The sequence below is a fragment of the Peromyscus leucopus genome, chromosome 6, assembly GCF_004664715.2.
Source record: "Peromyscus leucopus breed LL Stock chromosome 6, UCI_PerLeu_2.1, whole genome shotgun sequence".
Taxonomy (NCBI): Eukaryota; Metazoa; Chordata; class Mammalia; order Rodentia; family Cricetidae; genus Peromyscus; species Peromyscus leucopus.
In genome coordinates this window covers 113,002,720-113,291,077 of record NC_051068.1, presented here as the reverse complement: position 1 = coordinate 113,291,077, position 288,358 = coordinate 113,002,720, and the positions used below count along the sequence as shown (strand labels likewise).

Sequence of the window (288,358 nt, the reverse complement as noted above, 5' to 3'; positions counted from 1 at the left end):
ACTACAGAAGACAAACATTACTAAACATTTCAGAAATCCAGGAGAAAGGGTTGTGGAAGTTTCAACTATAAAGATGTGGTGAAGCTTTGAGAAGACGGCTATTTTTAAACTGATTAAACATTATACAACGTATACACATATTGAAACATTTTATGATATCATTTGTGCATAATTTTCTGGTTCTTATGAACAAGTTTGAAGTAAATTAAATAATAAATCAGATAAAATAAAAGGGAGTTTCTGGAGAGGAAGATGAAATAAGGGTTGGGAGCCAAAAATAGTCTTTTGAAATTTTTGTTTTCATTTCCAAATGTACCTAAAATCTGATTGGGATTTGTCAAGTAGCTTGCATTCTTGATTCCTACTTGTGGTTTTTATATGCGTTCCCCCCATTTTGTGTATTTTTTTCCTTTTGAGGCATGTCAAATTTAGAGTTCCCTTAAGATTTAAATAAACCTAGTAAAAAGTTCCTGGAAAAAGAAAAAAACAACTAAGGTATAATAGTGAACTAAAAACAAATTTTTTAACCTTTTATTGATTCTTTATGGATTTTACATCATGCATCCTGACCCCACTCACCTCCCTGACCCCTCGAAAAACTTTTGATGACTTATCTTTCGACACTTCCTTAAATGATGCAGAAATTCCATCCTTCCTTCTGTATTGAGTCAAGAGGGTGGGAACCACAGCATCAGAAGTGTACAGAAGCAGCCCAGGGAAAAGACACCAAACAGCTCTAATGTGTACAAATAAGTTAGTGGCGTGTGGTTAGCTGGTTAAGGGAATTGCTACAGCGAAGCTCAGGGAATTACTTTATTCTTCACTACATGATAGAATCTTCTTTATAAAATAATGAGAAAACTTACTTCTTTGGGTGTATGGTTTATGGTCTCATCCATAATAAACTTATCTCTTTTACCCTAGAAGCCTGACAGGATTTTATTACACCAAAAATTTTTCTCTATTCCAAGTTCACTTAGTCTGATGTTATTTTCTTTATCTATTGTGATGCAATAATCTGTGGAAACGACCACTTTATATATTCCAGAATATTAATCTTAACTTGTGTTTTGAACACATTTTTGATCTCTGCTTTTCAAATTCATCAAGCTTATTCTTTGTCTAACAAGCATCTATAGCCACAGAACATATATTTTGAGGCTCAGTCCATCAGGCCTCTGTTACAGCCCTCACCATATCCTTTACCTTTTGCTTAAGACTTTTTCATCATATATGTGTGTTTGAGTGTGTGTGAGAGAGTATATGTGAGTGTATGAGCATGTGTGTGAATGTGAGTGTGTAAAAGTGTGTGAGTTTATGTGTGTGAGTATGTGAGAGTGTATGACTATGTACATGTGTATGAGCAAGTATGAGTTGTAGAAGTGTGAATGTGTGTGAGTGTGTATATAAGTGTGTGTGTAGTAGTAGTAGTCATCATCGTCCTCGTCGTCGTCGTCGTCATCATCATCATCATCATCATCATCATAGTAGTAGTGAAGTGCTCAGAAGAAGGTGTCAGATCCCTGAAAGCTGGAGTTACTGGCAGTGGTGAGTCACCTGGATAGATGCTGGGAAGCAACTCAGGTCCTCAGTGAGAGCAGCAAGTACTTTAACTACTGGGCCATCTCTCCAAGCACCCTTCCCTTATCTTTTAGCATTCATACAAATCAATCCTATACTCATTTCCTTGACTATCTTTATTTTCTTTTTAAAAACCTAGTCTTATGTATTATTGTCGTGTGCATGTGTGATGTATGTGTGGGAGAGAACAGGCATTCAAATACGTGTGAAGAGGTCAGAGGACAAGTTTTGGGAGTCAGTTACCACCTTAGATGGTGGAAGGCGGGACCCAGGATAAGGTCAGGTGGTCAGGCTTGGACAGTAATGCTTTCACCAGCTGAGCAGCCTCCTGGCCTGCACACCTTTGCTCTCCATTATCTCTCAAACCCTGAGTCTTCTGTCAACTGTGGTGATGAAAGTCACACAAGCTTATGCTTCCTGGAAGCATCTCTGAGAAAAACAATGTGTTGATGATACCATGAAAGAAGGCCTAGGAATGAGAGATTGAACATGCATTTATTTACTTACCTATAATGCCAGGAGGGCAAGTGTAAATTTTTCCCTATCTCATGACTTTACTCTCCTTAAAATAAATGGATAAAAATACTAATTTTGTGGAAAACATAACATACAAACAAACTAAAATCAGTCTAAAACTTCCTATAGAAGCTTTATTCTCTTATTCTAGACCACAGTACTCAAAATGTAGCAATTATAATCTTAAAGGAAAATTAATTCCAGTTTGTTAGAACGTACTGTTTGTGGAGCCTACTGGGTACACAGTGTTTTAGAGTTGTGCTTACTGAATTGATTGTTTGGGGTAATGATTATGGAATCTAGTTTGTTTGTTTGTTTTTTAAGTTGGTAAGGAAATCAACCTATTGGCATGCAATTACTGACAATTCCAATTAAATTGCCAATTAGACTTCTAGGGAATTGATAAAAATTGCCACAAGGCTACATTTGTGGACATAGGAAGAAGACCCTGTCCTGAACATGAAGTTACATGACTAGAAACTGGTCTTTCTGCACACAGTCTTACTCCTTCAGATTCACAATTAAATGAATCTTTCTAAATAGCAATATAATTTTACTTTATCACTTTTATTATTTTACAATATCACTTTACTCCTCATTTTCTACAAATAGCTAATCCAGTTGATTATAGTAATGTTGCCCAAAAGGTTTCAAAAGTCAGTTACACTGAAACAATAAAAATATAAGCATGAAAATATATATTTCTCACTATAAAGTAGATGTTTCATAACTATCTAATACCTTAAATATAAATATTTTATATTTATATAAAGTGTGCCTGTGGAAGCCAGAGGACAACTTATGAGAGTTGGCTCTTTCCTTTTACCATGCGGGTCTGAGGATTGAACTCTGGTCAAATCTGGTCTCAAGCACCTTTATCTACTAAGCCATCGGGTCAACCTTCTGCTTCACTTTTATAAATAAATTGTTATTATTATTTTAAGTAAAGGGAAATAAGCCAAACATTTGATTCTATGAATTCACTGTATGTTTGGAGAGCACACTTGAATTGTTTCATTATTGCTATTTTTCTTGTATTTCTTCAGGATTCATTTGGACATAAGCGCTGTTGTAAGCTTACTTATGTACCCAGGGAGGTTGTTTGAAGCACAGTTTCAAACATATGGCAAAGCAAATACTTAAAAGCATTTGGAAATGAATTTTTCCAGTCGTAAACATTCTGAGTCACACTCAGAAAAGTACAGAAGAAACATTTACAGCTCTCTAGTGATGATTTTATTTAAGATGGGAAAACGTTAGTAGTCATTTTCCTTGTGCTTTATTTATGATCTTTCCTCCTTCCTATAAAAGAACATTTTAATGAAAGCATAGCTGAAACTGAAGGAAGGTATTTGTAGGTATGATACTGTTCCAACCTGCTTGGACTATTGACTGTCCAAGAACTCAGTGTCAGGGTAATCTGTAAAATTTTCTTCAGAACTCTTGACAAATTGCATCTGATACACAAAACCTTAAACATTTTAAATTGTTCATGTTTTCATAAATTTCATACTGCCTCTTTCTGAAATGAATTGAAGAAAACATTTCCCATGTAATCCTGTGTCTTAGTGTTTCTATTGCTGTGAAAAGACACCATGACCACAGCAACTCTTATAAAGGAAAGTATTTAATTGGGGCTGGCTTACAGTTTCAGAGGTTCAGTCCCTTATCATCATGGTGAGAAATAGCAGTGTGCAGGCAGACACGGTGCTGGAGAGGTATCTGAGAGTTCTACATCTTGCAGGCAACAGGAAGTGAACTGAGACACTGGACGTGGCTTGAGCATATATGAGACCTCAAAGCCCACCTCCACAGTGATATATTTCCTCCAACAAGGCCATACCCACTCCAACAAAGCCACACCTCCTAATAGTGCCACTCCCTTTTGAGGCCATTTTCTTTCAAACCACCACCCCCTGGGAATGAATATGTGTAAGGACCCTGAGTGTGTTACTGCATTTCAAACTATGTAGTGATGGCTTCCTTCAAATACTACCAGGAGTCACAGTTTTAGCACCATGAAGATAGATGACATGCTCTGAGAGTGATCAGCGGGCACTGAGTATTTCTTTATTCAATATAACACAGAAAAGAAAGGATTGAGTGTGAATAGTCATTTTTAATCTCTAGCATGGACTATTAAATTATTTGAAGTGAAGAATCTTTATATACATCATTAAAAATGAGTTTCTGTATTCATTTATAAATAATTCTCAGATGCCTATAGATACTTTTTTAACCTAATTGATACAATGCAACTCTTTCACCTAAGGCTCAAGAAAAATTGTAGAAGAGCAGACCAGAAAATTTGTGAGAGTCAGAGGACTAGGACTCATACTGCAAGATGTTACCTTCTAGTCATGGGATGCTGCACCCATGACATCTTAACAAGGTGTTTGCCTAACTGCTTCTTAAAAATAACAAAATGAGGACTGAAGAGATGACTCTGTTGGTAAAGAGCTTGCCTTGCAAGCATGAAGATTTAAGTTCAAATCCCCAGCATCCATGTAAAAGCTGGGCATGGTGGCTCACCTATCTATAATCCCAACACTGAAGAGGTGGGGACAAGAAGATGCCAGCCTTGCTGAGTGCATGCAATAAAGGTTCAGTGAGAGATCCTGCCTCAATAAAGGAAGATACCCAGAGTTGACCTCTGGTCTACATACACACACTCACACACAGCAGTAAAATGTCAGTGCCGGCTAATCTTCTGATAGCTCTTGCCACTACCTGGACTCCATCAGTTACTCTGAAGTGGGAATGTTGCTCTAGTTTAAATGTGTCTCTCAGAGTTCATGTTGAAATAGAATCCTATTTGTGGTAGGATGAAGTAGCAAGTCCTTTCTGGAAGCTCTTAAGTCATCGGGCTTCACCTTGTGAATGAAATTGATGTCTTATTAGAGAGTCTCCAGCGCACTGTCTGGCCTTCTGTTTCTTCTGCCATGTGAGAATGCAGCAGGAGGGAGCCAGCTTGGAGTTAGCGAGTGATCCCTCATTGCACAGAAAACCTGCTGGATCCTTGATTTTGAGATTTCTAACTTCTAAAAGTATGAAAAATAAATTATTTGTAAATTACCCAGTAGAGTTTTTTTTTTTTTCTTTTTGGTTTTTTTGAGACAGGGTTTCTCTGTGTAGCTTTGCACCTTTCCTGGAACTCACTTGGTAGCCCAGGCTGGCCTTGAACTCACAGAGATCTGCCTGGCTCTGCCTCACAAGTGCTGGGATTAAAGGCATGTGCTACCACCGCCTGGCTTTTTTTTTTTAAAAAAAAACAGCATCAGGAAAAATGCACGTTATTCCTGTTGTCAGAGACAAAGGAAGAGATAGTGTGACTAAGAACAACTATTTTGAACAAAGGCAATTGTTTCCCTGTTTTTCGTGACAGTTATCTTGCACCTCTGTGGTCAATGTGTGTTGTTGCTAGCAGCAAGCGTAAGTTCTTAATTTAATTATAGACTATCTCTGCTATCTATAGACTTCTCTGTTGACAATTATCTGCATGACTCAAATTTTTTCCTTTGTTAACATTACTTTTAATTTTATTTTAGGACAAAAAAATGTTTCACTATGGCATTTCCTTATAGTGTGTGTGTGTGTGTGCGTGTGTGTGCGTGTGTGTGTGTGTGTGTGTGTGTGTGTGTGTGTGTGTGTGTAATTAAATCTTGCACATGACTCAAATTATAAATAGCCTCATTGCAGCCACAGCCTCCACTAGCTTGCTGGAACATCCATTTGCTGTGGTTTGCGCTAGTACATTTGATGGTGTTGCCTGAACTGTGTTTGAAGACAGTGGAAACCCTTTCCTGCCGAGCTCCCCTGCCTCACTAAGTCTGTGTCTTCAGCTGCTCTGGATAGAGCAGGTTTCCTTGTGTCTCTCCTGCACTGGTGGATGGATTTTTGACCACCCTAGAATCACCATTTCAGCAGTTAAGTGCTATACAATGTCACAAAAACACAGAAATTGGTGTTAAATGGAAATGTTTTCTAGAACAGTTTATTTAGAAAAGACATCCCTTTATTTTTGGAGAGTTATGACACACTTTGAGTTTCATTTGCCTTTCATATTAATTGAAGTAAACATTCATCTTGACTACATAAGACAGTGTTTTTAAATTATATTTTTCAGACAGTGTTTTAGTTAAAAGGTTGGTTTAAATTTGCAGTTATTTGTCTCAGTAATCTACAAACTGGGCATCTAAAGACTTCTCCATGTGAATATGGAAAGTTTTAGCAGAATCAATTTCCTTACTCATAACTTTTATGCATAGCCTACTTTGAAGCAGCTCTTCCTGAGAATTTTACCGTGTCCAAAGAGGTGTGCCAATTTTCCTCTCCCGCTTTTCCTTCCACTGCACAAATGTGTGGTAAGTGGCTCAACCATTCTGTTTTTAATATGTACATTGTGCCAGGGTGTGAAAATGTCGGTGAGTGCCAAGCACAGTCCAAGCTCAAAGCTATTGCTGTCAGCGAAGCCTCATTAAGTGAAGCTGTAAATCCACTGTAGTTCTATCTAGTTCTCTTTCCTATGCTTGTTTCTGTGCCTGGAGTTAGAGTATTTTGACTCCTGTTGTAATTCCCGAATTTACGCCCGTCGCAGAGTAGAAGCAGCAGTAGTGGTGACTATTTTAATGATCATATATTTTCATCTTCCCTGTAGTTATGGAATTCTGAGAGAGGGTGCAATGGCATGTACCCACGGTGATGTTTCCTCATTTTATCCAGTCAACTGTCTAGTCTTTTAATTTCAGCCTCCACTGATCAATCCTATATTAACTTCATCCTGTCTCAGACATTAGCATCCAGAATCTCACACTAGACTTTGCCATTTGCCATTACTATGATACCTCCAGTCTCCCACCACTATAGGCACACCCCCAAATAATAGAACCATATACTCCCTTGGTAAAGGTTATTATTATGCCACAAATGAAAGCCAGCTACTGTACTTGGCCACACACCATATTCCTTCCCTCACCAACTGGGGACAGCCAATCCACTGTCCCTTCCAGATGGGCAGATTTTCATCTCCTGCCATCTACTTTCTATTAGTATTTAAGCTAGTCAGCTTCAGGATGATTAAATACTTCAGGTACGTATCATACACAGAGGGAAAGCTCATCTCCACATCGTTTTGGAGGTTCTGGTCAGTGATACTTTGGCCTCACAGCCTTGGGCCTTCACTAACAAAGCACATCATGGCAGAGGCATGTGGTAGAGCAGAAATGTCCGCTTTACCAACCCAAAAGCAACAGGAAAGGAAAAGGGGCCAGAGTTGCACAATCCCCTTTGAGGTCAAGCCCCAGTGGCCTAACATTTCACACCAGGCCTCTCTCCTGATTGTCCCACCACCTCCCAGTAGCACCACCCTTGGGACACAGTCTTTGATGCATGGACCTTTAAGAGATGCAAACATTTGCTCTCTTGATATCTTTACCCTCAATTCCTCTGAAAACTACTACCCCTATTTTGCCCTCATTTTAGACAACAGTCCTCAAAAGAATTTGCATGAAGATGAGGGGGACTATTCTCCAGAGCCAATTCTCTCCTTCCACCTTTACGTAGGTCCCAAGTGTCAAACAAGTCACCAGGCTTGTGCAGCAATCACCTTTACCTGCTAAGCCATCTCGCTGGCCCATGTCAATTTTAGAATCAGTTTGGAAACTAGTTGAAGATGTTTCCTGAAATAAAACTAAGTTAAAGTTATGCGGGTCATTTTGGTTTAATTCAGATTAGCGAAGAACAAGTATCTGACTTATGACCAGTTTTAAAATAGGACATTCTCTGTATTTTGTGTTTTTGAAACAATGGCGAAATACACTGAGAAGTTACATGGTACATGCTTATGTGTTTGTTTTTAAAGACCGATTCAAGAATTTGCATGCTTTTTAAATGCCAAACCATATTAGCTAACTATTAACCTTGGCAGTTAGAAGTAAGCCTAAAACCTGACTTTTAAAAAAGTTTCCTTTAGAAACTGAAGTTATAGGTTTGACACCTGCTCCTCCTGACAGCTCCTTAAATGTCAGAGACTTAAAGGTCCATTTTTTCTCTTTCAAGTTCACTCTCCTTTCACTGGGAAGTATTGTTAGAGAGGAACAGATGGTTGGTGGAGGTGGAGGATTTCTTTCATGCAGGAGAGTCCTTCTCAGAGCAAACCATCTCAATGCCATTTCCCCATTGTTTCAAGATTTTTGTTTTTCTTTTGAGATGGGGTTTCACTAGGTAGCCCTGACTAGCCTAGAATTTGATGCATAGACCAGGTTGGCCTTGGACTCATAGAGGCCCACCTGCCCCTGCCTCCTGAGTGATAGAATTACAAGCATGTGCCAACATGCCAGCCTTCAATTTGCCCATTAAAAAAAGATATTAAATTTAGACAAATGTGAATATAAACTTCTTTCTATTTATACAGAACTGCATCCTAAAACATTCATTATCTTCTCTGGTGTTCTTTTCCCCCAATGAATATGTAGTTATAAAAAAAAAGTTGAGTTTTCTTACAACTGCTTGGTTATAACCCACTATAAAAATAATAGCACTGCTATCAGAGTTCTTTATTACTTAAAAAAAAACCTAAAAATTTTCCAATAAATGTGTAAGATTTGAATAGAGTATAAAATATAAAATCACTTACTTGTAAAATGAAAACAGAAACTTAATAAGCCTTGTCTTGAGAAATGTAGTTTGATGGAGATTAATCTTGAATTAAAGATTCAACCCTTTAATTTAAAAGAAAGAAAAGTTCTACTTCTCTTTCCTCCAAAGAGCTAAATTAGAAAACCAACTGGCAAACACTTCAGGCACTAGAATAATGGGCGTCATGACTGTGGAGAACTGTGAGGCCAGTCCAGCATTTGTGCAGAGTGGAATGACAGACTGCTGAGAATAGGTATAATTTATCCTGACTTGAGCAGAATCATGGTAGGAATTGAAACCATGACCCCAGAAAAATATAATATGTCAGCCCCTTCTTCAGCCAGCTGCTGCTCAGACTGCACTCAGGCTTTCTAAACATACCAGTTCTTGTCACTGTGGGAAGAATGTTGGAGACAGCTCACAGCCACAATTTGGTGACCTACCAAAGAAGGAGGGTGACACTCCTTCATGACCATGCTGCAGACTGAGCTACTGTCTACTAAGCCAAATGGTGCAGCTCACGGGGAGTCATTTGTGATCTGTCTACATAGACAAAGAAATGTCGTTGTAAGAACAAACCCACTGCAGAAGCATTATGCAGCAGCACCTGAACATACCCAGCAAATGCATGTGCCATCCTCAGGGGCTGCTTAGTGAACACTAGTGAACAGTGAGGTGTTCTCCTAGGAAAAAAGTCATGAAAAGCAATATGGACCTGGAAGCCAAATATTACATAGGAGTTGTGTTGAATATAGGTGATTTCCCTCATATTTGATGATAATGTTGATGGATATCTGATATTCCCATTGGGGAGGAAATGGGTTTTGGACTAGTTAAAAAGAAAATAGAATCCATTTTAATTCAATTTAGCAATAAGTTTCACGTTTATAAAGTGACCCAAGTACAAATGAAGAAAAATTCACATTATTAAATTAAAGAATGTGTAGCCTGGCTAAGAAGATGGTAATCAGAGAGAATGCAGATGGTGATTTATTAGAAATGCCTAATGTTTAAAGGTAGAAATGAGCCTCATTTAAATGAGAAATGAGTTATGGGCAGAGCTACAGCAGAGAAACTACTGTCAAGTGTGCTATGAATATTAGGGTCTTATATATAATTTATGAGAAACATGAAACATTTAGAATTCATAAGCCTGAATAAAAATGATTAAGAGTTTGAAAATAGGTAACACAAAGACAGGCTAAGCAAATGTGATCATTATCCAGTAGGAGAGAAAAGAGTGGGACAACCATAGCCTGCTAACTTTCAAAGGGAGGGTGTGCAGATGGGGACCAGCTGTTCGTTCTCTGTCCCGACTGAGCTGAACCAAAGCAAATGGCTCCAACCTTCCGCTTGGGAGATTTAGGTTTAGATATGAAGAATAGCTTCCTCACAGCAAGCTGTAAAATACTGAGCAAATTCCTGAGAGACACTGTAGAATGTCCTTCCATGGCTATCCTTTAAGAACATAATGTGCTTTCCATCTCTGGGAGCATCAGTGCACTGTGGAGTTGCAGAGAAGTGAAAAGAGAGAACAGATTATAAGTCAATATGTAATATAACCCCTGTCTTCATGAGTCAATACAATTAAATCTGGCTTTTTTACCCACATAGATTTGCATAGTTGGGTTTTTCACTGTTGTTGTTTTTATTGAGGGAAAAGTCATGATTCAGTGGTTGGGAATTTTACTTATATCAATACTTTTTTTTTTATGGAATGTTAAAACACTATCCTCAACCTCATTTTAAATATTTGCAGCTCATTTTTACTGGTCTTTAAAAGTGGGTCAACTCTGTAAAAACTTCATAGCAAATTAAATATTGACTTATTCACTGTTCAAGAAGACATGATGCTATATTACCATCCTATATCACAATTTCTAGGAAACCAGATTAACATTTTTAATTAGATGCTTATGGGGGGGTTGTGCATGGCATAACACATGTATGAAGGTCAAAAAAGAATTGTGGGATCTAGTTCTCTCCTTTCACAATATGGGCTCTAGGGATTGAACTCAAGGCAAGTACTTTTCTTTCCTGAGTCATCTGGCCACCTCCCTACATCAGTATATTTTTATGTGACAAAATATTCCAACTTCCAGTGGAACAAAGGCTTGAATTTGAGTCCTAGCAATAAGAACCATGGTGTTTCATATTTATCTTCCATGTATTTAAGCATTTATATTCTTTTTAAAAAATATTTTATTTTATAATTAATTTAATTTTACATATCAGCCACGGATTCCCCTGTCCTCCTTCCTCCCACCCTCCAGCCTTCCCCCTCTATGTACCCCCCTATTCCCACCTCCTCCAAGGCAAGGTCTCCCTTGGGGAGTCAGGCCAGCCTGGTAGATTCAGTTAAGGCAGGTCCAGTCCCCTCCTCCCTTCACCCAGGCTGAGCAAAGTGTCCCAGCATAGGCCCTAGGTTCCAAAGAGCCAGCTCATGTACTAAGGACAGGTCCCTGTTCTACTGCCTGGGGGCCTCCTAAACAGTTCAAGTTAATCAACTGTCTCACTTATCCAGAGGGCTTGATCCAGTTGGGGGCTCCTCAGCTATTGGTTCACAGTTCATGTGTTTCCACTAGTTTGGATACTTGTCCCTGTGCTTTTTCCAATCATGGTCTCAATATCTCTTGCTCATATACTCTTATAGCTGTCTTGAAAGAAGAGATAATACCTAACTGTGTTTCTGAGCACAAAAATCTAGCTCGGTGCCTCTGCTCTGATGATTGGAGTAAATCAGGGAAGATGGGTAAGTATGAGGCTTAGTGTCTATTCATATGTGTGCAGTGAAAATTAACATTCAAAGTCTGTATTTGTTACTTTTTATTGGGATAAAATGCCATGACCAAGGCAACTTACACTAGGGAGAGCTTATTTTGGCTTACAGTTCCAGAGGGCTAAGAGTCCATCATGGTGATAAACTGCAGGCATGGTGAGAGGAGCAGGAAGCCAAAGGATCATACCTCAATAGCAAACAAAAAGCATCAAGAGCAAAGTGGACAAGACTATAAACTCTCAAGTCTGCCCCAGTGATGCACTTCCCACCCCAAGGTTCTGCCTCCCAAAGGTTCTATAACCTCCCAAAACAAGGCCACCAACTGCGGACCAAGTGTTCATATACCACAGTGTGCTTCTCAATTTTCTAAGGAGACAATTAATTATATCGGGTATAGTTTTTCTATTTTTATTGAGTGGATTATTATATAATGTATGGCATAATGGGTGGCCTGCTCATTTAATATAACAACAACATATTTGATTTTGAGTATAAGGACTTTCCATACCTGTTACCTTACAAATGATGTTTAGAACTTACTAAGCTGCAGTTTGATGATATATACATACATACACGTGTGTGTGTGTTTGTGTGTGTGTATGCCAAATAAATAAAGTATGTTGCCCCAAATAGTTAGCAATTAAAGTTAGAACTGGATTTTAGAGACTTTATAGACAGAAGCTTTCCCAAAACCCCTTATCTCTGGAATATTTCTCTATCTTGAAATATATTAGTATACTTTTATGAGGTACCTAATGACACCTGCGTCTTATGTCAATTCTAGGGGCCAGAATTTATCCATGACTAATCTCTGATGTCTGTTGTTTTGTAGACCATTTATATAGTGAGTGTCCATAGAATATACAACGTTCCTTTCTGGAGTGAAGAACAGGTGTGCTTTCGGCTCACCGTTCTGTGTTAAGGCACACAAAGCTCACAATGTCATTGTGTGGCATAAGCTTTGCAAGCACAGTTCCCACTGATCCACTTTGTGTGGCCCTGTGAGAAACAAGTCTCAGGGAACTGACACCCAAAGTGCCATTCTCAGTCATTCCTGTGGCTTGAGTGACAGACTGCCTTTCCTCTGTGACCATCAGTCTGTACCTCCTGCCATCAGCCTGGAAATATGGCTGCCTTACTTGTTTACTAGCAGGTAGCTAAGTCTTGTACCCTTTGCAGTTTCTGACAGCTAATCCCTCATCTGGTTTCATTCATAATCTCATACCTATACCCTGTGCCACACAGTCTCATTGAGAGTTAAGAACTACCAACCAAAACAAAAGAGGAAAGGAAGAAACTCTATTGGAGTACATATATATAATACATTGGCAAGATGAGGTTAAATGTGGCTTGATTTGTTTCTATGATCTTTCAGCATTCACCCCAATACCTGGCTCCGGGTTTGTTTTTATTAATATGATCTTCTCATAATTCGTGCTACAATAACTAATGATGGGTTGGTCCACATTTTAGATTGTACTTCTTTTCCTTTCTAACACAGAGCCATCTGCTGGCAGAGGGTGTTAACCTCAAAGGCATTTCAGAATGCAATCACATTCAAGTGTATACAGAAGTCGTGTTAACGAGGTTGTACCTACATGGCTTATATAGTCTACCCTTGGTGACATTTAATGGTACTGAAAATGCTGATGTTGAAATGTACCATGAAGTTGAGTGAAGGATTTTTGTTGCTGTTGTCTTAGGTGAGCTTTCTCTAATTGAAATGTCGATAAAATACCTTATGAAGCCAGAGGGACAGGGGATGTAGGTTAGTGTACAGCACCTGCCTAGCATGCACAAAACACTTCTTTTTTTTTTTTTTAAGGGTGTAAAAACAATGAAGACATAGTAACCTATTCTATACGATTCTATTCTTTTTCTTTCCCTGACAGGGTCTTAGCATCAGCCTATACTGACTCTCCCTCTCCCAGAAGCTATCAACTACCTATAACTCCTTAGATAAAAGGTAGAACTTCATGTCTACCCCCCCTCCCCATGCTGGAAGTTTGTCTTGTTTGAGCTGTAATACATCTCTGTATATTGTCTCAACTGCTTTGAATTCTTATTTTCAACAGCTCTGTTGTATCCAGAAAACACTGTTTCCTGTGGTCAGTTCTTACTATCTTTCTACCTCCTCTTCTACCATGATCTCTGAGCCTTGGGTGGAAGGGTGTGATATAGGTGTCCTGTTTAGCATGAGCATTCTGAAGTCTCTCATCCTTTGCACTTTGGTCTGTTGTGGATCTCTGTGTTAACCACTATCTACTGAAAAAAAAAAAAAGAGAGAAGCTTCTCTGTTGAGGGTTGACTAATACACCAATCTATGGGTATAACAATAAGACATTAGGAGGCAGATTAATACTATGTCCATCTAGCAGAATAATAGTAGTAGGTTCTTCTCTAGGGCCTATAGCCTATTTTAGCCACAGGTTTTGGGCCACAGTAATGGTGCCAGTTATGGGTTTCAACTTGAGTAGCGGGACTTAAATCCAATGAGAAAGTTACTTCTATAACATTTGTGCTACTATTACACCGGTAGGCATGCCTTGCCAGGCCAGTCATTGTTAAATGTCTAAAAGACTTAATTATTTTTATTTATATGTCTGTGTATGTACTCTGTGTGTATGTGCACCTGTGTGCATGTACTAGAAGTGGTTGTCAGATCCTTGGAGCTGGCGCTAAAAGTGGTTTAACCTTCCCAAGGTGAATGATGTGGATCAAATTTTGCTTCTCTGGAAAAGCAGTATACACTCTTAACCCCGTACCTTCTCTTCTTCAGTCCTCTTGTCTATATTCTACATAAGCTATAACTTGCACAGGAGTAATAATTGTGTCTTCATTATTACTTCTCTTGAATGTTCTTTTGTACATAATAAATATTTTTTTCTGTGAATGAATGAATGGCACAACTTAGAGGTCTGCATGATCTTTTAAAAATTTATAATCAATTGAGATAAATAGAACCAATATTCATTCATATAAAGGATGGCACTCTCAGCCTGAAAGAAAATGAATGCATTTAGATGCAGTGATAGATGCTTTTTTCTTCTTACATAATTATAAAACATTAAAATTCAACCACTGATTGAGGATGTGTGAGCAGAGGCATCCTTGAATAAATACAAAGGGGTAGTGAACTTCATTTATTTAGAGGTTTGCAATTATTTACATGTTCTTATTTACTAACAGATAAGTTGCTGTTTTCAGTTCTAAATAGATATATGGTTAATTGACAGAAATTGATTAACGAAGGAGAAGGATTTTTTTTAAGTTCTCACAAACCCAATGCTTGAGACACTGACTTCAACCTAAGTAATGTAAGTCCACTTGTGTCTGATTATTACTTCTGTTCTATAAATAGGAGGAAACCAGAACATACCTCCTCACTTCCAACCAGTAAAAGGGTAGAGTGCAAATAAATAAAGCTGAGCCAGGCAGAGCCATACGTGTGGAGCCTGACCTCAAACAACAAGCATTGCAATCCAATTCTCTCAAAAATACAAAGCAGGAAAACTGCACAAACACCAGGAAATTAGGGTGTTGTTTCTAGTGGTTCAAAGAAAACATTTTGCCACCTCTGTCCCAGTTCAAATTACAGAGTATTTGTTGAAATTGACACAGGAAGTTTTGCTTTTTACTTTCAGAGCTTTAACCTTTTTCTATCTAATCTTACATTCTTTTTTTCTTGCTAGAGAACACACTTGGGACTTGTCTATGCTAAGAGTGTGTGATCTGATTATGATTTTGTTAACTGATGCTGAGTACCATTCTGACCCTTTAAAGCTATTTGTCTTTGTGCTAAGCACACTGCACAAGTAGATAAGGAGAAAAAAGGTTTATTCTTGTCTGAGACCATGCTTTCCACCAGCAATTGAAAACACACCACAGTTAATGACAGCTCTATTTACCCAGAACACTTTCTGTAAACTTTAACGGATAGTTTTATTTTTAGGCTGTACATGAATCTGTCTCCCTATCTCCCACTGCAAACTGTGTCAATTGCAGCGAATTCCTACATTTGAATTCAAGGCTTTTATTTAACACTATCTGGGGGGAACCCTCCATTTTTAACTAAGACCAGTTTCTATCACAAATACAAAACCAGTTTACATTTTAAAATATGCAAGCAGAGAAGAGGGGGGAATACTGGGTGTTAAAAGTTTTAATCAGGGATAGGGTCAGAGGGATAAGAAGGGGTGGGTGTGGGTTAACCAAAACTAAAAATATATGAAAAAGACCTATGGAAACCACCACTCTGCAAACTAATTAAAAAACTTATAACTAGGGCTGGCAAGAAGGTCTGTGTGTAAAGTGCCTGCTGCCAAGCCTGAAGATCTGAGTTTGATCCTAGAGGCCCATACAGAAAGAGAGGCCCAACTCCCATATGTTGTTCCTCGACTTCCACACATGTGCATAGGTTAATAAACAAAAATGTCAGTGTTAGGCATGAGATCCCTATGGGTTACTGTCAGGGAGGCCCCCAAACTTAGTTGATCTCCATGGTAGACTATTGCTGAACACACAGCACACTTTGGTTACAGCAGATGGAGAAACCAGTCTCAAACTGGACCTGGACATATCCTCACTGCTGGCTAGCTTACACCATGTCAGAAGGTGCTTTGGAGACCACTGGGGAGAAAAGTCATCAAAGGTCTTACCCAGTGGTGACTCCACATGCCAGGTAAGATGTGCCACTGATGCAATAATGGCATGACCTATATAGGGGTAATCAACCACTTTCTGATTAGAGTCCTGCTCCTCAGGAAGAATCTAGTCAAGATCCCACTGGGGAGGTCATACGTCTTAGGGGATAATCTATTGTTTTGATAAATAGACACGTTGTCAAACTACATTCTAAACATTTTTGTTTATACCTATACATTGCTGTTTTCAACCTTTGTCAGAAAAGCCTCTTCTGCAGTGGGAGCAGTAAAGGCAGAGACTAATAAACTGTCAAAGTGATGAGAATAAGTTACTGTTGAGAGCTCACCTGTAACTGGGACATCTATAATAATCCCCAACAGAGCTCAGGAACATTGCAGGCGGCGAGGGGCGGGGGGAATGCAAAGATTGTAAGAGCTAGAAATGTTGTTTTCTGGGCATTGTGACCATGAACTCGGAGCTGCTGTGGTTACCTATGCAAGATCAAAGTGGTCAGCATGTGATCATGAAGGAGAGGGAGAATATGAGACCTCACCACAACACACCAGTGAGGAGTAACACTCAGCTGGTAGCTGCTGGAGGAGTAATTTTTCTTTGTAGGTGTGGTTGCTGGGAGGTGGCCGATGCTCTGTGGATTGTGGCACACCTACACACATTCAAACAGCACAAGTTGGACTCAGTGAGTCGCAGAAAAATAAAGACAAGAACATGAAAGAAGGAGGAAGATGTGTCAGGGCATGGGGAGGTGAGTGGGAGCTTGGTGGTAGAAATCAAGATATGTTGTATATGTGCATGTAATTGTAAAATAGGTTAAAAAACGTATTCTTTTAAAATTTTTATTACTTTGTGTATGATTATGTGTTTATGTAAATATATACAACATGTGTGGGGGTGCCTATGGAGGCAGAAGAGGGCATCGGACCCCCTGGGACTGGAGTTATAGCCAGTTGTAGCTACCTGACTGATGTGGGTGCTGGAAACTGGATTCAGGTCCTCTGCAAGAACAGCAAGCAATCTTAACTGCTGAGCCATCTCTCCAGCCCCTAAAAATATTCTAATATCTTATAGTATATCATTTTTAAAGTATTTTAAAAGCATCTATTGCAATAAAAAATAATGCTAATTAGGAACCCTCCCTCATAAAACCCTCAAAATAGTTTACTTTTTAAACACTTGTACTCCTCACCAAAATCAATGATTTGGAAATGATGTCTGAATCAATACTTATTACTATTCTTTTTACAGAATTTGTAACTAAACAGTTGGAATTTAATTTGGGGCTATTTTGCTTGTTTCACTGGCTGTGTATTTTAATAAAATAGTGTCTTTAACAGTTTTTAATTAAAGAAGCTCCTATAAAAATGTTTGTCTGAAATAGTACGTATCTTTAGTTAGTTAGTAACAGCCCAAGGGGTTTCCAGGAAATGGTGGTTTTCCTTATTTGTGCACAAATATAATAGTTACAAAGTCAGAAAACTTCAGAAAAATTTTAACTGGGGTCATTGTGCCAAATTCCTGAGGATCCCAGAGCTCTGTCTGCAGAGATAAGCTTGCTGAACTGAACATTTATGGGGTCATTCAGTGGTTTGGGTTTAAATTCTGGGCCTCCTACCCAAATAACAAAATTGCAGAACAACATCTCTCATCTATCACTAGTTAACTGCAAAGTAAACATCTCTCACCACAAAGTGAGCTATCCTACTAGAGTAGGATAGAGGTAAGTGCTGCCCTGTTTTTAAGACTGATGCGGGAATCATGTGTCTTTAGAATCTACTTGCAGACTGAGCTTATAGTAGAAGATATTCACTCTAGCACATCCTCCAGTGCTTGCTTCAGACACTCCCTGGGAGGATTCCTCCCTTGGCCTACCACTCTTTTAGAAGTCCCGTCTTTATAACATTTTTATCCCCTTTACTTAAAGGATTGGGCTTTATTTTAAAGATTTTATGTCTGTAGGTGTTTTGCTTGTGTGTATGTAAGTGCACCACACATATGTGGTCACACAACAGGCAGAAAAGGACATAAGAAACTGGAGCTCTAGATAGTGGTAAGCCCCGTGTGGACACTGGAGATCAAACCAGGTTCTCTGGAAGAGCAGCCAGTGCTCTTCACCACTGAACCACCACTCTAGGACCATCTGACTATGCTTTTATTTATATTATATGACCTATAATGAGGTTACACTAGTCCTTATAAACTCATTGTTAAGCTAAAAATGTAAGAAGTCCAAAATGCATTTAACACACCTAACTAATGGACATCCTACTAAAAGATTTTAATATAGGTGATGTTGTGCACAAAAATGATTAACCTCACAGGAAAAAAAAAAAAAACTGGGCATGGTTACTCATGCCTTTAATACCAATACTTGGGAGGCAGAGGCAGATCTCATAAGTTTGAGATTAGAATAGCCTATACAGACAGATCCAGGCCAGCCAGGGCTATATTGCAAGATCTCGTCTCAAACAAAATAAAATTGTTTAAATTGTTAGAGGGAATTTTTTTTAATCAAATTGTGTATTCCCTGTGGTGATATTTTATTTGTGTTCTAGCAATTAAAGCTTGCCTGAAGATCAAAGGTGAAAGACAGCCACTATATTAAACATAGAAGTCAGGCAATGGTAGCACATGCCTTTAATCCTAGCATTTGGGAGGCAGAGATTCATCCGGATTTCTGAGAGTTCAAGGCCACACTGGGAACAGAGCCAGGTATGATGGCACATGCCTTTAATACCAGCACTAATACCATAGAGGTCTGGAGGTCTGTACAGACAGACAGGAAGTGATAGAGCTGGGTAGAAAGAGGAAGTGATGTAGGTGGGCAGAGAGAAGAAGTAAGATAGCAGGGCACAGAAAGGTTTATAGGCGTGAGTATACAGGAAGTAGCTCTCTCTTGGGCTGAGGATTAGTGGTAAGAACGTGGCTGGCTTCTTCCTGCTTCTCTGATCTTTCAGCTTTTACCCCAATATCTGGCTCTGGTTTTTTTTGTTTTTTTTAATTAATAAGAACATTTAGCAATTTATCTTACAATTCCCTGTCACCTAAGTACCTGATACTATCTAAACTCTCCCAGAGTTTAGAAAAGATGTTATAGCTTTTGGTCTGGAGCATCTTACAATACAGATGCTCAAGATGTACTGAGACCCAAGTGACAACTGGCTAATGGATAACTATTCTATCAGTTAGTTTTTGCTGCAAAATGTGTTCTTTAAACTTAGTGACTTAAGATAACAGCCATGTTCTTACCCAGCAACTCTGCAAGGTGACAAGGCCAGCTAAGTGACTTTTCTTTTGGTCTGGCTCAGATATGTAACTGCAATTTGATGGCTGGGCTGTGGGGAGCTGAGTTCTAAGAGAGCCACATTTATCTGTCTGGTGTTTGGGGCTTGCTGGATGTTAGTGCCAGCCCTAAACAGAGGAACAGTTGTTAGTGGTCAGCTTGTCTCCATCAGGATATGCCACACTTTCCTACATGGTGCCTCAAGCTTCCAGCAAGAGAAAGTGAGCCCCAGTGACTTTATAAATTTTGTGACAACATTCTCTAAGTCTCATTTTTTTTTATTTATTTGCCTTTCAACTCTTTGACCAAATCCCGTCACTGTGGAAGGGCTTGTTGCAAAGGCATAAACAATGATACAAGAAAGCACAACACATGGGGCCACTGTAGTGACATTCCACCTCTATCATTTATCCCTATTAAAATTTAAAACCCTCACTCTATACTCAAGTAATTTTAAATATCTTCAATAGTAGCTTGCTTTAGTATTGTAAGCTGCTGGTGTGTGGTCCTGTGATGTGCTGATGCACAAGTGCCACATTCAGCCCTTTTCTCTTTCACTTGTGTGACAAGATGTCACCTAATGTGGCCACAGAATTCTACAACCCTTCTTTCTGCTTTTTACATACACTTTATCTGTAGAGAATAAGGAATCTGGAGTCTTAAGATATAAATTCACCCAGAAATTAAGACATTTTGTGGATATTCCTGTATATGACAAGATATTTATAATCAATATGGCGGTACAATACAGCTATTCCTGTCATGGTCCCTTAAATGAATGAAAACTGTCAGTGATGGCTTGGCATCCTACAAACAAGGAAAGGCACACATAAAGCAAGTGTCATTGTGGGGTCATGGCTCAGACAAGAAGTTCTCCTCCTTCATTTCCATCCTCCTTGTCATGATTTATGTAAGTTTTATTTGATATCATAAGTCATTTAGCACTATAATTTTCTTTCAAACAATCTTCTAAATACTGAAAATCATTTCATCTTTATGATCATTGTCCTAGTTAGGGGTTACCATTGCCGTGATGAAATATCATGATGAAAAACAAGTTGGGGAGGAAAAGGTTTACTTGGCTTTTACTTCCATACTGTAGTTCATCATTGAAGGAGGTCAGGGCAGGAACGAACTTGGAGCACTATCTCATTCCAAGATTCCAAGCTTGGTCACATCTTCAAAGGCTGTGGTCCAACTAATCCAACAATGGCTGGCTATGAACAGAAAGTTCAAGAATCCAGCAGTTGCAATCAACAAGGCTAGCTGTGTTAGCTGGTCTTCTGCATATGCTGGAATCCCGAAAAACTAGGCTCTAATGCCAATGAAGGAATGGACTTACTAGCAAGGAAGAGCAAGCAGGTAAAGAGAGAAAGCTTCCTTTTTCTGTATCCTATATACCAGCAGAAGGTGTGTCCAAGGTGTGGATTAAAGATCTGGCTTAAAGGTCTGTCTCCCTACCTCAAAGATCCAGATTAGAAGTAGATCTTCCTACTTCAAATTAAGCAGAAGTCCCTCACAGATATGTCCTCAATTTGGGGGCTTTAGTTCATTTCAGATGTAGTCAAGATGACATCCAAGAATATCCATGACAATCATGGAAGGCCAAAGAGCTTTTGTTTTAGGAGATAACATATACCTGCCCTATGGCCTTAATGGTAAAAGATTTTCCACAAATTTCATGATCATGCATTACCATAGCCTATGTTAATAGTTTTTCAAGAGTAAGAATTATCTTACTATTTTTCACATTTTGTTAAACTTAAGTTTTTATGACACAAGCATACAAACCCATAATACGCAGTTCCTGGCTTGTGATGGTCAACTTAGTCACTTTTTCAAATTTGTAATGATGATGTCATATCTGTGTATATTTTTAAGAAACGGTACTCCCACTTTGTAAATGTTTTCTGTTGTCTATTAGTAGTTGGAGGTGAGAGCTTGTTAGATAGCACAAACCATCCCAGATCTTGCTCTATAGTCTAGGTTGCCCTCAGACTCATGATCCTTCTATCTTATGTCCCCCAGTGCCAAGAATCCAGGCCTGTACCACCATGCTGGGCTGCACTTTGAATTGTGAATTGTGATACTTTGAATGCTGAGCAGATGCAATAAGCTATAGACCCAGTCAACCATATGAGCACAGAGACAATCCAGTGACACTCTTCAGAACCGCATCAAACTATTGCCTTCAGATGGCCAGTGGTCAGGTATGTTAAATGTCTTTTTAGTTTTCCAATGTCTTCAGCTTACATACAGTGAGTGTATACAAATGAATGTAATCCCATTCTAGGTAGGTGACCATCTGTATACAAAAACAGTTAGAATATGTGCCTTTAAACAAAGGGGATGGAAACATGTAAAGACAGGACTAACAACATTCATCCAAGGGGGCAGCATACAACATTAACAGGCAGGAAGCAGTAGCCTTCCTACATACAAATGACAAACAGAGTGAGAAGGAAATCAGGGGAACAATACCTTTCCCAACAGTCTCAAACAGATGGCAAACCTGTTGAAGAGCAGTACTGTAAAGTAAGGATACTGTCTGAAGCCAAAGCTGGAGAAGGCACCACTAGGGGGAGGTATGCCTCTCGCTTGCAGTAACTAGTTTCACTTCTGCAATATTTCTGGGACCTTTAGCTGTTTTTAAATGTTTCTTCCCACTAAACATTTGATTATCTTTTTCTCCAACAGAAAGTGTCTGTTGTGTAGTTTGGAAACCCAGTGATTTAGAGATGTAATTCCTGAGCAAGCTCGGTTGAACATTTAGAATTAATTACATTTTTATTAGTTGTCAAATAGCTGAGAAAGGTGACACCTAAGATTTGCAAAAGAAATCATCTCTTGCACAAAGAACTGTTTCACAAGTAAAATTAAACATGAGAGCTGGCAAAGTTAGACTTCTGCAGGTGAACTTTGCCCTTCATCTTAAACAGGCAGCTGCAATGAGAGCCCTTTGCCCAAAATAGCTCTCACCAGCCTGTCACTCTATCTGAAATCCACCGGGGCAGGGGTTCCTAGCCTTTTCAGAGTGAGGGCTCCAACAAGCCAAGTCTCACCGAGACTATCAGATAATTTTCAAATGTAAGGATAGGTATATAATATAAATATATGTAACATCAAAAATATACTGTTTAAAATACTATCATTCCAGGAACTAAACACAACCAAGTGTATTTAAAAGGTGGCAGAACAGACAGACAAATTCCTTAGTGAACAGCAAGGGTGTTTTCTTAAACAGGACCATAAACCACAGATGTAGATACATAATTTGTACTGACAGTGCAAGTTCTGGGGTCTCATTCGCCTTATGGATTACATCACAAATTTCACTCTTGGCATGAAAACAGCTTGCTTTTTAGAAAAATCTTTTTTGAAAATTTACCAACTCTCAGAAATGGGAACCTGTGTATCCATCTGCCTACAACTAAGAAAGCCCACAGTTCCTGCCACTTTTTTATCAGCATACTTGATAGAATTTGCTCCTATCTGCCTACACATGGTTTTCCCCTGAAGGTATACCAAGCTTAAGGATCTTTTAAATATCAGTGGAAATTTGATCTCTCAAAGACGTCACCCCCAAACAGTGTGTCTGTTTGACCTGAACATCTTTCTCTAGTATCATGCATTCTTAGCTCAAGTTTCCTGCAAGTTTTGACATCATAGATGAACTATCTCCTGCTCTATTAAAAGGATATCTGGCATCGTGGAGCAATGAAGAAGGCCAAGATTCCAAAGCTTGTGTTAGTGAAGTTAGTTAGTTGTTAGTTAGACGGTGAAGCTTTGCCACTCGATTTTGGGAAAAGTTGATTGTATCTTTGACAAAGGTAACTTCCTGTACACTCTGCTCCTGATTCCCACAGACATTTATCAAGCAGATGACAAAAAAAAAGTTTAATTAAGTAAAATAATCACTCAGCTATGCAACTTTTAAGATAAGGTTCAAAATATAAGAAAAACAACATCTGGTAAAACCCTAAGAAAACAAACCTCAAAAGGTAGCGTTCAATTCCAATTAAAATGCTGTCATACAATATGGGAAAAAAAAATCAATTATGTTTTCCTACTGTCCAAGGTTATTTTACTGTAAAGAGGAAGAAGTGATCGTTTAAATATAGAAGGAAGTTTCCATGTAGGGTGGGGGACAGGGGAGGAGCTTATCTGTGAATTATCACCTACCCTAATAGTACAGGGTCTTTGTGAACATTGTAGCTCCATATTATTCAAGTAGACAGACAGTCTGGGTCACATTTGCATGTGTGACCCTTTGATAGCTGTAGACACAATTCTCCTGGGCTAAGAAATTCTAATTTGACTAACTCTCTTTCTGAGGTCTTAGAATACATGAGTGATTTGTGCATCATTACACCATTATCTCGGGTCACCCGAAAGACTACAAGCTTCTTAAGGTTTGTCCCATATAACGTCGTCCACTGTCACAAAATTATAGATGCCAGTACACTGAGATGAAACCATTGATAGAAAATTCCTTTAGTCATCCAGGGAACTCTGTGTTCAGGCAAAATTACCAGCTAAATGTGATGTTGTTCCTGACTCCATCTGGAAACTCAGGACAGTTATTAGGAAAGTTATAAATAGAATGGCTGCAAATGCTTTGGTGTCAGTCTTCAGACTTAAATAATGTTTAGCAGGTGTCACACCAAGGCCCGCTTCTATCCGATGTCTTCCTCAGTGACCTAGATAAGACCCTGGCAATCTAGAGCAAACTCTCATGAGAATATCACAGTGTTAGAGCCTTGCAGTGTCTGCAGCCCACAACTTCCGCTCTCGTTTCTCTTCTCCAACGGCCAAGCTCCAGCTCATTCCTATAGCTCAACCGATTTCATTTCCGAGCTGGTAATTCTGTTAATTACCATTATGCTGAGTACCTAATGGAACTGCTCTTTCAAATGCCCTAGAGACTCTCATCTTTTTAAAATAAGTTTATTGAAAATAGTCCACTTAATGGGTACAAATAGGCACCTCGAATTTTATCACCTAGGTTGGTGCCTTCTGCCAAGCATAGCTAAAACTCTTCTAAATTCATAAACAATTTTATATGTAGCATATTTAAAACAATAGCATGCTTTCTGAACTAAATGCCTGAACCCTTCTCAATATTATTTAAGCAGCCATTAGCAATTAATTAGCACCTGCCAGTACATGCAAAGAAACAGTGTCTTCTCTGATTTATAATATGTGAATATGGTCTTGTTTGGAGATAGAGACTCATAATTTATTACCTCTGAAAACACCTCAGAGGCTCATTATAAATATATCTTTACATCCATATGATATATGTCTCTTATTCTCTGTGGTGAGGTGTGAAGGAGAACATTTGACTAGCTTTGGTTCTATGGAAGAGACAGAGCAGGACTTTCTATTAGGGTCACTCAGATCTAACAATGATTTCTGAAAGTAACAAAAATATCGGCAGTAATTTGGAAACTTTCAAAGAGACATTTTAACCATATATAGTATATTCTTAATGAATATAAAACCATTTTCTAAATAAAAAGTAATGCCAATCAGAGAAAAACAAATGACGCTCGTTAGGCGTGACCACAAATATCTGAGAGGTCGAGAGAGTAGACAGCCTCCTGCAGACTTTGGTGTTAAAAATATTCCAGTGATGTATTTTCGTAGCAAGCCAAGGGAAAATGTCCATAAATAGCCCTAGGAAGACTGGCCAGGAACTCAAGTTGCCAGTGAAAATATTAAATTAACCATCATTAGAAATATTTCAAACTCAGTTAGTATTTTAAAGGGGAAAATATGGAGAAACTGAAGCATGGTGATTGTGAAGTGTGGAGGGCAATTTCTATTTGCTAGTTTCTCGTTCTTTCTTTCCCTACTTTCATATCCTATGTACCTTCACCCAGATTTTAATTTTTATTCATCATATTGTTTTATTGTTATTGTTCCTGAGGGTGTGTGTGTGTGTGTGTGTGTGTGTGTGTGTGTGATGTGTGTATGTGTGTGTGTATGTGTGTGTGTGTATGTGAGTGTGTGTATATCCTGTCCTGACAACTTTCCCTTCTGAATTTCAAGTCATCTCTAATAGTCAACTTCTTTATTCCTTTTATGGAAAAACAGTCTCTATGGGTGAGGTGGGTGTGAGGTCACAAGAGGAAATGTCCACTTTCTGGCTGACATGGGATCTGTATCAATGAGGAGTCGTTCATCTGATACACATTTCTTTGGGTGTGAACCGCCAGCACTCAACCATAAACTATCATTTGGCAGCCTTAGACGGATCCAAATTCAGGTTTGTGAAGTTTCACAATTTTTCCCTTGAGAACAGCCAATGCTGAGTTAGTGCAATCCCACAGAGCCCAGATCTGCGAATAGCACACTGCTACAGTCCATATAAGGAATAGGATACTTGGCCCCTGGCAGCTGAGGAATGCTCAGCTCTTCTGAACACACAGCAGCCATGATGGTGAGGTAGAGACTTCACAGCCAATCTGACAGCCTTCTCCCACATTAGCTTGAGAAAGAGGGCTTAACAGAAACTGAGGTGCTAGCCAGCAACCCTTTAGAAAGATGCTCTGTGCATGATGCTTTCTAATTTCTTCAGAACAGTAAATATCTATTTGTTTATAAACCCAATTAATTGGACACAATTTAACTGGTATATTTACTCTGAAAAGCTTCCTACATCAAAGGCTTGCATGTTTTAACTTCTTCCTCTGATGACTTTATGAGTCATTTTAGATCTCCATTTACGCCAGCATTAGGGAAGGAAGGAGGAAAGGGTGAAAGGGCCAGGGTCCAGAAGCAGGAACCCATTCAGAGGCCTGAATCATCTTTCCAGCCTTTCCCACTGGGGAGGGAATCCCTTCTGTGCTATCTTCAGACAGAGACAGTGTTCTCTCTTGTCTGATCCTTTGTGTTTATCGTAAAAAAAATACGTTTAATACATTAAACATAAAAGTTCTCCCATATTCCAATTTCTCTTTGTGTCTACTCTCACAGATCTTTACTAGTTAATACTGTAGAAGTAATCTCAGATGACAACTTTAAACATACAAAAAACCAAAACAAAACCAAACAAAAGAAACCACCCTGACTTCCTTTCTTATCATATTCTGCCACTGAAAGCAACAAAAGAAGCTAAGTCAGCCCAAGGCTTGTTTTCCTGTTTTCTTCTCACTGGGGCTCCAAATTCTACAGAGAATGTCAACAAAAGCAGGAATTCAAAGTAAGCAAGAAAAGGGGGAGACTGCCATGATTTTCATACCGGGATTCCCCCAAACCTCTGAGCTTCATAAACATCTCTAGGGTTATGCAGAGGTAGGCAGAATGGCCAGAGATGGACTTAATTTGTTTTCCTCATTTCTTCTCTAGTTTAATCTAATGAGATTGTGGTTCAGGACTTGGAAAATTATCTGTTTCAGAAAGTTGGTTCATGACTCTCTGACAGTTACTGTGTGATAGATACATTTGGTGACTGGGAGTGAAAGACAGAGTGACTGCCCTGACTTCAGCCGAGTCTTGATCCGATGACACGTGCAACACACCGACTCTTTGGTGTAACCCACTAGCTTTGTCTGCCTTCACCAAGAGTACTTAAGGCTAATAAAGCCCTTTGGAACTTTAATTTCCAAAACATTCTTGTGCATAAACTTAAGTGAGCTACCAGATGATTAGAAAACAGCACTATCAGGTGTGAACAATGACACTTGTTTCCCACACAAAATGCCCAGCAAACAATCCTGGGAACAGAGCCAAGAAATGTCATTTCACTCACTTAGGACTTCCATAATAGTCTCCATCCCCAAATGCTTTCCCTTGCTCTGCCCTCTGACTAATCCATCCACTCAAAATCTTTCCTGTTTACTCTGCAAAAGAATGGTATTTATAGGCCTGTACTCCTTAGCAAATGAGCCCAACATAAAGCCTTCACCGTGGCATACACAATAAATGTCATTTGAAAACCTTTGAAAGCAGTTATCCCTTTACAACCTCACACATAGTGCAAAGAAAAAAAAAAGCTAAACCCAGATAGTTGACATATTCGCGTAGAGTGTGCTGGAACCTGAGTGAAGATCCAAATGCTTAGGGATATTACAGTAACTCCCAGGGTTCCAGCCCGCAGAATGGATGCTAATGCTTCAGGAGTCCAAACCCTGTTTTCTTTTGTTACACCTTGCAAAGCTGATCCTCCCCAAGACCTAGATTTCAGAACTCCATTGAAGAAGTCATTAAACATGAGCAAAGGTTTGTTTCTGAAATCGTAACAGAAAAACAAACATCCCCTGACACAGTAGGTGAAGATCCACGGCTGTTTCCCTTATATAAACAAACTGCCTTCAGCTGAGACCTCCAGAAACATCTTTAATGACTCCTAAACTACCAAAGGTCAACTGGCTTGAGTTCATTTTACTTTCTTCCCTCTGTGGGAAATTTCGAAGCCACTGTATCTTTTTTTTTGGTTTTTTGAGACAGGGTTTCTCTGTGTAGCTTTGCGCCTTTCCTGGAACTCACTTGGTAGCCCAGGCTGGCCTCGAACTCACAGAGATCCGCCTGGCTCTGCCTCCCGACTGCTGGGATTAAAGGCGTGCGCCACCAACGCCCGGCATGTATCTTTTAAAAGAAGATTTTGTGTAGTTCCATATATCATGAACTGTTGGGACTTCTGTTCTGGTGCATGACATGGAAGCAATCATACTCTTTTCAACTCTGTTCTTCTAAGGGATGGATTCTCACCCCCATGTTTTCAGTGAACCCACAGAAGGATATTTGAATGGATCTTGTAGTCTTGTTTTTCTATCTCCAGCACTCCCCCAATTCTGTGAGACATGAGGAAAATTGAGTCCAACTCATGGTAGCAAGCATGAATGTCGTAATTCCAGGGCTGATGCCTGCCAGATCTTCACTCTCCGACATCACACTTGGCGGCCATGCCACTGCCTTGCTATTATCCATTATAAATTTCAAAGCCACTGCCAACTGCTCAAAGCTATGTTTTGCCTCCGTTGCTTTTGTGGTTTCCAGAGCTGGAGTTTGAAGCTCTGCTGACTTATAGGCACCTCTGTGGTCACACCAGCTTCCATGTGGAGGCTTTTACAAGTCCTTGTAATTCACCCCTTCACATAATCCTTTGCCCTTAAGCTTCTCTCTCCTTTAATCATCCTATAAGAAAGCAATCATAACTGTAAGCCGCAGTTAACAATAAACGCAAGGTATCATTACTACACAATTTGACTAAGTAATTAACACCAACTAAGCTTTGTTCTCATTCCCTGACACCCAATAATCCAGGACAGAGATTCGAGGTCAGGTCTGGGTCCTCAGCTTTCAGCTCTCTGCTGCTCTCTAAGAGGAATCACATGAGGAAATTACCTCTGTGGTCATACCAGCAAGGCTAACTCAATGACACAGATCGGTGACTGCACTGGTCAGAAGGGAGTTGGCTCTTGAAATCTGCTCTAAGAAATGTCAAAACAAGTAGGTCAAGGCAGAAACTTTGAACTCTCAAGTTTCAGCAAAATAAGATTGAATGAAGCAGGAAGTGAGAGCCTCAAAGATGGGACAAAGTATAAAGGAACAGGTCTGCCCATTGACTACTCATATCCCGATTCTACCCCCCTGTTGGTAGATAGCTCCTCCAAATCTAAGCTCAAAACAGCCCTCACCTGAGACAGAGATCCTGAAAGCATTTGCGTGCACACACACACACACACACACACACACACACACACACACACACACGCACGCGCGCACGCGCGCACGCGCTTACAGCCACTTCCTCTCTCCTTCCTCCCTGTAGCTGCTTCTCTCTCTCTCTCTCTCTCTCTCTCTCTCTCTCTCTCTCTCTCTCTCTCTCTCCTCCCTCCCTCCCTCTCCCTCCCTCCTCTCTCCTCCCTCCCTCTCTCTCTCTCTCTCTCTCTCTCTCTCTCTCTCCTCTCTCTCCCTCTCTCCTCCTCTCTCTCTCTCCCTCCCTCCTCTCTCCCTCTCCTCCTCTCCCTCTCTCCTCTCTCCTCTCTCTCTCTCTCTCTCTCTCTCTCTCTCTCTCTCTCTGTGTGTGTGTGTGTGTGTGAGCGCTCGCGCACACGCACACTTGTTTATTTGGTTTTTGCCTTCTGTTTGCTTTACTATTCTCCTTACCCTGAATAACCAAGACCTCAAGCCCAGTTTTACAGACAGAAATAAAAGCCTGGACCCACTTCCAATATAACACAGGAGTCCTTTTCTTAGGTTCTGTATGTTAATTTATTGCCAGTTTGGCTGAAAGTTCTTTGGGAGAGGAACAGGAATGTCTTCACTTCATTTTTTTTTCTAGTCGCATGTGTGATGGAGATAGACCCTTCACAAGTGCTGTCTACTGCTGAGTTATGTCCTTATCCTAGGATTCTCTTATTTTTCTTGTTTTGTTTTTTTCCTTGATGGCAGATGAAGGGTTCACAACACGCCCCCCCACGGTCGCATTTACCAGGCAGACACTTCCGCCTAGCCAATTCCAGTCAGGATAGCCATTTCCGGGTCAAAGCGTCTCTCGTAACCAGGATACCCGGACACCTCCACCTAGCAAGTTCCGGCCAAGGCATCTCGCGTGACCAGAATCCGTGATGTTACATGGCTACGTAAGCGCGCAACGTGTGACTATGTGATCTACGCACATGCGTGGAGTAGTGACGTGACCTGGCCACGCCCCCAGCTGGTTTTAAAGTGGAGCGCCATGCTTCCCAGCTTCTCTTCTTCTCCACGCACGTGTCTCTCCCACAGGCCTGCGCACACTCTGTCCCTTTATCTCTAATAAACTCTTATAAGCGGATTCTGTCGTGTTTCGTGACACTTCCTTGCAGGGTAAGAACACAACGCAGCTAAATAACTAACAGCAGACACATTCCAGCCATATTAAAATGTAGATCAATGGTCACATAAGATATTTTTTTTTTTGCCGGGTGGTGGTGGCACACACCTTTAATCCTAGCACACTCCCTTTAGCTGCTTTGCATGTAATAGCTCATTTATTCTTTAAAATGTTAAACTATGAGATGAGCACTACTATTATCTATTTATTCATAATTTACTAATCAAGAATTAAATGAGAGTAAGGCTCTGGGTTCAATCCCTAGCACCTCCTGGGCCCTGCCCCACTCTAGCCCAATTCAAAGAATCTTGTCTACATGGTGAATCTGCCACAGCCAGCCACATTTCTTCAGTTTCCATCTGGCTAGTCCCATTGTCCCCAATGACTGTTAGTGTTCTGACCTGCCCTTTGGGGACACGCCCCTTGGGGACCCCCCATGCCCTCCTGACACCATTCTACCTTCCTTTTAAGAAGAAAACTCCTCCCCTTTTTGTCTTCTCTTCTGCCCTTCCTCTCTTTCCCTCCATGAGGTATGCAACCTCCTTTTCCCTCCCTTCTCCTTCTTTCTGCCTCCCTCTTTCCATATCTTTCTATATTTCTAATAAACCCTCTTTCCACGTGGATGCAGTGCCTGGGTGTGAGTGACTTTTCATGCTGCCCGCAGCCTACTGCCTCATCTACCTGGGATATTTCCCTCGCCAAGGGGCAAGGTGCTCTCCAAATTGGCCAGCCCCTGCACCAGCTGGCACCAGCTCCGAGGAATCCAAGTGGGTTAGATGCACCCCACTCCAGAGACATGGCAGAAGTGATGGCTCCTGAACTCCTAAAGAACACATCATCTCTCAGTTCACTGCTGGTACCACCTCTCCAGGCTTAGGCGGGCACCTGCCCAGCAACTGGAACCTGGTTTAGATTCCCCATGAAGCTCAGGATCATCACACTGAGGACTGAAAGTCAGGGGTGGGACCCCATACTTACATTCCCAGCAGTTGGGAATTAGAGACAAGAGGATCAACAATGCAAGGCCAGCCCAAGCTACATAGTGAGACCCTGTCTCACAAACACAAACAAAAACCAAACAAACCCAAAAGAAAGGACTGAGAAGTTCATCTGGCATCATTCGGACCCACGTATTAAAATGGAGTGTGAATGCTGGAAACAGAGACACTGACAAGAGGGGGAAGGAAATTCAAGGGCCAGACCTTGATCCCAGGATTGGTTGCTAGAGCAACAGAAAGCAAACATACACCTCTCAGTGGCCTTCAGAAGTCCCTATCCCACAGAGTCAAGGGGTCCAAGGTTATTGATATGCACAATACCTTGCTGGTCAAAGATTACTCACAATGATTTTTCCAAGAAAAATAAAGCCCTCAGGGAAAAAACCACCCTGACCCCACCCCCCAGCTGACTGTCAATCACAGTCCTGCCTCAGGTTGTCAGTAAAGAAAGGGAGGACACAGGTCACAGAATGGGGGTGTATATGAAGGAGGGTCATCAGAAACATACAATACCCTACCCAAGGTCACCTTGGAAGTAAGTTGGGGAGACAGGCTTCAAAGGTAGGCAGCTTGACCCCAGCCTGTGCTGGAACTTCCTCCCTGCTACAGTTTTAATACAGACACCAACAGGGAGGAGAAGGGAACCAACAGTTCCAGTCACTGTGCTTGTGAAAGTTCATTTTATGCGTCAGCTTGACTGGGTGGGTGCCCACTCATTCAGTCTAACATTATTCTGGGTATTTCATCAGGGTGTCTACGTGAAAGTGACGTTTAAATTGGTAGATTAAGTAAAGCAGACTCCCTCCTTAGTGTGAGCGGGCCTAATCCAGTCTGTGAAAGGCCTGATGAGAACAAAAGGGCTGATCCTTCACCTAGCAACAGAATTCCTTTGGCCTGACTGTCTCCAGACTGAGTTATCAGCTCTGCTTGGCACTCCAGGCTGCCAGTCTCTGGACCAGAATTGCACACCAGCTTCCTGGAAATCAAGGCTTCTGACTAAACTTGAGGCACACTGTCAACTCTGCTGGGTTCAAACTTGCCATGTCCCCCTGTACCTTTGGGATTCGTCAGCCTCCATAAATTTCTGAGCCTACCCCTTATAATATTTCTCCCTCTCTCCCTCCCCTCTCCCCCCTCTCTCCCTCTCCTCTCTCTTTCTCTCTTGTCACGGAAGTTTGAGAGAGCTGGTCACATTATAGCCACAGAAAACAAAGATGTGTGCATTCCAGTGCTCAGTTTGCTCTGTCCTTTTTATTCACTGTAGATCCTAGTCCATGAAATGGCACTCACATTCAGGTTGGGGCTTCCCACCCCAATTGGCCCAGTTAAAAATTTTTTCTCACAAGTATAGCCACCAGCCAAACTAATCTAGACCTCACTGAGATTCTTCCCGGGTGTGATGGTCTGAATGAAAATGGCCCCCATCGGCCTATAGGGAGTGGCACTATTAGGAAGCATGGCCTTGTTGGAGTAGGTGTGGCCTTGTTGGAAGACACACGTCACTGGGGTTAGACTTTGAGGTTTCAGAAGCTCAAGCCATGCCCCATGGCTCATGATCTCCATAAGCCCACAAACAGTCCGGCCACGTGTAGCTCCAGCTGTTTGTAGCTCTGGCCACGGCAGAGCTGGGGCCCACAAGGCCACATGCAAGTGGCTGTTTTGTTAATTTGTTAAACGTCCCACAGTTGGACGTTTTAGGCTTTTAGCAGCAGTTCAGCTGAGATCCATTCGGATGAGGACTCAGAGGCTTCCAGTTTGAGGAAACAAGATCAGCTGAGAAGTTGGCAAGGTGAGGTTGGATGTGGCTTGTTCTGTTTCTCTGATCTTTCAGCATTCACCCCAATACCTGGCTCCGGCTTTGTTTTTATTAAAGACCTTTCAAGATTCATGTTACAGAAAACAGTTTGCAGGAATCAGTTCTCTCCTTCTACCACGTGCATCTGTGGTGGTTTGAAAGAAAATGGACCCCAAAGGGAGTGGCACTATTAGGACGGGTAGCTTTGTTGTGGTGGGTGTGACCTTGTTGGAGGAAGTGTGTCACGGTGGAGGTGGGCTTTGAGGTCTCATATATGCTCAAGCCACACCTAGGGTCACAGACCACTTCCTGTTGCCTGTACAAGATGTAGAGCTCTTTTTTGTTTGTTTTGTTTTGTTTTTCGAGACAGGGCATCTCTGTGTAGCTTTGGAGCCTGTCCTGGAACTTGTTGTGTAGACCAGGCTGGCCTTGAACTCACAGAGATCTGCCTGCTCTTGTACAAGATGTAGAACTCTAAGTTACTTTACCTCTCCAGCACCACAACTGCCTATGCACTACTATGTTCCAACATGATATTAATGGACTGAACCTCTGAACTGTAAGCCATCCAATTAAATGTTTTCCTGTAGTGGGTAGCCATTCCAGCAAGGACTAGACAGTTGTAATTTCCTCAGTTATGATAAAAGATAAGTTAGATATAAAACCTTAAACTCACAAATATAAGATAGATAGGACATCTTCTTTAATATTGTAACTGTAATTCTTGCTTGATAATTGTTTTGTTATATGTAATTTTACTATGTTAAAATTAAAACCTTCCTTTTTAAAAAAAGAAGAAAAGGGAAAGTGCTGTGGATATCACTCTATATAAATAAAACACAGATGGCCAGTGACCAGGCAGGAAGTATAGGCGGGACAAAGAGAGAGGAGAATTGGGGAAACAGGAAGAAGGAGGAGAGACACTGCAGCCACCACCAGGACAAGCAGCATGTAAAGACGCTGGTAAGCCACCAGCCATGTGGCAAGGTATAGATTTATAGAAATGGGTTAATTTAAGATAAAAGAACAGTTAGCAAGAAGCCTGCCATGGCCATACAGTTTATAAGTAATATAAGTGTCTGAGTGATTATTTTATACGTGGATTGTGGGACTGTGGGGCTTGATGGAACCTGGAGAGAAGCCCTCCAGCAACATTTTCCTTCATAAAAGTTGCTGTGGTCATGGTGTCTCTTCACAGCAATAGAAACTCTAATTAACACAGGTTTTCTGGGATCAAATTCAGGTCATCAGCCTTGGTAGCAAACACCTTTACCTGTTGAGCATTCTTGCTGTAGTAGCCCATTTTAAGTGATAAAGTGTTGTTTTCCACTTTTGACTGTGTTCTTCCTCCGAAACACTATCTACTAGTCTGTAACTTGATTTTACTTTTAGGCTCAAGAAGAAAGGCTGTACCCTGTTGCTTCCTTCTTAAGCAAGTCTCAACTATCTCCACATATTTTGCAGTTTTTATTTGCAGGCCTGATTACCACATGAGCATTTGGGCTTGATTTCAACCAAGAAATCTTACTCTTGGGAGCTGTTCACTCATGTAGTTAATTGATCAAATACATAATCTCATGCTGAAATAGCATCTGAAATGTCAACAGCCTGTGGTTAGTTCCTTATATGGTTATTTCAGGATAATTTATTCCTCTTGTTGATAAACAAGTTTTGACAAGGAACATGTCCTCTCATAGTTAGTGTTCTGAGGTCTAAATTAGATAAATGTCTAACTATTTCCTTTACTTTACAGCCTCTTAAAAATTGTTATTTGGAACATGAAGATTAGATGAATCTTAAAACATTAAAAATAGAACTCCCCAGAATATAAACTAATATGTCTATGGTTTCCTAATGTTGTTATTGCTCTAATATAATATTTACAAACTGGAGCCTCATTAGATATAATTATGTTCAGCTTTGTTTTTTAAATTGGATCAAGGGAGCTGGGGAGATGGTACAGTGGGTAAGGCGCTTGCTCTGCAAGCATAAGAACCTGAGTTCCAACCCCCAGCTCTAATGCCAGCACTGCATTCCCTTTAATGAGAGACCAGCAGATCTTGAAAGCCCACTCTCCAGCCAGCCTGGAAAAAAACTGTGAGCTTTTGTTTCTTTGAGAGATTCCTTCACCATCTGAAGGCAACCAGGTGGGGAACCATGGAGAAAGATACCTCATGTCCTGCTCTTAACTCCACACATGCACACAAAGGTACATGCCTCCTTACACACATGTGAAAACATCACTTCACACTACCCCCACATTGAAAATGTTAAATCAAATTGAAGTCTTGTATGTGAAATCCACGAGAGTCATTTAAGGGGTGTCAGGGATTTATTAAAATATGAAATGGGGAAATACACTCACGAATACAGGATATGATTAATCCAATTGCAGAGTCCTTGGAAAGCTAGGGACCAATTACATGAATCTTTACCATCTGAGAGAGTGCATCATTCGACTCCCTCTGCTCTTAAGGGGTCACATATGCAGACAGAAAGCCATGACCTAGGGTTTGTACCCCCAAAACCATTGGTGGAACAAATTCCCACAACAAAGTCTATTTTTAGATTTTAAAACATTATGTCCCTTTCTCACAATAGCTGACAGTACAAAGGAATTGCTTGACATTATAAAGACTAATAATTGGAGTCAGTTAATAGAACAGTTTTAATAATTGTAATCTCTTAAAAGATAAAGGTGGTGGAAAATGTGCTTCTGTACCAGTAATAAGACACCTTCTATCCAGTTGGTGGGACCCACGATCGATTTGTAAAAAATTATTGATATTGTAATCATCTTCTTGAAATTATAAACACATATAAATGCTTAACTGAAAATTGAGTAGTCTTTAAAACAAGTACCAATTACTATTAAAATCTTCCTATTTAGTTGCTGATTCACTTGAATTCTTCCAACCCGTTATTTGGAGAAGAGAGTATCTGAATGAAATAGAATGATTCTTATGAAGCTATGCTGATTATTGTGTCCCATGTGTGAATATAAATTATAAAAACAATAAAAATGGAAGCCTTGATTTTGAAAGTTACAGGTGATTTTGTGTTCAAAATCAAGGCTTCCATTTTTATTGTTTCTTATTTCCCATGTCACAAGTTTCCAGGATGTGATCTTTGTTTATGACCTTTTAATTCTTTCCACTTTCTTCCCTTGGGGAAAAAAATGAAGACACCATGGAGTATATTATTTTCAAGCCAGCATGTTATTTCTGTTCAGTGTGTTTGATTTCATTTGTGTGACAAGAATTTTTGTTTCTTGTTGTTGTTGTTGTTGGTGGTGGTGGTGGTGGTAGTTTTTTTTTTCCTTACAGAATCATTTAAAAACATGTGTATGTACCTGTGTGCCTGTGTGTGTGTGTGTGTGCACACACACACGCGCGAGCGCGAGTGTGTGCAGCTCTAAGGTTTCTAAGGTTTTGCTGAGTTGTTTGGTATGGAGTTCTATCAAAACAGGGAAGTAGATGTAGTAGTTACACCACTTCATTAGCCTAGAGATACAATGTTCCTAAAGTCACAGTAGACTAGTAAAATCAGGATTTTACTTTCTGTTTAACAGGACAATGACATGCTTGATTGTTGAGAGCATCTTAAAATGTAGAAATGGAGGATGTGATTTGGCCATGTTTAGAGTCCAGGGGGAGAAGCAGTTTGCAGAAAGTATTAGCTTAGTTTGAGTATAACTGAGGTCTTCACACGTTTCACATAAGGTTAATGTTACAGGCTGTGGGTGATAGACTGTTTACAAGATAAGATCCACTAGGAACACTAGGGGGGAATGCTCAGAACACATTGCTTCCCTCCAGTTATCTACTCTGACAAGATTAGGGGGCCTCTGAGGCCTTGGTATTCCTCTGCATTGAGCCACAAGTCAGACCAAAAGCCACAGGACTGAGAGAATACAGAACTCTCTTTAAAAAAAAAAAAAAGTTGATGGTATATACAGATTTGTATAGGAACGAGGGTTTTATTTCTATACTGTTAGTGATTCAACTAAAATAAACCATTGTTGTCTGTCAGATATTCAAAAAGGAAGGGTTAGTTCAAGTATTTGCAACTGACATTGTACATTAGTGGCAGGACGTCTGAGATATAACAGAACACTTTTAAAACTGTCAAATAGATTCCAGGGACAATACATACAGAAGATGAGGTAGTATTGCTAGGATTCACTCTCAGTGTGTCATGCACAGAGCAGAACACTCTATATGGTACCATGAATAAGCCTTACAACAATCTCTAAGAATCAGCACTTTGACTATACAGGTGAAAAAATGGCTGTTGCTTACATAGCACACCATCAGGTGACAAGCCACAGTCTCACTGCCTCCTTACTCTCTACCTACAACTTTGCCTGCTCCTGGCTAATCAAAGATGGATGTGTGAATACAAGCCTGTTTGACTTAGGAAGGTGTCTTAGTTGTGTGAGTGGTTGGGGGAATACCAGGTACCACAGGCAGAGGAACTGTGCTGGGAGGCAGGATTAGCCAAAGCACCAGGCAATTCTCAGACCAGTTATTTTAACGTGGGCTGTGTTTTGTTTTCTTGATCACATTCAACATAGGGATTTCTGAGAAGTGGGTAGCTTTAGCACAAGCAGGACTTGAGCTCCCTCCTGCCCAGGGTGAAATGGGACATGCCAGAAGATGCAAGCCTCACTGAGTGTGAGTCTGCTGGTGCTTTGATCTTGACTTTTCCAGCCTTCAGGATGTGAGAGATACATTTCTGTAATTTGAAAATTGCAAAGCTCATACCTATAGATCAACCATCATCAGAGACACTTCTTCTTGCACTAGGTGGGAATTAACACATAGACCCACAACTGGACAATATGCAGAAAGAGAGACTTGGGGGCCCTCAGTCCTAAATGGGATGTCTTCATTAAATCCCTCCCATCAAAGCTCAGGGTTCTCTGTGGAAGAAGAGGCAGAAAGATTCTAAGAACCAGAGGTGGTTAGGACTCTAAGGAAACAGTGTCTTCCAGACACAACAGGACCTATGAACTCACAGAGACTGTGGCATCATGCACAAGCCTCTACAGGTTCAAGACTGACAGAATCCCAACACTGAAAAGGAAAAGCAGACACAAAGTTCCACCCCTAACCAAGCAGCTATTTTCAACTAATACCTGGTAGGAAATAAAAAGTGGATTTCTTCCATGGAGCATCACGGGGAATATTAACCACACTACAGGGCAGGCCCTGAGCCCAAGAGTAGTTGGCTAACACAAAATGAACTCCATGTTTGTTTGTTGGTTTTTGTGGACTTTTTGTTTTGTTTGTGCAGTTTTAGTTTTATTGTTTTTATTTGATGTTAGTGTTTTTGTTTGTTTTTGAGAAAGAGAAAGATCATTAATTACTTGGTTACTTGGGTAGGTAGAGAGGTTTTTGGGGAGGGGAAAACATGATAAAATATATTGTTTGAAAAAAATTTAATAAAAAAAGAAAAGAAATATATGTATATTTCATTAAAGAAGTAAGAGTATTGGTGAAATTATTATGGCCACTCCACGTAGTTAAAAGGAAGATTTATTTAGTGGGTAACTTACAAAAAATGGAAAGGTAGGTTGTGGGGTCTGGGGAAGGTGTATCGAAGTCCAGCAGTGTTCTCTGGAGCTCTGCTCAGTCAACCTCCACCGTCTAAAGTCCCGCAACAGAGAGCGTGCTGACCCATTCAGATCTCGGGTCTCCTGGTGCCTTCCTTGGCCCCACCTTGTAGGCGTGACAGTTGCCAAAGCCTCAATGGGGGTTGGAATTTCCAGATCAAAGCTGGAATGGCTACCCACTACATAAGAGTGCACTCAAATACTGAACTATCTGTAACAGGGATTGAGTTTGAGACTCTGGCTTGATGTCTGGAAGAATAGAACTACTGTCTTAGAATTTCTATTGCTGTGAAGATATGCCATGACCATGGCAACTCTTATAAAGGAAAACATTTAACTGGGGTGGCACCTTACAGTTTCAGAGGTTTAGTTCATTGTCATCATGGTGAGACATGGAAGCATTCAGGCAGACATGGTGCTGGAGAAGGAGCTGAGAGTTCTACATCTTGATCTGCAGGCAACAGGAAGTGAACTGTGTCTATACTGAGCATAGATTGAGCATAGCCCACCCTCACAGTGACACACTTCCTCCAGCAAGGCCACACCTACTCCAACAAAGCCGCACCTCCTAATAGTGCCACTCCCTGTGTGCTTATGGGGGCTAATTACATTCAAACCACCACGGCTACAGAGACACAAAACTGATTTAGCACTGATAGGGAAAAAATGCTCTTTTGCATAGTTAAGAACCACTGTCTTCAAGTCTCATTTCTTTAGGTATTTTTGCTGGTGTTTCCCTTCCCAGTCCACATTCTTTATATACTGTCTACTGAGAGATTTTTCTCTAATAGCTATTTCAAAACAATATACACAAGGGCTGTTCATATGTGTGCATGTTTGTGAACTTGAACTTTTTAGAGTTGTACGAGTATAATACAGACTTATTCTGTTTGTGTGTGTGTGTGTGTATGTGTATGTGTTCATGTGTGTGTGTGTTCATGTGTGTGTGTGAAAGCATGTGCAGGCCACGGCAAACCTGTGGAGGTCAGAAGACAACCTTGGGTGTCAAGTCTTCACATTCCACCTCAGCAGGGTTTCTTGTAGCAGCCCCACAAGCGTCCTGGAATTCTGTTTCTATTTTGAAAATGCTCAGATTTTAGATGGACACTTTTGAATCTGATCTTACATGCACTGTGGGAGCTGAACTTGGTTCTCATGCTTTCCTAGTAAATAACCACCTCTGGTTCTCCTCCCAGTTCTCCACTCTGCCTCCCTAAGTACCCAGCACCAAGTCATCTTCCTAGCCCATGTTTTGTATTTTTATTATTATAGTTATTTTTCTTGTTCACATGACAAATATATCAACTACAAATATACCAAAATATTATTTTATAGAAATGAAAGAATTAATAAAATGTATGCTTCTGCTGGAGTAGAAAAACAGAAAGAAAATTGCCTTCCATATTAAACAACTAAGCATTGAGCAATAAATTTAAACTGATACATTTCAGATACTGAACATCTGTCCCTTAGCACCATTGTCCCATCCTATGGTTTGGATCTGGAGAATTCTCCAGAAGCCATGTCTTAAGTGCTTATTTCTCAACATGGTGCTATTGGGAGGTGGTGGGACCTTATACATGGTGGGGTTTAGTGGGAAATATTAGATCCCTGGGGTATGTGTAGACTTTAAACAAGATTATAGCACACCAGATGCCCTGTCCTGTACCCATTTGCTTCCAGGGTTGGAGTCGTAAAGCTAAGTGGACCTGTGTTTCTAAATTGACAGTTTCAGGTATTTTGTTTCGCACTGGGAAGCTAACTAGCAGGATCCTCACAGACAAACTCATCACAATGAGAAGACAGAACTCAAAGTCCTAGGAGGATAATGCATTTACTCTTACAAGATAGGAGTCAGCTGAAGAGAGAAGAACATGCCAAAGTCTTCAGGAGTCTCCTGAAGGATTCAGCTGAGTTCTGATGTGTTTAAATATGAGGTGAGACTACCATTCACAGCTTAGGAAGGAAAGGCCTCTAGCAAACAGTAAGCTAAGAATTCACACTGAGCTGGTAAGCTGTGTTCCTACCAGCCAGAGTGGAAAAGCCTTTAAATACACAGGCACTGGGTACAATGCTCAGAAAGCGATCTCCTAATCAGTGAATAGATAACTTAAATTTAGTCTAAAAGCCTCTCTGGACACATCCTCCCAAAGTTAAAGCTAGCATGAAAGCTTTAAATTAATTGAGTAGTTCAACTTTTTCTTAAAAAGCCTGTACTGTTTAAAGGGATATAGGAAAATACAGCACAAGCTTTACAAGCAAAAAATCACTGTGGTATTCAAAGACAGAGGAACACATACACACACTCACACACATACTCACATGTGTTCCACCACACAAACAAAAATCAAGAACATATCCCATCCACAAACATGACAAGATGATGAAATGAGGAAGTTATACTGTGACTCAATGTAAATACAACTTTCATGCTCAAAATAGTATGGAAAAGATGAATGATACAGAAATGTAGAAGACATAAAAAGATTCGAAGTTTGTTTAGATTAATAGTACAGTTTATACAATGAAAATATACTGGATTAATTAGGTAATTAGTACTACAGTAAGATCAATAAGTTAACATAAATACATAGCTACAGAAATTATCCAAAATGAAAAAAAGCAATCAATTTTTTTTACAATGAACAGATTTCCTGACATGAAATATAGTATTAAGAGTTCTTTGTTTTGTTTTGTCTTGTTTTGTGTTAAAGAAAGAGTCTCATGTAACCCAGGTTAACTTCAAATTCACTATGTAGGCTGGGATGGCCATGAGCCTTTGACTTCCTGTCTTCACCTCTGAAGAGTGCTATTAATTAATTACAGGCATGCCAACATACCTAGTTCCTGATAGTAAGTGTTCTGGCATACATATAAATGGAACCTCAGAATGGGAAGAGGAATATGGTAAAATATTTGCAGCACTAATTCCAAATTTAACAAGAAACATAAACCCGTAGATCACAGAGCATCTTTAAACCCCAAGCAAAATAAATTCCAACAGGTCAACACCACAAATACATTGCTGTGACCAGCTGGTGCTGAGTGCTAGGATTACAGGCATGTGCACTCAAGAGGCTGAGGCAGAAGGATCATGGGTTGCAGGCCAGCCAGGGCTGCATAGTGCAAAGTACCCAGCTACCCAGCGTTTTGAGGGGGAGGGGGAAAGGTGTTGCATCAAGGGATAATATTTTTGTACACTGTGAAGATGTGTCTCTGCTAAGGCATTTTCTGACTGATTTAATAAAGAGTTGAATGGTCAGTAGCTAGGTAGAAGAAAGGTTGAACTTCCAAGATGAGGCACCCAGAATTCCCTGGTGACATGCAGAGCAAGTGGGATGCAAAGTACTGAGGAGAAGTAATGAGCCAAGTGACAGAACGTAGATTAATATTAATGGGTTAGTTTAAGTTTTAAGAGCTAGTTGGGAACAAGCCTAAGCTAAGGCCAAGCTTTCATAATTAATAATAAGTTTCCATGTCATTATTCAGAAGCTGGTGGTCAGAAGAAAGTTCGACTATAGCACTGCTGAAGAAAAAAATCTTAAAGGCAGCTTGAGAAGGAAGAAAAGGAAACACAAAAGTTAAAAATAACAAGACTTCTCATTTTCAAGGGAAATGACATGGACCAATATAATTTTAATTTTTTCTGTTTGTTTGTCTGAGACAGACTGGTACAGCCTAGGTGATCCTTCTGCCTCAGCCTCCTGAGTGCTGGGATCACAGAACAGTATCTTTTTTGTGTTTTTGTTTTTCAAGACAGGCTTTCTCTGTGTAGTTTTGGTGCCTGTCCTGGATCTTGCTCTGTAGACCAGGCTGGCCTCAAACTCACAGAGATCTGCCTGGCTCTACCTCCCCAGTGCTAGGATTAAAGGTGTGTGCTACCACCACCCAGCTAGAACAATATCTTTAAAGCACCAAAAAGGAAACAGCAAACCTTCTAATCTTGGACTGACACACAACAAAAATCTGTTAAATCTATTTGAAGAATGAAAGTAAATTAATGACATCTTCTTGGCAAATTCAAGCCAAATAAGTTCATCGTCAGCAGACCAACCTTATAAAAATAATTAGTTAATTAATTAAAAAGTAGAGGAAGTTCACCAAGCAAAAGTAAAATGATACCAGATAAAGACAACAAAGAAAAATCTCTGCCCCAGGAGATGGTCAAAAGTGGGTAAAAACACATAGTCTGCAAGTGTGAGGACCTAAGTTCATATCCAAGGCCACATATAAAAGCAGACCACACAGCAAAAGTATCTGTAATCCCAGCACCCCTACAGAGCATATATATGCCCCCACACATAGAGGAATATTACATATATATTGTATACACACACACATACCAAACACGAAAAGAAACAAATTAAAGATTTGAAAAATCACATCCTCACATATTTTGCATTGACATTGTGAGCTGGTGGCCACCCTTGAAATAAGATCCTTGTATGGGGACAGGGTAGCTCTCTGGGAAAACATGAAGGCAAGGGATCTGCTAGTAGAACACCGCCCTGCTGCAGGAATTCCAGGATTGTGAGTACCCATAGAAACCTAATCTATTCACTATAGGAGTTCGCTAAAATGTTCCCGACAGCTTGGGCTGCTCTCTTACCTAAACAGAAAGAGTGATTCATCGCAGCTTGTCCACTAACTGACTTCATGCTGAAGGCATCAGGTAATATGGCAAGCCGGAACACTTGTAATTGCTACCTAGCTCCGAAGAGCAAACAAACAGGCCTCGTCGATCTAATAAAGGCCAACTGGTTCTAGTCTTAGGCTTCCCTGGATAAAGGACAGATGACAAATACTTTCGAGATGGATGTGTGGGAACGATTTTAGAGTCTGAGGCAGAGCGTATCATACTACAAGTGCAGCTGAGGAAAGCACAGCTAGGAAAAGAATGAGGCTTTAAACTAGGGGACAGGTCGTAGTTCCTGTAGAAAGAAAAAAAAAAAAGAGCTGAGGGTGCACCTGTCTGCTTTAAGGCTCACAAAGGCTTGAATGGCTTTAGTACTCTGCTAAGCTTTTTATTCTGGCTGTTTATTTACCATGTGGTTATTTATTTGCCATTTAAAGACTTAATTCTTGTTACATTGTTACTAGTCTATTTAGAAGGTCTTCTGTACAAGGAAGTCATTAGCAAGATTCAAAACTTGAATGAACACAACAATGCATAAAGAAGAACGCTGAGACATCCCTCCAAATCTCATCCTTGTTCCTACCCTTGCTACCAACCCCTCAGTGATTGTCACAATGCAGGGATTCCCACCCCCTATCCCCCACCCCCACCCTCCATCCCCATCCCCACCCCCACCCTCCCTCCCCCATCCCCACCCCCTACCCCCGGGGCCTACAGTCCCAGCCTCAGCTGGTCTTTACACCTCTGACCGCACACTTAGTTTCTCCCACTGGCTTGCTGTGCTTTCGACCTCTGCACAACGCTGAAAACATTATGTGTACACAATGATAAATGTTTTTATTCTTTTCTGAGATGTTCGTCTTAGATGTTTGTATGCCTCATTCTACTTTATCACTCAGTAGTCTGCCTGTTTATATATCAGCTGTTAGAAAGCCCTTGCCCAAATATTACCCTTAAGGACCACACTATTATCTTGATCCCCTTACCCTTCTTTGGTAGTTTGTATAGCATTTATTGTCACTTGAATGGAGTCTGTTCATTTTTTATTGCCCATAAGACATATCAAAATGTTAGCTGCTTGAGATTATGGATTCTCTTTATCTCTTTAGTGACATCTGAGCAAGTACCCAATGAATGAATGAATGAATGAATGAATGAATGAATGAATGACTTTCAGCAATGGTAACTAGGTATTTTAGTGAAATTTCCTACCATTTATTTTTTATGTTCCTACTATTCTGTGTACTATGCACAAGCAAAATTGGGAATTTCTATTGTTTTTCTTTGGAAAGGGAGCAAAGAAAGCACTAATCAAAAATAACTGGATCAACTCCATCCTGGTTATTAAAGTACTGCCAACAATCCAGCATACTAGAACGAGTGATTAATTATGTGTTGAAAACTGAATCCCAAAGTAGGTAAAGGAAAAAAATCCCAATGAACATAACATCAATGTTTATTCTTGGAAGACAATTTATGCAATTTATTTCATCTATTCTGTTTAGATAGTTCTAAGTGTCTCCAAAAGAAAGAGGGGTTCATGTGTGCTGACCACACACATGTTAGCTATGAACAGTCTCCTGACTTTCCCCAGGCTTCAGCAATGCCATTCTATATTAAGCTGGACACTCCAGGCCAGCTGGTTCTGGAACACTGCCAAAGTCATGGGTGTCTTCAAAGGCCTTTTTCAAATTGCAGGGCAGAGCTGTGTTCTCTGGGAGCTTATTTGTGTTCTTCTAGATGTAGATGATGACCTTTTTCCAACTCCAGCCATTGCTCAAAGACGCCTCCAACTTATCACCACCACAAGAACTCACTACATAACCCAGGAAGGTGAAGTCTAACCACTTTTCCCATCATTCTGTTTTAGCAAATGAGATACTGGAATCAAAATTGTTCCTATTAACTTCTCTTTGAGCATCGGCAGACGTTCAATCCAGAACACTGCATCAACATTTATGCGGCAGACAATACCCAGTAAACAAGCATGACAGCTGGTTGAGGGAAGATGTTTTCTCCCTTATGGTTTCCAAAGAAATACATAGTTTTCAAGGAATTTGGTGTTTCAGTCTAAAACATCTATGAGAATGGAATAGTCAAAAACTCTACACTTTTGGATGTTCTTTCCAAGTATTCAAGTGGTTCTCTTTTTACCAGGAAAGCAATAGAACTTTCAAACATGCCAGTATTTTTAGGAATCACCTCTTGATTTGCAGTAATATAATCTTTAAACCTGCACACATGAAGGAGTTGGATAGCAAGAATGAACACAGTAAATCTGACTGGGAATGTTTTGCCTTAAGCCTAAGACATTGTAAACTCTGTCTAAATTGGTAATGGAAGGAAACCAAAGTAGCACTGCTGAGAATCCCTGGCAATTGCTCCCATCAGGCCCAAAAGCCAATAAAAAACAAAACAAAACAAAACACCAAGTGTTTCTGGATGTCACTGTTATATCTGGAGATGTGACAACTGATTCATGCCAAACTCAAGCAAGAATAGGATTTACCAAAGATTTTTTTTCTTGCCTCCCAAGTGCATGCACCACCTCCACCCAGCAGGATTTGATACTTAGTCCAACTTGTTTGGTCCTTTACTCTCCTGTTAGTGTCTATGCATACAGACCACACCTTTACTAGGAAAATGTTTGGAAGATCATGCTGAAACTATAAAACTAAGCTTTGCCTTCAGTTAGCACACAACCACCAGTCAATAAATCCTTTCCCCTCTACTTTGTATGTTATCTTATTTTAGAAATGATGCTTGCAGTTTTTGTTTAGATGTTATATCACATTTTTATCTTTATTATTTACTAGAAAGTACTATGAAATAAAATGGAAACAAGTTTTATTCCCAGACTTCTGTTACCACATACAGATAGCCTATGAGTGTTTAATTTGCAGTTTCCTAACTTAGTGATTGTATTAAAGTACTATGAATTCAGTAGAAACTTTAACCTTTTAAATGTTATCCTGGACTAGAAAAAGGTGGCATGACAGTCTCAGCAGCAATGAGCCACAGCTTTGTCAGAAACCTGCTCATGAGACTGGAACACTGCACCACTAAACTATAATGCCTAATACGTGACATGTATACTATTAAGTGCATTTCTAACTTAAAATGTTTTCTATTTCTAATGAGTATTTTGGGATATAGCCTGGTGTTAGTCAAAGAGCATGAGCTTATAACTTTCTTTGAAATTTCACTTATGATCAGACGTTGTGTGCATGTTAATCCCAGCACTTAAGACAGAGAGAGGCAAATGGATCTCCATGCATTTGAAGCTAACTGGGTCTACGTACTGGAGTTCCAGGCCAGACAGAGCTACATAGTGAAACTTTGTCTCAGACAAAAATTATTTATAACTTTAAAGGGAATAAAAAGGAAAAAAAAAATGACTCAGTCAGTGGTAGAGTGGTAGAACTGAGGTAAGGATCTTTGGCAATGTGTTTGCAAAGAGCAATAATAATTCTATATTAAAATATCCTTAAATTTGCACAAAGAGCTCCCCATTACTAGGTAGCACTTCCCTCAACTTGCAATGAGATTCTTTTTTTCTTTTTATCTCAAGGGCTCTCACAGTTTTTCAGGGTTTAAGTGTAGGTACCACTTGCTGTTTTTAGACAGGCAACAATAAGAACAGCAGCAAAGGAATCTCTCTGAAAGAAAAAGAAAATTCAGTTTAATATACCCATGGTTGTATTCCTTCCCATATTTTCAAGAAAATCACAATGGACTCTTTAGATGAGAGAACACAGTTGTATCTCATAGTAGTTTTATAAACCAATTATTACTGAGCTTTAAAAACAATCATTGAACTTTTAAAAACATCAAGGGAAGGAGAAATAGGGAGTTTTCTAATTGGTATAAAGTTTTAATTACTAAGGTAATAAGTTGTAAAGCTCTAGAATGGCTATAAACTGTACAGTGGAGTGCTGGTAGTTAATTATGCTTCTTGTATTATGCATTTAAATTCTTAAGAGGGTAAAGCTCACATTAATTTTATGTTTACCACTAGAAAATCCCAGATGGACTCTATGTTGGGACATGGTGACTATGTCTACGTCCTTGATTTTGATGATAGTCTTTTATAGGTGTCCAAAGTCATCAAATTATACACATGTAATATGTGCAATTAACTTCTAAATAAATTTTACTGAATAAGGCAAAATAAATCACCTTCAATAATGATTCAATATAGAAGTGTAAATTTTAGTCAATGCAATTTAGTCAATTGAATACCATTATGTGGCCAACACCCTTCTAAGACTTGGACACACAGAAAGCAAGAACCAAAGTCCTGGCCCCTGTGGAGCCCACATTCTTGTAAAGGAAAATTAATCTTGAGCCCCTCTCAGAAGACAACACCCTGGAGAATTTCAGTAAGGATCTTACCAGCTTTGCTTACTTTCTTCATGCCTGGAAGATAGCAGTGAGATTCCTATTAATGTTCAGGTGTGCTTAATATAAGAGATATGCTGACACTTAATTGCAATCATGTCCTCTTTATACAGAGTCTAGAAACAAAAGAAGCCTAGTGGTAAGAAACTTTGTCTCCAAAGAGAATAATAACTGAGGACCAAAAGTCTGAGATGGGGGCTGGAAAAGATGGCTTAGCATTTAAGAGCACTGGATGCTCTTTCAGAAGACCCAAGTTTGATTCCTAGCACTCACATATAACTTATAACTATACATAGCTTTAATTCCAGGGCACTCAACAGCCTCTTCTGACCTCCCTGGACACAAGGAATACAGAAGATTCACATGCATACATGCAAACAAACATATACATATAATATAAAATTACAACATTTTAAAAGAATTTAGGGTTGACTTCTCTGCAAAAACGGCATATTAGTAACTTCAGTTATAAACCATGGGCCTCTCCATAACATGTCCACAGAAGACCCCAGAGTATTAAATTAAATTGACTTCAAAATAAACAGAAGAAATATAAATTTTGACACACACACTGTTTTGCATTACAACATTTGGGGGCTGGGGATTTGGCTCAGTGGTAGAGCATATGCTTAGCATGTGTGAGGCTCTGTGTTTAATTTCCAGTACACACACACACACACACACACACACACACACACACACACACGCACTGGGGATCCTTTTTCCAAGAATGCAAAGTACAAGCTGACATGGTAGACAGAGGTGTTTTAGATATGTTACTATGGAAAATTACGTGATGCTTTCTAGGTTCCTCACCACTGTCCTTAAATACCACACTGCATTTTATTTCTTTACCCTCTTTGGTGCTGTAAGGAAAAACAAACAACAGAGACATCATTTATCTTTTTGAACCACAGAAATTAAGACATTGGTGGTATATATGTTCCTATAATCCCAGCATTGAGGGCAAAGGCAGGCAGATCTGGAGAGCTCACTGGCTAGCCAGTCAAGCTGATATGACGAACTTCTGGTTCAGTGCCAGAACTTGTCACAGGGCGGTAAGACAGAGAACAATAGAGAAAATGCATAATGTCTTCTTCTGTCCTCCACATGTACATACTTGGATGTGCGTGCCTGCACACTCGCATACATGCAACACACACACACACACACACACACCATATGAAAAAGAACAAAATCAAAGTAGTATTTTATTTCAGTTGATGGCCATTGGCATATGGAAATCAGAATGAGAATTTGAAAACATTGACTTTTATCAATAGGCATAAATGCAATGTGGTATGGATGAGATCTTATACACAGGGTCCAATGTAGAAGAATCTGATGCTGGCATTCATTAGGAAAAAGAGTGGTTCCTTCCCCCACCTCTTCCCTAATATGAAAGGCAAAAAAACTGCTCCTTGAAAAATAAACTTTGGTGTCCTCATCTGTAAATGTAAATAAAAACCATAGCCGCTTTACAGTTATTGTCAGAATACAAATGCATCCCAAAGGCCCCCAAACCATTGCCTTTGCTCTTGATCGCCCACCATAACTCGATAGTAAGACCCTCTTGCTGAAGACACAGAACTTGTCAACACAACTTTTGGTTGCAGGGCATGATCTGGAAACTTCTTCCCTGCTGGCTAGCTTTCAAAGTGCTCAGCAGGTCACTAGGGGAGAGCAGTCATCAATGGATTTACCCAGCAGCAGACACTGCATGCTGTACATGCAGACATACATTGTACACAATGAGGACAATAGAATTATGGGGATAATGAACTGCTTTCTGATTAGATTTGAGACCCCTCCACCAAAGGAAATTCATGTCTGGTTCTGTAACCCAAACTCAAGGCCAGAGAAGTCATAAGCTCTGTAGGGGAACCTACTACCGTTGTTTTGCTAAATGGACATGTAGTCAAACTGCCTTCTAAAAATTTGTTTATATCCATATATTAATACCACTCTCAACTTTGGTTAGAGTAGCTTCTTTTTGCAGTGGGCAGCAGTCGATGCAGAAACTCATAACTGGTCCAAACTCTGAGAATTAGTGACAGTTGAGTGCTTGGCCCTAAACGGGACATCTATATCAACTCCTGCAATGCTCAGGGACCATCACATAAGAGGGAACAGAAGAGTGCAAGAGCTAAAAGATGGGGAAGAGTGCTGAGAAATGCTGTCTTCCGGACATGACATGGCTCATGAGCTCATGCAGCTGTCATGTCTGGTACCATTACCTATACCAGACAGGCACAAGATCCAGCCTGTCAATAATTCCAAGTGGGAATAGGGAGGGACTCATGGTGCTCCATCCCAGATGAGGAGTCATTGGCAACTGATAGCTGCTGTTGGCGTGGGAGTCATTTTTCTCCAGGGGTGTGGCTCCTGGTCGGTTGTTGGTGTACTTGCAGACACGGTTAATTGGACTCGATGGGTTATTTTTCATAAAGGTGGGAGGGGAACATGTGTATGTAGGGGCTGTCAAAAGGAATGGGAAGAGAAGTTAGGGAGTTAGGGATAGATATGCTCAAGATACATTGTATATATTATGAAATGTTAAAGAATAAGTTAGAAACGATTTAGAAAAAGAACATATATGTGAAACACCCTGCCTCCTATCCTGAACATGGTCTGTTCACAGTAAAAACTGAAAAAAGGTCATTATTATTTGCTATTTTTCTTAAGCAAGTATGCAAAAACCTTAGCATGCAGCAACACTGAAACATTTGCTTGTTAAATAGGTAGTTAATGAATATATATGTATATATCATGCTGCTTAGCACTTGCTTACTGGTAGGGACATATTGGTGAACAAGAAAAGTTCTTACCTTATGGTGCTTAGGATCTCACAAACAAGAGTATTTTGGTAACAGTCACTCCAATTGCAGACTATGAGAGGAGAGGGCAGGTGCTACAAAACCTAAATACAAGGCTGGCAAGATGGCTTAGCCAATAAAGAAAGGCACTTGCTGCCAAGCCTGCCAACCTGACTGGGATCTGAAGGTCCCACATGGTGTAAGAAGAGAAGCAATGCCGGGCGTTGGTGGCGCACGCCTTTAATCCCAGCACTCGGAGCAGAGACAGGGATCTCTGTGAGTTCGAGGCCAGCCTGGCTACCAAGTGAGCTCCAGGAAAGGTGAAAGCTAACAGAGAAACCCTGTCTCAAAAAAAAAAAAAAAAAAAAAAAAAAAAGAAGAGAAGCAGTGATTTTAAGTTGTCCTTTGACTTCCAGAAGTATGCAGCACACACCACACACAAAAATAAAGAGATGTAATTTAAATTTTTCTGTAAAATATGAATCTAAATGTATTGTGTACAGATGTGCAATCTTCTCTGAGAAGGCTGATACCAAAAGTAGCATTTCAATCAAAATCTACAGTCAGGAAAATAGATTTATAGGGATGGTACTGATGAAATATAGTGAAGTAATGAAAGACCTCATTTCCACTGAAGATACTTTTATTTAAAAATGATAAAAGATTATTTTCCATTGTCTCTGCAATCTGAAACTATTACTGTAGATATCATTAAATTGTTATACACAAAATCAATGTAAGAAAATTTTATTTAGTGAAATACATTAAAGTGAATTAATTCACACAAACTCTAATATTGTAGGTTATTGATGTTAGAATTTTCAACACGAAGCCTATGAAATCAAGGTTCTATGGCATGTTTACATGAAGATGAATTCAGCTTTATTTTCTTTGGAGAGTTTCTTTACATGTTTGTATTTATAGGCATCACTGCAGAGTGGAAAGAACACTGGACCTGACGTCAGGAGGTCTGAGTTCTATTTCTGATTGTTGATCTTCCTCTGGGAAGCCATGAGGGAGGCATTTTATTAAAGTGGGTATTACTTACTTAGGTCACAGAAGCTTAACAGAGGGCTCCCAGCTCAGGCGAGGACAGTGTGTGTTATCGACAGAGGGTTCCTCAGATCTCTGTCTTCTTTCACTCAGTGTCACATAGCTCTTCCTTTTCAGCTTAAGGACCTTTTTGGGGTGACGGGGTTGTTACCTTAAGAGTGAAAGGGAAGAAAGAAAAGGCCCTAGCAGCTTGTGATAAGGAATAATTATATAGGAGCATAATTAACTTCAGACAACGAGGAGAAAATAAGAATTGGAGGCTTACTGCTACTTCAAGCCATGTGGGAATTTTCACCTCCTCAGCGATTCTGGAAGACCTCTCACCAACAATAATGGTACTGCTCTGAACCCCATCTTGTTTTCTCAGAGTGTCATTTTCTCCAGCTTGTTCTTCATCCAGAAGCTAGATGCCTTCCCTTACTCCATTCATGTCTCATGTCTTCTCCTTTTCTTCATCTACTGCTTTCTTTTCCTACTTCCCTCTTTACCTATTCTCCTTTCTACCTATTTTCCTTTTTGATTGATTACCCCATAAGAGTATGATCATTAATTAAAAGCCTTAATAAACAATAAAAACAAAAATGTGTCATAATAAAAGTCTCAAAATTTCTAGTCAGTGTTTTGACAACATACCATGGCAACGTAGCAAAGTTGCCAACAAATAACACCCAAAGGCCATTCACTGTTCATGTCCCCCAAGTACTGACAAGGCTCCTACTTGCAAGAAGCAATATCCTATCACATGTTGCTACTTAAAAAAATAAGGAAAAAAGTATGGAGATTAACAAGAATTATATTTATGTTCAATGTATAAGCCACTCTAAGCTAAACATAACATACTCTTGATACAGTAAGATATTTTTATGTCATTCTGTAATAGGCACTTCAAAGAGATTATCTACAATAGTTGTAATTGCATAGACAAGGAAACAAATATAGGTACATACATGTGAACAAAAAGTTCGCTTTATACTTCATAGAATTAACCATGGGATTTCTTTACATTAAAAAACTAAAAAAGGAATTACTTTTGGCCAGAATACTTACATCCAACATTTTATTTGTACATATCATAATAAGCTGTGATTCTTTCAGAGATATTACTAATGTAAATATGCTATAGCAAGAAAACTTCTTAGCATCCCCACTGCCTTGGTATTATATGGTTCTCCAGCCAACCATGTTGGTGGAGGAGGAAATCCCCTTTTGACAAGCATCACAACCAATGTCAGCAACCAACAGAGGGGAGGTGTGATGAACTTTTCCCAACATCCTTCTTTTGTTCAGACTTAACTTTTAAGAATTTGCATCAATAGACATTAATGGAATTTCAGGCCTTTTACCCTAAAATATGACACTGTGGCATTTTAGAAAGCACAAGAAATGGGAATTTCTTTCTCTATGCTCCACAGGAATAGGTCATAAAAGAATCCTCTTCCTTCCTGGGAAGCAGGAGCACCCTGATGAGAGGCACCATCTTTAAAATCTAGCATAGGTGTATGTCTGAAATGCAATTCTTGCTGATACAATTCAGCTCGTGTTGGTTCTGGTGATATATAGTCACGTGCTCTCACTTGTACAGCCTGTGCTTTACCCCTGAGCCATACCCCAGCTCTCTTTTCTTCAGCCATTTTAGGGGAAGAAGGAGAAAATAGGCTAGAGTTCTCTCTCAGACATCTGGTACATTTGGAAAATTCTGACTTTATGTTTTGCCAGCATTCAAGTCTAAATGGCATGAAGGTGATAGGTTGTATATTCAGGGGTCAATAGTAGTTGATCAGGTTTCTTCCTGCAGTTCAGCAATGTGCCTTGGAGTTTCACTCAAGATAGAGGACTTTACTATAAAATGGCATTCCCGTAGACAAGCTGCAGTCATAGCAGTGACATGCCTCTGTAAATGTTTCAGAATCAAAGAAACAGAAACCAGCAATGTTGAAAAGGAAAATTTGAAACTCAGCCCTTTGGTGCTGTCAATCACTGGGCTGAGGGGAGGTGCTATGACTATCCTACACTCCTTACAGAAGTGCTTACCCATGAGAAGACTCCATCCCATTTATCACCAATGGGAGGATCATCCTCAAACAGTAATCACAATGGAGGAGTCCATCCTCACAACAGTAACACCAATGGGAGGAGTCCATCCCTCACAACAGTAACCACCAATGGGAGGAGTCCATCCCTCACAACAGTAATCACCAATGGGAAGAGTCCATCCCTCACAACAGTAACCACCAATGGGAAGAGTCCATCTCTCACAACAGTAATCACCCATGGGAAGAGTCCATCCCTTACAACAGTAAATATCCATGGGAAGAGTCTATCTCTTGCCCTAACAACATGAGACTTCCTGAAATGCTCGATTCTCTCTTTACTTCAATCCACACATCAGCAATGTTCTGGTCTAAATTGTATTTTCCAGTTACACATTTCTTCATGTAAAATACCTGAAAGATTGAAGACTGTCTTATAAACACCTTCTTATTATGAAGTAACAAAAGATATGTCCTAGGTTTTCATCACCTTCTAGCAAACTTGTTTACTAGCATGAATGGATCTTGGCATAACTAGTTGAACTAAATAAAAATGAATTCCTGAACATACTTAGTTTCAACTGAAGGACATCTCCACCTCACATGTATTTGCCCTGAGAATTTCAATCTGAAAAGAACCTGTTAAGTACTTTCTTTACCAAATTTTAAACACAACACAAATAAACTAAAACCCTTCATGTTTTATGTAACGCAAGAAACAACCTGAGAGATCTTGTCAGGCATAATGTTTTATTTAACTAAAACTATGTATAAAATTTTCTCTTTTGTTATGTCAATGATAGTAATTAGTGAGTCTAGATAATGATTTGAAGTTCATTATAGCATTCTTTCTATTTTCTGTGTATTTGGCAAGTCCACAGCAAAAATTAAAAAAGAACAAAGAGCAAACAAAAAGACACACCAGGGCATTTAAAAGCCGTCTTCAAAGAAATTCCTACAATCAAGGCAATGTGGTTTGTTCTCTGCCTAGATTCCTCTTGTATTTGTCTCCACAACAAGGAAAACTGCAGCTCCAGTTACAGGGCAGTGGTGTCAGGTGTCTCCACTTTGCCTCCTGCTCTGTGCTGTTGTTCCTTTGCCAGAAGGCACTATATTTGGATCTATGTGTAACTGTCAACACTCTCGTTCAAGCTGTAAAGAATCAACTCATTTCTTTTCTAGATGGGATTGATTCTTGTCTGCCTTTGCCATTGATTTTGAAATATCTATGATAGAGGATTTAAAATTTTCTAGGAGATGTTTCTGCTCTCTTGATAAAATAACTAGAAATTATCTTAGAATGTCAATACCTTCCCCCTTAATATATTTGTGCATTTTATTTTGATCAAACCCATCACTTACTTCTTCCCCTCAACTTTACATGGGTTGCTCCTTTTATAGCCACCAGAAATTCTCAATCTCCCCTTCTCTCTCTCTCCATTTTTTCTCTCTCTCTCCAATTCTCTCTCTCCTCTCCTTCTCCTCTCCCTGTCTCTGTCTCTCCTCCCCCTCCCAAAAAAATAAAAACCTTATTGAGTCCAACCAGAGTTGACTGAATGCATGTGGGTGTATGCTGTCCACTGCATCCTGCACAACAAGGACTTACTCCTGAAAACCTACTTTTTCTCCTCCAGGAGCCATTGACTCTTTGTAGCTTCTCAACTAGGAGTAGGGCCTTGTGAGCCTACTCACTCATTCCATACTAGAATATTGACTAGGTAGACCTTGTGCAGATCTTTTATAGTCAACCAGAGCTATTGAAGGTTCATAAGTGCAACTGTCTGTTATGTCCAGAAGACACTGTTCTATGGCAGGCATACTTACTTCTGGCTTTTACAATCTATTGGAACATGGTGTTACAAAGTATTCCAAGGTGTTCCTTGAGCCTTGTGGGGAGGAAGTATATAAACATTCCCTTTGGGTATGTTCACTCCTCAGTCACTCATTTTCTGCACTTTGATTGTTTAAGGTTCTCTGTGTTAACCTCTGTTCACCATCAAAAGCAGCTTCTCAGCAGAGAAATGAGAGATGGACTTATCTATACATGTAAGGATAGTATTTAGAAAGCAGTTGGATAGCATATCAATTTATCAAAATTATAGTAGTAAGCCTTCCCCTAGTGTCTATGGCCTTTCTAGCCACAAGTTCTTGGCCAGACTTCTCAGTTCGTTTGTGCTTTGTATATAGGAAGGCTACTCATTTTTTGTGTGTTAATTTTATATATCCTATTTCCCTGAAAGAAGTTTCCTGGTGGAGTATTTAAGTTCTTTTATGTATAAAATTATATTATCACAAATATAAATACTTTGACTTCTTTATTTTCTATTTGTGTTCTCTTGATCTCCTTTATCTGTTTATTGCTCTAGCTGAGTATTTTACTCTTTTTTAAAGTGTATTTAAGTATTATACTGAGTAGGTATTGAGATTGGACATCCTTATCTTGTTCCTGATTTTAGTGGAAATGCTTTGGGGTTCTCTCTTTTTAGGTTGATGTTGGCCATGGACTTGCTGTAAACTGCCTTTATTATGCTGAAGTATGCCCTTTGTATCTTTAGCCTCCCCAGGACTTTTTATCATGAAGGGGTGTTGGTCTTTTCTGCATTCAATGAGGTCGTGATCATGTGGTTTTTGTCTTTCAGCCTGTTTTTACGTGGATTACATTTATCAATTTATGTATGTTTAACATCCCTATATCTCAGGGATGAAGTCATCTTGATCTTTTTTATGTATTCTTAGATTCAGTTTGCAATTTTTTGTATCTATTTTCATAAAGGATATTGGTTTGCAATTTTCTTTCTTTGTCAGGTATTTGTATGGTTTTAATATCATGATAATAGAGGCTTTGTGAAAAGTATTTGTTAATGTTCCTTCTGTTTCTATTTTGTGGAATAATTTGAGAAATATTGGAATTAATTCTTCTTTGAAGGTCTGGTAGAATTCTGTACTGAATCCATCTGGCCTTGGGATTTTTTTTGAGGGGTTGGAAAATTATTAATTAATGCTTTTATTCCACTAGACGTTATGGGTCTGTTCAAATTCTTTGTTTTGTCTTGATTTAATTTTGGCAGGTTGTATATACGAAGAAATTTATTCATTTCTTTTAGTTTTCCACTTTAGTAGGATACGGATTTTGAAAGTCTGTTCTTATTATTCTCTGAATTTTCTCAATTTTGATTTTTATTCAGTTCTAAAAATGTTCAAATTTAATTAATTAAAATGTTCAAATTTAGATAGAAATTGTTTGTTTTTATCCTTGGATATTTTTCTCTCTCTAGAAAGGTTCAAATTTAATTAATTAAATTAAACACTTAATTTCTGTCTTGTCCCAATTTAACCAATAGTGAGTTTTTCAAAGTTTTCATGCATTTGAATATTTCTGTTGTTTTTTGTAGCCAGATTTAATCCCCATTGGTCAGGTAGGATGCAGAGTTTTATGTCAATTTTCTTATATCTGATAAGATTTGCTTTGTGTCCTAATATGTGGCTAATTTTAGAAATTTCCATAATCTCCTGAGATGAAAGTATATTCTGTAATGTCTGAAGGAAATGTTCCATAGATTTCTGCTCAGTCCATTTGATTTAGGACATTATTTAGCTCTAGCATTTCCTTGCTTGGTTTTTGTCTAGATGGCCTGTTTATTGGCAGGAATGAGGTATTAAAGTCACCAAGTAGTACTGTGTGAGGGTCAACATGTGATTTAGCTGGAGCACTGTTTCTTTTATGAACTTGTGTATCTTTTTGTTGGTACACAATTTGAATTGTAATATCTTGGTGGATTTTTCTTTTAATAAGTATATAGTGTCCTTCCTTATTTCTACTGATTAGTTTTGGCTGGAAGTCTATTTCTTCAGATATTAAAATAATTATATCTGATTGGTTCTTGAGCCCATTGACTTGGAATACCTTCCTCTATCCTTTTACCCTAAGGCGATATCTAACCTTATTGATAAAGTATGTTTTTTGATGCAGCAAAGAGACAGATCTTGTTTTATTTCTTTTTGTTTATTTATTTATTTTTTTTCAAAACAGGTCTTACTATGTACCTCTGGTTATTCTGGAACTCAGTATGTAAGACCTGGCTCTCCTCAAACTCACAGAAATCTGCCTGCCTTGCCTCCCAAGTGCTAGAATTAAAGGTGTGTTCCACTGCACCTGGTAAGATCCTGTTTTCTAATTTAATCTGTTAGTCTGTGTCTTTTTATTGTGAGAATTGACACCATTAATGTTGAAAGTTGTTAATGAGCAGTGTTTAGTGACTCATCTTATTTTGATGTTGTGGTATGAGGTTTTCTCTCCACTTTATTTACTATTCTGAGATTATGTATCCTTGTGTCTTATGTATCCCTCCATAGACTGGACTTTTCCTGCTAGTCCCTTCTGTAGAGCTGGGCTGGTAGATAGGAATTGCTTGCCTTAGAGCTTGTAAAACAACTTCCCAGTCCCTTCTGGTTTTCAGAGTCTCTGTTCAAAGTCTGTTTGAGTTTGCCTTTATATGTGACTTGGTGTTTTTCTCTTACAGCTTTTAGTATCCTTTCTTTGTTCTGGACATGTTTTGTTTTGATTATAGTGTATCCTGGGGAATTTCTTTCCTTATCCTGTCAATTTGGGGTTCTGTATGTACTTTTTGTACTTTGATAGACATCTCTTTTTTAGATTGGGAATATTTTTCTTCAAATATTTAATTTAAAATATTTTCTGTATCTGTGACTTGGGTTTCTCCTTCCTCTATCTCTATTTTTCATAGATTTAATATTTTCGTAGTGTTCCAGATTTCTTGCTTGTTTTGTGCCTGGATTTTTCAGATTTAAAATTTTCTTTGACTGAGCCATCCATTTCTCCTACCTTGTTTTCAAGACCTGAAATTCCCTCTTCCAAGTTTTGTAATTTGTTGATGAAGCCTACTTTTCAGTTTTTTTTTTTTGACATCCTAAGTTTTCACTTTTAATTTGATTTTAGTTTGAGTTTTCTTAGTGATTCTGTTTCTTTGTTAAATTCTACCCTCAAGTCATACAATGTTTTCATGGTTTCATTCAGCTGTTTTTCTTTTCATGGTCTTCAGGAAGCATTTATTATATTCTTTTTAAAGGCCTTGAATAGATTTGTAATTGCTATTTTGAAATTCTTGTCTTATGCTTCAGCTAAATTATTTTTCTCAGGGCCTATTGTAGTAGAGTTGCTGGCTTCTGGATGAGGCATATTGTCTTGGCTGTTAATGTTTTTGTTTTTGCACTGAGACCCAGGTGTCTGGAGTTATGCTGTTTGAAGTGGTTTTTGGTGTAGCTAACTGGTCTCATCTTTGTTGGCTGGGTATTCTCTTCTTTGGTTTTTGTTGTCCATTTCTGAATCCTAACCAAGTATAGTGGCTATAGGGTCCCTTGTAGAAAATGCATCTGTTGGTTGGCAATTACACAAAGAATCAGATGGACTAGAAGGAAAGGCTGGGTGGGGCAGTGGAAAAGAACTAAGGGAATCTTGGTCCACACTAGGAGGGATAGCCCCCAGAGAATGGAGATGGGGCGGGATAAGAGGCTCCTGTAGGCAGGCTGCAGCAGGAGTTACTTACTAAGAGTAAGTCTGGAGAGACTGGAGCAGAGTACAGAAGGACAACAAAGGTCACCTACTGATTCCCAGACTATGAGGCTATTGAGGGTCCCCATTAGAGAGTGGTTCTGAGAGTCTGTGGGTGATACAAAGGGGTGGATATGGGCCAGAAGGAAAGGCTGAGATGGGTAGGCAAAAGAGATCTAGCAGGACCCTGGGTCTGCATCATTGGGTGTATTGTCTAGGGAATGGAGGTGAGGAGGGAGGAAAGACTTCTGCAGGCAGGCTGCAGCCGGACTCTAGAATCATGTTTTGATTAATTGTGAGATCACTTTCAGCACTCTATTCCTTAGATTTGGCAAAGAATGGCATGCCTTAATTCTTTCTACTGTGCCTACATGAATACCTTCCAATGAAAACAAGTTTCCCTTGCCTTTCCCGCATATATAAAGGGATTCTAAACACTCTTAGCAGAGGTACTATTTTTTTGGATGGAGAGGTTTTACTATAAATAAAGCATGGTAAGATTATGTTTCCCCAAGGATCTTTCTAATCCAAAATACTACTTAAGACCTCATTTGTCCATTAGCTTGTTAATTATGTCCTTATAACTCTCCCCTTGATGGAGAAATGTGTGGAAAGGTGTGACATTTTAAACCCACTGTACATAAATCTAAGAGAGACTGTTTAATGAGTCAGCAGATTAATTTCTTGCCACAACCAATTAGTAAGGTCTGCTCCAGGTCTATTTTTTCTTTCTTTCTTTACTTCCTCCCCAAACATCTTCTTCTGCCAAGCCTTTCCAATTACTACCCACACTTTACTTCCAAAATCCTTCATGGTTTTGAACCTCTCAACCACGCTGTGTGACAACCCAGTGAATTCACTGAGGAAGACAGTGGGCATATGAGGAACATTCCTCTCACACAACCTCAGACACAGGGCTCCTCAGCACTTTTTTCATTCCCAATTCTTAGTCATAACTTACCAATCCAGTCTTTTCGTTCACTAGAAACTGTCAGCCAGATGCATTGTCTCTTCAAGAGTATTCCTTCTCCTTTGGTAGTAATTATTAATGTCACTTTGTAAGGAGAGACTTGGATCACTGAAGCTAATCTAAACCACTCCTTCCTCCTCCGTTGTACATTTCCTCTGCTGCCTAGAAGGTCTATGGTGATATTTTATTTGTACTGAAATGTGATTTTATTTGTATGTTAATAAATAAAGTTGCCTGGGGGTCAGAGCTAATAGCAAGCCATAGTGGAGCTGGGTGTTTGTGGTGCATACCTTTAATTCCAGCACTTTGTAGGCAGAGCTAGGTAGATCTCTGTGTAGTCAAGGATACAGCCAGCATGGAGACATACACCTTTAATCTCAATACCAACTATAGAAGACCTGGAGGTCTGTACAGACAGGCAGTCATGTGGTTAGGTTTACAACCAATGAGAAGGCAGAACAAAAAGTCTTTATAAAGACAAACACACAGGAAGTAGCTCTCTTGGCTGAAGAGGATAGCTGCAGCAGTGAAGGATAAGGCTCTTAGCTCTGACTTCTTGGGCTTTCATCTTTGCATTGGTTCTGTGTTTCTTATTGAATAAGACGATTACTTCTACAAAGGTCTGGTTTTATATTCACTTTCATCCCTTTATTTCCTTATATTTTTTTCATACCTGCCCTAATTATGCCCTTCTCCCTAGATTCCTTGGGGTGCCTTTGCTTCCATTAGAATAACACAACGTTTTCAGTTTTTCAGTTTCTCCTCAATACGGAATATTAAAGTGTGAGACTAGATCACGCTGCTCTTCTGTTCTAGATTTTAACCATTAAACAGTCCTACCCTGCCAGTGCTTTGGAGACGTAGAAGACAAATTGACATAGAGTAATGTAGAAACTTTTAAGAGACTGATGGTTTATAAAACTCACCATGGCCATGTCATCTTGCAATTAAAAGTTTCTGTTATTTTTGAAGGACAGCAGGATGTTCTGAGTCATCTATTGGATAATAAAATGCTAAAGCAAACATTTGCACACTTAGGTAAATGCTGTATTTAGATAGAATAGTCTACAAACTCTTCAGCCAAGTTGGATAATCTTTTGATCCCCACTCCTTTCTTCTCTTCCAGCTGGTTTTGGTGGCGTTTTGAATATGGTTTCATCTTTGGCCAGTGCCTCATTGCTTTGCCTGTGAGAGTTAAGAAGTCCAGGGATGCTGGTTTGGCTTCCCAATGACTCAGTTCTCTTCCTGCTAGTGTTAAATCAAAGGCTGTCCTTCAAATTATGACCAACCATTTATAAATGAAGGGGATGAACAAGGGGAGTCAGGTGGGTCAGTGGCCACTCACAATAAGGCAAGTCAAGGCATCTATCCTCTGGGATGTGGTTTGGAAAAGTTCATTCTCCCTCATATGCAAATAACTGAACATTTATTTTCTTCTAGTTTGCTGCAGTCTGTACATGCATGACTTCAGATGTTAGTGTCTATGGATTTTCTTTTTTCTTTGGCTTTTAAGTTAGATAGTTTACTTGATTTAACAACAGCAGGTGTGTTCTGATGACAAGAATGTATTTTATGGTGTAAGACTCTTTGGCTTACTTATATGGCAGCTATTTGTCATTAAATTAAAAATATTTTATTACTTTATTTTTCACATGTAGGAGTATTTTTAAAATATATTTTTATTGATGTTTTGAGACTCTCAGACATGTATACAATGTCTATTGATCCTATTCACCCTCTATTCCTTCCCTCACTCCTTCTTTCCTTACCTCTTCAAACTTTGTATCCTTTAAAATTTTTTTTGAAATTATAATATTCTTATATCATTTCCCCCTTCTCTTTCCTGCCAAACCCTGGTCTCATTCAGATTCATGGTTTCTTTTACTTTAATTATTTGTGGTGGTTTGAAAGAAAATGGTCCCCATAGGGAGTGGAACAATAGAAGGTGTGGCCTTGTTGAAGGAAGTGTGTCACTTGGTGGGAGTGGGCTTTGGGATCTCAGATGCTCAAGCTATGACCAGTGACACAGTTGCTTCTGCTGCCTGTGGATCAAGATGTAGAACTCTCAGCTCCTTCCTTCCCAGCACTGTGTCTGCCTGTGTGCCACCATGAAAACAATGGACTAAACTGAAACTGTAAGCCAGCCAGAATTAAATGCTTGCCTTTATAAGAGTTGCTGTGTTTATCATGTCTTTTCACAACAATAGAAACCCAAACTAAGACATTACTGTTATGCATATACAAATATATATAGATATATATTTCTAAATGTATAAATATAACAAGCTCAGTCTGTATAATGTTACTTGTATGTATGTTTTCAGAGCTGACCATTTGGTATTGGATAACCAGTTGGGGTGCTCTTCCCTGTGGAAGGCTAGTTCTCCTGCTCTGAGCATTCCTTAGTTGCCCGTACTTCTTTGTCTAAGGTTGTGGGGCCTCAAATGCTTTCCTGCTTCCATACTAGCATGCTGCCATCTTTGTTCAGGTCATGTTCAGGCAGCCATGTTGGAAAGACTTCATGGGTGCGGCTTTTCTGACATTTCTAGGAGATACAATCTCACAGAAAACTTCCTGTTCTTCTGGCTCCTACAATCATTGTGCTCCCTCCTCCTTCTCCTCCTCCTCCTCCTTCCTCCTTCTGTTGCAAAGGGAATTTTCCTTGGCAGAGGTGAGAAATACTTATTTGTGGGTATGAGGATAAATAGAGTGTAGTTAGGGACTATGCTATTTTAGTAAAGTGGGGGTTGCAGGTTCTCCTCCGAGGTCCATAACTTCACTAGACTTGGGCAATTGGTGAGGTTTCCAGCACCAGTGGATCTCTGTCTTGTTGGATGAATCTTAAGCACAATTAGAGTTGGTGGTCCCCATCAAGGTATGTGTGTCACTGTTGTGACGGCGAGGGTATCATGACACACTGGTTGTTGTTGTAGTTCATTGGCATCAGAGCTGGGTAGGGCTGTTGGCTGTTTCCTTCAGAATTTCACATGTGGTGCTTTCTGGTAACATGAAAACTAGTCCTCAGGGAGGAGGCTTTAAGGTCAGATCTAGCTCAGGTCCTCTGGGTCCTGTGTCAGAAACGTATAGTGTTTTCAGCAGTAAGGACTAACCTTCCACTTCTGGGGGCAACCAAATGTAACAACAATAACCTAGAATGTTTTGGGAATCTCTTGGAAACCCTGACCCTCAAGAAAGGATTCTCATGCCTTGTGTTGGGGTTTTTGTTAGATTGTCTGTGGCTCTTGGGGAGAGCATTGTGTTTTGCCTACATATAAGTTTATATACCACATGAGTGTCTTGTGCCCTCATGGCCAGAAGAGGGCATTGGATCCCTTGTCACTGAAATTACAGTGATTGTGAGCCACCATGTGGGTTTGGGGGGATCAAACCCCAGTTTTATGGAAGAGCAATATGGAAGAGCAACCAATGCTCTTACCTGCTAAGCCATCTCTCCAGCCCCATAGCTACCATTAAATTTAATCATGCCCTTCAAGTGTCTGTTTCCTTTTCTGAAAAAATTACATGGTTGAAAAAAATTAAATAAGATTACCTGTACATAAAGTACCATAAACACAGTACATGTATAATGGGTGCTGAAGTTCTCTACTTGTCATTATGATACATCAATCTAATCACTTAATTAGGCAAGTTTTATATAGCTATCATTTAACACTTACTTGGTGCCAAGCCTGCTTTGTATGTATGGTCCACTCTCTGTAGCTGGAGTTTTGAATCAGAGGATTCAACTACACACAGATGTATACTATTAGAAAAATCTCATGTCTATACAGAATATGTACAGACTTTGTTTCTTGTCACTTTCTCTATAATGCAACATAATAACTATTTACTCTGTTAGGTAAATCATGTTAGACATGATTTACAAGTACCAGACTATGTATATATAGTCTATATGCAAACTCTTCATCATTTAACACGAGGAATGTGAGCATCTAAGGACTTTGGTATTGAAAGGAATCCTGGAACCAATAAAGTAATACAGTTAGTATCAAGCAATACTATGGAATTACTTGATAACTTCACAGTTGTTTATGGTTTCCTGTTTTAAATAAATAGATAATATAATTTCAGCATGTAGTCAACATAGATATTTTTAAATTTAAAAAGTTAAAAAAACCAGTACATATATGTCAATTTAGTAAATTGTAAACATTTTAATAGTAAAGCACTAAATGTTTAACAGTATAGTGAAATGTCATCCTACTGAAAGTTGTATTTAATGGAAATACTATCCTACTTGTTGCTAAATTTAGATTCATTAGAATGATATAAAACATTTTCAAGGAGAGTTAAACTGCAACTCTAAAATCCCAGTAGCCACATTTCAAATGAAAATGGCCGAATGTGGCAAGTGACTGCTATTTCATCAGCTTTGGTCCTATTTGAGAATTCTGCCTGTACCTCTAGATGGTCATGGACTTCTCTGAGGTTTATTTTTGTTTGATACACCACTCGCCTAACGCTTGTCTTTTTAGCATTTTAAAAGCTAATTCAAAGAGTAAGAGAAAAATGCAAGTTTCTTTTGGAGGGTTCAATGAACATTATTAATGTTTGCTTGTGAATAAATTCTCTGGGCAAAATCAAACAACTTTATAGAATTAGGTAAATGTGTTGTTGATTTGGACTTGGAAAAAATAAGCCGAGGATATAGTGGCTGAATCACTTTTGGCCTTTGCTTTCTATGGCTGTCTTCTAGCGTGACGACAGATTTAACTTCTGCCTATTAGGGTTAGCGATTTTCACCTTCCTCACAAGCACTTCTCAGAGTATACAGAAGTCCTTCACAAAACCAGGCGGTAGTCGCTGAACTTGCGTCGACAGGGATTCAGCCAAAGTCCCTTTCTATTTTTAGCCAGACCAACAACTGCGGGTTAATTCAAGTTGCTGCAGAGTGAAAAGCGCTCCAACACAAAACAGAAAAGCGGAAGGCTAGCTCTCTGCCAGGGACCATTCGAAATCCCCGGAGACTACACCCACCGAAACTCCACAGGGGAATTGTTTTTTGAGGCGTTTGCAGCCAGCCAGCCCCAGCAAGTCTCGGCGCCCAGCCTGGAGACTCCACTTGCCTTCTAAGCCTTGTTGGCGCGGCCCCGCCCAGCCCGGCTTTGGGGTGTGGCCAGGAGCGGAGGGGGCGTGGCCAGCCTCGGGGCGAGGCGGGGCGAGCGCGGAGGCGGAAGTTCCCCGCCGGGCTGAAGGGGACGGCGCAGGCATTGGGAGCCACTTGTCAGCGCTGCTCTGAGGCGGAGGCTGCGCCGCGCGGGTCCCGGGTGAGTGGCGGCGGGCGGCGGAGGAGCGCGTCCCGGTCCGATCGGGGAGAGGAGGAGAAGGAGGTGGCGCGGTGCTGCGCGCCGAGGGGCGCGGGGCGGGAGGAGGACGGGGCGCGCATCTCCCGGGTTCAGGTGCTCTGGGTGCGCACGGTGGCGGAGGTGGGAGAGGTCCCCCGGGCAGGCAGGGCGGCGCGGGACCCGGCACGCGGCGGGATGGAGCACCCGCAGCCGGGGCTGTCCGCGACTGGCGCTCGGGAGAGCCGGGCGCGCCAGGGGGCGCCCGCCGAGACCTAGGGCAGGCGGAGAGGGGCAGCACCTCGGCCTGCCGGTGCAACGGCCCCCCGGAGACTCGGGCGTGCGGAGAATGTGCGCTCACACGGGAAAGCGGCGCTATTTTGTTTGCTGGCTTCCAGGCTACGGAGAAGCGTTGATTTCCCCTCCCTTAAATATTTGCAATTGTGTAACCTGTTGGGGGAAGCGTCGGTGCGTGTCCAGAAATAAAGCCCACTTAACACATTTGTCGCGGTCGCCGGAGTTTTGAAACAGGTTTACTTGTTGAGCCTTTTGGCAGACCGTGCTTCAGTTGGGTTTGACAATGGGTGGAAAAAGGAAGGGCGTATGGACTGGGCAGAACTTGGAAAGAAAATTCGTGGCTGGGCTGGGCAGGTCTAGGGTGTGATCTCCGGATCCTATCCCAGGTCCTCCTTCTTGACCCGAGGACGTCTGAACCCGCCTGCCACGGAAACTGCTGGCTGGGGAAACCTTATTTGGCCAACAGGGCTAGGCGTGAACCTCAGCTGGGAAACGTCTCGTCCTGTGACTTAGTTCTTCAGCCCTCCCACCATTATATCTCAGTAGGAGAGAAAGAATCTCTAGATAGTCTTCTTTAATTGAAGGGCTTGTCACTCGGAGTAGGTCTTCCCCCCTTTTCACTCACTAAGGAAGCTAGCTGACTTAGAAGTGTGGGAAACCACCTCCAGCCTTCCTCACTAGCTAAAAGAAAATCCAGAACTCTGCAGAAATTCCAACATTTTTACTTGTTTGAAAGCAGAATAAGCTGTTATTTCCTGCCTGTTCTGTTGGTATTTCAGGATTTGGGCACTAATAACCACATGCGGGAGATTTGGAAAAGGCCAATAAAAATATTGCTATTGCCTAAGGATCAGAATAATTTAAGACAAATGAATTCCAACTGAAGCTAGCAGAAAGGGAATTTAGAGAAGAGACAACCAGTTTTATGGTCTGGCTGACCTGGCCAGTGCTAGAAATTTTAATAACGAATGGGAGAAATCAGGAAGGGAGTCCCTAAGAAAAGGGAAGTTACTTGGATGTGGGTTGATACACACATAAAATACATTCTCTCCTAGGGAAGAATGGAGCCGGAGGAATTTCACCATAACTTTCACATTCTTCCCTTGGCACAGTTAACGATTAAAAAAGGACAGTGGCCTGTGAAGTATCAGTTGGCTTACAGATTTATTTGTACTGTATGTCAATATCAAGACTGCCTCTACTGGTCTTGCGGAGATCTTTTTATAACGGGAAGGCGATTTTGTGTGGCATGTTATTAACTCCCTACCATTTTTTTTCTCCCACCTGCAGTTTAACAGTTTGACTTCTGGTGTCCTTTGAGTCTATTTGTATGGCCGTTGCTTACTGTTGCAGTACTAAAGTAACGTCACTGTGCAGTAGTCCAGCACTGCCCTTGCATCTGGAAAGCTTTGCAGTGCACATTATCCCTGAAGTCATTTTTTCTTCAGGAACTAGATTTCCTTTAAAGTGTTGTGCCGTTTTCCGTTTTTGAGAAGAAGGAATCTGCTTGCTTTCTCCTCAGTGGTACATGTGCCTGAACTTGATATGATGGCTAGACGTTTGAGTGGATTTAAGAAGGAGTATGTTAAGGTGGTTGATTTAACAGTTCAGATTTTCTAAAGGAAGTTTTTGTCTGTTTATTTTTGCATTGGGAATTGGACCTAAGGTCTCATAAATGCTAGGCAAACTCAACCATTGAGCTATAATTTCCATCTCAAAGCTTTGTTTTAACAAATGTCTTCAAAGTTATAAAATCATACACCTACCTGTTTTTAAGTGGAAGAACTGTATGTCCTTAATATTATTCTTTTTAAAGAAGGAACAACTTTCATTCTTCCCAATGCCTCCTAATTATCAATAGGACACTCTTAAGTAAACTTTAAAAGAGCTACCCTGGAGTCGTTATGAGCCTAAGTGCAGCAAGACGGGAGTGGGAGGGGGGCAGGACTGCATCATGGTAATTTTCTAAGGCTCCAATTTAGTTCCCTTAAGGTTAACCTTGTACTTCAGTTATGGTTAGTGTAGCCTCATTTACTGGCTTTGGAGGCTTACTCTCCGCTTTGCTGGATAATGTATGAGTAGAAAAGAAAACAAAGATTCAGACTAAAATACCACCTGTTCTACAGTATAGCCTAGCATTGCCTATATGAAAGAACCTAAGGCCTTAGGTTCAATTCCCAGACCCAGAAACAAATAACAACAAAACCCCCAATTTCAGACACACATCATACTTGCTTAGAAAAATCTTAACTGTTAAATCAACAACAAATCCTGCCGTAATATACTTTTTCACTTTTTAAAACGCACTGAAACTTCTATTCCACCACACCAAATTCAGAAGCACGTGTAGATACCTGAACCCACTGAGATTAAAGCAACATTTTACATTCTCTTAACTGTGGAAAATACCATATTCCTGTAGAAGAGGCTATGAGTTACAATTCTTAATTAGCATAGTTTGTGCTCATCTCAGTTTCAAAGAACTTATTATTTAGAAAACACAAACAGCCAACAGTTCTGCAGTCCCTTTAATATGTCACATAATTGAAGTAAGTGAGATTAAAGTGCCTTGTTGCCTACAGTAAAAAAAGGACGCACAAGTGCCAGGCGGTGGTGGCGCTCGCCTTTAATCTCAACACTGGGGGTCAGGTGGATCTCTGTGAGTTTGAGGCCAGCCTGGTCTACAGAGTGAGATCCAGGACAGACACCAAAACTTCACAGAGAAACCCTTGGGGGAAAAAAAAAGGATGCACAAGATGGAGGGAATGGGAAAATCACGTTGAATTAACAATTGAAATAAAATCTTGTTCTGGTCTGAGTATGTAATTCCTCCAATAAAGTATTAAAGTTTGTATGTGAGACTCCACAACATTTGGTTTAGCAATTTGGGAATGGGCATGAGTATAAAATTGAGTGTTAACTGGCTTATAGATTTCCTCTGCTGAAATTAATCAAGAATTTGCTAGCTATAGCCTGTATATCCTTTCATCCCACCCCAAAATAGTGAACAGTTTTGTGAACAGTGCATTGATATATGTAATTTGGTTTCTAATAAACATTTTTATTAACCATCTCATTTTCTTTTGTAGTTTCTTTCATTGATTTCGGAACTGCACATTGAACCCTTGGAACCATGAGCAACTACAGTGTGTCGTTGGTCGGCCCAGCTCCTTGGGGTTTCCGTCTCCAAGGTGGCAAGGATTTCAACATGCCCCTGACCATCTCTAGTGTAAGCCACCTTTATAGAAGTCACTGCAAACATTCATTCACTGTTTGGTCCTGGGGCCGGCCCTCAGGACTGTGCTGTTGAATTCTCTGTCGATCTGTACTACACTTACTACAGTTGGGAGCATTTTTTTTCCCTCTTACCAGCTTTGGCTATCTAATAAAGATGAAGAGGGAAGGAACTTAACAAGGATACTTTATTTCAGTTCAGCTTGTTTTCAGTTTCTCTAATATTAACAAACCTAAAATAGAAAACATCTAGCCAAGGAGCCAACTCTAAGGTTTTGAATTGCCCCTAGTTTTGGAAATTCTCTGGGCTTTAGTTTATTCAAAAGTACTTTTATGGCATTGTACTATTAAGTTTTAATGGCTCATTTCAGCTCCAAGAGCTGTCTGTTAACACTAGTGATCATGACTGGTTTTGGTATTATTTCTTCACCTCATATTCTGGTGGAGGTAACAGTCATGAGTAAGACGGAAAAAAGTTACTTAGATCTGATGAAAAGAATGAAGGGTGTGGATCTCCAGCTAGATTGCCTGTGAATAGTTGGGATTTGACATTTTACCTCCTTGAGATTAGTTGAATGCAGTGTGTGTGTGTGTGTGTGTGTGTGTGTGTGTGTGTGTATGAGTATGCTGGAGTGCACACTCATGTACAGGCCAGACAGGTTACTGGGTATCTGCCTCATCTCTGTCTGCTTTATTGCTTTGTGATGGGAACTCACTGAACCAGAAGTTCACCATTGACTAGTCTGGTTGGTCAGTGAGCTCTCTTGGGATCTGCCTCTCTCTGCCCACTGACACAGCCATGCCTGGCTTTTTAGATGGGTGCTGGGGATTCAAACTCAGGGCCTCAGGCTTGCAGAGTGAGCACATTTAGCCACTGAGTCATCTTCTCAGCCTTCTACTTGCATAACTTTCTAGAGATTTGTTGCATATTTTTATAAATATGAACTTTATTTGTTAAAATATCAGCATATGACACATCGTTCCATACCTTCCTTTTCTCTCCATGTGTTTCCTTGGAATCACCATTCTCCCCATCTCCTTTTCCCCTCCATCCCTCTTTCCTTCCCTCCCTCCCTCCCTCCCTCCTTCCCTCCCTCTCTCCCTCCTTCCCTCCTTTCCTCCCTCCCTCTCTCCCTCCCTTCCTTCCTCCCTCCCTTCCCTTCTTTTCTTCTTTTTTACTTTTTTGACTTTTGGGAGAGTGTCTTGCTGTATAGCAGACTTGAAATAGGTGGAGATTTCAAGCCTGTCTCAACTTCCTGAGTATTGGGATATAGTTATTTGCTACAATACTTGTCCCTGATATTTTTAGTTACATATGCTTATTTACATATTGTGTATGTAAATATTTTTGTATATATTTTGTCTTAGTACATATGTAAAATCCTACTTGATTTTGAATGTTTAAGAAAAGTTAGTGCCTCCTGCTTATTACAGGTATTACAAATCCCCTTTTAAGTAGTGGAGTTCCATTGTTTCTTGGCAGCGTATCTACAAATATCTTATTGCAGATATTTTTCTTGATTCCAGTTAATCATATTTCTTAGGAAGTATATTTAAATAATATAATATGTAAGTTCTACGACTTTGTGCTTAATTTTAAGTGTGAAGTATCCATGTGAAAGTGTTTGTTAGGATTTAATTTAGTCACATGAGGTTGTATTTCTGTACTGAAGATCTGTGATGAGGATGAAATCCTATAGATATATCTTTACATTATTTTATATTAACTTTTCACTTCCTATTTTAATTTACTAAAAATTGTTTAGTTTAAAAGCTTCTTACAGTATTTATTGTTAATGTGTGTGTGTACGTGTGTACGTATGTGCGTGTGAGTACTTGTGTTGGTTTGTGTGCACGAGCATGCCATGGTACAGGGTACAAGTCAGAGGGCAACTTGAAGGAGTCCCTTCTCTCCCTCCATGTGTGGTTTCCTGGAACTGAGCTCAGGTCCCTGTACCTGCTAAGCCATCTCACCAACCTTAGTTTAAAATATTTCAGGCTTTGCTGAGAAAAGGTCCAGAAGTGAACTGGTACCTAAGTGAAACAAACTCAGTCATTGCCTTCCTGGCTGGTTGGTAATAAAGATGTAAAGCATACATATCCTACGCATGGTGCCAGGACTTTGCAGTTTTGTGCTTCAGTCCGTGGCAGACAGTCTGCGGGCTAGCTCTGTTGTGACGCTGACCCGGGGAACACTGCATACATACATGCGTGCGTGCCCTCCCCTGACTCAGAAGTGCTTTCCCTGTGTAGACAGAGTGCTAATTAAAGGATTTTGAACCTACTGATTAAAAGCGACCACGATAACAAAGCTGCTGAGTTATTTCTGTTCTCTTACAAAAGTGTCTGCCATCTCCGGTGACCTTTTTGGGCCTGTGCAGTGGGGCATGCAATTCATTCTGGACGGGACAGGATTGGGAGGGGAGGGGAGGGGAGGAGAGGAGGGAATGTTGGCCCAACTGGGCGGCAAGGCTCTTGGCCTTTTGGAGTGGTTATTTTTAACCCCTTGTATGGTTTAGTTTCAACATGCCCAATAACAGTGCCTTATGAAAATTTGTGCCTAATAACATTTATAGTGTGTCTAGATTATTAATGTCATAAATGCCTTTCTTTCTTTAATTACCCCTCTGGTCACCCTTACTCTGCTTTTTTATGTACAATTGTGGGAATATTTTTCTGTGATCACCAGGATCTTTAATTAATAGAATTAAGAAGCAGTTAAAACCTGACAATGTGCCTTAAAATGTGTAATTTAATAATTCTCTTATGTAATGATGCATATGAAAATTTTAGCAAGGTTTTTGTACATTAAAATCTCTCAATTGTTGTCTTTCGTAATAATATGTAATGAAAATGAAAGTTATTTAGGGGCTTGAAACATTAAATCCCCCAATTTTAGAGAATATGGCAGTCATTATTATATTGTTTTACTTAGTGTGTATTAAAATTGAAAAAGGAAAAAAGAAAAGAAACCCAGAAGCTTGTACATCTTTATTTTTAGAATTCAGAAGCATACAGTTTTTCCTTTGATAAGATGTGTTGAACTCTAAAGGGCCATTTTCATTTCTTAGAACACTGGAACATTGGGGTAGTAACTTAATTGTGAGGTAAATAAGCCACTGGCAAGGACTTGGACATTCAATTTCCCTGAAATTTAGTTGTCCTAGTGTATAAATATGCTGACCTGGCCTGGTTCATAAAGAATGCAAACTAAAAACTTAACATTTCACCGAGCTGGGTTCATCATCTGTATGTGTGATATTTTGTGGGTGGGTTTCTAAGGTAGGCTTAGCAGCTCCTGCTAACTTTCCTAAACGATGCTCAGACTGTGACAACAGCACATTCATGCCATTGTCTTCAGTTTTCTCTTGAAAATGGAGTGTTGCTGCTGGAGTGTGCAGGCTACTTTTTATGACCCTGTGTTTATGGGAATAGCCCTGAAACCATGAAATGTGGGGATGGGTTTCTTTGTAGCAGTGTGGGTTTGTTGGTCTTTGCCAGTGTATTTTATAAGAAGAAATAGGAGATTAGTTGCACAATTCAAGGCTATATTTTGGCAAGCTGGTTTTTTCTTGGTGGAGTTACAGGGACTTTTTGTCTAGAAGCATCTTTCGGTTCAAGCTCTCAAAGTGGCGGTAGGTTGCTGTGTGTCATCATCCGATGTGTGACCCAGAGGATCTTTCTTCATTACTAGCATTTGGATTTCTCCAGTGAGCTCCCAGTTTTCCATTAAACATGCTTTAGAAATTGCTTGAGGAGATCAGAATGAGGTTAGATTTTTTTTTTTAAAAAAATACTCTATTGACTTTGATTCCCAAGGGTTAGAGGAGAATAAATTGTTATAAGCTCAGACACAATTTCATTTGGATTTTTAAAGTATAGAAAATAGACTATTTTTCTCAAGTATGGAACTCAGTGTGGGAATATATCACAGAATACAGAAAAACAGTTGTGAAACACTTGGCTGGGAGTTCATGTACTTGAAAGTTATAGACATTCCTCCTAGAAGCCACTAAGTTTTGGGAAATACAGATTTAATATGGTAAAGAAATAAGCACAGTCTGGCAGTACTGGGTAGTGTGTTACCCCTGTCACGTGACAGTATTTGATGAAATGACAAACAGGCTGGCCAGTGTTTTTCAGTTTTAGTGGGTGTAAATCTTTTGTATTTGGAGGGATTGGCTTCTTCAAAAGGCATTAATTTAAATGGTCCTCAAAGGATGGAATTTGAATACCTCCAGGTTTTCTGTCATTTTTCAGTGCACTGCCGTTGCTTGACTCCCAGTTAAGCTGTGGGTGCAGAGAATGCTTCTCCAGACATGCCAGCTGCAGTTGCTCTCCTGGATGACAGACTGAAACACCCTTCAGTCCCTGTAAGCTGAAACGGGAGAACTATCTTGCTTTGAATAAATGGGTCCATTGTTAGTTTAAAGCTGTTGAGTCACGGTGCCCAGTTAGAAAGGTAATTTAGTTTATGTAAGTACATAATGTGTATTTCACATGTATGTTCACTCTCTGCTTTTAAATATTAATTGCTTTTCTTGGTGGGGGTGGAGTGGGGGAAGCTCAGAATCCTGACTTGTCTGATGTGGTTTTCTTTTTTGTGGTCTCAAATATCAGCCACCCTAAGATAATTTTGAAGATAGTTTTCTATTGTAAAGAAATAAAAATCAATATATTTTGTTACAAATGAGTCGTTTTAAAGAATTTCAAACTTCTTTGCTTTTATCAAACACTGGTTTTGTAGGGAAGTTATTTTTAAGAAGAATTTTACGGGTAAGAAGGAGTTTTTTATCTCATGGAAGAAACAGTACTGTAGGGCTAGACCAAAGTAAGAAGAGCACTTTAGACTTCAGTAGCGAAGGGTTTTCATGACTTAGGGGTTAGTATTACTCATGTCAATGGAGAGGGCTGGTTGAAGCTTGTGGTTTATTTTGCTTAGTTCTGAGACCTTTTGGTGGTGGTGGTGGGTAGGATGCATGTGGATATGCAGTTGACCTGTTGTCTTTGTTTCTAATATCCTGTTTGCTGTTGTTCTTGCCCAAATTCCCTTTTCCTCAGGTTGAGTCATAGCCCTTTCTTCAATTATGAGTGAATGGAGGCGAGATCTTGATAGGATTTCATTAATCTAGATGCTAATATTGTTTTTGACAAAAAAAGAGCTTGTTCCTTTGGCGTCTTCAAGGGGATTATTGTGCTTCAGTTTTGGCAAGTGAGACTCCAGGCCCTTACTCCAGTTTCTGGGGTGAAAACAAAGACTGAGTATGTGACATAAAAACTTGACAAAGTGATACACTGTCAGGTGAAGTATCAGTATTTGTCTGTATGTGGAAGGGGATGGCATGGGGGAAATGCAAAGGGAAGACATTAATTTGAGTAACTAAGGGGCAGTTACTTCACTGGTCCTCAGCTTTGTCAGATGCAGAGCCACACTGAGGAGGCAGGCATGATTCACACTAACAAAGAGAGAAAATCAGTATATTTCTTTAGGTCATAAATCAGATGGACAAAGCAGTACATAAGGAAATACATGCTGTTTAAGTGGCCTTTCTCCCCCACCAAAGATGTATTTATTTTTACTTTATGTGTCTGAGTGTTTCGTGAACATGTATGTGAGTGTACTGCAGGAGTATCTGGAGCCCACAAAAGCCAGAAGAAAGCACTGGATTCCCCTGGACCTGGAGTTAGGGTTTGTTGTAAGCCAGCATGTGCGTTCGAGGAGTCAAACTTAGGTCCTCTTCAAGAGGAACAAGTGGTTTTTTTTTGTGTGTGTGTTTTTTTTTTTGTTTTTTTTTTCATTAAGAAATTTTTTATTAATTTTACATACCAACCACAGATCCCCCTCTCTTCTTTCCTCCTGCTTCCCCCCCCAACCCACACCCCATTCCCTCCCCCCAAAAGGTAAGGCTTCCCATGGGGAGTTAGCAAAGCCTGGTACATTCAGTAGAGGTAGGTCCCAGCTCCTCCCCCTGCATCAAGGCTGTGCAAGGTGTCCCATCATAGGTAGTGGGCTCTAAAAAGCTGGGTCATGCACCAGGAATGGATCCTGATCCTACTGCCAGGGGGCCTTTTAAGCAGATCAAGCTACACAAGTGTTTCACTAGTCCACTCTCATGGAGACTCCACAGTCGTTGGTCTAAAGTTCATGAGTTCCCACTAGCTTGGTTCAGTTGTCTCTGTAGGTTTCCCCATCATGATCTTGATGCCCCTTGATCATAGAATCTCTCTTCCCTCCCTTCGACTGGACTCCTGGAGCTTGGCCTGGTGCTTGGCTGTGGGTCTCTGCAGCAAGTGATCTTAACTGCCGAGCCATACTGTCCAGCCCCTAAGCTGAATTTCTTAAGTTTCATATTCACTTTGCCCACCCTTCTTCACCGTGTTTCGTGTTGAGTAAGTGGACTAATCCACACTTTCAGCAGATACTCTAGTTTCTTTTATAGCCCATAGATGTGCTCTCATCCCTCTATCTGTCAGTTACTGGGACAGAGTTCACTCTGCTGGCCTTTGGGCATTTAGTATTCTCACTGAGGGCTTAACAGTGGCAGCACGTGGCCCTGGGAGACCTACATGTAGGAGCATAAAATGAATGTTGAGCATAAACAGGAAAGAATGAAAAAAAATGAAAAGAGACGAAAAGTTGAAAGCCTACAGACTTAGTCAAATCTAGTATTTAAGAAATCTTGCTTAATCCTTTACCCCTTACTGCTAGGAAGGTTTTAGTAAAACATTCATATAGTGTAGAATTTAAAGATATGAATGCTTTTGTCCTGTTACTCATTTCTCTCTGCAACATTCAGTTCTAACAATTTCTTGCACATATTTTTGGAGATAATCTGTACATGCATGTAAATAAGCACATATCCTTTTCAACATAAGAACTAATATCTTTAAGAAAGAAAATCTTGGCAGGTTTTTTTTTCTTTTAAGATCAGTTAACATATCTTTCTTTTTAAAAAAAACCCTGCTACATTGTGTTTGCATATGTCATCATTTGAGTAAGCAGTTTATATAGTGGACGTTTAGGTTGGTCCTAAGTCTTTTTGTATTTACTGACACTCATATAATTTTTGCATGCAAGCATGTATACACACACACACTCACACACCCCAGTATATTTGTTAGAAGAGTTCCTAGAAATGGAACAGCAAGGTAAAGGCTTGTGTACGTTTGTAATTTTGGTCGGTATTGCAAAATCTCTCTGTAGAGACGCCTCCCTGTGATACTGCCTGTTTCCCCACACCTGTGCTAGCATGAGTCTCAACGGACTTTGATCTTTTCCAATCAGATGGGCCAAGGTCCAGCTGTTTCCCTTTTTCAGGGTTTAATTACAAGTGATATACTAAGATTTCTCCATCTTAGAGTGGTTCATTATTTTCTACTTGCAATCAAGCATAGGAAAGAAAACTGTTCTGTCTTTGGATAATGTTGATTTCTTAGTGATTTAAAAATTACTTCATCTAGAAATTTTATTAATAGTTATTTCTTTTATTTGTTTCTTTTTTCTAAGCAGGTTTCCTCTCTGTTACCACAACCCTCCTGATATATGACAAAAGATGATTTGTGTGTGTGTGTGTGTGTGTGTGTGTGTACACGTGTGTGTACGTGTGTGTACATGCGCACACATGCTTGTGGAGGCCAGAGGTCAACAACTGATGTCTTCTTCCTCAGCCATTTAACATCTTATTTTCTGTGACAAGGCCTTTCGCTAAATGTGGAGCACACTGATGGCTAGGCTGGTTGTCAGGGAGCTCCAGGATTACAGGCGCATGCTGTCATACCTGTTTTTATTTTTGTCTTTGTAAATGTGAGTGCTGACCTAGGTCCTCACGCTGGCTTGTCAGGCACTTTACTGACAGCTGTTTCTCCACTTTTCTGCCCCCACCTGTTTTATGGAATAATTTCTGACACAGCTCTATCACAGCTGTTTGAACACTTAAGCAAACCATATTTAAGAGTTTCGAAGTTGTGACCTTTGGAGTTTCTCTAGCTGCCTGGTGAACTGCATAGTTTTGAATCCCACTCTTCTGTAGCTTTCTTTGTATGATTTGTCAAGGTGCTGGACATTATAGGTGCTTGGTCAGGTTGTGGGACATAATAAATTCACCCTTCAATGTACTGCTATACATTCTTAAATGTGAAGAGTTTTGAATTGAAGAAGAACCCCTCATTTCTGTGAGTTATTGCATACACACATACACACACACACACACACACACACACACACACACGCCTCCCCCCCCCATGGTCTTAAAGTTGATTTCTCAGTAGCTATCACTGCCACAGATACATTTTAATTTACCAAAAGAGGAAGTATTTATTTTAATAGCATTAAAAATTGAATACTATTTACCATTAACTGCATACAAGGTCTAAGTGTTGTGATTGAGTTCTGTTGGGAATCTGTGTTGGTCACATTTCTGTTCTTGTAACAAATGACAGATTATCAACTTCTAGAGAAAAGGCTCATTTTGGCTCCTGCTTTCTAGACATTGCTTTTGATGACTGAGCATAGCTATTTGCTTTTAGGCCTGTGGTTGGGAGCCAACACATCATGGTAGGAGCACATATCGTAGCAAAAATGGTATACTTCATGGCTAGGATGAAAAAAATGAGGACCCAGGACAGACTGATATCTCAAAATCCCTTTCAGGAGTGTGTCCCCAGTGACCACGTGACCTCTTACAGCTTCTCCTGTATCCTACTCATTTTAAGCTGGATACTAGCTTTTTAAGATATGGGCCTTTGTGAGACAAATGATCCAAACTAAAGCAGATTCAGTTTATAATCCATTTTTTTTTTTTTTAAAAAAAACAACTTCTGAGACATTAACTTCTTTAGATGGTTAAATTAACTATTATACTCTGTTACCAGGGATATCTGAATATGAGCGTACATTACACAAAGAATAGATGCTGTAATGCTGGGTGTGGTGGTGCACACCTCTAATCCTGTCACTCTGGAGATAGAAGCAGGTGGATCTCTGTGAGTTTTAGACTATCCTGTTCTACATGGAAAGTTCCAGGCCAGCTAGCACTATACATAGTTAGACTCTTAAAAAAAGAGAGAAAAAGAAGATTCTATAGAATCAAAGACTTGTACTTATGGGAATAACTGAAATTAGTAATGAATATTTGAGACTAGTTTCCAGACTAATTGCTTCAAACTCTCCGTGAGAATTTAGAAGTGTTGATTGTGCGATTTGCCACAGACTGCATTAGAAGGCTTAGGTTCAGTTTTGCATGTTTTAATGAAGCATTTTGATTTTGTTTTTGATACTAATCAAGGTTGAAATTTCTAGAATATGCCCCAGAAATGATGGCAAAGGCCTTTATCCCCCAAAATATATCCTTCCTTTGTGTTCAGCCATAGTTGACTTTCTTTAAAAAAACCTTTTTTCCCCAGTGTTGAAGATAGATGGAGTTTATTACAGAGTAATTGGAGCACTCTCAACAGCTGTGAGCAAACACTGGCCAAAGAGATCATTGTGCCAATCTATATTCTAGGAAAGTTTTATATTGTATCTAAAATCTCTAAAACAGATAGCTTTTCACAAAGAGAATTTTCCCAATCTGCTGATTGACAGGTCCATTTTGATAGACTCTCAAGGGGAGAGACTGGTTCTTTACCAGATAGCTTCTGGGCAGTTCAGAATTATTTTGTATATATTTGACCCAGTAGTTCTAATTCTGCCCTTTAGTGCTATGCACAGAAGATGCTCATGCCTCCATATTTCATCATTTCACATAGTTCATTGAGTTATATTTCTTGAGAGGGCAAATAGCTTCGTATGCCCAAGTAATAGAAAGACCAATGTTGTGGGATTGAAGTAAGCAAGAGGAAAGCAGAGGGAATTGGACAGTGTGTGTAAAGCAGAGTGAGAGATAAAGAGGTTCATATAGTGATGTGGATGGTGTTAGGGGTGAAGATAGGAAGTCCACAGATTTGACATTGATTCTGATTCCTTTGAATTGGAGCTGAGCTGGAGAGAGTAAGTTACTAATTGTGATCTTGTGTACCTACAGGCTAGTGTGCTTTGTAAATTGCTTTTAATAGAAATTCCAGGGGAAGAATTCAGAAATTTTCTGAGCCATTAAGACTCTGTAATCTTTCAAGGTGACTATTTTGGAAGTAAAAATATATTTTAATATGTATTTGTTTTGAGAAGTTGTTTATAGTTGTAACATATTCATGATTTTTTTTAACTGTTACTTGCACACTAATTGGATGCTTTCTGTTTTCTGTTGCTGTAACTTTTTACTCTAAGAAGCAGCTAGTTCCCCCAGATGGCTTCTGTGTTCACTTCCTTGTGATGTTATGACCTTCTCTACTCTAATAAAGAAATGCTGCACACACATTCAGGAATTGTTTACAAGTGTTCCTGGTAGCACTGTTAAAGAGTGTGCCAGTGTCTCAAAAGCATAGTGGATGGTAATTTGTTTATCCTACATCATATCTGTTGAGTTGAAAAAGGTTTTAAATTATTATTATTATTTTTTCTTGAGACAGGATCCCATGTTGCCCAGGTTGGCCTTAAACTTGCTATGTAGAAGAGAGTGAGTTTGAATTTTCATGCTCATCATGCTTCCTCCTAAATGCTGGTTTGTAGCTAGAGTTTTCCTGCCTTGCCCACAGTCAGGACAAATCTCTGTCACCCACCAGCCACACAGCCGCTCAGACCCAACCAAGTAAACACAGAGACTTATATTGCTTACAAACTGTGTGGCCGTGTCAGGCTTCTTGCTAACTGTTCTTACAGCTTAAATTAATCCATTTCCATAAATCTATACCTTGCCATGTGGCTTGTGGCTTACCGGTGTCTTCACATGTCATGGTGGTGGCTGGCAATGACTCCTTCTGCCTTCCTGTTCTTTCTTTTCTCCTGTTAGTCCCACCTATACTTCCTGCCTGGCCACTGGCCAATCAGTGTTTTATTTATTGACCAATCAGAGCAACAGATTTGACATACAGACCATCCCACAGCACTGGTTATTAGAGTTGTATTCCAACACACTGGCTCCAAAACCTGTCTATTTTAAAGAATGTTTTTAGTCTGTTGATTGATCAGGATAACGTAGAGAGTTTTGATGGTCTTTTAATTTCTGATGAAGTTTTAAAAATTTTAGCAGTTCTTTTTATTTAGGAACTTTCAGGGTTCACATCTAGAAAAAGGCTGATTGACAGTTGACGCTTCCATAAAGTGCAGATTTTTATATGTTAGAAACATTATTATAAGTGGACAGAAGTCATTGGTGCTGTGTAGTGGCAGAACTAGTATACAAATCATAATGCCACCGGGCGGTGGTTGTGCACACCTTTAAGCCAGCACTCAGGAGACAGAGGCGGGCGGATCTCTGAGTTTTAGGTCTGCAGAGATAGTTCCAGGACAACCAGAGCTGTTACACAGAGAAACCCCATCAAAAAAACCCAAAACCCCAAAACTATAACGTCTATGTTATAGTAAATAGTATAACTTCTCACTTTATTTTTATTTTTTTGTTTTTTTTTTTTGTTTTTTGAGACAGGGTTTCTCTGCGTAACTTTGCGCCTTTCCTGGAGCTCACTTGGTAGCCCAGGCTGGCCTCGAACTCACAGAGATCCGCCTGGCTCTGCCTCCCGAGTGCTGGGATTAAAGGCGTGCGCCACCACTGCCCGGCTCAACTTCTCACTTTATATTTAAGTTAGCTTTTCATAAATCAAGAAAATATTAAATTTTTGACTTTTGAGATATATTTTCAAAATAATGCTTAGAAACCTCACCTAGTAATTATCTGTATTACATTAAATAGATAATCAATATACCATGTATAGAATACTTTTCTTAATCATTTTATTCTGTAATTTAAGTCAACTTAGTTGTAATCTCTATCCTCAACAAAAACTTAAGATAACAGATTATACAATTATGACTGGTCAAAAATTTGTGGTATTTGACTATCAGTTAATAATTGTATTAAAGTTCCCTGGAGGAAAGCAAACACACAATCTCCCTCCCTCCTTCCCTCCCTCCCTCCCTCTGTCTCTCTCTTTCTCTCTCCTTTCTCTGTCTCTCTCTGTCTCTTTCTCTCCCCATATGTGTGTGTGTGTGTGTATGTATGCATATATATATGCATATATATATATGCATATATATATATATATATATATAAAGTGGCTCATGAGATTGGTTTATGTGATTGAAGGCTGGGCAGTCCAATACTGGTTGCTTGCAGGCTGCAGAGCTAGAGTATACCGTAAACTCAGTTCTGGAGATGGGGAAGCGCTGTAGTCCCATTTGGAACCCAAAAGTCTGGAAGGGAAAACATTAATTTGAGTTACAAAACAGCACAGAAGACCTTGGTGGCAGAAGCTTGGTGGGGATTCTTTAGCTCATGGAAGATAGAAAGCACAGAGAAGAGACAGTAAGGGGAGAGACAAGGTTCCCAGAATGATCTGCCCCACGAACTGCTTCCTTCTGCTAGGCCCCAAAACTGTACCACCAGAAGGTGGCCCTGCATTCACCACCATGTCTTGTGGGGAACAATTAGAATTTAAGCCATACATCTATTGTATGATACACCTTCAGAGATACACTTAAAAACTGCATTTTAGTAATCTCAGTCAGTTGTTAGTCAAGATTAGTTATCTTATGAATATATTAGTATTATCTCTGCATTTATATTTTGTTCATGGGGCTCTTACAGAATTTATATTTTCTCCCCAAATTCCACTTATTAGAATCTTTTTTTTTTTTTTTTTTTTTTTCATTTTTTTTTTTCAAGACAGGGTTTCTCTGTGTAGCTTTGCGCCTTTCCTGGAGCTCACTTGGTAGCCCAGGCTGGCCTCGAACTCACAGAGATCCGCCTGGCTCTGCCTCCCGAGTGCTGGGATTAAAGGCGTGCGCCACCAACGCCCGGCAGAATCTTTTGGTTACGTTTATTTGTTTGCTTTCGTACTTGTTTTTTTTTTTCTTTGTGTGTGTGTGTGTGTGTGTGTGTGTGTGTGTGTGTGTGTGTGTGTAGATCAGAGGAAAACTTGGGGGAGTTTGTTCTCTTCTTCCACCTGTGGATTCCTGGGTTCGAGCTCAGTGTTGTCAGGCTTGGCTAGTGCCTTTAGTCGAGTCATCTTGCCAAGCTTGGAATCTTTTCTGCTGGACTGTATTCCATAGACTATACAAATAGTTACTCCAAGTGTCAACTCAGAACAGAAAGTGTATGTGTGAAACTTGACTATAATTTATTAGCTGCATATATTTGGACAGCTACAAATTACCGGGCTGTGTCCCAGGATCGTGATTTGCTAAATGAGGTTAAAAATGGTATTTACATCATTGGATTCTTTAGAGAACTGAATAAACCTATGTAAAGTTCTTAGAATAAGATAACATGTGGTATGAACACTGTTAGGGCTACCTAATAATAATATATCTTATATAGCAAATATTTATTAGTAATAACCTAGTAGAAGAAATTTTAAAACAATATTTCATAATTCTCAAGTAACATCTTTAAAATTCAATTCTAGTTTTCTTTTTGGAAGAGTAGGTATAGTAGAAGCACTCGTCCTAATCAAACTTTCAAATCTCTCTTTTTTTAAAAAAACATCTATTCCTTCAAATTCCTATACATGCATGCACATATATACACATATACCCTTGCAGCTTGAATTGAATTGCTTTATGAAGGCTTGTCTGTATAATATGTGCATAATATACATTTATTGAATAAATGGTTGTGTAGTCTAGTTTTTATGTCAACTTGATCCAAAGGTAGAGTCATCTGAGGGGAGTGAACCACAGTTGAGAAAAGGCTTCTATTTGATTGGGCTATACGCAGGCAAGTATACAGAGTATTTGCATAATTAGTGATTGATAGCAGAGGGTTCAGCCCATTGTGGATAGGGACACCCCTGGGCTGGTGGTCCTGGGTTCTATGAGCAAGTCATGGGAAGCAAGCCAGTAAGCAGCACCCCTCCGTGGCCTTACATTAGCTCCTGCCTTCAGGTTTCTGTCCTGTTTGAATTCCTGCTCAGATGTCCTTCAGTGATGAACAATAATGTAGAATCATAAGCAGAATAAACCCTTTCCTTTTCAAGTGTCTTTGATCATGGTGTTTCATCACAGCTAGCTAAGAGAGTGGTTCATTTTCTTATTGCATCTATCATGACATAAACTATCAAAGAGATTTGAAAGCAAGCTTGGTACCCTTGGTGCATCCAACTAGATAGACAACTATCCACAGTGATTGGCATTCACTGTAGTGGTTTTGTTGTTGTTGTTTTCCTTTTGAAGCCCTGGTAGACTATATTTCTAGTGAGAAGCAATTGGTTTAGGGAACAGTTTTCACTTGTGGTGAAGAATAAGTTATAAAAGAAAATGTATAGACCAGAAAAGATAAACAATGTCTGCCATTTGTTCTATTGCTTTCCAGGAGTGTTGGCAGTATTAACAGCCTTTGTGTGTAGGTTTCCGTGTCTCTTATCTCTTGTCCTAGCCACAGCCAGCTCTCTGGATATGAGATGAGTGCCTGACCAACATGCAGCCATTTATAGACAAAATTAGGAGACTGGTATTTGATCATGCTAGCTGCAGGCTCCAAGAAGTTTATGAAGTATAAAGTTCAGCCAGTCTGAGCTTCAGTCATGTTAATAAATGTAGATAATTGTTACTCATTCTTTAATTTATTTATTCATTCTACAAATATTTATTAAATTGATAATGTGCTAGATATTCTAGGAAACAACATAATAATACAAATTAAACAAAGATCTTAACGTCTCACATCTATATTTAGGGACACAAGGAAGAAACCATAAAGAGAGTTGATAATAAAAGTATAATATACAGTGCTTTAGACTGTTTAGGCATTTGTTAAGTACCATTTGAAATTGCTTTTATATATTTTACTTTAATAAATGCTTTGGTTTTAATCATTTACACTTGACCTTAATGACTTCTTGAAAACACTAATACAGTAAAGACACTGTACACACTAATAAACTTCTTTGGAGTGTATCCAATAGATACTAGAATTTCTCAACTTCCCCATTTAAGCTAAAATTAAGTCTAAAAGAAAAACTACCTTTTGTGAAGACAAACAAATTCACTTCATCTTAATATTCTAGGATGTTAGCAATGGGAATAAGCGTGTAGTCACCATCCCAAACGTTATCAATGAAATTTATTTACTCTAGGATGTTAGCAATGGGAATAAGTGTGCAGTCACCATCCCATAAGTTATCAGTGAAATTAATTTCTCTAGGATTTTAGCAGTGGAAATAAGCGTGCATTCACCATCCAGTCAGTTATCAGTGAAATACATTTACTCTAGGATGTTAGCAATGGAAATAAGTGTGCAGTCACCATCCGGTCAGTTATCAGTGAAATACATTTACTCTAGGATGTTAGCAATGGAAATGTGTGCAGTAACCATCCGATCAGTTATCAGTGAAATACATTTACTCTAATCTCCTATTCATGGTCACTCTTCCTACAACTGAACAATGTAAATGTGTAAATTCACCCCTTGGAGCTAATTTATCTGGTGAACTGGTAACCATAGGTCAGTTGTCTTGGCTTCTGTTACACTCATCAGAATTTTTTTTTTTTTTTCAATTTTAAATTAAAAAAAAAAGTGAAATATTTTCTTTGGGGGGCAGTTTTTTTAAAAGTATTTTTATTTTGTTATTTCAAACCTTTGTATCCTTTAAGATATAATTTTTTATTTCTAGGTAATTATCTAATATTCTAATTAAACATTTCATACTTCTGTTGTTCTTTTACTCTCTTAAATTCCCCCCCTCTTTTTGCCTGAAGGAGGTGTAGATGTGGGGATGATGGAGATAAAAGAATGCATTTGAAATGAAAGCCAAAAAGAGGTTACTGTGGTGGAAAAATACAGAGTGGAGGAGGAGGATAAACAAAACAAATTGTTTTTCAAAATGCTGGAATGAAACCTAATTCTTTGCCAATTAAAATGATTTAAAAAAAGGAAATGTCCTTATTAAAGGAGATTGCTCTAACAAGAAGGAAGGGGTCCATTCTAAGTTTAATTCTCTGGCAGTTCTCTAGATGCAAAGTGCATCCCCAGACCTGTAACAGTTTAGTGGGTATTACTTTTTAAAAATCTGGAAGCTGATTTAGCAAGTGGTTTAGTTTTGTGAGTTTCTTCTTGGTATTTCATAGATACAACATACACATGCTCAAATGTGTATGTATTAGGATTGTTACTATTATTACTGTTTTTACTTAAAGTTAGCACTTCCTTAAAAATAAGAAGAAAATAGAAAAAGAGTAGATTGATGGTTACCAGGAATAAAGAAAGTATCAGAGGAACTGTTCAATGCTTTGCAGGATAGAATATATTTGACACTAGTGTCTGGATGTTTACTGGTTAAGCTCATGAAGCAAATAGAAAAATAGCAGCCTTTTAACCTAGGCTGGACTTCAAAAACAATTGACAAATTGATGTGATTTTTTTTGTTAAGTAAATGATGAATACAAAGTGAATAACTTATGTCTTTGTTTCTTATTGGAGTATATATATATATATTTAAATTATATGTATGGGTGTTTTGCCTGCATGTATGTCTATGTACCATATGTGTGTAGTACTGGCAGGGCCAGATGAGGATATCAGATCCCCTGGGACAGCAGCTGCAGCTGGTACCAGAAACCTGGTCAGAAAGTCATGATAGAGAGATATTTATCCATAGCTGTCAACTGGATACTGTTATTTATTTAAATTGACATTGTGTTTTGTGATCCACCATGTGCATGCTTTGAAGGAAACTTAGGTCCTCTGGAGAGCAGCAAGTGTTCTTACCTGCTAAGCCAGCTCCCCAGCTCCCCTCATACTATTGTTTTATGCTTTTTATGATTTGTTTGTATCTTAGTCAATGTTCTGTTGTTGTGAAGAGTCACCGTGACCATGGCAACTCATGAAGGAAAGCATTTAGTTGGGGCTTTTAGTTCATTATCTTCATGGCAGGGAGCATGAAGGCATGCAGGCAGACATGGTATTGGAGAAGTAGCTGGGAATTCTACATCCAGATCCACAGGCAGCAGGAAGAGAGAGAAGGGCCTGGCTTGGGCTTTTGAAACCTCAAAGCCTACCCCTTCACCCCACCCCACCCCATGACACACTTCCTCCAACAAGGCCATACCTCCTATTCCTTCTCAAGTAGTGCCATTCCTGTGATGCCTAAGCATTGAAAAATAGGAGCCTGTGGTGGCCATTCTTAATCAAACACTCACAATTGCCTTTGCTTTAATTCTGCTTTGTAAATGTTGGTTGAGGTGTGAGTCTGATTTTCAAGCTTTTGTATTCCCTCCTCACCATTTCCTTTTATAGTGCGGGGAACAAAAGGGCCTAATGCATATTAAGCACATGCGCTACCACTAAGAGACGCCCATCTTTTCTCGCCATCCTGGCTTATTTTGTTTCTAGAGAAGAGGAAAAGGGGAGATGAGAAAGTTACAGAGTCAGTAGAGGTCAAGGCTAAGAAAGTGAAGTCCTGTGTTGCTCAGGACCTAACCTTTCACCAAACTTCTTAGAAGTTTTTTTAGTCCCTGCCTATATGTAAGCCCCTCAACAAAATGATTTAGCATTATGAAAAACTCTTCTCTTGTTTTTTACTGACATAATCACCTTTAAAATCAGTGTGGCCACAGAAGATATACATAAGGGTTGTTATATGCTTTTCTCCAGGTTGAGTAATAATTACATATCAGTTTTCTGAGTTTGAATGATGGTCTCTAACCTCCTTCCCCAGCAAACAGAGGCAAAGATGCAACAATCATGACTTTGTATTGTCTCTTCTCTTGAAAGAAAAGGCACAGGTCTTGCTTTAGGTACTAAGTAAGTCAGAGACTAGTTAGTAAAATGAAAACTCTAGATGCTTTAAGAAGTTTCCGCATGTATATAAAATACATTTTATTATACCGAGAAGGGCATATTGGTGAAGCAGCTAACAAGCAAGAGCTGGAAACCAGGGCCGTTCTCAGGGTTGTGGGATGATGAGATGTTATGTTACCAGAGCCTGGACGTGGACTCATCTAGAAGCTGAAGGGCTAGGAATCCTGGGGATGTAGTTCCTTGTTACACAAGGAAAGGCAGAGCCAGGAAGGGATAGGTCTGAAAGCAGAGGCCAGCGGGGTGGGTGGTGGGGTGGGGGTGGGGAGGAGTTAAGCAGACTAACTAACAAACACGTGAATTCTTCGATGAAGCTGGTGGTACTAGTGTTTTTGTATTGAGACACTTCTCTTTCCCCAAGGCTCGGGGTTCCTTATATAGGAAGGAATTTTATATATGGTACATTTTCACGAATGCTTTATATTTAATAGCAGTAAATTGTTTGCTGCATTATTTCTACCAGTCTCTGTATTTTTGTTTATACATACTCATGCAATGAAGATAAGATTTTATTTCATTTGTTGACATCTTTTTTTTTTTAAAAAAATACTTCTTCAAAGTCTGGAAGTCATCTACACTGTGATATGTTACTTCCTTTTTTTTTTTTTTTTTTTTTTAAAGTTTTAAAAGATTTGTTTGCTTTTTTTTTTTTTTGGAGATAGGGTTCTGCTCTGTAGCCCAGACTGGCCTTAAGCTGGGTTTGGCCTTGCTGTCTTCCCAGTGTTGGGATTCCTGGCATGTTCCACTACACCTGGCTGATTTCCAGTATTTTTACTGATAAACTTGAATTGTTTTGGAATTAGTTTTGGCATAGGGTTAATATATTATTTTCAATGTATTTCAGTGTGGCTTAAAACAGCTTATAACATTTTATTTTTAAGAAAAAAAATCTCCTTTTTCTCCCTTAAGTTTCCTTCTTACCTATGCTGAGCTTCTGTAAGTTTAATGACCTATGGTTTTAGTCCAAACCATAGCTGAAGTGTCATACTATCTAGTTCGTCAATATATTGGCTTAAAATTTCAATTTTGGTTTGTCTTGGGAGTAGCTATCAGCATTTTATCTCCATTATATAAAGTAAAATGTCTAGGATGTCAGGTGTTTGGGTTAACTTAAGACTTTAATATTAGCTAACAAATAGCTCCGAGTTCAGTATTGATACATGCGTAGTGCTTTTTACGTGAAGTTCTGTAAAGAACTGTCATTTTATCAGATTAGTCTTAGGGAAGGTAAGATTTTGAGCAATGGATGTCTAAGAGTAACGGGCTTTGGATTGACCTTTCTAAAATCAGTTACTGTAAGCATATTGTCTGGTAATTGCAGTATATTCAGCAGTATCTAAATGTGGTGAACAGAAAGTCAAAGCCCGAGCATCGAGAGAAGGGGATGGCGATCATTTAATGATTAACTACATTAGGGATTTACTGACTTGTTTTGACCGTGTTGGGACTCCATAGAGACAGCGTTACTGTTTATTTGATTTGCTTCTGACATATTACATGTCATAGAACAGAATACTGTATCAGTGTATTAACAGAATTATTAACTTATTGTTTTTATATAGCTGGCTTGTGAGTGAGAGAGGAAGTCTTAAAATTGTATTATTTATCAGGAAAACTATCCTCACTTTTAATTTCAGAATGAGAGATTTATTTAAAACCAATTACATTATGTTCATAATCAAATTTTGGCATAAATTGGTACTAATTAAAAGTGTATTAAAAAGCTAAAATCTTTAATGAACTTTTCAATATAGAAAGTAGAATGATATGATGAAACCTGTGTTCAATTCCTAATGTTCAACAGCACATAGTCATTTTATTTTTTCTCATTGATTCCTCTTTCATTTGAAGCAAATTTTAGTAACTAAATAATTTTAGCTATGTATTTGATGACATATCTCAAAAAGTAAGAATGTTTGTTTATAAATCTTAATCAGGGGCTCAATGGTTAGAGACACTGACTGCTCTTCCAGAGGCCATGGGTTCAATTCCCAGCACCAACATGGTGACTCACAACTATCTGTAACTCCAGCTTCAGTGGATCTAATGTCCTTTTCTGGCATCTGAGGGCACCAGGCATGCACAAGGTGCACAAATGTACATGCAGACAAAAGACCCATACACATAAAATAAACATAGTGAAAACTTAAAAAAACTTTTCAGGACCACAGTATTTTCATTTCTTTGATTGCCACTCCTAAGTACATATCTGTGTGTGTGTGTGTGTGTGTGTGTGTGTGTGTGTGTGTATAATTTAACATTTGAGTCAGGATTCAGATAAGGTTCATAGTTTGGTATTCTTTTGTTTCCCCTGTAAGTTTCTTTTTCATAGTTATTTCTTGGGATTTTATATTAAAGAAGGTAATATGTTGAATAGTTGAATAACACATTCTTTGATGGCTAACTTAATAGAAAAGCTGAGTGGCTTGATGTTAGTATTTAACAAATTGGTTGTTTGTTGCTATATTCATAATTACTGACATGTTCTAGATTTGTCATTTGTCTACTTTTATAATTATTGTCCTGTTTTAAAATAAAACTCCATGCTCTGAAAAGTCATTGTAATTCATATTTGTAGAATTATGAAGTTGATGTGTTCATCTGAAATATTTAACTATGAAGATAAACCTTTTATTCACTTACCACCTAAAGTCACCTTGAGTAGCACATATTGGGAACCACTGCTGTAATAGTAATACTTCTCCCATTCCTTCCACTCACCTCCTGTATTGAAATCTAATCAGGTACCCTAGGAGGGACCAATTTGAAACCTTAGAAACATTTCCTGTATGTGTCCAGAAACAAGGTACATTTTGTACAAGCATGGTTTTACTAGCACATTGCTAGTAGGATTTGTTACCAGTATGAGATCCTGGTTTAGCCAGCTCAGCATTTTTTATCTTTGAGGTTCAAATTCCATTACTGTGACATGTCAACTGCTTTACAGAGGGTGAAATAGAAGCAGGATCCTGCTATTGAAACCTTAGGTTTGTTATTGATAAATATAGTTACGCAATGACTGGAAACATTTTTCTGTTGAATAGGACTTAGTTTTTAGTGAAAGTTAAATTTGATGATTATAAAATTCAAAAGAAAATAGTGATTTAAGAGGAACCTGAAAATTGTGAGGAAGATAATTCTGTCAGTTCTAAATAATTGAGGATAATGAACTTTGTAGGGAAATAGAGTTTCTTGATATGCCTTATGTAGATTTTTGTGTGTAACGACACCATATACAAGTGGATTGCTGTTGGTTGCATTTAAAAGTAAGCATATTGTAAATATGTTGTCAAGTTCTCATGTTCATGGAATTATCCTTATTTTTAAACTATGTAGTTAAAGTTGTAGAGGACAGGAAGGGGAGGGTAAAGAGAAGCCAATGTTTAGAGAACTGACTCACAAGGCAAGTACATGCTTGGCTGCTTGTTACCTGATGATATTAGTAGCAGTAAGCGCTATAAAGATGAATGCAGTTACAGATTCCATTTGACTATAGCCACAGTCAATCTCTCTTACTTAGCCTGTTAGCCTTCAAGTGTCTTTCTCTTAGGCTTCACCATTTACTAATGTTAGCACTCTAGGATTTTTGAGTGCAATGTATTTTCCGTAGGTTACATGTTATTGTTGTGTTGGACCTATGCCACCCTCCATCTGATAAAATAGTCCCAAAAGATATTTATTTCACACACCATGTGGTCTGTATAACATGATTTTAGGATATTATGTGGTTGAAGTTAAGTGTACCACAAGTAGTTCTATGTACTTTATAAGCCTTGTCTTTAATTAAAAAGCTTGGCTTCCATTGGACGTTTTTAGCTCCTCAAACATTAAATCATATGACATTTGTGTGGGTGAAGGGCAGCTGATTCTGAGTCAAGATTAAGAATGGATAGGTGGCCCTCAAGCCCTCCTTGGGAACAGGGAAGCTCTGTGTTTCTTTGAGATCACTTAGTTTCAGCTCCTAGATAATCCTTTCCATCTGTGTTATTCTGTCGGGATGTTAGTTGATTTTCCCATACTCCTCCGAACTGCAGAGAACAGAGCTGCAGGCTGTTTGCTGTGACTAGTTTGGTACTAGCATTCTGTCTTTAAAACAGTCTTCACGTTTATTTTTGCACTTGAAAACACGACCAAGTAGTAAAATACTATTTGTCTTTTAGCTTGAGATGGGCTAGGCAAAGTTTTATAAGTAGTCTTGTCACTTATATCGTAATCTAGCCTAGGATGTAAAAGACCCTTGGTTAGCAGATATTGATGTATGAGACAGAGAAAGTCTGAAACCTGAAGCTTTGGTTTGGGGTTTGACAGACTGCATTTCCTTGTAAGTACGTTTCATCCCTTCTGTGAGTAGAAGTATTTCCTTCCTTTTGGCTGTCAGTGTGCTGGCTTAAGAGATTACCTTGAAGAGACTTTGCAGTGCATTCTAAGATGAGGTAGGGAGTCTTACTATTTTGCTGATTCAGGGGCCCTTTCTCCCCATTCCTTGTGGGATTTCCTCCTCTGTCTCGAGAAATGGACAGAGTGCTTGGAATTTCTTCTTGTTCTGTGTGATAGTTAACTACATGGAACCTGTGTAGCTCAAGAGAAAGAATGAAGGAGTTTAGACCAGTGACATCATTTTTGGTGTTTGGGACAGCCTCTTACTGTGTAGCCCTGGCTGGCTGGTACTCACTAGGTAGCCCAGACTGCCATTGAACTCAGAGATCTGCCTGACTGTCTCTTGAGTGCTGGGATTAAAGGTGAATACTACCACACCTGACCACAGTGATGTCATTTTGAAATGATCTTGGACTGCATGTCTTCACACTACTCTTTACAGAAAGAAAATACAGTTGTTTCTTTTTGAAACAACTGCCGAAGATTCTGTTACATGTAGCTGAATGTAATCCTGAATTTCCTAGCTTCATATATTATGGTAATGTATTTGTTATTAATCTCCCTAGACACTGCTGCCATGTAGATTTGTCAGTGTACTTGGAGCCATTGAAGAACTTACCTGCTAGGATAAAGACATTATGTTAAAAAACAGATTTTCAGTATAATTTCAATGTAATAGATGATTCATGACCCTGTCCAAAAGTTTGGATACCGTGTTCTTGATTTGATTTCTGTGTACTGTTTTCAGGTTTTCTGCATCTTGTAACATGACCTTTTCTTAAAAGATGAGTGGTAGGTACCAAGACGAGTGGCGTACCGCTTTTATTCATATTTGTTGTATTCATTCTGATGTTACGTTTCCTCTGTTCCCTTTGAAATATTCATTATTGGGAATAGAGACTTGGTTATGTTTTAGAGTCACAATATCCACAAATTGTTTTACCTATTTTGTATAACACAAATTATTTTATTTTGTGTGGGGATGGGAATATTTAAGTTTTTGTGGTTGGATTATCTGTGCTTCTTTTGAAATGTGAAAGGAGCGAGGCATGGTGGTGAGTGCTTAATCCATTATTTAGGAGATTAAGAATTGCAAGTTCAAGGCCAATAGTAAGACCATGTCAATGACTCCCACCTTCCTTGCACAGAAAAATGTATGAACAAAACTTGAGAAGAGTATCTGGAAATTGGCTCACCAGTATCGGAACTACTAGGAGCTCTTTATAAAAATGCCGATAATTGCAGCCCACTCAACACTTTGTAAACTTGCATATTTAGGACAGGAGGTGGGGAGGTCTTTTTTCTTTTTCTTATCTTTCTTATTCTTTGTGAGGTGTGTGTTTGTGCATGTGTGCTGACTGTGGGTATACATTTGGAAGACAGATGTTGATATCAGATGTTTCCTTCATTGCTTTCCACTGTGTTTTTTGAGACAGGTCTTTCACTGAACATAATGGTCACTGAATGGCTAGATTGGCTGGTTAGCAATCCTCTGCGACTCTCCTGTGTCTACCTTCCAGTGCTGAGATTACAGGCATGGCAGCCCATTCCTGGCTTCTTTTTATATGGATTTTAGGAATCTGAACTAAGCTATCTCCCTAGCCTCTGGGAGACTGTATTCTTAAGCAGTATAAATGATGTAAGGCAGAAATGTTCAAGAAATATCATTTTTGATTCTTATAGATTGTGCAGGTCCAACAGAGGCCCTTGAAGTTGTGCTTGTATAGTATAGTGTCAAATCAGCTTGTCCCTTTAGATGAATGCATCTTCCTGTTGTTACTGACAGTAATGTATCCTAACTTGCTGAATAGTGGCTCTGTAATGTGAAATCAACTTTTAGCTTGTTTTTATGTGACTCCTTAGTATTTGAGGAAATATTTTTCTTGGAGTAATTGAAAGTATTCTTGAATGGAAACAACCTGGTTTCCTATGGTTGGCGAAGGAATTGGTTTTCCATTAATGGCGCTTGCCCAGTTTGTAGGATTTACTTTCAGGCTTTCCAGAAACTCTTATTTCCTTCATTTAATTGGGGAAATCTCTCTCTCTTTTCCTATTTATAGGTGTTAACTTTTTAGTCACTCTTTCCCTAAAGCACTTGCAGATGGAAGTATATTTTTTAAGTTAAAAAAGTGTAGCTTATGTATACTTTGAATGGTTTTTAAAAATATAGTAATATTTATTTAAAGCCAAAAGCTTCAAATGCATATCACAGATAGCTGTGGAACAAACACTTTTTCTTTTCTTTTTTCCAGATATAAAATTTCACTTACAAATAAAACCCATAAGCAAGCACACCTTCATAGGCATGTGTGTCTGTCCACAGTGAAGTCAAACACTGTACATAATTTTGAAATGTAAGTTCTTCAATCTTGCCCAGAGATAACAGAGCTCTTGCTGTGAGCTGCTTCTTGTTGCATGTGGTTTGCATTCCTACCCCCCCACCCTCTTTGTTTATTAGGCTTTTATTCATCCTAAAATACTTGACTCTTTACTAAAGCACATGCTATAAAGGATCTGCCTTAAGGGCAATTACTTTTCTATGAGTAACATCCAGGAAGAGTGTTATGGAGGTAAAGTAAACAGTATACTTCATCTCCTTTTATGGGAAGTAATTTTGCAGGAAGAATCACTTTGTCATCCTTATTAAGAGTCAGGCATTTCAGAAAATGGCCTTTTGGAGTGGTGCTGAAGGTGTCTTTTCTCCTCTTGATGGAATATAAATAGACCTTGAAGACTTGGCAGCCCTTCACTCTTGGGCATGTGGGCTGTCTTTGGTCTTCAGGGAATAGATAGTCTAACAAGACAAACATCTATCCAAGCAACTATAAATCAGGCCTCTATCAGTCTGGGACATTCTGTTCCTGGTTGGGGAACTTTACAGGCCCTGGCAGTATCTGTCTATAGATTACACAATATGCAGTTCGTTGGAATGCGTGTGCATGTCTGTGAAACATACCTTGGACAGAATTACGTAGGAGTGTAAAGTAGGGTGTGCACCGAAATAATTCTAGAATTTGTTGTATTATGACTTTGCGTCACAGTAGAACCCTTCCTTATTAAGTGCAAAATGTCCAGAATACTTGGTGGTGTCTTGTAACATCTCCTTTAACAAACACATAGAAACATAATCTAAAAATTAGAGGTTAATAATTTGTAAAATAGGAACATCTAAAATAAAAATTTCTTAGCGTCTTTCACCTTTTCTCTTCCTTGATGAAATGTTATGTTTCACTTTTCGTTCTGTGCTGTAACTTGTGCCACTGTCCTCTATAAATGTATGGTCTGCAACTTTTCTTTATCATTTGATATTGAGCATGAGTTTATTTCCAGATTAATACATATAATATTAATATATATAATGCATATTAATACATATTCATCCATTTGTGCATCAACATTTTTGTTCATAATAGTTGTTTATATAGAGCTTTTAAAATGATTACTTATGTTTCCCTAATACACCACACACACACACACACACACACACACACACACACCCCATTATGTTTGTGTAAATAAGAAAAATCAAATGGAAAGTATCATTCTATTACTGGTGAGTATTATTTGCTATTTTAGTTAAAGTTAGTAAACATTTTGAAAATGGCCTGGACAGTTTTATCAACAGTAGCTAAAATTCTGTAAATTCTGTTTATGAACATCTTTTAAAATACTTTTTATATACTCCCATGTGAAACAGCATTCTAATGAATTTAGATTGCATTTGAAATACTTTAACCCATGATTTGTATTTATATAGTTTTTATTCAGTTTTTTAAAATTAAAATTAAAAATGTTTATTAAAATTTGTAAGTAAAAAACTAGAATTACATCCCATAATTATATATTATTTGTTTATACTAATGATAGTTTCTGACCATATTCATCCAGTTAACAGCTCTTAAGAATTAGTTGGGTAACCCAAAGCAATATATGGTTAAAGTTAATTTATTTTAGACATTGCATGAACTATTCTTTAAAAACTTATTTTTATTTTGTTTGATATAATCCTATTTTATTATGAAGATATTACATTAAAGTAGCTCAGAATTTTTTAAACCACAATAATATTTTAATAGAAGAATTTTGAGGAAGGGAGATGTCTTATTTTTTTGTTGCTGTGACAAAACGCCATGACCAAGGCAACTTTTAAAAGAAAGCATTTAATTGTCTTACAGTTTCAGAGGGTTAGAGTCCATGATAACAGAGCTCACATCTTAATCTACAAAAGGAGGCAAGGAGCAGTAGCTCAAAATGGCTTAAGTCTTTTGAAGTCTCAAAGCCTGCGTCCCCAATGACATACCTTCTCCTGCAAGGCCACACCCCCTAATCCTCCCCAAAGAGTGTCCAACTGGATCTATGTGTTCAGACATATGAGCCTATGAGGTCTTTTTTTATTCAAACCACCACAGTAAAGTATATGGGAACTATACTTTCTAGTTTACTGTTTGGAAGTGGTCAAAAAGAAAATCTGTGGAAAAAAATTGACAAAACACACCCATTAAAACAAAATATTTCGCCGGGCGGTGGTGGCGCACGCCTTTAATCCAGCACTCGGAAGGCAGAGGCAGGCGGATCTCTGTGAGTTCGAGCAGCCGGCTACAAGTGAGTTCAGAAAGCGCAAACTACACAGAGAAACCCTGTCTTGAAAAAACAAAAAAAAAAAACAAAAAAAAAACAAAAAAAAAACAAAAAAACAAAATATTTCTCTAGATAGCTAAGTATTTAACAAGTCCAACTCAAGGCATCAGGATACACTAAAGATGGTTAGGACTCCACATACTGTTGTCAGATTTATGCTGATTTGTCTGTGGGTACTCCAACATTGGTGCGGGTGGAGCTAGGAGGAGGGGCTTCTGAAGATTGATGGATATTTTAGTCATTATAGGGAATGCGAAAAGTTTCTCTTTGCTTCTTTTCAGTTGCCTTCAAATCAGAATAGTACCTTGACATCACCTCACATTTAACATAGCATATTATGGTCTGTTGCAATGTTTCTCTTTTGACAGTTACAGTTAATTCTTTCATGATCTTATTCCATTGAATACAATATGGACATAGCCTGCATTTCCCCATCCCAGTAGAAGATGCTGTTAACAGGAAGAGTGAACTCATCCTCTGGGAAGTGCGCCGGACTTATGTCTAACCTGTGTGAAACTAGGTAAAACCAAGCCTATCTATCATATCTGCAGAGAGTAGTCTGCCATGGACCACATATCAACCCACATCAGAGGCTAGCAGGAAAATGGCCACCTTGGAAATGGGAAGAGCATAGCACAGGACAGCTCTAAAAGCAGCTCTTCCTGAGCTGCAAACAAGGTCTCCTGAGCCGAAGTTACAGTATCAGTCTCTTCTCTCTCAAATCTTTTGCAGCTTTCTTGCAGCCTTTGTCCCTTGGTTATTCCCTTGTATTTTCTGGAACATGGCTTCAATTTGGCCTTATCTAGTGTGGAAGGAATAGCACATTTTTTTTTCAGGGTATACATGTCTCTTGAGTCTGAAAGAAACCTGTATTTTCTTGTCATCAATACTCAAATTTTTGACATCAGTCTAGAAGAGTGTTCTGGGACATGTTGTTAATAGGAGACAGGACAGCTATCAGCAGGGGAATGGTCTCTTCTGACTGAGCTTTTCAGAGATTTTTAATCTGATCACAATTTGGTGAAAGGTGGACTTTATTGCTTTCTCTAGGATTCTTAGCTTTGATGATACCTGGTTGTTTGATGTGTCCTGTTAAACTTTGAATTTCATTGGATGTCTTGGCTGACTCTTCTCTAACTGGGACCAGTGTTAATGATTCTATTTTCCTCACGAAATTCCTCCGTAAAACAGTTCTTCTCTGTGTAGTCACTTGAGTCCGACATTTCAGGACCTCTTGGGAGACCAAGGCAACAAAGGTATGGATATATACTGTGTTCACCTCACTGCTCAGAACTTCCAGTAATTGTACAGATGAGAAATAGTAGCATAAGTAAACAGTTATAGCTAGCTTGCTAATCATGTAGTTCAGATGTGGAAAGTTGAGAGACGATCCAAGAAATTATAGTTTATGATGTAAAATTATACTGATAAGCCGTTGCTTTTATTGATGCCAATGTTGCATTAACAAATAATTTGATAAATTAATTTGAATTTACTCAGAAAAAGGTAGGACTGGATTCCTGATAAGCCTCATGCCAGCCAGGTTCTTTTTGTGCTGCCATGTGAATGTGGATTTTATACCTAAGTGACTGTATGTCATTGAAAAATTAATCTTTATTGGCAGAAAACCAAAAGCAAACCTTCATTTCCCACCTTTGTCATAAAGCAGTGTATGTATACTGACTGGGGCATTTTATGTGTAGGTGTGTTCCTTCCCTGTATTCACTAACAGAGATTCCCAATATTTATTAGGGATGTGGTCACTTTTGCCTTTTGGAGGCATTGTAGTGATCTTCACTTTGTTTAGAAAACCCAAGGAATTGAGTGACAGCTTTGCTATCATTGTAGCTGGCAGTCTAGTATTTGTGTTGATATTAGTTATTATTTTTATTACTGTAACCAAACACCTGAGATAAACAATCTAAAGGTAGAAAATTTTGTTTTGGCTCCTGATTTTAAAGGGTTTGGTTAGTGATTCCTTGGCCCATGCACTTAGGGAGAACATTATGATGTTGGGAGAGTGGGGAAAGCTCTTTGTAGTAGTAGACAGCAAGTGGAAAGAGGAACTGGATGCAGAGGTCAGGTGTAACTCTCAGAGGTCCACCCCCTCCTTCAGCTAGGTCAACCTCCAACTGTTTTGACAACCTCCCAAAATAGTACCACCAGCTGAGAACCAAGTTTCAAACACATGAACATTTAAGGGTCATTTAATTTCCAAACCATGACAGTGCTTGAGACAAGAACATAAACTCTTCCAAGTTCTTGAGGTGTTCAGTCAGGTGTTTGATTAAATCACTTCCTGAGGGCACTTAACTGACATTGATTATCCTTAGCTGATAATTTAGCATTAACATAACATTACAGAACTGCTTCCTATTTCTTGTTCCTACTTAAATCTTGAAACAGTTTTCTTTTCTTCTGTTGGACCAAGAACAAATTGGATATTAAATAATCTCTTAGGAATGTATTCTCAGTGCCAGTTAACTTGTTGAATATACCACTGGCATGGTATGTTGCTGCTCCTTCATGGCTTGGAATATTTTTCAATAACAACCAAGGTTTATAACACTTCTGACTGGGAAGTATAGCTATTCTTCATCGAAAACATCAGTGAGATGAATTTCCATTTTATTATCTTCAATTATCAGAAAAAAAAGAATATCACTTTTATTATAAGAGAAATAGTTAATCTACCTTAAAATATTTTGTTTCAATTATCTTGATTGATAGATCATAATTGTATATACTTCTGGGACATAATGTGATGTTTTGATGTGTGTAAACAACATGGATTGGCAAATCTAACTTCAAATGTCCATCATCTTGTTTTAATGGGGGATGGCGCTTTTTTGAGACAGGGTATCATTATGTAGCCCTGGCTGTCCTTAGAACACACTATGTTCTAAGGACTCCAATTTGCAGCAATGCTCATTAAGGAAGGGAATGGCTCAGTTGCCTTTAGCCTACTGGCTATGGGTGGGTTAGGACTTCTGTTGGTCTTTTATGTGTCAAACAAACAGATTGCAAGCCTAGCACCATTTTGAGATCTTTGGCAGCAGTTAACTCTGCAGCTCACACATAATTGAGCCTGTATGATAATGAGTATTCAGAGATGGTAATGCCTGGGGGGCACTCACCAACCTAAGACAGAGCACCCGTGGTGTCTCCATGGTAAGGTGACCTGCTGACACCCCATGCAACCTAAGTCAAAAGCTCATTTTTTAGTAAAAGGGGGACCTGTAGGGCTCAGATCCCCGTTTTGGGTAACTGTTGCCTTGCTTGCTGACCTTGACCTTGATATCCTCCCTATGCTAATTCCCTGCTGGGTTCCACCCTCTGAATGCTTAAGGGAAGTTCCTTGTCTTTGTATCCTGCATAACAGGCATTAACAGCGTAGATGCAAGATTGTAAAACATCTGTAGCAAACTTCTGCCCTCCGGGTTTCTCCCATTGTGCTGTAAACCTGTATTTAAGACTCCTCCCTCCTTCAATAAATGGCATTTGGCATAAAAATATTTTAAATAAATAAATAAATAAATAAACAAAACAAAACAAAAAAACACTATGTAGACCAGGCTAGCATAGAACTTACAGAGATCTGCCTGTCTCTGCCTACAGAATGATGGGTTTAAAGGTGTGCATCACCACATCCAGCTTTTACTTTGTTTTTTTTTTTTTTTTGTTTTTTTTGTTTTTTTTTTTTTTTTTTAGTGAAACTCAAATTTACTCAGGCATTTTTGTAGATACATTATTAATTACATTTATATTGTTATTTAGTAGATCTCAAAACAAAAACCTTTTATTTGAAACTTTGTATACTTTGATTAGTAATTCTCCATATACTCATTTCTCTCAAACATCATTTAAAAGTAATGTACATAATTGCCAGTGACGTTTTGTTTTTGGAGGAATTATTCAGTTTTTAAAATTTCTTATCCCTTGCCAGCCACTTGAAATTGTATAAGGAATAATAGATCAAATTAAATTTATGAATTAGTGTCTTTATATTCTTTTTTAAAACACATTTTCTGTGAGTGTTTGTCTGAATGTATATATGTATGCCTTTCACACACAAGGCCTGTCAAGAGGCCAGAGAGAGCAACAGATATCCTAGACCTATAGTTCCAGCTAGTTTCTGAACCACGCTATTCAGGTGCTGGAAACAGAACTTGGATCCTCTGAAAGAACAGCAAATGCTCTTGAGAGCTGAGCCATCTCTCGAGGCTACCAAGTGTGTGGACAGCCCTCATATCCTGCTGCTGGGAAGTAAAACAATGCTGCTGCCTGAGAAAACAGAATCATTGCTCCTTAGAAGGTTACATAGGATTACCATATGGCCCAATGATTCCTTTCCTAGATGTATACACAAGAGCAGTGAAAACATGACACACAAAAAACATGGCAGCATTCTCAACAGCTCAAAAGGGGAAACAATCTTAGTGACTACCAGTTTAAAAATAAACAATTACTTTATCCACATGATAAGGAATGAGGTACCAATACAGACTACTAAATAAACTTCACAAACATTATAAGAAAAGATAAACAGATCTGAACAGTGGCTGTGCTGGCTAATTTATGTCAACTTGACATAGACTAGAGTGATCTGAAAGGCAGGAACCTCAATTCAGAAAATGCCTTCATAACATCGGACTGCTGTGGGTGGTACCATCCCTGGGCTGGTGGTCCTGGGTTCTATAAGAAAGCAGGCTCAACAAGCATGAAGAGCAAGCCAGTAAGCAGCACCCCTCCATGACCTCTGCATCAGCTCCTGTATTCAGGTTCCTGTCCTGTTTGAGTTCCTGCCCTTACTTCCTTCATTGACTGTCTATGATGTAGAAGTATAAGCCAAATATATCCTTTCTTCTCCAGCCTTAGTGAGGGCTCTGTAATGTGCTACCCCTAGTGAGTGGGTGGGGGACTACTATACTCCCCTAGCCACCAACATTCTGTTTACTAATATTAGCTAATGCCTAAGATGATTGAACATTGCTGTATAGTAGTGCTCATTTGAACCCTTACCAGAGTCACCCTTGGCGCTTTTTTTCCAATATTGTCTGCATTTTCTAGCCTGTGCCTCCAAACAGTTCTCATCATTATCTGACTCCAAAGCTGCTTCCTTGATTTTAGGTATATGTTATAGCATCGTCCCATTGCTCAACAGCAGTCTTCATCTTAGTGCATTTTACTGTTACAGCTTTAGCTGTAGAAATTGATAACCTGTACATATTGATAGCTCAGAGTTCTGAAGGTCAAGCCACCAACAGATTCAGAGTCTAATGAAAACTCACTGGTGCTTGTCATAGTGTCTCACAAAGCAGACCAAATGACCCTCTAGAGGCTCTTTTGTGAGAACACTAATAATCTTTTTCACAGGATGTGGCCCTTTTAACCTAATCTTACTTGGTAAAGCTCTCATCCCTAAACATCACATGGCAGGGTTAGAATTCAACACAGGAATTTTGGGGGCATGTAAACATTCAAAGCATAGCATTTGCATGATGTAAACATATACCGTTTACATCATATACATAAACATAGACAGTGAAAGTAGTATTTTCCCTACTAGCAATAGAACTTAAATACTGCATCTAAAGATGATAGTACTACAAAGAAAAGAAAAGGGAAAAAAAAAAAAAAGCTACGTATATCATTAACTTGAAGGACTAGCATGGCACTCTAAAACTTCCTGGATTTTTTATCTTTGTGAATTCTTTGTCAAATGTTTGCACTTTATTGAATTTTCATTTCATTTGTATTTTGTTTTGTTTCCAAATACTGTGTTTTACATTTACCATCATATTTTGTTTTATCTTGAAGATGTGAAGAGTTTGGGTCTTTGTTCCAGAGTACAGCACATTCTTTTCTACACCATTTTTTTTTTCCTGTTTTCAAGTTAGTATGCATTCCTTTTAAATTTAACAAGTTGATTTGGAACAAAGTTGTTAGAAATCAATCTTGAATCAACTCTGAGAATTGGAGTTTGTGTTAGTGACTTCTCTGATTGTGGGCTTTTCAAGGTGGGGATTTAGAAAAGAAAAGGTACCATTGGCTAGATACCTAGATATGTGTGTTAGTCAGCTTTTTTCGTCGTTATGACCGAGTACATGATATTCAAAAATGGGATTTATTTTGGCCTCCTGCTTCAGAGGTTTCAATACATGGTCCTTTGCTTTGTTGCTTCGGGGCCTGTGGTGAGGCAGAACATTTTGGGGGCACAAGCGGTGGGGGCAGAGGAATGACTGTGCCTGTGCTAGGTGGTTTCTTCCCCCTTTTCAGTCCAGATATCCCTCTTCCCTGTCTTGTCTGGAGGAGCTCTCACAGACACATCTAGACACGCTAGTAACATCTCAGTTTAGTCAAATTGTCAATAACAATAAACCATCATGTATATTTTCACACTTTTAAGTAGAAAAGATAAATATATCAAAAATTGATTTGTTAGGCTTGGGCCATAGTACAAACTCTTTTATTTCTACATCCATTCAAAGAGATGATTTTGGTTTGCAGATGGTTTCGATGGAAGATAACATGCCCAGTACTTTACTCTTTTGATTCTTCCAATGAAAACAAAACACAAGAAACATAATGCTGTTGATGTAACAGTCTTATTAAATAAGAAACACAGAGCCAAATGCAGAGTTAAAAGCCCAAGAGGTCAGAGCAGTAGCTGAGAGCTGAGACTAAAATTTGCTTCCAGCATTCACCCCAATACCTGGCTCCAGGTTTGTTTTTATTAATAAGACCTTCTAACAATTTGTGCTATATACTGCTTATTTGAAAACAAAACAAAACGAAAACGAAAACGTATCATTCCCTACCTCTGAAATATGAGAGTGGAGCATGCCTCAGGGCAGCACCCTTCCCCCAATCTGAAACTTGCCCTAACTCTCGAGAGAACAGTTAGTGAAAATTTGTTATTATTCTAGTGGTTTTGGACTAGAGCCATTTTTATTCCATAAAATTTTGGGTTTCTGATGTTGCTGTAAGTTCAGGTTTAGAAAAGTATCTGCGTTTGCCTGAAGAGACAAGAGAATGTTTTGTACAATCCACCTAAGCTCATGTGCACTATTTAAAAAAAAATCTTAGTTTAGTAGCATCATAGATTTTTATCCTGCCCTCTCCCCCTGTTAGAAATGTTTTCCCTAGTCACCCATTTTATTTATCTTCTGCTTTAACTAATATAAGCAGTCCAGATCTTCTAGTAACTTCCTTTGATTTCTGGACATTGAAATTTATCTTGATTCTTTGTTTTGAGACAGGGTCTCTCTTACATTGCCCTACCTCTCCTGGAACTCATCATGTAGATCATGCTGGCTTCGAACTCACTTACGCCTGCCTCCCTAGTGCTGGGATTAAAGGCATGCACCAGCACACTCGGTTTATCTTGATTCTTACTCACTTATAATATTAATTTTGTTGCTATTTTGAGTAGTTTCATAAAATCTTTATTTTTGGTTGCATGGCTGGTTTTAACAATTTCATGCCAATCCCAAGAATTTTCCCAGTATAATGTTTTGCAATAGGAAAATATGAATAATATATATTAAGCATTTGGGCAATAATAAAAATTTATTACAGCGAAAATAGCTACTAATGGTATGGCAATTAGATAAATGAAAGATCAGTAACTGTGTAAAGTATTTATTATCTTCAAGTTGAAAGAGATTCTAGAGTCATTTTATCCTACAGTCCCATACAGCTCAGAGGAATGCAGACAGATCAGTGACTTGCTCAGAGGCACAGGTCTGCTAAAAGGCCTGAGCTAGAACAGCCTTCAGGTTTCCTTGTAATAAAATATTGGGCGGATGTTGGTTATCATACAAGTACATACAGCTTGTGCAATTATAATTGGCCACAAATAGTCTGGACTTCACGTTAGTGTGATCAAACAGAATATGAAATGTGCATTGACAAAGGTACAGTATTTTCCACTCTATATTAAATATGAGCAAAATGCCTTTGATTTATGCTGTAGTATTTTATCAGATGCTTATTCTGTTTAATCCATGTATGATAGACTAAAAAGGAAGATGTGATATGGTCATTTCTTAGAAGCAGCATGCTTACAGTGTGGTCTGCAGACCAGCAACAGTGTGGACAGACTTGAAATACAGAAATGGAAAGTAACTGTTTATAAAACTTATGCAGTAGTGTGTGTGTGTGTGTGTGTGTGTGTGTGTGTGTGTGTGTCATAGATACCTGGAGTGATTACTCCTATTTTTCCAGAAATGTATTCAGAATTATTGCCATGTGATAGACTAGGGAGAAGGAGGACTCTGGTCACAAGCAGTCTGAGAAGTTTTTTTTTGCTTTGTGGAGAGCCAATCCCTGTGAACAGTGAGAATGAATGAAACATCAGATGAGAGAGAGGGCCATGTCCTTTTGTATTTGTTCTTGAGATTGAAGGCATTGCTTTGTTGGAATAGTTATTAGATGTTGATTTATGCTATGAAGACTGGAGTTTTAAAAAAATTAAAAATTTTAAAGCTACACTTATCTCTTATTTGCTTGCAGAAATCTTTTTTTTTCACCATTAAAAATAAATTTTCCGTCTTCTTTGAGCATTCCTAAATTTTCCTGATGTTAATGGAGTTTTATCTTAAGACATCTGAAGATGGTTTGCTTGTGGACTATGGAGAATTCTCTTCTCGCTGTACTAGTACTCTGGTGCTGGTGGTTAGGAGCCGTGCTTTGAAAAGCTCTGTTCTAAGGTTTCATTAAATCATAAGTTCTTCAGTTTTGGGGTCATAGATGTTTTGAGAATTTGGGGAAAGTTCCACTAGATGGAAAAATGCATCCATGCTTGTGTGTGATTTCAGGTGACCTGTGAACAGAACCTGGCGGAGGAGGGAGGATGTTTGTAATATATGGTTATCCTTGTTCATCTGTTCCAGGGTAAACCAGAACTCACTAATTCTCTTTAATCTTTTTAGTTAATTGTGACTTTGTTTTTGATTTTTTTAAAAGCCATTTCTCTAAGTGTTCCAGATAGGATCACTGAATTTTCTATTTGTGACAAGTTTACTTGGTTTTGAGATGTTAGTGGATGTGTTCATTTTACAAACAACCAAACCTTTACATTTCTGGTAGACTAGTGTTTACCTTCTAACTGCAAAAAGCATGAAATCTTTGGGCATAGACACACAAATTGACTATAAAGTGCAAATGTTAATGCAGCATTTCAGTAGTAAAGCATAGCTTAAGAAGATGTTTGTGTCTTATTTGGACATGATGGGATGGAATAAGAAGTGGTGTCTAGTGAGCTGGTATTAGCACAGGTTCTGTGTTTGAACTAGGTGGTTCAGTAACTACATAAGGACAGACGTAAACACTGACTCACCTCTGTTTGGTTAGTAATTCATAATGACACATACTTTGAGGTATTCTCTTTACTGCTTCCTTATAAGGCATTTTCCACCCTCACTTTTGGGTAAAATTGCTTATAGTTTGAATCACAAACCCCAAAACAAACCCGCAGTTAAAGTGCTTGCATGAGTCAGAATCTCGTTCTTTTCTCCAGTGAGGTTGCTAGTAATTGCTTGCTGGTCTTGCCTTTCTACTGCTCCAACCTACAAAGAGCCAAATCATTTTATCTCAAAGAGAAAGGCATCAAACACAAAGCAAGCTCAACTTTTAAAGGGATCCCACCAGTTAGACATCTGGTAGTCTACTTTCTTTTACTGTAACAAGATTTTTGGTTTGGGGCATTTTATAAAGGTAAAAATTTTATTTAGCTCATAGTCTTGAAACAAATTGGGCCTCGATATATAGAGTAGCTGTAAAATGAAGTGAACCACTGCATGCTTATATTTCTTAGGGTTTGATAGGATAGAATAAGAAGCTATTTTAACAAATGAGGGGAGATATAGTCATTTTACTGAAACAGTATTAGCAGACATGGATTAGTTTTGGAGAGTGAAAATCCAGGATTAGGCTACACCTTGGTGAAGGCCTTCTTTTCTGGGTAGCCATGTGGTAAATGGCATCGTGTGGGGTGACTGTGGGTGTAGTGAGAAGTCATGTGGCAATATGGGAAGCCAGAGAGAAGGGTTGTACCTGTACCCAGCCTTGCTCTTTATGAACTGTTCTTGTGGAAACTGGGGGCTCACAGTAATTGGGGGCTCACAGTAATTCCTTCTGAGGACAGTGCATCAGCACCATTTCCAAGATGTAAAACACAGCCACCCATCACAGCTCCCAAACCAGTGACAGCCATTTTAAAATGTCCTTTAGCAGCAGTTGAAGACTGCTTCATGTACAGACATTGTACAGTAGCATAAGATGAACATGAAGTACTCTACTATAATGTTGTAAGATAGATTAATAAGGATTAGAGTGATGGTAAGCAAGTTGGGATTTGGGAATTCTTTTTAAAACCATACTTCATGACTTTTGTTTTTATTTATTTATATTTACTTTTGCTTCGTTTTGGTTTATTAGCCTCTATTTGCTAATAAAACACCCCTGGCATTTTATTTGTGATATTGATGCTGGGGTGGTGTTTGCTCATCAAAACAAGTTCTGTTGTAGATGTGGTTTTACATTCTTACATGTTTTTGAGAGTTGATCATAGAACAAGCTACATTATAGTGCCCTGGAAAATGCACTGGACACAGGTTCTTAGAAAATTTCCACCAGAGACTCATGTTTTTGGATTTAATTTTTAAATTCTATATGAGATATAGTAGTAGAAATATTGGAAAAGACATTTTAAAACAAAATTAAACATTGCTTATTAATTAGATTAAAAGCCCTACCCTTTCCAATTCTTTGCCTCAATAAAATCCTGTTCATCAGATAGACAAGGCCTTTTAGCACCCCCACCCCCACCCCCTTCCCCCCCACCCCCACACGTTTTGGTAATTGGCATTAGAAAAACAATAGCTTTTATAGCTTTTATTTTCCCATGGTTTGGTTCTCATGGTTTTTTGACATGGGAAACTAGCGTTCCTTCCTGGAACTATCATAGTTATTGTTCCTTTTTTACATTTGCTAAGTCGGTGGCATTCCTGCCATACTGGTGGTGCTAGGGTCATGTGTTTCCAAGCATTCCGAATTTGTTGAAAGTATGCAGAAGGCAGAAAGCTTGGACTTGCTAACATTTCATCATTGTAGGTATATGTCTCCCACTTGTTACCCTACATGCTGTCTTCATTACAGGACCCTTTCCAAAATCAGTTTCTTTTGAACTAACAATAACTGCTGTGTTAGTGAAATTCCAGAATCAAAGTATTGTTGTGTTTATTTTAAAGCTGATTTCTACAATGAACTTGGGCTTATATATTTTCAGTATGTCATTTCTGTGCTGGTATTTTCTGACTTTTTAAATTGCAACCCTATGTCCCATTAAAGGGAAAAAAAGGTTTTTACTTGTTTATTGAGCATTTTTTATAATTTGGAAAGGTAAATTTCATTAGAGAATCTAAAACAGGGTCACTACTGTAGCCAGGCTTTGCACAGTTTAGCAGCTGATTGGATGATCACTGTAAAGGAGGCTCTTAGGAGGTAGACTGCTTGGATGGTCTGCGCTCTGTTTCTGTGAGGAAGGTGTCTTCAAGTGGTTGTTAGTGGCTCTGGGTAGGTGGGAGTGACAGGACAGTGTCACCCTTCAGAAGTCACAAGGAACTTCCTAGGGAGTCAGATAGCCTTTTAACCAGCATGTGTTGGAGATCCCTGTCTTGGTAGTTGCCTGTCTCTGGTGTCTTCTTTTCCTCTTAGTTTTTAAAGGTGCAGCGCTGCCTTTTCTCTTTAGTTAAAAAGTTCTTGAAGAAACCCTACAGGAACCATGTATTTGTAAGGAAGATAAACAGTTTAGGGACTCGTAGTTACTAAGTTTACTTAAGTTCTTAAGTAAAATTTATTATTTGTTAAGTAAAATTCTTAAATAAATTAAAAAGTTACTCAGCCTTTAATGACATAAATATAGCTGTGGCAACATTGGTTCTAAATCATACTAATGATAGCCATGTGTATTATTTTAGCAGCTTGTATCACGATGGGAGGTATTTCTGTTTAGCTTACATAGCTTGTCTGTGTGGCTGTGGATGCACATTGAGAGACAAGGCTTGGGTATGTTTTTCCTGTCCCTGGGGTGCCTCTCTTCCCTTGTCCTCCTGGCTCCTGTTCCACCTTCTGCAATCAGTACCCTCTGGTTTTCTCCTGTGTGCTTCGTGACTTGCTTTACTGTTAGTCCATCTCTCACCGTGAACTCAAGGCTTCTTCACCAGCATCCACTTAGAATCCATTAGCCTCTTGGTACAATGATGGCACTTAATTCTTAGGTTAAGCCAGTGATAGGTTATCACCATACTGTGATAATGGAGTTTGGACAGCTCTGATTTGGATAGTAGAAAGCAGGTTAGGAAGATGCTCCAGAGCCCAGGAAAGACAATTATAGACAGATTTTTTTTTCATTGGGCCATGAGCTCACAAAAAAATGACACAGAGACTTATTAATTATGAAAGCTTGGCCTTAGCTTAGGCTTGTCCCATTAGTTCTTATAACTTAAATTAACTCATATTTTTAAATCTATGTTCTTTTGCATGGCTGGGTTACCTTTACTCTGTATTGCCCATCCTGTTTGCTGACATCTGGCTGAAGACTCTATCTTTCTTCTTTCCAGAGCTCTCTCTGTCTAGACGTCCTGCCTATAGCCCCTGCCTAGCTATTGGCCGTTTAGCTTTTTATTTAACCAAACACAGTGAGTGACACATCCTCACACAGTGTAAAGGAATACTGTAACACAACAGACAGTGAGTGAAGGAGGGGAGTGATTGGCCTTTCTTCTAGGACGGGAAGGGAAAGACAGAAGCAGATCTGACCAATATGAATAATAATAAGATTTAGGCAATATGAACTTATGAGAAAAATAGAGAAAATTTATTGTGTGTTTTGACATGTACTAGCATTGTGATCATCAGTAAGTGGCTCCACGAGGCATACAGAACTTTACTCATCATTTTCAAAGAAAGCTGAGCTTAGAGAGGCCATGCCAGCAAACAGTGTGAATATGAACTCGTTACTGTCTATCTTCAAAGCCTGTGCTCAGTAATGCATTCTTACTCGCTGTATAAATGTACCAAGGCCTTCAACCATTTGGAATCTTTCTCAATTATAGAACAGACCAAGAATACCTGACTGTAATAAAGAATATTGAAGGATGTACTGAAGTTTCTGACTTACTGTTGATGTTCAGTAAATAGTACTCATTGCCTTGTGACTCCTGTTGCATGATATTTTGTTTGTGTTCTGACAAACAAAGCATGCTTGGAGATCAGAGGGCAGAGATAGCCACTAGTTAACCATAGAGGCCAGGCAGTGGTGGCACACACCTTTAATTTCAGCACTTGGGAGGAAGAAGCAGGAAGATCAGGAGTTCAAGGCCACCCTGGACTACAACAAGATTGAACCAGTCTAAAAGAGATACAGAGTCCAGTGGTGGTGGTGCACACATTTGATCCAAGCACATGGGAGGATCATGCCTTTGATCCCAGCACATGGGAGGTGGAGATAGGAATATAAGGTGGGTAGAGACAGAATCGGCCCCATTCAGTCTGAGGATTCAGAGACAGGATGTGCCCCCCCCCCATTCATTTTGAGAATTCCTAGAAACAGAATGTTATTCTGAGACTTTGTAGAGGTAAGAAGTCTCTGGTGGCTGGTTACTATGCATCTGTGATTTTTCAGCTTTCACCCCAATATGTGACTCCGGGTTTTTATTGATAAGACTAATTAGGGTCACGCTTCAGACTCCCTCCTTTCTTAGAACACTAAAAGACATGAGGCAGGATGAGCTACCTTCCTACAATGCTGGGAGAAGGTTTACCATTGGGTATTTCTAGTGAAATTAAGATGAGCTGAGGGAAGCCCAAGGCTCTAATTCTGGTTTCCACGTAGCATAGGCAGTCTCTGTTCTCTACTTAGTGAAGTCTGGATTTCTTTTTAAGAGGAAAATCTAATGTATAATTACAGATAATGGGTTAAAATGCATCTATTCCTATAGATGAGTGATGATAGATCCTTTCCCTCTAGGTAAAGATCCTGCTTTCTTAGCACCCAGAGCCCTGTATTGCTGCCTCTTCAGCACTGGCGAGAGGAATTGAATTCAGAGCTAGCTCCAGTGTGTGCAGCCACATTAGCTTGCAAGCTCAGTGAGACTAGATAGTTAAGAATTTTTAAAGAAACATGTAGCTACAATTAAGTATAGAAAATTGGTTAACAGTGCTGACAGATGGATAGACAGAATAAAGGGAAAAGCTTTTCCATGTCATTAGTTTGATTTTTACAGAGCTTGATTCAGGAACCTCTGATGGCTGTTTATTCCTACACATTGTGTATTCACAGAAGACGAGGGACTGCTTTGTAACATGTACAGGGTACACTGGTGACAGAAAATAATCACTGCTTGAAACAAATGTAGCTATTCAGATTTCTTTACAAGTTGTAGAAGATGAGCTATATAAATAATAAGTGACCCTTAGCTGTTCACCAACTGATGAATAGAAAATGAAGATATGGTATATTTACTGTTCAGCTATTAAAAAAATAAAATGAGTGGGTAAATAGGTGGAGCTGGAGAAAATCCTGATTGAGATAATCCTGGCCCGGAAAGACAAACATTGTATGTTTTCTTTAACTTATGGGTGTTAGCTGTGACTCTTTAGGTATGTGCTTTTCATTTGGAATACTCAGAGAGGTCAGGACATTACTAAGGGGTCATGGGGGGTTCTTTTAAGGGAAGGGGGAATAGAAGGCATGGGTATAAAGCCTTAAAAGGAAATTATGGCAGGAAGGAATAAATTGGGGTTGGGCAGGGGAGGATGGGTTGGAAGATGGCAGCTGGGAGGGATAAGTAACACTAAAGACTTTTCAGAGAAGCCACACGAAAACCTGCTATTGCAGAAGCTTCCTAAAATAATATCCACACATACCAAAAAATATTAAAATGGAATTATCCTATAATGGGACAACAGTGGCCTTACTAGACAACAGATGATAACAAATAAAGACCCAGTCCTAGAAATTGGTAGCTTTTGGAGTTGTTAACTATTGAGGTCCTCCAAACCCTCAAACATTTCAGGCTGTTGCCAGCACTCTTAGTTACCCTCCAGAACTTTCTATTTTTTTTTTTTTTGTTTGTTTGTTTGTTTGCCAATAGTGCAGTAAGAGTGTGTGAGCTATATAGATAGCAATTTTATTTAGGCTTAGCATTCTGGATGTCCAGAGTTAAAGGGCCATACCTGGTGATGGCATTCTTCCTGACAGACCTCCATAGTGTGCAAAGAGGGTGTGTCTTGGGAAGGCAGGAGTGGTAGGGCAGGCTCCATTTCTGTTCTTTTTATAGCCACCAGGATTTCATCATGGGAGCCCTATCCTAATGACCATATTGAATACTAATCACACAGGGCCCAACTCCAAACATCATAGTCAGATTAAGTTTCTTAAGTACTTCTCAAGATTAAATCTCAGCACGTAGATCCTTGGGGACGTACTCATATCACATTTAAACTTCAGCAACCACCATTTTGGAAATGTGCAAATAGATAATAGGTAAGATCGAGGTGAAAGATGATCAGGGTGTGGTCAGACAAGGAAAAGAGAGGACTGACAACATTTAGTTACTTTCCTATGTGTTTCTCAAGAAAGAGACAGGATTCATGAAGCTGTATGAGATCTCTATGTTCCCTGACCTGAAGGTAAGGGCAAGATAAAGAGTTCTGAGAGAGAATGGTGAGAAGTCAGTTGTGAACATTTTGAGACTACGCTAGGATCTTAACAAATAGTAGGCATATGGAGCCAGGGAGCACTACAGTTTCATTGATCCTGTCTTTGGCATGACATTCTTTCTGCATCATGTATTACCTTTATACAAATTCTGGAAAAGAAAGTATTTAAATTGCTCCTGTTTAGCATATTTAAAACAAATGCCACAGGCTTCCTTCCCTGTTTGTGTTTTAATGTGTCTGTGTGTGAGGATGATGCTGAGGTAATTGAGTTGAATTTTTGTTTCTGGTTCACTTTACTTATATGCTTGCTCCCCTTGACCAAAATAAAGTATAGGATGAGCTGTTTTGTTTATGGTTACCCTCATTATCTGGATTCTGAATTTTAGTGTATTTGCTTATTTTAATAGGGAATAGCCTTCCCTTTGTCTTCTGGGCTATATTTTCATTTTGTGAAGAGACCTGTAACTTTGTAATGGTAGTTTGCATATAGATGAACTTTAAAGACTGTGTTGGAGAAGACCCTAGGATCATCTGGGTAACTTCCACATTTCTCATGATAGCAATCTGAAGTCAAGGGAATAGCAGCAGCTAGCATTTATTGAGTTCTTATGTCATGTAATCATTGTAACAATCCTTTAAATGAGTGAATTGAGTTTCCCCAAATCACATACAAAGTAATGGCATGGTTGGCTTCAGCAACTGTTTCCCTTGGAAATGTGCATACAGTTTCTATAATGTAGTTTTGTGCAGTAGACATGAATAGTTAATATGTCTTCTACTATTAGAGTAAATGTTTTCTTTGATATTTAAATTAATAAAAAGAAATGCTATTCCATTAGCTTACATATTACTTAGTGCAGTGAAACTGTGTGAATTACTGAGTAGAATGCATGTTTAGTGAAAGTCTGTGATGGATGAAATACATGTACTGTTCATGTTTGTCATTTTATCGCTCAGCACTATTTTTTTAATTAGATCTAAATGATTATTTTTGTGTATTGGGATTTGTCTGCCTTAAGGAAAGAATTTGAGAACTGATAATATTGAAAAACTAAATGAACATAATGTATTGTATTTATTCCTTTGTCCCAAATTATATAGTGTAGCACCCAGTACACTAGTTTGGTAAACTAGGAGTTTGTTTTCTTTCTTCATTTTAATTAGTATTTTTTTTTACTAATATTTTCTTTTAAGCTTAAAAAAAATAATGTGATGGTGGGAAAATGTTTGTAACTTAAGAGTTAGCTACTTAAGTATTGTCAAGTGTACAATTAGGCTGTATTAGTGGGGTGTATTCACAGTGTTATTTATGTAGTTCCCATCACTGTTTATTGAAAACTTTCATTGTCCCAAGTAGGATCTCTATGACATCTTACTGGCTAATTTCTGGTTTGGGCCTGGTCTCATCTATTTACAGCCACCCAGTATAATGTAATAATCTGCTTAGACTAGTTGAATGCTAAGCTTGTCATTGAGTTAGAATGGTTCCTTTTGTCTGTATTTGTTTCGTATTTCTAGCTATTTATGAAAACTGCCTTTTTTTTTTTTTTTTTTTTTTACATATTGTAATTTTATATTTGCTTTCCGGAGGTGATGAAAAACATGTATTTGCAACTTGTAGGAGATCAAACTAAATGATGTAAACATCCAGGCATTTTTATTGAGTAACCAAAGAAACACTGGGGATTAAGGACTGTGATACACAAAAAAAGTCTGGCAGTCTCAAATCAATGCATTTCCTTCCCTTCCTGTTAGATGCCTAGAGCAGGAAGCACACCAGTATAAAAGATACTTGGGCCTGTGATCTAAAAGAAGTTAATCCCCAAATGCGGATGTGAGCTGGACTTAGGAGAAGGAGTGCGCCAAGATCCTTCTTTCATGTTTGTATGCAAACAGAAATACAGCAGTTTAAAAAAATTTATTTTAAAAATTAATGCTTTGTTTTAGGTTCTATTCCTTTTCTTTTGCTGATATGTGAAGTTTTCATGGATACTTCTTTTTCTGTTTCTCAACCATCATGCACTACTATTGCATAGTAAATAAATGGGGAAATTATCAGAGACTATTTTTCAGACTATTATTTGTTTTTGAATAAAGAATTTAAGAAAAAAGCATGAAAATAATTTCAATTTTAACTTCTTTTATCAAGCAAGATAATTTTATGTTGCCCAATAGCATATTAATGGAATTTTTTGTATGAACAACGTATAATTTTATGTGCATTAGTGTTCTTGTGTTTTAAACAGTGATGTTTCTAATGAGATTTGTTTATTGCAGCTGAAAGATGGTGGCAAGGCATCACAGGCACATGTGAGAATAGGCGATGTGGTCCTCAGCATTGATGGAATTAGTGCACATGGAATGACTCATCTTGAAGCCCAGAACAAGATTAAGGGTTGTACAGGCTCCTTGAATATGACTCTGCAAAGGTAGGTTGAATTTTGTCACTGAGAGAGAACTCAACATCGAGGAACTATTTCTGTGTGTTTGATTCATGCTATGTAAGAAGCAGTTTTTATATTGCTGTTTCAGGAAAATAAATAAAAGTATAGTAGCTCTTCAATTGGATATTCATGCGACATGTGAATTGATGAAAACAGTGGGCCATTTTTCTTGTTATCCATGTCTTCATGAACACTGGTTGTATGGTTTTTGCAAATTCAAGAATTCCTGAAAATTTTCAGTAGGGTTTAGGCTAAGAATTTTTATTGTAGGATAAATTGTTGCTTCATATTCTGAGCAGTATATTAGGGTATGGCCTTCTGTGATCTGGTTTGACTTCTCTAGTTTCTTTTTTACCTTTCTTGTTTTGAATAGATAAACATTTTCAATATATGTACTTGAAGACTGGAGTTATAAATTTCATGAGTTTTTTTTGTTAAGTTCTTCTGTCCTCACAATGAATTGTATTCTTACTGATGATAATAAGTCAGGTGTTTTGAGTATCCCAACACTGGACCTGCGTTGCAGTCATTATATCACAGTGCTTCTTAAAAGCAGTGTTGGCCATGCTGAATCAGACCTGGACATGAGGATCAGAGGTATATGCAGTTGAGATCCCTGTTGTTGTCATAGATTTAGCATAAGAGTCATTGTGGTATCTCTGACTCAGTATGAAGGAGAATCGGTTCTAAACCTTATGTAAAAGGAAGGAGCCTGATCATTACCAGGGGCATAAGTCCCAGTTTTAATGATTTCTATTTTTAAGAAATAATAGTATTTTTTTCCTTTGAGAATTCACACATGTACACAATGTATTTTTATTATTTACCCCCTACCCCTCTCTAAGTCTTCTCTAGTTTATCATATATGGATGATACCATACCTTACCCCTGAAACAACTCTTATTTTCCCATAAACTGTCATGCAAATTGTGACTCTTGAGTGAAGAAAATAAAATACAGAGTATCTTCCTAACATATTTGATAATAGAAACTTTCTTCTCAGATTCTTTCCTGAGACTAGTGTTCTATGGAGAGCACTTTGGATGCCTCTCTCCTCTTTGCTGCTGATGTTCCAGGGGCTAATACTTAAAGGAGTCAGGCAGAGCAAAATATGCTTGATTGTTTATATGAGGATCGGTGTAAAATTGAGTAGGGAAAAGTTTTAATGCTTACAGTTACTTAGATTTATAGATCTAGTTTATTGTGTTATGATTGTCTGACCAGTTGAATCTTTGCATTTTTGTATGTTGAAGAAATTTCTTTAATTGGGATCACTGAATCACTAGTTACACATATATAAATTTTTGATAGCTATACATTTTAATGCATGGAAAGATAATCAGTGAAAAATAAAACCAGTCTGTTGCTAATGTTTTCATACTGCCTGTCTATAGAGGCATGCAAGATAAACATTGTTACTGATTAAATGAAGATGCTCATTTTTCTTTATAGATAGTTTTGCCATGTTTGAATTTGAAGGAGAACAAATAGTTAAGCTTGTCTGGGATATCAAGAATATAAAACACATACATATGATGATGGCTGTTTCTCAGACCCTAAAACTGAGTCCATATAGCCGTGTAAGCTCCTTTGTGGGCTGCCATCATTTCTTTATTAGCAGCCTTCTTGTTTTCACATTGTCCTCTTTATTTTATAATCCAGACACTATATTCCTTATTTTTATAAACTGGGACTCAGTATTTTATTTTCTTTTGAAAACACTGAGTCTCATAAGACTAGATGAAAACCAGATGTCACCCTGTTTGGATGCATTTCCAACTCCAGCAGTCTGCTACTGACTCTAATAAAGCTACTGAAGTACAAAATCTGACTAACTTACAAAACCAACTCAGTATTATAAACATTTGGGGCTTCTGCTCTGTTGAATCTTATCTTTCTTTTTCCACATTGAGATTCAGAGACCCGGAATATAAGAAAGAGTTTTAGAGTTCTGTTGTAATTAATTATAATTCTCTTTACGTTTCTGAACATATCTTATATTGCATAATATGAACCCTTTATGATACTGTGTATAAATTTGTGCCTGTGTGTGTGTGCATATGCATCTATGTCTCTGTCTGTCTCTCAGTCTCTCTCTCTCTCTCTCTCTCTCTCTCTCTCTCTCTCTCTCTCTCTCTCTCTCTCGTTGTGTGTGTGTGTGTGTGTGTGTGTGTGTGTGTGTGTGTGTGTAAATAAGTAAGTAAGTAAGTCAGAGGTCCACCTCAGGTACCACCTACCTTGCTTTTTTTTTTTTTCTTCATTGTTCATTGGTATGATATTCACCTGTTAGACTAAGCTGGCCTGTTAGCGAGTTTTAGGGACTAACCTGCCTGATTCCACCTCCCCAGTGCTGGGATTAGAAGTATGGGCCACCACTCCTGGCTTTCTTCATGGGTTCTGAGGGTCAACTAGGTCCTTTGACTTTTGTGTCAATCACTTTCTTGACCGAACTGTCTCTCCAGCCCTATTATGGATATTTTTTAAAGCTTATGGCACAACAGTCAACAACTCTACTGAAAAAGTACTTTTGCTTTTTAAAGAGAAAATATGACACTGAAGAATTATCATCAAGTCTTTTCGACTAAGACCTATCTCTTTTTCAGTTCTTTTTCTTGCATCACAGCAAATATTCTAAACTTGAATACTGTCTTAATTGTTTTTTCTTGCCTCTTACCAGACTGTTCTGTGAATTAACCCTTCCATACTGAATCACCTGTAATAGTACTTTTGCTATAGAACTCTTTTTTTAATAAACAGTTTTCATTGCGAATATGGAATATTCTGTGCAGATTTGCCTTAGTCCTATTTTCCTAGAATCAGAATGTGAGAATAAGACTTCTTCTGCAAGTACTAATAAGGATCTTCTTTTAAATGCTGCGTACAAGACAATGGGTGAAGCAGGATTAGGAAGCAGGGAGAATGCACTTGGACAAAGGTGTGATTTCAGGGGGATACCTACCTTCTTGGATCTAGCAGGAAACTTGGGAACAAAATGGCAGCTCCATTTGTTCTGCCTTGAGTTGGGGAACTGGACTTTACTTGCCTGTTTTGCTTGTGTTAGTTTTTGGTGACTAGCTATCTTGGAGGGGCTAGGAGAGGAAGGGAGGGAGCAGGGCGGGGCTAGGAGGTAGTTTCTTTTGGTTCCACCAAAAGTTGCTGGTCTGAGCTTTTAGGAGTAGTGCAGGGAACCCCAGGGGTTTGGCGTGCTGGGATACAAGCCTGGCAGCTTCTTATTGTGAGGTTTTTGCCCATACCTGAGGCCTCTGCTTAGGTTATGCTCTAGTTGTATTAGGGCTGCCTGTCCTCTCTGGTCTCCATTACTCATCACTGAGTGCCCTCCATCCTGTTTGACAGAGCCTTCTCACATGTCTCTTTGCTGCCTCGTCAAATTCTTTTTGTCTGTTTGCTGCCAGTGCATGCTATTATGTCTACAAAACCCGCTGGGACCTCATCTCCTGCTGTGCTAGTTTGCTTTTCTGTTGCTCTGACAAAGCATTGACCAAAAACAACTTGGGAGATTTGGGGGATGGAAGGGTTTATTTGGCTCACAGGTTACAGTCCCTCACTGAGGGCAGTGAGGACCAAGACTCAAGGCCAGAACCTGGACGCAGGAACTGAAGCAGAGACCATGGAGGAATGCTGCTTGCTGGCTTTCTCCCCGGGGCTCACTCAGTTTGCTTTCTTATACAGACAGGACCACCTGCCAGAGTGGCACTGCCCACAATAGTTGCATCATTCATCAGGTCAGTCTGATGGAGGCCTACTTGGATTTTTATTGCTGGGAAGAGACACCATGACCATGACAACTCTTATAAAGGAAAGCATTTAATTGGGGCTGGCTTACGGTTCAGAGATGTAGTCCATTATCATCATGGTGGGAACACACACGGCACTGGAGGGGAAGCTGAGAATTCTGCATCTAAATTGGCAGGTAGCAGGAAGAGAGAGTGACACATGGCCTGGCTTGAGCATCTGAAACCTCAAAGCCCACCCCCTGACACACTTCCTCCAACAAAGCCATACCTCCAATAACGCCATTCCCTAGGAGCCTATGAGAACCATTTTCTTTCGGACCAACCACCACAGAGGCATTTTCCTTACTTGAGGATTCCTCTTCCCAGTTTGTGTGTCAAGGTGACTAAAACTAGCACGTTTGTCTGTGGTCTCTTTCTGCCGCTGCGACCTATTCATTTCCCCCTCTGAACTTAAAGGAAACAGTTTATGTGACCAATTTCTGCTTTTAATTACATGTTAGGCACAATCTGAAATATCCAGGCTAATTTCATGAGTCATTTACAAATAAACCTAATTAGTTAATAGTCATACCTAGTGCTCTGTTCTTAAGCTAATTATCCCATGCACTTTAATTCTCTGTTTAAGGCTTTGTGAAAGCAAGACCCCACTTTCTGCACTGTTTGTATTTGATGATAATAGATTGTGTAGTTTTGTGCTTTTAATACACAATGAATAATTATTTGGCATGTCAGCATTACTTATCAAACTTAGGATTATTTGTTTATTCCCCAAATATTTATTGAACTTTACTATAATAATCCAGGCATTGTTGTAGATGCTGAGAACAAAACAGACCCCTAAAATCTCTTCCCTCATAGTGCTGTCAGCGGGCTAACAGACAGATGCCAAGAAAATTTAGTGTATAACACACATTGGTTGCAATAAGTATCATCAAGGGGAAAAAAGCATTTAGGGAGGTAGAAAATGCAGACGTGGAGATTGTTATTGAAAATGGTGGTAAGGAAAGCATTACTAGCTCATTGGGCCTCTGGGGCTCCTGTAACCGAGGCAGAGGGACAAGATAGCACATTAGCTCTTCAGAGCACTGTAAGTAAAGGCGGTGTGGTGGAAAGTGAAGTCAGAGTGTAAAAAGGGGGCATAGAACTTGGAGGCTTTGGGGGGAGTCATTATGATTTTACTAATATAATTTAAGTTTGTTTATCCTGTGGGAGGAAAAGACATGAGATACTTCTGGAAAGTTGTATTTGCCAGAGCAGAGTTTGGGAGATAAGTGACTTTGTTAATGGAACGAGAGGGTACTGAAGGGAAGGACAGATCAAGCTTCTTTTGTTGCTGGAGGGCTTCTCTCCAGGTTCCATCAAGCCCTGCAGTCCCACAATTCATGTATAAAATAATCACTCAGATGCTTATATTACTTATAAACTGTATGGCCTTGGCAGGCTTCTTGCTAACTGTTCTTATATCTTAGATTAACCCATTTCTATAAATCTATACCTTGCCATGTGACTGGTGGCTTACCGGCGTCTTTACATGTTGCTTGTCCTGGCAGTGGCTGCAGTGTCTCTCCCCCTTCCTGTTTCCCCAATTCTCCTCTCTCTTTGTCCCGCCTATACTTCCTGCCTGGTCACTGGCCATCAGTGTTTTATTTATATAGAGTGATATCCACAGCATTCTTTCATGTCTTAATAGTGGCCTCGTGCCTTTTCTGCGGAGCAGTGTACAAACACCAGATGAAGACCCTTGATGCTAGATTCCTGCTTCTATCCAGGAGCCTGCAGAGTGTGTATGTGTGTGTGTGTGTGTGTGTGTGTGTGTGTGTGTGTGTGTGTGTGTGTATAAGGTCACAATTAAAAGAAAATTATACGAAATTTTGTCATTTTTAAAAAATTTTTGGACATAAATATTATATATCCACTATTTTTGAAGTGTATTTTTAAAAAGTAATTTCATCATAAAGTTAAAACTCAATTATCATACAGTAAAACAGAATTTAAATAAAGTTTAAAATTTAGAATAAGAAAAGAATTCTTGTTTGATAAGATTGTTCTGTAGTTGTTAGTCCATATCTTGTCCAGTTTTTGGAGCACATAATAAGGCAAACATTGTGCTTCTGTAATAACTTCAAACAGTCATACTTGACTCTCGTTCTGCTATAGGTAGGTATAAACTTGTGAGAGATTTAATTCCTATCACATCCTTTTCCAGAGTTGGGTTATTTATTTATTTTGTGTGTGACTTAAACCAAGAATAGTACACTGGACTATGAGGAATTCTACTTAAGATTACTTCTCCAATTAGGATAAATCAGGCAAATAGAAGTGAATATTTTAAAATGCCAAATCCATTTTGTTTTTGATTTTTATCTAAGTCAAAGTGGTTCATTTCAAAAATGGCATTATTTCAGTTAATAAATGAAGAAAATTACACTCTAGTGCTCTTAAGTAACTATTGACTAAATTGTTAGATTTTATGAATAATACTTAAAACTGCTTCACATTTCAGTAATTCTCCACATGAGGCATTAATAATAAACTTGCTTCTAACTTACTGTCTAGTTTGGGGAAGGTCACTAAACTCTGGGCCTTCATTTTCTTGACTATAAAATGAGATCATACATGATTTCAAAATCCCATTTTTGCAGTCAAACGTCTGGTTCTTGTTCTGGTTTTTCAACTATAAGTTCCTTAGAGCTTGTCACTAGATCAAACCAACTTTGCTTGCATATCTTGGCTGAGAGAATCAGGAAATTGGACGTTCTTCGTTGGAGCCATCTGCCCTGTGCCAGGCTAGCAAAGTGCCTTGGAGGTGAAAGGCATGTCAGATAGATATGCAGATAGCACTTCATCTCAGGCTAGCATACGCTTTTATCCTTGTTGGCTGTTTTTTAATTAGGCCTGTTGGAATCATGGAAAGTTTATGTATGGCTTTTTTGTTCTTCCTTGGTTTTCATTAGTGGTGGCATGTCTGGGGATTCTTTTTTTTTCGTTTTGTTTTTCTTCTTCAAATTTCACTTAGTGTATAACTTGATATGACTGGAAATGAAAGGTCTAGAAGGGTTGCGTTTTGAAAAATATTGATGTACTCTTTTTCTGCTTCCTCTGTCTATATCCTTCAAAAAACAACAACAAAAAAATTGTCAGAGGTCCAGTAACTCCTATTAATGAATGACAGATTGGAATAATTTAACAGGCACATTGAGTTACAAGAAAAAAGAGAAAGTAGCCTTGAACCAGACTGAAGCTATTAGTCATCTTCTGTTTTGTTTTACCGGATTGCTTAATACCCTATTACTGTAAGCTGTAGGGGTTCAGCTCTCCATTTATTTCACTAAGAGGATGGAGGCAGGATTTTAGAAAGTTACGAAGCTGGTTTGCTTTTAAAAGCAGAAGTTTTCAGTTCTGTATCTGCAGTATTGCAGTATTTGAATTAAAACTGTTAAGTGAGGCTCTTTTTTTTTTTTTTTCAGTAACTGGAGCTACATATGGTATTGAGCGTCCTGTTTTCTTTTTGTCATCTCCTATGTCTTTCTAATACCTGTTCTGCAACTTGACATTTACTTGTTGGCTGTGTTTCAGAGGGTTTCTGTGATTATATCCCCGCTTACTGCCATCCCTGTTTGGAAGTGCTGTGCAAGCGCGTGTGGCCGTTTGTTTTGTGAATGACTTTTCATACACATCACTTAATGCTTAAGTCAGTCCAGTGGAGGTTGGTGTTAGCATGCCCACTTTTCATCGTTTAGAAAGTTTATATCATTTGCCTAACAGAGCCCGTTTCAAAGGCTGTGCCTCAGCCCTCCCTGCCTTTTTTCTAAGAGACAGGGTCTTCCTGTGGAGTCTAGCCGGGCTTCAACTCCTGATCCTCCTTCCTTAGCCTGCTGGGTTTGCAGGCATGTAATACCATGCCTGGCTGTCAGGCTTTTCTTTTCCTGTTGTAGCAGAGAGCTTGGTGACTAGATGAGTTCCTCGTGTATACTTTAAAAGATGGTGTAGAAGCACAATAGGAATAGCCGAGTCCTTCACTTGAAAACACTTGTATCTCTCTGAAAAGAGTACTTTTCATTTCTCTCACTTTTCAGTATTCTGTTGTAGAGATTAGAACCCAGTTGTTTTCTTTGGGCTTAAAGCCCCCTCCAGCCAGGCAGTGGTGGTGCACGCCTTTAATCCCAGCACTCGGGAGGCAGAGGCAGGCAGATCTCTGTGAGTTCGAGGCTAGCCTGGTCTACAAAGTGAGTTCCAGGAAAGGAGCAAAGCTATACATAGAAACCCTGTCTCAAAAAACCAACCAACCAAACAAACAAACAAAGAAAAAAACCCACCCTACAAACAGATAGACACTAGTGAGCCATTAGGAGCCATTAGATGGAGTACTCGGTGGCGGCTGTGTATTTGGTTGCCCATTCTAAATTTGAATACTACTTATTTTTTTGGTTGGCTGTTCTGCTAAATTATTATTTCTGTATTAAAGTTTGAACATGTTTTGTTTTTTAAGTAGGCTTCTTATATGTTACTATGAGTAGTTACTGTGTTCAAGAATTAAAACTTATCTTTTAAAGGACTATTTGCTTAATGTGACCAGAAAAGCGATTATTAGTCAGGCATAGACAGAAAAGTGTCTTATCTTACATATCTGTTTTCTTTCTATAATTCAGTAGTGGTAAAGATTGTTGGAAATAAACATGAAAGTTCAATGGAGTTCAATTTTTGAATTACCAATAGTCCTTTGACCACAATCAAACCTGGTAAACATGGACTTCACATCTTGAAAGTGTGCAATTGTTTTAAACATGTAGTCATTTATTGTTCAGAAGAAAAAATAAAAAATAATTTCAATGTTATTATAAACCTCTGGGGGAAAACCTCTAGTAAATAATTACACTTAAGGACTTGTTCTTCACTTGTAAATGGGGCACCACAGTGCCTGCTTTACAGTTATTATAATGAGATATTGTATAGAAAGAGCCTATGAAAAAATTCAGGTATTTCTCTTTCCTTTTCTCTGTCTTCAGTTGAGGAGTGTTAATGTGATATTCATTGTAAAATTACATGGAAGTCATGTTTGTTTTGTCTCTTGGAGACAGTGGGTGTGACCGGAGGAGAACAGAAAATGAGAACACTTAGCTGGTAGGCTCTTCTGAGAAAGAAAGATGCAAATCTTAGAAGATAGGATTCTTTAATTTTCACACAAACGACTGCTTTAATGAAAACTTTTCCAAAGAGTGTATAGTTCCAAGCATGTTGTTTACTACACATTCACCACTGCTTTGGTTCATAGTTGTCTTCACCAGTGATTTATGTCCCATCTGGTAGGAAAAATAGTGATGCAAAGAGTGAGCAGTCCACACCTACTTGTTTACTCTGAAGTCCTCTTGTTCTCATTAGAGGAACAGTAGAGCTACCTTTCTCCTCCCCTGCGGTGAAGGCGGAAAGATGAGCAAATACTGACGCTTGTTCTTTCACCTGCCCATCTTTTGCATTTTTCCAGGAAATATAAAATTAATTTGTACTTCTTTAATTTCCTAGGTAACATTGAAATCAAGTAACTTTCTAAATTCTGGACTGTGCTTTTATGAAATGTTTAGAAATAATTTTATTTCAAAATATAGTGTTTATCAACACTACCATTAATACTAGGAATTATTTGGAAAATGTCCGTGTTCACTAAAAAAATGTACTTTTTCATCAGTTTTACCTTATGATTAGCAGCTTAAAGGATAGATAGTAATTTGTAATTTTTTCCTTTAAGAAACTTAAGACTTGCCGGGCGGTGGTGGCGCACGCCTTTAATCCCAGCACTCGGGAGGCAGAGGCAGGCGGATCTCTGTGAGTTCGAGGCCAGCCTGGTCTCCAAAGCGAGTTCCAGGAAAGGCGCAAAGCTACACAGAGAAACCCTGTCTCAAAAAACCAAAAAAAAAAAAAATAAAAGAAACTTAAGACTTATGCCAGGCAGTGGTGGCGCACGCCTTTAATCCCAGCACTTGGGAGGCAGAGACAGGTGGATCTCTGGGTGTTCAAGGCCAGCCTGGGCTACAGAGTGAGTTCTAAGAAAGGCATAAAGCTACACAGAGAAACCCTGTCTTGAAAAACAAAAAACAAAAACAAAAAAAGAAAAAGAAAAAAGAAACTTAGCCTATTTTCTTTGGGGTAAGTCATAGACTGTGCTATATGCTCAAAGAAATAAATTATCCCATTGAAATGAAAGGCCTCCTGGAGGTGCTCAAACCTGGGTCAGATTCTGAGGGATAAAGAAGGTACCTCAGAGCAGTGTGTACTTAAGCAGTATGGCGATGACAAATGTCCACCAGGACTGGTGCTGGATGGATATGTTAACCAACGAGACACATAGATAAAAACAAAGGCAATGCTTTGTAGCGTCTTTGAACTAGTAACTGTTTGGTATAGACATAGCCATGGAACCTGGAGGAAGGTGAAGAGAAACCAGGGGTAGAGACAGGTCAGGCAGGATGGCAGTGATTGAGGGCTTGTGAATGCTAATTCCATAAGCCATAGCATAGTCTGAGTAGGAGGGCTGAAAAGAGAGTGTCTCTCAGGTGTGTAGCCCGACTGAGCCGAGGCTGTGAGTTCTGACCCTTTCTCCTTTCCTTGCTCCTCTGTTCATTTTAGTATGGTCTCTGCTCCCTTGTTTACTAAAACTGCCCCTCACTTGTATGCCTCATAGATTCCTCTAGGGTAGTGTGGTCTGATTGCATTCTACACCTTGACTCACAAATTTGTATCACTTACTCCTGTATGCTTTGATGAAGCACCCAACAGCCATCCTATTACCCAGCTTAAAAAAACAAAACAAACAAAAAACAACTCTTTCTTTGCCAACCTGTCACTCATTCATCTGTAAGCATCTGATTGTTAGCCTTTCTGTATGTCCCCAAACAAACTGTTTGAGACTGGAGTAAAATGAGAGGGCCAAGGTGGGCAGTGGTGGTGCACACCTTTAATCCCAGTACTTGGGAGGCAGAGCCAGGTGGATCTCTGTGAGTTCGAGGCCAGCCTGGTCTACAGAGTGAGATCCAGGACAAAAATCCTGTCTCAAAAAACAAACAAACAAACAAACCAAAAAGTGAGAGGGCAGCCCCTAGCATGCTGGTCCTGGGGCATAGAAAAGCAGTCAGGACTCATTTTTGCTCTCAGGAGACTCCAACTTTACCTAAGAACTTTCCTTTTTTTTTTTTTTTTTTTTTTTTGTATGAAACATTTCTTATACAACTCCTTCCACTACATTAAGATAGTTCTAGTTTTAATTAACAGTATACTTTATAAATACTGTAGTACAGTTTTAAATGAAGATGGAAGGTTTCTACATTTACTTGAAGTATCTATTTAAAAAATCCAAATCCAATATGTGTGTGTGTGTGTGTGTGTGTGTGTGTGTGTGTGTGTGTGTGTTAAGTAGACTTAAGTCCTGGATCACTTGTGAAAACAAAACAATGCAATTGTGATTCAGGTTGGGATGACTGGCCAAAACTATTTCAGGCCATCAGAATGTCAGGGGAGGAGAGGAAGTTCATGCAGCATGGGGTTGGGGAAGAGTGTTCCCTTAGAAAGACATAGTTCACAGGGCAGTTGGAGGAGAGTAACTTGGGAATATTCTCCTGGCTGGATCTACTTACCAGCAGAGTAACTGGTACTGGATTATACCAAATTAACCTAGTCTTTATTATCATTGAAAGTTGAAAAAGCTCAGTGGAATTTTCAGGTGAAAAGAGCAGTTCCCATCCTTACTGTATGGAAAGAAATGTTCCCTGCCTGGAACAGAAGACACTGCATAGTGACTGCCTTGAGTTGTAGAGAATGCCACTCTTTAAAATACAGTAAGTTTTGCTGCTATTGCCTGATAAATTTAGAAATGGTTCATAGGAAGTCGGTAGTAAGACAGACTGGCCATTCTTCTATGTTTAATGGCAGCAGTCTCCTTTGAGTTCCAAATAAACAGCTTTGCCCATAGCTTAAGGAACCTTTGAAAGGGTTGAAATTCAAGCCATTCCCAACTGTTTTCCAGTGGCTGCTATTGCTGTTATAGTCTCAAAGACCGAAATAGTTCAGGCTTATAGGAGTTGAAAAGTAAAAAGGACAGATTGGCTGTGTTTACCACACATGGGGCACAGTATTTATACTGTCAATCTTGTCTAAAATTGCCTCCATTTAAAAAAAAAAAAAAAAAAGACAGCTTTATAACTACATTGCCTAATGACTCCGTTTTTTTTTTTTTTTTTTTTTTTTTTTTTTTTTTTTTTTTTCATAATTACTTTTTCCTTCCATGACTACTATTAATAGTCTTTCTCTGAAGTTAATATGAACTTTTATTTTTTGGGCAGTTTGGTAAGTGTCTGTTTTCATGTTACTTTAAGCATTCAGTTGATAATTCTGAGTTAAAAAATCCCCCTCTTACAGTTGAGTTCCCTGTATCTTGGCTCTGTCCACTGACAGTGTTTTCCTGGGAAACACATCCTGTTACAATGAATGCAAGGGACTTTCCAGGTCCTTTTTGTTTCACTGGAATTATGCTGTATACACCAGGCTTTGAAATCATAAATTACTTATTAGTCTCGTGTGTTTTTGTTATCTGAAAATATTTTTGGTTATCAAATTTATTCTAAACCTAAGAATTTTTCTATTTGAATGATAAAGCTAGTTTACTGCCTCGCTTAAGAATTTAAATCTCTTTGGCATACTAAAATAAAGAATAATATGTCTTTTTCAGATTTCAACTACTCTATAATGTTGGTATAGATTTCATTTTCTAATGTGAATTCTGGTTCAAGATAGTGTGTTAAAGAATTGCTCTAAGCCATCAAAATTGAATGGTGGAATTTTGCTCTGATGTTTCTTATTTTTGCATGTAAATTTAAATTCCCTTGCTGTGTGATGTTTACAGTTGAAGTTATTTTAATAGTATGCAGAAACCCTTTCCTTTTTTGTTTATTCATTTGAGGATGCTTATATTAATGGTAACAATATTTGTGTTTCTAAGAACCTTTGATGATGGTTTTTCTTCTGAACTGTGAGGAGGAACATGTCAGAGTTGTTGGGAAGCCACCTCTGTTGCTTTTAGTGTAGCATAAGAATTCACTGAAGACTATTAAAGAAGTAAGCTGTCTTTCCAAGATACTGAGCTAAAAATATTATGTGCATTAGCCATTTAATCTTAGTATTAACACTTATGACAGATGCCACCTTATAAAAGTTTTCTAGAGTCATACAATTCATATGCATACAAACCAGAGTTCAACCAGTCTCTTTCCTTAATGTAAATTCTTTTTCTTTTTCTTTTCTTTTCTCTCTTTCTTTCTTTCTTTTTTTTTGGTTTTTTTGAGACAGGGTTTCTGTGTGTAGCCCTGGCTGTCCTGGAGCTCACTCTGTAGACCAGGCTGGGCTTGAACTCACAGAGATCTGCTTGTCTCTGCCTCCTAAGTGCTGGGATTACTGCACTCCACCACTACCCAGCACTACACTGTCTTTTTAAATATAGAAATGGAAAAGTACAGTTGTTTTAATGATGCTTGTTCTTCAGAATATACAATAAATAGTTTTGATATTAAATATATTTTCATAGAAAACAAAGTTTTACAGTAATTTGACCTTCTAAATTTAGTTACATGGGTTATACTAGCAAGGAGTTAATGCTGTTTGAAAATGTTTAATTAGAAGCTCACAAAATATTCTAGCAGCACCATTACCTCTTTCATTCACTCAACAGCCCCAATGAATAGACTGTTGAGCGAGTTAAAGCAGCTTTAATATCTCTTCTATGAAGTAGTTTTTCAGTTGAATGAAAAGGCATGGCCACTTTCATGTATAAAGTCTTCATAGATTTAGAGCATTTAGAGTTGGAAGAAACAGCACTAGCCAACTTCATTGGTTTCTGTTTATACTTTGAGGAACAGTTTTGAACTCTGTCTTAGTTCTGTGACAACTCAGTCATAATACAAGCAAGCCCTGGAACTGGAGTTAGGCAGCGGAGTAGCAAGGAACAGCAGACAGGCGTTAGCCTTATAACCCTGACCTTGGTGCCCTGCCTGCTAGTTGACCTTCATCGGCTGCTTTTTCCATGTGTTTTTTGGTTCACTTACAGGGATTTTAAAACCATCTCCTTAGTATCATGAAACAACATGACTACTACTCGCACCGGTGTTTCCTCAGATTGCTCATTTTTCTGAATTTCCTTTTGTGGAATGTCTGCATTCCTCCACTGGCCTCTAAGGTGCCAAAGTGTACTCTCAGTACTATATGTGTCTGAAATTTGAATAAACCATATGTAATTGAGTTGCAGGTAGGCCCTGGGTTCAATTCCTAGCAGACAAATAAGTAAACCAAAAATTTAGTAATGGTAATTAGTATTCATTACTGGTAGCTCTGAGCAAGTCAGAAGTCCTTCTCCATGCCTCACACACATTTCTCATTTAATTTTTTCAAGAACTACTTGAGATACAATTGCTATTGCTGTCATTATTGTTGTTGTTCATTTATTGATATGATGAAATAGAAGAGGATGGTGCTTAAGTAATCTGCATATGATCACAGCTAGGATTTAAAGCCCAGGTAGTCTGCGTGGTGCAGTGAGCAGGGTGGAGAAAGAGAAGACCGAGGAGCCAGTTTCACAAGAGTAGGTAGGAAGTGCCGAAGGATCAGGGTGGAGTGAGTGAGAGTTGTGCCTGTGGCAGGCTCCTGGGCCCAGAACAGGTTGAGTGACTTTCTGTTGCAGTGCTGCTGATCTTTGTCTTGTGCTTCTGTTGCTTATCTTCCATTTTAAACTCTTCCCTGCTCTTTTGTTTGGTTTTTCTCCCTTTTCACCTCCTGGTAGTAACACTCATTTAACAGATACTTGCCAGGTTGTCCTTGGTGTGGCCCTCTTTAGTTGCTGTCCAGATACAGAGGAAGGAAAGAGCTCTTGTTTTACAGGAAATGCAGAAGGGCAAGTGTGATTGCAAGCCTTGTCCCCAAGTCAGTGTGAGAAGAGCTATCTGAATGATGGACGCTTCTGGGGGAGCCATTCATCCTTTGTTATGCTGTCTTCCCATTGTATTCTTAGAAAGTACTGAGACAAGGTCCATATGAGATAGTGAGTGCTCTAGCTGCCTGGTTTCCCTAGGGATGGAACATGGCCCTTTAATTAATAATTAATTAATTTTGTACCCCAAGTGCAGTTTCCCCTGCTCAGCCTCTCTCTCCTCCTCTTAGTCCTCCTCCCCCCCTTCTCTCTGCCTCCCCTCCACTCCTCCTCCATTTCTATTCAGAAAAGGGCAGGCCTTCCGTGGATATCAACAAAACATCCTAAGAAAACCCTCAGAATCAACTAACCTAGGCTCATAGGGACTCACAGAGACTGAACTGATAACCAGGGAGACAGCACGGGACTGACCTAGGACCTCTGCATACATGTGTCAGTTGTGTAGCTTGGCTCTCTTGATGGACTCCTAACAGTGGGAGCAGGGCTGTCTCACTCAGACTTCTTTGCTGGCTTTTGGGACCCTATGCCTCATGCTGGGTCACCTTGCCCAGCCTTAATACAAATCAAGGTGCTTGGTCTTATAACTTGGCCTTCTTTAGTGCCACTAATCTCTCTTTACAGGTGCAGTGTAGTTGTGGTTTTCTCCAGTCCCGTTTGGGCCCACAGCCGCTCAGACCCAAGTAAACACACAGAGAAAAGCAGCCTGTAGCCCAGAAACATCTTTTTTTTTTTTTTTTTTTTTTTTTAAAGTAGCAAAAGCTATATCCACCACGCACCATGTTGCACAGCTTGTAGAAACCTCTGTGTAACTTGGCAGGAATGTGCCATGGTGTAGCTTCAGTCCACATGTCGCAAACCCTCCATAGAGTAGCTCAAGTCCGCATGTTGTAGCATCTCGCTGCTCGCATGAGACATGAAGCAGGAACTTAGGTGGAAACTCGAGCCTTTGGGTGCTATTTGTAGTTGTAGTTTTCTCCAGTCCCACTTGGGCCCACAGCTGCTGAGACCCAAGTAAACATACAGAGACTTATATTACTTATAAACTGTATGGTTGTGGCAGGCTTCTTGCTATCTATTCTTATATCTTAAATTAACCCATTTCTGTTAATCCATAAGTTGCCACGTGGATTGTGGCTTACTGGTACTTCACATCTTGCTTCTCATGGTGGCAGTGGCTGGCAGCATCTCCTGACTCAGCCTTCCTCCTCCCAGAATTCTCCTCTCTGCTTATCCCACCTATACTATACTTCCTGCCTGGTTACTGGACAATCAGCATTTTCTTTATCAATCAATCAGAGCAATACACTCACAGCATACAGAAAGACATCTCCAGCAGTGCAGGATGCTTCATAGCACCTAAGACCCCTTCTCAATTTTCCAGAATCCTATCCTTAGGAGAAAAGAAAGGATCTCATCATGTAAAACCTCCTTGGCATCTGCCTTGTAACTTAGTTCCTATGGAGGCGAAGTTCAAACCTATCGTTTCAGTGTCTGTTCGACATTCCTTACAAACTTACTGTATGCTACAATAGCTGTTTAGCTGAGTACAGATCTCATTGTACAAATCAAAAAGCACTTTTTTCAAGAGCTAGGAAATCAAAGTACAGAAGTGAATAAGGTTAATGAGCATGTTTCATACTAAATCAGACACTAAATTGTGGTGAACAGTGAAAAACAACAGTTTACTTGGACAGCCTCACATACCTTACTTGCCGGGAGAACAGTAACTTAAATTCCCCATTTTTATACCTGGATTGTGTCCTTAGTCCCTTGTGTTCATTACCCACTGAGGAGTGAGATGATTTTCCTTTCTACTCCTACCCATCGTGAGACCAGAACTTCTGATCCATTTCTGCCCACCTGTTGGCTGATGGAGAATGCAGTTCTGTCATGCAGATCAGCTCTTCTCCTGGAAGTATGTAGTTCACAGGTCCTTACTTCATCCTCATAGATAGGGTCACATTTAGCAGTGATTGGAAAAAACTGTGCCACAATAGGGATGGTCTCCAAGTTCTACTTTTTTACCATGTTCTGCCTTCCACCTTCTATTCTCATGTGGCAGGTGCCTTGGACAGAAGATGAAGGTGGGTTATTTTCTTTCTCCTGTTCCATTTTTGTTTGTTGTTTTCACAAATGACTACTTGTGAAATTCATACAAAGAAAGGAATGGGAATTTAAGCAAGAGATTCCTCTCTTTGCTACAATATGAATCAGAAACTTTGAAGTTAGGATTAAAGAGGCTTGAATGGGGTTATGTTTATTTTTCATTTGCTACCAGTTTCTTTTTAGTGCATAGCCCCACAGAGTCACTTGTTACCTTTTCTGTGAGAAGGGATTTGAGGTCATGACTAGTCTGTGTACTTCACATGTTGCTCGAGCAGCTCATGGTTGTGGTTAGAAGTCATTGTGCTTCAACGTGTGTCCATTCTTTTGGGAAATAGGGAGTTTTCTCTATTAAACTATTCATTGTATTTTTACTAGTTTCCATTATTTCTCCTGATCTCTTAAATACTTATTTTATCCACTTACTAGGTTAGAAAAGAATCTTTGTAAGTTAACTTTTAGTTTAAGTGACTAAAATAAATAAAATCATAGAAAGGGGAATTGTTTATCATTCCTAAAAATATAACATAACCACTACCATTTGTTAATTTAAAATGTATTTATTGAGATATGAAGTATATTTTTTTAATTTATTTCATAGAGAAGAAAGAGACATATTTTCCACCTCTGAGAAATATAAGAGACTATATTTTTATATAGACTGGCTGGCCTCTTACAGAGGTTCATTTATTTTTTTATTTATTTTTTTTTTTTTTTTTTTTTTTTCTTTATTTTGTATTGTAAGTTATATGCTGCTTGTATTATCTACATACATTTATTATTAGGGCGACTTTTGACCATGCTATTTCATCAAATCCTTTCAGCAGTCTGGGGTTAATAGAGTAGTTTTCTTGTGGCCACTGGATAAATGACCATAAGCTGAGGGGTGGGAAACAGCAAAAGTTTATCATGTCTCATGTGGGGAGTCCAGAAATTTGAAATCAGAGCACCCGTGGGGCTACATTTCCTATGGAAGGAGACTTCTTCCTTAACCCTTCATCTTCAGGTAAATGTGGGCACCGCTCCTTCCACTAAAGGAACTTTTAATATTTGTAGATTGTATAATTTGTACAACATGGCATTTTGAGGTACAGTGAAATGATTAGATCAAGCTAATTAGCATATGTATGACCTCATAATAATTTTTTGTGGGAAACATTTAAAATCAGCTTTTTGGTTGGGGAGATGTCTCAGTGGGTACAATGCCTGTTGTGCAAGTCTGAGGACCAGTTTGGATACCAAGCACCTGTATAAAAAGCCAGGCATGGCAATGCGCTTCTATGACCTCAGCACCAGTAGGGTGGAGGGTCTTGGGGCTCACTGTCCAGCAAGTCTGTCTTTAGCTGCATGCTCTACGTATATTGAGAGACCATATCAGAGAAAGTAAGGTGGAAAGCAATAGAGGAAAATACCTGCCATTGACTTCCGTTCTCCATAGGCATATGCAGCCGCACACACACACACTCACATTTAAAAAAGCAATGAATAATAAGGTCTGTTTTTTAAAAGCAGTTTTCAATAATATAGTACATTGTTCTTAACTGTAATCACCATGTTATAAAGTGTTTGTACTCTTAGTGGTTTTTAAGAACATGATACACTGTCATTAGCCATAATTACTATCTTACACAACAGACCTCTTGAACGTATTCCACTGAAATGGTGTGTACTTTGTGCAGGGCCTCTCGAAAGACTCCCCATCATCCCTTCCCCTAATAACCACCATTGTACTTTCTACTTCTGTGAGATCAGCTCTTTTAGATTGTGCCTATATGTGAGAATTAGTGATACTTGGTTGTTTTTTTTTTTAAGTGTGTCTAAAACAATTTGCTTATATCTGTTAGCACAGATTATATTTTCTCTCTCTTTTTTTAAAAGCTAACTTAGTGGTGGAGTATGTGCTTACCATACTTGAATTCCTGGGCTCAATTTCTAGCACCAAAATGATGACAACTAAAGGGATGATGAAGATGTCCTTGATGTTTTTTTAACTACTTTTCTTGATGCTTTCATTCATTGATTAACAGTTAGGTTAATAATTTCCTATCTTGACTATTGTAAATAATGGTATAATGAACATGGGGATTTAGATATTGTGTCAACATATTTAGATCATTACCTTTGGGAATATGTACATATACATGCACGCACACACACACACACACACACACACACACACACACACATATTCATTCACTAGTAAGAGTGTTAGATCAACTAATAGTTTTATTTTAAAATTGTTGAGAAACTTCCCTTCAGTATTTAGCTAATTTACATTACCTTTCACAGTGTATATCACATCCCTTTTCTCTGTATCCTTGCCAATACTTTAATGCTGGCATTCCTTGTGGTTGCCTCAATCCAATTTCTGCCTCTGAGGTCACTTCACCTCTTCCTCTGCAACGTCTGTGTCTTTTCTCTCTTATAAAGATAGTTGTTCTTGAATTTAGTTAGGGCCTGCATGTATAGTTCAGGGTGATCGTATTCAGAAGTTTTAATTTAATTAGTCTGTAAAGATGGCTTTCCAGAAAGTAATACTTGGATCTGGAGTAGGCCGATATTCAGTGTGTGTAGTTAGATAGCCATGTCCTCATTTTACAGGGAGACATTGAGTGAGAAAGTCCTGGCACTGGCCAGACATGAGTAGGAGCTGTCCCTCTTCATCCCCGCAATGTGAGGCCATGCTTTCTTGTTCTACTCTGATTTGTAGATGGCCTGTTTTGAAGTCTTACCAGTGTGAGCTTGAGCTCTTTATGCATAGCTGGTCAGTTTTTGTTACTGACGATGTGTTTTCTGTTTTGGAAGGTACCTGCATAAGATTTATTGGTGAATATTTTATTGTAAAGACATGTGTTATTATCTTTCTCCTAGTTTTCATCTCTGTTCCTCTTATGCTTATGAAAACTAACTTCAGCTTACAGTTTACAGTTCATCATCAAGAGAAGTCAAGGCAGCATCTTCAGGGAGGACCTTTGGGGGAGGAATTAAAGCATGAGGAAACATTGCTTCCTCAGCTACCTTTCTTAGACAGTTCATGTTCACCTGCCTGGGCATGATACCACCCACAGTGGCCTGGGCCTCTTGTGTTATTTATAAATTAAGAAAATACTTCACAGATATGCCCATGGGTCAGCCTGATGGAGGCAGTTTTTCTGTTGGGGTTCCTTCTTTCCAGACGACTATGTTTGTGTCCCACTGACAACTGAAGCGAACTATGATTTATGCCATGGTTAACTCTCACAGGAGAAAAGGCCCTGCTTTGACAACAGCAGACTTGTTTTTCTTGTTCAGTGAAACTAATCAGGAACATCAGACTTTTCATCTTGACTTCATCATTTTCTGGCCTTGATGAACAGATTTCTCTAGCTTTTAGAGTTTGTTGACTCTTAAGTTGGGAAACTCTGGCTTGTAGTTATTACTTTTAGGGGGTGGGGGCTTGTTTGTATACTGGCAGTTGAACTCAAAGCCTCACACATTCTAGGCAAGCCCTCTATCACAAAGTGTTTTCCCATGCCTTTAGCCTAGCTTTAAACTTGATGTTAAGACTCTATTGCTGAAGATACCTGTATTACTTAGGTTTCTCTAAAGGAACAGAACTGATATAGTGAAATATATACATATATGAATGGTTTATTATAGTGACTTATAAGCTGTGGTCTTAGTCTAGCTGTGGCTGTCTCCTGATAGAAAGGCCAAGAATATGGTAGTTGTTCAGTCCTTTAGACTGGATATCTTGGCAGTCGCAGTCTGGTGCTGGATTTCAGTCGCCATTAGAACCCTGAAGAAGTAGATTCTAATATCAGTGAAAGAATACGTCAACAACAGGGTAGATGAACTTGCCAGTGAGAGTGAGGTCAAGTAGGCAAAAAAGCAAAAGCTTCCTTTTATATCCTTTTATTTAGGCTGCCACCAGAAGGTGTGGCCCAGACTTAGGATAGGTCTTCTGATCTCATGAGCCAATCAAGAAAACCTCTCATAGGCATGCCCAGCTTCCTAGGTTGATTCCAGATATAGTTCAGTTTATAGCAAAGATTATCCATCATACAATACACTCAATAGGACATGGAGGAATCATGCTAGTATTGACAAATTTCTGATTTTACTTAAAGCTCGCTCCACAAGTTAAACCCATAACTGGTACCATTATTGAAGTCAAGGACCTATGGCCACAGGCCGTAGGAGTGAACCTGCTATGATTCTACCAAATGGGTATAGTATTAAACCAGCTCTTAATGATTTATCTCTGTACCCATAGATTAGTGTAAATAGGACATCTATATTATACCCCTTCCTTTCAAGGCTCAGGAATTAATACAAAGGGAGTGTGTGTGTGTGTGTGTGTGTGTGTGTGTGTGTGTGTGTGTGTAGAAAGACTGTGAGAGCCAGAGGCAATGGATAAGTATAAGGAAATGGTGTTTTCTAGAGAAAACAGTAGCTAAACCTATGAATTCACAATAATTGTGACAGCATGCTTAAGACCTGTGCAGGCTCAAGCCAGACAAATCCCGTATGAAGCAGGGAAATGGGCATTGCAGTCCTACCCCTAGCTGAAGAGACTATAGCTTCTGGGAGAAGGAGGGTCAGCTTTTGTTAAGGGTTGGCTCCAATAGATGGCCTCACATCCGAGGGTTTTATGGGCAGCATAAATTGGACAGGATGGATTTTGAACAATAACAACAACAGACAAAGGTAGGTAGGGAATGGGGGAGTGGATGTGGGAGGAGTTGGAGAGAGGATGAATATGATGAAAATACATTGCATGAAATTTGGAAGGAATTATTATAAAATTCAAAAAGGACAAAATCAGAGTGAATCTAGTTGTACAGGAAAAAAGTAAAGGCTGAGAATTTGGTGAGTACTTTGCTTGAATATTTGAAAATTAAAGCATATAATTAAAATTTTTTAAGCTTTATTTTATGTTTATGGTGTGTGTGCTTGTCTGTTTGCCATGTGTGTGTAGTGCCTGTGGAGGCCAGAATTGGGCATCAGATCTTCTGAACTGCCTCATGGGTGATAGGACTTGAACCCAGGTCTACTGGAAGAGCAGCTGGTCTTCTTTTTAATTTAATATGTGAAGTTGAGCTTATATTTGAGATCATTCAATGACATAAATAAAAAATTTGCTGATAGATAGTGTATGGATGAGTCCAAATATGCTTTGTATCTGAATGACAAGCATTTATTGCTTGTTAACAATGCTTAATGACTCTATGTAAGGATGCCTTTTTCATCCTGAGTATCCCTGTGGGGTAAACTTCTAGAAACAAAACTAGTAGATAAGGTATGTCCATAAAAAAGGAAGATACTATTTTTTTTAAAGTAAAGTGATTTTTTTTTCAGCAAATAGCCAAATATTCTCATATAAAAGTTCTTCACTGCTTGTGAGTATGAAGCTTGGAAGCATTATGTTGCCCCAGAATGCAAATGAAGATCAGTTAAATTCACATAGTTTCATAAACTTAACCAAGGGCAAATATTAACATGACTGATAGTTTGTACAAATATTAACTTATAGCAATCAAAAATGTAGGAAACTAAGGTGGGTAACCAATAGGAATAAGGACAGTAAGACTGATATTATGCAGGTACTTAGTTCAGATGGGCTTTTTCGACTCATAGAGATACTTCTAAGACAGTGGAGAGTTCAGAAAGAGGAGATTGAAACAAAATAGAGAGCATGAGTGGATGAAGGGCATCAAATCACCTTCCCAAGGAAACTGCATAGGAAAGTGGTGAGTTGAGAAATGCCTGTTTATCTGTAAACTGTGCAAGGTTACAGGGAAGTGGGTGTGCCCTGAAGAAGATTAGATGAATTCCTGACATGTTTTTAAGCAGAGGCCTATGAGTCACTGGTAGAGAATAAACAGGCACTTTATATTTGATGTCTCTTAGTTCACCTTGTTATCATTTCTTTTACCTTCGACTTAGGAAAATGTTATGAAAGCAGTCCCATTTTTTGTCTCATATTGAAAATCAGAATGTATATGAACCATTTCTACTGAAACTACTAAAATGAAGCTAATATCTCCTCTGTTTTCTATAGTAGCTCTCCAAATGAGTGAGGTAGAGTGAGAGTATTGATCCATTGCATTTATGTCTTACTGCTTAATGTTAGGATCATGCTTCTACATTCAGAATCCTCTTTATAAAAATGTCATGGCACATAGACCTAAGAAGCAAAAGATTTTCTATATGTGCAAAGATTAAGTGAATCAGAAGCATAGTGAGTGCTGACCACATGCTTGTATGCTCAGTTGCCACACCATGCACACCTATGTAAGGGAACATTGTGGCTGTCCGTAGACCTTATCATTACTTCTCAGAATAACTTTGGTGTGTTATCTATCTCCACTGCTGTGATAGCTTAGTTGATGTAATTCAGAGTGTCCCTCAAAGACACCATGGACTGATAAAGCTTTGATGACATGTAGGCCATAATCATTTTGGAACTCTAAAAACATTTTGAATTCTAAAAACTGTAATTGTGAAATGCAATTGTGTCCAACAGAATTTCTCTGTGCCCATGGTACAAAAGTGGTGTTTAATTATTTCTCACTAAAATTATCCATCATATCTTGGTATATTCTCTGTATAAGCTAGAAAGAAATTCATGAAATTGATGAAACTTTTTTTGGAAAGCCACCACCCAGTCTGAGACTAAGGTATTTGTTACAATAAAATTAAATATGCGTAGAAAGAACTTTTAAAAGAACAGGAAGTCATTAAGAGAAGAGAAAGCTTGAATTTTTGGTTCTGATTTAAGACTTTGGATGAACACACACAGCCCCAAGAGCAGTTTAGAAATGTTAAAGAACAGGAGAAAGGACTGCTGTCCTAGATCAGAGTGTAAGCTAAGGGCAGCAGGAAATGTGTTACCAGCAGCTACTATCATCTTATGCTAAACTAGAAAAGATCATTCCTACATCAGAGTTTTCTCTAGGTTAGGGAAATGTAAAGGGTTTTGTTGTTCTCCCATGAAGCTATTTAAGTTTCGACATTCTTTCAATATGTTTACTGTATGCCTGTTTTCTGCCAATGATGTTAGCAAGTGCTGCAGACAGAAAAGTGAGTCTCCTGAAGATTGCTAGATGTATTCTTTGTGAAGTCTCAACCATAACATTCCCATCTAGATTAATATGCCAAAGCTGAACTGTAAGAATTTATAAATAATCAGTAAATCAGTAGACTTTTAGCTTTTCCCAAAACACGACCCAAAAACTTGACTGAGTTTGACAAGTTTGAAATTGATGACGAGGATCAAGCCCAAAGATAATGAGTCTGTCTTCTAACTCTGTAGCTGATGTGTTCTGAAATGTTCAGGTCTTTGAGAAGACTCACTTCTTACTCAGCTGTATGATACCTTCCTAGTGTTTATAACATTTGACAAACAGGTATATTAAAATCTGCATGAATATAAGAATCTCAATCAGTGCAATGGTTATGTAATTAGTCACCTGTCCATCTATGAACTGTGATGAAAGACACAGTAAGAATTGAAGCCAGCTGTCACAGAGAAGTCTTCCTGTACCCAGAGCCAGAGTTATTCTCTAGAAAGAAATGCAGGGCTGGAAGAAGCTTCCTTTTTCTGCAGCCTTCAGAGAAGCTGATGGGTGTTTTTTTTTCCTATTTATGTATTCATAATTATTTAGATGTTAAGTATGCAAAGAGATTGCACTGTCAAGTTTTAGATAAAAAGAGCTTTTATTCTGCCTAAAGATTTTGAACTACCTAATTCCTGACAAGAGTTTTTACAGCTGAGATGACCTGTGAACACACATACATACGTTTTTACTATTTTAGTTGTAAAGCAGACATTTTGATGACTGTTTTTTATGTGTTACTGCAGTTAGCTCTTTTCAGAGTTTGGAGAACTTCACTCTAGCATAAGCCAGATATTATATTTGGTGATACTGTTTCTTGACAGTATAACATAATTCTACAAGTCTCACCATTGAATGACAGAGATTTGTTCAAAGAAATGCGGTCAACATTCTTGTGGTTGGAAAAAAGATGGGGGGGGCAGTGAATGTATTGTTTTAAAGCCTGTATGATGAAATAGATTATATCTGAGAATTAGAGTCTTTAAAATAGAACTAAATTCCAGCTCTTTTCTTTGTTTTTGTGTTTGAGGCAGTGCCCTGCTCTGTAGCCAAGGGTGGTTTGAGCTTTTAATCTTTTTGTCTCAGTTACCCTCCCAAATTCCAGATTAAAGGCATTTGCCACCTCACCCAGCAAAAATATTCTACCTCACAAATATTATCTACTAACATTTAAACTCTTTGAAGAGATAGTATTGCTTTTGACTTCTGACTATGCATGATATGACTGCAGGAGAACATCTACTGATCCTCTGAATGAAAACACTTATAAGATATGTTAAATTAGCTGCCTGTTCAAGGTGAAAACATTTTAATATATAATTTTAATATAAATGTGGAGCAGTAATGTGAAATTTTCCTCAAGAAAAAAATGTATAAGAGAGTGAATGAAGGAAAGGACTTACTGTTTTAGATTTTGTTTATAAAATAGTGGTATTTGAAATTGGCTAAAACACAGAGATGTAGATATAGTAGCTGTACAGTGAAGGAACACAATAGGAGACCATTGGGCACATGGGTGACCTGGCCATAGAATTTGGGGAGGACAGGAAATAGTAGTTTTTTGAAGAAATTCTCATCTAAGCCAAAGGGACCAGTGATTTTTCTTGGCATTTATTTCTATATTTCTAAGTATAATACATTGTTACTAACCACTAGATGGTCATTTCCCCTGGTTTGGGGTCTAGCTGTACAGTAGAGTAGCTTTGTCAGCCTTGGTTTCAGTCCCCAGCACCTTATTTCAAAGCAAAACAAACTATGCTTGAGTTTTACTTCCTTTTCCATCTTCTGAGGCTGTCATTTGAGGATAGTTTTTAACAATAATTTCCAAAATATCTTTATTAATTCTCACGGCAAATCATGAGCAATTTCAGCATATCAGTGGAACCCCAGAACAGAGAGCACCAGCTTTTGTGGGCTGGTAGGAGGAGGTAAACATGTCCACACTCAGTTTTGTGGACTTCCTTACTATTCTGTGCTGTGTGTCCTGTCACAGAGCTTATCATAGACTGTACTATAATTGAATGGTTTTTCTCAAGTCCTACCTGGCCCCCACAGTACTGCAGCTGCTTATAAAACAATCATTCAGAGGCTTAATACTATTTCAAACTGTATGGTCTATGGCAGGCCTCTTGCTAGCTAGCTCTTATATCTTAAATTAACCCTTTTCCATTAATCTATGTTTTGCCACATTTTCCCTGGCTTTACTGGTCTAGTGGCATTTTACTTCTCCTTTGGTGGCACCTGGTGTCTCTCCCTCCTCTCCTTTTCTCTCCATACATCTGCTTGGATTTTTGCCTGCCTCTAAGCTGCCTTGCCATAGGCCAGTGCAGCTTTATTTATCAATCAATCAAATCAGCACACATCCACAGCATACAGAAAGACATCCCACAGCACTTCCCATTTCTGTCTAATCAAAAAGGAAAGTTTTAACTTTACCATGGTAAAATTACATATAACAAAACAGTTATCAAGCAAGAATTATAGTTACAATATCTAGTCTATTTGTATTTAGCACAATTAAAGAAAATACCTTATCATCTATTCTATATTTGTGAGTCTAAAGTTTCCTATCTAATTTATTTTTATTATAACCAAGAAAAATTATAACTATCTAGTCTTCAAGTACATCAAAGACCCCAGAAGGATATAATATTTCCTAAGTAAACAGGAACGTGTATTGTAAGCAACTTCCAAAGTTCTAGAAATAACAGAGACATCTAGCTTCCTAGACAGTCATCCAAAGTTCTTTTGTACCGTTGGTGCATCCATCTTCAGCCTATAGGTCTAGGTTTTTTTAGTAGCTTCTCCCTGTGTCCTGTAGAATATCTGGCAGTCTCCTCTGTGAAGCAGGAACCTAAAGGAACGTCTCACTTTGTTTTGGCAAAATTTAGTGGTCATTTTTCCATGGGTCCTGCATGTCCAGGCTATACAACATTTTTGTCAATCAGTCTAAGCAAGATCAGTTTCTTGCTCAAATGTCCAGTTCCCAAGAAGAAGATAAGCTCCATATGAATCCATCTTGGATGCCTATCTTCCTCTTTGAAGTAAATCAGTGCTGCCAGGAGCAAATGTGTCTTTTTGTCCAGAAAAGTCTAAGTTTTTAAAACATTTTAAATGCCATATTCTGTAGGTCTTTGAAGTGTTTGAAGATTACCTACCTAATTGGAATATATCTATGTATACCTAGAAAACTTAACTAACATGACTATAAGTTTGATTATCATGGATGGCTAATTATTAATCTGTATTTCTTAATTATACATTACAATTTCAAATGAGCTGCACAAACATAATGCCTTAAACAAGTAGAAATATACATACAGTATAACAAAATTAACTCTAAATTTTTATCAATAATCTGAAATCCATAGCAGTGTAAAACATTTTAAATAAGTTGTTGCTCTTTAAAAACAGATTCAATAATCTACCCTTTTATCCTATCATATCTATACTATCCTCTTTTCTTTTTTAGAAAGAGATTGCATTTACAATCAAGCCCCTTTAAATAAAAATAAACATTTATAAACAATATTTTGGGAATTTGGGCATAGCTGCTCATATACTACTTCCTGCTGGTTGTGGGCGCTGCAATCTTATGGGGATCCTGAGAAAATTAAGAGTTATGATCAAGTCCTGACTGAAGTAGTCTGTGACGCTATATTCTCTGATCCAGTTGCCTTGAAGCTATTCTGGGTGTTGGATCATCTGGAGACCTCTGAGGGAGTCTTGGCTGATCAAACCATGTAGCCTAGAAGCAATCCATAAGCTTTCTTCTGTGGAAGCAAAAGTGGAACCACTTTTCCAAAACAGCGTATCCTTAGACACAAAATTTGAAGTCAATACCTTTAAAGAGACAGGGTTTCTCAGTGTAACTTTGCGCCTTTCCTGGAACTCACTCTGTAGACCAGGCTGGCCTTGAACTCACAGAGATCCACCTCCCTCTGTCTCCTGAGTGCTGGGATTAAAGGCGTGCGCCACCACACCTGGCTGTAATTTCCTTTTTTATGTCACTCACTTTTATGTTATTCTTATTGTCTCTTTAAAGACTATTTTTTTAAAACCATCTATTTCTTTATGTAACTTTCTATCCTCCTTTTCCTCTCTCTTCATTACATTTTTATGCACACTGTGAACAGTTCAGAGTTTTATTCCATCTGAATATTGTTCTTTCAACGCATCTTCAGAAAGACAGGCTTCTATAGCTACTGCATGAACTCATGAAAGAGAAATTAGCCAAATAGTCATAATTTTATGAAAGAGCATATTATATAAGAGTGTAAAGAGTTTTAAGGAAGGAATAACATTATAAAACTTGCACATTTTGTCATGCCAAAAGCAGATCGAGGCACTATCATCTAAGCCATTTGGAATTCAAAATATTTGTATAGTTTCAGATTGTGGAGCATTTCTAGTTTCATATTTTGGGATCAGAATTGCTTAAATAGTAGAATGTTTGCAAATGTTCTATAAATCTGAACACCTTTGAAGTCTGAGACACTTCTACTTCCAAGCATTTTTGATAATTTTGGTCTAGTAGAAATGAACATTTGTGTGAAAAAAATCATTCTACTTTTCACCTTACCTTTAGCTATTCAATTTTGATTTGAATTTTTCATTTCAGTTAGTGTAGAACTGCCAGAGTAGTAAAATAGACCATTCATGATGAATTTGCTTATGAATGTTCCATGTGATGATTATAATGCTAAGTAGTTCCATTTCATAAATGCATGGGAATGACATACAAACTCTAGGCTATTTTGCTAATTGTATAAACTGTTTATTTATTATAAGATAAGTTATACTTGGTGCATAATTTATGTGGAGGTGGGAGTACGCATGTGTGGTTTATCTCTATAGGACGTGTATGTGAACATGTAGGATTGCACACCTGTGCTCACACATATGAAGCCCAGAATAGGACATTGGGGTTTTCCTCTGATGCTCGCCATGTTATTGTGTTGAAATAGGGTCCGTCATTGAACCAAGCTTATTGTTTTGGCTAGGCTTACTCGTCAGCGAACTCTCTGGATGTCCCTGTCATGGTTCCCCAACACCAGAAGTTCCAGGCTTTTATGGAAGTGCCCTGCTTTTATGTAGATGTTGGGTATTAGAGCTTAGGTTCTCATGGTTACGTAGCAGGTGCCCTCACAATCTGAGTCATATCTCCAGCCCTTAAAATTTTTTAATTTAATTTTTTTTGCAGTGCATAATTTAATTCTCTGATAGTAACATCTCTTATAGAGGAAACCTATAAATTAATTAGTGGAGACTGTTTTTTAATAATAGTATTGAGCTTAGCTCCCCTCCCCCAAAAAAAGATGTCATTGTAAATGGGTGTTTGAGACCAAAACTTAGCAATAGTTGTGATTGTGTTTTCTTTGTCTAGAGCAGTGGTTCTCAATCCTAATGGTATGGCCCTTTAATACAGTTCCTCATGTGTTTATCCCCAACCACAAATTTTTTTTGTTTCTATTTTGTAACTGTAATTTTGCTCTTGTTGTGAATTGTAATGTAAATGTCTGTTTTCTGGTGGTCTTAGACAACCCCCGTGAAAGTGTTGTTCAACCCCCAAAAGCAGTCACAGCTCACAGGTTGAGAACCTTTGGTCTAGAACATTTCAGTTGTAACAGTGATATTTTGAGTAAAGTTTCCTGCTGTCTTTATAGACTAAAGAAAATAATTCATTCTATAGAATTATTTTAAATTTATTAGGAAATTGTGATTGTTTGATATAGAATTTTCCTATTATGAAAAGTAAGTAAAAATGATTTATCATGACTTTGATGTTTATACTGTGTAAAGGAGGTCTGGATGGTCTGTTAGGGTCTTTACCTTTTTTTTTTTTTGCTTCTCTAACCATTGTTGAATAACTTTTTTAGGTTTTAGAACGTGTCATACTGTCATAGTTGTCTTAGTATCTAACTCAGTATCAGACAGAAACATCAAGGGTACAAACCTTTGGGTGCTACCAAAAATATAATGTGCTGAACCAGGTCTTCTGCTACTGTTGTTTGCCCATGATCTACTCTGTAAATGTTCCTTATAAGTACGTAGTTGCATTTAGCCATGTTCAAGAATATCCTAATACCGTTAACTACTGGTCTCCTTCAGAACTCACACAATTCACCAAGCATGGTGAGTCATTCTACATCTTGTTTTCATAGAGACACAGAAGTATAAGCATATGCCAGTGTTTGCTTTGGGATAGTTTTCCCTTGAAAAAGATCAGTGAAATGCTAAAGTGCATGCAATCTTATGTGACAGACAGCTGAAAACAAGGCCATGGGTGAAAGCAGCCAGACTCTTAGATGCTGTGCATGTCAAAACGGGAACAAAGATTACAATGCAAGTTCAGTTTTCTGTAAATATGGATCCCATCATTAATTGAGGTATGCAGCTCACCACAGCCTTGGGTGTGGTCCATGAACACAGCTGCTGCTTTGATCTGTAATTATTACATTTTATTGCCATGTATGACTGGGCCTTTGGGTTATAACTAGTGATGCAAATGAAAGAGAAGGACATGTTGGGTGTACAGAAACATAGATGTTTTGGCTTTTGTTGTTTGTACCATCATACCTTTTTTGTTCATAAAACTTACATAGTTGAAAGCTTTTGGAGAAAAGTTTAACATTGTGGATTTCTTTCATGGGGATCAGGAGTCGTGTGACATTTCTTATAAATCCTATGATAGCTTCTTTTTATGTTCTTTTACTTTTTGAGATAATAATATAATTGCATCATTTCCACTTCCCTTTCCTCCTCCAAACTCTCTCATGTACCATTTCTTGCTCTCTTACAAATTCATGGCCTCTTTTTTCATTGATTGTTGCCCCCATGACACACACACAGAGACTCATTCCTAAATACATGAATACAGCCCACCCAGTCTGTCTAAATGTTACTTGTATGTATGCTTTCAGGGCTGACCGTTTGGTGTTAAATAACCAATTGGTGTGCTCTTCCCTAGGGAATAGTTTCTTATCTATGTGGACTCCACTTCCAGTCACTGAACTGCCCACCTTGCACTGAAGCATTGTCTCTGATAGCAAGTGCATATCACTGCATGCCGTGGGGCTCATAGGTGATTGCCTTGTATCTAGAGTTCATGTAAAACTCAAGGGGAGTACAGAAGAGGTCATTGAATTCATGTTGTTCATTTAAAAAAAAAAAAAAAAAACAACAAAAACTGTTTTCTTATATAGCATTATAGAAACAGTGAACGCAGCCACTGTTTAGAAGACAGGACCCGAGTCTCATTCCAAGGACTTGGGGTGATTCTTCATGTATGGATGATTTTGAACTGGGTTAGCCCATCTTCTATCAACAGCATACCTCTTTCATTGTTATGGCAGCAATAACTGATATTTTCTAAAATAATACTGGTGAGGTGGCTTTTATAAGATTGTATTGTTTAGTTTCAAAGTCTTCTCTCATAAAAGACAAGATTCTAGAATAAAACTATAGCTGCTGTTTGTATTCAGTTTTTCAAATTATGGAGGTTGATAAATACAGCTGACAGAGCCTACTTAGGTAACAAACACTGCTTTAAGCCCATCACAGTCATTTTGCATTCAGTTTTCAAAATACCCCTGTAAAGTAGATAACCATTATCATCATCCCATTCTGATTGCACAGTCAGTAAGTGGAGGACATAGGGTTTTAATCGAGGCGATGATCTGCTTCTACACCAGCTGCTATCCTGGACAGTTTAGGGGCTATGATAATGGCTTATCAAACCAACCAGGTAAAGATGGGAAATGAAAAAAATATGTAGTTTGCTTATCCTTGAGGCCTGTGTAAGTGTTAGGTTTATTTGGTAGTTTGTCACAGTTCTTCTTGCTCTCTTGTCTGAGAAATACATAAATGTAAAAAATAAAACAATTAGTTAATATAAACAGATTGACAGGATGAAGAAAAAAAATAAGAAAAACAAATGTATGGCCCGGTCTATGTGATAGAAATACTTGTGCTCTCAAGAACCTGAAGAGACACTGGGGGCCATTTGATCTTCCCCACACAAGAATTTCTGAAGCAGTAGTACTGGTGCTGGCAGGGCATCACTACTTGATGGCCATTTCAGTCACACAGCTCCATTGTAGAGAGTGTACATTGAATTATAAACTCACTCCTAGTATTTGGCAAGAACGTTTTAAAATTTATCTATTTTATGTGCATGGGTGTTTTGCCTGCATGTATGTCTGTGTACCACATGCACGTCTGGTTCCCCAATGAGGCCAGAAGAGGGCTGCTGATCCCCTGGAGCTGGAGTTACAGTCCATTGTTAGTCACCATGTACGTGCTGGGGATAGAGCTTAGGTCCTCTGGAAGAACAGCCAGTCCTCTTAACTTATGAGCCATATGTCTTGCCCCAACACGAACATTTTTAAGTTAAAAAGTTAAAGAACAAAACCATTTTGAAAAAATAATTGTTATCTTGAGAGAAATAAGGGCCTTTGATACTGAAGTTAAATCAACATGTTGGTTTGTTGTAAATGGTTCTTTAGAGATTAGAGGAGAGAGTACATTGTGTTTGTCTTGTTCATTCTTTATCCTTTGAGAGCTCCTAGAGAGGAAATGAACATGATCGGGATTTCCTATTCTCATTCTTTTGCCAGTCTTTTCAGAGATTATTACTGACCATGTTAGGAAAGCAACAGGATAGAGAGAATGCTCTTCTTCCATGAAAGAATCTACTACATAAGTTCGCCATCTCAAAGGTTAGTTTGACTACATTTTCAAAGAGGAAAGCTCAGTTTGTTTAGTTAAGCATTATGTGTCCCTGCTAAAGGACATTATTGTGGGAATAACAGAGAATCTGTGGTCATCATTTGTATTCTCGGTAGTTATGGCAGAAGCAAATTTGGTAAAGATGAGCTTTAAAGGCACATCTTGTAGAGAATCTTTTGTTGCTAAGGTTGTTGTTACATCTATTTCTTTTGTGCATTTGAGAATATTACTGCATTCAGTATTCTTTAGAAGTTAAAACTAAGTTTGCTGTTGTTTTACAGGGATGCTATTTCAGGACAACTCGGTGAACATCAGTGTGTGACCTCTATCAGTCAGAGTTACAGTTTGTTAAAGGGCTATAAAGCTGTCTCAGTTCTCTGCCTTTTCTCAGCTCTCTGCCTTTGAATCTAGATTAGTGTTTATCATAGGCTCAAGACTAGTATTCCCACACCCGGCCTACTGCCCATTTTTATTTTGTAAATGTAACAGATTAGAACCGAATACATTTTAATGGGTCACACATGAAAATGTGTATTTTATTGATTCTTATTTTCGCTTAGCAGACCATGGCATTAAATATATTTCTGGCTATACATTGTGATGAAATGTTTGGAAATAGTTGTTTGTTTGGGCCAGAACCACTCAATTATTTGTGAGCCCTGAAGTAATAGCACTGTGACCTTTTTGTTGCTGGTCTCAATGAGGTAGATACAGAAGTTGGAATAGCATGCAGAATTGTTTATAGTGGTTGGACATTGGCAAGGCTTTCGGGTTTGATAAGAGGAATCGTTCGCTGAACAGGCATAGTCTAGTTTGGGTTTCGAGCTTCCCTGCTTATGTTGTGAACAGTGTCCTGTTGAGCACTGTTCTAGATTGCTTCCTAATAGTAGAGACTAAAGACAATGATGGAGACAGGTAGTTATTTTGGATGAAGACCTTCTCATTTATTGAATTAGGTGTCCTGTGTGGTTAACTACTGTTGTCAGATTTTTCTCTCTATAATGTGGAAAAGGGATTAGAGTTGAGAAAGTAATTTATGTTTTATATGGTTGCTCTATTAAAAAGAAAATGTAATATTTGGTTAATATTGAGAGGTTTTTGGAATTTTGATTTGTCCTAAATTTTACAACAAAATCTTTTAAATTATCAGTCAGAAATATAAGCAGTACTGTGTTCTTTTATAAACAGTCCAGTTTCTATAAACAGAAACTTTCCTAATAAGTAAAAAGAAAACAGAATGAGTTTATGTTCTTTTCTCTGTGATCATAGAAATATGAATAGATCATGAAGGACTTAGTAATATTCAAAGGTATTTATAAATTCAGCTGACTATACATTTTCTTTTATTAGGTGTAGATATTATTATCGCTTGAATTAATTTGAAATTCAGTAATGAGGAAGCTGGATAAGATTCTCTTTCTTAACTGATAAATGAGAATTAAGAACTGACCTTGAAACATAAGCAAGGATAGGCCTGGCCTATCTGGGTCTACAAACAATATATTCAGTCATTTTAAGTGCCCTGACTCTGAGTATCTAGATTAAAAGCAAGCACATGCTCAGCTATGTTCATATCAGCATTGTTTGTAATAGCCAAAACCTGGAAACAACCTAGATGCCCTTCAACTGAAGAATGGGTAAATAAATTGTGGCACATATACACAATGAAATACTACTCAGCAGGGAAAAACAATGACATCATGAGGTTTGTAGGCAAATGGATGGATCTAGAAAAAAAATCATCCTGAGTGAGGTAATCCAGACTCAGAAAGACAAATATAGTATGTACTCACTCATAGGAGAATACTAGATGTGGAACAAGGATGACTGGACTGCTACTCACATCACCAGGGAGGCTACCTGGAAAACAGGACCCCAAGAAAGACATGGGGATCCCCCAATGATGGAGAAATGGCTGAGATCTACATGAACAACCTGGACATGAGTGAGAGTAATGAAGGGCGAGGGTCGAGGGAAAGAGAGTGGGAGATCCCAGCTGGATCAAGAACAGAGAGGGAGAACAAGGAATAGGAGACCATGGTAAATGAAGACCACATGAGAAAAGGAAGAAACAAAGTGCTAGAGAGGCCCACAGAAATCCACAAAGATACCCCCACAATAGACTGCTGGCAATGGTCGAGAGACAGCCGGAACTGACCTACCCTGGTGATGGGATGGCCAAACACCCTAATAGTCGTGCCAGAAACCCCATCCAAGGACTGAGGAAACTGGATGCAGAGATTCATGGCTAGGCCCCGGGTGGAGCTCCGGGAGTCTAATGAGCGAGAAAGAGGAGGGTTTATATGAGCGAGAATTGTTGAAACCAAGGTTGGATAAAGCACAGGGACAAATAGCCAAACGAATGGAAACACATGAACTATGAACCAAAGGCTGAGGGGCTCCCAACTGGATCAGGCCCTCTGAATAGGTGAGGCAGTTGATTGGCTTGATCTGTTTGGGAGGCATCTAGGCAGTGATACCGGGTCCTGTGCTCATTGCATGAGCTGGCTGTTTGAAACCTGGGGCTTATGCAGGGACGCTTGGCTCAATCTGGGAGGACGGGACTGGACCTGCCTGGACTGAGTCTACCAGGTTGATTTCAGTCTGGGAAGGCTTTGCCTTGGAGGAGGTGGGAATGGGGGGTAGGCTGGAGGGGGAGGGGAGGGGGCAGGAGAGGGGAGAGCAAGGGAATCTGTGGCTGATATGTAGAACTGAATGGTATTGTAAAATAAAATAAAAGGAAAAAAAAGCAAAAATCTGAACCCACGCATTATTTTTTAAATATTAAGTCAATGGAAAAAAAATCTAAGCTATGAGATGCTAATAAATAAAGTTTTCCTTCTGTATGTTTGTGGAGAATGTATGCCTAATAAGGCCGTGTTGTGTACTGGAATGCTTATCCCTTTAAATTGTACTGAAATACCTAAAAATACCCTCTTTACAAAAATCTGTAATGAATGTCTTTTGCCTAGACAGGAATAGCAGAGAGGCTGTGTCTGGAGAAAGTGAACCACAGACAGTCCTGAGCTTAGTGCTGGGCAGGATGCACAGGCACCCCAGAGAGCTTGGCCCACTCCTAAATGATTGAGAGGCCAACAAAGCAACGTAGAAGATTGGGGCTTTGCTGCTAACCTAGACTTGCGTCTCTTGGTTAGTTCTTTGTCCTGCTTCTCAAAGAATTACCCTAACTGCTGCATAGTTTGGACAAAAAGCAATGTTAGTATCCCTACAGAGAAGAACAAGCTACTTACTCTTCAGTTTATGAATTGTGCTTGCCTGTGCCACCTAATAACTGATTTTTACCAACGTTTTCCTGAGCAGTTAGTTACCTTTGTCCCTCACTTGAAGTCTGTGAAAATAGTTATGACTATTTCTTACTCATGCTTTCTGTTATAATATGAACCATCTCCATCTTGTGAGCATCGTAGCACTGTGACAATAGAGAGGAAGATGGAGAGATATAAATAAACTCTTCCTTTGTTACAAGCAGATTATTAATGGGGTGGGGTGGCACACGCCTTTAATCCTAGCACTCAGGAGGTGGATGCAGGCAGATCTCTGTGAGGTTGAGGCCAGCATGGTCTATAAAGCAAGAAATCCTGTTTCAAAAAACCAAAACAAACAGCGGCAGCAATAACAAAACAAAAACGAAGCATGTTATTTTCATATAGGTCATAAGTACTGTGAAGATAAAAGTATTTTTTCTTTACCTAAAGACCAGAAGAGAAGATTTCTCTCTTTTGTGTTTTTAATAAACTCTAAAGGTATTAGCCTGTGGTTGATACAAAATACAGATTTGATTGTTAAGCTTGGGATTACATTGGTCAACAATTTTCATGAAAGGACACAGTGTATTCCTTCACTTGTTCTTCTAGAATATTTTAAAACCGTTTCTGGAAGTTACAGTGTGTGGGTGCAGAAGAGTTTTTAGTAGAGCATAAGAAATGAAGCAGGTGCAGAATAGCACTGTTGACAGGAGGCTTGAACCGACCTGTCCTTTCACCAGACTTCTGGAGTCAGTGTCTGGTCGGGGAATTGCATTTGCATGGTGGTTTGAAATTTTAGATTTATTTGCAAGCAATGTGAAAGTTTGAGTTAGAGGTGGTAAGAGGGTTGAAGTGACTGCACTGTCTACCTGCAGAATAATAATGGACATTTGTCATTTCTTTCACCTATCAGTTGATGGACCTACTGATATGATTTTAATCATTGCGCAGAATGATTTTGAGCTTAGAAACCCAAACAGTCATGGTTCTATAGGACTAGCTCTTAGCTGGTTTGTTGAAGCCAAAACTGAAGTAAGCCACCTGTGGTTACATATCTGTCATTCCAGAACTTGAGAGGATGAAACATGAGAATTGAGGGTTCAAAGCTAGCCCGTGGAACCATCTGCAAAGAACAAACAAATCAGTTCTAAACAAGCTGACAGACTGCCCTAAAATCTGAGTACAGTTACACACTGCTTGTGTGAACAAAGTTTCATTGAAACATAGCCATCCTTATTGGTGTAGGTTTGATTTGTATCTTTGTTTCTACAATGACAAAACTACAGTATTTGCTACCTTTTCCTTGTCAATAAATTTTACTATTTTGTAACAGTTCATTTGAACATATATTTTACTCTTTATATAAAACCATTTATTGAAATGATGCTTTTACTATGAAATTTCATGATAAGACTGGATTATTGTGAACTTTAAAATTTCTTTTATTTAATGTTTAGCAATCTATGAACTATCTATTATCTTATACTCCTTTAGACATAAAAAGTTTTGTAAATCACAGTTGGAAAAGTTCATTTTTCCCTTAAGTTTTCTTGAGATTGTTTTTAGTGTGGATAAAACACAGAATGGGTAGGTAGAGTTTTTCCTTCAGAAAAATATTATGTGGAACTAAATGTAAAGTATAATTGTCCATCTGAAATCGAGTAGAAGATTGTGAAAATTTGCACATAACTTAAAATAGTCTTAAGATGTACAGAAATAAGTTATAAAATATAAAAATATGTTTAAAACAAATATAAAGAATGGTAATAATTTTTACAAATATATATGACGATAACTAATTGTTGCATCTTTTTTTTTTTTTTTTTTTGGTTTTTCAAGACAGGTTTTCTCTGTGTAGCTTTGGAGCCTGTCCTGGATCTCGCTCTGTAGACCAGGCTGGCCTCGAACTCACAAAGATCCACCTGCCTCTGCCTCCCGAGTGCTGGGATTAAAGGCGTGCGCCACCACCGCCGGCTTGTTGCATCTTTTTATACAACGCTATAGAATATCTTGTCTTTAACCAAACCTATTTTTGTGAAATATCACCAGACCAATTTGTGGTGTGTCTTGATTAATTTGTTTAAACCTTTTTTCTTTCTTCATATTAAGTAGAATAACATTAGAATTGATTCTTCTTCCACAACACTATTCTCTATTATTTGGGATTCTGTTGTCCTTGACGACAGTTACTGAGATTAAAGGCATGTGCTGCTATGTTTAGCTGGCTTGTTACCCCTTATGTCAAAATCCTTAGTAGGAGACATCAAGTGACACATGCAAGTTACCAAAGGTAGTTAAATTGATCAGCAAATCGATTTGAATTTCCTGATAGAGACTGAACTGAGCTTCTCTTACAGAAAGGAAGAAAGGCTTAGGGGCCAGAGTTTGTTGTGAGATATCAGAGGGCAGGGAAGTGAGAGTATTGGTGACAAAACCATCACCAAATTATTTTGATTTATCTAGGCTCTCTTTCTGAAAATTTGAGTACTATAGTGCGTCAAAAGAACTGAATTCATTGTTGAGCTCAGAGTAGTACAGACCTCTGTTTTTGCCTTTAAGCCTTTTAAAATTTAGCCTGATACAACAGTAATCCTGCCCCACCCATTTTTCTTTGGGTGAAATGGCATAACAATTAGGTTGGAGAGCTTAGCTGAACTAGCTTCCTCCCTCCCTCATTTCTTCCTTTCCTCCCTCCTTCCCTCCCTTCCTCCCTCCCTCCTTTCCTCCCATCTGTCCTTCAGCTCTTTAGCTTGATTTATGGTTAGTTGGTCAAAATTTCTTTTCAAATCTTTATCAACTGCTAATGATCAACTCACAAGGAAAGTTGGAGGAAAATCAGTAGAAGCAGTTACCAGGAGATGTCTTCCTGTCCTTGATGTCTCAGAGCCACACTTGATTTACAGTCCTGTGCAAGCATAAGGTCAGGGGCCTAGATATATGGCCAGAGCATTTCCTGTGCACCTGTTCTCTTTTTCTTTATCTGTGCTCAGATAGTCCGTCCAGTTTTGTGTTACTTCTAGGGGCTAACACTGTTTTTGTTAGTTTCTGTAGTTAAGAGAAGATGTGAATGGCGAGAGAAAGCATTTATGTGGTCCATGTAAGGAAAGCTTTTGATGGAGTGAATGTTTTTATGTCTGATATATAACTATACTGTACTTTTATTTATAGGAGATATTCTCAAGTAGTTTAGAAGAGTCCAGGGAATCATTGGCACAAGTGTTCACAGCACTCAGGGTCTCAGCCCAGTGAAGTACAGAGGATCTGTCTGAGGCATCCCTCTGCACTCTTGAGTGTTGGCTTTCTTTCACGTTTGGGCTTGCTTTGTTATTATAAATTGACATCGTTGTAATTAAAGTGATTAATGACGTGCCCTAGTATTTATGGGTCCTAAGGTCAGGAGGTCCAACGATGGCCAGGCTGTGGGAAATTTAGAGTTCACTTTATAGAAGATGAACCAGACCTCCCATCCTTTCTGCATGGCTGTTTTTGATATGTTTTTAAATGTTAGATTGGATTGAAAAAGTCTCCTGGTTATCAAAAATAATGTAAATTAATCTTTATCCACATAGTTCTGTTGCCTAATTCCTTGTTCTTATACACTCTCATGAAAGTTTATCGGCTACTTTGTTAAATAAGAGATACATGCTTTTGTAACGCAGTGTTAGAAAATGTACTAGTTAAAAACATGGTTTCACTATAGCTTCAGCCATTGGGTGTACAGAGTTGCAGTTTTTCCTGGTTCTTTTGACGCTAATCCATGATAGAGCTATTGCTAACTTATAGTCACTCTTTTATATTCTTCATTCTAACTAGGACATCACAATTCGAGTTTTTATAGGTTTGTTAGAACTGCATGTCCTTTCAGCAGTTAAGCTGGAAGCTCTGAGACTGTTTATAACTATTCTTGGATATTTGTTTCAGACACTGCTTTAAAAACAAACAAACAAACAAACAAAAACCAAGAAAGCAAGCAACATTGAAAAGCTTTTTCTAGCCACAGGCACAGCTTTGTTCTTTGCATTCCATATTCTTGGGATAGTACTGAGCTAAGGCACTGGTATCTCACCCTGCAGACTTACTGTTGTCAGGGCTTCCCACTAAGGAGAGAGAACAATAAGCCAATTGTTGGGCCATGGCACTGTGCCATAGCCAGGACCTCAGCAGAAGAAACTCACCCTGCACAGGAGTGACTCAGGATCCCTGCTATCCGAGGGAGAGCCAGTATTTTGTGATATTTTTTAATCCTTATACTCTAGTTTTTAAATATTCATTTTAAAAAATGTATTAAATTTACTTTTTTTCAGGCAATCTAAGACATTGCTAAAAGAGAAATTGCTTACTGTTTGTCCAACTTAAAGATAATTATAACAGATTTTAATTTGGGCAAATGCTTTTCCATACTCATATGTTAAGGCTTTCTTCACAGAGAATACTGAATACATATATTCATTTATTTATATATATACATATATATATGTATATATATATGATAACGGAAATAGAATTTTTTTCTTTAAACATGGTCAAATTATTCTTTGACTGAGTATATACTGAGTATCTTATTAAACATAAAGTTCAAGAGCGTGCCAGTGAGACAAGAAAGATAATTCATATAAGCAAAAGTTTTAAGATTATGCGTTGTAAAGTTTTACGATTGTAAACTGTAATATTTCTTTCCCTTAATTTTATCTACTACTCGTGGGAGACTTAAGTAAACATTTCAGACATTGCAAAGATCTGTTCATTCTTTAAATATTTATTTTAAATGATGTTTCCCAAGCCCCACCCTCAACTCTACTCTTGAGAACTATTCCTAAATAACAAGCTGTCTTTCAAATATGTACAGATGACAATCCATATTATTTTCCTTAGTATTTAAAGGCTTATGATTGAGACAAGGTATAACTTGGACCTTCATGTTTTCCATATAGCTTTCATAGTAGAATGCTTTTTTAGATTTTTGCAAGGTAGAATCTATGAAATAAGCTTTGAGAAAGTTTTCCTTATTATAAAAAAAAAATACATATTCATTGTATAAATTAGGGAAGAAGCACACAAAAGAGAAGAAATAAGTATCATTTAAAGAGAACCTTTCCTAAAATGTTGGTAATAATGTTGGTGTTTTTTAGGTACATCCATAATATTTTAGGAAGCATTTTATCATATAGTGCCAAAATGAAAAATAGTTTTGAGAAGGATTTTAAAGGTTAAAAAGGAAACCTTATTGACCTAACTTACAAATTTACTTCAAAAAGCAAAGTAGAACATATTAGCATAACCATTTTAACAGAATATTTCAAACTTTTGCTGAAATTGTGAATTTCATAAATATTTAGAGATGTTGTATGATACTAATGGCATATAAGAAACCTTTTCTTTCACAATTTAATGATTCTATGGTCCATTTGGTGGTTAGTGTTTAAAACAAGGGAGCTGACTTTTATTGCATTTGTGGTATATCAGCTGTTCCATTTGACATTTAATTATAAGCCAATCTGTTTTTCTACTCGGAAGGATATTTGTATAATGACCCACCCTGGGATTTTGCAGGCATGTTGCCGTTCTTCCTGAAATGCTTATCTATTTCTTGTGAAACTGTATCAGAAGGCAAATGGGGTGTGGTTCAGATTTAATTTTTTTCTGTATGTTTTATTTTTTCAAATACTGTGTTTATAGAACTTTCAATTAATAATATTTGTCAACATTCATTCTGGACATCGTAAGTGGTGGAGACAACAAAATCAGAGAAAATGTAATTCTGGGCCTTTGTCATTGTTAACATTACTTAAATTAGAGGGAACACTAGAACAAATGAAGAGATCTGTTTTCATACATATAGGTTGTCTGTATTTATCTTGAGTGAAGCAAGATTTTTGCTTGCTTATTATGTTGCTGAGGATTGATCCAGGGCCTTGCTCATGGTCCGCAAGCTGAACTATGCGCCAGCCACATAGCATGACCTTTATTTACAAATTACATTGCTAGCCATGCTCCATGTATCTTAAGACATGCAGGTCAAGAAGGATATTGGCTTCTCAGTCTTGGCAACCTTTCAGTAATGTCTTGGGAGGTTTTAATGAGTAGATCCTTTGCGATTAAATTGGATTGTGAAATTCCAGGGAAAGGAAGATTCCACTGCTCTGCGCTTGAACTTGCCCTTTGTTGTAATAATCCTGCAAGCTAAAGAGAATTCGTTTGAGAGAACACATGGAAAGTTATGCAGCAGCACAGGGTACAACCTGTGCTATAGCAGCTGAGTGTTAGTACCCACTGTGGCCTTTCATTAGGCTAGCTGACTATTTTGTTGGTGCCTGTTGCAGCTAAATTAGTTGTTATTGGAAAATTCAGCTGCTGCTAAAATGTTGATCAAAGTTCATTACTAGAATATGTTTATTGAGAGGTCCACTTTTCTAGGTTATTTGTGATCTGTTTATTTAAATAAAGCAACCTCATGTTTTATATAATAAAATTATCAATTAATATTTACCTACTATTTTTACATTCTTGGAATTCTACCTTGATGTTTTATCCTGGCTGGTATAATATGAGAGGAATTAGATTGCTTCTGGTATATTAAAAAATAACATGCAGTAAGGAGATAGAGGAGGAGTTGGAGGGGAGAGAAGGGGGGTCACTTTGGTCAAAATACATTATATACATGTATAGAATTCTCAATTCTTTAAAAAATAAATACCCTATAAAGTATCAGTAGCTTTCTCAGTTGTTAACAAATATAGCTATCATAGTATAAAATATAACATGAGGCTCGGCTCTAATCCTAAGCAAATTACTTGAACTTTGAAGCTCCTGTTTTGAAAGGTGAAGGTAATGATAGTTTTATTTTATAAAAGATACTTGCTCAAACCAATTATTGTTATGGTTTAGTCCACCATACCAAAAGGCATATGGTGCAAAATAAGAACTGATCAAAAATAGCAATCCACTTGAACTATAAATAGCTGTCACATGCCTGGAATTTTGTCAGACTTTCTTTAATCTTTTACTTGCACATTCATTGCTGGTCACATATTACCTGCCAGATGCTGCAAAAACATATGGATTAAAAACAGGACATGGTCATTGCTTTCACTGAAAGGAACCTGGTGAATGAATTAAATTTGTTCTGTAATGTAATAGTTACTTTTCTCCTGTGGTACAACATCCTGGCAAAACCACATCGGGAAGGAAGGGTTTATTCTAGCTCACAGGTGGAGGGTATGGCCCGTCATAATGGGGAAGTATGGTGGCAGGGGCTTGAAACAGCTGGGCACATTGCATCTAACCAGGAGTAACAGGTGATGATTTCCCTGCACTTGGCTCACCTATTCAGTCTAGGACTTCTGCCCATGGGATGATGCTTCCCATAATTATGGTGTCTCTCCCTCCTCTCAATTATCCTAAGCTAAGATAATCTCTCACAGACATGCTCAGAGGCATGTCTCCTAGCGAATTCTAGATTCTGTCAAGTTGAAAGTTGAAAACATATAGCAAATGCATAACTTGTTTAAGTGTTTAAGAATATGAATATTAAGTAAATTACTTATAAGGGACTTAGTTCAACTTGAAAATAATTGTTAACCTTTAGAAAGAGACCTAGCACTGGTCGATATGCTCATGAATGTTAGAAAAGGCAGCTACTACTGGAATTCAAGATTCAGTCTGGGTTATTGAAGAACTGCCCAAGGATCAGGAAGTCATGCTACTTTCCCTTTTAATGTGGGGATTGCCTTAGCCTATGAATGAAGAGCATGGGTATATTAGCAAGCAGGATTGCTACTTTGTCTCCTCATTTGAACTTGTGGGATAGAAAGACTCAAGAAAGACAGTAGTACGCGAGATTATTGGGTCTGGTGGCATTTGACATCTAATTACATGAACTAATGAGAAAATTGTGAGTGATGAAAACTGTGAATTATAAAGGTATTAATTCTGATCATTTAATATCTTAAAGTGTATAAGTAGTAAAATTCTGTTGATGACATTTCTAAATTGCCAGAGGTTCATGGCTCATGTTTTTTTCTTCTTTCTCCCCCAGAGCATCTGCTGCAGCCAAGCCGGAGCCCGTTGCTGTCCAGAAGGTGTGTATATAGTTCACCATCACTAGGCTCAGTCTGACGTGAGCCACTGTTCTTGCTGTTTTTATCTTGGGTCATATCAGTGTTTGGTTTATAGTCTCAGCACAGTTTTACTCGTTTTTTTTTTTTTCCCTCTTAAAAGACAAAGAGGAAAGTAGACTCCAGAACTTAAGTTACTGTAACAGAGTTCCCTAGAGGAACAGAACTGATGGAACAGATCCGTATATACATGTTTAGAAAGTGGATTTATTAGAATGGTTTACAGAGTGTAGTCCTAGTCCAGCTTGTCCAGCAATGGCTGTCTACCGGCAGTACATCCAAGTATCCAGTAGTTGCTCGATTCATGAAGCTAGATATATCTCAGCTGGTCTTTAGTATGCGCTGGAATCTGGAAGAAATAGGTTGTAATGCCAGTGAAGGAATAATCTTTCTAGACAGGCAAGAGCAAGCAGGCAAAGAGAGAAAACTTTCTTCTTCAGTGTCCTTCATACCAGCAGAAGGCATGGCCCAGATTAAAGGTGGATCTTTCCACCTCAAAAAATCTGGATTAAAAATGGTTCTGTTTGGGTTTTAGCTAATCACAGATGTTGTGAAGTTGACAACCAAAAATATTTGTAATGATTTGTAATGATTACATTATCATTTGTAATGATACTATAAAACATTATTTCTAAGCCCTTACAGTGTCAATAATGCATGTCCAAATTCCTTTCATATTTATTTTTTCTATATTTACACATATAATTTCTAAAAAGCTAGGAAGTAGCTACCCAAAATGAAGATCATACCATTCTAGAATGTTCTTGAATTAGGTTATTGGCAAACGCCCTATTTTTCATTATATATCTCACATTACCACAAAGCAGTGTTTATAGTCATCTGATTTATTCTCATTGAAGTTTTTCTCCCTCATTTTTTGGGCAGTATATTCAGTTACTCATTCAATTGACTTGTTTCAGCCCTAGCTTACTTTTCTCAATTAATGAAAACTTATAAGGTTTATATTGCCTTTTTTTTTTCTCTTGCACTTGAGTTACCAGTATGTATTTCCTTAAAGATCTGATTTTCTTCTCAGATGGTAGAATAAAAGTTTTTTTTTTCAGTGTTGTAGAAATATATTTCATTTTAAAGGAGAAAGCTTTGAATATGTTTCCAAATAAAGGTTTACCAACACTGGTGATTTTTAGAAGGAATTTGTCTTTCTTACTAGTCTTTGGCTTCTGGCAATTATATAATGTCATATTTTTCCTCATGAGACTTAAATATTTTATTTTGGAAAGAGGGAAATAATTTTATTTTAGTTGTGAATAATATTTCAATGTACCCAGGAATGGAAACAAAAATGGATCATAGGAGAAATGCAGGATAATTATGTTTTGTTAATCTGTTTTACTTTTTCCCCCCAAATTCTTTAACCATCATAGTTGTATAACACATACTTTGAGTTTGGTGAATTACTCATCCTTTTTTTAGTTGAAGAATTTAAAACTTGGTGATTTTCATGACTTAAGTAATTATACAGTCGAGAGAAAGAAAATAATGTTAGAAATGTGGAATTATAATTGAGGCTTTAGGTATTTTAAAAATAAGATGTTTCAGTTAGTATTATGTTTATGTGTATTTAATTATTCCTTTAAAATTTATCTAAGCTGACATTTAATTATGGTCTTTAGAGTTTTTTTTTCCCTTTTCTGTTTCCTAAATATTTTGAAAGTTTCATAACTGAAAATGTGTTATGCATTAGTGTTATGCATGTTGAGATCAGTTAGCATGCATGCTATGCTGTATCAACTCATTGTTTTTCCTGAAAATGTATTTGGGCTGCTAACGTAATTGTGTTTGTCTTTTTAAAATCCACTGTGTGTTTGTTTGCACTCCATGTGTTTTGCATGTCTTTGCTGTGGTTTGTATGTGTTTATTTTTATTTTGCATAGGGTGAACCGAAAGAAGTAGTTAAACCTGTGCCCATTACATCTCCTGCTGTATCCAAAGTCACTGCCACAGCCAACATGGCCTACAATAAAGCACCACGGCCCTTTGGTTCTGTGTCTTCACCCAAAGTCACATCCATCCCATCACCATCGTCTGCCTTCACCCCAGCCCATGCTACCACCTCATCACATGCTCCCCCTCCACCCGGGGCCGCTGTCACTCCTCCCCCATTCTCTGCATCCGGACTGCATGTTAATGCCACTCTTAGTGCTGACCAGTGTTCATCTGCACCGAGCACTGGTAAATCTGCAGTTAATGTCCCACGGCAGCCCACAGTCACCAGCGTGTGTTCCGAGCCTGCTCAGGAGCTAGCAGAGGGACAGAGAAGAGGATCCCAGGGTGACATTAAACAGCAAAATGGGTAGGTGGCCAAGGGTGGTTTCTGCTCTTTCAGATAATTTCCAGGAAACAATCTACTTTTTCTTCAGCTGTTCTTTGAAGAAAGATGAAGTTATACTTGCTGCGCTAACAGTGACCTTTATTTATTTACAAAGTACTTGTACGAAGCAGTTAGACGTTAATCAGAACTTAATTATGCATTTTGATGTGTTCTGAGCCTGCAACATATTCTGAACGTTTCCCTCCAAGTTCCTGCACAGTGTTGAACAGCTGGCACTTATAATGCAAGGCAGATCTATCACCAAAATTTCCACCCTTTTCTTGGTCTCCAAAGGTTTAGGCAGTGATTGTAATTTTTCTCAGCATGTATATACCTTCTTGAAGAAAGAGGACATGAGTTTGTAACAATCTCTCTCGTCTGGAAAGTAGTCTAGAAAGCTGAAAACAAGTCCACTTCTGACTCACATCTCTGTATAAGTTATTTGCTCAAAGCAGATAGCTAACATTCTTTTTAGGTATATTTTTATCGGGGAATTTATTCTTCAAATGCAAATCGGTAATTTTAAAAAATGAACAATGTTCAGCACCAGAAGCAATATATAGATTTTTTTAAAAGATGAATGCACTTAAACAATAGAGGATGTTAAATAATAGTAACAATTTTTGGAAATTAAGTTGTAATATTTTGTTTGGGCATTGCATTTTTAAAAATGTGTTAAACATACTAAATTATTTGAAGCCCCAAGTTTTAAGGTTGCACGTATGTTTTTGAAGTCTTTATTTCTAGGTAGCTGGTTTGGGTCTTCTACAATTCAGTGAACTTGGAGGCAAAGTGATCTACATACAATTTTGGTTGGATTCGTTGTGATAAAAGTACTTTTTAAGGGAAATACTATGTACATGTGCCGGGCTTCGCGGATGCAAGTCTCCAGGAAATTTATAATTAAAATAATTGTGTAGATAGGCCCATTCTGAGAGATCTCACCCCTCTGGAATGTTAACTCACTTAATGAAGAGGATGTGCTTGCTGTAGAGTTGTTGCTATGGCAGCTCCTGGGCTCTGAAAGAGGAGGTGGCACAGCTCCAGGCTGCTGCGGAGGGAGCAAGGAAGGTTACTGGGCTGTGCATCTGTAGCTCTGTGCATCTGTGGCTCTGTGCTTGTGGGTAGCTTTTTAAAAGTATTGATGTAGACACCGAAGTCAGTTAGTGCCCTTCTCAGAATGTTATGTCTTCTCTGGTCAAAGGCAAAGAATATGTGTATGTTTGGTTATATTTATTCTTGTATGTCTGTTTTATGACAGTAGATGCTAGAGCCATCAAACTAGGTAACCAGAAGAAGGTGATGTTGCCTGTCAAATGCTGAAGCAGAAGTTTACTCTGTTTATTAAATTCTAGCTGGAGTAGATAGAAAGTCCACTGGAGGTAGTCATGTCTTAACTAAAACCTTTAAATGTTTCTGGAAATTTTATAATAAAGTCTTTTTGAGGTAAAAGCAAACTGAAGTTATGGAAAAGTCTTGAGTTTACAAAAAGTTTCAATTTGTGCGTGGTAAACATTCCTTTAGTAATTAGACTTGAAATGATGGCAAGCTTATTTCAGGCCAAAGTGACAGTGCTGTAGTTTCAAGGCCTTGGTGGCAGCTTCCTAATGAGTAGGCAAGTACTCACCAAGCACTGGTGTTCAGCACAGCGCAAAACTGAAGATAAAAGGGATTAATACATGTTTTGCATCATTAACAAGCAAGCTACTGCTTTGCATTTGCAAACTGAAAGTGTTTAAAAATAGCTTGATTTCAAATGCTGTCCAGATGTTAGGACAGTGAGAACACAGTTTGGTGCCTTTGACATTCTAAGGCGACTCTGTAGTGTTCTTTTTGTTACCGCATTTAGACTGGAGAAGTAAAAAGTCACAACTTGACTAGTCAGCAGTGTGTCTTCCTTAGTGTTTTGTGCCATTGATGTACACTTTCTCCACATTAGGTGTCAACCTGTTTCTGTTAGATGTGTGACTGGTTGGCTTCTCAGATTTTTATGATGTCAGTAAAACAAAACTCCCATAAAGTTGAGAGTGATTGCTCTGTATTAATTACTTTTAAAATAGCACCCACCAATGACCAAATGTTTAAAAGTTCAAAGGGATACAAAAGTAAAGGGCTAAGTTGTCTTTTCCTCAAAGCATCAGAACTATTAGTTTTTAAGTGATGAGAAGTGGTTGGCTAATTTGCCAGTTTTATAGGTATCCCACCCAAATTTGTGTTGAATCAATAAACAGGAGACACAAACAAATGCTTATTGGGTGAAAATAATAGGATATAAACTAGCTGTTTCCCCTGTAGTAAGAAGTCTGGCTAGGGTATTGGTAGTTTTGAGAGTAACTATTAGCACTATGTAAGCATCCTTTTCTTGTAACTAGTAATGATAAGGCACTTTTAAGAAATTTCAGTCTTCTACATATAAATTATTGTTCTTGGCATGCCGTTCTCTCTGCTACCCCCTTACTCCATGAAGAACAGAACAGGGTTTTATATTCCTGACTGGGAACAAGCTCTTTTACATGAACTAGATGGACTGGTTTGCATTTCACTGTCCACATGCCTTGCATTATAATGTGCCACTGTTCTCAGAAGGTAAGGCTTTTGTGTATCCTATATTTCAGTTTCTTTGGCTGCAGCTACTAACAGTTCGTATGTTGTGCTTCAGAGGATCTGGCCTTGAAAGATGCAAAAGTTAATGATATAATCAAATAATGGTTTAAAATGCTTTCTCTTTACAGAAAACACACGTGACAAAGTTAGTATCTGCATTACTGGAGAGGAGATATGGTGATTTATATATGAGTAAACAGCATGACTGCTCAGTTTTTGCAAAATTTAATTAAATTTTGCAAAAGAATTATAATTTAGAAAAAAAAGTGTTTCCAATAAGTTTGCTTTGCATTGGTATGTTATAGTGAATTGCTTTATAGTAATAAGTAGTATTGTTTAAGTTATATCATAAAAGATGTGTGGGTTTGCTGTGCAGTGGCTGAAAAAGAAAATGCTTGGGGGAAATCATTCTAATTAGTTAGAAGTGTTATAAGACAAAGATAAGAAACTATAAAAATTTGTACCAGTAGTAAATAATATATACAAAATTGAATTATTTCCAAATTGACGTCAAAAGTCAATAATTTCTTGATAAAATTCTCTAAGACCTTTATGATTTTCCTGGAGAATTAAATCACCCCTTCCCCATCCTATCCTTGTCCACACCTCAGAAGGAGTAAGGCCTCCCTTGGGTCGTCCACAAAGTCTGGCATACCAAGCTGAGGAAGGGCCTCGCCCCTCTCCCCTGCATCAAGGCTGAGCAAGGTGTCCCACCATAGGGAATAATGGGCTCCAGAAAACCAGTTCATGTATTCTGGATTAGTCCTGGTCCCACTGCCAGGGAACCCTCAAACAGATGAAGCCACATAACTGTCACCCACATTCAGAGGACCTAGTTTAGTCCCATGCAGGTTCCCCAGCTGTCAGTCCAGAGTCCTTGAGCTCCCACTAGCTCAGGTCAGCTGTCTCTGTGGTTCCCCATCATAATCTTGACCCCTCCCCTCATATAATCCTTCCTCCCTCTCTTCAACTGATCTCCCGGAGCTTAACCCAGTGCTTGGATGTGGATCACTCCATCTGCTTCCATCAGTTACTGGATGTTGGTTTCTTTCTAATTTACTGTAATCAGTTGATTGACGTGAGCACACTGATAAAATACTCAGACACTGTGAGTTACTGTCGATTTAAAATTAACTTATTATATATAAAAATTGTCCAGCTAGTAGGTTCTAGTCTAGAACATAATTTGTTTGTAAAAAGGAAAACAGGCCACTTGAAATTAAAAAAAAAAAAGACAATTGAAACATTTATATTAAATAGATAGCTTCAAAGTTTAAAATTCAGATCCATTAAGTTAGTGGGTATTATTACTCTGTATTTTACTGTGCTTCTACATATAGGACAACCACCTAATTCTCATTCAGCTGAGTGACCAGGAATATATTTTCTTGTCTGCTTCTTGTACGGGCCAAGATTTGATCCCGAGCCAAATATGGATGTATCTACCATATGTCACCTGTTGTCACTTGAATGTCTTTCTATCATTTTGATTCGTTATCTGTTTGTAGAGACTACAGACTCAAGTTGTGACTCTGCAACTGAATTAATATGCATAGGCTGCACTTTGAAAGCACTGTTCTTGAGTAGTCATGGAATGTTTCTCCCTGCCAACTAGTATTTGAATAGCTTTCAAATATTTTAATTATAAGCCCTAAAGGACAGAAATACACAACCCATTTTACCATTGAGGAAAAGTAACCTCTTGTACTTTGCCTATGACATGGGAAATGGGCATCTTAGCTAGCACAGGTTATCTGGCTATCACATTGACATTGCTACATATGAAGCTTATCTATTTGAGCATTATTTTCTAAAATACTTGAAAATATTTGTTGATTATATTCTACTTAATTTCTTTAGGTTGAAGCCAACTTTCTGCTTATGCCCTTCAACACAGAACCTTGTCTCCACAATTTCACGTTAACACAAAACTTTTCCTCTCAACTTTTAAACTGTTGGAGTGTACATCTACAATTGTATATAAGAGATTATGTTGCAAAGCAATATTGCTGCAAGGTAGGATAGGAAATGCTTTACACCAGTGTTTCTCAACCTGGCAATCAAGTGGCCCTTTCACAGGTCATAGGACCCTTTCTTAAGACCATCGGAAAATACAGATATTTACATTATGATTCATAACAGCAAAATTGCAGTTATAAAGTAGCAACAAAAATAATTTTATGGTTGGGGGTCACCACAACATGAAGAACAGTATTAAAGGGTCACAGCATTAGGAAGGGTGAGAACCACCGCTTCTAATGTGAGATAAGGGTGAATACTTCAGTGCTGTATCCAGCATCACTCAGTGCAGCTGAGCCCTCTGTTATGTTTGTGCTGATGTCAGCATGCAGAAGTTCCACAGCTCTAATTCAGTTTTCACATTAGAGCTGGTGGACAGTTTTCCTTAATTTGTTTATAATAAATTTCTACTCTAAGTTTAGTTGCAGAGTCGGAAAAATCAACATGTTCTTTGACAAAGCAATATAGAATTTATACTTGATTCTCTATCCATAATGGGACACAGATGTATTTGTTTTTAATAATTCTGCCCATGTTAGGCTATGTGAATGAATTGTGTCTTGAAGTTCCCTTTCTTCCATTGTGATTCACTGAGTTCCTTTACCATATCAGCTGAGACAGGCCTATTACAGGGCTCTGTAGTTCCCACACTCTACTTCTAAGCTTCCTGGGGCTTCTGCTTGAGGGTGGTGCTCGTGAGTGGAAGGGAGGAATGTGAACACTGATAGAGAGCCCGCTATTCCTAGTCTGCTGTGCCTTCTACACTTGCATCAGCCACTGCGTTTAAAAAAGAAAATTCAGTGTACCAGTCTCTTATGGGCAGAGATTATAGTTGCTATCAATTTATACTTGTATAATGTGAGACTGAACAGTTTCTTTTCTGATGTTAAAATGCATTCTAAATTGATTTCTAAGTGATATATCAGATTATACTTTATGTGCCTTTGTAGAAAAATAAGAGTTTGATTCATGCCAAAATAACTTTTCCAAAATCCTAGGCATTAAAAAAATACATAGTTCTTTCTTGGTATTCAGGAACTTAGGGCTTGAACTAAGGTTGATACATAAGGCTGTCAGTGTTCTGTGGGATAAACACAGCTGTCCAACTGTTGTCCTCATAGTAGCAATGAAGCAGAGTTTTGACTAACATTTCGCCTACTTGTCTGTGCCCCTGTGATTATTTTGAAGCATGGTGTTCGTGTGCCATCTCTTAAACTGTTTGGGGTCTGCTCTTTCTTTTCTTTTCTTTTTTTTTAATTCTTTTTCTCCCCCGTTTTGTTTCCCCTCTCCGCTGTCCCTGATTTCCGTCATCCTGGGAACCTCCATGTCTTCTGTATCACATCTTTCCTGTATGTATTATTCCTCCTCCAGTAACCCTGGCACTGTGTAAGTACTTAACTAATGCTTTGTCTTGTAATTTCCATCATTCTCTCTCTCACTTTTCATCTTACCACCCCAGCAAATCTTCTTAGTATCATCTCATTACAAGAATTCTCAAGTATATTAAGGAGTATTTTTAAAATGGGCTTTTCACATTAGAAGCTTTCATATGAATCAGTGGGTATGTTTGGAATGCTCACATCTCAACAGTAGAAAAATTGAGAAAAGCTCATGTAAGGGGAGTGGACAGCATTACAAGCAGCATGCACTAGAGTTAGAGATATAGTTTAGGCATCCCTTTTTTTGTATTGTTTGAAAAATTACGTGGGGACGAGCTTCCTAATTTTGAATGTCTATATTTTGAAATAAATTACTTGTTCTTCAGAGTTAAACTTATTCTATTTTCAAAGATTTTAAATATCATTAATACTCCTTTTTAACATAATCATATTCAAATTTTTTACAGTGAGGAAGCACTATATAAATGTTTAAAAAATTTCTGTTACTTAATCTGAAACTTTGAGGCTGTGATGATAAATGCCATAAGGTCTAAGATACACTATATTTTCTATACAACTGTCATGCTAACTACTCCATGGTATTATGTTATTATTCTTAGCTTGAAGCCATTGTTCCATGTTTTTATAGATGGAACTTGTACAGAGGCTAAAACAAATCCTATGTGTTCCATCACCATCACTGCATGAGCTGAGTGTGACTACACACCCCCCGTAATTCTAGTCCTGGGGCGATGGAACAGGAGGAGCAGAAGTTAAAGGCCAGTCTGAGCCACCTGCCGAGTTCTGAGATCAGCCTGGGCTGCATGAGAACTTAATAAAAGAACGTACCCTTGAAATTGGCAATAATTTAAGAATAAACAGTGCTTACTGACTAATTAAAGGGAAGTTTAAAACTTAATAGATTTGTTAGCTGCTACAAATTTTTTCAAGTACTTACATAAAATTAAGAGCTACTTTATATATACCAAAGGCTGTGTTTTTTAAATCACTTCTGTCTTTTTCTTAGTTACTCAAATTTTTGTCTGTCCTTAAAAGGATTAGGTGTTGCTCAGTATTCATAAATGTCTGTTCGGTAGTTCACTTCCATAATCCTGAAGTATCAATGTAAACTATGTGTCTTGCTATTTTTCTGCACACATACTGGTTCTTCCTTTATGTATGTCTGTGACTTATACTCACACTTCACAGGTAATTTTCAAGTCTCCCTGAAAGAGCAGTATGATGATTTCTATAGGTCTTGACCCGTGGAAAGCTGTTTTCGTATATCATCTCTCTTATTTATTCCTCAGAACCACCTTTAAGATACAATTCCCACTTTTCAAATGGGAAATCTGAGACTTAGAGCAGTTAAGTTACTTCTGTAAAACACATTGAGTGGGGGACAAAGTCCTTCCCTCCAAAGCCAGTGTTGTTAACTTGGAAAAGCTCAGTTGCTGAGGTAGGCTTTTGATGCTGTGACTGCTAGAATGCTGGCAGTCCTGTGGCACGGTGACTGTCTATGATGAGTTAACTTAGCAGATCTTACATCCACATCTGGCCACATTTAGAACATTTGTTCTACTCAGATCTTAGGATTGCATTCTGCCAGATAAGACTTGAGCTTATCTGTTTATTTTCTGAAATATTTGGCATTTGTCTTATTTCAGGAGAAGTAGAAAATATTTATTCAGTTGATCCTGAAATGATAAGTAATAAATATTGTGATTTCCTTAATATTTATGCTATATTAATATAAATGTGAATGTTCTTGGCAAACTCGGTGTTTGGATATCATACTATTCTTGTCTTTGGTATATATTATCAACCTTAATTCTCAGAAAACTACTTTATGTCTTCTTTGTTAATGAAAACACTGAGACTCAGTGAGATGGACTTGTCCAAAATCACACTTGTGAAGAGTGATGGAGGCAGGATCTCAACCTTGGTCTGTTAAAGAAACCACAGATCTTCATTGTGCTCACATGGAACACACTCTTTAGGATTAAAGATGCTGTAAACACAATTGGGAAAGCTATAGAACATAACACTTAGGGTCCTTTCCAAAATTTCCAAAATTTTTAGAATTGCTACTTTATCCATACAAAGAGATATGGTCATTTAAGTTGTGAAAATTAATCCACTGAAAGATTCTAGAATAAATATTCATATTTAAGTGGCTAAATCGTAGTTCATATTGTTTTATATAGCACAATGATTTCACATTGTTAGATTTTTACTGCTGTAGACTTTCCATTGTCTCTTTTCCTTATTCTTTTTCTCTCCTTTTCTTCATGTTGGGAATCTTTCTTCTGCTGCCTCCTTCTGTCACTTAAAAGGAAAATTCCACCTAAACGGTAATCTTGTTGTTCAGTACAACCTTTTAGCATTGTTTGCACTAACCTGTACATCTATTTTACTACTATGTCTATCTAGAAGGGGGTTTTAATTGAGTATTTTTATACAAACTGTGTATATAAAAGGAATATTGAGAAGTAACTGTATAAATTATAACTAGTTCACCAGAGACTATTTTTTTTTTTATCATCAATGCAATTAAAATTGTAATTAGTATTTTTTTGCTTTTTTTTCTAGCCCACCGAGAAAACACATTGTGGAGCGCAACACGGAGTTTTATCACATCCCCACTCACAGTGATGCCAGCAAGAAGAGGCTGATCGAGGACACTGAAGACTGGCGCCCACGGACTGGAACAACTCAGTCTCGTTCTTTCCGGATCCTTGCGCAGATCACCGGGACCGAACATCGTGAGTAAACTCTAGAAACCTTAGGAGACGGATGTTTTTGGCTCTGATAGCAGCATCTAGGCTTATCAGCAATTACGGAAAAACAGTCCTGGCAAAGATTGCATGTAAATTAATTTGTATATAGCAAGATTTCAGGTCAGGGAGTTGCATTGAGAAGAGGGGGTGTACTAGCCTTGGTTTATAGCCAGTGTAAACACAGTATGGATTTGTTTTAATTGTTCTATGTGGTTTCAGCATTTGACATTGATTCATAATTATGATAATTATGTAAGTGATTTTGAAGTTGAAGAACTGAAAAGTTAATTTTGGATCTTATTTACATTGCAGTGAAAGAATCTGAAAATGACAACACAAAGAAGGCAAAGTAAGTTCTCTTTTAATGAATGGAATGCTTTCTTTTCATGAATGGTCTCAATTTGTTGTTTTCAAACTTTCAAGTGTAATGTTACAGTTTTGTTGTTTTTGTAAATAGAAACTAAGCATTTAACCCATGGTGCCTTTAGTGTGACCTAAACATGCAACCTACAGATTTCCAAATTAGTTGATTCTGTCCAGATTTTATGTCTAAAGCATATTCGCTTTAATATTGACATAATGAATGGGTACAGGGCATTTGGATGATGTTTTACTAACAGTATAAATCTCATTGATCGAGTTCCTGTGTTGTCTTGAACTCTATTTATTTAGTACATAAAAGAATATTTTCAAGAGGACTCTGTAGACTAATTCCTGTATTTCCAAAAACTCTCTACTTTTAAACACTGCTATTTTTAACAAAACAGCTGTCTGAAATTAAGCTTTTACAAGGCATGTTTTCTGCATGGTTGGAATTAGTGTAGAATCTTTTTCTTCCACTTTCTTATGACTCTTCTATCACTCTTTTTTTATTTCCACAGGGAAAAGATACCCCTTCACGTCTTTAGTCCCAAATATACAAAATTACGTGACTGGCACCATGAAGTTTCAGCACGTGCTCTTAACGTACAGTGACTATGAGCCTTGCTTCCCCCACCCAAGCAGCCAGCACATACCTTTCATTCACCTTTTCTTTTTCCAGTTTCATAGCAGTATCTGTTTTACATTTATCTCATGAAAACTAGAACATTTCTATACTTGTCTAACAATTTCTAATTGGGAAAATAAGAAGAAAGGACAGGCTTTGTTCTAATTGGTAGCTCACAAATGCAAAACAAAGAAAGAAAAGGAAGTGACTAGGACCCCTTCAGTGTATTTACACCTATTGTCACCGTTTCGGTCATTATTGTGGAGCAGGAAGTCTTTTTGTAAGGTTTCTGGTTCGTCGGTTGAAGCAGAGGTAGATGAGCAAATAATGTCCTTGTCTAATAAGGAAAGTGATATCCTTATGTTATTACCTTTCCCAAGTTTACTTTTAAGTTCATCATTAAGGAATGTTTAAAGTTGATTATAAATTCTCCTAAGAGAGCAAATGTGAGGAGGCAGATTCATCACAGAAGACTATTGGAACTCATTGTGGACTTGGGTGTCTTTAAAAGCCTACTGCTAAGGTGGCTACAAAAAAGACACTTTGCCCTTGCTTGCAGTGCGGAACCACAGTATTCTTTTACTTTAGTTAAGTTTAAAGATCCTGTCATCTACTGAAGGAAATGTATGTAAGCTGGTGGGTGTTTTCATGGACTATCCAATTTCTAGGTGTAAGACATGTAGAAGATAGCTTTGCTTCATCTTTATGTTGGAGGAAAATAGCATCAAATAAGTTTCAATTTAAATGTTTCTGATATTGGAGGGATATTTTAGTGTTATAAACTACCGTGTGTTGCTGCTATTCTTACAAAGCTGTATTTTGAGCAGTACAGGGAAATGGAATATCTGATTATAACTGCTTCTGCCTTGTAATATAATACATTATATATTAGATCTAAACTCAGTGATAAATACATTTTGAAGTTTGAAAAGAACTGTAATAAAGTTGTCTGTACCTTACCTCTGTACTTGTTTCTTTGAGGCTAGTGACCTGCTGCCCAGGGCTTGTTAAAACATTGCTACAGGAAGATGAGTACTACTTTGTCTTTTCATTTGGAGAACATTTTCAATTCATGAAGTTACCGAAATGTAGAAGTAACACATGGCAAAAATCCAGCCTCCCCTTTTGTCCTCCCGAGTTGTTCCTTATTTAAGGCAGCATCTTATGTGAACAATATATAACCGGTCTTCCTGTGACACAGCCAAGAGTCCTTCCTTGTACACCAGTGATTACTGGGGATCTGGCCTACATTCAAAGATCACTTTTTACTTTTCCTAGTGTTCTTTCCTTCTGTGTCACCATAGACTAGAAAGAAGTATGTGGATAAGTTGAAGCAACTAACATTAATTTTCAGTTAGTGATTTCTTATTATGCAACAGTTGGCCTGTTAAATGCACTTGAAAATAGTTCTAGGATTTAGCTGCGCCCCCCAATGATAATAAGGGTATGAAGGATGCCCTCTTATTGCAGCATTTCCTCAGATATTCGAAGGCTTGCCTACTCGTGCTTTTATTATCCTGACTTTAGGCCCAGTTTTTACTGCATCTCTATCCTATGGAAGAAACTCTTTCTTTTCCCACTTTTCTGTGCCTAGTTATGCTTCATTATTTGAAACACAGTATCTGAAAGAAGATTGAGTTAGAGTCACTTAAAAATGATGTATCAGAGTAAAGATGGTATCTTCCCACTAAAATCCAATTTTCTTGAGTAACTATAGAATTTGATGAACCATTAGAAAGAATTTTACATAAGTAAAACATTTTTTCTAATATAGAGAAAGAATATGTATAGAACTTTTTTTTTTACTTGAAATAGACGGTGTTGAAAAAAGAGTTGAGTGCCTTGCCTAAATGTCCATAGTGTTTATTTAATATATTGTCGAAAGTGCAGATGACTGAAATGATCTGCATGGGAGTGGGAATCAGCGTCCAGCCAGCATCAAGAAGATGTTCCAGTTCGTCCTGCCAGAACTTGAATTCCTGAGCCCAGTGACTCTTCTGGGACAGTGTATATTCTTAGCTCAGAATCTAGCCAGATATTATAAAAGTTTACGAAAAGTATTTTGTAAGGATAGTTATCTGATTTATGACTTGTTTGTCCTTCTTATACAGACTTCATCACAAGCTTGTTTTTAATATGAAATTGGGAACTTACTCTAAAATGATTCTCAACATATTTTCCCACAGTTTTTACTACTCAGAATATGGGTGTGTCTTACACAGTCGTATACTTTTGTTACCTTCCACATATATTACTCTTGTGATCAGGTTCATACTCATTTCATTATCATTATGCCCTTTAAGAAAGCTCAAATATACATATATATATATACATATATATATATCTGGTATATATACATATGTGTATATCTGATATATATATCTTATATATACACATATGTGTGTATCTGAAATATATATCTTATATATACATATGTGTATATCTGATATATATACACACACATATATATCTGATATATATATATATACATATATGTGTGTATCTGAGCTTGTATAATAAAAGTCATTATATTAGAATACAGAATAGCTAGTCCATTTTTTTCATTCAAAAGTATAGAATTAGGTTTTTAAAAATCATTTGTTTATTTTTATTTTATGTGTATTAGTGTTTTGCCTGCATTTATTTCCGTGTGAAGGTGTCAGTTCCCTGGAACTGGAGTTAGAGACGGTTGTGAGCTGCCATGTGGGTGCTGGGAATTGCCAGGTCCTCTGGAAGAGCAGTCAGTGCTCTTAATCATTGAGCCATCTCTCCAGCCCTAGAATTGGTTTTTTATCCAGACAAGTAATTTTACACTTACTTTGTTTTTATATGATTCATGACCACTCACTCATTGATTCATTCATTCTGTGTTCATTCTTTCAAATGAGTAATTATTTGAATGTCAGGCACCAATCTGTATGCTGTGGATACCATAGTAAATAATGAATAAACATATAAACAGGATGATCCAAGGTAATTTTATTACCAGATAATAAAGTAGGCTAATATAAAACAGATTTGGTTTAGGCAGGGCAGAATTGCTGTAGATTATCTGGCAATCTGTGAACTCAGCCTTGATGCTGATTCTTTGTAGAGAGTAAGAACTAGGCTGTGTGATGATCTCAGGCAGAGCTCAATGCAAAGGAGACAGGTGGAGAAGAGTGTGGCAAGTCTGTACATCAGACAGCACAGTGCAGCTGGAACACATAGAAGAAACAGATCCATAATTCTTAAGCATGTAAGCAAACAGTTTTTATTCGGAATTTAACCACTTGAGTAAAATTCAAAATGAAGAATCAGTGCATTGGGGAGGGGGTTTGCCAGCTTATTAAATAAAGTGCATACCTAGTAGTCCAGTCCTGACTACTGTCAATTTATTATTTTTTTCTATTGAGATTCAATAAAGATTGAGAGGGGGAAAAAGGCTTACCTGTACTGTCTTTGTGGCATGTAGGGAATAGAATATGCTATAGAACATAGATCAAACAACAAAGTTTGAATGTCTAAAACTTGGCCTATGATACAGGATTCATAATTTTGTTGGTAGGTTTAATGATTCTGTTTCTCTGTGAAAAGCTGGCTTGATTTATCTCATCCATTAAAATTTCATGATGCAATTAACTATTTCCTTGGTGATTCCTTGCAAAATAGGCATCGTATCTTTTATTGTTATTAGAAATAGTGAGAAGCAGCTCAATAAAGCCTGGGTTTTATGCTCAGATTTGTAGCTGGCTGAGTTTCTACCTCTGTGGAGGACCTGATAGCTGCTTCTGAATATGTATGAGCCAGGCGGAATTACTCTGTGATTCATCAGCACCAACATTCAGTGAGCTGGTTCTGTTGATATGGGGAAGAGGAGATTGAAAAGCCTAATCATTTCAGCATACTTAGAGACAGCTCATAATAGCTGTTGTATCTCCAGGACTGCTGTGGCTGGTTACCTGAGGCTGCCTTCCTCCACAACAGCAGTTCACCTCTCTTGAGTCCCTGCTACCAGGCCCCTCCAGTTCTTGACTTAAGAGGCACTTCCTAGTAAGCACCTTCCATGATAAACTCTGAAAGCCGGTCACCAGACTTGGTTACACAGGTTCTACAGCATGGTCCTTTTACTAATCTTCCCATCATTTTTGTCTTCAATCTCTTTTCCTTTCTCCTTGATCTTCGACACAGCCACAAGATTAAAGGAAGTCTTTGAAGTAAAAGATTAGTTACTGTGCATGAAAGTTAAAAGAAAGATTCGTTTACTTTTTTTTTTTTTTGCCTTGAATAAAAGTGTTTCTTTGTTGATTACATTATAGGCCATCTAGACTTAATGAATGGGTATTATAGTTAGAGCTATGTCAGTGAAGCAATAAAGGAAGAACTCTTAAAAGGAAAATCATTGAGTATGTGTAAGGCATATCTAAAGTATTAGTTTGAATGTTGTAAATGTAAATGTGCAGCATTTTAGAATTCTATGTATTTGCCTTTTGATGAGCCATTTAATAAATTTTATCTGGGTGCGTCTGTTCTCTGTACATTGTTAACTTTACTTCTTGTTCTCTCCTAAGGGTGATGCTACTACTCTGTATCTATCGGTAATGAGCTGGGTAGTATTCGGGTACATAAGACTAGGTGGTGTCACCAGGGACATTACTGAATGCCTTTTCCCATCGATTGAAGACTTGTCCAGCCCTCAGTGCCAGTGGTGTGGTAATGGGAAGGACTGGGTTGAGTGCTGCTGTTCTCTACCAGAGCTTTCTTATTCCATCTCAGAGCTTCACTTACACATTCTCTACAATTCACCCTCTCCACAGCCACCCCACAGTGGAAGTAACTCACTTCTGACCTAGTTTACTATATAGATTTTAACTCTCTTGGTACCTCTTTTTGTGGTTTTACTGATGGGTATTTGTCTACATAATCTGACTTTCTACCTTGTTCCTGGAAGACAAGGGTCTTCATATAAAAATACAAATTGGAAGAAAGGCACTCTCATAGACATCTTCTGGATGCATGGAGTAGTGAGTATATAAGTAAAGGCCTGTATAAATCTATGGAATGATTAACCTTGAAGATGTGTTAGGATCTATGATTCTTCCCCATCTACCTCTTAATCAGAAATAGTCTGTATTAGGCGGCCCTGGCACAAGCTGCACATGTTAAGTGGCTTAGCAGATAGATTAATTATCCTCATTGTTCTGGAGCCTAGAATTCCTAGGTCACCATACCAGCAGGCTTGGTTTCCAGTGAAGCCTGTTTTCCTGGCATTTTAATTTTCCCTTCTTCCTCTTATAGGACACCAGTTATATTGAACTTGGACCCCATTTACCCTTAGTTACAAATTTAAAGAATCTGTGACCAAATTGAGTCACACTGAAGACTTCAATATATGAATCAGGGTAATAATACAGTCCAGTCCTTAACTATACCCATGGATTTTCCTCACACTCCTTTGACTCGCAAGATGTAAGTCTGGAATAGAGTTACATGCCTTGGACCCATTTGTAAGCACCGTCACAATCTCTGGTGCTTCTTTTCCTGTTTTGGACAACAAGTATTTGTCCCCATGTCCTATGTCTCCAACTAGAGAATAAGCTTTTAGAATGTAAGCATCTTAGCATACTCTGCCATACTTGATATTAACAATTCAGTTACTAATTGACTATGCTTGCCCATTGTTTTCTTCTCTGCTAAGTAGTTAGGAAAAATCGTTATACGATTTTTGTACACAAGTGCAATTGAATCAGTAGTAGGTCATTTTTTGTTATAATATCGACATGTTGCTTACATTAGAAGTAAAAAAATGGACCTACTAAGTGTCTTGAAAGGAAGAATATGGTACTCCCGGTCATGTAATCGCCTGTAGTTGACTCTTTTCTCCTGTTGTTATCTGTTCATGAAGCAGGCGTGGAAGAGTGTTTTGTCTGTCTGTTTCGTCAAAGCAGCCTTTGCTTCATAGTCCTTCCTTTGTGTTTATGGGATGCTTCCACAGGACTGCATGGAGTCTCTTCGGTGGAGAAAATAACTGATCTTTGAAACAGATAGATGCGACACTTAGTGCTCTGATTGGAAAAAGGAACAGAAATCATTTATCATTCACGTTTAAAGAATCTACTTTATGTTGTGAACTTGAGAAAGGCAAAAGCAGAGCCAGATGTCATTAGAGCCCTTGCTTCATGTATAGGAAGCCCTGGGTTTGGTCTCCAGAACTGCAAATATAAATAAACGAGCTAAGAACTATCATGTTAGTAACATAATAGAAATGATGATGATGATAATGACGATGATAGTGATAGTGATGATTATTATGATGATGATGAGTGGTATACTAGAATAGAAAATTATGGGAAACCATTGAAAATTTTATTTAAAAATGACTTCCTTAAAATATACTTATATGCAAAATATATAATTTTGTCAAATATGATACAACTTACTTAAAATTAAAAGATGTCCCTCTTGGTCTCATAATTTTGTCTTTCTACTGAATAGGAATATTACTATTTCAATGTGCAGTTTATATGTAAATAAATATAAACTAGCATTTTACTTGAGCAAGAGAAATTGCATCACTTTGTTACTTTCTCACTATGCATGGGTGCTCGGAGTTGAACCCAGGTCCTCTGGAAGAACAGCCTGTGCTCTCCACCTCTAAGCTATCTCTCCAGCACACATAACCTTGTTAGAGTCCAGCATAGTTCGTCAGGATTTTTATCTCCCTTTCATAATGAATGATGGATCTTGATTACTTTATGGTGAAGAATTGTAATGTGGTCCTGGGATGGTGGCTCAACAGGTATGAGCACTTCTGTGTAAGCATGAAGACCAGAGTCATGTAAAGAAGCCAGGCATGACTGTCCGTGCCTGTAACTCCAGCACTGGGGGACATCGACATGGGGGGCATCGAGATGGCCAGCCAGGTTAACACAATGATGAACTTCCAATTCAGTGAGAGATGCTTTCTCAAGGCAGTGAGGAAAGTGGTATGTGAAAGAAGATATCCAGCATCTGCCTCTGGCCTCCACATGAGTATGCATGGGCACACATACCCATACACTCACATGTTACAACACATATCACGTGTGCATATCACATACAACACACATATTACATACCACACACAAACACACAACCACGCAGGCATTATAACACAAGATGTGACTTCCCAGTTTTCAAAGAATTAAATGATTGGCAGGTGACGTACCTGCTTTTCCCTTTAGTGTAAAAGGCTTCAAACTGGGGTCTCCCATTATACTGCATCAAGCTGAAATAGTTATGGAGTAAAGAATGTCCTTCTCAGGCTGTCTGTAACACCAGTTAATATCCATATGATTCCTGACATATAACCATCAGAGTGGAATTTTCCAATGGAAGAATGGATCTAAGTTCCTTCTGAACAGAAACCGTTATATTTACATACTCAACAATTTAGAAACAAACTGCAGGAAATTTCCCTAATATGTTCTTTTGCAAGTTAATGTTTTTTTTATTTTGTTTTTGTTTTTGTTTTTTTGTTTTTTGTTTTTAATTTCTTCACAGGTGAAGAAATACAAACCTGTAAAAGGCAGAAAAAAACTTTCTGGCCAATTTCCTGTCTTCATTATTGTTCTATTTCAGAAACATTGGTCCCTTGTTAAATATTAAGATATTTAAGACACATGCAGGGGCTGAGGAGATGGTTCCACCAGTTAAGTGCTCACCCTGCAAGCGTGGGGACCTGAGTTTAGCCCCCAGACACATGTAAAAAGCCTGTTGTGGTATGTGCTGGTGAGGAGAACACAAAGGCCTGGGGCTTGTTGCATGGCTAGTCTTGCTCAGTTGGTGAGCGCCAGGTTCACGGAGAGGCCGTGTTAAGGTGGAAAGTGATAGAGCAAGACACCACATGTTGACTTCTGGCTTCCATATGCACATGTGTACAAGTGCACACACACACACACCCCTGCGTACACTATGTGCAGATACAAACACACAAGGCTACATGCTAGTTGGTTATATTTGTTACCCCCAAACTACATAAGCTCTGCAGAGAAGTGAGAATTGCTCCCAATCCGATGTTCACATACATTGTTATGAGCTCAGTTAACACTTAAACCCAGAGGACAGAATGCCAACACCTCCACACCAGTCTAATTTTGGAAAATGATTCTGAAAATATCTAGCTAGAATTCCTCAGCTGCCACTGTCTCAAACATTTCTACACGATATGTATGACAATCTGGAAAAGGATCATAGGTCAAAAATGGGTACATGAGCAAGTCGTTTTTGTGGGTTGCAAAATACAGAGTATTTGTACTTGATCTGCCTTCATGTTCTTTTGGTAAATTCTTCTGTGGTATAGCAGCTGCCGGTTGGTGACAGTAATGCAGTTGTCGCCATCTGCTGAGCATAAGGGATCATTACACTTGAGCGCCTTCTGAGAGCAGTCCTGTAGAAAAAAATACTTGAGACAAGACGGTTTCTACTTACTGTGTATTTTCATGTACAAATTGTTGTCTGCATAGTTCTAAAAACTTTGTCAAAATATTTGTGATTTATTGCTTCTTATAAAACTCCTTTATTAATAAAAATCAGTATTTGTGATATGTAGACTTGACTCATCTCTAGAGTCCAGAATATATGCCAAGTGCCTTAGAACATGGGCAGGCTTATAGATCAGTAACCCTTAAGTATGATTCTGCTAGGGTTAATTTTTCCTATTCCTACCTTCATGGAAGTAAACACAGTGTTGTTTTTGTCTGCTTGAAAATGCAATATCAAACACGACTCCTTTAGTCTTTTTAACATAAACAAATGACAACCTAGAAAACTTAGTTAGAAGCGTTGATGATAGACAGTTTCACCATGATAGTCTTCATTTGATCTCTTTTGTTTCTAGCTAATTTCACATATTTCAGCCACACTGACACTTCAGAGTACTTAGTTATTCTGCCTTTATCTTTATATGAAGATTTGTTTATTATCGTAGTGTGATTTTTATAAAAGAAATTAAGCTAATACATTACATAATAAAAAGTAAATGATGTGGAAGGATATTTTAGCAACTTAATTTTTTCTTTCCTTAAAGAACTTGATTTTCAGATTACAAGTATTTCAAAGCCACTGTTGCTTGTCCCTTCTCTATTTTAGTATATATTGAAAGCTGTCTGTTGAGCTACCCTGTGTCTGCCTTAGTGATAGGTTCTCATCTCACAAGTGCACTCCATTGTTCTTTGGGGGTCTGAATTCACTTCTTTGAACAGAACATGTCAAGGAAGGATAACCCTGGGGAATTTTTGAGGTAATTCTGTCTTTTCATGCACTTTATTATTTTTGACAGTAGTCTAGCAATTCATAAAAGGAACCTAGAATGAACTGAAAGATTTTATAATTTCAGATCTTGGTTAGACAGTGAGTAATTTGAAATTTTAATACAGGAAAGGAACATGTTTAGACAGATGTGATTAAAATCAAGGGTAACAAACTGCAAAAAAGGAATCAAACATTTGTAGCTCTTATAAAGGAAATTGGAAGCATATCACATGATATAAAGAAAATGTACCTTGGTCTAGTTTGCTTTCTGTTGCTGTGATAAGCACCATGTTCAAGAAACTTAGGTAGGAAAGGGTTTATTTAGCTTATGCTTTCTAGGACATAGTCCATCAGGAAGTCAAGGTAGAAGTTGAAACAAACCATAGAGGAACTCTGTTTACTGGCTTGTTCACTTCTCATGCCCATCTAGCTTTCTTACATAGCCCAGACCCTCCTGTCCAGGGATGATACAGCGAACAGTGGGCTGGGCCCCTCACATCAGTCTCAATCCAGAGAGTTTAACAAGGACATGGCCACAGGCCAGTGCTTTAATTGAGGCTCTCTCTTCCCAGGTTACTTATGGTTGTGTTAAGTTGCTGATAAAGACTAACAAGCATATGCTTCTCCCTAAATAAATAAAGTAAAACTACCCAACAACGTTAATTTGGGGCATTACAAAAAGGAAGAAGCAGAAACAGACGTGGCATTGTCAATAGTGATTGTGAAATTTGTGTCTTTATTGAAAGATGCAAGGGAGCAAAAATAACCCAAACTCAGAAGCACATACTAAAAGGTTTTGATTTACTTACCTCTGAAGAAATTGAGGCCTCGATATAAGCTGATTCTCTCTTTGGTCATATTTTCCTCAGTGATTTACATGTACTTTAAGAAGATTGCTAAGGAGTGTTGACTCTTTTTTAAGCTGAAAAATGAGAAAGAAAATAGAATAAGCAGAGGCATATATTTTTTTTTCAAAAGGGAAAGGTTACCTTCTAACTCATAAACTAGTTTAAATTTGGGCTCACTTGGTATAAAAAAGAAAAACATCCAACAAATGCTTATGAAATACTTTGTACCGCTCACTGTTCCAGGTACTAGATCATGGCAGAAAGAGAGGGCTGGCCAAGCATGGAACAGCATCCAGTGGGACAAAACATGCAGAGGAGGCTTTAGTCACTTCCCTCAGCTTAACCTGTCTCTCCCTTTCTTTACTAGGCTTCATGGATAGCAGCCTTCTATAAATCCCTGCAGATCCCCAAACTGATCTCTCTCCTTGTCTCATCTCTGGGTCCTCCACCTCTGGCTTTAGTGACTGGCTCAATTGCCCCCCTTTCCACCTCAGTGACAGTGTGTTGAGCCACTGAGTACCTGAGTTACTAAATTCTTTGATTTGTTTTACTTCTGGGATATACTTTCCCAAAACTAAGCCTTAGTCTTGGAATATGACAGCCATGCAATCCAAATTTCCATGTAATATGCCCAAAATCTAGATGTTTTAAGCACTCTTCTTCCCCTTGCCTCATTTTTTAACCTCCATATTCTATCAGCCTTTTCACTGAGCTAAAATGGATTGTTCCTAAATGCAACATCATTTCTAACTCTCTTATCCCTACAATATATCTACTCCTCTTCTAATATACAAAACTCTCCGCAGCTGAAGGTAGGAGAGTCAAGAAGTTCAAGGCCTGCCTGATCATAGCGTAAGCTCAAGGCCCACTGGGAAACTAAGTGGTTGGCAAGATGTATCTCTTTAGAATAACCTATCAGTGTTTTTATTTTTTCAATACTGAGTGGTGCAAACTGCAACAAAAGGGCGTAGAGGTTAGAGCAGAACAGTATAGTGTTTGTGAGGTCTTGCAGTGATGGGAGTTAGCTGGATTAGGAAAGACATAAAGGAGTGGAGTGCGAGCCTAGGAAATGATGGATGAACAAAATGAGAAGCACAGGGGAGTCTTCTTTCAGGCCTATTGGAAGAAAGAGGCTTTAGTTGGTGACCCTTTGAGGAGTGGAAATTCCACCTGGATTAGAATGTATGAGGACAGGCATGACAGGCATATCATGAGGTGAGAATCCATGTAGTACTGTTGTTATTGCTGTTGTAGTTACTGTTGAATGAATGGATGAATGCAGTGAATGGTTGAATAGGAAAGCTTAGGACAGACAATCTGTAATCATGGCTGTTGTAGATGTTGGAAGGACACTGTTAATAGAACTCCACATGCTGTGGTAGCTCTCTCAAGACACCTGCTCTCTACAAAGACATGCAGTTGGTAGCTGTTGAAAGTAGGATGTTCAGACTGACATTTATACTTTCAAATAGATAACAGATTAATTCAACACCAATAATACTTTATCATTTTATACTAAATTAGATGAATTCACACACACACACACACACACACACACACACACACATGAATAACAGGGACATGGTAATGGAACTTGAGGTCATCGTGGAGGTAGTATATGTAAAAGTTTTCCTTCCAGATTTTTAGTAATTGTATGGCCATCAAATGGAATAACATAGGGAAAGTCTTAAGAGTTTATTTTGAAAAAAAAAAGTTAATTTTGATAGGAGACATACAAAAATAAAAGTGAACTCACAACACAGTCTGCTGTTGACAGGACAGATCACTAAGAAACACTGTTATATTGCCATTTAAAGATATGAAAGAGTATAATGCCATTCTCCAAATTATATTACCATGACAGTGACCTTCAAGAGTAGGAGTAGCCGGTGAAATACTGAAGTATGGTAAATAATGGGGTCCAACACTGCAGAGAAGAAGAGATGAAATGATCAGTAGATCAGATAGTGAGCCTAGGTAAATAGATGATTCCCCTGTGTAAGGTATCAACAGTACCACACTCATGTAAGCAAAGTAGAATTGTAGAGTGGCTTAGCATTGCAGACTTGCAGAATGAAAACATTCTGGAGTTGTTTCATAATGTTATTTATTTAACAATACTGAGCTATACATTAAAATGATAATAGCACACTTAAGTTTTGTAGCTTTTAACCACAATAAAAACATGATAAACACAGGGTTTTTTTTTTTTTTTTTTTGTCATTGTTTGTTTGTTTTATTTTTGTTTTTCCTGAGGCAGGGTTTCTCTGTATAGTCCTGGCCGTCCTGGAACTCTCTCTGTAGACCAGGCTAGCCTTGAACTCACAGAGGTTCACCTGCCTCTGGCTCCCAAGTGCTGGGATTAAAGATGTGTACCACCACCAACCAGCCTGATAAATACAAACTGTTAATCCAATTTAATCATAAAGAAGACCTTAGTGACCATAACAAGAATATGATTGGGGCTGAAGTGTGACAAGTGCTAAGTGGACAGTTGTTTCAGTTTGACTGTCAAGGGCATAGAAAATAAGAGACAAAGGTAGTTTGTTGTTGATGATTTCTTTAAAAGAACTCTTGGCATTGCTTCAAGGGGACACATACATAATGCCTGGTGTAGGAGCAGAGTGAAGGTGAGGTGCTTGAGAGAAAGGAATGAGCTGGAGAGAACAGCTTAAGGATACTGGACAGCTGTGCAGGCTGGAGGCCAGAAAGCATCCTTCTCCCTTGATCCTGCAGAATGGTAAAGACGGTCATGACTGATTTGCCTAGATAGATTATTAGCATGGGTGCAAATGGAAACAGTTAGGCATGGTTGCAAAGAAAAACACAGACGGCAAATAACTGTTCATTTTTCCTACGAAAAGCAGCCAGAGGATTCAAGCCCGATTCTGTGGATGTATATGGGAAGGAAAAATCTTCAGTCTCCCGGTGGAAACCAAAGACTCATTTAAGCAGCAGATGAGGCAGAAAGTTTGACTGCTCTGAGTGTGCTATTAATCAGAACTTTCAACCCTAAGAGGAATAACTATTAGGGAATGTCAGGATGAGAATACATGTTGATGTCTGCTCCATATTAAGTATAGTAGTTTAAAAGTCTGCCATGAATCTTGTATTTTTATAAACTGGCTAAATAATAAATAGGTAATCATGTGTAACACATGGGAAACTTCCCAAGCACATTGTTCATAACCTCAGAAATCTAGCTTTTAAAGGTATTGTATAAATTATATAAATTTGAATCCTCAAATGTTTAGTCAGCATAGCTCATAGAAGCATGAGAAGGATTCTTCAACCCACTCTTTAAAAAATAAACTCTTATTGTTAGATGGCATATAAATAATGGAAATTCTTTATAGTTCTCTTGTTATAGTATAAAGACATTCTATGCACATGGTTTTCAAATCCTAGGCATTTCTTTGATCATATATCTTTCCCTGGGCAATACCATTTGTTTAGCTGGATTGTGATATGTCGCTAGAGGTACAAATGTTCTAAGACAAGTACTTACATATATCATGAGCTCTGTATTCAAAAACAGGAAGTTTCACTGGTTCAGTTGGTAAATATTTAATTACTCATGGTAAGTACTTTATTATACTTCATTTTTATATGCATAAATATCACGGTTTCTCAGTTGAGAAAAATTTTTGTTTATTGAGGGAGCCTGACTTTAAACATATTAGGCACACAAGCAATACACTACAATAATAACACATTTTACATGCAGAAAAATGCAAAGTGCTTGAACACGTCTAACAGTGACAACGTCACAGGTGGTGCCCTTTAAACTCAGTTGAAAGGATGCTTAGAAATTAGCCCAGTGAGGTGTGATCCAGAGAGGTATGGAAAAACAGAGTAGTAGCATGTGGTCTGTTTCGAGAAGAAATGGAAAGCTAGAGAGAGAGGAGGTGCTCAGTGAGAGCACTGGAGAGCAGCTAGCACAGTCAGCTAGCGTTAGATCGGTGCTGGAAGACTTAATACGTGACAAGGGTACTTGAAAAGGACAGTCTGGTAGCAATGTGCTGTTCTTTCTCTGGGACAAAGCTCAGCAGCCTTTTGGGGTTTTTTTGTTTTTGTTTTTGTTTTTTTGGCTTAATAAATGTCCAGGTCACAGCACACATTGGGTTTTGTGAGTAAAAGTGTGCCATAACTTGTCAACTCTCCACATAGTCTGAAATGGCCAGACATACATAATACATACATAAATGAATGAGTTTACTAGTATCCCAATAAAACTTTATGTGTACATGCCAAAATATGAATGCCGTATACTTTTCATGTAGGTCATGTGAAATGTTCTTAATTTCGGGAAAAAAAAAAAACTTTTTAAAAGTGTGAAAACTATTCTTCATTTGTGGCTTTGCAAAAGGAAATGGTGTCTGTTTTTGTCCATTGTGCTGTGTTGTATAATTTCTTTATCCTTTTCTGTGCCTCTCATAATACTTTATTTCTGTATGGCACCTTCTCAAGTTGTTTCTAGCTTTTCAGCACTTTAGTAAAGAGAAGACCAATTCTAAATGAAAACTAAGACTAGAAGCCCTCCTTTTCTTTTTCTTTACTTTAATGTTATATTTTCCATGCAAGAATCAGTGTAATATAGCTGATCCGTTCCATTTTCCCATATATGGACTTTGTAGAAAATGGGTAATTTTGTTTTTTTCTTGTTTAATTCCTTCCGGTGTTAGATTTGGTGCTTGCTTTGAATCCAATGCTTTGCTGTTTCTACCTTTTCTTTACCTGGTAATATCTTTTCTAAATTTAATATTGACATCCTATAGACATTAAAAAAAAACAGGAAAAATACAACAGCAACAAAACAGGAAAATAGGGGAGAGATTTGGGAAGGAGTTTGGTGAGGGAGGATACAAGCGGATAACAGATGACTTTGATCAGAAACCATCTTTATATTATATATATGAAAATGTAATAGTTAAAAAGGGATGCGTATGAATTGAGAATGTCAATACAATAACTTGTATACAAGTGTTATAATAAAAAATTTTAATTAGATAAAAAGCACCAAGCTGCTTGCAACTGTTGGCTATATAATTAGATAAACTACTTTCTTTATATACATCATTATGAATACCATCCACATGATTTCAGATCTACAAAAAATGTTTGACTTACTCCTGTCTGCTCTCTTGTAGTACTACAAGCCAGTGGAAATAGTAAGGGCAGACTTGGTCCAAATTCCATTTGACCTTTACTCTGTGCAGTGTTGGACCACTTAATAAGTTCTTGAAGCTTAAGTTTTCTTAAGTAAGTCAAAACTATATAGTCAGTGAATGGGAATTTTCATTCACCTTTCCCTTTTCAGCATAATCTTTTTTTCACATGGCTGTAGCTATGTTGAATGATTTGGGAGAAGAATAGCCTATATTTGGTGTCAGGGGCAGTGTTTGTTTTGGTTTGTAGACACAGAACTAAAAAATAAGAACCAACCTTCCTAATGCTGCAACTCTTTAACACAGTTCCTCATGTCTTAGTGATCCCCAACCATAAAATTATTTCATTGATACTTCATAACTGTAATTTTGCTACTATTTTAGATCTGATATGTAGAATATCTGATATGAGACCCCAAGGAGGTTATGACCCACAGGTTGAGAACCACTGAACTAGAGGATTCTCAGATGTGAATTATTGACACTTACATGATGGTATACATGGTGAACATGACCTCAACTTTTCATTAATCTGTCCTTTGCCTTGTTTTTTTTTTTTTTTTTTTTTTTTTTTTTTTTTTTTTTTTTTTTTTTTTTTTTTTTTTTTCCACTTCTGAAAACATAGGTTTGACAGTTCTCTGGAAGACCTACTTAAGAGTGGACCTCACCCACCTGCTGCTCCCCAGGTGTTAAATATTCATAGTCAAGTGGCCACATTTTCTAAAGTAGCAGCCACTTACTCTAGGTAGAGTTCTTTCCTTCTCGGTTGTCTCTGTTTCAATGCTGCTGTGAATTTCAATACTAAACTCACTGAAATGAGAGCACAATCATGGATTAAGAAGCTGATGTCATTATGTGTGGACATACTCAGGCTCCAAACACTGCTTTACACTGCTTTTTATATTCTAGTATGCTTTGGTTTGGTTGTTAACATCTAATATAGAATGAGGAAATTTGTGTCTTGTTTATTCACTTTGCGATTTGCTAAATTAACTGAGTTTGGCTTAAGTCTGTTCTTAAATTCAATCATGTACCTCTGAAAGAAGAGAGACATGTTCCAAAAGTCCCAGACATGTTCTCAGACTATAGAGGCAAAAGATACCACCTGTAAGATGTTGATAATTCTTTCATATAATTCCTTTTACCATTGGATGGAGGAACTTCATTAGTTTCCTCTTCTCCCAACTACAGGATGAGTTAGCTGATGTATTTTTAGCTGACTATTTTATACCTTGTTTCTATTTTTCACCATCACTTTTCACCATTGGCAACTGCTGATTCAAAGATGCAGAGTGATTCAGAAACACAAACAAACATTAAATCACTAGGTACCTGTTCTTCACCTTAGCACTCACACTTCCTCACTCTGCATTGAAAGCATCTTTAACTTCTCTCTCCTGGCCCCATTCTTCTTTTTCTAACTATTCATAGAAGTTGTTCAAACTTAGCCATACAATCCCATTTCATGGATTATTTACAAATGTGTACATCATCCTTTGCTTCTATATAATATGTTAAACTGACTTCCTGTAGTTTCTTCAGTTTTCTTCCAGTGGTTTATAAAGTTACATTGGTGGAGTTGGGGGCTTATCAAATTCTTTAGAAGAGAGAGTAGACTTAGGTCCAGTCTCATAGTTTCTTAAGCTGAGTTCTTAATAACCTGTGTTGAACTTGGCTCATAATGTGTTGGGGGCGGCTGATTTTCACAAACTTTTAAAACGAAAAAGTAGTTATAATGTTATAGTGATGTTATAGTAACTTACACCCAAAGAGGAAGATAAGCAAATCCCACACCATGTTTTTAGACTATCCCATTTAATTAAAAACCCTCAATTAAAATTTGATAACCAATTTTGAGAGTACTGCATTCCTATTTCTAGAATGTGAATTTCTGCCCCTATATTTTACTGTTTGAAAAAAAAAATAATTATTTTAAGTCATAAGGACTTTTCTGAATATGAAATTTAATCTCATCTAAAAATCTTACAGAGCTAACTCAAAATAGAAATGGAGAACTTTGCAAAGAAGGTAATGTTTTGGTAATTTATATTCTTGTAATTAATGTTTATTTTTGCAAAGATTCTTAGCATCCAGAATAATTTAACTTAGATTATTTTAAAATTATATGTTTGTCATGTTAATAAATGTCGCTACTTCTGAACATGTAGGCAGTTCTGCTTCTAAAGACACATCTCATTTAAAATGTCATGTCCTTGGTGTATGTCTCCTCCCAGACAACACTTCTCTGTTTAGGAAAACCCCCTTATCTCTGCTTATAGAAACACAGCCTTTATTTTCAGATTCGTTTTTTACTTAGTTGTTTATGTATCACTCTTCAAAAATGTGACATGTAAATTTCAATGTACTTATAGTAGGACTGGACATAATTGACATGTTAGAGCGCTTGGTGGGAAGCAATCTGTTTTAGGTAGACTTGCACATTAAATTTGAATCTCTGGGATTGCAGACATGATGCGTAAGTACCTGAGCACCCGTCACACCTTCAAGTAGATCACTGTGTCTACTGCTGATTAGAGTGACGCTGACTTGTGTTCATCCTGCTGCCTTTTCTTACTTTCATTTCCTCCTGCCCTCTTTCTTTCCCTGTCAGTGTAAGCAGCTCTACAAGGACTGTAGAAGGCTCTGTGGAAGGTTCTGGAAACTTTTCTGCCTTCTCCCCTCCTGCTAGATACAGTGCTGCAGTTGTCAGTGGTGCGGCTGCCACTGTGTCTGCCGTTCTCGCTGCAAAAACCAGGTAGAATTGTGTGTGTCATGTCTGTCTGTGGTCCCAGCATCCTCCAGTGTCTGGCAGCTCACTCCAGAGGGAACAGACCTGCTCCGTCCGGAAGCAGGGTTCTGAAGTGAGCTCCCCTTGGTGTGGTGAGCATTGCACACAGGGTGTGGGGAAATCCATGGGACTGGAGAATGTTCTTTAAAAGCATCCCTGTCTCTCTTTTCACGGCCACCACTTATGTGTATCTCTCCGTTGTGCCCATTATTATATCCTGTGTTCTTACAGTCTTAGAGTCTTATAGCTTTCAGTTGTTGTAGTTGAGGCAGAATCAGAAAGAAATTAAGTTATCTGTTGAGACTATCTTATTCCACAGCATTGGTGGACTAAAGCCTCATTGCTCTCTGAAATGGCCCTTTTGTGAGTTTTGTTTCTGTATTGTTCCTATCACATTTATGGATTTAAATGCTTAAAAGCTAGCCTTTCATGATTATAGTGAAAATTCCATCAATTGTTTTTTGGTTTTTGTTTTGTTTTGAGACAGGGTCTCTGTGCATAGACTTAGCCATCCTGGAACTCACTATGTAGACCAGGATGGCCTCAACCTCACAGAGATCCACCTGACTCTACCTCCCAAGTACTGGGATTAAAGGCATGTGCCCAGTCAAATTTCATCAATTTTATATCAATGAGTAAAATAATAAGATGAATGCATAGCGTTTCTCTTCATCTTTCCCCACTACTTTGCACTTCTTTTCTCTCTTCCTTTTCCCCGTTTCTCTCACACTCTTAAGAGAATATTTCAGATCATAGACTGAAAAACCACTTTCTTCTGCGGATACCGCGAGTTTTCACTGAAGTCCTTCTCTGAATGCTTGCCAGGCTCTCCGGCCCTGAAAACTCTCAGTCCCTCCTGGATGCGCTTTGCATCAGCACTGTTCCCAAGCCTCTAGCTTTTTCCTGTCTTCAGTCCTCCGAGAAGTCAAGTGGCTCTATCCGTGTTAAGAAAAGCAGGTACTTTGGGAAGGAACATGGCATGCAGAGGTTTGCTTCCTCTAACAACGTATTACTATGGTAACAGGCCAGACAGAAAATCATAGAACTGACTTATCTAATTTCATCTAGCTGCAATTTCACTGTAATGCTCGTGCACGTGCATGCTGTTTTATTTACCCATCAACTCACCTTTTAATCCTTGTGATATCTTTCACCAGCACACTTGATGTTTGGTATGAAGTTATGAGTAATTGTGCCAACATGTGAACTATAGTGGACTCCTGACTTTATCAGATGGCTACAGCTGTAGTAACTGTACTTCTAGAAGTAGTGCTTCTACATCTAGAAGCTTGAGTGATTAAATAGAAAATAGTATATCACCACTTGCCATAGAGCCCAGTGCGAGGAGGATGATATTATTCCTTCTTTTACCTAGATGTAGAATTTGGGTGCTTGCAAATGAAGGTGGACAGGGGTACCTGGTGTCCAAAGTCTGGGGGGGGGGCAGTAAGTGTAGTACACTGTAACTCAGCTCTCTGCTCTCTTAATGGCCATGCCCACTTCAGTGTTTCCATCGTCTGCCTGAGTGCCTCTCAGCTGAGACAGGACTGTCAGTTTGTAAGGCACAGGGTTTGTGCTTTGAGTGGTTTTCCATATTAGGATTGCTTCCTTTGTCGAACTGCATGCATCCTGCTGCAGATTGAGGAGTACACCACAAATAACCACATATAGCCGGCCACAAAGATGCACAAGTGTTGCCAAGGCTACTCAGGGTCTTCTCATCCCTTGAGCCATCTAGTATTGCTACTTCTGACAACCAGACTCCCAAGCCTTGGCACTGGATGCCTGTCATTCAGTTTACTGCATCACAAGTATGGCAGGTATCCTAGAAGTAAATTTTAATTCCTTCAGATGATTAAATGGCAATGATTCGAACTTTAGTATTTCTGAATTTCATTTTTGATATAAGCTCCTTTTTTAGAGTTGCAATTATCTAGCTCATTATTTTTGTATGATCCATATGAGTAATTTAATCTCAGAAAGTTCTTTTATATAATATTTTAAAGTAATTTATTCATAATGAATAAATTTATTAAAGATAGTTATCTTATTATTTGGATATGTTTATTAGCCTTTCACATGTTAAGCTCACATTCTATGCCCTAAATAGGCTAAGCACCTTATATTTAACTATTTGAGCTGAATGGGACTTTTATCTCCAGAGTATTAATTGCCTTATTTAAAGTTTAGATAATAACCTATAGAAGTAAAATAATGGTCTATCCCAAAGCCTTTAAATGATGTTCATTTATCCACTGTTCAGTAATCTTTGCACTGTTTCCATGTTGCCTTTATGTGTGTTCAACATTCCTATTAAGGAGCACTTTTTTACTATTTATATATAAGAATTATTAAAATTCTTAAATTTTTCATTGGATAGTATGTTTTAACATTTAGCAGGTTTTAACTTCTCATTAAACTAATAAGAAATAGTAGAAGATGATGGCAGTGTTAAACTTAAATATGAGAAAACTAGTGGCCGAGCGGTGGTGGCGCATGCCTTTAATCCCAGCACTCGGGAGGCAGAGACGGGCAGATCTTTGTGAGTTCGAGGCCAGCCTGGTCTACAGCGTGAGATCCAGGAAAGGCGCAAAGCTACACAGAGAAACCCTGTCTCGAAAAACCAAAAAAAAAAAAAAAAAAAAAAAAAAAAAAAAAAAAAAAATTGAGAAAACTAAAATAGGGAAAACTATTTCAATAAAATTCAAGTATTCTATGATTTCTAGAAATTGTTTAGGGTCAAATATTCTGGTCTACTCCTAGGTGTTTCATTTTCACTATAAGGACCCACATGATTCCTATGTACTTGTTCACGTTAAAAAAAAAAGAAGAAGAAGAAGAAAAAGGAAAGGAAAGAAAGGAAGAAGCAAAAAAAAAAAAAAAAAAAAAAAAAAGTCTTGGGGTGAAGCCTGACAGTAATCAGGCTTGGACTTTGCAGGGATCCTTTACTAGTGAACTCCCATGAATAAGCTTTATTCCTGCGGCAGGGGTTATAACAAATGTGCACAGTAGTATCTGCCACAGAAGCCCATTAGAAATGGACAAAAGGTTTTATTGGAGCACATTACATTAGGCACTCTGTGTCTAGGTGGTGCCAAAATTCTAGACTCCTGAAATGAAAACAGGTGTCAGTATAAGCCATATTGCTTACACAGTTTCAGACAGTGAGTCACTCATTGTAGGGGACAGTTTACCCAACCAAACTCCCACAAGGCTTTGCAAATAGACCTTCCTAAGGCTAGGCAGTCACATGTCTGTCATCCTAAATGTTAACTGAGATTCAAGAGGCATTAGGGAAGTAGGTACTCTCAATCATTTGGTAATGTAGTAGGTAGTGAACCTGAAATGTAACTGAAGTAAACATACATTGTATAGTATTTTACTGAAGTCATTAATAAAGAATCCTAATTTTGGTAGTCTCTTCCTCTAGCTGTTTATTTCAGTTATTAAAGGAATTAAACTTCTGTGCATGGAATTATTTAAGCTGTCTGGATTGAAAAGCTTAATAATAATGGGAAGTTTTTATCATCATCATCATCATCATCATCATCATCATCATCATCATACACCACAGTTTAGAAAAATGACCACTTTCACATTACTGTGTGATTCCAAAGCATGTATTTTATAGTTTGGGGCTCCTCAAATTATTACTCACTCTGAAGATACATGTATGATTATAAATGACAAATGGTTTATAAAAGCTACATGACCCTCTAAACCAAACTGGATCCAGCACAGGTAAGGCCTCTGATAGTCAATTAACTGATTAAGAGATCATGGTGGCTGAGTCTCTTCCTTCCTGGTGTTATGAACCCAGAACACTGGACGTTCTACAGGGCAGGAGGTACTGTCTCTTTGCTACAGCAGCTGGCATATGGTAGGTGTCTAAATACTACTGGATAATTGGCTGCAGTGGAAAAGGGTGGCTGGTCAGGTGTCAGGAACAGTTCATGAAGCACCAGAAGAAAGGGTAAAAAGAGCAACTTTGATCCATTTCATCGTTATCAGGGGTACTACAGAAACTAATGGTCTGGATATGATGGTTCTTCTGAAGTGTTAAGATGGGAATAGAAGGCAAATCCGCCACTGCAAAGATTGCTTATATAATTTTCAGTAGTGCAATTTCTTGTTGTAGACTCTTTGAAAATAATTTCCCACATTCAAAACAAATGTTACCTGCTCTTTCTCCCTGACATAGAGAAGTCCTTCATGATTTCAGAATTATTTGCATGTAAAGTAATGGGCGTCCTTGTGGCATTTTCATTTAGACTTTGTTTTGTTTGCTCTCCTTTACTCTTGTCTGTCTCACCACTTACACTTTCCGCCACCAGTGTTCCCCTTTCCACTTGAATGTTCCATGTGTTCTAGTCACTTTCAGAGTTTCCTTTTTCGTAAAGAAAAATCCATCCCTATTTTGTTTTCCGTAAAACTATGAAAGATTTGGAAAAGAAAGAGTTGTCGCTGAATTAGATTGTTGCCCTCACCACAGCTGTCTCCTTCCCTTCCCTACAGTAGCACTCAGGAGCCCTCTCAGCAGTCAGCGTCTCCAGGAGCTTCGCCTCTGAGCAAGTCTGAGAGCCTAGAGAGCCCAGGTTCCAGCAAGCCAGGGGTGGCCGGCCTCAGGACCGCGGCTGCCTTCAAGCCTGTAGGATCCACCAGCGCCATCAAGTCACCGAACTGGCAGCGTCCAAGCCAAGCAGGTATTCAAAAAAAAAAAAAAAAAAAAAAAAACTTACTCTTGGCTTTTCTTGAATGAAAATGTGTTCTAGCGTGTATGATAGACTTTGCTAGTGAAAACCATTGTCAGCCATTTAAGATTTGGGAAGAACTATAAAGAATGTCAGTGGTTGCTTTGCTCTTCAGAATGCCTCGCCACTATCCTCTGTGCCTCCTATAATTGCCCTTTGCTTGTTCTGGAGAAGTATAAAGCAAAAAGGCAGGAGGACAAAACACTAGAAACAGGGTATTTAAATACTTACACATAACATCTCAGGCTCAGTGAAGAAAAGTGAATTCTCAGTCAGAATGTTCAATAAAATGACTCACCTCTGACCCTTGATCTTCTGATACATACAATGCAGGAAGTCTAAACCACTGACTGTTTCTCCAACATAAGCCACTCTTATGGTTATATGAGAAAAGTTGCTCTGTTAGGAGTAAGGAGGTAACTTAGTCAGGGGCTTACCACATCAGCCAGAAGATCTGAGTTTGGTCCCCAGAATTCCATAAGAAAGCTTGCATAGTTGTGTGTGTGCTTGTAATCCCAGCATCGGGGAACTGAAACAGGAGGATCCCTAGCATTCGCTAGCCTGCTCACTCTGCCTGTTCAGCAAGTCCCAGGCCAGTGAGAGACCCTGTCTCATGAAACAAGATAGCTGACACCTGGAAATCAGCCCCAAGGTTGACCCTAGGCCTTCACAGCATGTGTACACGCACAAGCACAAGCATACCCACAAACAACTGCTATCACAAGAAGGATGAGACGATAGAGAAGTGTTGCCAAGCCCAAGTTCAGCTTCACATCTTCCTGGAATTTTCCCTTCTCCTGGGTGATGCTGTCGTCTGAGTTCTTTTTACTGCCTGACCATTATTTACACTCGTGTATCCGGTGACCTCCGGTGTCCTCAAGCCCATTGACATGTTTGCTGTGCTGTGGTAATATTTCAAATGCAGTGTGTCAGAAGTGTGATTTCCTACCCTAGGGAATGGCATATGCACTCAGTCATCAGCAGCATATTGAGAACTTCAGACCCCACTGCTAATTCTCACAGTGACTAATACCAACTGGCTGTCCGTTGTAGTCTTCATCTTAGTCTTCATCAAGCACTTTCTCTCCTTTGTCCTGAGAGCCATTGCTATGGCTCAGACCCTCGTCACTGTGTGGTGACATATGTACTTTGTGTCAGAGTGGTGTGTGTCATATGCTGTTGATTCTGTGGAGAAGCTCCAAGTTCTTTTGCCCCTCACTGTGTGTGGAAGATTGACCCAAGGCTCACGTGCACATGCACAAATCCCTTGTTTGAAATGACATGATGTTTGCATTCCCTGATGGCCAAAGATGTTGAACACCTTATTAGCCATTTGTATTTCTTCTCACAAAGAACTCTGTTCAGTTCTAATACCCATTTGGGGATTGGGTTATTTGTTTTCTTGATGTTTAGTTTTTGAGTTCTTTGTCTTCTCTAGAAATCAGTCCTCTATTAGATATAGCCTGGTAAAAGTTGTTTTCTCGTTCTGTAGGGGCCCCTTTACTTGACTTGATTTACTTTACCATTTCCTTTATTGTACACAAGCTTTTTAATTTCATGGAGTCACATTTATCAGTTATTGGCCTTGTTTTCTAAATAGTCAGAATCCTATTCAGAAAGTCTTTCCCGATCCCTATATCTTTAGTCTATTCCCCACTTTTCCCATTCACCAAGAGCAGTACCAGAGCTCCATGCACAAGACTGACCATCACTATTCCATACTGGTTTTGAAAGAGGCTCATGAGACCCCACCCCTCCCTGGGAAGTTGGTAACATTTAGCAGGTTGCCAGGGATGGGCACACTATTTTGTCAATGATGTAACCACTAATTAAGTTGACCATAACCCAGTGAGTAGTCCTCCATCTACATTCATGCTTTCAACCCTTGAAACTCGGTGAGTCCCCAAAGTATACACACATCCTCCTACCTTAAACTATCCCCAGAACACCTACGCTAGTATAATGTAAGTGATGTGCAAACATTGTTACACTGTAGTGTTCAGGAAATATGACATGAAAAAGAAGTTTGTAGATGGTTAGTACATATTTCTTTTTCTCCACAAATATTTTCTATCCACTATTGGCCGAACTTGTCAATATAGAAACCTCAGCATGGAGGGCTGGCTGTATCTGTGTTATGATGGAAAGATAGGCCATTGCATATGATACAGACTTCTTTAAAAGAAATTAGACTGCTGTGTTATTTCTAAAAACAAAATGCTCGGACTAATAGTGGCTTCTGATGCTTGTTGGTCATTGACATAGCAAGACCTATTCCTCTGGGAGGAAAATGTGATAAAGCTTCGATATACTGAGTTATTTCCATTTATTTCAAGTCCTTGTATGATGACAGGGACTCGTCATAGTTATTTTGCACATGCATTAAATGCCAAAAATAATTTTAAGAAAAAACAGGACTTTGATATAATTGGAAAGTGAGGGGACAATGTCTTATAAAATAAAAAATGCTACATTCCTAAGGTCAAAACTGAAGTGCTGACAGAAAAAACAAAAACATAGATGATAATTACGGCATTCAAGTAAGGATTCCTGGAGGAGACACTACATTAAAATTTCCACAAGAGGGCGATAGAATCCTTTCTTGGCTGAGTCTAATAGACTAATCAAACCAGACAACAGCAACTGTAATCATGACCTGCATGCTTAGTATTTAAACATGATATTTTTGTAGAAACCATTGGTAATTTAATACTAGAAATATTATAACCTGGTAAAATATTTATCATATAACATAAAACAGTATTACCAAACAAAAATATTTTTCTGTTGTGAAATTGTAACTGGATTACATCATGACCTTTAAGCTCAAATTAGAAAATACTTTTGAGATAATGCTGTTACCTTAGTATGCGGACCTAAAAATAAGCATTTAATGTTTTCATAATGATGAATGCTAATTAATTTACATTATTTTATAGAGATTTAAAAAAATCTAATTCTCAGGCCCTCATTTTTTTTTTTTTATTATATCATACCTGGAAGTATGTCATTTACAAAAGCAAAATGCAACCCTTTAGAATCTACTGTGAGTATTTGGCAGTTCTAAGAGCTTCCTAATGAAGATTTGAAGTCCTTTGGAATGAGGCCGTGGTGGTGGTCGTCGCTGGCTTCACGGTTCACCTGTGAATGCAGCAGGTCAAAGGGTGCAGAACCTGACAGTGCAGGTCCCTGGGCTCTGTGACTCAAAGCATTAAAGCAGGTGACCTTGCTGCCGCCACACTAAGAACGTCATGCTTGTTTTTCTAGTTAGTTCATAGCTTTGCTCTAGTGCCCGAAAAGGAAAGAGAAACAGATTTATCTTAGCCTGCTACCAAGTGAATTATTTTAAAATAATTCGTTGTCTTGGAGAGAGGATCAAAGTCACCGACTTCTGGTCTGATCACCACAGTTGATTCTGAAATCAGTTTTATTATTTGGAGATAGCGTTTATTTTAGCTTTATTGTTGGGACTTATTTGTACATGTTTATGGGGTACATTCTGATAATTTGGCACATGTATACAGTGTTTGATGATTGAATCAGTAATGGGCACTTCCATTTCTTAAAAGATTCATTACTTTATTGTGTTAGAATTTTGTACTTTTGTATGTAGGAGCATGCCCCCCAAATGAAGTAGAATGGTGCAGAACATACCAGAGTATTTTGATGTGCTATTTTAAAATATATGAATAATTGTCATTTTATAAACATGTTTCTTGATATACCTATGTAAGAAAATGTGGGTATGTTCACAGGCTAGCACACAGATATGCATTGGGTTAAATAGTGAGGAAGTGGTTTTCTCGTTATGCTTTACCATTTAAAAAACAGCTTGAAAGACTCTGATTTTAAAATGTATTTCAGTTGTGCTTTTTGTTTATTGCATTGGTAATGTCCTTAAAAATCAAATCAAAATAAAAGAAGGACTTCATTTAAAAGGTTTGTAGTGGCACTTAATACAACAGAAGCGATCTCTGTGAGACACTCACAATGATTAAAAAAAAAAAAAAAAAAAAAAAAAAAAAAAAAAAAAAACCCAAAAAAAAAGGTTTGTGGACATTATAAGACCTCCTGTTGTATTCTGAGCCTGGGCTTTGCTTCTATAAGTCTCCTGAAGTTCTGTCTTTAAATCTTTGATGCTTTCCTTGTGGTGGTGTATAGCTTGTAGTACTCAGACACCGTTCAGAACCACAGTGACACTAGGCCGGGACAGTGTGTTTGTGGCAGCATTATAGTTTAAATTGGATTATGCATATAGTTTAATGTCTCCCCCCCCATCATCACTGCCACCTCATTTAATCATTAAACTTGCAAGCCATTCACAAAAAGCTAAATATTTTAAGATGCAAAGTGTTTAAAAGCTCATAGTCTGCGTGAAAATATTAATACAAAAGAAGTAAGAATCCGAGTTGAGTTTGGAGTAAGTCAGCAGCAGTACTACTACCTGCTCGCTGGTGTCTCTGTAAAATGACTTTCATGAATGACATGGAATGATCTCTTTCAAAACAGTGACCTGAATCTAGAGAAGGGCATTAAAAGGTGATTTTTTTCCTTGTTATTTGTCAGAATTGAGATTTCTGTTTTTTAAAGCCTATATGGAATTCACTTTTGTTTGTTTGCAGAGCTGGAGATTAAACCCAGGGTCTCACATGCTAGGCATGTGCCATACCACTGAGCTATGTCCTTCAGCCTCAATATTTATATATCTATTAAATTTTTAATTCATGAAAGCTTCATATTGTATATAAATAAATGGTTAGCTGAGTATTTTAAACCTTTGTAAATTTAATAGTAAGAGTTTAAAAATATATTTCTGTGTTTTTGTATGTGACCTAATTTGCTATGTAATGCTTTTTCTAGATTCCTAGTGAGTTATGATTACCAGATTAGGTAAACTGAACTCACTAGATGCAAATATATGTATAAAAGTATTACTGTCTTTCCAAATATAGTAACACGTATTTTCATGAAGGCACAAAGGGCCATTTTGTGTTGGAATACATTAATTAGCTTAATCAAACACAAAATGAAAATGAATTTGCTGGAATACAAGCAGTGCCTTACTAGGTCAGACTCCATTGTTCGTTGAACTCAGTTGTGTGGTGGTGGTGGTGGCTCTGGTGTATATAATGTGTGCCCACGGGATATGAGTTTTAGAAGGCCAGTGTTTCTCGTTTTTCAAGCAGGGTCTCATTGTATGGCTCAGGCAGACTTCAAATTGGAGATTCTTCTACTGTTGCTTCCATAGCAGCTCTGATTATAGGTTTGTAGCACTGTGCCCAGCTCTGAGGCTAACACTTTTGAGCCTACAATTTCTTTGATAAAATAAGGATCTTAAAGTACCTTTGTGACCCTGTTATGAACAGATGATCTGATGTATTAACGTGCTTGGGGTGTAGAAGATAGGGCAAGAAGGGTTCAGATTTCATCCTTTGATCCTTTCCTAGCAGTGCCGATAACTTATACTGTTATGAGCCAGCAAAACAGATGCCACATAGCTTCCATGTCTGCAAATGTTTTGAGCTCCCTGCTGCAGGTAGTGTGGCTTTTTTGTGGGGCCTTCGGTGAGTTTCCTCCTCGTCTCAGCTGTCTTCTGCAGCCTCCTCCTGTAAGGTTGCTCCTGTTTCTAGCTCCATCCTGCTAAGGTCCCTAGCATTCTTTACTCATGTACCCCCATGCCTCGCACAGACTGCTCTTGTGTGAAGTCCTTCGCCTGCCCTCCTACTCCTGAAACTCTTCTATTCAAAGACCATTTGGCACTTTGTACAGTTTCATTGAGCCATCCAGCCAGGCACTTATTCTTTGTCCTATACACGTTTGAGAATGCCGTTACCATTGAATTCATCATGTTCATTTTAACTGTTTCTATGTGTCGTCTACCACTATTTTTATAGCCCTTGATGGGCCCAGCCAACACTTACCAACCCTTGCTTTAGAGCACCTGCCCATTACGTGACAGTTCCTTTGGTAAATGTCAGTGAGTGAGTGCATAGACCAACTTGTCTTATTTTGGAACTCTTCATGTAATTTAGGGGATACAACCTTCATTTTTTTGTGATAGTGTTCAGTCCTCCTATTGGGCTTGAAATTCCTTTAATGTTTCTGAACAAAGGCAAAAGCAGTATCCAATAAATCAACTATTTAAAAATAACAAAGTGCTAAGAACAAGGGCATGCTAATCTCATGAATCATTAAATTATGCTAAAGGTGGTGAACATAAGCAATACTGTAATTGATGCTGTCTTCTTGTCCAGTAATTCAAAATATTAGCAATAATTTAACCATGACCAGATTTTCTATAGCAAGCTTTCTTGTTGGATTACCTTTGGACAGCTAGCCGGCAAATAATGACTCCGACTTATTATTAATTAAGAAAGCTTGGCTTTAGCTTAGGCTTTTCCCCAACCAGCTCTTATAACTTAATTAACCCATATGTATTTAATATACTTTTGCCACGTGGCTTGATTACCTCTTCTTCGTATGGCAAATCTGACTCGCTCCAAGTCTGCTGGTAAAAATCACTGCCTAGATTTTTCTTCCCAGTTTCTCTCTCTGTATCCAGAAATCCCACCTATTCTCCTGCCTAGCTATTGGCTGTTCAGTTTTTTTTTTTTTTTTTTTTTTTTTTTTTTTTTTTGGTTTTTCAAGACAGGGTTTCTCTGAGTAGCTTTGCGCCTTTCCTGGGACTCATTTAGTAGTCCAGGCTGGCCTCGAACTCACAGAGATTCGCCTTCCTCTGCCTCCCGAGTGCTGGGATTAAAGGCGTGCGCCGCCGCCGCCTGGCTTGCCTGTTCAGCTTTTTATTACACCAATCACAGCAATACATATTCACACAGCGTACAAATATCCCACAATTTTCTTTCTCTCAAAAAAGTAAGGAATTCATTGTACTCAAGGAGCCAAGTAATGGAGTGCAGTGGGAGTATTAAGGGTGTGGCCTGCCCTTACTTTGGACAGTAAATTTGAATGCAAAGCACCACTATATTGCATAGAAATTGGCAACATATGCACAGAAAAGTTAAGTCTGATTATAGGGCCTAGGTCAGAAGATATGGAAGTCTGTGTCAGTAGAAAGGGAGTAGATAAAACTTGAATAAAGAATACAGTTTGGAGATGAAAAATATATTTGTTTAAGGTAAAGTTTTATTTTATCCAAGAAAAAGGTTTTAATGTTTGTGCATATACAGAAAAAACCAAAAACCTCAAGAGTTTGATTTCTTAAAGGAAGTGCATTGTTCGGGATATTTTAGAGGCAAGAAAGAAAGTAGGTTAATGGGGTGGGGGTGCTGGCCAGAAAGTGCTTGGAGATATCAGTGTGGCTTGCTTCTGGAAGGAAGCTATTACAAGATGTGTAATCTGTGTATTAGCTGAGGCAGATTTGCTCTATTGAAAGATCAGCATGGCTTTAATGTGCTTAGCAGACCACACTGATTTTTTCCATGCTGAGTAAGAATGGAGTCCAGAACTCTGGGTTAGAGGTTATTTGGGTGCTCCAGCACAGAGGTGGTGATGATGGTATCAGTCATCCTAGGCACTGGTGATAGGAATGAAGAGAGTTCCAAGGTGAACAGATCTGTGACCTTCTTAGCATCTTTGCGTGACTTCGTTGCATCTTTAACCACTGTTTTCCCAGGGAAAATACTGTGATACAGTCCTTATGCATCACATTCTAAAACGCTGCAGAGTGATCATATATAGCTTGGACAGATGAGACATTCAACCTATCCCCCATACCACCCCGTATCCAGGAATGTACCTCCATGGATTTAGTCAGCCTAGGACTTAAAATACTACAGGGAAAAAAATGTATCTGAACTGAAAATACACATTTTCCTTGTCATCATTCTCTTAGTGGTATAACATAACAACTATTTGCAGCACATTAGTTACTCTATGGATCTGAGATAGTTTAAGTATATGAGATGTGCTTAAGTTATATTAAAGTATGATGGTTGTTATATAAGGAACTTGTACATCTGAAGATTTTAGTATCTACAGTTCTAAAGCAGATCTCCCATGGACATTGTCTTAGGGTTTCTACTGCTGTGAAAAGACACCATGACCAGGGCAACTCTTATACGGAAAACAATTGATTGAGGTGACTTGCTTACAGTTTCAAAGGTTCATCCATTATCATGATGGAGAACATGGTGGCATGCAGCAGATATAGAGCTGGAGTAGTAGCTGAGAGAACTACATCTTGCAGGCAACAGGAAGTTGACTGAAACACTGGGTGGTATCCAGAGCATAGGAAACCTCAACACACACCCCCACAGCAACACACTTCCTTCAACAAAGCCACACCCACTCCAACAAAGCCATCCTCCTAATAGTGCCACTTCCTATGAGATTTTAGGACACTAAAGGGTTATGATTGGTTGTAAGCAATTTCGACTATGGCATAAACAATTGGCTGCCTATATATTTGATTTTTAGTGTAATATGCCAAGTTGCAACATATAAATCTGGATTGGATGCATCTTTCACTTTACTCAAAATAAACTTAAGGTTACCTTTTTCATGGCCTGATGTATGCAGCTTTTCCTTTTGCTTAGGCATTTATTTCTCCTAATATACAGTTCCTTATTGCTCATTTTCAAAATCTTTGATGGGATCTGTAAGTAATACTCAATAAATTTATTAACGTTATCATTTATCTTTGATAAATACCTTAAAATTCCTTTCCCCAAATCATTGTTTGGAATTTTCTTTAGGTAAAAGAGCCATTAAAAATGAAATGTTTTGTTGTTTTCCATCTTAGAGTTTCTATTGCTGCACAAAACACCATGACCAAAGCAATTTGGAGAGGCTTTTTCGGCTTACACACACATCACAGTCCATCATTGAAGGAAATCAGGGCAGGTACTTAAACAGGGCAGGAAAGTGGAGGCAGGAGCTGATACAGAGGCCATGAAGGGGTGTTGTTTACTGGCTTGCTCAACCTGCTTTCTTATAGAACCCAGGACCACCAGCCCAGGGATGGTACTACCCGCAGTGGGCTGGGCCTTCCCCATCAGTCACTAATTAGGAAAATGTCCTACAGGCTTGCCTATAGTCCTATCTTATGGCGGCATTTTCTTAATTGAGGTTCCCTCTTCTCAGATGACTTTAGCTTGTGTCAAGTTGACATAAGACTGTCCAGCACATTTTCTCTCACAGTAATGTTGGGTTTGCTGAAACTTTCTCGTTTGCTGTTTTCATTAGCAGTTCTTCCATGTAAGGGCAGCATCACCTGCACGCCTTCTTTAATTGTGTGCCCATACAGCTCCCAGTTGAGCCTTGTTTACTTTCACGTCTGCTGACAGTGGCAAGGAAAAAAAAAAGGCTTTTATTATTAAATGCATCTATGCAAGTGTAGGTATTTAGATGAGAACAAAAGCATCTCACTGAGAAACAGTCATCACATGTCATGTGGTGTTCCGCTTTCCTGACTTCTGATATTACATATTGAAGAAACCTCAATGCAATGCCATTTTCAGCAGAGCCTTGCTGGAGCCCTTGTTGTTGGCCTCAGATTCACCTTGTGCCTGCCCTTCCAGGCGGTGAGAGTGCAGACAGGTGCCTGCACACCCAGCTTTCCCAGCATTCCTGCTAAGTCATCCTTGTCTTTATATCCGGTGGCACACGGTTTTTAGTAATAATTTGCTTTTTTTCTTTTTTGGTGTGTGAGTATACATGGGTGCATGAGTGTGTAATCACCCGTGTGGGTGTGCTCGCTATGCATGCCCCTGTGGAGGGCAGAGGTTGGCGTTGGGTGTCTTCCTCTTATTCTCCATTTTATGTCTTTGTGACAGGGTCTCTCATTGAACCTGAGGCTCACAGTTTTAACCGGATTGTCTCCCCACTTCTCCCCATTGCTGGGGTGAAGCATGCCACAGGCCTGATTTTCACATATGTGCCAAACTCTTGCTCGCTGTGTGCAGAGGGAGCACTTTACTCTCTCTTTTCCATCTCCCCAACCCTTGACTTGCTTTTCTTTTTTGATACAAAAAAGCTTTAATATGCAGCAAAAGCAAGGGATCTTAATTGATGGTGATGTGAAAGTATAAAAATCAGTGCTTTCTAAAGAATGTAAGTTGTATTTTCGGCAAGTACACTATAAATAAGCTTGTTTACGTTATGTAATATAAAAGTGTGATCAGTTAGAAATATTTTAGGGAACAGTAAATTTGGTGTGGTCAGATGTCAAAGGAAAAGGACAAAACATAGTTTACAAAGTACTTAATGTACTGATGTTAGATGTCTTACACTCTTTATTGAAGGAGAACTCATCGTCTTACTTGAATGCAGCAGCAGCCTAGAAAGGAACAAACTGCATCATCTACAATAAAATGATAGAATCGTTTTAATTGTATTTTCAATTTTGGTAACTATCTTTATCAAGTCTACACTCTAAGTCATTACATGTACATAGTTAACAGGCTCTGAGAAAAGTAAAAGGAACTGTCCAATTTATAATATGGTGGACTATTACTTTGACCCTAGCACATTTCCTGAGTCGCAAGAGCACATCAGTGATTACGTAAGGAGGACTAGATTGTAGAGGTAGCATAGAAAGGATTCTTTTTGAGGACAGATTGAATTAGTCATGTGCCTGACAACCACTGAAATCTGCTCTGAGTGGCATATTCTTTGCATCTAAACTACATGTTTGAAATTCAGATGATTTAGCTATGATTCTAGTTAATTCACCCCCTCTATCATATGATGCCTGTGCTGCAGGGTACATTTTAGAAGTAAAATACAGCTTTTTTTACTTTATTATGGGTAGATAGAGCTTGGGAGAGATTTAATACGTTATTTTTCTCTCCAAGAAAAACTCAATTATTTATGAGATTTGATTAGATCAAAGACTGAATAGTGTTCATCTCAGTTGTAAGTGGATGTAAATTCTATCTTTATTTGAAAGCTAAAGTAGATATGGGTGAGAAAGGAAATTGCTGTTGCTACAACCACCCCAAACTTCATTGTAGGCTTTGTGCTACACTAATATATCGAGATAACTAGATTTGCTTAGCTAAGATGGATGGATTTATTGGTTCTATTTTTAAATTTTTGTATGAGTAAGTAAACTGCTACCAGTTACATGAATTTCATCTCTTCTAATAGTGTTTTATTGCCATCTGCTCTCTGCATTTTTATATCATTAAATAGTTCACTTGCCACAGACACCTGAGGGAAGTTGTCCACTGTAAGAATTGGGGTGTGATGCAGAGAATATGCTTGCTATCCTCAGATAGCAAGTTTGTTTGAGTTTAAAATCATGCTTCTTGAATAGGAAACAATAAAAGTAACACCATTAATTATCCCCTTTCCTTATTTATGGATGTTTTCTTTTGATGTTGGAAGCTGGCCAGTGTTGTGAAGGCACAGCTGTAGAAGTCCTTCTTTCTTCCCAATTTCATTTCATGCTAGTATAGTAATCTTTTTATAAGAGAAAATACCTAGGTTCAGTCATAAATGCTTTTCTTAAAGAGTTGCTACTCTTATTATCTCACACATGTGGTTCGAGTGTCCTTGATCACATCTGGCCTACCTGCCATTTATTTTTGTAAATAAAGTTTTATTGAAGTGTGGCCATGCTCACTTCTTTACATATCATCCATAGCTATTTTCCAGCTTCAGTGGCATAGTTGAATATTTACTGTCTTAGTTGTAGTTTTATTTCTGTGAAGAAACACTATGACCATGGCAGCTCTTATAAAGGAAAACATTTAATGGGGGTTACCTTGCAGTTCAGAGGTTTAGTCCATTATCATGGCAGGAAGCATGACAGTGTGAAGGCAGACAAGGTGCTGTAGAGGTAGCTGAGAGTTCTACATCCATCTCAGCAGACATTGGGAAGAGAGAGTGACACTGGCCCTGACTTGAGCATCAGAAACCTCAAAGCCCATCCCCAGTGACACACTTCCTCTGACAAGCCACACCTACAGGTACCACTAATAGTGCCACTCCCTGGGAACCTCAGGGGGCCATTTCCATTCAGACCACCACATTTGCAAGAGTCAAAAAGTCACACAAAGTCTGAAATAGTAATTTTATGGTTCTTTACAGAAAAACCTCAACTCTGGATTCAAACCATATGTACAAGAAAAATGCTTATGCTTCCTAATTCTTCTCAGTAAATACAAACTTAGCTGGGGATCTGGAAACACCTTTTGCAGTACCAGCTCTATTTCACATGTAATTACTTATTTGCTCGTCAGTATCAACCTCCAGAAGATGATTGGAGGCAAGTGCCTATCTCTGGGTATAGCATTTAAGTAGAGTTCTTGGTGTCGATTTTGTGTCTGGCGTCTAGGTGGTGGTTGAATGAGTGGGTGAGTTCCTCATTTGAAGTCTCTTGTCAGAGTTCAGCACCTGAGATTTGGGAGCCATTGTGTACGCTCTGTAATGTAGTCAACAGTTTGTTTACATGGTTTCATTTTATTTGTGATAGTTATTTATTTTGTGGTAGTTATTGTCTTCCAGATTGGGAAACTGAGCCCAAGTGATGGCTTTTCTAATGCTACAGCTTAGTAAACAGTATCATTTAGCATGATGAAATCTTGTATTTTCTTTTCTTTCTGTATCGATCCTTCTTTGTCTGCCTAAGGAGGATGCTGTGTATATGGGAAACGTGAGTCCTTCTTCTCTCTCCTCCTTTGCTCTCGGATTAGGCGTTTTGTTGTTGTTGTTGAGAAAATGTTAAAGTTATTTTTATCACATCTTTAGAAATAATGAAATATTCTCAATATATATACTTACATGTTTTCTTATCCAAATATGAGCCAAATTCTACAATTATTTTTATAGTCAATTGAAACCAAGTCTTAGGTAGTCCGGGCTGTCTCAAATTCACTAGCTAAAGTTAATCTTGAACTCATGATCCTCTATTCTCAGGCTCCCAGTGGTAGGATTGTAGGAGAGACCCACCATACCTAGCTAGAAATCTAGTATTAAGTGTGTGTGTGTGTGTGTGTGTGTGTGTGTGTGTGTGTGTTTGTGTGTGTAATTTCTTAAAATGGCTTATAGGTTGTGGTTCAACTAGTCCAACAATGGCTACCTGCAAACAGAAGGTCCAAGAATCCAGTAGTCGTTCCATCCACTAGGCTGAATGTCTCAACTGGTCTTCAGTATATTCCAGAATCCCAAAGAAGTAGGATCTAATAATAGTGAAGGAATAGACTTGCTAGCAAGAGTGAGAGCAAGCAGGCAAAGAAAGAGAGAGCTTTTTCTTCCATATCCATTATATAGGCTGCCACCAGAAGGTATGGCCCAGATTAAAGGTGGATCTTCCCACCACAGAAAACCTGGATTAAGTGAGTTTTCCCACTTAAATAATTTAATCAGGCTGACTAACCCAGCTACCACCCAGACCCAGAACCAGGGCTATGAATTGGCCCACCCCATGTATGAACTGCTGGAGCACATAAAGGGTCCAGTCCTGCATACCCAAAGCTTCAGGATCTCCACAACACAGCACAACAACATCATATCCAAGAGGGGTCCCACTGAGGGCCCAGTATCGATAGTGAGGCAGAAATCAGAGGCCTCGAACCAGCCTTTGCTAGCTGAGCTGCCTCCCCAGCCCTCAGCTAAATTTAACCGTCCTTTTTAATATTCCTGAGGCTATGGGTTACACTTCAGTTTCTCCGTTTAAGATGTTTGTGCTGGTAAGATGGCTGAGCAGTTAAAGGTGTGGAACATACACAAATGTACAGATACATGTTAAATAAGTCTTTTAGATTTTAAAAAATAAATATTTTATCTGGGTCCTTTTTTGTTTCTTTCCTTTGCTCTTATTCTTTTCCATTTTTTATGAATAACACTAGCTTGGCACAAGCATGAACTTGTCTTCCCACCATATGTCTCACATCACAACGTAATGAATGAAATTATTCAGAAAATGCTGTGCATATTGTGAGAAATGAATTGTTTGTTGACTTTAATTAATGCTAGTAAACCGTCTGTGTTGACAGCTTGTGTGTGTGTGTGTGTGTGTGTGTGTTTTAATATCTGCTGTGTAATTGTAACTGTGACCCAAAGAAAATTTTTGTGTAAGCTCAATAGAGAGAAAAAGACAAGTCTGTGTACTGACTAATATTTGGAGGCATGCAATATAAAAAAAAAAATTAAAAGAGAGTATACCTAATCCAATCCCTATATTCACTTTAATTAAGACATTCTAGATCCAGTTTAATCTAGGTTCTTCGAGTTGAAAGGATGGTGCTAATGGAAGAACCTGTCCTCGTGAAGCTGCGGCTACTTGATACTTAGCCTTCTGTGCACCTGTTTCCATTCTTCATGGCATACATGCCAGCATTCTCCACTGCTTACATAGATGATAAGAGCTGAATCTGTCCAAGTTAGCTTTTAATCATTGAATTAAGCAAGTCCTTTATTCCATTTAATAAAAATTGCACAAACCTCAGAATATCCTCTGATCTTAGATCTTGGCTTAACTTTTCCATTTTTGATGGATATGATTTCACGCCTGGATTATGAAAAGTAGACTGTTGTTTATGCTTTCAGCATAAGGAGATTGATAGGAAAAAAAATGCACAGACCCTGTACATTTTTCTTGGCCATCGTCTGTTTAAGGTGGTTGCAGAAGGGGCAGAGAAGTTAGACTCACTGTCCACAATTATATGCATGTGTGTTGCCATACTGCTACTCAAGTTTTTATGTGTTAAAATTTCTACCATACCTTTGAGAACATACTCCACTGTTGAGTTACAAGTCTTTATCTCCCCAAGAATGGCAGAGTGTCACTTCAGTAAGGACCAGTTATTTATATAAGCCCCAGGGTTTCTAATAAAGACAGCACTTGCCATTCAAACAGTTGTTTTACACATCATAATTCATCTCTGACTTCTGTTTTGTTGGAGCAGTGGACACTTGTCATTTTTCCTTTCTGGAAACATTCATATTCATTAACATTTTCAGCCTTATTCTTCTGACAATTAAAGTAAAATATTACATGATTTTTATAAGGAATCATAGTTTTTATGGTTATTTCTATGTTAATTAGCATAATTTTATTTTGCTTATTTATTCATAAACATACAAACACAAATGTGTACTCCTATTAAATGTTTTTTTTTAAAATATAAGGTATCAACCCTTACATGCATATGCTTTATTTAAATAATTTTGCATCTATTAGCTTTAATGACTTAAGGAATAAGTAGCCATGTTTAAAGAAAGAAAAAAATATCATTGTGGAATATAAAATAGCCTATTACAAAATATACTAATGTCTTAATATAATCTAAACTGTTAGAGGCTCTAGGACAGGTTTGTTGTATCTTGAATGATAGTTTTACAAGCAAAAAGGGAAAAATAGTGCTTTAATACATTATTCCTAAATTATCCAAGTACGCTCATTTTGACCTCTGTTGCTGTAATAAAGCACTCTGACCAGAAGCAATTTGAGGAAGAAAGGTTTTATTTGGCTTAGACTTCCAAATCATAGTCCATCATTGAGCGAAGTTGGAACAGGAACTAAACAAAAATGGTGGACAAAGGCTTCTTGCTGGCTTGTCCTCTTGCTTTCTCTCTTGCTCTGTACCTTTATTTAGCTCAGGGCCACCTGGCTAGGTATGGTGCCACCCACAGTGGGCTGGTGCCTTCCACTTCAGTCTTCAGTCAAGACCTACTCATAGACATGGCCATAGGTCAACTTGATCTGGCCAGTCCTTAGTTGAGATGTCTTCAGATAACTCTAGGCTGTGTCAGGTTGACAGCTGAAGCTAACTAGGGCAGCATAGTAAGGAAATGAAAAATTAAAATAGTAGAGAGTAATCATCTTGATTATGATTGGTCTCTCCTAAGCTGATCAAGGAGTTAGAACTTCCACATTTCTGTCATGCTTGAGCATCGCATTTGCCTTCATAGTATAGTGAGTCAAAGTAGTCACTAGCAAAGAACATGGCATGTAATTGATTCATTATATGTGTTTAAATGAATGCATTCATAGAGATAAAGACTTTGGAGTAGGTGTCATTTAAGGAGCCAGATTTCCCACCTTTTCCTTTATTGGCTTCTGTGGTATATTCTCCTAGATTTCCTCCTACAAGTCTGTCTTTAAGGTTCTTACACTGCTTGTTTTCTGTCCAAGGAGTACCTCTATTTTCTACTTTCACTGCATATAGTTCAGTTCTGTAACTCAAATCTAAATATGCTGGCGACTCTTTGATCATCATTACAGCTTTAGATATTTGTTCTGAGTTCACATACTCAATATTCTGACTGTATTGACATGAATGACAACAAAAGTTTTTTTTTTTTTTTTAAGGCCTCACCCATCTGAGGACCAAGACTGTGCATGCTGTCATCTATTGTATATTTGTCCTTTCTGTCGTGTCTGTTCATTAGGTTTTTCGTATATGCTCCCCATCCTAGTTTGCTTTTTTATTGCTGTGGAAAGCACCATGACCACAGCAATTCTGAGAGGAGAAAACAGTTTATTTCATCTTATATAGCCCACCATGAAGGGAAATTAAGGCAGGAACTCAAGGTGGTAATCTGGTTGCAGGAACTGAATCCGCTCTGTGGATTGCTTAGCTTGCTTTCTTATACAACCCAGAACCACTTGCCCAGTGGTGGCATCCACAGTGGCCTGGATGTTCTCACATCAGTTACTAATCAAGGAAATGCCCCACGGATATGATAGAAGATAATGGCAGTTCCTCAGCTGTGACTCCTGTTCGCAGTTATGGCTAGGATTGTGTCAAGTTGACAAAAACTACCCAGCATACTTGCTGAATGATTGAATAGCTAATTGATAAACTTACTATCTTTCCAACTCCTAGTACTCACTCCAAGTGTTAATCAGCTTTCTATGGGTGAAAAAATACACAAGATAATAATCAACATTAAAAGATTAAAGGTTTATTTTCCTTACTATTTTTAAGATTTGTAAAAATAAATTAGTTATTTGCCAACTTAGACAAATGTACTTGATACATACTGTCCACTCTCACACACCCTTACCCTCTCCAATCCCCCTACAACCTCTTCCCTACAGGTTCACATCTGTTTGTCTTGTTTGTGACCTACTGAGTTTAACCAGGGCTGTCGAAGTGGCCATGGGTTTGGAGCTCTATACTATAGTTTGGTAGGCTCAGCAGTAGGTTAGGTGTACGACTGGAGACAATGAGTCCTCCTCTCCTAGACACTGGCAAGAGCCAGTAGTTCAATGGTTAGTCCACTGCCTGGTACATAGAGTCTTTGAGTGTAGACCTTTTTTCAGTAAAGGAAAAAATCTGATACTAGTGCACTTAAACTTGCTTATCAGTTGGAGAGGACCTCGGTGGGCTTTGAGTTGTAAATCACAAGAGTCCTGTGAGCTCCTTCCACTACATTAACCAATTGTTGACAGGACCTGTCTTACATAGGCCTGGTGCAGGTAACTACAGCTGTGAATTCATTGTTGCAGATGGCTATATGGAGTCTAGAGGTTGGCATTTCACACTTCTTCACTGTATTTCCATTTCTTACATACTTCCACAGAGTTTTCCCATCCTTGATGTCTTCTCCATGTAAATGTGTAGTTTAGGGCTGAGTCCTCAGTTGTCACTTATTTTTAGCTTCTTGGGCATCCACAAGTTTCTATATTCACTGTCAAGTCACTGTAAAGAGATGCCTCTCTGATTAAAGCTTAGGGATTTTGTCTATGAGTACAAATATATATTTAAAAGGCAGCTTGATAATGTGAATTTAGTTTTCCCCACTTAGGGATGGACTCACCATACCTGTTATTAGCTAGGCTTATGGTACCAGGCATGAGTTCTCTGTGCAGCAGGCCTCACATCCAATCAGAGGGTAGTTGCACAGGTTTCAGTCCATTGTCCTTTTCTGCTTGTGAATCTGTGATGAAGTATCATCATGGCGGGATCATGTGGCAGAGGAAGCCCATTCACCTAACAGCCAACATCAGGAGATCATGCCCCCACAAAATACCTATTAGACTCCACCTTATGAAAGGGTCCACCACCATCTCGTAGCACCTTGGATGGGGACACAAAGCCACGTTACTTGTGGCTTTGAGAAACATACCTACACTGCATCCTACTTTAACAAAATCGATTATTTACAAGTCTATAACCTTCTATAAACTTCAAAATGCAGAAATAGTTCATATTCATACTGCTCAACCCAGCACAACACTCAAGGCTGAGTAGTTCATGAACCAGTTGCTTAATTTCGTGGCCTTGGGCAGTCACTGTCCTTTTCTGTGCATTCCTTGATCTGCTGAGTGCTAACAATCACGCTGTTGTAATGATGAAACAAATCTGTTCTTCTCTATTTCCTTTAACCTTTCAACAGACACAAGAGTTCATAGATGTGTGAGTGGTTTTGTGTGTAGGGTTTTGTGGATATGTGTGTGTGTGTGTGTGTGTGTGTGTGTGTGTGTGTGTGTGTATACACATGTGTGTAAGAGTGCATGGTAAGGAATGGAGAGATGTAAGAAGTCACAGATTACAAGAGATACATCATGACAAATATTTTTAAAACTATCAATTCAACTACTTTTTATTCTGTGTATTTTACTTGATTGTTTTAACATCCTTTTTTATACGCTGAGAGCCATCTAGTATACTGATAAATTATTTAATACCAGTTTAACTTATTTGATGTTAATCTCTGTAAATACCAAGTGTTGAAAAGCAAAAGGAAAGGTCAGGTATGGATCTGTGTCATTTTTAACCCTTAAAAAACTAAGGTAGCAATTTTAGTTAATGAAGGGGACATTCTCATGGTTTAGTGAGTAGCTAAGAGTTTTGCTGAAATATGTTTATTACGAAAGGAAAACATTTCAAACAAGGTTCCACTGAGGTAGAAATTCTCCAAAAAGAATCCAAATTTAATGAAACTTGTTCAGGATTAAGGTTGAAGAAGAAATCTAATGTAAAGTGGAGCTCACTTGCCAATGTTCCTGTGACACTGGACTGACTATGACTGACTCGTGGCTTGTATGTCCACGTTGTGAAATGGGACTGGTGTCATGTTCCTCTGTGACTGTCTTTCTAAAAAGTAAAAGGAAAGAAAAAATGTTATAGATAAGTAAATTGTCATCAAGATGGATCACCTTTACAGAGGGTTCAATACATTTGAAGCATTTGGTCTCCATGGCAGACTGTTTTTCTGAGGTGGTGCAGGAATCCTCACGGGAACAGGGCTCACGTTCTATTGTTCACCCGGTGCCTCATGTTCTTGCAACTCATCTTGCCAAGTGATTTGAGCCACAGGATGGCACTTCATTGTTCAGATGTTGGCTGTGCCTGTACTAGAGAAGTGTGAGACCCAGTCTGAAGAAATAGTATTTTATCCACATTGTAAGTAAGTCTGCCTTGGAACTGCTCAGGGCTCAGTTGTTAGCAGGGACTACATAGCTTTGTGTGCCAGCCCGGGTGCTAGCACGCAGCAGCAAACAGATGTGTGTGAGAATTTCCTTCACATCCGAGGTGGTGTACATGAGACTAATAGAAAGCAGGAGGACTTGGAGCCTTCTTATTTGTATTTATGATCCAGCTACATGTTTTGTGATTAAAAATGCTTCTCATATAAATAAGTTAGTTCCTCGTGTACCTTCTTGAGGCCTGTGCCAGATGGATTATGTCCCACAGTGACTGTTTGAGAATTTTTGTACTCATTTATTGTTATAAAATGTCCGGATGACTCAGTACTTTAGGGCTTATGCATAGATAATGTGATACGGTAGATGAAAGGGTTTCATTCTCTTTGAGGTCTGATTTCCAGATTTTCCAATTAGTAACTTTCCCATTTGAAACCCTAACCCTAATCCACACTTAAGAAATAGCTTTCTGTGTAGTCTGAGGGCGGAAACAGCAAAGGGAACTGTGTCCTTCTCTTCTCCGTTGGTCTTTTCACTTTCTATCCTTAAGGCAGTTTTCTAGTGGAAAAGAAAGAGTGGATATATTGTACCCCTTTTGAGAACTAATTGACTCGGAGAAGAGAAGATGTGAACAGGAGTTTGATAAATATATGTGAATTATCCAGGCAAAGTGTGATAGATGTTAAAAGAGAAAGAGAGCACTTCTACCATAGTAGTCAGCATAGACTTTGGAGAAGAAAGCAAAATGTTTATGATCTTACAGACAAGGGCAAGGGAAAGTAAGGAAGCTGCACTTACTGGACATTTCATTGGCTGAAGGTTACAGAGGTGGTGTTCAGTATGGTTTTCTAAAAGGGGCCCTGAGCAAAGTGTGTGTGTGTGTGTGTGTGTGTGTGTGTGTGTGTGTGTGTGTGTATGCGCGCGCGTGCGCGCATACGTGCACACACAAGCATGTGTCACAAGAAATGGGGAAATGGAAGAAGTCACAGAACGCATGCATGTGTCACAAGAAATGGGGAATTGTAAGAAGTCACAGCTTGCAGCTGGAATAGTGATGAAACTTGTCTAGACTTAAGGAATTCAAAACCGTAATTCAAATGATAGGGTACAGTTTGGATGGGGGTGGGGTTGACTTGAAAACACTTACTATGAAGTAGTTACTAGAGTCTAAACATGAAGCATTAGGGACGTGGGAGGCAGAAGCTTGCCACCTGTGCCTGCCTACATGGGAGATTTTAAAAAGGGAGGTTCTTAGGAAAAGCTGTAGTGTGCCCAAGAGGAGACCCATTGGCATGCTTTAAATGTAAAGACTTCCAGACTGAGCATGGAAAATGCTTCCGAGTGTTTCAGGAGATAGCAAACCTGTGCGTAAAAACTGAAGAGCTGTAGAGGTGAGGGTAGGGTTTTAATGTGAGAATAAACGAAGTACCAAGAAGATACTCAAAAGTGGATATGGCAGGAATGACCTTGCCCATTTGTTTAAGAGAATATGTAAGCCAAAGGGAGTGGAAATGCGTTCCCACCCTTGTCGGGCTCCCTGGTGTTGAAAGCTCTTTTCATAGAGTGAGCACCACACACAGTACTGTTGAAATGCAGCACTTTGGAATCGGTAACTGCAAATCCTTGCCAACAGGTTTTATTCCAATGAAGGAAAAACATCCTTATAACTATCTTAATTAATTTTACAGAATTCTAATACACCTTTAATAGATGTTGTCTACTTGTGTGGGCATAGAAGAATATATGTATCACACAGTATTGGTTTTGTGTTGTAGGTGTATACTTTTCATTTAAGTTGTTCCCTTTAAACCATTTAAATGTGTGTATTTTCTAGCCCGTTAGACTTGAATTGTTTGTGGATAAAGAGAAGCCCTCTCTGCTGGTTTAGACCTATTTGTGCTTCCTCACTAATGTATTGATTGTATTGATTGATTTATTCGTTCATTTCAGAGATTGTATTTGTTGAAGAATAGGATTAAGAGGTCTTGGGAACATGCTATATTGAAGAAGAAAATACATAGAAGTATTAGTAGAATAATTAAGTCATTCATGAAAGTTATGGGAACCTAGGAGACAAATATTTGATCTCTGTTATGTGGAAGGAACCATGGTAGATGTGGGTCAGGATGAGGGTCTGAAATAGTTCATGGAGGAATTGAGCCTTAAATCATACGTGGTAGTTGCTATGCAAACAAGGGGAAGGGAGCAAGGACAACCTGTGCACAGAAGGTCATATGTGCAAGTAAACGGGAGGCAGTGTAGGATTGCTGTGGCCCCAAGTGAAGGCAGAGTGGGGGAAAGTGACACTGAGGAGGATGTCACTGGAAGGACTTGTGTACAGTGCAGAGAGACATGTACTACACACACTGGTCAGAGAACTGTGGTTTGCCAGCATTACAATCTGCAGTGGTCATTGGGAAAATGACTATAAGGGAGAAAGCCATCTTGGCAGCTCCTCCAGAAAGAAAACATTCAGGATCTCAACAGGAAGCATTGTAGGAATGGATAAGGGGAGGCCAAATCGGCCAAATCTGGACCTGTTCTTACCAGAGCTGCTCAGGAAGGATTAGGGATGGTCCTGAGTAACTAGTCGGCATCGGCATGCCTGGTAACTGATGATGTGGTTTTCTTGAGAAATACAAACTGAAAGAGAGTAGAGTGGGTGAGCAACACACTGAAGTTTCTTGTGTGCCTGTGGTATATTTAGAACTAAGTTTAATTAGTTCAGGTGAGCAGAGATAACTAGATGGAAAAAAATATGTCACCTATGATGCTCACCTAACCATGTCTCCTGTGAAAGTAGGAAAGGAGTAGGTTCACACCATGGTTGTCACTCATATTTTGTGCTAATCCTTGGGTTTATATTCTTTGTTCACCTGTTTAGCTACAGCACAGTTATAACTTTGCCACAGTGTCAACAGATAACCAGTATTTGTTATTAGGAAAAGTTCATATTTAGCTTGTTCACATTCTGACTCTCTTGCATTTCACTTCTAGCACCTTCTACTGGAAGAATTACAAACAATGCAACTTCTTCAGGTACAGGGGGCCCTGCGAACTCAGCTGTGGGGCCACCAAGTGACCAAGACACCCTCGTGCAGAGAGCTGAGCACATTCCAGCCGGGAAGCGGACTCCCATGTGTGCTCACTGCAATCAAGTCATCAGGTCAGTCTGTCAGTCAGTGTTGACATTTCCTTCAAAACACCTAATACTAATGTGGCTGGTTTTTAATGTTCTGTAATGTCTATATTATTATTAGTAAAAATATTCTTGCTACAACTCTGTGATAGGATTAAAGTGTATAACCATATTAATTTTAATGGAAAGTAACCCCAGGCTCCCTGAAAATAAAACTAAAATATTGATTTTATCAGTTACTCCTTTCTACCAGATCTAGAAAAAGTCATTAATATAGTAGCCCTTCAGAAATATTAAAATTGTAAGGCTTGAAGGGATCCTGAGATCATTTATCTCCACCTTATTATTTTACAAATTATACAAATGAAGACTTTCATTTACTTGAAAAATAACTTGTAACATTAAAGAAGGAACTTTGAGCCCTGGAGAAAAGATTAGATTTTAAATACAGAAGCAGTGACCGTAGACCTTTATTTATCTCTTCACAAGTGCTTTAAGTATTAGAATGGGTTAGTACCAGCATCTTTCAAGTATTTCCTTCCAAATCTGTTTTATTGTCTCTTAAATTCCAAAAGGGGGGAAATGCCCAGAGATCTTGTAATTGTATTGTACTGGAGCTTATTAAATCTCAGCATCCTTATGAGTGGCTTTTAAAATGTTACAAGGTGTGTATGTGAATGCTGGTTGCAGACATCTCACCAGAAAGACCCTGTTGCCTCTTTGTGAGTTGCCTTGTTGGCAGTAAAAGTAGTCGCTTGAAATTATTGCTTACATTCTCTTCTTTTTAAACTGTCCTATTTTAAACAGTTGAAACAACGGGGCCTACAAAGGCAAGGAAGACTGGCATTTCCCCTTTTTCTGTTACAGTAATGTTGTCTAGCATTGTATTTCTAGGCCATTTTTAATATGGAAGGTAGAATGATCTGGTGATTTAAACACAGAGTATAAATAAATATTCCTCTTAACCTATCAGTAATTGGATGCCATACCAAAAACAGTACACAGCATAAGATTAAAATAGATTCACACTTTTATTTTAAAGATATTCATTTGTGACAATTTAAAAATGTAGAAAAACAGAAAGCAAATCCCAAAAGCTACCACCTAAGATAACCACTATTAGTTTTCTAGTTTATAGATTCTCAGGGGGAGGCAAAGGGGGGGCTTCTAATACGGGCTTTCACTCTAGCCTAGAACTCATTATGTACTCTACACTGGCCTGAGACTCATGGAGAAGTACAATTCTATTTGTGAACCACCTTATCTAGACTAGTTTAGACTTTTAAAACATGCACATAAAAAACAAATAATATCTTATAGCAATGGAATAGATTTCTAATTGTTATTTTTTCATATAAATTGTAATTATATCTTCTTCATAAGAATATGGCTGCCTAAACAACATTTGAACAAGACATGCTAACATGGGAAGAGGGAAATTTCACAAGGCACAACCCTAGACAAAGAATTATAGTGAACTAATGATTGCTGATAGAGGGGGAGTTGGTCCTTAAGTCCTTAGAGTTGAGCTGATAATTAGTTATCCAATGCCAAGTGGTCAGCCCCTGAGATCATGTACATATAAGCAACACTAAACAGATTCAGCGTGCGTGCGTGCGTGTGTGTGTGTGTGTGTGCGTGCTGTGTGTGTGTGTGTGTGTGTGTGATTAAAAAAAAGGCCATGAATTTGAGGGAAAATGAGGGGGCACGGGATATAGGAAGGGTTAGAGGGAGGAAAGGGTAATTGTATTTTAATTTTTTTTTTTTTTTTTTTGTAAAAAGAATTGTCCAGTACCACAGTGGTAGTAATAAGATTCTGAAGAGAAGGGCCAGAGCAGTGAAGGTCTCCAACCTAGGACAGCATAAATTGAGCAGAAGACATTGAGTAGGTTAAGTATTTAATGAACTGGGGCATAACTCAGTTCAGTCAACTTGGTTTTGATTGGCCAGTCATTTTTCTACAAGTTCCTATATGGTTACTATTTTACAGAAATAATCTATATAAAATCTAGTGTAGCACTGCTTTATTCTAATTAGTAAAAACAGTGCTTTTAACTACTTCTTGCACTTAGTTAAATTTTTAGATTTAATGTTAATAAATATGAACTCTGACATGTAACATGGCTCTATAAGTTACCTTACTGTGGTTACCCATACCAGTGCTAAATGATATGATATTCTGAATTATAACATCCTTTGTAGAAACAGAAATCACAGCTTTTGTGTGCTGGTGTAAGCTGTTGCTCAATAAGCTCGAGTGTCAAAGCATGTCAGTTGCTAATTCATGTCTGATCATCAACTCCAGTACTCTCCTATAATCACAACTTTTGGTGCCTCTTTTTAATATGGTGGGAATAGGAAGCTCAAAGCAGAAGCAGCGTGCACCATTTCTCCTTGCCTTAGTTCCAGATTTAATGGTGGACTGAAATGCTTTGATGTATAGACATTCTATTTTATGAAATAAATATGTATTCAACTAATGAGATGAATGGCCGTCACTAACTGTCTCCTCATCTGCTGAATTTTATATTGTTCTGTATTATCCAGCTCTTGTTGTCATTTAAGCATTGAAGCTTCAGTTACTATGGAAGTTAACAGGAATGGGGATTAGCTCATGTCAAGATCATGTAACAATAATTAACATAGCACATTTGCCTAGTGCTCAAGTGCTACAGCAGCTTGCATACCCCGCAGTCGGCTCAGAGCCCTGGTCAAAGCATAAATCCAGTTCTTGCCCTCGGTGTCAGTATTACTTACCAAAGCAAGGAGGTGTCAGATCAAGTGACATTATCTGGGACACCTGTTTTTAAAATGAGCTGCGGTTGTAGGCATACTGCTTTCAACAGAATATTATACCCTGACAAACTGAGGAGTGTAAAGTTGAGTTTATAGTGTTAGTTTTCCATTAGTTATTTTTTTAGAAGAGTTAGTTGCTTTCAAAAAATGTAAAAGACCTGATGTTAGCAACTAAAGTGATTGTCTTCATAAGGCATACTTACCCATACTTGATTTTTCATTTTGTTTTAATATTTAAGTTTTTTGTGTTTATTTGAATCTTGAGAAGTTTATGGGTCTTATCCCTAACTCATGTTTAAAGGCTTATACTTTGACAGATTACAAATGCATAAGATATTACATGTAGAAAATTTTCTGAAGTTTCCAGTTTGTGATAGAACATTTTGAATCCAACTAGGATGGAATTAACAGTTCTTCACCTCTTATGATTGTGAATATACTGACTGAGTACAAGTGTAAAAGGGACACATACAGAAGGTATGTGTCTGATGTAGCCGGGGCCAGGTTCTGTGTCCTGGTGGAGCAACAGGTACATGAAGAACCCAGCTTAATCCTGAATGTAACATCTTGTGTCATTAAAATCAGTTGCTATTTATACTGCACAGGGTTAACAGAACTGCTGTGTCTAGTGTCTTAACGACTTTCTGAAAGAGGCAGGGTTCGTGTGCTTGGATTTCATCCTGGGTATAGAACGTTCGTGTTGAACAGTGGTGGTGTTACTGTCGCTCCATCTTCGCCTACAGCACAGCGCCAGAACCACATGCGGACAACTCATTGTTTATTACACAGAGAAAAGGAAGTTTTGTATTCCTAAGATGTTTTGTTCAGTAATTTTCAAGGATTTTCATAAGGAGAGCTATCCTGGGTTACCCCAAGGAGAAGCTCGCACAGCTTTTTGCCTATTGCACCATCCATTTCAATCTCTGAACTCCTTTCAACTCCTTTATTTATAGGTCTTTTTTATTGTCCCTTCTGGTTCAGATTTTATTTGAAAATAAAAGGTTTCCTGGCTTAATGTATCAGCTGCTGAATTTAAGAAAACAACTGAAAACATTGGTCAAGATTTATAGGCAAGATATAAACCAAGATTTTATAGGTTCACTATACAGAAAAAAAAATGAGAAGAACAGAAGAGTCTAGCATCTATATTTGCAATACAATGTCACCCTTAAGATCCTGTTTGGATGGCAGTGTTTAGTGAGTTCTTACATATTCCAGATGTTGTGCAAAGTATTTCACCTGAATGGCTGTTCCCACCTTGTGGTTACATTTGCTGTTGATACTGTGTATCCCAGATGAGGAGACTGAAGCACAGACAACTCACACGTTTGTCAGAACTGCTTAGATTGGAAATAACATTACTCAAGTTTTAGTTCAGATTTATCTAACTCCATTTTCTTCATGTCAATAACAACCACTGTCTAGGAGAATGCTTACACGTATTAAAATGACAAAAGAAGTATAGAACTATGAAATAAGGATCAAATGAAGTTAAGCAAGATAATAATAAAGCCAGCTGTTTATTAAATATGATTTATACTGCCCAAGAGCTTCATTGGTATTACTCTACTGTGTCTTCAAAGTAACTCCATGAAATGTATCCTTAGACTTTTTAGACAAAGAAACTGAGACTTAGATTAATGTGGACAAACTCAAAAAGTTGATGAAGTGGTAGTGTTGGGACTAGACTCCATATCATTTTGGCTATGAAGTACATTAGTAATTAATTATTTAACCACTATTTTCTTTTTCTGAAAATATAATAGCAATAGCACATATTAAACCAAAAGACCAAAAGGGACCATGCCCAAAGTTAACAGTTATAATTCCAAAATCAGTTGAGTCAGTGTGATGTTTAGTTTCTTCTGTACAACATTCTGAGCTTTCTAAGTTACTACATATGTACGTTATAAATATATAAACATACAATTATCAGGAGAAAAATAGCTTAAGCAAACAGCTTACCTAATAGGTATGGTAGTGTATCTTGTTCCTACATTACAATGTACAGATAAATAAGAAAGGAGTAGATAACAACTAGGTGAACAGTGAAACATTTTCAACCACCCCTCTAAGATGACTTTGTGTAGTCTACATGCATTCCTAAATTCAAAAGTGATCCAAAGTCTCACTTTTCCTGTTTTTTATCTAATGTTGGACTGTATTTATCTGTAAGGAAACACCCCCATTCAGACACCACTGATATCAGAATGGATGACATACCCCCTTCCCCAAAGAAGGTTACTTTACTGTTAGGAACTGAACTGTGTTCCACAAAATTCACGTGTTGAAGTAGTAACTTTCAGTCCCCTTAGAGCGTGACTACCATTGGAGCACTGATCTTTAAAGAGGTAAAATCAGTAATTAGAACAGGCTTAATTCATTTTGACTACAGTCATTCTCTGAGAAGAGGGAAGCACCAATACAACTGGATATGAAGGTGCGAAAATGACCATTTACACACAGGGCCTCATAAGGAACCAACTCTCCTTTCTATTGTGCTTGGGACTGTAGCCCCAAAAAACAAAAGAAAATAAACTACTCTGGTAATATGTTAAGGCAGTACTAGTGAACTAAGTTACACTGTAGAACACACACACAACACACACACACACATGCGTGCATGCCAGCTAGCAAATAAACAACCAAATTAATGTGTTAAGTCCAAGTAGAGATCATCTAGGATTGTATAGGTATAAAGATAAGTAAAGATTACCTAATTTCCACAGACTAGTATATTTTATTTGGTAAAAATAGAAAGCACTAAAGTTCAATAGTGTGCTTGTATCAGATCAATATTTTCATGTAAAAGTAACCATTGTAAATATTTATGCAAATTTTTAATACTTAAAGATTTCAAATTGATTGGTGTATAACTTTCCATCCGGAGATATTAGAAAAAGTGAAAAATAAACAGAAGACTAAGCAAAAGAAAAGAGAAACAAGGATTGCAGCTGAAATTAAAAGGGCTGGAGATGGCTTAGTGGTTAGGAGCACTTGTTACTCTTTCAGAGGACCTGGGTTCGATTCCCAGCAGTCATATGGTAACTCACAACCGTCCATAAGTCCAGTGTCTAGGTATCTGATACCCTCTCCTGACCTCCATGGGCACCAGTCATGCACTTGGTGTACACACATACATGCAGGCAAAATGTTCATACATGTAACATACAAATTTTTGAAAAGAAAGTAATGCATAGAGAATGAAAACAGAAAAAACTGTGAAACCAAAAATTGATTCATTGAAAAACATCAAAAAGCTGATGAACTTTGTAATTTTTTTCAGTTCAAGATTGCTTTATGAGAAACAATAGGATTCAGAATTTTGAGAGGAACCCACACGTGTCCATAGTTTCTGAGTCGGGAGGAGGGGTAGGGATGGGTTAGATGAGTCACTGCTGAGAATTCCCCAGGCAGTTTACCTGGTGATCTGGCTCTTCATCCAAGTTCCTTTAGAGTGTGGATGCTTGCAAACTTCAGTGTCTGAAGCTGGAGGGCTGAGTCGCTCACCTCCTCAAAGCTGCTCTCCCCCTAGGCAGTTGGAATGACTATTTGCTCTCTCCCTTGGCACCAACATCTCAGCATCTGCTGCTGTTCTTCACTTTTCTCCAGAGCTCCCTGATTAGGTCAGGCCTTTCTAGAATCATTTATCCTTTGAGTAGCTCAATGTCCACAAGTAAAGGATTCCTTTGGACAAACTACATAGTCTAAGGATACAAGCAATGTCCTAGTTAACATCTGATGGGAGAGTTTATTCCAGGCATGCATACACCGTCTCCCCTCAGCCTTCTCTATCTTGGTTAGTAATATCCATGTTAACAGTTGCTCAGACCTCATATGACCCGTCAGCAAATCTGTTTGGTACAGATTATGTACCATATATATGTAAGTATATATGTATTTATGTATGTATGTTCACTCTGAAATCTTTTCACTGTTCTTACTGCAGTCCTAATCCAAGACACTGTCATTTCTCACCTGGGGTAACAGTCTCTAAGTATTCTTTCAGCTGTGCCCTTGCCCTGTAGCTAGCTGTCTTTCATCAACACAGTAGCTCTATGAATCTTTTTTCCCAGTTCAAAACTATTCATTAAGTAAATGAGATAGACAAAACTAATCTACTTATTCAATGATAATTGCTGTAGTAAAATTATAGGTAATATGTAAACTTACACAAACTTTGTTTTACAGAGCCTATAAATAACTTGGTTTTAGGAACTACTATCTTGCACAGTGTCTATACCATTTTGCATTCCTACCAGTCTGTGTCAGAGTGTCTACACATCCTCTTCAGCACTTGCTCAAACAGATCATGTCAACTGTCTGGTTTAGCATTGTGTAGAAGTGAGGATCTATACAGTGGATTCACTGAAAGCTCTACTCAGTTGGCTCTGCTCCATTCCATTTCACTATTTCTCTCTAGGGTGGGATGGAATGGACATTAGTGAACATTGTTACTAGAGATAAAGCACATTCTATAATTGCAAGATGATTAATCCATCAAGATGGTATAACAACTACATAAATATATTCAGCCATCAATAGATCCATCTCTACCATCTGAACTTTGCAAGGCTCTAGCATTGTGGTTTGTTATCTACATGATCTTGGGAAAGTTGGAAAATTCTAATGTTTTTTTCCTCAGTGTAATGGAGTTAATTTCTGTTGCTGAGGCTGCCTGGAGATTAAATAACATGAAGCAAATATTAAGCACTGATATGTGAGCTAGGTTGTACCTCTTGAGATAGTAGTTTCTTTTCCCTTTCTATCTGTAAGTTTTTCTTTTTCTCTGAACTCCGCTTCTTTCCTTCTTTAGGAGGCAGGAGCACAAGCAAGATTTAAAAAGTTGTGTGCAGTAGTCTTCATCTCAGCCCATCAGATGCCTTTACTCTTCCCTTCCTTCCCTCGTCAGTCAACATGGATTTAGTAAGGGCTGAGGGTGGAGCACTGTAAGTGGAGATGAATGTTTATTTAATTCCACCTTGCAGTTATCCAAGCTTGTCAGTCCAATTCACAGGTGGAATCCCATTCCCATCTGGAGCAAGAACTTCTTTAGTGTTAATCTGCTGTTAATGAATTTGTTAAATTAGTGTTTGCTGACACACAGAAGAAAGTGCCTCCTTCTTCATAAGAGGCTTGCTGTTTAATCTACACATAACCCCAGGGGCACTGGAAGAAAGTGTTCTCTCACTGCAGCAGGGACCATCCAGTTAGACGAGCATTTTCCCTCTTGTGCTGGTTTAGAGCATGGAACTCTGAGAAAAGCAAGGTTCATTGTCTCCTCAAATTTTAAAGGTACAGACTCATGTTCTTTACTGTCTAAGATTTCCTTTACCACTCGTGTTTGAAAAAAAAAAAAAAACATTTCACAGTTGTTCTCTTAATAGACTAGACTATTATATTTTTAATTGTTAATGATAAGCTTTGTGTCAAAAGGTATTTTTAATGGCTTTGTAAGAACATGTACAATGTGGTGCTGAAGAGGTGGCTCCGTGGATGACGCATTCTCTACAAAACCATCAAGACCTGAGTTCAGATCCCAGAACCATATGAAAGTGTGGGCTCCCTAGGGCAAGCTAACTACTGATTTCAGATCCCCAGAACCATGTGAAAGTGTGAGATCCCCAGAACCATGTGAAAGTGTGGGCTCCCCAGGGCAAGCTAACTACTGATTTCAGATCCCCGGAACCATGTGAAAGTGTGAGATCCCCAGGGCAAGCTAACTACTGACTTCAGATCACCAGAACCATGTGAAAGTGTGGTCTCCCCAGGGCAAGCTAACTACTGAGTTCAGATCCCCAGAACCATGTGAAAGCGCGGGATCCCCAGGGCAAACTAATTAGCTAGACATGCTCAGAATTCAGCAAGAGATTATGCCTCAATAAACATTGGGGAGAGTTGTCATAAAAGACACCTGATGCCAGCTTTATGCTTCTATACACACATGCATGCATATGTATAAGTGTGCATATACCACACACAGCTGCATCAAAACATACAAGAACACTCAGGCACAAGCATAAAAAAAGAATACATGAAATGTTAGCCTTCTGAATTACAAAGGGGTACAGGAATGAAAATCATGGGTACGACCATTCAGGGTGAAGCAATGTTGAGACAGACAGTACTCACTGTAATTACCCACAGAGTTACCTGTAATCAGGTTACCCATTTGTTTTGTTTTCTTTTGTTTTTGTTTTGTTTTCTTTTGTTTTTTGTAACCTACTGCTCAGTGTGATAAAAAATAAAATGATTTTTCAAGGGAGCCTAAAGAAATTTGGTATGAAATTTTCCAAGGAGCTCATGTGAACCTGACCCTGCGTGCTCTAAAAGGACCCTCACATCAGCTTCTGGAAGAACAGGGATGAACGTCATGAGACTGCTTCCTATAGCAACTGTTAATAGCCGCTGATGTATCACAGCACACATTGCTCATAAAAGTTCTCTGAGGGCGAGGTCTGGTCCAGTGCTGTGATTCATAGCCCCCGATTCTCTTGTGTTCTGATTTGGTCATGACTGCCATTTTTCCCCCTCAGAGGAGCCTCCTCAGCTATTTGGGATTAGTAGATGTGCTCATGGGCAAAGCTTTCGTTTTTCATCCAAGCCCCCACCAGTATTGACATTTCAGGAGAATGCAGGGTCTGAGGCTGAACTGACTTCTTTTGAAAACTGAATAGCCAAGGATTCTGGCCATTGAGCTTGCGACGAAGTGAAGATGTTTCCTAATGAAAAACTCAGCCTAGCACTGTAAAAACGTTTGAATGTGTTTTAATATCCATACAGAATGTGACATAAACCCCAAAATCCTACTATACATTATAGTCACAATTACTTTATCCTGAATACCTAGCTGGTGGGAAAGCTTAGAGTACTTAGAACAGTTTGTTCAGCTTTGAGAATCTAACTTCTTGATTGATGTTTGGTAAAGTACTTGCCAAATATATACTAAGAAAAATAAATGAAAGAGTTTGTGGAGTGAGAATATTTATAAGGCAGTTACAAATGGCAGGATAGCTTACTGGAGGTAACACATATGTACACAATAGGTGACACACAGCCATTTCTTTTCTTGTAGAAATAAGAGGTATCAATGTATAATATATTAATGTATATTGTTTGTATTAATATGTAATAGATAATAATAATAACTTCCTTGTTAGTCATTGCAAAACTATAGTACCTGAAGTACTCCCCTGGTCACCCATAAGTTTTAATAATAGTAAACTATGTGCCTCAAATACAGCAGAGTCACATGTACAAAAGAGCATCAAGTTCTTAATAAACAGGCTAAGAAAAAGTAAAACTAGAAAATACTTTCTTATGCTTCACAGAAAAAAAAATTTACTAAGTTGTTTTCTGCTGCCTGACTCTTGCAGAATTGTGGACTGGATTTGAGTTAACACTAGTGTTTTTGCTAAGAAAATTAGTATATGGACTTGGATATGTTGGTACCAGACTATTGGTGGTGGGGAGCAATTACCAAATAGTTTGTGTGTGTGTGTGTGTGTGTGTGTGTGTGTGTGTGTGTGTGTGTGTGTGTGTGTAGTGTACATGAGTATGTGGGTGCATGTACTCATATATGGGTATGCAGAAGCCAGAGAAAGACACTAGATGGTTCTACCATTCTACGCTCTATTACCTTGAGACAAGGTCTCTCTCTCACTGAACCAGAAGCCCAGCTTCCCAGCGAGGCCAGCCAGCCATGGAGCTTTTAGGTTCCCCCTGTTCCCAGCCCCAAATCTGTAGTTACAGGCTCATGTAGCCATACCCTATTAGGTAGCTATTAAATGGAGATTTTTGTTTTCAAAGAGTAGAAGCTGCTGTGTGTGCCATGACATCCTGTTAATAACTCTGGTTAGAAGCCCAGTGCTATATGCTTGCTAACCATCGCCTATGGGTGTCCTGTGATGCTGGCTGACAGTGGTGAGATGGAAAGCAGTCTCAGGTGACTAGAGCAATACATTGGGAAGTAGAAGCATCAGCCCCTAACTTTGGCTCAGTCAGTAATTGTATGATGTTTGACATATCTTTTGAATACTCTTTGGCCTTACCACTCCATCTGTTGAACTAAGTTCATAATAATTGCCCTGGTCTATCTCACAAGAATGTTGTATGAACAAATTGGATAAGTGTAAAAGTGCCTTGGAGGTAAAGCCATTCCATGAATAAAAATTAGTGTGATGTAGTCCCGAAAAGTGTGTTACAGAGGCTAGTCTGCTTCATCTCCGAAGGCTTCTAACTAGATAAGGCTTCCTAATGGGTTCCGGTTCAGTGAACCAAGCACATCCTATCAGTTCATGATTATAGTATTTAGGGGGAAAGATCTCTATACAAACATTTGTTACCTTGATAAAAATACACATTAAAATCAAAAATCAGTCTTAACTGGCCATGGTATCATTCATTTCTATAATCCTGAGAACTTGGTAGGTTGAGGCAGGAGGATCATGGATTCAGTTTCAGGCCAGCTTAGGCTACAAAGTAAGATCTCATCCTTCCCCTATCTCCAAGTCTGTCATATTTAGAGAAGAGGAAGGAGAGATTGGTAAATGTTGAACATAAAATTTCAGTTATGCAAGATGAATGATTTCTGGAGATTACCGTAGAACATCAGCCTATGTTTGGTAGCATTGTCCTGTATAGTTAAATACATATTGAGGGTAGCTCTCATGTTAAATGTTCTTAATGTGATACAATTTAAATTAGCCATATTGGAATGAAATAAAAGCCTTCCAACTAGCTTCAAATAACTGATAATGTACAGCTCAGTTTCTGTGGTTAATTTAGAAGCTGAAATAAAAACATTTAATGAAGTTGAGAAATAAGCATATGGCATCATACGTAGGGAAGAAAGACTGACACTTCTCAGGAAATCACTATTCTTAAGGATCTGACATTGCCAAATTGAGATTTTTTTTTTTCAACTATGCTCCTGTCTTAAAACACGTGCTATTCTGATGTTTCTTCTCCATCACAGTCAGCATCTCATTCTCAGTCATGACTCATGTACACAGAATGACTCACTGTAACTCAGTCAAGCGTGTCCCAAATTCGAGGCAACTGGGGAAGAGGAGAAGGTGGCTTCTGGAAGGATCCAGCAAGCACTCTTGTTCCTCGTCCCCTTTCTCTTCACACACAGTGCCTGTGCAGGTTGGCAGTACCACCATGCCCAGTCCTGAAGAAGGAATTCAAGCAGACAGTTAACTAGACAACATATGTAAGAAGAGGTTCTCCGCAGGCCAACACAGAAGCTTTCATCTTTGAGTCAAGTTGGTCTTTTTCCTATGGCAGGGGACCTTTCCTCGTGGCTCTGGGGAAGTCTTGGCACCCAGAAGAATTTAACTGTGCTCACTGCAAAAACACAATGGCCTACATTGGATTTGTTGAAGAGAAGGGAGCACTGTATTGCGAGCTATGTTACGAGAAGTTCTTTGCTCCTGAATGTGGCCGCTGCCAGAGGAAGATTCTTGGAGTGAGTGTTTGAAACTACTTCTTCATTTTTAGTGTATCCTAAAGCTACATAGATTTTTGTAATAGATATTTTCACTATTTTTACTTTTTATTTTCTTCTTCCTTGATCAATTCTCTCTGCTTTCATTAGTTGTGTTTATTATAAAACAAAACTAAACAGACCTCTAAGGAAGTATATCAGACTCGTGGGGTTAGTTGTCTTTGGTTTTTTCTTACCGAATGCTGGCTTGTCTGGTGAAAGACTAGCCACTCTGGGAAAAATAATTTACTGTGGGTGTGCTACCTCAGCAGGACCCAGTTTGCTCAGGAATGAAGAGGTCGTTCAGGACCACACACATGAGCTTTCAGGACTGACACCTTCGCTGGTTTAAATTAAATTCCATAGTTTTTATAAGAGCAGCCTTTCCCTGCTAGTCAGAGTTCAAGCACAGGACACTGATCTCGTGAAATATACAAAATTTCTAAAATGTGAAGCTTATAATATTTTTTATTTGATTGAATATAATGTTTAAAACTGTGACTTCAATTATAGAAGTGTACATGTGATAGGACAAACATTTCAAGCTATGCTTTTTTTGGCAAAAGAAAGTAATAAATAATGATGAATAGATGTGCATCATGTTAAATAACATCCAATTTTCAATGACATTGAAGAGTCGGGCATCTACTGTAGGTGACCAGTAGTGGGGGAAATTTGATTTTAAAAAAAACCAGTGTTCTTGGCTTTAGCTTGTACAACTTAGAATGGCTTTGCTGAATTCTACCTACTACTCTCAATCTGTAAATACAGTAATGAAACTCTAGAAAAATGTGACTTATGGAGAACATGCTTAGTATGTCTGAAACTCTAAAAATAGTTAAGTTATACATATGCCACCTGACCAGTTTCTATGCTGGTAATTTGTTCAATGTGTTGGTAATAGAGGAATGTAATGCTAGCCTATCCCTTCATAAGTGCTGACAGGTAATCAGTAAACTAGATTTAGTGAGTAAACATATTCTGTGGATTAGAGAATAATTAATAAAAGTCAAGAATGGTAAAAACCACAAGACTCTAGGAAGTGAAAGAAAGAATTCCCATGTTATTAAATATTCTTCATAAATTAGTTTTCAATTGCTTTACCTCTTCTCAGTGGAATCCTTGGAACAGTTCTTTAAAAACTAACAACTCCAAACCTCTCACTGATTAAAATCTCTCCCTAGTCTTGTGTCTTGGAGTAACCAGGAGGCTGTGTGGACTAGGATCCTTGCTTTTATGCTTCACACTTTACTCAATGGAGTAAGTGCATAGCGCAGTCACAGCTGATTCCAAACAGCTAAACACTCAATGAGCTGATTGGATTATACTGATTACATTATTGCTTCCATAATGCACTGGAGTTTAGGTTTGTTTTAGTTTTTAAATGCTTTCCCCTCCTTCGTGACATTTTCAAGATAATGCCATGAAAGTTTTTTAGGTTAATGCATCCTGGCACCGTTTGAAAGAAAGCAGGATGTGTTGTAACAAGCATTTGTGTAATCCTTCCCTTATTCGCTGCATGTATAGGGTTAGTGATAGTGATTATTCTTTGTTTACACATACATATTACAATAGTTTTCAGTGATATATGAATCAGCCAGTATGCATCTCTTGTTTCTTTGATGAAATACGTATATCTACGTTGAGTTGGTGTGGTACAACAGTGAGAGTAGGTATTGGTGTGTTTGTTGTCATCTGTCTTTAAATCCATCCACCTTTCTATAACAGGAAGTCATCAATGCCTTGAAACAAACCTGGCACGTGTCCTGTTTTGTGTGTGTGGCCTGTGGAAAACCCATTCGCAACAATGTTTTCCACTTGGAAGATGGAGAGCCATACTGTGAGACTGGTGAGATGATAAGCCATTAGTGCCTTAGTTAAGAATGAAGCTAAAACACTTCTGTTTCTGTAAAATTGAAAGAAAAGTTTAGGCCAACAAGGTTTCCTTATTATTTTAGAGACGTTACCTATTACTCTGAATATACAGCAAAACAAAAAGAATAGTCGCTGTCCATGACTTTGTCAAAACAACATTTCCAACTTCATTATGAACATTAAGAAGGTTAGCATTACTTAGTAGGAAAAATATTTTCAGATCTCCAGTCATTTATAGATGCCAATTCTACCCAAAATATAGCTTAAAGCCACTTATTGTAGTAATGATATAAGTGGTTATAAACATGAGAAATGTTTAACATTCTAATGTTACTGCTTTGCTTTTTAAAGCAAACTTTGAAACTTTGAAAATACATGTGAACTTCTTTGCTGCCTTTACAGAATAGGAAAGTAATCTTGGCGAGGTTGCTCCCCGGTAGAGATGTTTTTAATAACTTAGGTTCTAAGAGCCCATCTCCTCCCTGTGCTTTGTTACCTGAACACCCAACACTCCAGTTCCTTTGCCACATCTGCAAGTGAGCTTTCTTACCATTTACTCTCTATTCAGATATTGTCCCCACAATGCATATTTCAAAATATGAGACCTGCTTTCCTTTATTCAGTTAACAGTAGTTAACTGAATTCCCACTATTGGGTTTTAATCTTATATTAGATTGAAATTCAAAATGTGGTCCTAGCAGGGGTTTTTGCACAGTGGTAAAGTTCAAGAAACCATCAGCTTTTGTCTGAAGCTGGTTCAGCATCACTTACCTCTTTGCTCACTCGGTACTCTGACTTTCACCTTTCCCTTAACCCCTTAGTAAGGAAGGGTTTGGCTCTCTTCCAGATTGCTCACAGGAAGCCCCAGAGCCTCCAATAAAATACTCCATGTGTTGTTAACAGTATAAGTTGGTGTAAGCTTTCTACCGTCTTCAGAGTATCTCATGTTCTACAGCTTATTTTTTCTGAAGAGAAACTTGGTTTTGTTTAGTTGACTGGCTCGTTTGTGAGTTTTAGAAAGTTTTGTAAGACATTCTGACTAACTGTACAATAACATAAACATCTATCTAACCTGTGATATTTAATGTATTCTAAGAAGTCATGACAAACTAATGCATTGCTAGTAGAGGGGAATCATGGTCTATAAGTTTTATTCTTTTCCCTTCACCTTCAACCAGTTCTTAGCAATGTTCCCTTCTCAGTAGTTGGCTGCACTGTCCACTGTCCAAACATCTAGGATTCCTCTCTTTCTCTGTTCTTCCAGAAACAGAACCTAACAAGTAATTCCAGGCAGTTCCACATCCAGTGGATATTAGATAAGCATCTCCTTCCATCTCCAGTGTCGCCACTATGACCAGCCTGCTCTCAGTCTTCGCCTGGACTTCTCAATAGCAGCTGTAGAGAAATTGGTGCCATGTCAACAATGGCAATCAGATTGTGCTTGTGTCCTGTAAATGGCATCTCCTAGAATGAGCACCATCCTCCTGTTGCTTTACCAGATTTCTCTCCTGCCTCTTTACATTCTGACACCAGATTTAACCCATATCGTATTCCTTTATTGTTTCTGAACATGGCTAAGATTTTATGTCTGGCTCCAGGGTCTTCATACTTACCAGTGTCTTCTAACTGAAATATTTTCAGTGGGGTTCCTCCTTGTTCGAGTCTCCTCATGACTGTTATGTACTGGGGAAGGTTTTCTTCACCCTCCTAGAATGTAGTGTATGTCCCTTAACTACTCTATATCACAGCACTGGTTGTTATTCATTGTACCTATCACAGTCTTAGCCGAAGCCTCCTAAGACGAGCATCCAACCAGTCCTTTTTGCCTCTCTGCCTGTGGTGCCTGGAGCACTGCTTGGTAGAGTCTGTGGAGGTGTATTCAACACATGGTGCTAGAGAATATTTGCATCAAGCTGCATATTATAGAATCCCTCCCCTCCAACATCAGCTGGATTGACATTATTAAAGACTAAAAGTTGGCTCATAGGTCAACACAGCAGTGATGAAGTTCAATAAAAGAGAATAAAAATGTGACAGCACTCTTATTTAATAATAGAGAAAGGACAAGGCCCCTTTCATCTGAAGGGAATCCTGTTAGTATTTTAGAGCTAATCTGTCAAGTTATTCATATTATTTGCCTAAAGATTTCCAGTATGGAATCATAAAATTGGAAGGAAAATATAACAAAAGAAAGTGTGGCTGGTTTTATTGGCATAGTTCAGCTGGGAACTCAGTCACAGTCCTTATTTGTGAAAAAATGTCCTGGAAAAATGCTAACCGGCAAGATTTGCCAAATTTGTTCTCACTTTATATTATCTCACTGTTGCAAATGATTGAGAGTCCTCTTACTGTTCCTCAACACATCCAAGCGTGCTGAAAACTTCACAGAACAGTGATCTCCTGTTCATGCATCTGGGCATTTAAACAGAGAGACACAGAACACAGGAAATAAAGAAAAAGTTTCATTATGTTTGCCATGCTGCACATACATCCCAAGCTAAGTAGTGGTTCCATCGAGTCCAGTGAGGAGATCCCAACCAAGCTGCCCTGTCCCCAGTGGATACTGTGTTCCTCTCTTCCACCTCAGTCTTAACTTTTGTGTCTCGCTTAACTCCCATCTTACCACTGTTTTCTGTGACCTGCCATCTTTAAATTACGTCTCTCTCCTAACCTGATGCAGATTATTATGCCCTTTTTGGAACAATATGCCGTGGATGCGAATTCCCCATTGAAGCTGGAGACATGTTCCTTGAAGCTCTGGGTTATACCTGGCATGATACTTGCTTTGTGTGCTCGGTAAGTAAGCTGTCCTGTCCTGCTCAAAGCTCAGTGCTCGATGGAAGGAACAGCACTCTGGTCTTTCCCTTCCTCAAAGCTAACAGACACTGGGTTTTGATGTTCTTACAAGTTGGATTTGACATTATTTGGCATCTAATAAGATCTTAGCCCAGAGAAAGTATGACTTTTAATGCATTCTTATCTCTAAGGAGAGGATTAGTGCCTTTTAAAATATGAGTTCTTTTCTTAAATTCCTTTATTAAACACTTTAATATTGGAACATTGGGTATTTCTTAAATAGAAAACAAATTATAAAAAACTAGGGAACCAGCAAGATGGCTCAGTTTTCTTCCTGACTGATAGATGTCTCATGAATTTTCTTTTCTTTTTGAAACATTTTACCTATTTCACTTGCTACTTTAATGCTCTTGGTTTTGATTTATTTATTTTTGGTGTATGTATGTGTGTTTGTATGTATTTGTGTGTGTTCATGTGTTTATGTGTTTGTGGAGACTGAAGGACAACCTCAAGTATCACCCTCAGAACACTGGCCCCTCCTTTGAGACAAGGTCTCTCGTGGGCCTGGAACCCACCTTTGAGCTAGATGGGCTGGCCAGAACGCCCCAAGGACACTCTTCTCTTCACCTTCCCATCCTTGGGATTATAAGCATGCATGTGCCACAATGCCTAGCATTGTACATGGTTTCTGGGGATCCAACTCAAGTGCTTCATTGACTGAGCTATCCCCAACAGCTCACTATGGGGACTTGGTCTCACTATGTAGCTCTGGCTGACCTGGAACTTACTACGTAGATGAGGTTGCCCTTGAACTCATAAAGACCCACCTGCCTCTGCCTTCTGAGTTTTAGGACTAAAGGTGTGTATCACTATACCTAGCCTTCTTTTTACTTTTAATGATTAAGATGGACCAAAAAGTTAACATTAACCTAAGATAATTTTTATAATTTAGAAAGCTAATATTCAGTAAAGATGCCTCATTCCAGTGTTTGATATCTGTTACTGCTGTTAGAGTTAATATAGCTAACAGTGTTTGATACCCATTGTATAAGAGAAGAAAGAGTGGTGAAATCAAATGATTTCTCCAAACATTACCTTTGAGCACTTCTTGTTTTTACTTCATTCATCTTTTAGACTTCATAAAGTTTATAAAAAGCAGCTTTTACATATTTACCTTCTCAGGAAAACCTTCTCATGAGCATTGCCATTTGGAAGACCTCAGAAACAATGTGAAGGCAAAAGTGTGGGTGGCCTGACCACAAAACCACTCAGCAGACAGATACTGCCCAAGATGTTCACTGTCGAATCAAGTTCAGTCAGTTCTTTCATGAATGGTTTCATCCAGGAAGTAAATTAAAATCAGCCTATTGAGAGTGGAGAGAAGGCTCAGTGATTAAAAACGCTCGCTGCTCTTGCAGAAGACACGAGTTTGGTTCCCAACACTCACATCAGACATCTCACAACCAGGGTTCTCAGTGTACCTGGCCTCCCGAGGCACCTGTACTCACTTGTCCATACCATACTCAGACTAATATACCTAATAAAAAATAATCATCTATGGCCAGTATATAATAGGACAGACTGACATTGGGTTTGGTCATGCTTGGCAAAGCAATTGGACTGTTTCTTTTTGAATGCTTTAATTTTTTTATAAGAGGAAATAGATTCTTTTGATTAGAATTTGTATTCTTGATGTGACTTTTTGATATATTGAAGTTTTCGTTAGGACTAAGTGCTTCCTCTCGGTAAAGAAAAGCAATCATCGGTGATTTAAATAAATCAGACAATGTTCCAGAAAAATAATCACTCTTTGCTTTTCCAAGATGACATGAAATGTCATAGTAATCATGAAATGTCAGGGTGTCTCACATAACTGTCTTAAGCGCTTGTAATGTTACTCATTGGGGACAGTCATTCCTTTGGGAGATCTGATTTAAATAATGATATTCTTTTAAGTAATGCTTCTTTTTTGCAGGTGTGTTGTGAAAGTTTGGAAGGGCAGACATTTTTCTCCAAGAAGGACAAGCCACTTTGCAAAAAACATGCTCATTCTGTGAATTTTTGAAGATCAACAGTTCCAGGAAGAGAAGAAATCTGAAGAAAAAGGGGGAAAATTTAAATTACCATTTAATTTTTAGTTTTAATATTTATATGAAGTTCTAAAATAGTAGTAGCCCTGAATGGATAAACGCCAACATTAAAAACCAAGTCTGTGACAAAATGTTTGGCTTCAGAAAGTCACAGACAGTTTGGGATTTATTATGACTAGCCTGTATTTTCTGCCCATGAAGTAGTCTTTATAAAAATCAATTTCCTGACTATTAAATTCATCTTAGAATAAATTAGTAAAGGATTACACTTTAGAATTAAAAACTCTAGCCTCTATGCTGAAGTGATACTTTCCTTGTTGGGTAGCTATGAGAATTCACAGAAGGCAATAAAAGTGCCTTAAACTTTATTCATAAGAATAGTTGTTTAAGAAACCTACTTTATCTTTAAAATAGTAAGTAAGAGTTTAAATAAATTTGTGAGTAGGTGGTGTCTTTTTCTTTTTAGTGTGTGTACATGCTTTGGTTCTATCATTGGTTCTTTCAGTAAGACAGTCCAGGGAAGTTTTGAACAAAGTGTGACATGCTGTAAGAGATGCTGTGATCTCTTATGTTCTTCCAAAGGCTGCCATTGTTGCTTAAAGGTTGCAGATGCTGGCGTCCCTCCAGCTGGCAGTTTGTTTGCATTGTGTGTGGCTCACTACCTGGGCTAGGCTGCCGTGCTTCTTAGGCTGAGGTGAAGATAATTCAGTAGTGTTAAACTCCAGTAGTTGTCTTTCTCTCTCTCTTTTTTAAGAGAATAGGTAGAAGATAAAGGGTCTAGAAATTGGGAATATGAAGCAGTTGTACCTGGAAAGTAGAAAGAGCCACTACCCCCTTTCAGATAACGAACTGATTGCAGGTGTGTCACTGACTGGACACGGAAACTACTCCTTGCCCGGGAATGTTTGTGGATTGAGGATTATGATAAGATCCGAGTTTGTGTTGTTACTGTGTTTTTTCTTATTTGGTGTTGTTCTGGGATTTTGTTTGTTTGATGTTTTTTTGTCTAGGATTCTTTTCTATCAGTATGAAGTAAATTCCCTCCAATTGTGTGATCATGGAGTTAGGCAACTCTTACTCACTGGCATTTGGTAGTGCAGGGGGGACTGTGATCCATGACTCACATGGTCCTGGCATTTGGTAGTGCAGGGGGGACTGTGATCCATGACTCACATGGTCCTGTCATTTGTTCTCTATGATTGGGCCGAGCATTGTTTAGGTACCACTTGTAGTCAGGAAAGTGACTGTGAGAAAGCCATGCAGTGTGGCTCACTGCCCAGTGAGAAAACAAATTATGCCATTAATATTTTTTCTTTCTGTTTCTACAATGAATAAAAGCCCATGACCCTGCTGAGTTATAGCTAAATCTGTTGAGAGCATGGTACTTTCAAAATTCAGACAGTGTCCCCTGGTTTTTGCTATGCCATCCTTCAAGAGCACCTGTGCATCCATTTGTGTGTGTGTGTGTGTGTGTGTGTGTGTGTGTGTGTGTGTGTGTGTGTGTGTATTTTATAGAGGAGATCTTAGGCTACAGAATTTGTTTAACCTCCATAAGAACTTTCAAGGTATCTTTCCTGAAAGCTGCTAACTTATGGTCTAGTAAATTTATAGTATATGCAGATAATAATGAACTGGGGGATAAATGAGCAGGAAGGGTGACACACATCACAAACCAGAAGCATCTCCAGTAGCAGCCCAGGCTACCTCCTCACCTATGCTTGTAGGGAGGCAGGAAATGTCTTCAGAAGTCAATGCTGCAACTTCATGCATTAGGTCTCATGGCTGCTGCAGTGACCAATAACAGACTCGCTGGCTGGGGTGTGTTATTTCTGATCTGAATGTCAGGCTTTGGCTTTATACTACAAAATAAGTTGGTGATTTTTTTTTATGTGATAGTATTTTTTTTGTCTTTTAGATGATACACCATGATATTTGACAACTCTTTGACATTTGCATATTCAAAGCATTTTCTTTGACTTGGATTTCTTATAAAGTTATCTTTCTTTAAGAATTTCATTTTTATTAAACCTTTATTTCTTTGTTACTTGTGTATATAATGCTGCATTTTATAATACTGTGTTTCTCTAAATTTAATCCCTAAAACAGTAGTGTGGTTTGCTAATTGGCACTGTGTCTTTATTCTTTGCCTACCATGTTGTATGGCAAGTTTTGTATCTGTTCCTAAAACAGTGGCTCCTGGGAGATGACTTCTCACCTTAACCAGAAGAGTCTTCTGCAGTGAGGATCGGCATGCTTCGTTTTCCAGCATGGACCTTTTAGTACCTGGCACAGCACTTTATCCTTCTGGCAAGCTCCCTGAGTATTTATTATAAGTCTTCTGTGTCAGCGCATTTTTCATTACTATGTTTTCAACATAGAACATTGAGCTCTCCTCACGCTAGATGTCTCTTTTGAAGGCTGTACTTGATTAGCCCTCGATGAAAATAATAGTGCATGATTCTTTACATCCCTTATTCCATTTCTCATTCTTCAGACTTTGATGGGCCCAAATGGACACTGTTCCCTAATTGTTCTGGATCACTGTTGCCTGTTGAGGTAGCAGTCTCTGCTTATGTTCCTAGCGACTCTATGCTTCCCATTGGTAGGGTTACCTTTGCCATGTAAACCTAAAGCCTAATTATTTGGCCACAATATTAAAACAAAAGTAATCATTTATCTGTTGAATACTTATATAAAACTGTGCTTAAAGTGATCTACAACAAAATGCACTCTTTTCAAGGAGCCCTAGGTTAGAAGCACTCCTGTAGAAAAGTAACTGCTGCGGTGTGAAGCCAGTGTCACATTACTGTTTGGAGGCATTTGCAGTTCAGTCATCTCCATTGGAGCGAGGGGAAACACAGAAGAGAGTTTTACGAAAATGAACCCTCCTTTCAGTCTGCCCCTCACCTCCACATGTCTAAGGTATTGGATTTAGATACGTAATGTGTCATTTGCCACTGTCAATTGTTGTCTTTTGTTTCTTTGCATTTTTAAGTTCGTGTGCAGCTGCTCTTTGCTTTTGGATATGTTTTCTAATTTAAAAAAATCACACAAGAAATATAATCTGTGTAGTGATACCTTAATGAGCACATACTCAATAAACAACTGTAATGGTTGACTTGCACGCCTGGTTTTTTTCTCTGGATGGTATGCAGTTACACTTAAGTGAACATGGGGAGAAGTCACGTTCCATCCTCACAGGACCAGAGAAGACGCAATAACCCCTGAAGAGCCTCTGACATGGGATTAGCCAATCCCAATGCCCCAGAAAGAGGGGCATTTGAAAATACTACGTCTACTCTCTATTATCCAGCTTTTGTGCTTTGCATATATAATGTATATAAGACATGTTTGTAAATCAGTAGATAAGCTGTCTTTAAATATATTTATTGCTGAAATTATTCATTGGAATGACCTAGTATCATGCCTTGTTATGTCATAGATCATAAGCAAAGAACAAATTCTCTGCTGTCTTCATTTGGCATGAGCATGTACAGATCAGCTCAGTCTCATTAGCTGACTGGTCATTAGGCTCATTCACCTCTTACTCATTTGTTTATCGACTTGAGAGAGGGTTTTTTTTTTTATTTTTCTAACTGTATAAATTAAGAGAGATGTCTGTGTTTCAGGCTGTACATTGGGAGTGGGAGAGAAACTCAAGTCTATTTTGCCCACAGTATATTAAACTCCAGAAGCCAAACTTTTAAGGGCATCGAGTCTGCATCTGACATTTTAATAGCTGCTGTTTGGTTTCTGTCAATCACGTCATTGCACATTAAAATGCACCGACGGAATAAGAGATCTGTCATTCCTTCGTTAAGAAACAGTAATCCAGTACAAGATTTATAGGCTTACGTCTCAACTGTGTGTTCACAATAACCCCCCCCCCCACTTCGGTGCTGAAACCAGAGCAAACCTCCCTGCCAGTCAGTGTTTTCTACTCACATGTCCCCAATATAAGATTATCAAAGGGTTTCTAACTGAACTACATATAAAAATCCTTTTGCCAGCAAAAGTCTTAATTTAGGTTGGCAGTTTCCCGTTCTGAGTACTCTCAGACAAGATCTTGGTTATATCAGAAACACATAGGCACTGATGTATTATTAGCAGGCCTGGTGTTAATTAGGGAGAATTACCAGAAATAGTTTGCCTTGTGGAAATTTATTACAGAATCCCACTTGACTGATGGCAGAGTAGGAGTTGCTGAGAGAGAGCAGCTCCCACTCATAACCACTAATTAATAGGGTGCCAAAATTCCGCAGAGAAGGTTGCATCCCAAGTGTGGGAGCCTCACAGGGAAAATGGTTCCTGTGCAGTACTTAAAATTTAACAGAGGAAAGGAACCGGACACATGGCTCCCTAACAGAATAGCGGGCTGCGGGGGCACTGGGCTGAATGAATGAAGAGAGGGCTTAACTCGGTAAGTGCCGAGCCCCAGCGTGGCCTGTGAGGATGAAAGGGTTCTACGTTTTGTTTTGTTTCTGGACTAGATCTCACTATGTAACCCAGGCTGGCTTGAAGCTTGAAATCCTCCTTCTTCTTCCTCGGTCTCCCGAGTTCTGGGATGCCATGCTTACACCATAATGCCAAACTCCTACATTATTATTATTTTTAATATAGCATGTATCTGCTTTCTAAGCTTCATTTGATGAAGAAAATCTGGTGCTCACCGTGTTGTCTGTGGTGTGTCATTGGATTCTTACTCTTGAGTCCATGATTTACAGGTTGTCTACTAGGTGGCGGGATCACAGGAGTGCTTAATAAGTAAGGTGTGGCTTCTACCCTTGAGTGTGGAGGAGGAGGACGAGGTACATCTAATGATTGGCACTAATGGCAGAGTTCTGGGGGAGCCCTCCTAAATTATAGCTTGCCAAGAAATCAATTTTTTTCCTGTCTGTAACTACATGTAATTGCACACAATAAAGCTTGGAGCCGTTGTTTAGTGTAGAAGAATAAAACATTTCCATGTCAGAAAACCGCTCATCACTGACCTCAGGGAGAAAAATAAAATAATTTAGAATTCACAGAGAGTCTAATTCTTCAATTTCTCAGTTATGGTAAATGCAGTTCCCAAGGAAAACAACTTCTGTGCCAGGCCCAGATGTGATTGACATAGTCTCTTAGGGCATTCATGTTTCAAAAGACAGTTTCTGTCTCTGGGGCCAAAGTGTTCTAATTGGATTCCAAGTTTTTCATTTTCATATTTTAAACTCATATTTTTCCCTAATTCAAATACAGCTTGTTTTTTTTTTCTTCTCTCCTCCCTCCCCCCACCTTTTTGTCTTAGCTTGTCCCCACACACAGCTAGTGTTCTTATAGTTTGCTCAAAAGTCTCTTTGTTTTAGGTTTGAAATCAGCTCTAATACCTTACAGTGCCCTTGTACTTCTGACACTATCGTATCACTAATAACCTACCTTTTCTCTAGGTCAGTGGGAAAGTGGATGGTGCTCCAGTGACATCATAGCTTATTAGTTTGGGCATAAATAAAAGTTTTCTTTTGTGAAACCCTATGTTGCCGTCATTCTGACTTGGGAAGCTTTGCCCCTGTTCGCTTGAGAGCCATCAATGTCCATCCTGAATGAGGTAGAGAGCCGAAAACATGGAGCTTTCCAAGCATGAACTTCACTGTGTTAAACTGATTCTTGTCATTCATTCTGCTCTGTTAAATTATTATGCTACTCTGTAAAGATTTTCCTAGTACCATTTTAAACATTTTGAATTAAAAAAATGAATTTAGCCGGGCGTTGGTGGCGCACGCCTTTAATCCCAGCACTCAGGAGGCAGAGCCAGGCGGATCTTTGTGAGTTCGAGGCCAGCCTGGGCTACCAAGTGAGCTCCAGGAAAGGCGCAAAGCTACACAGAGAAACCCTGTCTCGAAAAACCAAAAAAAAAAAAAATGAATTTCACCAGCAGGTTGAGGCACTTTGTTCTTGAGAAAGGATTCTAACCCATGTGCATCTATCGTAGCCTGCTTATTCCTGATCTTGTAAATTTTGATGCCTTTGAACAAAGCCAACATAGATTATAATAATATAAAATAAAGCCAGAGGTAAACTGTGTTTGCTTCTCTGTGTTACCTTAGTCTGGGCCCAATCAGAATGGGAATCACATAGTAATTTAATAGAAGTGAAGGAATTTGGATTAATGACTTATTAAACAGATACAAGATAGCAATGTAATGGTGGAAACATACAGACAAGTCTAAAGGATAACAGAGGGCTAGAGAGAGAGCTCAGTAAGTACTTGGCACAAAAAGGAAGACTCAAGTTCAGTCCCCAGCACCATGTAGAAAGGGCAGTGCAGGTACCCAACTGTAACTCAACATGGAGGAAAAACATGAATTTCTGAGGCATGCTGGCCAGCCAGCCTGGTCTCATCAATGAGTTTCAGGCCAGTGGGAGACTCTGTCTCAAATCATGCACCCAGGAATATAACAGACATTCACACAAATAAATAAATAAAATAGTAGGTAGCATAAGATGAAGGGCAGCTTGAGAAGGAGGCCCTTTCCCTATGGTGAGGGCTCACACCTTGTTGGAGACAGTGGTTTAAGTCCACCAAATGACAGAGGTGTTCTCTGGGTTGCTGAAGCCAGAGCTCAACCTCAGTTCTAAGCACCAAGTTAGGTGGATGCATAAGGAGCTGGGGTGCTACTTTGGGCACAGGCCTAGAAGAAAGAGTAGTGTGTCAACTGCAGGTTGTGATGGAGCCCAAGTCAGGGATGTGACATTTTGAAAGGTCTGCACTCTGGACTCAAGACTGGCCAGTGCACCGTCAGATACCCTCATACACAGGCAGCACTGTGACCACACAGAAAAGCAAAATGCAGCACCAACTGGAAGAGTTACTCCTTGCAGCTGCAGCTTGCTTCTTAACATGACCAAAGCTTAACACCATGACTGCAACAAAGCAGAACTGCTTTGAGTCTAGTCCAGTGTCACAGAGCAAACTTGGAAAGGGAGATTTGGAACTGGAAGTCAATAAAGTTAGTAACTGGCACTGGATTCAAAAGAAAACAGAATTCTCCACTCCACTGACTTCTATAATACAGAACATTGTGCATATTGATGAACTGCAAAGCCAAACAAGCTGAGCTGGAGCCATCGCCTAGCACACCAAAGGCCTGGGCTTAACATCACAGAAACACAGGTGAACAAGAAATCCTAGTCTGATGTGGGGGCGCAACCTGGAATCCTGGCACTCGGGAGACTGAGGGAGAAGAATTGCCGTTTTAAGGACAGCCTATACATAGTGTGGCATTATTCTAGGCCAACATGGGCTGCTATGAGTAAGACCTTATTTGAGAAAAAATAAAGGGGGGAGGGTGAGATGGAGATGTGGCTCAATTAGTAGAATCTTGCCTAGAATTTCATGGAGTTCTAGATTCAAGCTCCAGCATAGTGGTACATGCCTATAATCCCAGCACTAGGGAGGTAGAATCAGGAGGCTCAAAGGCTGAAGGCATCTTTTATCATATAGAGAACCAAGACCAGCCTGGGTTACATGAGGAAAAATGAGGGGAGGGAAGGGGAGGGAAAATGCAACCAACAAAACCTCCCTTGTTCTTTATTGTCAGAAATCTTTTGATAATATACTTTCTTTTTTTTTTTTTTTTTTTTCGAGACATGGTTTCTCTGTGTAGCTTTGCGCCTCTCCTGGAACTCACTTGGTAGCCCAGGCTGGCCTCGAACTCACAGAGATCCGCCTGGCTCTGCCTCCCAAGTGCTGGGATGAAAGGCGTGCGCCACCACCGCCCGGCAGATAATATACTTTCAATGTACAAAGTAATTACCACATTGCTCTAATATGTTTTTCAGTCTTCCCTTCAAATGTCTAGTATAACTGGGGGGTTGTGATTAGTTAAGAAACTAGTTTGGATATGACCAAAGAAGGTTTTACACACATTCGTATCCTATCATAATGCTTCTCATATATGGAAAAGGTTGAGACATTGTTACTTAATTGTGACTTCAGTGTACTGGAGTTATTCTGTGTGAACCACAGTTCATATTACATAGGCACATTAATCAGATTCATAGTCCTGTCCCAGAAGGAAGGTCAACAGTTTCTCCCTCTACATTAAAGGATGATAGGGTATATCAAGTCTTGTCTAGTCCAGGTTTGGATTTGTTGTAGACACATTGTAATTTGTGTGTTGTCTTATCTGTTACCCGAGGAAACACTGGTGGTTCAAAGCACTCACTACCTGTAATAAAGTATACTCATTTTACCAATAAATTATATCCTCATAGCAATATGATGGTGAACCAGTAGAATATGATTGAGATACAGTTTTTCTAAAGGCCAGTTTAAATTATTGTCCAAAACAATGATGCATGTATTTTAATCCATATTAGAAATTAGAGAATGAAATAACCCTGAGAAGTTATTTTCTAAAAATATACACCTACTACCTGGAAAATTTGAGAGTTAGATTTTTGACTAGATTAGGGAGAAAATACATTTACTTTGAGTCCCTCTTACTAAGAGTTATGTCTATGCTGATAGTAATGCTGGTATCAAAAAGACATGGCTTTGATGGAACACGCAGCACCGAATGCTGTATCCGCCCGACGTGCAGTTGCCTGCTGCACAGATGTCAATATTTGGGAGTCTGGCCTTGGACCATCTGTTCTTCAAGGGCATTTGTGATGCGATAGTCCTCTCTGCAATGTGCCATTTGCCGTCCTTTGTGCTTTCACTACATTTCACAGTCCACATGCTGTGGTGCTAAAAAGCCACAGGACTCATGGGAGAGGGCTGGATTGAAGTGTACATAATACCAAACATGATTATTAACTAATTAGAAAACTGCAGGAAATGCAATTAATGTTGCTTCATCATCTTGAAGTTCATGGTGTCGTGTATAAGATGGTAGAAAAGTCAGCATGGTTGACACCCAGTAATGTTACCTTATCTGTGTGATGAATTTAGACCCCAGTGTGACACTGAAGAATGAAAGATGGAAATAGCCGAGGGAGAAAACTGCAGGTTACACTGACAAGGTTGCCTAGATCCTGGTTTTGTTCAATCAAAATGAAATCTTTGCTGTTTCATAATGGCTCACACCAGTGCTAAGTCCACCGGAGCAAAGCTGGAAAATCCAGCTGCCTACACATCTGTTTTGCATGAGCCCTCAATCATCAGTCGACACTTCTGCCGTAGGAGTGGATGTCTGGGTAGGATATGGCTATGTGACTTTCTAAGCAATCACTCTGGAAGACATCGAAACAAAATTCACGCATGCCATGTCCTGTGCCCAGAAATTATAGACTTGTCTGGGTGGTGTTAAGGATTTGACCTATTGAGTGTGCTCACACCTGCTTCTTACATTCAACTTGTTAATCCTTTGTTCAGAAAACGAGACATTATGAAATATGTGAATGGGCTGCTATGACTTAAATCCTAAGTGTTTAGGCTCTTAATCTGGCTGAAGCTAAAATAACACTGATGGAATAACGTGTGGTTTGGACTTCTATCGCACCCATTATGCTTTGGAAACCTTAACTGCTCCCATTGAGATCTACGACTTGGTTAGAGTGTCTGCTTGAGCCCCAAGGGATGAGCATTCTGTTTAGTTACTTACTCCAAAATAATTTTTTCCGTTTGATTTTTAAGACAGGGACTTGTGTAATTCCACCTAGCCTCAGACTTGCTATGTAACCAAAGATGGCCTTGAATTTATGATCCTCTTGCCTCTACAATCCTGAGTTCTGGGATTATAGGTGTACACCACCCATGCCCTGATGAATTGTTTTATAAGTTATTTTCTCACAATTTCATACACACACAAACAAACACACACACACACACACACACACACACACACACACACACATGCTGTAATACCCCACATTGTTTTCTCATTCCTTCCCCTTCCCACCATGACTCCCTCCTACTTTCAGTTCATGGCCCACTGCATTTAGTTAAAACTGCTGCAAGATCTTAGGTGGGTTTATTCACTTGAACTAGGACAATTTCTCATTAGCTGCACCACTGTGGACTATTGAAAGGATTGTAATAAAATTTACTCGTTCAACTAATAAATCTCATACAGCAGTATGATGAGGAGCCACTGGAATATGATTGAGACCAGCTTAAACTATTGTTAAAGTGAAATCAATAACCAGTAATGATGGAATATAGCAATTATGCCTAAATATACACATCCTACGCTTAGTGGGAGAAGATCTTAGAAGAACATGGCACTGGCATTGTGAATGTTGACTTCACTCAGGTGGAACTTATACATACGTCTCCCATAGCCTGGCCAACAGTTTGAATCATTGTTGGTTTTTAAAATTATCGACCAAATTGTACATAACAGAGATGCTGAGCACTTTGGAAGCGAAGAGGAAGGAGAAAGGACACAACGGAAGAAAACTGCCTGCGGAGATGGGCCTCTCCAAATGCTCTTGTCCCCTGGCTCTGCTCTGCCCTCAGCACTGCCCTGGGGCCAGCACTGCCTGCTGGGCTCCCCAGTCTGCAACCCCAACCAAACTGCTTATCAGTGTCTCCACTCAAACCCATGAAATTCTCAACCTAGAATCATCTAGTGAATAATCATTATTTCGGCTCTCTAAAATTTCCAGAGTGATGTTGGAGACTTCCCAAGTGCCAGTCGATTGAGGTTTTTTGTTTGTTTTTTAAACTGATCCTCTCTTGTTTAGTAAACTTGGGACCTTGGGAGAGTGACAGAGCTGGTTGAGGCTGCATTCCCTCACTCATGTCCCCTTGGCGTAGAGATTGCCAGTGCTCAACAAAGATGATGGCATTTAAGTGAAGTGGTGTTTCTCTAAAACACCAAGAAACCCACGAAGCCCTGTCTACTAGGAGACAAAGAGACATTAAACATAAAACAAAAGATCTAGTCATTCATTCAGGAAATACCCTTATGGACTACGTGGAAAGACTGTAATTGAATTTAGTGATCCCTGCATAAATTTCATGTTACTATCAACCATCTACCTTGGAGATTCATGATGTACACATCAGCTGCATAGTTTTGCCACTAACTTAAAATGATTAATAGTTGTAATATAGATTTGCCAAAGTATGACCATGCATTACTTTACTTAATTAACGCCTTTTCTTCTTTTTCTTTAATTAATTAGTTAAGTGTGTATGTGTGTGTGTGCATGTGCACACATGCACGAGTGCCACGGTCCACGGGCAAAGTACAACTCTTTGGAGTCCTTTCTCCCCTGCCACTTTGTAGATATGAGACTCTGAATGTCACTCAGGTTGTTAGTCTTGCCTAAAGCAGTTCCTTTGCTGGCTGAGCCACCATACAACCTCAAGAACACCTATTCTACATAATGCAGTTTGGGAAAGTTTGTCCTTCCTCTCTTATAGAGCATCTGTCCTTTGCCATGCTGATCTTCATGTCTTAGACCAGTGGTTCTCAAGCTGTAGAGTGCACTCAAAGCTGCTGGAGGCATTGCTAGCCTGAACCCCAGACTTTCTGAGGTAGTAGGTCTGGAGCAAGATAGAATCTGCCTCTTTAGCCGTGAAGCATATCAGCAGCCTGAACCAGCTCCTTGCGAAGCCCTCTAGTAAGTTCATGTAGATCATCCCTTCTCACCACAACTCTTTTTCCATGAGAGGCTGGGGCACCTCTCCAAACAGCCTGATTTAGTAGGTGTGGGGATGGGGAGCAGGGTGCATAGAATTGTGTTTCTAACAAGGCCCAGGTGACCTGCTCTGACACCACAGAGGGCTTGAGCATCATGAAACAACACAGTGAGCCCCTTCCTAGCCTGCGGGTGGTGACTAATATCTCTTTCCTTTGTGTCTACTAAAATCAGAGAATTCACACTAGACTTCTGAAAGTTAGATGCTTAGAAAAATATAATCTACATTGGGAATTTCACAAGTTTTTTTTTTCCCCATGATTTTCTTTGAAGAGTTTTATGGCAGTCTGGGGGTGAGGGATGAAAGAGGTGACAGACCAGATTTGCTTGAACCAGAACTCCAAATGCCTGCAATGGCCATGAACCCAAAGAAGGGTTTAGAATTTGGTTAAATCTCAAATGGCATTGTTTCCCCCACCATTTTTAAGGACTGTTAACCTCCCCAACCTTTTACGACTGTCCCTATACATCGGCATCTCCAGTGAAAGCCAAAGTGATAAATTCTGCAGGCTGCCAGGTATTTCTCTTGCTCTAGACGTGGCACTTTACCAGTTCTGACCAGTGCTTTCTTCTTGTGCTGGCTCTGTTAGCTTTACATAAGCCAGAGTCATTTTGGAAGAGGAGATCTCAATTGAGAAAATGCCCGCCCCTCAGTAGATTGGCTTGTGGGCAAACCTGCAATGACTTTTCTTGATTGGTGCCTGATGTGGGAGGGTCCAGCTCACTGTGGGCGGTGCCATCCCTGGGCTAGTATACCTGGGCACCACAGGAAAGACTGAGCAAGCCGTGAGAAGCAAGCCTTAGGTAGTTTTCCACCATGGCCCCTGTGTCAGTTCCCTCATGCAGGTTCCTGTCCTGACTTCCCTCGGTGATGGACTGGGGTGTGGAACTGTAAGCTAAAACCAGCCCTTTCTTCCGCAAGTTGCTTTTGGTTGTGGCATTTTATCGCAGCAATGGATACCCTAATGCAGGCACTTCTCTATAAACTCCCTCAGTGGTCTCCACACTGATTAGTAACTCTTGACATATCCTTTTCAGAACCCAACACCTGAGCAAGCGGGCAGAGAGGACCTGGTCACGGGCTTCTTGAGCTTCTAGGTGAAGGTAGTTTTCATTTGGAAAATCATGGAAGGAATGCCAAATTTGGTCACCCACTTTGCTGGAAGGCCTTGAAAAAGTCTTCTGTTCTAACATGAAAAGCACTGTGGGCCTGTGCTGTATGATACACAGCCATTCAAATTCCCACAATGACAATGGCTTCTCTTTAGGAATAAGCTAGTTTTTGTTTTGAATTATGATCTATAACTTTGGCCTTTCCCTACCTTAGAGCTAACAAGCTGATTTCTCCCACTTCCACCTCCACACTGTTGAAACTTGCGTTACTCCCGGTAAAAGGAAAGACTGACCACAGCCATAGTGTGTGTGGGGCGGGGATAGTGGGGAGGTCCGGGGAGTTGTTTTGTTTTCTTAGCTGTCTTGTGCAAATGAACTGAAGGTTTAACACTTAGGTACTGTTTGAAGATGTAATGCAAGAGAGCTCAGAGTGGGGTGTCGGGGAACCCCATGGCTGCCCTTACTCAAGGCCCCTTCAGTACAGCTGTTCTGAGAGCTGCAAAGCTAAAACTTTGTTGCCATGGGCTTAGACCCAAACAAACCCATGCCTGTTCTGGTATGTAGATTATGTTCTCCAAGGACAGCCCTGCTCACTTATTCCATGTCCATCTGTGGGACCTTTGGGTTTCAATCACTCCTGCACCATATCCCATTCTAAAGCTGCAGCTTGTTACATGATATAGTGCCTTGTCACTTACCAGCAAGCTCTGGCGAGTTTGAATCAACCCTGTTCCTCCTGCAGTCCCTAGCTATACTGGAGCCTCTGTCCTCAGGGACCTTGCTGTGGGACCACCTTGCAGGCGTTAATACTTTTCCCACTAACCCTGCTTGGATGGGAGCCAGCTTGAATGCTGCATTCAATGGCGTGATGGAGATTCCAGGATGTCGTTTAGTTCTAAGGCACAGAGTGCAAAATTGCTTCACTCTCTCGAATCTATGCTTGTCCTTCTTAATTTCCCACTTCCCCCTCTGACTGCCTACATTCTGGGAGGTGACTGTCCATGTGGTTTCTTCCAGTGCAATGATATGTAGATTCCTCGTTCTTGAGGACTCAAAGCAATTTTAAGGCCTAAAAGGTCTTCTAGAAAATTCGTGTTAAAGAGGTAGAGAGTGCATACATACCGCTGAATCAAAGTGTAATTAGCAAGTTTAACACAATGATAATTTTCACCACAATACTCTCCTGCATTTGCCCAATGTACTCATTTGCCATGGTTAGGGAACTAGAGCGATATTATTTTCCAGGCAGCTGAGAGAAAAGTGTTTTGTGTCCTGCAGTCAATTAAAACACAGTGTATAATTGTTCCTCTAGAGAAATCACCATGCCCTGAGTTCCTCTAAGAATTCCTCTATGAGTGACATCTGGTAAGGAAACTGTCCCCATTGATTTCATACTCAGAATGTGTAGAAAAGGCCATCATTTGCAGGCCATCATTTGCATAAAGTCACCAGTTCTTATCCCAGAATGCATTTCTGCAAGGGGCAGAGAAAGGAGGTGATCCACCCAGACAGCCGCTTCATTCACCTTGTCAGAAGTTCCTCTATTAAACAACTGAATTTTAGAACAGTTAAACAACCACATTCCACTTCAATCACTCAGAATGCAGCAGCAGCCTGCAGACCTCTCTGAGTTCCTGAGGCTTGCATTCTGATGAAAGGAAACACAATACCCAAAAAGCACCCGAATCCAAAAAAGGTCAGGTGTAAGTAAGTGGTGTGCAGTTAGTAAGGGTATGGGGCAGAGGCTGAAAGTCTGGGAGAGCCAGAAGTGAGCCGCAAGGAGTTGTGGGAGAATGTTGTTCCAGGCAAAGAAGAAAGCTTGGCATGTTCAAGGAACAGCTAAGGCCAGGGTAGCTGGAGGCAGCGAGAGGAGGAGAGATCAGGGAAGGGAGGGACTAGGGAGGCCACAGAGGGCTGGTAAGTCAGTTACAGACTTTGACTTCAACTGTGATGATAAACAGTAAGGTTGGTATATGTTGTTCATACTATCTGTTTCTCCTCCTTATTTCTGAGGCAGGTCTTTGGCCACTGGCAGACCACATTCCAATGTGTGAATGAACGAAGTCCTGAGTGTTGGTAACATTTCTAACCAGCTCTGCCTTTTACTGTGATTTGCTCACAGGGCAGGGCTTCCTGAACACTCTATTTTTGGCTTGTAAGAAAAATTATGTAGTTCTCATCTTGATGAAATTTCACAAGTCTGGACTCTGTATAATTTCCGTAATATAAATTTTAGTAGTCTTTAATTTTCCTTTCCTTGTTTCTTGCTGTTTCTCTACTGGGAGGAAGCTATTTCTCCCAGGGAGGGCCATGCTGCTGAATGGCTCTTGGGCGACTCTTATTGAAATCAGCTCTTAGACAGTGGGAAGAGGTTCCTGCTGGGTGAAGGGAGAAAGGCTGGAAGGTGAGGGAACAGATGAATCGACCCATTACTGAAGGAAGGGCGCAGGAGGCTGCATAGGCAGAAGCCCTGCTGGCGGGTGAAGAGAATGGCCTTGGCCTTCGTCTGGAACTGCCTCCCAGAAAACCACTGTGAATCTGGAGTTGAATCACGTGTTCTCTTTGTTTGGTTTGGTTTGTTATTTTAAAGCCATTCTTACCTGTGTCAGAGATCTACAAAGCCTTGGGGAAATCACACGGTAATTCCCATCTCAACCATTTCTACCTTGGAAAAATAACTCTCCAAAAGCAGTTCCAAGGCAAAGGGGTGTCTCTGAAGGTATCTTGAATATGTTTGAAATAAGAGTGAGTGCTGGAAAGGCTTGCCCTCGGCTTCGCCCATCATACCTGAGGAAGACAAGGCCTGGGATTCTTGGCCTTTGTTTAACTCGACAGACAAAATGGCTTCCTTGGTGCATCTCCTGCGTCCTGCCCTTTGCTTGTCTTTTTTTCAAGTTACCGTCCAGCCAGACAACACTCGTGTTGTTCTTCCAACTGCTTTCTGGCCACGTAACAAAGATTTCAAAGCTTTACAGATAGTGCTCTTTAAGCATACACAAAGAGGTTTTATACTCAGGATAATGTTTGTTCCTCTTGGATTCCAGGTACATCAGGTACACCTGTGCCTTTGTGTGGCTAGTTTTTATGAACCCTGAAAGGTTATAAGCAATTGGTGATGGGTCATATAGCCCATGTAAGAAAGGATGGCCAGAGCTGTGTCCCCCAGATACCACCCCCACCCCTTGGCCAATCATTTGTCAGGCTAATTCCCCCAAACACTTCTCTCTAATTTTCTTTCCAGATCACCACCTTTAAGTGACATCATGGGAACTCAATGCGAATAAATCTCCAGAGAAGCCCATGCTGGACAGATATTGAAATGGATTGCCCCAGAAAGGCATTCCTTATCTCCTCCAAGAGCTGGCTTTATCACGCAAGCAGGCTTTGACAAGAAACACTCCTGGCCCTTCTGTGTACCTTAATGAATCCATGTGCCTTAAAATCAAGTCTAAATGTTGCCCCAAGCAGAGTTAGAGCAGAATTTAATTAGCAGCTGGAGCTGGGGCCACATTTTGGGTGCAAGAGGAAGCAGCAGTGATATGACATGCTAGCAATATCTTAATTATTGAAGCTGTCATTATTTAAACAGCAGAATAGAGGAGATTCCTGGTTGTGGTTGTTGAAATTGGTGACCCTCAAATGCATATTTTTTCTAAGTTTGAATTATTATGCATGGACATTTGATCTCACTGCTGGGAGACTGTATGGTTTTATATATCAGACAATCTGGGACCTAATCGAGACTGGAAGTGTACACCATTTTTTCAGTGCTGTGGGGGAAGAATAGGTTAAAAGACGTGAGCCAGCTCTGGAAGGGCATTAGGCAAGAGTGACATGGGTGTAGGGAAGATTCTGGAAGGCTGTACAGAGAGGAGCAGAGCACGGTGGAGGGAAGGGACAAATGTGTGAGCATGGGGCCTCAGCCTGGAAACAGGAAGAAGCCATGGATTGCACTGTAGGGGAGAATTACTGTTTTCAGAAAGTGATTTCTGGAAGGATGGAGGTCCAAAATCATCAGATCTTTCAAAAGGAGTAAATGGCAGAATGGGGGCCCATCAGGATTTGTATTCCAAACCCATGTCGTATCTCCTCTACGTGGGCTTTGTCTGACTCTGCTGCTGACTCCAGCAATGCAATGAAAAAGAATGGGTGATTTGAGCCCCTAAATAAGCCAGGTCTCTATACACTGTCTTGTTTCTCAGAATGTTAATACATCATCTCAGAAATGACTACCAGCCAAATGTTTACCTGTCTGTTGTGAGCTAAAGATTAAATACTCCAAAGATCAGAGTCCAGTCTTGTCTGAGGAAAGACAGACTTGACAACTTTGAACTGTTGTGCTTGGCTTGGGGGGGGGGGGTGGGCAAAGACTGAGTCCCTATTCTGCCTGTTCGTGAGTAGGAACTGATGGTCTATGTGTCCTGGGTCCCTAGAATTTTCACTCTCAGCTTCTGTCACTTGCCTATTCTGAGTTTAAGGTAAACATTAACATACCAGGACCTTGATTTAATCATGAAAAGGTGTGTGTGTGTGTGTGTGTGTGTGTGTGTGTGTGTGTGTGTTGGTACTTGAGAAGTGCCAGAAAGGAACAGTGTGAAAGATGAGTTTTAAGAAGCAAGAGAAAGACAAGCAATAATGGAAACAGACCTCACACCTGGTACATATGACACCTCTGGCAACAGCTGGAGATCCTTGGTGTTCACCACCTTCCATGCAGGTTTTCTCACTTACCAAGCTGTTGTAGGCAAAGTATTCCTTGCAAGCCAAAGCAGTCAGTAAGTATGTAATGTTAGTGTTGGGAGGCATGTCAGCAGCTCAGTCCAACACTTGTTTTTATAGTTGAAGACAGAAAACCCATCTAGGAAAAGTGTTCTCACCCAAGGTTGCAGGGCTGGAGGTATGTTCTCTGTTAAATGTGTGTTAGAAATCATCTGCATGTGATGGTATCCAAGAATTAAGAGCAACAGAAGGCCTTGGGATACAGGTCTTAGAAAAACTATGAACTGCACGATGAACCTGAAGGTTGATTCTCTGTCCTGTGTCTCTCTTCTTGTCTGTCTCCCTCTCCTTCCTTCTTTCTCTCCATCCCTCACTCTTTTTTTCATTATTCTGTGTGGTGGTCTGCCGTTCTCCACACAAGCCTGTTGTTTGCACTGACTGAGCCTTGTAGTTGGGAACAAACGTGTCTGAGTTTTCTCCTGCCTACACTGCCTTCTCTGCTCTGTGGAGGTTAGTAGATCAGAGGGCAGGTCAGTGGCCTAGAACATACAACCAGTTTTTTCATTCAGAAGCTTACAAAATTTTTGCAGTGTTGGAACTCAAACCCCAGGTCTCACACCTGCATGACACATGTTCTTCCACTGCACTACAATGTCACCCTCAAAGGCTGAGCAATTTTAAGTATCCCACAGGTTAATAATTATCATTTCTATGGGAATCATTACATAAAGAAAAGGCATGATGGGTCTGGGGAGATGGCTTAGGGATAAGAGTGGTTGTTGAGCAAGCATGAGGACCTGAGGTTGTCTCCTCGGTACACATGTTAAATGATGTGTGTGGCTGTGTGTACCTTTAACCCCAGTATGATGGAGGAGGCAGAGACAAGAGTTTGCTGGCTACCAGCCTGCTCCAGTTCAGTGTCTCAAGGAAATTAGATGGAGAGTGATAAAGCAAGACACATGACATCCTCCTCTGGCTTCTGCACACACAAATGGATGCATATACCTCCAACTACATGCATATATCACACTTATGCACACAAAGAGGGGCATGCTAACTTGAAAGCATCTGGAAATACATTATCTCAGAATAGCAACGTTTCTTGAGTAGGGATTGTTGGCAGCCTAACCAAGACATGCATACATTTGTTTGTGCATGCATAAGCTCTACAGATGTGTCTGACTTCGTACTGACTGAGGGAACATTTGAACAGTCTAGCATTTGGCTACCTGTGCTCTGAACAGCTCCCAAATACAAAGTGATGTATTTTTTTAATTATTACCTTGATCCAGCTTTGATTGCTTGCTTTGTTTTCGTAGTAAACTTTCTACCAACTCTTTCCAAATCTGTAGGAGACTTAGAAAGCTACTCTCACAGCATTTTTCTGTTCTTGCCCAAATCAAGTTGAGATATTTATAGTCTGATATGTCCATTTTTAAGCCCATTCCCAAAGTCTTACAGAAAGGAGCTGCCTGCCCTGAGCTTTGCATTCATGGTCCTGCCTGTGGCTGCTGTAGATTCTGTTCAGCATGAGTGGAGGTGACTTGTGCCTATAATCATGGGTAAGGCAATTATGAAGTCTGACATTATTCTTGGAAGGATTTTAAGCAAAATATCATAGTTCACCAAAACCTGTCTGCAAAATGCCAACAAGTTAATAGTCATTTATGTACAGAAGGAAAAAATTATGCCTGCCAGACCACCTTCATGTGGGAGATTTGGCCATAAATTTTAAATATCCATTGTGAGAATTATATTATGTGCAAGGAAATCAGCATCCTGCAGTTTTACAAGCATGCCTTAGAAGGGCATAATGCACAAAGGCCCAGTATGAACAGAGGGACTTAGCGTGGAAGCAGAACAGGCCTGCAGAAAAGGCATCTTTGGGACTCCTGGCGCCTCCTGGGAGGCTCAGACATGGTTCCAAGGTATATTGTTTTCTGAGAGACAAAATGGTGTTGTGTGTTCCTGAATGCTCCTGGGTTTGAGTATTTTTTATGTGCAGTCTCTGTGGGTCATCTGATGTGTCAACTTCAGAAGATCCTTGTGAGATGTAGATACTGGCTAGGAAACTCACCCAGTGAGAGCTAGGTGACTCATACAGAGGCCCCGTCTGGTAGGGCTTGGCTAGCCTGTCCTGAACAAAGACAATACCAATTGACCAGCCAAAGTGGACAGGGGAAGTTTCAGGGGACATGCCCCTGATAAAGAGCTACAAGCAATCAACAACTGCCAAAAGAGGAAGAATTAGTCTTCCCCAATGATGAGCTCCCTACACGGTTAACCAATACCAAGTGGCCAGCCCTAAAAACATAATATGAGCAATACTAGACAAACTCCGCAGCTATATATTATGTGCGTGTATATACATATATGTATACACACATGCACACACATGTGCATATACATGTGTACGCAAATACATATAATTATAATAATTAAAGAAAAAGAGGCCATGAGGTGAGTAAGAGGAGTGAGAAGGAGGAAAAAGGGAGTGGTATAATTATATTGTAATTGAATAAAAAAGGTACTCCCTACTAAGAGTAGACAAATTCCAGAAGTTACCCTCTGGTCATAACGCTTAGAAAGGTGAAGACCCCCCTGAGTACATAGTTGGGGGGTGGCACTTATGACAACTTTATGGGTACAGAAAGAAATGTACAGAATGAGAAAAGTGAGCCTCAGTGGATCAGGTCACATGCATTCAAGACTAATGACTGAGTTCAACCCTGGGGCTCAGCTCACATGGTGGAAAAAAGAAAGCTATTCCTTGGCTCCTGATCCCTTCTTTTCAATGAGGAATCACTGATGCCTCTGCTTTTTGACTCTTTTATGCCTCCTTGTTTCATGTGTCATGACCCTTGTGATGATGTGGGTCATCCCAAGAAGTCAGGAGATTCCTCTCTCCAAAGAGCCTTAGTATAGCCAGGCACAATTCGTAATCTCAGCACTGGGGAGCTATAGGCAAGGTCAGTAGCTCAAGGTCATCCTTGGTTACACAGCAAGTTTGAGACCAGCCTGAGAAGCATGAAACCCAAACTCAAAAACCCAAAGAAACCAAATGAGAACTTAAAAAGTTCCCTGCCATAATCACATTGTCAAAGACCATTTTTTAGCTCAATATCACATTCAAGATTGCGGTTATCTGGAAGCAGACATTGTGAAATTCATGATTGCCCACCCCAGCTACCTTATGGGGTATCTGCCTCATTTATTTTTTAAAAATAGTGTGGCCTTTGGAATCAATTCAGAACCAATTCTAGCTCCATGTACACTTACTGAAAAAACAGCCTTAGCAAAGTTGATGTATTGAAGCCTCAGTTTTATGATCTGTTGAAGGACAAAGCTCCTATTACATGTGTCATGGAGTTTTGAAGTTTATAGACAGCAATATGTCACCGCTTGTTCCTAGTAAAACATTTCAGACCTTAGATATTATCATTGTTCATGCCTTCACCTTGAGCAGGAAGCCCCGATAAAAACTTGAGCTCTTCAGTGTCAGGGACATTTTCAAAGGTTTTCTGTATTATTTTTTCTTTCTCAAGATTTTGATATTGACTTGAAAGTTACAGTTTCCATAAAAGGAAATTACAGAATGCTCTGAGTCCAATCTATTCATAGAGAGCTATACAAATTTGCAAAACCAGTCTTCATTTTAAGAACTTTATTTAATTTAGGGAGAGTAGGTACTTAGACATGTTTGAAAGCACATTTCCAGTTCCGTGGGTTTGGGATCCCATCAATCTCAGGGCTTATGATAGGAGTCTTTATTGGATTCTACTTCTCTCTCTTTTTTGAATATTGTCAAAAATTATTTCTAAAATCTCACCTTGAGATGATCCTGGTGAACTTAGGGTTGGCATTATGAGTTAGACTGCATGTCACATCTAGCTGTATCAAGATGAGTTTCCACACAAGAATAATTTCCTGCTTCTGGACTTTGCTGTGATCAAGCTGCTAAAATTCAACAATTTTAATTCAAAATTCAAGACAGAATTTACCATAAAAATTTGTACATGGTCCTCAGCAACAGCCTAACCTTGCACCAGGAAGGAGGGTTCCAGGCTCTCCTTTCACCACCTTTATCAGAGTCTGAAAGCCAGCCAGCCCACCTGCTGTAGGAAATCCTGCACACTGCTGCAGGAAGCCCTGCACATTGCTGCTGACGACAGGTACCAACATTCTGACTTCAGGTATATTTTGAAAAACTAGAAAAGCAGCATAATTTAAAATGATAACTGTGTTTGCCTCCTTTCCTATGCCTCCATTGAACACATATTTATATACATACACATTTGCCTATGGACACACATATGTAGTACCTTGAAGCCTACATGTGAGTTGCTATAGAATGATGCCATCAGTAAGGCCACTGCTAGATGCTCTGAACTTCAACAAGGACTGTTCTCCGTTCACACAGGTTTTGTCGAGAGTATCAATAGTCCAAGGTCTTGGTTTCTTTTCCTGTTGCTGTCATAAAATACCTTGACAAAAGCATCTTAAGGGAGAAACTGTTTATTCTGGCTCACAGTTCAAGGTGTGTTATATTATGCCAGGCAAGCCAATGCAGCAGCACCTGAAATGGCTATTCACATGGCATCAACAGTCAAGAGACAGAGAACATTGAATGCTTTTTTGCTATTTCCAAGCTTGTTCTCTCTGTCTTACACAGTCCAGGATTCCTTGCCCAAGGATTGATCCTACTCACAATTAAGATTTTTCTCATGTCAATCACAGCAATCAAAATAATCCCCCAGAGGCAAGCCTAGATGGCCCTTCTGTCAGGTGATTCTAGATTCTGTTTAACTGACAACATAAGCCACCATAATAATAAAGACAACTTGTATGGAGTGTGCCAGAAAATCTACACCCAATGATCATATGTCTGTTAGCTGATCAGAATTTCCACTTGTGAGTCAACTCTAAGCTTGTATGATTGTATAGTAAATGTGATTTTTAAGCTTCTACAGGATAGTAAATTCCTATCTGTTATGTGCTAGCCTCCTTGTGTTAGATATTTTTCTGTAACTAAGAGGTTTTAAAGCAGAAATACAGGAAGTTGTTGACATAGAATTAGACAAATTGACCAATGGGGATAAATAGGAGGACCAATTTAAATTACCTGAAGACATACACATGCACTCACATGTGCTCACACACATGAACACACAGACATACAAACACTGACATGTACGCAGACATATACACAGACATGTGTAATGCACTCACATACATGTATTCACATATACTCACACATATGCACACAGACATGTGTACACATGCATGCATTTATGCATACACATGCACAACAGACATACATATGCTCACACACATGTACACACAGACATGAATGCACACACAGACACACGTGCCCATACATTCACATACACACAAAAGTAAAATAGAGAAAGTCCACAGACTTTTCAGTAGTGCTGAAGTCAATGGATGACAGGGAAAATTAGATTTACACCACACATTGGAATTTTGAGGTCGTAGAGATATAAATGTATAAAGCACATTAGAAAAAAAGCATGGAAAAATTGCTACTTTTAGATAAGTATGAGAGCCTTTCAGTGTCTCTCTCACACACAAAGGATATGGGTCAAATCATTGTCATTCAAGATGAAGGTTTCACCATTTTTAAAAAGTGAAAAGCCACTGTCTAGAGAAGACCCAAAGTATAAATGACAAATCCACTTAAATGTTTTTGTAGATAAAGTTATATAATAGAAGAGAATACGTCTGTGATGTATATAAATGCAATTTTCAGGCCAAAAAAAAAAAAAAACCTTTAAAGGAGGCTATAGATTTTAACTTAGTTTAAATTTTTCTGAAAATTGGCATGTGAGTTAAGTGAAAGTTAAACTCTGCCTCATTTTTGTTAGAATGTTTCACTTCGCATGAAACAAATGCATTTAAAGTAGCTGGGGTTCACTACCAGGCAACCATCACCAACGAACTTGACAATTCTTGTTTGCCCATGTGGACACAGATCGCTGCTGTTTACACAAGCCAGCCCTCCTTCCTTTCTGGGGACTGCTGAAGACAGAGTTGAGTAACACTGACACAGCTCTCAAAACTAAAATTTACCATTAATTTTAATAATAATTTAAATCACTTCCTATGACCTTGGCATCAAGCTTATGCTTCATATGATTTCCTTCTCTTACGACCTAGTGTCATTCTAGAGAGGAGTGTTGGTTCAGGAAACACTGAAACTGCCATTTCCCTTCTCTCTGGCATCTTTAATGGAATTAAAAGCAATAGATAAATCATGATGCTGTCAAAAGTGCGTTTGTTTGGCAAACTTGACATCTCCCTTGCATGGCTCTGCATGGGCCCTAGAATACATTGAAATAGTCCCAGTTTAAAAGGAAAAGAAAAGCCTGTAGCAACTTTCTGACTCAGATAATAGTTGAAGTTCCTGCTTCAATCCACTTCTCTAAATGAATCTCAGAGATTAGATCAAAGGCTAATAGATTCTTCTCCCAGACTTTTCCAGGTGAGTATCCCACTGAGCTCTGTGATCCTGGGCATTGAAAGAGGCTCACTTACAAGGTGTGCTAGGTAAAGCAGGAAGAAGTTGCCATGTACTTCTCACCCTCCAGGGCTAATTCATGACCAGGGGTTAGTTAATCTGGCCACCTCCATGTCATATCAGGGCACACCTGTAGCTACACTACTGAAATTAATCCATGCTGGGTGAAAATAGCCACTACCCTGAGGTCTACTTCACCCAGCACTCTTGGATGTTCCCAAGCAGCCACAGACCACTCCTGGTAAGTCTTCTGACTTCTGAAGACGTGAGAATTGTCTTGTGGGAACATAACCCAACTTTAGGGTTGAGCAACAGCTCTCAATGTGTACTGCACAAGCATCCAGTGTGACCTATGGGCGTCCATGGGCAGCAGCTGTAATACATGGTAGTAATTACCTCTTTTCCTTGCATTCTTTATCCTAAGTCCCCGTCTCTGATGGGGCAAATTACATATTCAAATTAGGAATTGATGACTATCAGAATAAACAAAATGGGCACGGCCCAGCTCTCATTATGTTTCCCAAAAATTCTCTAAGAATTTCTTCCTCTCGAAACCTACAGTTCTCTGTTGAACTTGTTCCTTTTTCTAAAGGATTGCAAAAGTGGGACTCTTTGTACCGCCTTATCCACATTGAGGGCTAAGGGTGTAGATCGGTGGTAGAGTGCTGACTGACAAGCACAAGGCCTTGGGTTTGATCCCTACCTTCATCGGGAGGGAGAATGGTGAATTTCTTGATGACTAAAATATGGAAGGCATAATTGTTATAATCTATAAATTTTAATAGTGACATAATTAAAGCTGACTTTCTCTCTTTTCAAATGTCTAGTACTATATCTGTCTAGCATCAACAGCAGAAACCATAAGATTTGGCCTGCTTTGGGAGGCCCTGGCCAACATCTGAACTGCAAGAACAGTTTGTATTCTCTGCTACCATAATGAACTCACTGTGTGTGCTCTGTCTCTTCTGCACTGGCTCCCAGATGCACATCACCTGTGAGCGTTTGGGAGCTGTCTGGACTCCAGGTTATGGAAGCAGAAGGAATATCAAAGATAACTGTGACAGCATTCTGAGCTCCAAGGATTAAGCTGTCAATCTTCACTTACTAGGTTTTAGGAATAGAAACGGAGAGCAAGCACTCAGTCTGCAGTGGCTTTCTCATCACGTGCTTTCCCAAGGGCCAGTGCTAAGGAAGCCCAGCCAGCCTGTGAACACAGTCTACTCCTTCATTTATTTAGATCCCTTTAAAAGTCTTTCAGTAAAGTTTTACAGCTTTCTACATAAAATCTCTATGTAACTTTTGTTGCTTTTATTTTTAGGACTTATATTTTTATAACTATTTTATAACTTAAAGCTACATTTTACAACTACTGTTTTGCTAGTGAAAAATGATTAGAAGATGAATTAAGAAGTAGCTGCTCTTTTTCTATGCTTAGGATATTTGAATGTGATAGGGTTTTTTTATTATTATTAAATGTTTGGTAGATGTTTCTGGTGAAATCTTTGGAGCCCAAAGGTTTCGTTTAATTATTGTTTTAGTGACAAGTTTTAACAATTGAAACTTTTCAGGTCCTTATAATGTTTCAGGTAATTTAATTCTTTCTGAGTAAACTTTGGCAGGCTAAATTTTTTGGATAATTGCATTATATTGCTTCTATTTTTAAATTATTGGTAAGAAGTTGTTTAAAATATCTTAATTTTTCATGTTGGTTTCATATGCAATATTGTTTCTCTCTCATTTCCCAGTCTGAAAATTGTATTGTACCTCTTATTATCACTTCTACTGAATTTTTGCCTTAATGTGCAATTGTTATAATAGTTTGATAAACTGCTAATATAATTTCCCTAGATAGCCCAAGGTGAGCTGAACAAATCCAGGGAAGCCCTGGTTTACTATTGGCGCCTCCACTTATTATGAATGGAGATATCTGTGGGGTGTGTGCATGTATGCATGTTTGTGTGTGTATGCATGTATGTATTTGTGCATATATGTGCATACATGTGTGTGTCTGTATGTGGGTACGGGTATTTATATGTGTACATGTGTTACGTGTGTGTGTGTGTGTGTGTGTGTGTGTGTGTGTGTAGTGAACATATGAACATTTCATCCTGTATGCCTCCAGACTTCTGATTTCCTCCCCTTTGCCCAATAAAGCCATGCATACAAACAATTACCCTTTTTTATTTTTTGTTTTTGTTTTGTTTTGTTTGAGACAGAATTTCTCTGTATAGCTTGACTGTCCTGGAACCCATTCTTTAGACCAGGCTAGCTTGGAACTCAGAGATCTGCCTGCCTCTTACTCTCAAACGCTGGAATTAAAGGCCTGTGCCACCAAACCCAACATAATGAATATGCTTAAATGTTATGTTTTACAAATACTTGAATTAAAAATAATACACACGACTAACATGATAAATGCAGGATACAGAATCAGATAGCTTGATTCCAGAGCCTACAGACGTGGCGGGGGCACAGAGAAAAGCTGCGGAAAGCAAGGCTCCCTCTCCATCTGCTAGGGCCCGACTGTGTTTCTACACACTGTGTCCCTTCTGGAACCTGTTAGAACACTGAGATTCCATGTTTTCTTATGGCAAAGGCCTCTTAGAGTTCTCATTGAAATCCTACAGCTTTCTGAACAATTCACAGGATAAAGACATCTTTCGTGTTCCCTGTCAATACTGAAGGAAAGTGAGAGTGGGATTTTCACAGCACACAATCACATCATTTGAACCAACATTCTTCCTAATGTGTGGAGTACATCTATCCTCAACACTCCGGGCTGCATGGGCAGATCATCTAATTTTATTTTTTGAATCACCTCCCTTCATCAAGAAGCTGCTGTAGTGATGAGCCTTGTTAGGAACACAGCATGTGCTCTTCTCCCACCTCAGGCTTACACATTCTTCAGCTTTTTAGAAGGATCTGAAGACTTTCCAAGTACTTACACTCATCCTGAGTATTAACCAACTCAACTTTCGTCTTCTCAAGGGAATCATTTTTCTTATGGCATACAATACTTCAAACAGGTACGACATTTAGAATATTAAATAGATTTATTTTCATCCCTTTTTTCAATAGTTCTGTCCTTTAGAATTCTCCCTCTCCTTCTCTCACTCCTTCTATAATTGGGGGACCTTTGGAACTCTGGCTGTGGATCTAATACTTCCAAGAGAATAGTTAATGAGTTGGTGGCAGTTTTATTGTCCCTTAAACATTTAATGGGCTTTCTGCATAATTTCTTAATGTGTTCTTATTTGTTTACTTTTTATATTTTTAGTATAAAACTGAAAACTTGTGGTGTTGAGTTTTATGGGTCTGGCACCATCTCTCTGCTGGAGTTGTAGTGTCTGCTACCCATCCACAGGTCTCTACTTTCCAGGAGTTAAGTGGGAGTTTCTCTGCAGCCTGCCATGGTTGCCACAGGTAATGTTTTGATCAGTGTTGCTAGTCGGACTGTGTTCTCTCTATTGATTAAATAAGATTGTAGATACCACAGTCTTCTTTTATGCTGTTCCTCATTGTGACATACTAAACGTGGCCAACTATGTATTATTATAAAATTTTAAGGGTCAATATCTATTCGATCACTTTTTTTTTTGCTTGCTCAAGCATGTTCTGATGGAAATATAACTGGAGGGAGGGGTCAAGAGTTGGGAAATTGTCATCTAAATGCCTTGTAACCCTGGGTCAGGTCAGAACTTTCCAGAATATTTAAGGCTAGCCAAGTACATTTAAACAAAATATGAGCAGGTGAAAATCAGAACACATTCACTAAAATGGTGGAATAGGTTATTTTTATTAAGTTGCTTGATCATTCTAAGCTAACATGGTTCATTTGATGAAGCAAATGAATAGCTATGGAGGCCTGGAGAGGTGCCTTCATTTGTTTGATATAACTGTTTTGCCCTTCCTGATATTTGATTTACAAGATAAGGAAGCAACTTCTAAACAGTATTTGCAGATAGATTTAAAAAAAAACAAAAACCCTTTTATTCCATGCACAATGATACTTTCTTTTGATACGCATGTTAACAACTTTGTTTAAAAAAAAAAAAAAACAGAAAATTTAAAGACGTACTTTATCAAAATCTGTTCAAGTGGGAGAATAGTCCTCCAAGATTAAATTGTAAGAGAGCTTTTAATCCAGTATTTAGAATTTGTGGAAAGTGAACAAACAAATGTTTTTGGTTTTTTTTTTCTTCTTAAATTTTTAAACATGTGAGAGAACTCACTGCCATGTTTTCTTTTGTTTTTGGGAAAGACTCTGAGAGATCCTAGTTGTGGATTACAGCTGATTTAGACAATGGTGTATCAATGCAAAAACCACAGCTCTCATCAAAGAGGGAACAAGACAGGCATGGTGGTACCACCATTAGTCCCAGCACTTGGGAGGGAGAGGCAGGCAACTCTGTGTGAGTTTGAGGCCAGCCTGGTCTATCTACATAGTGAGTTTGAGGAGAGCCAGAGGTACACAGTGAGACATTGTCTCAAAAAAAAATTTTTTTTTTTTTTAAATAAAAAGGTAGTTTATCCTAGAGCCATTTTAAGTGATTTGGGCCCAGAAACACAGTTTTAAGTTACCTCAAATTTCATGTTCCAATGTGGACGCAGTTTCACGAAGTTTACAGAACAAAGAAAATCATAAATGAAAGCAAGTTTAAAATACAGTAATGGATGGGCACCTTGGAGGGGTGGTTACAGCAAGATGGGAGAAACTTTCCTATGGGCTTTAGAGGCTATCTGATGATATTCTTAGCTTTAGCGTTAAATAGAGGTCTGCTAAATCAATAGATTACAAAGGTTTTTTATCTATTAGTCACAGGATTTTTTTCCAACACAGAGGTGGGCAAGGAATGGCTGGGAGTAGGAAAGCTAGCCCATAATAAGGTAATTAGCCTCTGGACCTGTAACATTCCAATCCCTCCACAGTCCTGAACATCCAATCTGTCAGTCTCCGCAGACACAGCTTCTTTTCAGCAGTTTTCCTTCATGGGTATATAATCCAGAGCCAATTGTCAGAAAAAGGGACAAATGTGACTACCTATTCCACCTTCTTGTCCTCACTCTCTGGAGAACAGCTGTGACCAATGCTCGCTCATGTTCCCTGGCTTTTCTTTTGGGGACCTTTCTCACCCTTTACTGCCTTCTTCTAAGGACCATACCACAGTCGTTCCCAGCACCTGGCCCTGATCTTTCCACCCATCCCACACTGCTTAGGATCTGTTGTGCCCCTTTTCCTGAGCTTCCTGTTAAAGGAAGGTTTGGCGCCTGCTTCTCACTGGAGGTGGATCCTCGCCCTCTACACTGTGATACTCAACAAGTAAGCCTTTTCCAACCTTGCTGGTGTCCAGGCTCTCCATTGCCCTGTTGTCCTTGTCCAGCCCTAGCCACTCCCTGTCTAGGGAGGGACCGACATTCAGTGTCTTGCTAAGTTACATTTACTAATTATTATCTTTCCTTTTTTTTTTAGTGGGTTCTTTCATGGAATTTATATTTTAAAGTTAATTTATATTGTTCTAGGAGTGAAAACAGAGTCACCAACAAACTCAGTTCCCGTTTCTCCGGGCTGATATGCTAATAAGCTCCAAACTTACAAAAGACTCCCCTTTCTCTGGCCACTTGGTGCAAATCTTCCCTGGAAGAATTTTACCAGTACTCCATTAACAGTTTGGGGTTCTATTTCATGTACACACTGGATTAATTAGCATGTAATAATTTTACTGTTAATAATTAATGTATAATTCATGCACAGTGGTCAAGTTGAAAGGAGTTTGCTTCATGGAGGTGGGCAAACACGTGAACACCCTGGGCATCCCTTTAATCGATTCTCTCATTGTTTGATGGAACATTTATTGTTTACAGAGAAATGTTTACAATCTAATGAAGGAGTCAAAATAATAATAATAAAAAATAAACTCCTACAAATATGTACTTGTCCCTCCCTGCGTGGTTATCGTACATGCTTGTGTTTGTCTTCTTGCAGAGGGGACAAAAATCCCTTTGAAATATACTGTTTTCACTAAAACCCAAAATGTGTTTTATGGTATAATTCCACATAAAAGCTTCAGTTCTTGCACTGTAAAATATAGTATTATACCTTAAATCCTAAACATTCTTGCTCGGGAGCTGAAAATGAAGGCTTGAGATTCAGTCAAGCCCTTCCAATTGCTTTTGGAACAGGTGCCGGGGCAAAGCTGTGAAAACAGAAAGCTGAGCGCCAAGAATTCCCAGGGCCTTCAAGAATGGAACAGACAAAACCTAAGGGTGGTCTGGAGGCCCTGCCAAGCACCATAGCTCACTCTAATCGCTGTGTATTTTGAGAGCAAATGCATTGGAATAACAGAAACTTTTCCCTTTATTTTTATATTAAAAAAATAGGGTCTCTGACACTTGTGAGAATTTTCTGTGTTAGAAAAAAAGGTCTCATGAGGAAGGCACTGAAGCTGTATGTCTCCATTAGGAAGGCAAAAACATGGGTACCCATTTCTGTGGCCAGCAATACTTGAGTGACTCATGGTACTCACCAGACCTGGGAGAAGCCAGGCAGGGACTTCTTCATCAGGTCCTTCTAAGGTCTGTACCCTGCACTGGTATCACACAGGGCACTGTGTACTCCTTGGTGCTCATGACACCTTGGGCATTGCCTCCCTGTGGAGCTTTGCTGAGGGATATCTTTCTCTACACTGTGAATATCTGTTATTCCCATTGGTTAATAAACAAGCTGATTTGGCCTATGGCAAGGTAGCTTAGAGGCAGGCAGGAAATCCTAGAGACAGGAAAGAGAAGGTGGAGTCTGAGGAGAAGCTTGGAGCTGCTGCCAGGAGAAGCAAGATGTAAAGGTACTGGTAAGCTACAAAGCCATGTGGCAAAGTATAGATTTATAGAAATGGGTTAATTTAAGATATAAGAGCTAGCTAGCAAGAGGCCTGCCATGACCATACAGTTTGTAAAGAATATAGGCCTCTGTGTTGGGACCAAGCAGCTGTGGGAGTCGGGAGGGAGAGATTCATCTCCACCACAGGGCCGGGCAGGACCTGAGAAACCTTCTGACTACAGAGCTTCAAGGTTCTTCCAGGAGAGTCTGAGCGTTCAGGAGCCCCCAGTTCTATTTTACTTCTTTGCCCATCAGCCACCATCCCAGGAACTTGATTTTCTTGTTTGAATACAGGGCTCAGCTACTTCACAGGGTCAAGCAAAAACGCCTACAAGTTTGTCTCTTCCTTTTTCCTCTTCAGGCCAAAGGAGCCAACCAAGAGCCCTGGGCATGCTAGGAAGGGCACTAATGTTCTATATAGAGACCTTACAAATGTTCTTTGAGTGGAGAAATTGGCCCAGTAGGGTGGCATATACCTGCAGTCTCAGGTCAGGGGAGGCTGAGAATGATAGTGAGTTTTAGGCCAGTCTGTTCTCCATGTGAAACCCTGTCTCAAAGAACAGCAAGCCAGAGAGACACAAGGAGATATTTTAATTGGCTTTATGAACTGTCAACTGATACAATTAGATGTAATTAGAAATTGAAGAGAGCATCAATAGGGAGAGAGCAGCATCTAGTGTGCCTGGGACTAGAAACCTTTCCAATTTCAGGTATATGAAAATTTTGTAATATTTGCATATGCATATATGAGATATCTTGGAGGTGGGATACAAGTCTAAACATAGAATTCACATATATTTCATAAGTCTCTTATACACATAGCCTGAAGATAGTTTTATACAATGATTTCTGTCTGCATTTTTATTGTGACATGTCACATGAGGCCAGTTGTGGTGTTCAACATGCTTTGCAATTTGGAACTTTTTATTGTATTTGAAATAGTATCTCATGTGGCCCAACTAACTTGCTATGTGTCTGAGGGCGGCCTTGAAATTCTGATCCTCCTTTTTCTACCTCATGAGTGCTGGGGTTATAGGTGTGTGTCACCTTGTTAGACTTGTGGGGGTGTTAGGGATCAAAACAAGGGCTTTGTCTATACCAGGTAAGCAGTTTACCAACTGAACTATATTTCTAGGCTCCAAATTTTGGATTTTCAGATTAGGGAGTTTTAACCTGCATCATGATTATAGAAAAAGGTTTTGTTAAGAAAGACTAAAAAGAGATTAAGACTAAAATAAAAGAAAATTTAAAAAAAATTAATGTTCAGAGATATGATGTTAGCTAGGAACACTGTCTGTCCTATGCACTAGCTACCTGGTTACACCAAAAATCAAACTCTTGGGTGAGGACAGTAGATAGGACAGAGTGGGTGAGGACATGGGCAGGAACTGAGATCAATCATGGCAGGACATCATCTGCTATAGACAGGTAACCTTTAAATCTGCCACTTCCTCTTTTCCGAAATAATGGAAAAGGAACAACAGCCTGAAGATTTAATTGCCTGGAGTTCTGTGATTCCTTTTTTTTAAGCCTTTTTATTCTGGGATAACTTAAATTTAACAGAAAGTTACTCAACTAGTAGAGAAAGTTGCTGGGAGCCTCTTTCTCCCACTGCAGGAAAATTAGCATCTTGTGTAACCACATGGCCATTACAAGAGCCAAGATGCTTTTGGTGACATGGTACTTCTAGCCACAACCTTACTCATGAAAGTGCTGCACTCATCCAGACTCCACTCTAGGCTTCCATATTGTATGAATTGTCATGAATGCTTGGTCTCCTATACTCTGGGATGGTCCTTTCATGACCTCTGTATTCATAAAGAGTCGATCATTTGATAAGCTGACAATGGACTCACCTGACCCTGTGTAGTGTCAGACTGAAATGGTTCATTTTGGTGGGAGCATCCCACAAGGGATGCCGTATCCTTCTCAATGCATCAGACTTTAGAGAACATGAGCAGCTTTCCTTTTTCCTGCTATACTTTGCTCATTTGGTTAATGTGATTTATGTCTGCCAGACTTCTTTACTGTAAACTCATGTTTTTTACCCTTTTTATAGTATCTGGAAAGGAGAAGCTACCACATCATACAGATCTGCTGTTTCTCTTTTTATTTTTGCCCTTTCATTTTTGACGTCTATTGGTGCTTCTTAAAACAGTATTTGACTAATGGTGATTTTTTTTCTCACAGTTTTTGTATTTATTAAGTTTCAAGGTTTTTCTCATTTCTTGGACACTTGGCTAAGATCAAGTGAAGAATTCCATTATTTCTTAATAATGATACTCATGTTACAGAAAATGAAACTTGCTAAAACAACAAAAGCTCAATTACTGAAGCTCAGTTTGAATTATTAAGGCTTTCTGCAGCTAATTTCTCCCAATGACTGCCTAATTCAATAATCCTGAATGTTTCTAACTCTTTTAGCCTTATGAGATTCCATTAAAAAGTCATATAGAATCTTGGGAAATGAGAAGCTATTTTGGAACAATTAAAAGACCTGGAAAGTTGGGGTAATTGGTATAATTAGAGGGGAAAAGCAACCCAATAGAAAACCATTATAACCAAAGGCATCTTGATTCTCATCAAATGGTGTTTGCTTAAGTCAATTTTCCAATCCTGATTGATACGATGTGGGAAGAAATACGTTTAAAGGGGCACGGGTTCTTCAATAAATGGGTGTGGCAAAGGTAGAGCTTTTTTTTTTTTCCAGGAGAGGCCTCTCAGAGGTGGGGGCAGCTTTGCAAAATGATTTGCCTCATTGATAAATGCAGAAAGTACTCTGAGGCTCTGAGGTCCAGCCCTCACTCGGGAACTGCCCTGGGGGGAACAAATTAAGAGCCTAGAGTAACCAGAAGGTGTTAAGGAGGCAATAAAATCTTTTCCCCTGCATGGCAGCCAGGATCTGGCTGAAGGAGAAGGTGTCAGGGGCCATGAAGAGGTCCAAATAACTTGAACCTCAAGCATCATTTACGATCTCATACTCTGGTTGGGAGAATGATAAAACACTGTATTAAATGAAGCACAGTGTCAACCTATAAAGTCATAAGAGAAATGAGACAAATGTGTAACATTTAACTAACTTTTGGTAAGAAATGAATAAACCAGTGTTGATTTCCACAACAAACCTACTTTGAGTTTTCATGTAGTTTTACACTTAACCTTCTTAGTCCTTATTTTCTTATGGACATAAAAGCAATTGTGTTATTGAATTCTATAGTGCCTTTGAGCTCTGAAATGTTTTGGCCACATTGCCATAGCTGGGGAATTTAAAGAGAAAAAGAAACATAGAAATTTTTAAAGGCTGACTCAAATGCCTTTATATAATATTTATATAATGAATGAATATTTATTAAGCACTAGTTTTGTAGCAGGTACTATGCTAGAATCCAGAAATGTTGAGACTAGGTAAATAATGCCCATATCCTGAATTCATTGAGGCTATTTTGACAGATGACCATGAAAACAAACTATTAATATTTAATTGCTAAAAATGGGTTATTTCTCCCTGAATGAATAAGGCTGAATCTTAGGGAGGATTGTAGACCTGGATCATGTAGAGTAATAGGAAGTTAATTAAGCAGCAAGCAACCCATAGCAAGGGGAGAGTTTGAACATAAGCATGGAAGTAAGGAATGGAAACAAACAGGAGTTTAATGTTTAGTGACAAGTTTTACACTCCAGCACATGGAGAAGATGAAACATGAATCCTTGTGGTAGTTTGAATGTAATTGGCCCTCATAAGCTCATAGGAAGTGGCACTGTTAGGAGGTGTAGCCTTGTTGAAGTAGGTGTGGCCTTGTTGGAGTAAGTGTGTCACTGTGGGAGCAGGCTTTGAAGTCTCCTACGCCTGGAGCAGTACACTTCCTGTTGCCTGCAGGATCAAGATGCAGAATTTGTAGGTCCTTCTCTAGCACCATGTCTGTCTACACACCACCATGTCCCACCACATTGATAATGGACTGAACTTCTGAACTGTAAGCCATCCAATGAAATGTTTTCCTTTATAAGAGTTGCTATGATCATGATGTCTCTTCACAGCAATAGAAACCCTAAGACATGGGTCTCTGTATTTGTTCCCATCTGCTGTAGGGGGAAACTTCTCTGACGATGGCTAAGCAAGACACTGATCTATGAGTATAGCAGAAAGTCACTAGGAGTCATTTTGTTGCTATGTTCCTATAGAAGAACATTTGTATTTGGTTTTCCAAGGTCTCAGTTTCTTGGTTGCCCAAACACTGTTGGACATCAGTTTCATCTCATGGAGTGGGCCTTAAATCCAATCGGATAGTGATTGGTTACCACCACAATATTTGTGCCACTACTGCATCGGGATATCATTCAGGCAGGTCATCACTGTAGATTCAAGAGTTTGGTGTACATCTTTCTCTTCTGGTAGTGTTCAGAGTCTCTTCCAATACCATGAATACTAGTCATTAGGGTAAAGTCTCTAAGTAGGCACCAATTAGGCTTCTCGGTGTTCAGTTAATTGTGTTAGGTGTTCTCTTCAGCAATAGGACCTTACCATCAGTTTGTGGAGAATAACCAATAGCCTTGGTCTTGTGTTGTTTGGGGTTCCCATGGGGCCCCTTTGGCAAGCCATTTGATTAAATGTAACTCATTCTTGGCATTAGACATTTCATTTGATGGTGAGAGTTGTCTAGTTGGGGCTTTGTCTCCCCTGTTGTTTAGTTATTCCATTTAGGTTTCTTACATATATATATATGAATATATGTATATTTGTGAAACTTCTACTGTATTATGTTCCCATGCAACCCATCAAAGGTGTAAGACCTTTTCTTGATTGATGATTGATGTAGACCAGTTCAGCCCATTGTGAATGGTGTCACCACTGAGAAGGTGGTCCTAGACCATATATGAATGCAAACTGAGCAAGCCATGAGGGGAAAAAATGAAATAAAAGGAATAGAATTGTCTTTGCTGGGAAGAATATAGGGATGGTGAGCTGACCAAAGGATATTGACCTCTTAGCTTGAGGGGATGAACAGATTTGTGCTCAGTTTGCTTAAGTTCTAATGGTCTACTTCAAATCTGGGTTGATCTTAGAAGGAAGGACAAGAAATGGTCAACTGTTTTGTGGTGCTAAGAAAGTTGCTGATGTAAGAGCAAGAACCAGAAGAGTGCTGCTTTATTGATCCCACCCTCACAGAGGAGTGAGCCCCCTTTACATTTTCAGGAACTGCATGTCATGTGCATTTCCAACGCGTTACTCTCCTCTGCCTTCTCTGTGTTGTGAACATAGGATATGTATGAGGTTTTTGTTCTGATAACTCTGGGTTTCTAAGACTTGTTAAATATAAGGCTTATTTCTTAAGTGTGATTGAGTAGTTATTTGCTAGGAATACTCAGGAGGCAGTAACAGAATACCCAGGCTACTATGTCTTAAGCAATAAAGGAATTCAGTTATTTCACTCCACAAGATAAGGAAAGGCTGGAAGCTAGGTCTAGGTTTCATTGAAACATAGCCCTAGATTCTGGTTCTTGTAGCTAGAAGTTTTCCTGTGTTCTGTCCGGTCATGTGGCCACTCGGTCCCAAGTAAACACACAGAGGCTTATATCAATTATATAAGCTGCATGGCCTGTGGCTCAGGCTCACTATTAATTAGCTCTTATAACTTAATTCAACCCATTTCTATTAATCTGTGTTTTGTCACATGGATTTATGGCATTACCTGTTCTCTCACATCTTGCTTCTCCTGGCAGTGGCTCTCAGCTTAGTGTGACTCCACCCTTCTTTATCTTGGTCTTCAGTTTAAATGTACTGCCTAACCTTATTCTGCCTTGCCATTGGCCAAACAGCTTTATTTATCAACCAATGAGAGCAACACATATTGACAGCATACAGAAAGACATATCACAACGGGTTCCTCCTCTCTTTGTATTCTTCCCTCTCTTGAGACCTATGTGCTGCCTCCTGGAAGACGTCTGGCAGCAGCCTTTTCTCACTCAACAGTTTACAGTAGGGAAAGAGATAAGCAGAAGACACCCTTGTGAGGTGGAGCTCAAGATCTGCACCTGGGAAGCAGGTTTGTTTTCTAGAAGCAAGAAGCCATCTTTAACTCTCTTGGCTACAGTTGGGGCCAGAAATATTGGGTCACGTGCCAAGCCCAGACTAGTTACTAGCACAATGCAGGAGAAGGTATCTGTGATTGACATGAGACAGAAGGTCCAAGCTTCACTGCATTCTGAAGTTACTGTTAAAATCTTGAAAAGTATCAGTGTCCAGCTGGAATGATAACTCAGTCAGTAGAGTGGTTACTGCACAGGGATGAGGACCTGGGTTCAATCCCCAGGACCCACATGAAAAGAGGAGTGGTGGCACTTACTTATACCACTGGTGTTGGAGAGGCTACTAAGCATAAAAGGAGGAGTGTTGTACAAAAAGGCAAACGCAGGAATTAGGAAGTAAAAACCAGCATTCTTGTCATATAACCAGTATCAACAACTGTCATATAACCAGTATCAGAGAAGACCATGCATCAGATGATCATTTTTTGGTTAAAAAAAAAAAAGTAGTTTTTACTTGAAAATAAAATCTGAACCAAATCAAAGTACGGCTTTATTACTAAGCATTTTTAAAAAGCTGAGTAAGCTTGTCATGGCCCACTGTCCTGTCTCTGTGGTTCCTTGGAGCAGCTGCACAGCGCTGAGGTCGAAGCCTCAGCAGGCCTGTGGGAATGCCAGAGCACAGCATGATAGGTTTTAAAAAAGAAGTAACTATCAGGAAACTAGGAGCATTTCACTCAATCTGTATTCTGACTCTCTGATATTAATCATTCGCTTTGAGATTTTCACTCTGTCTGCTGGCTTTTTGCAAGATTCTCCTAAAGGCATAAAAATCATCATTTCACACCAGCACTTTACATGGTACTCCAGGAAGGGAGAATGCAAGAAAGCACATGACTTGCTCAATTCATCCTGTGACTCCCGACCCCAGCCAGACTGGGGAAGGAGAGACACCTCTGAGACTTCCGCTCCTGTTCGGTTAGCTGGCTTACTTACATGCTGGTTGTTAATACATAAACTGAAACATGTTCTTGCTAGTTTTCATTGCTCTGTCGACTCAGCACAAACCGCAAGGGAACCCAGGTTTCCACTGTCTTATTTCATTCTGGGGATTCTTGGAGGGAAGAATTCTTTAGGCTCAAATTTCAGAATTTTTGAGCAGTATCTATGGAAGTTGCAGAGGTATGGAGTAGCAGACATTATAACTTATACATAGTAAGAGTGCATGGGAGGGAACACAGGGACTTAGGTTGAAGATTGGAAATCCTTGACATTCTAGAATATCATAGATCATCCCAACCATGTGTAAGTTTTACACATTACCCTGATTTTATGAGGAAAAGAATTTCAGTTTTATTTACAATTTGCTATTCCTCTCTTATTTTTTATAGAATGGGCTTTTTTTTTTAAAAAAAAAAAAAGAAATTTTTTATTCATTTTACATACCAACCACAGATCCCCATCTCTTCCCTCAGCCCGACCCCCAGCCTTCCCCCCCAACCCACCCCCACAGCTCACAGAAAAGTGACGAGAAATAAATCCCGAGATATCCTAAATCTAATTACAAGAGACAGAGGGTGGAGGAGGGACTCGATAGGGATCCAACTAGTTTTATTGACGAGACCAAAAGTATTCAATCTTCCTGAATGTATGTTAAAACTGACTCAAGCTAGGCATTGTGGTGGCACATTCCTGGAGTCCCAGCACCCAGGAAGCTGAAACAGATAGGTAGTGAGTTCAAAACCAATCTGGGCTACAAAGTGAGACTTTGCCTCCAAAAGCTAAAAGCCCATCAATCAAACAACAACCTAAAACCCTAGACTGGAACTCCAGTGATGAATGGCCAGGGGCCATTGCCCCCAGCCAGCGGACTACTCCCCTGTTCCCAGATCCCTCAGCTTTGCCCTGTTCCACCCTTCTTACCTACAGCCAATGATGTCTCACCGTAAGTAGCTCTGCCTCTCTTCCCAGAATCTTCATTATAAAAATGCTCTCAGTCCAGTTCTACTGGATCTCTTTCCAGCTGCTGTCTAACCCTGCTGGCTGGTAGCTGTGGGAACTTGTCCGAGGACTTGGTCATTTTCTGGCTAGCATCTGTCATGGCTCAGTAAACCCCATATTACAATGATCCTTTCGTCTCACGTCTCCCTTTAACAGAAGAGCATGTTGTTTCACATTTCTCCTACTAGCAATAGCCAGTTTTAACGCCTGCCTCTCCTTCGACTCCCCCCCCCCGCCTCCTTCCCTCACTCCCTCCCTGCTTCACACCCCCTTCTTTTCCTTTCCCTGCCCTTCAGTTAATCCCCCCCCTTTTTTTTAATGATGCACATTGAAACTGGAAAGATTCCTCAGCAGCTAAGTGCGCTGGCTGCTCTTTCAGAGGACCTGAATTAGGTTCCAAGCACCCACATGGTGGCTCACAAATGCCTGCAACTCCAGTTTTAGTGGTTCTGATGCCCTCTTCTGGCTCCCGAGCACCAGGCATGCACATGGCATACAAAAATACATGCACCAAAACCACTCATATACATAAAATAAAATAAAAGTGATGCATATTTATTTCCTTTGATTATAAGTCAATGTATAAAATATAGATATAAATAAAACAAAAACTCAGATCTCCTATCTCCACAGAACCATTAGGTGAGGATTAGGTGAAATATACAAATCCTAGAAACAAGTAGACATGCAGTTCTTCCATTGAGCTGCAGCAATACTACAGTAGCTTGTGTTATTATAAAAACATCAAATTTAACTTTGCATGCTTAGGAAAGGAAACGGTGAAGTGGAAGAAAATAGCTGAATGCATATACTTGTATATTTATAGTTCAGGTATAATTCTCAGGAAATACTATTTCTTAAAATTTTTCATTAATACTCAACATTAAAAAAAAAAACTTTAAAAAACACACCAGGGCCTGTGGGATAGTTCAGCATGTGAAGGTGTTTGTTGCCAAGTTGCAGACCTAAGTTGGATTCCTGGGACTGACCTAGTGGAAGGAGAGAGCCAACCACAGCAATTGTCCTTTAACCTCTGTGTTGGTGCTTCACAAGAGAAAGTGTGCAACACACACACATCACACACACTAAGCAAATGTAACTAATACATTTTCTGTTAAAAATTGGCAGAGCCATTAGATTTAAAAAAAATCCTTTTAAATAGCAGGTGTGATCTTTTGCTGTAGAAAATTGGACACGAGCACTTTCCTTCACATCACCACTTTTCTCTCATCATATCCAGACCTTGTTCTTGATATTATTGTTTTAATGTTTTCATTGTGTTTGTGTGGTTATGTGCACATGTGTGTGTGTGCAGGTGTGTATGCATTATGGCCGATGTGGAAGCCGAAGGTTGATGTCTATTATCTTCTTCGATCTCTCTTTACTTTATGTTTTGAGACAGGGTCCCACATTAGTCACAAACTCATTGACTTGGTTAGGATGGGCCTCCCAGTTTACTCTAGTCCTATAGAGCACATTTGAGTTCTTAGTAAATCTGAATACATTACTCAGTGTTGCCTCTGCCTTTTCCCCATTCCGGGTTCCGCGTTCTGAGTTTTGATTGTATTCTTAAGCTGGGGAGTGCCCTCGGCCTTGGCATTATCCTCAGATCTGTCTTCTTCCCCTGTTGATCCCTTTTCACTATTTGTCTACCAGAAGATGACTAGGGTAATAAAGCCGACTGTTTCCTTTTTCCTATATTGGGAGTCTTTATGAAAGGTCTCAGATTTTTGTTAGCCCACCACCATGGTTTCTGGGAAAGCTGACAGCTGGGTTCTGAGCCAAACTCCATTGCTCCATTCCAGAACCAACTCCTTTTCATGGTGGCAGACGACATCTTTCTTTATTTGGTGTTTGATGATGTTCATTTTGTTGATTTTTACAGCTTTAAAATTTTTGATGGGTCACTATAGAGGATTGGATAACAAACCATGCTTGCTGGGTTCAAGTTCCCCCCAACCCCATGCTCCACAGGAGACCAGCAGTAACATATTTAACACCTATGATGTTAACTTTCCAGTCTGCCAAGTACCTTAATGAGAGGGTCATTATTCAGATTAAATCATTTAATTCACATAATGCTTTTGAACATGCCCTCATAAGATAAGCAGTAGCAAATTCATTTCAACCTCACACCTTTAACCAGAAACTTCTTATTCTTTCTTTAGGGTAATACTTCCTAATCTTTTTTAATCCATGATTCATCTGTAGCCAGACTAAAAAGCAAGATGAGGTTCCTCTGAGATAATACTGTTGGCTCAAACTATTTACAGCCTCTTTCATAGCATGCAAATGCACTCATTATTTTCATGTTATCTTGTCAAATTTTAAAAAGTGAAACAAAACAAAAACAGTAGAAAAACCCATGACTTTTACTCAACAGTGAATCATACATGGTACATAGAAGGCATTGGTGAATGTTAGCTAACTTACTATTTATACTCTTGTAAGAAATGTTTGATAGCCCATTCATTTTTTAGTGTATTGTATACCCCCAAATAAGTCAGTTTTAACTAGTTAACTAGGCATCATATGTGTGCATTTTGGGGGGGTATGCATGTTCATGTACGTAGGATTTTTTTTGTATGTGTGCTAGAGCATGTCCGTGTGTGTACATGTATATGAAGGCCAGATGTCAACATTAGGTAGCTTCTGCAATCTCTACCTTTGAGATAGCGTCTCTCACTGAGCTTGCTGATTGGCTAGACTGGTTGGCTAAAGCATCAGGGATCTTCCTGTCTCTGCCTCCCTGGTACACTGTCACATCAGCTTTTAAATGTAGGTTCTAGGGACCAAACTCAGGTTCTCATACTTGTGATATGAAGCAAGCATGAGCCAGCTCCATAGCCCAGCCAGAAGTCTTTTGTAAGTATACAAGTGAAAAAAAAAAACCACTATGGTAATATTGAGGTTCTATATTTTAAGCTGTCTCATCTACTCCAGTGGCTTCCTCACAGAGAGTCCTATGGGTGTAATACACGTGGCCTATACATAATGGTATTATTGATTCCTCCCAATAGCTGGTGTGAGGTCAGAAAGCTGAGGTCCCTCCCTGACCTTCTCTGCTTAACCTACAACAGTGTTATATTATTATATTCTCTCTCTCTCTTTGTGTGTGTGTGTGTGTGTGTGTGTGTGTGTGTGTGTGTGTGTGAGAGAGAGAGAGAGAGAGAGAGAGAGAGAGAAGAGAGAGAGAGATCCCTTCCTTTCCTTTCTTTTTGGTTCTCTTGATTTTTGAGACAAGGTCTCACTCCGTAGCACAGGCTGGCCTTAGTAACCACAGTAACCTTCTCATCAGCCTCAGCTCCTGAGTGCTGGGTCACAGGAGTGAGTCACCACACTCAGCACTCATTGCGCTGCCTTGGAATAGGTTGGAAAGAATAGGACGAAAGGACTCACGAGGGATGTGATGCAAGTGTGTGGGAATCCCTAGGTGGACCTTCATAATCCATTGTCCTGGAAACCAGATGATGGGCAAATCCTTAAAAATATGTAAGGTCTGTGTAAGTTGATAACTTTTACACTTCAAAAACAGTGTTTTTCACAGTTTGGCATGAGGCCCAGAATCATTTGAAAATAATTTCTGAACATATAGGTTCTGAGGACCCAGCTTTTAGAATAGTAAATGTTTTTAAATAACTAAAGTAAAACTCTTTATTTGCATTACAATTTTTAAAATTATTACATAAGTGTTGATAATTATAATTATTAAGTTGCATTGGGATTAAAAATGAGAAAAAAAGGTGATTTATATTTGACAATGTACTGCGTTTATGGATAAGATAACATAGCCACTGAAAGTTGGGATCATATGCTCCACAATATGAGTTTTATATATAGAATACAGAGATGAAACTTTCCTTGGTACCTTCAGATATTATTTCATATAAAGCATTTTCCCCTCTCAGAAACATCCAATGGAAGTATGGAAAAAGGAAGTCTAGCTCATGTAAGGAACAACTTTCAGTCAAAGATGGAATGAGGTTATTTGGGGGAAATAGTAAGCCTCCTGCTCACTAGGGTGTGGTAAACATGAGAAAGAAAGCTGAGCATCAGAGGACACCACCACCATCCTAATTGTTGAACTTTCTACTCAGTTTTCCATACTGACTTTTTTTAGTCCTGATCCAAGGATATTATTGTACAAAATTGGGGAACTACAGGCCAGTAGTGAAAATTTAAAGTATCATGCCATCCACACAAAACAACTCTTACATTTTATTCTCTTTTATGGACATGTAACTCTTAGTCATATTTTTTGTAGGTTAAAATTGTTACTCCTAATTACTCTTTCATTTAATTCCACCGGTTCCTCTGTTGGTGAATCTTACTTAGTACATCATTTTACCTCTTATTCTTCATCTTACGAAGAATACACGGTGATACTTTAATCAGTTTTTGGTATTGAATGTTTAAAGTTTTTACTCTGGTATTACAGACAACATTGCGGTAGTGTCCCTAAATCAAAGTTTTATATGTATCTGTATTAATTGTCCATTTTTTTCCTTAACAAAATTCTCCACATTTAATGGTTTCCAACAACATATTTCTATATTTTCTGAGGTGGCAATGAGGGGGAGGCACATTCTCCTGTAAATCTGTAGTCCACACGTTAGGTGGTCCTGGCGGTGGCAGGGGTGGGGTGGGATGGGGAGGTGTTGGAGTGTTGAGGGGTGTGTCATCTGAAGTCTTTTCAGGCAAAGTGCTTGACTCTCCTGCCTCCCATTCAGGCAGAAGCTTTAACTCCTCTGCGGTGGCCCATCCACAGGCCGCTCTGGCTATCCCACAGCATGGCAGTGAGCTCCCCTCCAGAGGGAGTGATCTGAGACAATGTCAAGGGGAAACTGTCTATGATTTAGCCCTGGCTGTCATACATTGACGCTTTCATACCGTGTCTGCCAGCGAGTCTGTTAGTCTGCTCCAAGCTGAAGATGAAGGGGGTAGAAGAAGGGGCGTTGACAATACTGCAGACATACTTTTAAAACCAGCGGATCAAGGAATCCTAAAATCATTTCCTGAAGATGAGACTCAAGCATCAAGACCTGTGGCTGTGAAGGCTTCTTTGCCTATTTCTGAGCTGCCCTCTGGAGGAGACTCTTATCACCTCACCCTCCCATCTGCTGGTTTTATTTCCCAGAGTCCTCCAGGCAGTCCTTTCAGAGGAGGGCCTTTGTGAGAATTAGAGGATGGAGTCCCCTTCTCCAGGCAGATCAGGCCCCAGCCAGGAATGGTGGTAAGAGGAATGTGTCTGGATGTTAGTACCCCACCCCAGCTTCTCGGGCCTAGGAGCCCAATGTATAGGCTTCAGCCAGACAACCTCACCGTCCTTTGTGCATGGTGGTCCTCTTGGAAGAGTTGGGTTTTTTGTTGTTGTCTTTTTGTTGTTGTTGTTTTGACCCATTAAAGGAAATTCGATTTCCTTTTCTTATTCTTATTCAACCCTGCCTAGTTTTCCGTTTTAAATTTGTGATTATGAATACCTGACAATAATAAAAATAAGCTTGCATGGGTTTTGAATCCCCCCATTTGTCTTGACTCTGGCTGCTTCCTAAAAAGGGATAGAGCTGTGTTATTAAATTATAACAAAATTTTCTGTCAAGTGAGTCTTCCATTTGTTATAATACAAGCAAGATTGTGAGACGCTGGCCAGGAGCATCAGGTCTGTACTGAGAACCACCAGTGGCCCGGATCATATTTTTGGCCTCTGCCTTCCTCACTTGTCCCATTTTCATTTCCTGTAAGGGCGGGTGGGATAGCCACAAAGCTGTCTGGGACTCTTAAACTGTTAAAACTTATCATTTATATTTCATAAAATGCAACAAGCATATACAGCAGCCTATTCACATGTTCTCTGCTAAAATATTTAAATTATTACATTTTACATATGTTGTTATCTATACATAGCTATTCTATAAAATTACTCAGTGTTGAGATAAATATATAAATTATTATCTTAATGCCTTTTTCATTTTAGTGTGTGTGTGTGTGTGTGTGTGTGTGTGTGTATCTGCGTGTGTCTAAATGCAGCACATGCATACAGTACCTGCAGAGGCCAGAAGAGGGTATTGGATCCCCCGGAACTGGAGTTACAGATGGTTGTGAGCCACCGCGTGGGTGCTGGAAATTGTACCTGGGTCCTCTGGAAGAGCATCCGGTGCTCTTAACCACTGAGCCATCTCTCTGGCCCCTCTAAATTATTTCTGTGTTGTCTAAATCAGGCTGTAATTGAGATCCATTGTGACTTAAGCCTGTCTGTTCCCATACATCAAGCACCTGATAGGTTTCACTGCTCAAAATGTAGACTTAGTGGGATTTAAAAAAAAAAAAAAGTAAGAAAGAAAAATAGAAAGGACATGAAGTTGGGAGGAGACATGTTGGTAGGGAGTCCTTAGGGGAGGGAGTTGAATGTGTGGAGTGGGGTGATGGTGGATATCATCAAAGTGCACTGTATACGTGCAAAGATTTTTCTTTGATCAGTTTTGTTGAAATAAAGCAAAAAAAAAAAAAAAACCAAAATAGTCCAATTATCACAAGTTCAGTGTTCTTTTAAAGCTGAACAATTGTGATTAATTAGTAAAATAGATATTTTATAATTAGTTTGGGGATCCTTCACTAATAAAAATATGCATGATATGGTAAAGGAAGTTGACGGTTTTAACTGCTGTGTGCACAGTGGCTATTTTGTCTGTGGAGCTGATCAGTTCAATCATAAACAGCAAGATCATGTGGCTGATTGAGTTGAAGACAGACACCCTGGTGCTGTTTCCCAGCTGCTAATACCTGAGTGTGATGTTGTCATACTCGGTTCTTATGCCTTTTCCAGGGGTGTCCAGCAGCAGAAGCTTGGCTTTCACAACGTTTGTGGGGATAATTGAAACATTGTTTAAAATATAATTGCTTTTCCATCAGAAAATGTAAGATAGAGAGATTACTCTTCCAGGTATCAAATAAATTGAGTTTAAGAACAAGCCTATAATCCTGCACTTGAGAGGCAGAGGCAAGTAGATCTCTGTGAGTTTGAGGCCAACCTGGTCTACTTAGTGAGTTCTAGACCAGGCCAATCAGTCAAGGATACATGGTGATAGCCTGTCTTAAAACAAAACAAAACAATGAATGAGCACTGAGTTTAAGAAAAAGAAAAGCAAAACTGACATTAATTTATCAAAATATGTTCTTTTGAAAAATTAAAAATTAATTTCCTTTTCTCAGAAGCATACAACTTCATTTGTTAAAAATAATTAAGTATCCCTAAATAAATGCACAAGTTAGATAATTTTCAAATGAGTGAACAAATTTTAATGAAATTCAAATAGAAAGTGTAGCATGGCTCGGAGGCCATTCTGAAATAGTCCCTTAGGACACTTTATCAAGGGAATCTTGTCATTTGTAGGTTAAGGACAGGATACACTTTGACACATGCCCTACCGGGCCATTTGGTCATTATGTGGACATCCTATGGGAACCTATGCAGACCCAGATGCTGTAGGCTACCGCACCTCTACATTGCATGACAATCTTGGAGGACCGCTGTGTATATGTGGCCCACTGTTGACACAAACCTGTGGCAGTATTTTAATTTGAATGGAAATATCCATCTCCAAATCATATTTTTATTATAGTCTGTGAAAGGACTCTTGGCTTCTGAAATACGACTGTACTTCTTATTTGTCAACCTGGACTTCACATCAGTCCGGAAAACGATGCTAGGGAAAGCTTGGCTGTGAGCCAGGAGCTTTGCGGCAATCAACCACCGCCGCAGCGCTTGTCTCTCGCCTCCAAAAAGAGGCTGATCAAAGGACTTCCGGTGCAACTTTTGTCTGAGTACCAGATAAACTCCTGCGCTCTAACCATCAGTTTCATCGGGGTGGTGGGGAGCGGTGGGGGAGAAGGCTGTGTAGGGAGGGCGAGTCTTCCAACTTTAACCTATGAGAGGAAATGGATTTGTTTTGTGAAGGAGTAGGCATCTTTTCTAACATAAAAAGCTGTCACGTGGAACTTAATGGTTGCATGTCTGTGGTGAGAAGAGGAGGGTCAACCACGACCCCAGGATATTAAACTATTTACACACTAAAACAAGAAAGACAGATGGGCCACTGGAAGCAACGTTCCCAATACAATGCAATAACAAGTTTTATGTGTACTGTGAAACCCATGAAGTGGATTTTGCTGGCAGTTTCCTGATTTTTTTTTTCCTTTTTATTTTTATGCTGTTGTTGGTTTGTGGAACTGAAACTTTCTGCTCTTCAAAAGGAAGTAGCGATTTTTACAGATGTGGAAAGTAATTTCTAGAAGGCCTTTCCAGAAGTTTGGTTACTACAGGTAGATGACCTGAGTCTGAGGACCAACAAGCCTTGGATGAGGTGGCACTAGTGTCAGGTGACCACACCTCAAGTCGTTTGGGGGCAGACTGTATGTGGACACACCCCACATTTCTCCACATCACTTTTTGGCAGTGACATTCAGTGGGCAGAGGACATGACAGGTAAGTAACATACTGGAATGCAGCAGGAAAGATTGTATTGCCACTAAAACTGGCCACACCACCATTTTTATTGAAACCTTTTTTTTTTTTTTTTTTTTAATACTACTTGGAATTTGGAACAATGTGAGGAAAGTTCTTCTGTTTTATCACTTATGCTGGATGCAGAGTCAGGGGAAAACAGCACCCATGGGCATTTTAGTATTTACTTCTGTGCAAAAGGAGTATGATTAGAGCAAGGAAAACCTGGTGTGTCTCTGTGTCCCCAGAAATGGCTGTTTATAATGATAAAAGCATAGGCTAATATCACCGGAGGGAAAGCCATGATTATAGGCAAAGATTCCAGAGTAAAAGGCTTTTTGACATTGTTTATTTCTCTAAAATGCCTTTAAAATGTGTACATTATACTGTGGTGCATTCAATGTTTAATAAATGCATTTGAGAAAATTACAGTACAAGTTCCTTTAAGCACCCCAGCTGCCACACTAACAGCAGTAACCCTGACTAATTTCCGCACCTGTGAGACCTTCAGGCCACTGTAATGTCTCACATAGTTACCTCCAGGCTTTTGAAAGGAAGAGTCCTAACTTCAGTGCCTGTTATGACTTCTGGTCATTTGGAAACTATTTGAGGGATGCAGCACAGCTATGTTAAGGTTTTTCCTAGGCATTCAGCCTTCTGCTCATCCACACTGATGTAAGGGCTGGGTGTAAGGCTAATGATATGATGCCAGTAAAGAAAAAGGGATGCACCTTTTCCCTCTCCATCAAGCTTTGCTGAAAACCTCAACTTGAAGTTCTGGATACAACCTGAGAATAGAGTTACAATTGGAGTGGGACCAAAATCTGGGAAGGTTGAGTGCTATCCCTCTGCCTTGTACTGACCCTGACTCCGAGCTCTCATGAAATGCTAGAGGTTTTGTTGGCACATTTGATTTGTGCTTTGAGAGCTACTGAGAAGTTTTTCCAAGATTGGGTGGATGAATAAATGTGTGAGGAAATGGATTTGGGTATCCATGTATATATCTTTAGATAGAATCTTGGCTTATAATAGGAGATAACAAATAAAGCCTCCATGTGTTATCAGTTGCCACAGTTAGTTTGCATTTGAGATTCCTCATCAATATCTGTTGGAAATACAAGTTAATTATTCCTATATTTTCTATTTTTATACCTCTACTCTTTATGGTCACTGAATAGAGAACAAAGAAAGCCTTGAGTTTGCTCTATGAGCCCTACAAAAGTTGCTAAAAAGCAGACATAGAAAGGACAATAGGAGATGGCCCAAGAAATTCTCCAAGGCAGTTCTAATCATCTTTGGTTCTACTTGGTTCACTTTAAAATAACAATGGGATGTCTAATGGTCCCTAGAGTACCTCTAACATAAGTAATTTGCTTTTAATTTGTAGACAAATCCCCTGTCACCCTCAAGCCACAGGGAGAATTGTGGTTTTTCTAGGCAGAGGGAAGAGCAGTAGACCTCCTGTTATTTCCACGGGCTGTAACTTCTCTGTGCCTCCAGCCAGTGCAATCTATATTCCTACACCTCTTCAGCTTACAGTCCTGCCCCTAGAATGTGCCCAGACTCTGTTGAAAGGTTTGAAGCTGGGCTTTCTCTTAATGATAGAGACTAAACTCCAGCTTACTAAGGAGGTCCTTACCAGTGTGGCTCCACTCTACATTTCCACATATTTTCTAATGTCTAGGGCTCCTCCTCATATGCCCTAGTCTGGTGTGTATGTCACTGCATGTACCCATCAGATGTGACCCTCCAGTGACACTGTCCACTCATCCTTCTGTGTAGAATACTCTCCCTTCTATTTGTAGGATGGTTTCCTGCATCCTTAGCAACTGGAGATGCTCAGGGCTACTCACAAGTGACCATTTTCTCCTACTGTCAGGTACTTAGTAGGACTGTTTTTCTGACATCCTACTTAAAATTAGATGGCTATGTGACTCACATTTTCTAAGATGTTGTAAGCAGATGTGCAATGCATCAGGCAGACATCTTCTGGCTTAAGTTTTAAGAGGAATGAGAATTGACAAGGTCCTCCCCTGTGTCAGCTATCTTGAGTGTTCCTGTAGAGATGGAGTCTGCCACCCGATGTGAAGATTCAATGGCTACACTGAGAAGCAGTTCTTTGCCAACCAGAGTTAGATATGGATGTGAAAGAGGAATAAACGTTTGTGCGTGTTCTAAATCAACAGAGCTTTGACGTGTTTGTTACTGTGGCATAAGTTCATTAAAACTGTTGGAGTTGCTCAGTCTGATTCAGGTGTCACTTTAAGAATCCCAGTCCATGCCTCCCTAAAAGGCACATCCATCAGAGCCCTCCCAATGCACCTGATGCTCTGTATATAGCTGCATTGTTACACTTGTTACAGTTCATGGGGACTGTTGTTTACATGACTCCCCCCTCATATCTTAGAGCCTCCACTAACACTTGCCCATTTTCTAGAGCACTGTCTGTGGTTGATAGTTAAGTTCAAATAAATCATAGAAAGACTGTCAAACAACCTGCTTCCCTCTGGTGCAGATTATGATTAGAGGAAGTTTTTACTTTAAATCCATTTCTTTGTTCAAATGAGGAGAAAATTAGCACTTTAAAGTTGCTCAAATTTTAAATTGGTCTTTTAATAAAAAAAAAAAAAAACCAGATCCAGATATTGGTGTAAATGCTGAAATATCAGAGAGACAAAGGAACAAGCCACTGCCACATCTCACCTCAGCAACTCCACGAATACTCTGACTGAACACCTCTGAGACCTCAGCCAAAAGCTCCCCAGCCAAAAAGCCTCTAGTTCCTGTCTCCTCACACCTTATATACCTCTCTCCACCCAGCCATCACTTCCTTCCTAGTGCTGGTATTAATGGTGTGTGTGCTTCCCAAATACTGAGATTAAAGGCGTGTGACCCCCAAGGATTGGGATTAAAGGTGTGTGCCACCACTGCCTGACTCTGCTTCTCTCCTAGACTGATCCAATCTCATGTAGTCCAGGGTGGCCTTGAATTCAGAGGTCCAGATGGATCTCTGCCTCCTGAGTGCTAGGGTTAAAGGTGTGTGCCACCTCTGCCTGGCATCTATGTTCAATCTAGTGGCTTGTTCTGTTCTCTGATCTTTAGGCAAATTTTATTAGGGTGCACAATATATTACCACACATTAGATTATCAGACCAACCTTCTAACATTATTATTCATTAAAAATCCAGGACTGCATTAACTTTATTTAGCTATTTTATCCTGAAATAATTTCAAAGAACAAGAGTCAACAATTTTTATACTACTATATATGATCATTGTCTAGGTTCTATGTAGGTTTACCTTCTGGTCTCGATTACATATGGTCAACTGTAGTTAAAAATGTTAAATGGGAAATTCCTGAAGCAAGTATTTCATAATTTTAAAATGCCTTTAATTATGATATGTTGTTACAGTTGTTTCATTTTATTATCAATCTCTTACTGTGTCTCATTTATAATTTAAACTTTACCACAGAAAAAATATCATATATCCAACATTTGATGCTATGATTTGAAGTACCCATACAATGAGCATCTCAGAACATATTTCCTGATGGACCAGGGGCACTACTGAAATTGAATTATTCTTACTACACTCACCTAAGTTATCTGCCAATGCCATTGGTTCCTGTGGATATTTGATTCATTATTCAAATATTTATTGACAGGTCTATGTTGTGACCAGGTTGTCCTACACACTGAAGATACAGAGATCAATAAAGTGTAACCTATTACACTAAGGAGCTTGTAGTGGGAGTAATTACAATACATGATGGTATATAGGCGATGATTGGGATATATATAAACTTGTGTGTGTGTGTGTGTGTGTGTGTGTGTGTGTGTGTGTGTGTGTGTGTAGCAAGACTTTTCTGTGTCTTCTTCTATCAGCACTTGCATTATTGCCCTGAGACAGAGTCTCTCATGAAGCTGGAAGCTTGCCATTTGGGCTAGGCTAGCTAATCAGCAAACTCTTGGGATCCATTTATGTCTGCCCCCAACTGTGATTGTAGGCATGCACAGCCAATGCTGGCTTTTAACGTGGTGCTGGGAATTCAAGCTCAGGTCCTCAGACTTGTAGAGCAAATGCTTTTACCCACTGAGCCAACTGCCCAGCTCAGCACACAGGTGTTTTTGTTTTTTTCTGAGCACAGAAAGAATATGTGCTTACCTCAACAGGATAAAACATACTTAAGTTGATCTGTTTCACCTCAGTTTCTAGATAATCATTTTTTTATATGACAAGGGGCTAACTTTGGACAATGGTTATAGAGAGTACATATGAGCAATCCCTGAGAAAAATCAAGCATTGGCAGCAACTGCTGTGCCTCTGAACTCCCAAGACTCAAGAACAAGAAACAAGAGAAATGGGCTAGTGGGCCAAAATGAGAATGTTCAGGTAAGATTAAGGCCTGACTACACACACTCCCATTATTCATGGAGAGAACCTGCCCCCACCTCCCTGCATATGGGTGGAGGCAGCTCTTCCTTGGAATTCTTGTCATACAAGACAAAGCAAGTTAGCAAGCAGGTGATGTCACCAGGTATATGGTGCAGCTTGTAATGTGCCTCTGTGATGTATGCTGTTCGGAGGACAAATGCTCTTGTCCTAGCCTGCCATGACTGGACCTTAGGGGAATATCTTGTCTTCTCTGTCACCACTGGTGTTTATCAGCACTTTGGAGAGAACACCAATGACTCAAACTTTTGGCACTGAGGAAAGGATGTATCTACTAGTCCAGTGGGGACCCACCAATAATACCTTCTTTTGACTTTCCCAGCAGCTCTGTGTGTCCCTTAGGGATTTGTTTTGTTAAAAGATCTGTCTCTTCTTTTAGCTTCTCTGTTAAGGAGCTGAAATAAACTTTCTATCCCACATGCCATTGTCCTAACCTGTTGAGGCTACAGGGTAACATCAAAGGCCTTAGTGATTGAGTTGATATGAGAGAGAGACTAAGATGATGCTCAGAATGTTAGCCCGCAGGGTTGAGCATATGGTAGCTCTGCAGATAAAGTCAATGGAAATAATTATAGTTAGATGTCTGCAAAGTCACTTGGTGCAGCAACATTGGAAATATGGTGGAATAATCAGGCTTTATGTCCTTCATATCAAAAGTGCAACTCTAAAGATTAAGAAGGTATGTACTCTACACATGTAGATGTGGGGTTGTGACAGATTCCTGGGAACTAGCATATGATGAACAGCCAAGGGAATAAGAAATGCAGACATGGTGGAGCTGTCTATCAGAGGCTGGCCTTAAACATTTTTTTTTTCTATTGTGATGACTGAATGCTATTGGCATTTAGTACCCTTTTAAAGTTTTTTAAAAAATGTGTGTATGTACACATGCAGAGGCCAGAGGTCAACAACAGATGTATTCCTCCATTGCTCACTGTATTATTTTTAGAGACCATGTTCCTCACTGAAAGTGGTGCTCCTCAGTCTTGCTAGGCTGGCTGAACAGTGAGTCCCTGGGATCTCCTACTTCTGCCTCCCAGTGCTGGGAGCACAGGTACATGCTGCCATGTTTGACCTTTTATATGGGTGCTGGGAATCTGAACTCAGATCCTTGTGCTTGTGCTCCCGGCTCCAACAACACAATGATAAATTATCTCATGTTGCATGTGACTTTCACGTGTTTTGATTAATTCTGATGGAGGCAAAAACTTGTTTATAATTGTCTCAGTTTAGAGTTCAATTTAGTCCCTTTTGTAAGCAGAGGATTCTCTTCACAGTTTGAATATTCGTTGATTTTTCTAGTAATGTAGGCACTTGGTAAATAATTGCCATTTTTCATTTTTGGACCCTTACTGAGAGTTGTTCATCCCTTTGGGAAAATATAATTGATAACATAATTCATTGTAGCAGGGTAATATCAGTCCATCAATCAACACTGTAAATGTGACACCAACAACTTAGAGATTGTGATTGTTAGCTTCGTCAACTCAGTTCAACCCAGAGAGTCTGGGAAGTGTCTCAGTGAGGGTCAGTCTACACTGAGCTGCCCTGTGGGAAACTGGCTTAATCAAGTTAATCAATGTGAGAAGGCCTGGCTCACTGCAAGGGGCGCCATTCCTTAGGCAAGGTGTTTTGAACTGTATAGAAGTGGAGAAAATAAACTGAGAACAAGCATGCAATCATTTCTCTCTGCTCTGGACTGTGGGTGAGATGTGATGAGCTGTGGAGTTCCTGCTGCCTTGACTTCCCTGCAATAAAGGACTATATAACCAAGAATTGTGAGATAAAATAAACCCTTTCTCCCCTAAGTTGCTTCTTTTTAGTGTATTTTATCCCAGCAACAGAAATGAAACTAGAACAGTGATGTCATTAAACTTACTTGAACCATGTATTGAAATATATACTAATTTTTTACATAAATTGTATTTCTTACATTAGTTAGA

The 288,358-nt window shown here is 39.0% G+C and overlaps 1 protein-coding gene across 11 annotated transcripts; it reads left to right on the top strand.

Moving 5' to 3' along the window:
• Nucleotides 1–65,342: 65,342 nt before the first annotated feature.
• Pdlim5 (PDZ and LIM domain 5) lies at nt 65,343–235,013 on the top strand. Of its 11 annotated transcripts, none has more exons than XM_037207140.1 (18): nt 65,343–65,449; nt 68,851–68,990; nt 113,905–114,056; nt 158,024–158,066; nt 163,167–163,183; nt 166,429–166,443; nt 168,773–168,790; nt 169,029–169,201; nt 169,529–169,565; nt 186,116–186,235; nt 188,102–188,245; nt 189,104–189,235; nt 192,794–192,981; nt 215,369–215,537; nt 227,598–227,778; nt 229,525–229,645; nt 232,352–232,467; nt 234,443–235,013. In XM_037207140.1, exons 2-18 carry the CDS (start codon nt 68,895–68,897, stop codon nt 234,530–234,532), a joined length of 1,812 nt encoding a protein of 603 aa, XP_037063035.1. In that variant the 5' UTR covers nt 65,343–65,449; nt 68,851–68,894; the 3' UTR covers nt 234,533–235,013. The 11 variants fall into 11 exon arrangements, with proteins under 11 accessions (XP_037063035.1, XP_028711212.1, XP_028711213.1 ...); XM_028855379.2 differs by lacking the exon at nt 163,167–163,183 and adding an exon at nt 160,325–160,416; XM_028855380.2 differs by lacking the exons at nt 163,167–163,183; nt 166,429–166,443 and adding an exon at nt 160,325–160,416.
• Nucleotides 235,014–288,358: the final 53,345 nt, after the last annotated feature.

Excerpts from the sequence above, each read along its gene's own strand:
- Pdlim5 (XM_028855379.2), top strand. The coding sequence starts at position 68,895 with ATGAGCAACTACAGTGTGTCGTTGGTCGGCCCAGCTCCTTGGGGTTTC. Across the intron at positions 68,991-113,904 it reads TGCCCCTGACCATCTCTAGT|CTGAAAGATGGTGGCAAGGC; the intron begins GTAAGCCACCTT and ends TGTTTATTGCAG. Across the intron at positions 186,236-188,101 it reads GTAGCAGCCACTTACTCTAG|TGTAAGCAGCTCTACAAGGA; the intron begins GTAGAGTTCTTT and ends TTTCCCTGTCAG.